General features: G+C 47.4%; 2 protein-coding genes and 1 pseudogene across 2 annotated transcripts; 2 read left to right on the forward strand and 1 right to left on the reverse strand.

Moving 5' to 3' along the window:
• The first annotated feature begins 6,134 nt into the window (after positions 1–6,134).
• On the forward strand, positions 6,135–11,703 carry LOC8034312 (cytochrome P450 2C23-like). The gene is made up of 5 exons (XM_042290343.1): positions 6,135–6,295; positions 9,084–9,202; positions 9,771–10,023; positions 10,665–10,855; positions 11,419–11,703. The coding sequence occupies exons 1-5, from the start codon at positions 6,135–6,137 to the stop codon at positions 11,592–11,594; spliced, it is 900 nt and encodes a 299-aa protein (XP_042146277.1). The 3' UTR covers positions 11,595–11,703.
• A 32,221-nt stretch (positions 11,704–43,924) lies between these two features.
• LOC8053276 (peripheral-type benzodiazepine receptor-associated protein 1) lies at positions 43,925–240,214 on the reverse strand. The gene is made up of 30 exons (XM_042290344.1): positions 240,083–240,214; positions 239,848–239,907; positions 228,376–228,459; positions 166,524–166,613; positions 161,452–161,682; positions 158,157–158,306; positions 157,242–157,425; positions 142,221–142,274; positions 140,519–140,656; positions 134,281–134,412; positions 132,051–132,146; positions 131,806–131,904; positions 130,058–130,345; positions 124,649–124,905; positions 120,401–120,476; positions 120,135–120,269; positions 118,770–118,868; positions 112,057–112,280; positions 90,263–90,344; positions 88,681–88,992; positions 86,823–86,999; positions 85,844–85,992; positions 76,246–76,329; positions 72,435–72,729; positions 62,349–62,839; positions 61,460–61,613; positions 60,955–61,067; positions 59,058–59,244; positions 55,152–55,195; positions 43,925–51,411 (listed from the first exon to the last, which is right to left on the reverse strand). The coding sequence occupies exons 1-30, from the start codon at positions 240,212–240,214 to the stop codon at positions 50,878–50,880; spliced, it is 5,151 nt and encodes a 1,716-aa protein (XP_042146278.1). The 3' UTR covers positions 43,925–50,877.
• LOC121836156 lies at positions 217,215–220,652 on the forward strand (annotated as a pseudogene).
• Positions 240,215–259,059: the final 18,845 nt, after the last annotated feature.

The following is a 259,059-nucleotide window of genomic DNA, read 5'->3' on the forward strand; positions in this document are numbered from 1 at the left end:
GGTTGTCTTGTCGACGGCGAATAGGGATTTACTTTCAGCAGCTGGCGACGTCAAAACGTGCAAAGCGCATCGCTTCAAATCAGTGAACAGCTTTCTACACAGGTCCATTGAGTGGCGCCTGGCATTGGACTTAAGCCAAGCTTATCGGAGATAATTTCTTCTGCGCTCTTCAATTTCATTCGGCAAATTTTACGGAAGATGAATATCAGACATTATTTGAAGTCTGGCAATCACTTATCTACGATTCTCATACCTTGAGAACGTCGTAAGCAAATGTTCATATAACAAAGAGTTTATTTCATAAGGCCAATATTTTGAAATGCTGTAAATGAGTACTTTAGTTAAAGAAATTTTGCAGTCAGCCTAGGCTGGTCTATCAATATATGTCTCGAGCGCTTAATTTCTTTAAATAAAACAGGCCGAGACAATATTTATTTCTTTTATATTGTCTACGTGATTATATGAAACTTTTCTAGTCATTATAAAAGACGTTTCGAGTCTCGAAGTTAAAAAAAAAGGTTGGTGTACGGAAACCAAACATCGAACAGTAAACTTGTCAGTTCATCTGTTCTTGGTGATTCAGCAGATTGTTAATCATGTTGTCGACCAGCTTTTTCGCTAAGCCCTCATGCAATATAGTCTGTTGCAATATAAGATGATCAGTTCGATATCTGACTTGAGCGCGAGCTATCTACCTTCCGCACCGTTCGGTGCACGCACAGCCAAAGCACGGCGGCAGGCAACGAGCGCACGCTGCAGGCGGAGCTTGTCCTGCTCTTTTTCTTTTCTTAAAATTAGTGTCCCCGGGTACGGATGTGGACAATGGTGCTCCTCCCTGTGCATCAGCACAGTTGTTCCACCGCCGAACCTGGCCGAAATTAACGATGGACGGAATCAGACGCATACAGTGTTCGTAAAAAAAGATCGCAATTTAGGCTCGAAACCACTTCGTGGTTTGCCAAGTGGCTCAATACTATTGTTTCATTCGCTGTGTGCTACTGGAAAGAAATTCATATCGCAAAATTAATCGAAAGTGACATGAAACAGCATCACAATCGCGTGCACGTTGAAACCGAAACCGACCAAATTGAAGCAACCTCATGGCGGCGAGTGCGCCAGCGCCCTCTACCCGCCGGTCAAGCAACTACTGAAATGAAAAGGTCTATACTGTTAGTTCGGTGTTTTATTTTTCTTTTTGTTGAATATATTATTTTCTCAAATGTCAGCAGTGTTTCCCGATTTCTTCATTCAGTAATCTGGCCAAACCCATAACACCACACCACCAAAAGACAAGATTTTGTCACATTTTGTGTTTTGACACCTTATTATAAACTTTATTTAAATTTTATAAGCACGGCTCATTCAACTGCATATCTCAACCAGTTCCTCTTTAGAGAGCATAAAAAATATAGAAAAAAAAAGGCTTCAGTGACCGTGTGGGGAACATATCATTTGGAAGAATCAACATTTTGAAAACAGTGTTTCTCTTTTTAGGATCAAGGTGGGCGTCGTTGACGTGGTTGTGCTCAACGACTTTGAATCAATCAAAAACTTTCTTTGCAAGAAAGAAGGACTCTACCGGCCGGAAAACATGGTGTTTTCCAACGTCGGTGTAAATGGTAGGAGAAAACAATCGCAAGGGTCCTCCTTAATCGGGAATTGTGACATTCAGAAGACCTTGTTCACATTATCTTCTTACAAGGGGCGGCATGTATAGGATCTGGCCTGCGCTAGCGCTGGATAGGCTACGAACAACGAGTTCTATTTGTTACAAGATCGTTTGAATATATTTTGTCGTAACCTATACTCAAACATGCCACTCATGAGGCTAGTCATATTTGACTGCAAAGATTTCATGCATAACAATATCACCAGCTGATTTTATGTGCCTTATCATCGCAAGCAGAGGCCACTCAAAGCTGCCGCCAAGGGCTGGTCGTATGCGGTGAGAAACGGATGAAAAGTTGGAGATGAGGGCGGCGGCGAAGGATGGTCAGAGGGCTGAACTCTCAACAGGAGAAGAGTGGTAGACGAAAAGGCTAGCTGCCTGTGTTTCTACTAACTATTATAAAGCGTTCGAACACCGAACTTCGGCGTCCAGCCTGCACGAACGCCAGACTGCACGAAGAGGAGACGATACTCTTGTTCACTCTGATTAAAGTGAGGCAGTGAGCGCAGACAAATGTAGCTATAGCTTTTGCGTCTAAACACTAATCCTTCCAATTAGAGATCTGGGATCTGACGCCCCCGCACGCTCTGATCTCTTACTCTCTCTCTCAGTATCTATCTCTCCGTATAGTGACTGTCATTAAGTGAACGACGATAAGCCTGATAGCACGAGGCGGAAAACACCTAATCCGGAATCTATGTGCGGCGAGAAACTGAGGGAGAGGAGGAGGCTACAGGGACGCAAGAGCGCCGAGCTCTGGTTGCAATGATTAGTGGGTAGACATAATGCTATAGCTGCCTTTGTGTCCACTGTGCTCGTCGAGCGCGTTCGGCGTTTTGCTCGGTTTTCTGCAGGGAAGATAATCCTCGTAGCGCTTTCTCTCTCCTGTGCTGCGAGGGGAGCCAAGTCGCGGCAGGGTAAAAAGCGGAGAGGATATAGGAAAGGAGGAGGCTAGCAAAAGTGGAAAGCGTGAAGTGTACGTCGGCCTTTAAGAAGCGCAGGGCATGACAAGGCACGAGCATCTTGCGTTCCCTCTGTAGTCAATGAAATTGCGGTATTAGGCAGTATTGATGGCGAAGAACCAATCACGATGCAAGAAAGGCAAACATAATGAGCCACGTACTGCGTTTCTTGAGATGCCAACGTCAGTGACAGCCTAAGAAACGAAGAGGGTGCGCGATTCCCGAGCATTTTAAAATCACTCTACATCCGATGAGGTCTGGCGTTAGTCGATAGAAACGCCTAGGAACACGCCACGAAGCAAGTAGAGTGATAATATTAATCCGCCTCCTGGATTATTTAAAGTGGCTATAACCACAAACCATTAAACAAATTCCTTGCTTAAACTAGACCGGACATAAAAGGCTTTTCAGACGATGTAGCGTATCTCTTAACAAAATATTGCAAGAGGCGCATTCGGTGGCATTTGGCTAAAGGGTTTTATATGATCATCCGTTTTTTTTTTGTTGATAAATCAGAAATATCATTTGTCCCCTTGACATGCCATGTGAAGTAATATTCTCGGGATGAAGAGTGTGACATAAAACACAAAATTTTAGAAAGCAGTATAAAAAGCTCTAACGTAGGGTTGAAGAATACTAACCTGCGTTTCAATTGCCACCTGACGTTCCTCAGCGGACAGCCGTATAAGATGGTCATTAACACCGAGCAAAGCAATTTGAAGTTCTCGTTTCTATTTGCGCATTAATTCAGGAGTGGCCACTCTTAACGGACCGGCGTGGCTGGAAAACAGACGAATTTCCATGCGCATCCTGAGAGATTTGGGATTCGGAAAGAAAGGCATGGAGGGTCTTGTCAGGGTGAGTGTTCCTAGATTTTTGTTCCCTCCTGTTCATGTGGAAACAAATCAGATACCAGGAGTACGCACTACGAAGAAATTCCAGATACATCTGCTTCATCGCGAAACAAAAAGTGAGAGCGGCTGCGATCTACGGCACGTATCCAGCGAACGGTGAAGCCCAAATGATGGAGGGTTTCGTTTGAAAATTCAATTTAAGCTTACTCTTTGTCCTTACAAAAGGTACGTTTTTGAGTAAACCTGTTTTGTCATCTCCTTGCGTTCGCTGTATATGCTTCAAATCAAAAGAATAAAAACGCGGAAAACAAGCAGAGGATAACCACATGCATTAAATTGAAAGAATAAAACACAGAGGGACAAGCACAGGACAACCACGTTCTTTTATTTAGCAACGACGTTTATTTTGGGCAGGAACATTACACCCTGAGCGAGACCCCGACTAAGATAGGGTGATAAGGGGGAAGGCAAACTGGGAGGTGGAAAGGAAGAACCACGAGGCACGGGCAGAACTACCGCGATGATGTGTTTTTACGGAGAGTGGCGATATTTTTCAAGTTCAGGCCTGATGAATTCTAGTTCCCGTCTTGATAAGGTCACTGAGGCCGATGAAACGTTGTTTTCTGCGTTCTGAATGAGAAAGGATTCGATGATTTCACGTCCGTGGCGATTGCGGTGTCCCCCTTTTGTCTTGGTTCCTGCGAAGTCAGGCGCGCAAGCCGCCAAAACAAAAGGGGGACACCGCAATCGTCACGAACGTGAAATCATCGACTCTTTTCTCATTCAGAACGCAGAAAACAACGTTTCATCGGCCTCAGTAACCTTATCAAGACGGGAATTAGAATTCATTAGGCCTGAACTTAAAACAATATCGCCACTCCCCGTAAAAACACAGCATCACCTCTGCCCGTGCCTCGTGGTTCTCCCTTTCCACCTTCCAGTTTTCCTTCCCCCTTATCACCCTTTTCATCTCCCAGTTTTCTTTTTCCCTTATCACCCTTTCCACCACCCAGTCTGCCTTCCCCGTTATCACCCTATCTCAGTAGGGGTCTCGCTCAGCGTGCAATGTTCCTGCCCAAAATTAACGTCGTAGGTAAATGAAAGAACGTGGTTGTCCTGTGCTTGTCCTCCGTGTTTTATTCTTTCAATTTTATGTATTTATGTCAACCCGCTCGGCCTTCACCAGTCCAACCACATACTTTCATTTAGCCACAACGTTTATTTCGGGCAGGAAAATGTATATGCTCCAAATGCCGTAGTACTCAGCGTGCAACGTTTTCCGAAAAAAAAAAAAAAAAGTGGATAATCAGTAATCTTTAGAGTGCGATTAAAAAGCATAGGTTGAGCTTACGACACGCATTGTACTTGTAAACCACGCAATTGCCTTCAATGTTTTTTTTTTGTTTTTTTTTCAAAGCAGAACTTAAAATATATCCTCCCCCGCCCCCCCCCCAAAAAAAAAATAAAAATAAAAATATAGTTGTTTTTTATTATTGCAAGAGAAAATTTCACATCGCCGAACGCTGGAGCCCTAGCTGTCCGAACCAGATGCTTAGTTTCAGAACTAACCGTTACCATATTAACTAAGCGTTTTTTTTTTTAATGGGAAAATGGCGGCTGACGGAGCTCTCGTGTACATCGAGCTGAATGGCGGCAGTTGCCAAAAACGGGCAAAACGAGCTCCAATTTTCCCAGGGAAATTTAAAACAAAAATCGCTTCTAACTTTGGATTGAGATAGCGGTTAGCGCTGAAACTTTGACACCTTGTTTGGACCGCTAGTGCTACATTTGGGATAGAAATGAGCGTTCGGCAATGCGTAATTTATTTTAAAGCAAAAAAAAAAAAAAAAATGGCTGTTTTGTTTGTTGTTTGTGTGTGTGGGTGTGGCGTTGTATGTACAAAAATAAGCTTGCACTCTCGTGTTTCGAGCTTCAGATGAGCTAGCCTATTCATGCTTTGTTTCTGTGGACCGCTGGATGATTTTAAAGAAATACGAAGCTAAGAAATAGGCGAAGATTCTGACTCAGAGCCTGTGGATTAAGTACGTGAAAGCAAAGAGAAGATTTATACAAATAACAATAAAGGATCTGCCTTAAAGACTGGTTCAGCTGTCCACATTAAAAATAATGAACCCACTATAATCACAAAGAACTTTAAAAAAAAAACGCAGGGCGTGACCTTTTCTGTTTATATATTCTTACTTCATGCGTTCCTATCGGCAAACGCCACAATTTCATTGGGTGATGAGCAGCAAGATACTCGGCACTCCCCATCACCCTGCGTTTCTTGGACCGTCGGTGGTCGTGGATAACTAGCGCCCGTAACGCTGTCCATTTTGAGTTACTTAAACACGCCTTCTATTTGTTTCGGCGCACTTCACCCACAGGCTGCAAAATCAGCCGTGTCTTAGTTCATTTCTTACCTTCGTGTTTGGCAAGAATTTTCCAGCTCCCACGTGTTAATTTGAGCGTTTTTTTTTCTTTTGCGTTCTGGCGTTTGCGCAGGAGGAGACCCGGCAGTTAGTAGAAAAGCTCGTCAAGAACAATGGCTTGCCTATCGTTACCCTGAAGCAGTTCACTCCGAGTGCGTCCAATGTCATTTCGAGGGTGCTGTTCGGCGAACGCGACGCGTCCACGAGTCCCAGAGGAATGGCGATGGTCGAGAACTTGGACAAGTTCTCGAAGGCTCTGGGTGCTGGATCCTTGATCGAGGTGCTGCCCCAGTGGGCGAGGCATCTGGTCCTGCTACTTCCGTTCACGAGGAGCGTCGCTCTCCGGAGATTTGTTCAAAACTTAATTGAACTCGGGAGGTGAGGCTTCCGAGTACGGCTAAAACTAAAACTATTGGCGTGACTTTTTATTCTTTATTTTAGGGAGTGTTGGATGATGTCATTCGGGGCCTGAACATACCGTTTTCAAGATGTATAAAAAGCGCACAAAACTAAAAGAGGAAGAGAGGACCAACAAGGTGCTTTCTCGCAAGTGATAGTTTTATTCAAACTTCGTGTTAAATGAACAGATACCCCTCTGTTCGCCTACTTTACTTACCTTTATTTTTATTTTTTTATTTTATTTCAATATTTTCGAGGCTCGGAGGTATTACAAACAAGTCTAGTATAAAAACAATACATTAAAACATGGGTGGTGAAGGACTAACAAAATTGTTTGGTTATCGAAACTGTAAATCAATCGACGTATGGTAAGACACTAAATATGAGGGAAAGCAGTTTCATTCAGATATTTTGGGAATGAACGACCCAATTTGAGCATTGGTGCGACAGGGACGAATTCCTATTTTGAGTTGATGGTCTACGCGAGGGAAAATATACGCAGGAGGAAACAGAAGCTTTTCTTTTAAAGCGGGTTTAGGACAGTACATTTTGTGAAAAACACAAAAATAACAAAATATCTTGCGACGTAACGAAAGAAGAGGAAAATATAGATTAAATTTCATGAACGTTACACCGGCTGTACGATGATAGTTAAAAAAAATATAACGTGCACCACGATTTTGGACACCCTCAGGGTTATACAGGAGCGTGGTTTGTGGAGCGTGGTTTGACCGGAAATTCCAGATTGATGAAACGCGTATTACAATTTAGAACACACTAGGGTCTTAAATAATAGTAGTTTCAAAAACACGGGGGCTAATGTGAAATTTATTTCAAGTACGTGAGCATGGAGTTGGCGCTAGTGATTATATGATCACTATGAGTCTGCGATGACATGTTAAAGGTAATGTGGACACCAACTTATTTGTAAATAGTCACAAACCCAAAGGCGAAGGAATTCAGATAGTATGAACATGGTGATGTGTTACGTCGGGGATGCCCCATAGCTGTACATTTGTTAGAGTTACGAGTCATGCACTATACGAAACACCACTCCATAACTGTGTTTAACTCGGACTGAAGAAGAAGAGAATAGAATTCGTTAGTCACTTCGCGATAGATAACACAGTCGTCCGCAGAGAAACAGAGGATGAGAGGTTCTGAGGTAAGTCATTTATCTAAATCAGAAATAGCAATGGGCCTAAGACAGTCCCCTATGGGACACCTCAGGTTACAGGACTGAGGTGAGAATTAGCTGGATTAGTAATGACAAACTGAGACCGATCTGTTAGAAAACATTCAATCCAAGATAAGACCTTCGCATTGAAATTGAGGTTAAGTTTGCCAAGTTTGAGAAGTATAAGCTTATCAAAAACTTTATCGAATGCTTAGCAGAAATAAAACGAAGTTAATCACTCTGGGATTCTCATTCGAGAATGAAAAGTCAATCGTTATTAAAGGACAGTGGTTGAGTTTCGCAAGGAGATCTACAAAAGTCATGTTGAGAGGCTGAAAATAATTAATTTGAAAATGACTAAAGTTAACAAGGTGAGAGTAAACTATATGCTCCATAATTCTACAACGGCGATAAACATAGTCTTAAGGACTATGTTTATCGCCTGATTTTTGAGCGGAATCACGTTTCCTGTTTCTCAATCATCGCGAAGAGCACCAGGGGTTAGTGGTTGACCAGACATTTTAAAAAGAATGCTATACATTTCGGTATCCTCTAGAAACTAAGATCTAATGTCGTCGACACCACAACAAGATATTTTTAGATTTTCTATTAGTTTAACCATACCATCATTACTGAATACCAAACGGCCCATAGGCATAAACTTGCAGGGAGGGTACACTGGAAGACGAGAACCAAAATTAAGAAAATTACTAATTCACAAATGTGTCATTTACAACACTGGCACACTGAATATTCGGAATAAATTCACCGTCTTAGCTTGAAAGAAACATGGGGGACTTTTTTGCACCATTTATAATATTCGAAAATTGTTTCGTACTCTTTAATAACACAGAAGGTAGAGTATGACTGAAGAAGGTTAGTTTGGCTTCCGGGACACTTGTCTTATAAAATTCAGTGGCTCATCGGCATGGTTTCCAACGCTCACCGAGACCAGAAATATTAGCAGAGCGAAATATCCATTCATTTTTATTTTTACTTTATTGAGCCGTTTAAGGGTGGCATTATACTAGGGTGACTCGGGATTCGAAGTGATCGAGCTAGGCGGAATGAAATACGCAATCAGTGATTTGACTTTAAACATTCCAATTGTCACCAACAGAGCGCTGATGAAAGTTATCTAAAACACATTAAGGTAGGCAGCTAATTCATTGTTTATGACATCGAAGTTTGCCTTGCTATAATCAATAAAGTGTTTGACGGATTTACTGGAAGCGCACACCGATGTACGTAAAGCGCAGTGTCATTAGAGTTAAAATGAAAAACACTAGGAATGGTTGCGGGTGATTTTTGTTCTCTTAATCTCGACGATCCCTAGTGGTTCGGTTGGGTAACAGATAAATTGTTTTTGAACTTTAAATTGCTTAACTTGTGACATCTCTGTTAATACAGAGATTCACGCAGCAAATTTCTAAAGGCGTCGCAAATAATCCCAGTCTCATAATAATTGTTAAACAATAATGCAATGTGCAACCTAAACAAAATCGCCCAATAAAGCCTCGCCTGCCCTCTTTATCCCTTCTAATATACTTATAATTTAACAATGTTTTTTCCATAACTGTTTTTTCTTAGCCAATACGTCACGGATCACGAAGACGCAAAGGAGAGCCACCCCGCAAATGAGGATTTCGTTGGCGCTTACTTGAAGAGGTCGGAAGAACAGCAAAATCGCTCCGAATCCAATCTCAACAGTAAGATTAAGATCACATTTAATATTAAAAAAATAAAAGCGCTAACAAAGACAAGAACAAAAGGGAAGGCAAACAGGACGAGCGCTTTATCCTATTCGCCTTCCTTTTTGTCCTTGTCTTTGTTAGCGCTTTTAATTTTATAGGGAATGAACCAACTCGCCCGCTTTGCCACTTTAGTTCAGCACATTTAATTCTTGCTTTCCTTCGCCTTCCTTTTTGTCCTTGTCTTTGCTAGCGCTTTTAATTTTATAGGGAATGAACCAACTCGCCCGCTTTGCCACTTTAGTTCAGCACATTTAATTCTTGCTTTTGTATTACGACAGAGCACCAAGACGTGTTTATTCCCTTCATATGCCTCAGGGAGTCCCACGTTGTAGTTTTACATCTAGAGATGTAAAGTGCACCCGATGAAACACTTTCCACTATTACGATATAATAAGCTTGTCAGGTAACTTCTAATAACGACTACAGAAACCCCGTGACTTTTCGTTGATGACACACCGAGTTCTAATAACGACTACAGAAACCCCGTGACTTTTCCTTGATGACCACACCGAGTTCCCCGCAGAAAACTACCTGATCGGCAACGCGGTCAGCCTGTACATGGCGGTGTCCCACTCGGTGCCGTCCTTTGTGCACTGGCACATGCTCAACTGCGCACAGAGCAAGGACACGGTGCAGGCCGGGATCCATGAGGAGATCGACAGGGTCATAGGCCGAGACCGACCACCCGCGTGGGAAGACCGACTGGCCATGCCGTACACCATGGCTGTCCTCTGGGAGATGTACCGCTGCAAACCCAACTCTACCCTGCCGCGAAGGTGAGACTCGCGTACGCTCAGAGCTTTGTCACAGAAGGCGAAAATAGGGTATCGATATTCCCCTTCATCTTACTACGAACAGCAGAGCATGCGACCAATGATCGAAAGCAATCCGATGCCATGTGAGTGTCAAGCAACCTTTGAGAAGGGCGGAGCGACGCGGGGAGTGCGCAGACACTTGATATGTTCCCAGCTCTGTGGATCGGCTGGGATGGCTCGTAGCGTTCGCTGCAGTTCATTGTAAGGTGAAACAGAGCATGCGTGGCTGGCACGCGACGTCATCGCGCCATGCTGATGGTCTTTCCTATTTGTTCATGCCAAGAATTCGATGTTGCAGAATGTATGCTGCAAAACTGCAAAAGGTACGGCCTTTTCAACTCTGCCACCGCAATGTCAGCCGATGGAACGTCAGTGCGAGCCATATATAGAGAGGAAACCCCGGGCGAAACGTCTTTGTGACTTTCCTTTTACGACGCCAATGCGACGTTATGAAGTCACATATCGAAAGTCTGTGAAGCGCCTGCGTTTATTTCTAAGCCAAAGCCCCGCTTACTATTTAATACTTTTACATCAGTCACAGGTTAACGTAATGACTTTAACCAACGCGTGCTTACATAGAGGATGTTATGATTATATTCCAGCGTCGGGGAAGACATCCTTCTCAACGACTATATCATACCCAAGGGAACCGTAGTAATGCCCAACTTTTGGGCTGTGCTCATGAACGATTCTCTCTGGGAGAACCCCGGCAAGTTTGACCCGTCGAGGTTCCTCAGCGAGGACGGATCCAGACTCCTGGACAGGCCGGAACACCTGATCTCCTTCTCATTAGGTTGGTAACCCTTTAAATAGTATAGTAACTATGCGGTGTAGGCCTCAAACCACACTGACTCCACGCTTTAAAGCGATCGCTTTACGTGGGAACTTTCACGAGCATTTCTTGCTCGTGTTGAACTGACCGCATGACGCCACAATATCACGTGACGTCAGGGTGTCAAGTGTCATGAAATTTTCCTCTAGCTTTGGCGGGGAAATTGACATTACTTTCAAATAATCATGACGTCAGCTTCCCCACTAAATTTAAAGGGGTAATTTAAGTGATGTAACTTAGGTCACGTAACGTGGTCACGATACTTGACATCACATGTCGACGGGTAACGTGACATAAAAATTAGCAATACATTATCATGGTGTTACGCTACATGACGTCATAGTGTCATGTGGCGGTAGAGTCACGTGACCTCAGAGTATCACGTGATATGTGACGTCACAATTCCCCTGCTAAATTCCGATAGAAGGTGCTGCTCATTAGAAACCTATCAAGTTTTGTCTCACCTTTATCGCACTTAACGGGATGTCAAAGTCAGGCGACATTTTGCCCGTGATTTCCTTTAGGAAGACGCATGTGTCCTGGGGAACCACTGGCCACGATGGAGATCTTCATGTACCTGACGACGCTGCTGCAAAAGTTTGTAGTGCTTGCCGAGGAGGGACGCCCATTAAGCATTGACTTCAAAAATGCCACCATGGATGACTATGTGGAACAAAAGCTGCGCTTTGTTTTGCGATAACTGCCAATGGTGACCGATTAAGGCGGTTGAAATCGATGGAGACAATGGAAGCCTTCAGCGCAACAGTAAGAAGGGTAATTTAAGGTGCTTCAGTAAGAACCTTCGATATCGAGGTATGATGTATCAAATGTTCATTCAAAAAGGCTTGCGCAGAGCAACAATAAAATCTAACCAGTTCCTACACCAAAACACTTTATAACCAAAAGCTGTCCCTGGATTAGCAAGCTTATATAAAATCGCTCGCAAGAAGTAGAACTAGGTTCCATATTAAGTATTCCTTAACGCCATACTCCATACAGACCAATCTGTTTAAATATTCATTTTTTCTTGGCAGAATTGACGACTGAAAAGTTTCTGCATTGTTCTGTTATTTCATCTCCGGATATTGCTCTATCATTAGATAGTCTACGCTAAAACGGCGTGATGTTTCTTTTTTCGTTCTTTATTCCTCTTTTAGCTGTTGCAAGTGATGTGTAAATCTGTACCTGCAGTAACGTTTTGGGGACTTATATTTAAATGAGTAGAAAATGTGCACTGCATTGTTTGTTGCTGTGATTTGGTTGGACGACTTCATCTTGGTTTTCTTGATGCACTTCTGATTTGTTTAATTGTTGTTGTTTTTCAAGTATTATGTATTTGTTATTCTGCCATCCTGCTTAAATCACAATGGTTTTCAAAAAATATATGTTCATGTCTGTTACCTCTAGAAAAACAAATGAATCAATATGGAACAGCCCTAATATTGCCGCAAGAATTTTTAAATAAAACAAAAACAATTTTGAAGACACCCAAATGTTCATAAACTGGTTTTCGGACAATCACATATCTGTCAACACTATGCAAACAAATTTAGTGCTTTCCAAATCGCAAAAAAAACGAAAAAACCTAGCTGGTTCAAACTTGCATTCACCTGACGGCCGTCAATGTACCTATAAATATTTTAGCTTATGTAGCCGGCTAAAGCATTTTAGACGATTTTGTGTAGAAACCTCTGTCGTGGATCTTGCATGTAGATTACCTGGTAAAACGCCAACGTTTAATCTCAGCGTACCTATATAAACTACGAAGTGAAAGAGACATCTGAATGTAACTATTTATGTATCCTTAGGAGAGTAATTACGCTGAAATAAAATTTAAGCCAAGAAATCGAAACCACAAAGAGTGAGAAAAAAAAAGAGCCTGTTAAAAAATTACGAAGAACATTATTCACGGGTCAAGCCTACAATACAAGCCTAGAAAGTCTTGACTTGGTAAAGCAAATGCTACAACAATGAATATTTTATCATTGGAGAAACTACTGAGATCCGTAATCTTCACTAAATACTCTAGCAGCTTAATTCAAAATTCAAGCTACTAACCAAAAATAATATTCAACGTTTTTTAAAAAAAATGAACAATTACGGGAGAAGGCTGAAAAAAAATTACATAGCTTGTTATATCCACAAGTTACCCTTGGGTTTACTTAATCTAGAACCATTAGCACTTGTAACTAGGGAGCTTAGAAATAATGTGCCCTAGATGGTATATAACTTATACCAAGATGTTTGTTCCTTATAACACGTTTTTCCTCGTGGTTTGCAATTTTTTTTACTGCTCAGTTTAATTAACTTTTTTGTTAGTATATGCGTTATATATATATTTTTTTCATCCGGTTGTTCACGCTGTTTACACTTACAGCAATTATGATTTTCCGTTACATTTCTTTTTTTTCTTCTTTTCCCTGCGTTTCTCTTGAAGTTAATGCCGCATGCCAGGACCCACGCATAAGCGCACCAGTCCATGCACGGGTCAGTGCAGAGTGTAGTACCAGTTATTGACACAAAAATTGTTCTTTGTTCAGCTGCCAATCATGCATGGACGCTTAAAATAAAACTATACAGTGCCCCGTTAGTTCCCCAGACCAGATATGTCTATCGATTCCTTCTTATTTTTTGTCGGTTCCGGTAAACATCAGCTGACCCGACAGGACAACCACAGGGCCAAAAATCTCGATATTAATAAAAAAAAAAAATGTGTTCACCACTACCGATAGGCTGCTTTGTTCTGTAACTTATGCAAGATAAAATCTCCACGTTATTAACACCGTCGCCTTGACGAGAATTAGAAGGGTAACTTTCCCCGCTGCATTCAGCCCCGACGACGATCACACGCTACCAATCGGCTGCATTTACGAGCATTATTTGGCTATCGCCGTAGAGCCTGCAACACGAAGATAGGGGACAACGCAACCTCTCTAACATGGCTGAAAGTTTATCTTAACTGCAGAGTTAAGTTGTTCCCCTTTCTGCGTCCTTCGTCTCCGGGATTTTTCCGCAATATCCCATGTGTAAGAGTACGTAGAAATAATGCACCAACAAGAAAAAAAAAATGGTAGCGCGTGCACTTTTCCTTTTCTGCCTACCCCGACTTCCGCCAACACTCGCTTCACTTTATTTAATCTTACGAGCCAGATTATACACAACGTTTGTCTCGTCGATATGGACACATCTGTTTCCCCAAAGCTTGTTCAAAATGTCTGTCCAAAATGCAAGTAAATACCCAGTTCTTCCCTAAAAATTGTGATTATATAGCGAGGCAGGCATCCATAGTAACGGAGTCCATACTAAAGATGCATACCAGTGCAGTCCCCTTCCCCGCCTAAGTGAACAAACAACCGTACCATTTTCCAAACTGCCTTTTTTTTATTCTCCTTCACTGGGTGTCGAAGTACACGCAGACGCCCGCCGTGGGAAGGAGCCGCGCCGCTCTAGCGGTGTTGCAGAACATTCCTCGGCCGCACTCTTTGACGTTGGTCAGGCAGCTTTCGCCGGGACCCTGCGCCACGACCCGGCATGAAGCACAAGTGCGTGCAACTGTGGACTGATACCAACCACCCGCGATATTATACACTCTAAAGAAAAGCCCGTGCGTCCACTTCCCGGCACAACACTCGGAGAGCTAATCACCGCAACTTACGGAGGCAGCTCAGCGATTGACGATGCCGAAACGTGTGTTGAGACCAAAAAACGCAGTCTGAGTTGTGACATTAAGCAATTCAAGCGTGACGTTTTGCATTCCTTAATGTCACAACTCATACAACGTTTTTTGGTCTAAACATATGTTTCGGCATTGTCATTCGCTGAGCTTCCTCCGTAAGTTAAGGTGATTAGCTCTCCGAGTGTTGTGCGGGAAAATAGACGCATGGGCATTTTTTTAGAGAGTACAGGGTGCGGCCGTAAAAACTTTCACATTTGGCACGCCTAGCAAAAATCGAATTTCAAACATACATACCTGAAACTGGGCACACGAGCGTCGTTTATTCCAAAGTTTTTTGTCTATTTTTGTCAGACGTCAACTCGGGAGTAGCGAATTATTAGAAAGATAACAAAAATGGCAGACGTGTATTTCCTATGGCCTATACCCGCCGTTCACCGTCTGCTATCTGGTTCGCGTTGCCGCTCCCAGGTGGCGCCCTGAACGCAAAAACGCAGAAAACGCCGCACGAAAGGCTGTCGTCGGGCGAGATAATCGCGATAAAAAGTGATCTGAACGAAATATACGAATGATTGTTGAAATTGCCTGTTTCAAGTCAAGGTTTGACAGATCGTCATGCAAGCAAAAAGACACCATGATGTAGCGAGATCATTTATTTACAGCCTGGAATAGCAAGTGGTGCTGCTACCGTTGCAGACATTTCATTCTGATTTTTACAGGGCCCCTGTAACACATAAAGTAATTTTTTTTTCATGCAGCTTGAATATAATTAACACACGTTTCGCAAAACATATTTGTAAAAAAAAAATGAAATCATATTAATTGGAGAAATATTTACGGCGCTGGAGTCATTTCGGCAGGCCGATGATAAAATGGCTGGTATTTAGAGAGATAGTCATCTTTTTGCTTTTTTCCCATTCGTACCTCTATCAGCAGCCTCTACTTTGCTCTCCGCGCGCGGCAAGTAGCACGAGAGACAAAAGTAAGAGGGAAACTAGCAGTTTAAATTCCGTCAGGAAGTGGAAGTTGTGTGTTCATTCAATTGTTTATTCTTGAAAAATATATCTTCTGATACGCCTCTTCTGTCACGGCGATTTGAAACAATGTTGATGCTGCAGCGGCCCTTTAAACGACTAGGGTTCGGCCGATTCGATGTGCCCGCCGTTTACAGACACGCAAAGCCGAAGTCGAGCTTCGTATGCCAGGAAAGCCCTTTCGCGCATCTCATCGTCGATCTCGAGGAACGCGCCCTCAATTTTTTCTTTCAGCTCTTCGATGCTGGGGATCCTCTTCTTGTAGACAAGTCATTGTATAGATCCCCATACGAAAAAGTCGCACATATTTAAGTCGGGGGATCGTGGAGGCCAGTCCATAAAATCTGATCCCCGACCCCGACCCATCCACCGCCGAGGGAACCTGTTATTGAGCCATGCCCTCACACTCTTTGCGTTATGGGGAGCCGCCCCATCCTGCATGAATATACAGTTTTCTTTTGTCATGTGGTACCTTTCAAGCTCAGGGAGCATTTCCGTTTTCAGCATGTCCAAGTAGGCATCTGCGTTAACGGTGCCATCGAAAAAAAAGTGGCCCACTAGGCCTTCACTCTAAATCCCACTCCACACTGTCACCTTCGGTGAATGGAGATGCCGCTCGTCCACGGCATGAGGGTTATCGCGAGCCCATATCCTGCTTTTCTGGCGGTTCACACGTCCATCTAGGTGAAAGTTTGCTTCGTCACTAAATAAAAGAAATCGCAGGTGTCCTGGGTTGCTCTTAATTCGCAACAACTCCGCCTTGCAAAATTCTAAACGTCGGACGCTGTCGCCGTCGTGCAGGGCTTGGAAAACGTCCATCTTGTACGGGCGCAAATTATTTTTCCGCAGAATCCACCGTACGCTTTTTTACGAAAATCCAAACAACCTGGCTGCTCGTCTTCTTGATAATTGCGGGTCGCTCTCGAAGACAGCAAGCATATCGCTTCAATGAGCTCCTCATTTTCAGCAGGCTCTCACGTTCACTGACCGGATTCTTCTTTTTAAAGTATTCTCAACTAACAAAACGATCCGCCCAAGTCAAAATAGTCGGGCATGAAGGCGGGCGTTTATGAAATCTTGTGCGAAATTTTCGTTCTCCTGTAACCATCCAGTTCCGCTGCACGTACCATATGACTGCCTGGGCACACTCACTTGCCCAGTATTGCGGCATTGCAGGGCGGCTCGGAAAATATTTTGATAATAACTGCAGAAGATAGTGCAACAAAAACAATAAACAGGAACAATCAAGATTCCTCAGCAGCGGCACTCTTGATTCCAAAGCTGAGCAGTCACCGGGAACGGACCCGTCCACTGATAAGCAGACGACAAAGGAAAACACGTTCGTCTGCTTTAGAACATATTTTTATTAAACGAGGGCGTCCGCCAGTTTCTAAATTTCAAGTAAAAGGGCATAACCGTTCACATATTTCGGTAAAATCACTTTCTATTGCGATTATCTCGCCCGACAACAGCCTTTCATGCGGCGTTTTCCGTGTTTCTGCGTTCAGTGTGCCACCTGGGAGCGGCGTCGCGAACCAGATAGCAGACGGCGAACGGGCCGGTATAGGCCATAGGAAATGCACGTCTGTCATTTTTTTTATTTTTCTAATAATTCGCTACTCTCAAGTTGACGTCTGAAAAAAATAGGCAAAAAACTTTGAAATAAACGACGTTTGTGTGCCCAATTTCAGGTATGTACGTTTGAAATTTGATTTTTGCTAGGCGTGCCAAATGTGAAAGTTTTTACGGCCGCACCCTGTACATCCGTAGGAATATATTATGAAAGATTCCGCCCACAGCAAAAGCAGTGAAAATGAACCCTATTTCAAAATGAGCGCCCTCCAGCAACTCCTCTCGCTGGATAAGGAGGCCGAATGATGCATTTTTGACGTCACCCGAACGCGGGCCACTAATTGGACACGACTGCTGCGCCAGCGTTTGGCGCGTACCCGGGTCCTCACTGATTGGAGACGAGTCTCAGCCGAACGCCAACGCAGCCCTCTTGTCCAATCAGTGTCTTGCGTTTAGGTGACGCTGAAAATGCAGCACTATGGCCTTCTTGCCTAGGAGGGGCAGGCCCCCAGTAGGTGGTGCATCGATTGCCCGAGGCCGCCATACTTTGAGCGTGCGCTTCGAGCATGCCTCCACCACGAGCGCTGTGTTGGCTTTCGGCGCGTACTCGGGTCCGAACGTATGTTCGATACGAGTCTTGCGTCAGCGCTCGGCATGAACTCGGATCCAATCAGACATATCGGGCGGAAAGCAATGCCAAAATATGGCGGCTGTCAGTGTCGCTTGATAGACGTTTGGAAAGGGCCGATTCATCGAATATACATTTGAATGCTACCTTCCGAGCAACTCTGCAGGGTTGTATAGAACGAATGTTTTTCGGTGTCCCGTGCATGCATTCTGGGACGCCAGGAATAAGGGGGGGGGGGGGGGAGGGGTCTTATTAAAGACGCCTGAGGAGGTTTCTGATATCGCCTAAATATGGTCCTAATAATATAATATAATCAAGAATCGGCCTTATTGGGTGCCTAGGAACGAGCTTTCGTTCTTAGCACTAGCACACCCGAACACCCATTAAAATTTAGGACTGGAAATAAACACTTTTACAATGACGTAAAGTTGCACATCGGCAATACAATCAGTGAAGATATATGTGCCTGAAAAGACAGTGACACCTTCATATCCAGCAGAAATAAAAACAGCATCGATAATAGTAATAATGATAATGATAGATAGATTAAAAAGAATAATTACCATATATTTATTATTATAATTATTTATAATTATTGTAATTATCTGAAATAATAATAATAATTATTATTATTCAACTCAGGTGTGTTGCGGAAAAACAGTAAGTCGAGTAGCCCCTACCAGGAGGCCTGTGATGCCGCAGCTGCCGCAATACCTTCCCGCAGATCTGCGTCACGCCTGTTGTGTCCCTTTAGTCTGCTGTGACCTCTGACGACATGGAGTGCCACCAGCTCGCTGCCCTAAAAGAAATGTGTGCCGGTGTCCATCCATACGGGCAAACAATGACTGGAGGCCTCCGGTCTGGTTTAGCCGCAGCTGGCGAGCAAGAAGCTAAGCAGACCCAGGTAGGAGATAGGTAGCCAAGAGCCGGATTGATGAGATGCATCTCCATAAGGCCAGGGAGTTCCAACCAACACGTCTCATGAGGTCGTTGTGACGATTTGCTGTGGTCGTCAAGAGGAATGGGCTCCGAGCTCAGGAAAGACACGTCAATCCCCGAGATTCCATACAGAACTTCTCTCTCTTTTTTAAATTTTTATTCCTTTTTCTCGCGCTCGCAAGCGCGACACCGGAGCTCGCACGATCCGCACGAGTCGGCCTTTGCGGCTCGTCACATGCCGGGGTTTTAGAAACTGCCGACCCGACAGTGAGCTTTCATGAGACAAAAAAAATTAAACAAATACCGCGCTCTGAGATATGCACGCGAGTGAATCAATATGTACATACAAAATGCTAAATGAGAAGGCACGCTATAAACAAGTGCACACACTATAAATCCCCAAAAATTCAGTGATCGGGTAGAGGCTGTGAAAATTCAGCGATTGGTGTAAGATACGGCTTCAGTTTCTCCCCGTGCACTACATCGCAGCCATTACCGTCCGTGAGTTCCATCTCGTAGTTCACAGAAGACAGCCGGCTCACAATTCGGTGGGGCCAATGAACCGTCGTGTTGCCTTGAGCCCCACGGGTGCTGTCTTTAACAACACGAGCTGGCCCTTCTCGAAGGTGATGTCCTTGCGTCCCCTGTCGAAATGGCTCTTTTGTTTTTGTTGAGCGAGCTTGATGTGCTTGGCCCCCAGTTTCCGAGCTTGGTTCACTCTCTCGTGAACAACGATCGAATAGTCCGATGCATCACGTAGTTCGGCGAACTCCTGGCGGCCATAAACACATCACGGAGGAGCGCAGGGTCACGGTCGTAGACAAGGAAATAAGGTGACTGGCGAACGGTGTCCTGGAATCCGGTGTTATATCAGAAAACAACGTAGGGAAGGATGTCGGCCCTATTGTCGCCTCCGGCTGTTGTCAAATTGATCATCTGCTTGAGTGTCGTGTTCACCCGCTCGGAGAGGCCGTTCGCAGCAGGATGGTACGCTGTCGTAGGCGAGTGCTATACTCTGTTTCACCTTATGATGTACCGCAGGAAAGGCTACAAGCGCGAGCTGTTTGCTCTGGGGCACATCTCGGCGGCATAAGCTCTCGTGAAATAAAAGCAGCTGCCAACGCTATGAGCTCGCGCTTCTAGCCGTCTCTGCGGTACAACATAAGGTGAAACGGAGTATAGATGCCACGGTGCTGAAGGTACGCCGAAGTCGAGCGTGCCATCATCTGAGTGCCGCGATCAGTGATAATCACTGCTTGGCAACCGTGCTTTAAAATGATTCGACGCTCGATATATTTTTGTACCGTAACTGCTTCAATGTTCCGCACAGGCTTGGCCTCAACAAATTTCGTGAGGTAGTCGATGGCAACAATGATGCATTAGTAGCCTCGAGATATTTAAACGGGCCAACAATATCTAGCCCTACCGTGTGAAACGGGGAGTGGACTTCAATCGGTTGCAGCAGTCCAAGAGGCGCCGCGAATGACATGTTCATATTGCCGCGCGCCAAGTAGGCAGCACGGCCGTAGCCTAATGGTTATCGCGCTTGCCTCCCAAGCGAAGGGCCAGGGTTCGATTCCTGGCCGCGACTATGCATTTTTGTTAACACTGTAATGCGATGTTCTGGTGAAATCGAGAACCGTCTAGCTGATTCGAGGTCAGAATGTTCTACGCATCGAACCTTCTACGTCGAATGCTCCAGAAGCCAACGTGTGTACAAAAGCGGCTCCGCGGGCAAGCCGGAGCCAGTCTCGCCCCAGCGTTCGACTCTGCCGCCACGCCGACTTCGACACCCGCGACGCTCTATTATTATCTTTCGTACTCTTTTATTTTTGGCACAAGTTCGCCACATTAAACGTTTATTTCTTCCTGTTTATTTATTGTTTTTTTAGTCACCACCCGTGACATTTTGGTGGAGGTGCGGGGTACCGCATGTCCGTGCAGCGCAGCTTTTCGAGTTCCCACAGTACAAGTCAAAACCCAAGCTCCCGAGGACCCAACGAAGACCAGATCGAGACTCGATCAAGTCGCCGCACGCAAGGGCTACACCCGGAATACGGACTTTTACCACCCAGGACCAGGCAGCAGACGATGGCCAACCAGTCGCAAACTCCCGCCGCTCCTACCGTCGTCTACCTACCCGTCGCTCCTCGGACACCGGCTCCATTCCACGGCGAGCAGCACGAAGACGTCGAGTACTGGCTTCAACAGTACGAGCGGGTGGCCCAGCACAACCGATGGACGGACGACCAGCGCCTGCAGAACCTTTACTTTGCGCTCGAAGGAATGGTCAGGCACTGGTTCGAGAATCGGGAGACTTCGTTGATCTCGTGGACCGCCTGCAAGAATGAGTTGAGGCGAACTTTCACTAACCAGTATCGACGGGAGAGGGCTGAGGACCTTCTTCGAATGAGAACCCAGGGCGCAAACGAGACCATCACCAGTTTCGTCGAGGATGTCCTGCGCCTGGTCACTCGCGCCGACCCTCAAGCCACCGACGAAAAGAAGTTGCGGATCCTGATGCGAGGCGTACGAGATGACATCTTCGGAGGCCTCGACCGCAACCCGCCGACCACCGTCGAAACGTTTGTAACAGAGGCGACCAACATTGAACGGGCCCTGCAAGCACGAGCCGCTCACTTCCATCAAGCTCCTGCCGTCGCTGCACCCACGCCGTCAAGCTGCGCCCTCAGCCCCAATATTCCGGGGATCCGAGAATTAGTCCGGGAAATCGTCCGTGAAGAACTGAAGAAGCTGATACCTGCCGCCGAACGTCCAGCTTCACTCTCGATCGCCGAGATTGTTCGAGAAGAGGTCCAGCAAGCACTCCAGCCAGACGTTCTCGCCGACGCCGCACCGGAATCACCAGCTGTGACCTATGCCGCCGTTGTTCGTCGTCCGCAGCCTCCTATTGCTCGGCAGTACCCATCTGCACCCCAACGAGAAGTCTCTTCGCCGCAGTACGCCCCGCGCCAAGAGCAGCGTGGACTTCGAAAGACCGACGTGTGGCGCACGGATGACGGACGCCCGGTGTGCTTCCACTGCGGGGAGGCTGACCACGTTTACCGGAGGTGCCCCTACCGCCAGCTCGGCCTGCGAGGATTCGCTCCAAACGACCGTCGACCTCGTTTTGGAGAACGACCAAGGGACATCGAGGAATACCTAGGTCGCCCTCCGTCACCAGCACCCACCGCACCACGAGGTTCCCGTTCTCCGTCCCCCCGACGTTCCGCATCGCCTTTCCGTCGGTCGCGCCGTGACAGCCTGTCCCCCCTATCTCGTCGGGAAAACTAAGTGCGGCAACGCCTGGAGGTGCCGTTGCCGAAGACGACCCGAGTAAAGAGCCTCCAAGAACGCCGGAGCGCTCCCACTCTCCCGACGCCACGCATCGCTACGACGCGCCTGCAACGGTGTCCAACAACCTAAACGTCGTCATCGACGGCCACGACGCATCGGCACTCGTGGACACCGGAGCAGACTACTCAGTCTTGAGTGGGAGGCTCACCCGCCGCCTTCGAAAAGTCATGACGCCGTGGGAAGGACCCCAAATACGAACCGCCGGAGGACATCTCATCACACGAGTCGGGAGATGCACTGCTCGCGTCGAGATCCACGGTGAAACGTGCCCTGTCAAGTTCGTCGTTCTGCAAGACTGTTCGAGGGACGTTATTCTCGGAATGGACTTTCTCTGCGAGTATGGCGCCGTCATCGACCTCGGAACAAACCGGCTGACGCTACAAAAACCTGCTCCACCAGCGGAGGAACCCCAAGCGACATCACCCACGGTCCGAGTCCTCGCAAACCACGTAAACCTACCACCGCGGTCGAGTGTTTTCGTACTTGTCGGGATCGATGAAGCTTCCTGTGGCGAAGTTCTTCTCGAGGGAAGCCTCCAATTGCTCCTGGGAAGAGGCATAGGCGTCGCAAGGGGAGTAGCTGAACTTCAGGATGGGCGGACTGTGGCCCTCGTGACGAACTTCCGAAACGAAACGCAACACCTCACGAAAGGTGCAGCCATGGGCCACGTCGAGAAACTCCGAAACCCCGCCGAAATAACCGCGATTACTGACGAATCCTCGCCGCCCCAGTAAGACAGTACGTCGCCAGCGCAGCTCGACATTGATTCTAAGCTTCCGGACCCTAAACGGCGTCAGCTGGTTAACCTCCTCGCCGAATACCGCGACTGCTTTGCGACGTCGTCGAAGGTGCGCCAGACCGCGGTTGCCAAGCACCGCATCGTTACCGAGGACGACGCTCGCCCTGTGCATCGATCGCCGTACAGAGTCTCCGCTAAGGAATGGGAGGTGATCCATCAGCAAGTTCAAGAGATGCTGAATGACGACATAATTCAACCTTCAAGCAGTCCATGGGCCTCTCCAGTCGTGCTGGTTAAGAAAAAGGACGGAACTCTTCGGTTCTGCGTGGACTACCGGCAGCTGAACACGGTTACGAAGAAAGACGTCTACCCACTCCCCCGCATCGACGACACTCTAGACCGGCTGCGCCACTCTCGATACTTTTCAACGATGGACCTGAAGAGCGGCTACTGGCAAATCGAGGTCGACGAACGGGACCGAGAAAAGACAGCCTTCGTCACGCCGGATGGACTGTACGAGTTCAAGGTGATGCCCTTCGGAATATGCACGGCGCCAGCAACTTTCCAGCGTGTCATGGACACCGTACTGGCAGGGCTGAAGTGGCAGAGTTGTCTCGTCTACCTTGACGACGTCGTAGTATTTTCAGCTGACTTCGACGAGCACTTGAGACGACTCCGAGCTGTTCTTCAAGCCATTCAGACCGCCGGACTCACACTGAAGTTCCTTGGCCACGTGGTTAGTAACGAAGGCATCCGCCCAGACCCCGAGAAGACTCGCGCCGTCGCGGCATTTCCAGCGCCGACAGATAAGAAGGCCGTGCGAAGATTCCTTGGACTTTGTGCCTATTATCGACGCTTCGTTCGGGATTTCGCAAGGATTTCCGCACCACTTACGGATCTCACGAAAGACGCCGAGAAGTTCGAATGGGCCGAGGAGCAACAGCAGGCATTCGACGAACTGAAACGACGACTCCAGACTCCTCCTGTGCTTGGACATTTCGACCAGGATGCGGAAACAGAAATTCACACGGACGCAAGTAACGTGGGACTGGGCGCAGTACTAGTCCAAGTGCAAGAAGGCATCGAGCGAGTCATCGCCTAAGCAAGTCGGACATTGTCCAAGGCGGAGAAAAATTACTCCACGACTGAGAAAGAATGCCTTGCGGTCGTCTGGGCAATAACGAAGTTTCGTCCGTACTTGTACGGGAGCCCGTTCCGTGTAGTCACGGACCACCACTCGCTCTGCTGGCTTGCGAACCTGAAGGACCCGTCAGGACGCCTCGCTCGATGGAGTCTGCGACTACAAGAGTTCAACATGACAGTGGTCTATAAGTCAGGCCGCAAGCACAGCGACGCCGACTGCCTGTGCAGAGCCCCCGTCGAAACCCCTTCCGGCTGCAGCGACGACAATGACGACGAGTGCTTCCTAGGAGCAGTGAACACCGACGATATGGCACGACGTCAACGGGACGATCCTGAGCTGCGCGCATTAATCGAGCACCTGGAAGGGGGCAGGAGTACCGTGCCTCGTGTCTTCTCACGAGTACTGCCGACCTTCGCCATCCGACAAGGTGTACTCTACAAAGAGAACTTCGGCGACAACAACACACCGTGGTTGCTGGTAATCCCGAGTGACCTTCGAGAGGAGATCTTCCAAGCCTGCCACGACGACTCGACATCCGGACACCTTAGTTACAGCCGGACACTGGCCCGTATTTGTGAAAAGTATTACTGGCCGAAGCTCCCCAAGACCGTCCACCTATACACACGATCTTGCCACGAGTGCCAGCGACGCAAGAAACCGCCGACGAGGCCGGCCGGACTTCTGCAGCCCATTTCTCCTCCAACTACACCCTTCCAGCAGATCGGAATGGATCTACTTGGTCCTTTTCCAGCTTCGATGTCGGGGAACCACTGGATCATCGTCGCCACAGATTATCTCACGCGGTACGCCAAAACGAAAGCTCTTCCTTCAGGGACTGCTGTGGAAGTCGCCAAGTTTTTCATCGAGTCCATCGTCCTCCGGCACGGCGCTCCCGAAGTTCTGATTACAGATCGCGGATCTTCGTTCATGGCCCAGCTGACGCAAGAGATCCTTCGTCTCAGTGACACCGGCCATCGTCGAACCACTGCATACCACCCGCAGACCAACGGGCTGACCGAGCGACTCAACAAGACAATCGCCGATATGATCTCTATGTACGTCGACGTAGAGCACAAGACGTGGGACGAGGTGTTGCCCTACGTCACGTTTGCCTACAATACGGCGGTTCAGGAGACTACTGGATTCACCCCTTTCCAGCTGGTACATGGTCGGAAGGTAACGACCATGCTGGACGCAATGCTGCCCCATGAGCCATCTGACAATGAGAGCGACGACGCCCAGGCGGTTGCTCAACGCGCCGAAGAAGTCCGCCAGCTCGCCCGACTCATGATTCAAGACCAGCAACGCGTCGACGCGGGCCGCTACAACCTTCGTCGCAGGGACGTTCACTTCCACCCCGGAGACAGGGTGTGGGTGTCGACGCCCATCCGTCGCCGCGGCCTCAGTGAGAAACTGCTGAAACGGTACTTTGGACCATGCAAGGTACTTCGTCGCCTCGGCGAGCTGAACTACGAGGTGATGCCCGACGGAACAAGAACATCATCACGCCGCCCACCACGACCTGAAGTCGTCCACGTCGTGCGCCTAAAGCCGTACTACGCTCGATAGGACAGTGGATCTTATGTGTTTCAAGTGACTCTTTAGTTTGCCGTTCTTTTTATGTGCTTTGTTTTGTTTTGGGATGCATCGGGTCGATGCACTTTTTAAGGGGGGAGTAATGCCGCGAGCCAAGTAGGCAACACGGCCGTAGCCTAATGGTTATCGCGCTTGCCTCCCACGCGAAGGGCCAGGGTTAGATTCCTGGCCGCGACTATGCATTTTTGTTAACACTGCAATGTGATGTTCTGGTGAAATCGAGAACCGTCTAGCTGATTCGAGGTCAGAATGCTCTACGCATCGAACCTTCTACGTCGAATGCTCCAGAAGCCAACGTGTGTACAAAAGCGGCTCCGCGGGCAAGCCGGAGCCAGTCTCGCCCCAGCGTTCGACTCTGCTGTCACGCCGACTTCGACGCCCGCGACGCTCCATTATTATCTTTTGTACTCTTTTATTTTTGGCACAAGTTCGCCACATTAAACGTTTATTTCTTCCTGTTTATTTATTGTTTTTTTAGTCACCACCCGTGACAATATGTTGGCAGAGATCGCAATGCGTGACAAAGTTCTTTACGTCTCTGAAGGGTTTCGGCCAGAAATATTCTGTGTGAATAACTCCGAAACTGCGTCTGATGCCCATGTGTGCGCCGTACTTTCCTCCGTGAAATTCGTGCAAAACTTCGGCTCACTTCGAGTCTGGAAAGCAGACCAAAAAACGTTGATTGATGGGGCCTTGATCCCTCCTATAAGGGACTCCGTCATGAACGACGAACTTGTGCTGTGCTCGCCTCTGCTGGTTACGTGTGCCAGCACTTCCGTCCAGAAGTTTGAAAACGTCCTGGAAATACGAATCCTTACGTTGGTCACGTGAAAGATCCTCAGCCCGGTGCCGGGAGGCCGGAGATGTGACACAAAGAACTTTGTCACCTAGCTCCCGTGTTGACTGCGGAGTCCGGGAGAGGCAATCAGGCGCTTTGTGCAGAGCTCCTGATTTGTAGATGACCTCGAAATCAAACTCCTGCATGACGAGCGACCAGCGCAGTAAGCGTTGGTTCCACTCCTTGTACCGCACCACCCAGCAAAGAGCATGGTGGTCGGTAACAACTTGAAACTTACGACCCATGAGGTACGGGCGAAGCTCACCCAGAGCCCCCTTGACGGCAAGAGCTTCCATCTCTGTTGATGAGTAGTTGGACTCAGAACCTTTAAGGGAGGGACTCAAGTACACTACAGGTGTGAAGTTTCCGTCTTCGTCCTCTTGCAATAACATTGCTCCTAGCACAGGCTTGGAAGCGTCGGTTTGAACTTGGGCGCCAAAGCATACGTCTTCCGAAAAAAACTTAAAAAAGGGGGTTCACACAGGGCATCCTTGAGCGCTCCAAATGCTGCATCTTGCATTTCATTCCAGAGGAAGTTTGTTTCTTTCTAGAGAAGTTCACGTAAGGAGCAGCAAGAACACCGTGATTCGGGATAAACTTAATTTCGGAAGTAAGATGTCAGGTCCATGAAGGATTAGAATTCCTGGATGTTGCGGGGAGCCGGAAACCTATGGACAGCTGCCAACTTTGAAGGGTCTGGAGAAACTCCATGCTTCGTGACAATGTGTCGAAGTTACCTACTGACATACAAAAGAAAAAAAAAACTTTTGTGGCTTGAACTTCAGGTTCGCTTCTTGGAACCTCGAAAAAATGTTTTGCAGGTGCGTCACATGCATGTCCAATGTCTTGCTGCCCTATTGAAAATCGCTCTGAGGGGACTTCAGGAATGTTTTAAAGGGTGTGAAGGGGACTTCAGGAATTCCTGTGATGTTTGAAGGGGGCAGCTATATTTCCTGGTGGGTTCGTTCGTCCCGTCAGAGGCTCTCCTGAAATGTCTGACGTACCCGTTACAGTGCCTTGAAATGTCTAAAAGCCTGTCAAGAACTTTTCTGATGGGGTCAGGAATACCTTCAGGCTTCTTCAAATGTCTCTGGGGCCTCGGCTTAGGTGGAGAAAACACATTTCGCAGAATTAGAATATAGCTGCTTATTGTTCGCGACGGGGGAAAATAAGTATTTGGAGAATGCTGATCGTATGTGTGTACGGTCAGATTCTTATTATTGCTCTTCTATAAAATACGAGTGAGCTCCTGGACCCGTCTGTCACTGCCCGGGTGTTCGGTCGCCAAGGAGGCCACTGAGGGCGACCGCCCAATGTGGAAAATTGACGAGCCGCGGGCCGAGCGGTATTGGCCGAGCGGCGTTTTGAGCCGAACGCCATCCTGTCCTCTCGAAGCGAAATCCGTGCAACAATGAATAATAAAAAAAAAAGGACAAGCCGAGAGCAGTGCGTTTCCCAGGGACGCGGGAACGACCCGTTCCGGGAACCGGTCCCCCACGGGGGACGATCTCCAAAAAGCAATCCTCACTGCTCCTCTCTCTCTCTCCGGCGATTGGGAGAGGGGCCCGAACAGGGACGCGTCTCCAGCGGGCGGCGGGAGAGAGTGGTAAATGAGGAAGCCAGGATAACCATTTTCTCTCGGCTCGTGTGTGCTTAGCTTGTTACCGCCGCCGCCACCGCGGATGCAGACCAATTTCCTCCAGGAAGGTAAGCATCTCTTTAAAAACTCGCCCCTTGGTCTGTTTTGATCCGTGCAGTTTCTTCTTTGGTTACGCAGGTGAACCACAGTTCGGCGTTGGCCGCCTTCCACACCGCTCGAGCGCCATCGTGTTCAGCCAGCGCATTCAAGGAGATGGTGGCCGGTGTCGGCTTACTCGCTGCAAAGCCTGGCAGTCGGGGTCAGCGTCCCACCCCATGTTGTGCCTGTGCACCGGGATTATGGCACCGTGGGTCTTGAGACGGTGTGCGACGGCCGCTGTCCGGCCTTGCTGCTTGCGCCTCTTCGTCTGTGCGGCTTCAGAAGCATCCAGCGAGCGAAAAATACGCCGAAGACGCCGGCGCGATGTCATCATGGGCGAAACCGTGACTGCGCTCAGGATTTCTGAACGGTCGCGGCTGTTACTTGCGAGTTCGTGGCTTTCGCTAAACGTGCTTATTGAGACTGTATGTGTCCGTGAGGTGCACCTGCTCTGTTTTATTAGCTGAACTACCGTACATCAGGAATATACTGGCGGCATTGTGAGTACTTTGAAATGTATTTTCTTTGTGATGAAGAAGTCAGCTGTCCCTATTTGATATGATCTCTTTCGTCTACCGCTCCTTGCGCCAGGTTTGAACAAACATCGCTTTTTATCGCCTTTTTGAGTTACAATATGCATGTAAAACTAAATGACCAATAAATTTTCAATGTTTTTAACTGCATTCTTGTCTATGGTTCACAGTCATTTTGGGCGTCTAAAGGGTTGATGGGTTAAAGGTTCTGACGGGTTGAAGGGCTGTGAGGCTAAAGGGTTTTTCTGTGGGGTATCGGTGAAGGGTTTTTCTGAAGGGTTTTGAAGGCCTGTGAGGTCCCATGATCCTTCAAGACTGATGGGCCCTTTAGAATTATTTTCAATAGGGTGTAGACAACACAATCGTCCATGTAGACAAGTGCGTGGTCGTACTCGGCATTCTCGATGATGGTATCTACCGGACGCTACCGGTGTCTACCGGCCGGACGGTCGGATCACCCTTGAGTCCAAATGGCATCCTCAAGAACTCCTACAGGCCCCACGGAGTAACAAAGGCCGTTTTCTCGACATCTTCTGGCCGCATGGCAATTTGATAAAAATCAGAAACCAGGTCCATGACAGAAAAAAACTTGCTCCCCGTCAGAGTCTGCAAAGCGTCCTCAATTTGGGGGAAGAGGTAGACAGTGTCTTCAGTGACCGCGTAGACCCTTCTGTAGTCGACGCACATTCGTGTTGATCCGTCCTTTTTCATGACTAAGACCAAGGGGGATGCCCACGGACTGCGCGATGGTTGCACAATCTTGGCATCGATGAGATCCTTGATCATCGCCTTGACGAGATCGCGCTGCGCCGGTGACAGTCGACGTGGTCGCTGGAAGATAGGTCTCGCATTACCTGTCGGGAGGGAGTGCTGCTCAAGCCGACAGTTTCTAACGTCAGTGCTGGTTTGCGCGAAGCAAGCCATGTTTTTCTCAAGAAGCTCTTGTACTTTTCGAAGCTCTTCAGGTGCCACCTTTGAACCAATGTTGAACGTGACACCCACAACCGATAGCGGTTGATGTTGAGGGCCAACGATTTCCAAAGCCTTCGGGCGATCCAGGTCTTCCGGCGAAGGCAGGCTTGAGCAACTTAAGATGGACGCAGTTTCGTCGTCGCTAAGCTCGATGTTTTCGACACTTGTGACCCCCCTAGCGACTCCAACAGTAGCATCAGAGGGTAAAGCCACTGGCCGAGATGACGGGTTGGCCAGGAGTACGTAGAACGTGCTCTCGGTCTTATCCATAACCATGGGTTCAACTAGAAGGCAGTGGCGCTCGTAGAGCAATTTTGTACCACTCACCTACATCTTCGTTGATTGTGCTCGGACAGGATTCTTCAGGCGTGCTTGGACAAGCTTTCGGGACCGCAAAGGTATCAGCAGCCCCGTAACCAAGATGACCTTATGACATGTCATAGGTGGAGGAATCGAAAAGCTATTTGCACCCCAATCGATCACGGCCTCGCACGCTGTCAGGAAATCGTCACTAAGGAGTAACTTTTCTTTCTCCAGATGTGAAACCACGATGAATGCCTGGTTGAGCGTCTGTCCGTCAGCTGTCACTGTGGCAGTGACTTCGCCGAGGTTCGTGAGGGGTTGACCACTTGCACCATGAAGACGGATGGAAGAAGGTTGAATCAGAAGGTGCAACTGGTCGGCGATGGAAACGTTGATTAAACTTCTCATTACCCCTGAATCCAAGAAAGCTGTCAGAGGCTGTCCGTTCAGTTCAACCTGAATAGTTTTTGTGCCCACTGCTGCGCCACAAGGGCTGCGCCGAACTACTGACGACTTCTCGCAGGTGTCAGAGGTATCATCTTGTCGTTTCCCAGCGTCGGTGCTGCGGTGGACTCAAAGCGCTGTTGCCACTCCAAAAATTTTGGTGTAAGCTCCTGTCGACACCGCATGACGAAGTGGCCGCTCTTCTTACAATTGAGGCACAGCGAAAAACTTCAAGGTGCCGAAACGAAGAACGCCGAAAATCCTGCGAAGCTTTTGACGTGCATTTAGGCGACACGTGCTGCTTCTTTTGCTTCCCGCGTGGAGAAAGGGGCTGCTGACAATGGCCTTTGTCCGCGTTTTGACGAGGCGGTGACCGGTCCAGCTTCGAGAGCGGGAAGGAGGGCGCTTTCTTGCTTAACTGCGCAGCTTGAACTGGCTCTGCAACTGCAGTCCATTCCGGTGTCTTTGGTTGGCTGAAGACTACCTGGCCGAAGCGGAGGAATGAGTCCAGCAACTCATCCAACGAACCTAAGAGTGTCGAAGTGGTGCTTTTGTGGTTTGTCAGACAGTGTTGCCAGGATAACCCTGCATTTCTCCTTCCCGCTCTCTCGCGCTGGGGAGGCTTGGTTCTCGGAGCCTCTTTCTTTTCGGAGCTTCCCCGCTTCCCACGAATCTGCCTAGTACGGTCACGTGGGCGCCTCCAGGTGAATCCGTCTCATACGATAGCGCCGATTTTTTCTGTCTTTTTTTTTCTTCATTTGTTTGGTTGACGAGTGTTGGGTGTTAACACAGAGGTTCGGGCGAGTTGGTTGCTCATGATGTACAGGGGTAACAGCGCACCCGCAGAACAGTCATTCAAATCAACATACACACAAAAGAAAGAAACACTTACTCAGCGCAGCGCTGAGTAAGTGTTTCTTTCTTTTGTGTGTATGTTGATTTGAATGACTGTTCTGCGGGTGCGCTGTTCCCCCTGTACATCAAGAGTGTTGGGTGGTGGCGAGAAGCCAATAAAACATGTCATTTTACGAACACACAAACACCCTGATTTTCTACGTGGTACCCCTTCAAAGGTGTGTGGTCACGTGCGCACGCACCGACCCAGCGGCTCCCGCGAGCGGCCCCGCAGAGCGTCAGATTACCTTACCCGGCTCAAGTGCTGCGTCGTCGACGGATGTTGCCGCACGCTTACATAAGTCCGCGCAACATCCATTGCACCACATTAGATAACATCTTGGCAATCACACCATAGCACTGCCAATACTGCTGTCTCATCTGGTTGACGTATTGCCTCGCGATTGCACCAGTTCACGCCATCGCGAAATAACCCTCAGCACGAGGGTTTATAAAGGAGTCCGGACGGAGGACTGACCGGAGACGAGACGGACCGAGACGATATTGGGCCATCCATCTTAACTGACGACGACATCGATGCTGCATCATTATTCTAAAGTTGGCCAAATAATAACCAGTTAATTCAATAAAAAGTTAGCGTTCTCACCAACCGTTTGAAACCATTTTAACTTCGTAGTCAAGTCCAGAACACCTCAGACGCTACAGGTGAAACCACAGATTATAGGCGTATTGGGCACAAGCCTCTTCAGTCACCAGGTACCAGGGTGCAAGGTGCAGCAGATTCCAGAGAACTTCTCCATCTGTCTTCAAGAATGGCTAGATTCTTCTGGCATGCTGACCGGAATGCGGAAACTTGAGTAATCTGTCCAGATAGATTGCCTGGTGTTCTTAACCCGGGAGACTTGACTCAAGGGAACAGCTCGATACAAGCGCGAAATTGTTAACAAATGCCGAATCGAGGAAGAAGGCTCTCCCTGAGCGCGATCGAGATTTACGAGGGCTCTATGCAAACCTGAAGAAATCCACCTGTCTCAATGATATCCAGTAGCATCGCATCGTGGGGAGCCGATGGGATGGGGGCAGATGGATCCGTCCAGTTGATATGTGCACTGAAGTCCCTTAGCACACAGATGTTCATGTACTTTGCCAGACTGGCCTGTTTCAGAGTTGCCGAGGAGGCCATAGGACGTTGACTGTGTGGCTGGGAGGCTGTACACACAACCGATCAGCAGTTTCCCGCGGTGGTGGTTTTCCTCGACGAATACGGCCTCCAGGCGCTCATGTTCAGGTCCTGGCGCTTCTGCCAAGTCATATGGCGAGGCACCGCTACCAGCACGCCTCCTCCATTAGTGGCTTGGTCCTTCCTGAAGATTGTGAAGTTAACCACGTACACAAGAGGCCCGTCGGGTGTAAAGATGTCAAGCCACTTTTTACAAACTGCAAACATTGTGTCCGGGTGGGATAGCAGAAGAGCCCGAAATTCAAGTAATTTGTTCTTCAGTGAGCGGAAGTTCGAGAACCAGATTCCTAGGTTCGCGGACTTTGTCGTCAGTGGAGCCTGTGTAACGATGCGTCAGTGACGGTGGAAGGAGACGCTGGCGCCGTACATTGCCTGGGGTGGCTAACAACAGTGGTTGGAGAAGCTGGGCGCTCGCACTGGTTGCGCAGGAATAGGTCATCGGCAAAGGGCGGGAGTTGGCATGCTGCACAAAACCCCTCGGATGGCGAGGAGGAGAGACGTCAATACGAGGCAGAGGATACGTCATCACACTTACGGTGCAGCCACGCATCACATCCGTCGCACTGCGGCGCGGTCATATTGCCGTACACTGACCGGGAACACCGAAGGCAGGTGGGCTGCGAGCCGGGGTTTGTGGACACGTCACCGGTGATCAGAAGGAGCCATAGGAGATGTGGTTGATGGCGAAGGGAGAGAGCCTAAAACGGTTGTTCAGTTCAGCGCCTAACCGACCGAGCGGCGGTCCACTACATCACCCATTTTCCATAGGAGCTGTTTGATGAATGTGCCTGGAGTTCCTGTATAGGCTCCCTACAAGAGCCAGAGTTGCGCGTTTGATTCCACGTGCCGCGTGCCGCCCTCGCCGCTATTCGCCGAGATCCGATCACGTGAGGAGCCGTATCAAGTATCGTGCAGCAATGTAGACGTTGCACGCGCCTCGGCGTACGTTCCCCGGCTTTTGAGCGCGCCGCGCGCCTCGAACGCGCGGCGGTGCTATTCGCCGAATTCAGTCACGTGAGAAGCTGCATCCACATGCCATGCATGAACGCGCAACTCTGGCTCCCGTAGGGAGCCTATACAGGAACCCTAAATGTGCCATTGTCCAATTGGCGAACCGCCAGATGTTTTTACTAATTCGTCGGCGCCGAGGAGAACTGCTGCCGAAGGCCTATCAGACCCAGGAAACAGAAAAGGGCGGAGGCACGGGTAAACGTGCGAGCGACCCACCTTTTTATGCCTCACTCTTCTGGCTCTAAACATTCTAGAAATCCACTAATCATAACGATACGCGGCCGATTTCCCTGTTAAAAAGCAATCCAAGATCGCAACACACCGAAGTCATCTCTGGCGATGGGAGGAGCATGTTCCGAAACCAGGACCACTGTCAGCCAATAGCAAGCGAAGGATCCTCGCACCTCTGACCGGTGGAACCGCGTTGTGATATCTCGAATGCGCGTGCGTGAGCCCGAACTACGAGACAGCCCGGACTACGGTTCAACCTAGTTCAACCTAGGGTGCCTTCATGTGCGCTTTGCTTAGGGTGGTGGCATCTCGCCATTTTGTCCCACACGTTAATTTGTATTTTTTGTTCAGAAGCGCGTGAGAGAGCGTGTCCCTGCACGCGTTTGTGGCGCTGATTGTGCTATGGCGACATTTTGTTTTCGTTGATTTCTTTGTATTTTACCCGTGAGCGCGTGCTGTCGGCATCGGGTACTACTCTGTTTCATACTTAGTGTGCAACGCTGTCAAAGCTTTTGGCGCGAGCATGGGGCTTGATCTCGTTGATCATTTGCACGCGTTCTCGCGCAAACAAAACCATACATGAAGCCACGCGCTCGCGCCAGTAGCTTTGACAGCGTTGCACGCTAAGTGTGAAACGGAGTATATAAAGGGTGGCATCACCCTAAACAGAAGGACATTGAGGCACCCTAGTTCAACCCAGGGAGCGCTTGCTTTTAAAGGGGTCATGAAACGATTTTCCTACTTCTACCTCCTTAGCTTTAATCCTCAAGTGAAATGCGAATTGTGAAATCACGTCGTCGTGACATTTCTTCGGCAGCGGTGCGTTGACTCCTAGCTTCCATCGTGCTTTTTATGCACACCATAGAACTTGTCATTCGCCAGTAACGATAAGCTCCGTCAGGGCACTCATTTGGTCACGAACGCGAATCCAAATATTCGTCGACGGATTGATTGTTGACGAGTGCATACGTCTAAGTGACGCAGTTCTCGTGTCCAATGCGTGAGCTGGGCTCGGCTAACGTCAGGTTGGCACCGCTGACGCGCTTTGGGAACCGCGGATGCATCATAGTGAAAAGGCGGAGAGCTTTCGAAGGAAAGGAGGTACAAAATAGTCCGCTATGTTTTCAAATGTTCGTTCCGAAAAGCTAGCTTTTGACTTTCTACCCTCTTTCGTTTGGCCAAATAAACGATATGTGATTAGTAAAGTCCCAATTTAAAATCATTTATACCAGCCCAAAATTCGTTGCATGGCCCCTTTAAAGCTCATGACCGGATATGTCACTGCCGCTAAATACAAAAAAAAACAAAAAACAGTGCGTTAATTTTGGGACAATTATTGCAGTAATATATTTCCTTTCCGCGAAAAATTAACATTTTTCGACTACTCATATTTACTTCGATCATCTACAAGAGCCTACACATTTTGTAATACCAGCTTTTGCAATCTCAAAGAATAGTCGTGTTTTCATTGGTCACATGTCGCCTGGCTGCCGGAACAATGCTCCTCCCATTGCCGGATATGACCTCGGTGTGTTGCGATCTTTGATTGGATATTTTAATAGAGAAGTCTGCCGCGTATCGTTATGATTTATGGATTTCTAGGATGCTTAGAACACGCCGAGAAACGTTCTCAGGGCACCTTGAAGTAGAGATATCTGCTCCAATATTTGGAGAGGGAGCTTTTCCTGCAGATCATACGGTACAGCAGATTGTAATCTGTCTGGTTATAGAGTTAATACGTTAATAGGAAAACAACAAACCATCTGTCCTCTTTTTTTTTGCGAAAGAGTTATTTACAGATAAATCATGGCCTCCGGCATTCTTGGCGCAAAAAGCTTTCCTCTTGCCATTCTATAGGCACTGAATAGGTTTCCAGAGTATCGAAACTCCCAAGCTCCGCGCCGTGGCGCTCAAACTCATTCATACCTAGAGTGCCTTCATACACACGCGCGCTTTTGCTTGAGTGGTGACATCTCAGCCATTTTTCCGCTCAATAGTTTTTTTCATGCCTTTTGAACTGCGCGCAATCCGGTGTCGCTCAGCTCGAGCGCGTAGCTTTCGCTAATGCATAGACGCTATTTTACCGCCCGAGTCACGCACCGAGTGCGCGAGAACGTCACGCGCTGGCACTTTCAGGGCAACAATGGATGTCCTCACCCTGAGACAGACAGACATCTAGGCACCCTATTCATACCCCTGCCGCCCTTTGAGGCCTAGCCTAGTACACCGTACGATAACTTTACCTAGTACGCCATTGGTGTAGTGAATTGGATTTTCAGGTAAGTGTATGGTGCTGTGTATAGCCACCATAAATACGTTTACGACATCTTTTGCATAACAGTCTAGCTGCACTCGTGTAATCAGTAATCAGTCAACATTGGTGTTGTGAATTGGGTTTTTAGGTAAGTGTATGGTGCTGTGTATAGCCACCATAAATACGTTTACGACATCTTTTGCATAACAGTCTAGCTGCACTCGTGTAATCAGTAATCAGTCAACATTGGTGTTGTGAATTGGGTTTTTAGGTAAGTGTATGGTGCTGCGTATAGCCACCATAAACACGTTTACGACATCATTTGCATAACAGTCTAGCTGCACTCGTGTAATCAGTACTTCGTGGTTCACGTTGAGGCCCCAGGAATTAGCAGTTATACCGCACTGGTCAAATATCTCATCTTGAGATTAGTCACTCTCAGTGCCTAAATATTCAGACATACCTATAATTCATTTGACGATGGTGTTTTGTGCTGTGTTTCCGTTGCAGTGGCGAACTTTATCGCATATAGCTTAGTCGCCTATTTCTATCATCACATTAAGCCGCTGAAATTTTTGACTGTGAGCATTTACAAGACCGACGTATGCACGCGGCAGCCTTTCACCGATTTATTTAGAACTGCATACATAATGTTCAGGACTGAACAGCAACAGGATAGAATAAAACAGTCCTAAGCTCTTCCATATCAATGGCGCCTTTCTAGTGACTGATAAAGGAAGACGTTGAAGATGCTCCTAAGTGGATGATGCGAGGCCTGTACATTCGGGGGGTCAGTACGACGCGACGTAGGAATGGAACACAAGAGCTACGTAAGCGTTTATTTCTAATAACTCAGATTCAGTCAATCTGTGAGCGGCACACAATCGGCTTTAAATCACTTTGGTGTATAAAATTTTCTCGAGGCATCTGCGTGGGTTGGACCTTTGTTCTGAATGCAGGTTCTTGGTCACCATCGAACTGAAAGTGATCGAGAAAGAGCTCACACTGAACAATTTCTCACGTGCCGCTGACTCGCGAAAGTGACGGTGCCGATACAATTTTATTTCCGCAATTAATATAGCAAAACCTAAACTGCTTTACGAACCACCAAATGTCACTGAATTTCGGAAAGGGTCTATTGCTTTGCTGGCCAGATGAAGCTTCCAACGAAGTCCAGCAATGATTTCCCCATAACGATTCTCAGGGCAGTTGGCAGTCGATGCGATCTCTGCAAATGGTTAATGCACACAAATGGAACCGACGGTGCCTTACCACAATGGCTTGATATGAAATCCATGACTCTGTAAACTGGAAATACCAAGGGTGTTTGTGTGATGATTCATACTGCAAAGCATCCAGAAAAATATTTTCACTCGGGGCATCAAGTGACACTGTACCTATTCAAGGCTGTGTTTTCATGGCTTCATTCATGCGTTTTTTTTTTTTTTTTTTGTGCCACAAGGCAGGAAAACAGGAATGTAATTAACAAAAACCTCAGGTGACAACCCTCCGAGTGCCCATTCATACAAGAGTGCTTAAACTGCGTTATGGGTCACCCGGATATTCGTGCTTCCAATTTCGCATGCGATGCTACACGTTACCTTGGTTTTCACGCTTCATATGAAGCGAAAAACTTTGAAAAGAAAGCACTGCAGTCGAATTCTGACTAAGAAGCAGCCGTTCTCCTAAGCATCATTCATGTCGCACCAACTTCAGTCCAAGGAGCCTGATCGGCTGCGAGGCGACGAGCGCGCCGATAAGACCAGTGAAATACACTCACCTCTCAAAGCTGACTTCCTTCCCTAAGCTTGGATTTATTTCGTTTTATAATGGTAAGCAGGGCACTCCTCCCTCGCAGTGGCGCTCTTGCCACTGCAAGGAGCTCTTGAGGAGTCAAAATTAACTGTTGGGCTAGTTGGCTACACATTGCATAACAATTCAAAAGCGCAAACAGCAAGGAAAAGAAGAGGGGACAGGACAGAGCGCTTACTCCAACTAGAAGTTTAATGCATTCCCCGAGGAAGATATAAAAGAAGAATTAGGCATGTAAGGAGCTCTGGAAAAGCTGCTCTATACGCTGCTTTTGCTCGGCAAACGAGTGTTTGGGAGGGCCGAAGCGGAGCTTTGCGCACCAAGAGTCTCGGAGGCCACGATTCAATCGAAGCTGAGAATGCTCAAGACGCTCGGCGTCCAGCGCGAGCCTTCTACCTATGGCAACAGTTCGGGACCTCGAGAGCACGCCCAGCCGAAGTACGACGGAAGGCAACGAGTGCGTGCTGGATGCGGAGCTTCAAGCATATTTTTAACTTACACCTGGCTAAGCAGCTCATTGCCTTCTGGTTAGACAAGATACACGATGTTAGGATGATCAATGTATAGTCATTATCCCCCACCCTCCTTGCTCCGTTTCACAGTTAGCCAGAGTGTAGCCGAGCCAATAAAACAGTGCCAAAAGTGCATCGCCACAGCCCTCGTCGTCTTTCAGCTTTTGCTATCACTAACTAAACTAATTACTACTTAGGCGGGGGATCGGTGGCCGGGCGGACAAGCGCACATTAGCTCAGAGCACGAGGAGCGAAAGCTAGCGCTGCAGAACCCAGGGATGCTGGCCTCAAAATCCACCCCTGCCAGTTTTGATCTGGGTGAGCATCGTACCGGCGTGCGGTCGTGTATTGCTACTGAGTGGTGCACGGTAAAGACCCCAGGCTAGCGGTTGTACTGTACGGGCTAAATTTCTCATCTACAGCTGAGAGACAAGTTGCCCGTTGAGGCAGACTAAGTGGTGATTGGAAACGCAGAAAGGCGACCTGCGAAGTGAGTATACACTTAAGACGCTGATTGGTTGGCGCCATCAGACCGAGCGCAGCGAATGCTAAGGTCCGATGGCGCCAACCAATCAGCGTCTTAAATGTGAAACGTAGTACAAATGTCTGGAGTGCAAGAAATAGTTCGCCGATAGCGCTGGTGCCGCAAGTTGAAAGGACCATTCAAGCTGCATTTTGGTGGCGTTTTGCACGTACCTCCGACATCTTGCGCAATGGTTGTTTAACAAATTTGTTTTGATTTGACGACTCCCATGAAACCTATGGGAAGTTGAGGTTCGTCGTCAAACGCTACGGCAGCAGGTAGCTTTGGCTGTTCGGGATTACCTCAAACTTTATTGGCTCATGCTGGTTAAAATACGCCGCCATGAGAAAAGCAAGCTCGAAAAGAGAAACAACTTAACGCCAAGACGAGGGAGTTGAAAAACAAGGCGCACACATCGTCGCAGCGGAGAGCAGCTGTAATAATTTTGTTTCTCCCCACACCTCAAATCGGAGTTAAGTTGTTATCGTGTTTCCATTTCAAATAACCCGCGGCTTTTTCTTTCCCTCAGGGTGAACTTATTTGGTTGTAATCTGCAGGGCCACGAATTTATATGAACATAGAGGTTTGACAGTACAGCTCACCAAAGCGCAGGTGAGACAGCAACCGTTCTTGCCCAGGCCGTGCTTGCAGTTGGATTCCGAGACAAGCGCACATTGCACGTCGTCGCACATCATGGCGTAGCTCCGAGCGCTGGCGGAATAATACGAGAAATCTATATGAAATTGACGGATCTTTTCAGCTCTACTAGTATAGGTGACTTTCCTTGAACGAGATTCAAACCCAGTGGTCCGAGTTTCATAACAGTGACAGCTTAAGCAACGGTGTTACTTAAGCTGTCAGTTGCTATAGGTACAATACGTAGTTGTCAACGTGATGAAACCTTTTAAATTCAATTTCAATCAAAGTTTGGACTTCTAGAGTTGATAAAAATCTTGGAGGACGTTTTTGACTTCATTTTGGCTCTTGGACATTTTGTTCATCACACTTCCCACATTAGAAATGCAAATAACGACGCGTTCTTTGGACAAAGTGTAACGCACGTGAGAAAAAGATCGGCAATGTGGTCATCACCTGATGACTATCCAAAAAGCGCTGCCCTGAGCCCGGGGTGCGCTGATGTTGGTCTGTTGTCACACTCATTATTTTCTCTTTCCTCCCGCAGGGTGACAAAACTACTGCAGATTGGTACTGAGAGTAGCAGAAAAGGGTTAAAAGGGTAACCATTCCTTACTCTTTGTTTTAATGGTTTTACGGATTGTATTCGATTGTCCTGGTCTTTTATGCCCGAGTCCCACTAGAGCGACAAACTGGAACAGCCGACACTGACAAGCTTCAAACACGTGCTGCATGCACGCGAAGTTACCTTTGGCAGGGTGAAGCGAGCAACTTTGGGGTGCTCGCTTCACGAGCACCGAGAGACTGCAAACCTGCCAAAGGTACCTTCGCGTGCATGCTGTACGCGTTTAAGGCTTCTCGGTGTCGGCTGTTTCTTTCTTGTCGCTCTAGTCAGACTCGGGCATTAGAACAGAGTACGGCACTCAAAAGATCATTCAACACGACGGTAATTGATTTACGAATCGCAACTGTGTCGCAAAACTTGTTATTGAATTTGGAGTGATTATTTTTTCTAATTTTTGATCGAAAACAGTTGACAGGAAGGCTCGTGTGCGATAGTCTGGTAAAGTACTTGATTGTGTTACCTCTTGATCAGCGCGCAGACAACCAGTGCTAGTTGCAAGAAAAATGCCCTTCTCGACGACGTGTCCATCGGCGCAGCCTGCTGTAGTAACTAGCGATGAAATATCCCACTCCTAGGTCCTTGCTTACGGTAATGTGGGGCGGATGAGGGGACAGAGGGCGCAGCTGTGGAATAGAGAAAACGAGCTATACAATCCAACTCAACACACCGGAAGTGCCCGAGATAGCCGACCACAAGACGAAAAAGGGCGTCGTGAGAAGCCCCACGTGCAGCTGCGAAAAAACGAGGCGTAAGGTTCAAAAAGATCATTTATGGTTGCACATGAGGATATCTGGGCAAAGGCTGATAACGAAAAAGGGAACTGAAACTCTTTGACTGCTCGTCAGCAGAAAAAAGAAAAGAAACTATGGTCAGTGACAGGTTAAGTATTGAGCAGCCGTTGTGCCCCCAGCACGCGCCCTTTGTATTCGACCGAGGTTTGGCTTCGGCTGCGATGAGGTGCGAGTTTTAGAATAGGTGGCCCAGGACGCATCCCCCGAGCAGCTTGGGGCGCCGCACTGTGCGCGCGCAGAACCTCTGCGCTTGCGCAGTGCGACGCCCCACGCTGCTCGAAGGAATCGAAGCGTTGGGGCTCCCTATTCTAAAACTCTTCATCAAGGGCAGAAAACACGCGCTGGAGGCGAGGCATCTGCCGATTTCCTCACCTGTCACCGACTACAGAAGTGCGAGTTCATGAACGGTACCTCATTCTTGGTACCGGATGTAAGAAATGCTAGTTTTCTTTTTTTTTTTCTTTCATGAACGGGTAAGGGGGGGGGGGGGGGCGATGAGAAGGGGGAGGTTTACGGCCCAAACCAAGAGGTGAGCATCTCCTCGCCCCATCAAAGACTGAAGATTAATCTGGAACACCTGGAGACTTTTGAAGGGGAGATGAAATCTGCACGCTAACGTTTGCACAATGAGCGTACGTCAAATCGCGGAGCTTCGAACCCCCGACTGATGTTTTGAAGAATGTTTCCGTCGTTGTGGCCGCTCTGAACAAAAGACGAGCTCGTCCGGGTACTTAGCCCACTCACCGTTATCTAAAGGAACTGAACTCCTACAGATCTTCCCACAGCTGCAGCTTGTACAGGTTCTTTTTTCGTTTATTATACTATATATTCGTACATTTGGCGCGAAAGCGCTGTGAACCAGGCTTAGATTCTTGTCCGAGCTGGCTACTCTATACTAGGGAAGAGGGTTAAGGAAAAGGAGGCACGATGGAGTGATGAATATAAATCGATTAGAGGACGGTGCCATGAAGTTATACACGTTAGCGCATCTTGGCCCGCTAGAGCGAACTTCACTTGAGTGTTCCCGATTAATATCGCTCTTGTGGAGCTCACTGAACGTTAAGCGCACTTCTATGTGCCCAACACCTAGCCACATGTTAAAAAGCAAAATAGGACGTTGTGAGCGTTTACACATCGAGAGATCGATGTAGAGAAGAATTTTAGCCAGTGAAGATCGATTGATAACCTAAGGTCTTTAAAGCAGTCAGGCACCAATATTTGATTTGACGTTTGCACACTTCACACAAGCACGCTGACCCAAAGTCACACTAGTATACTCGTTTGCAACGACACCGAGCCAGATGCTTTTTCATCTCGGTGTAATTTTAAGCATTCAAGCAGACTATTTATTTGTGTTTAGCACTGTGTAAGCATTTGACTTGAGCTCGTTTATAATCAATGCATAGCTCCATCTTCAACAAAGCTGCTCGTTTATACAACACTCTGTGTCCCACCCTGGAATATGCTAGCGTCGTATATGGGATCCTTTTTACTAAAACAAAATAAATAAAAAAGAACATAGACTAATTAGAAATGATACAAAGAAAATCTCCCAGGTTTAAGTTCATTAGGTTTGGAAGAAGACATTTTCCGCCAAATTTAATGCCTCAAACTGATTTCACCCCGCTGTCATCTCGGAAGACCGGTACCCCGCCTCAGAACTCTTTTCCTAAGAGTCAGTAAATGCATGAAAATACTTCAAGACAAATCTATACCTTTCCAAAAAAAAAGAATCAGGCACTTCATTTACACACCCAAACACAATCACCGAATGCCACTCATGGGTCGATTCATCCAAATAGTCCTTTTTCTCCGCGCAGAATATGCGATCGGAATAAGTCACCTGAATATGTTGTATGTGAAACCGATTCCTAGTTCCTAGACCAGCTCTTAGCAATTGTGTAAAAATCTTAGTGCGTTTTGTTTCGTTGCTGATATGTAACTGCCGCCATTTTGCTTATTTGTTTCGCCGCGAGAAATGATACGTAGTGTTTTTGAAACTTTTGAATTTGACTACACATATAACGCGAATCGGTGCTTAACGTAAGGCAGTGAATGTCACTGAGTGGCCTCATTTGTTCTCCTTCTTTTTATTGTGATCAGGGTATTTTTGTATTACGCCACTCTCATTATATTTCTTCTAAGGAATAATAGGTCCCGTAAATAAATAATAAAGTATTGAATAAAAAAAGAATAAACCACGGTCGCTCGATTCCGGTTCCCACTCCGCTCGGAGAAACATGTCGAATGGCTCTGTTAGCCCGGCGAAACGAACATTCTTACAGCGGTCAGAGTGAGCGGTATTGAGCCTGATGGCTCTGCAATAGTAGCTGCTGGCGGCAAACGAGTGGGAGCTGGGCGGAACCCGCGCAACGCAAAAGCATTGCTGGTCCTCTAGCGACGAACTTGGGAACCTCCTCTGAATCACTGTTTCCATGCGTACCCAGGTTATACAGTGCCCAGGGGAAGTGGCAGGCCGTAGCGAAGCGGCCGTGTGTGGACATTCAAACAGGTGCTCGTGTCTATCTCGCCCCGGGGACGAGATCGGACACACACCAACTGTGTACTAAGCACAGCACGTATCCCGGACAATGCCAACCCCAGCCCGTGACAATCACAGGCTGAATATCATGCGCACAGGGCCACGTGGCCACTTGCTTTGGCCACGAGTGGAGAGACGTGAACTTTGCCCGTTTCTGTAAATTTTTCTCCGAAGCTGCTAGTGTATGGAGAAGGGAACCAATTCATCTTTCGTGGGTTATAAACATCAGGGATTGACTTCGAGCAATATGTAGTAAAGTTTAAAAAAAGCTAATCTCGTGGGCCCTTCCCTTTAACAGGCATCCCTCGGTGGTAATTACACGAATGCACGTTGGAAGGATGCTCCCATCAATCGAAACAATCAGGGACCAGATTCAGGAGTAATGTTTAGGTTCGGCGGCGCGGTTTTCCTTTTACCTGGTATAAGCTGCGGTGGCATGGCACTCTGGGAGGGCGATTTAAACGGAAGACTCACACATAACACGTCAGTTTCTCCAAACAATGTTTTCATTTTTTTTTATTGCGGAATGTGCGACACAGTTTAAAGTTGAGACACATTGAATGTAGGCGGAACACACGGGTTCGCACACAACCTTGAGACGCGAACGGCAGTTAATCGATTCAATTCTTAGGAAATAAAAAAAAGGGAACAACAAAGAGCGGAGATCGAGGAACACCATCACAGATAGAACAAGGTTCCGCGAAAAAGAACAGAAGACAAAAGCGCAGAGCGACACCACACTTTTCGCCTTGAGTCGGTCAACGGTCAGACTGGAAGGGTTCCAGCGGGAAGAAACAGAAATACCTCAACTCGGTGACATTTCGGTGTTGTCAGCTGCCTCAATTTCCCGCATGTGTCCAACAAGAAAAGAAAGAGCGCGAGAGAAAGAGAGAGAGAGCGCGCGGGAGGGAGATTGGGAACGTTGGGAAAGGCAACAAAGTTATTGCACATAAAATGCTTGCACATTAGTGTCGCCGTTTGCACGTTACATGCCTCGTGCGATTATATATATATATCTATATATATCTATATCATATTTATATTATATACCGATTCGAAAGTATGGACATATTTACAAAACTGCGCTCGTTTACCTTCGTTATTCATTTATTTATTTATATAGAGAGAGATATCGCGTATTGCGAGGTCACGACACCTAGACAACGAAACCGGGAGGTGGGAGACCCAACTGAAAAAGGCACATTGAGAAGGACGACTGCGCCCTCTGGCGACAGCCTTTTTTGCGGAGCCGTGAACATCCACCGCGTAGGAGAGCCGAAGCGTCGCACGGTTGCCATGTCACGAAGGAAAGGTCACCAACCAGCCAAGGAGGTGGTGAGAAGGATATGTGGTGGATATACGTGCGGTACCTCTTGTCGCCCACAGAGCAGGGCCCGAGGCTCGCCCCTCGCGTGGATCGTCCCACGAAATCGTTCTCCTAGAGCATAGCCCCACGGATTCTGCTAGTGCAAAAACAAGAAACCAGCACTGTCGGTGACAGTGAATAGCGATCATCTCGCTGCAGTGAATAGTGGTAGAGACAAGGTAGTGTAGGTAATGCGACGTACCGCAAGAGGAAATGAAAGGTCATTGTAACACGGGGCCGATCGTTATATGAGAGGTTGGACCAGCGGCAGATGCAACATTCCTTCTGTGGTCACTGACAGATTGAGAAACGAACGGCGTGGTATATTGTGTTCACCCCTCTAGCTTCGTGATTGGTTCCTCGACTTTCGTAACGGCTAACGCCGCCCTCTCATTGGCTGAACAGCGATAATGAGATGCGCGGGACACACCACGCCCTGAGCTTCTTAAGCAGTCGGAGACTATATATGAGAGAAAGGACAGAGTCGAAAGATCACTTATTCAACTGCAACCTTCGCAAAAAACACATGTAGTTTTCAAACTTCGGAGCGCAAGCGGCGAGTTTGTAAACGCCGAGAAGCGACGACAAATCGATACACGAAGACACGAGTTTGAAGACGAAGGATTCATATTCTTTTAACTCTCCGCAACCTCCGTATGCTGACCCGCTGGACTGACGAGTATAAGTTGGCATCGGAAAATTAGTTTGTGGCGCAAGTTAATGCGCGGTGAACTACATAGTATGAGACAATCTCTTGGAAATAATAAAATCTTGGAATCTCTTTGCATTGTTCCAGGTTACGTTCATGGAAATACTGTGCGGAGTTGTGCGTTCGTATTGCGACGGGATACTGAACAAGAAGAGATAATTGCACCGCAATAGGGTTGAAATTTAACCTGAGAAAATGCTGATCGATAGTAAGGAGTTGGACGCCATACACGGTAGATTGCGTCGAAATCCTTTAAAGCTCAGGCTTGATAGGGGAGTCGTCATTGGGCACGGCTTAGATGCTTCTTTGGACACAAAATGTCATCGTTTTTGGGGATCGATGTCAGCACTGAGATAATGGCCTCTTTTGCTGCCGTTGAACGTAAGTCGGCGGGGTGTTTTAGGAGGTGGCATTTTCTAGAGAGATGATGGTACAGGGAGCTCGGCCAGCCACTTCGAGACATGTTTTGAAACTGTTTTGAGAACAAATATGCCAAAACTTGTTTACCGCTCCTGGTTTGTGGACAAAGACGCAGTAACTTTAATTTCCTTTAAATATCTAACCAGTTGGTAAAATTTTCTTTCAAGTACCCCCGACCTTCGGTCTAAACATTTTGCCTCGCCAATTTTACCGCAAAGCAATTGGAGAGCCAGTTGCAGCGGTATACGGAGGAACCTCGTGGACTGAAAAAGCCAATTCAAAACACGAAACACCACACACAAAATGTTTTGACGCAAAAATACTGCGGATAGCTCTTCGCTGCACACTCTGACACTCTGTATACGGTAAACGAACAGGCATATGTAAAAGTGATAACTGCGAATGGTAGTCAACGTCTAGGCAATTTTTAAAAGAAAAACGCTTACTTGAAGCTAAAACCTCATTAAACTTAAAAAACACAACAGCTGGGATTAGACTGTTAAATTTACGTGGCTTCGCAAGCGTGTACTGTTGGAACAAGCGCCGAGTATCCTGTGTGAAGGGGTACTCGCGAAGTTTGTTTTTCTTTTTCTATACGAGGCCTATCTAAATATGCCTTAGAAAAACGACACGCCGTGCACCATTCTGGATTCGAATTGTTGCTTCACAAACATATGCAAAATTCACTCGCGCACAATCGCAATGTTATAGCCAAAGGCACCTCAAAAATTTTATGTGGAATCATTTCTTTCCCACTTTGGAGAAAACGACTGCATTATAGACCTATCCATGGTATTCATTCATCCAATGTGAAAAAAATGAATTAATCAGATCAACAAAAATGTGAATGCAGACATCCATTTCCCTTCCTGACTCGGAAAGGAGTGACGTGTGTCGAGATATCGAGGTAGTGTCCTGCTGAGACGCTGCTCCGCTTTCCATTCCTCCCTCATGTCACCTATGGGCGCATCAATTTCCGGTTTCGAAAGCAAGAATCCAGAAACGAGCTAAAACAAAACGAGAGAACCAAGCCGCAACTCTTCATCCACCTCTATAACGCCCAAGACAGCGTCTAGGGGAACGAGTGGAAATCATTTACACATGCGCGAAACACTTCTAGTCCAAAAAGAAGCAGCGGACATATCTAGCGCGATAAATTCACTCGTGGCTTCAAGCCGCAGTGACTCATTAAACTTCCGAATGCAATTGCGACATATCAAACCTGCGATTTGCTCTTTATATTTGTGTTCTCAATGTGTGCATAACCATACTCAATGCGGCATGAATTTCGCATAAACATAAGACACCCAAATCAAGTAAAAAAAAAAAAAGAACTAGAAACGCCAGCTTGAATAAATTTTGCCCAGATCAGTTTATCAGAAACATTGGAACCCTCGGAAGCCTCATTCCAGAAGAAGAATAAGAAAATCGTCATGAGACATGTGCCACGCGACCACTTCAACTAGCAGTTTCGTAAGATCATCGAGACTTTTTACAAGTTGACTAGATGTCGAGATTCTTTTTGTGTGTATGTGTGTTTGACAGTGAACTCTCCAATGAAGCCTGAAAAGGTCCAAGAGACAGAAGTGCGGCATTGCAGGTTGCGGATTTGCAATCAAGTTAAGAGTGTTACCGGCACAAAATATTTGAATTTAAAATTTCAAAAGTGCATGCGAATCATGAATAGAAAAAAAAGAGGTCCATATTTGATTGAAATCGGTACAGCGAATTTAAACCCGCAGCAGATACAGCAAGATGTATCAAAGTCTGATCAGCGATAGTTAGTAATTTAATGACAGCCTTTTCAGGATTACATTTGATTTCTTTTCTACATTTTCCACAACTGCGTCCTTGATCAAAATAACCTGTTTCAACAAAGGTTTCAAGTTCTCCGCTACCAATTCCCGTAGTCCGTAATGTGGAGAGTAAACTTGAACATCGTTTGTTTTTCACATCCACAGATGAATCAGAAATACAATTGTACAAAATAAATCGAACGCCTTATCTAATATATAAAGATATCGCAAGTTAGTGCAGTAGAATCCGAGATTAGTCATCACCCTAGGCAAACCGCAGGTATGATACCGCAGAAAAACCACCAGTGGGTGAACAACCAATATTTTCCAGTCCCAAAGACGTTACGTCAAGGTTGCCTGGTCAGATTTTATGGAGCATGTCTATTCTATAAGTGAGAGGAACAGTGCTTATGCTTCTGCTTGGCATCGACAAGAAGCGAAACTGTCTGGCACCATACGGGTTTAAAATTTCAAACGACGCGCACGAATCTGGGATGCGCGGATTATGGCGTAAAGTCTTACAGAATATAAGACCCATCGGTAAATCTGACGCGTGGATTCAACTCAGTACACATTACTGCGTCCAATAAAACCAGTGCTGCTGCAGGCAACTCCTTCCGGTTTGCATTCTGCACAAGATTATGCCCCGCTGTATCCAAGTACGTCTGAACCACTGCGATGGCAAAGAAGTAGAAAATGTCGTTCAGTTGGAACTGTTCATTACAGTTTCTTAGTATCGGCAATGTTACGCGATAGCTGCGGAATGGGGTATGGAGCGTGGAAGAACGACAGAGTACGGCCGTCCCTTCTTTCGGTATGGGTAGAGGAACGCACGAGACGTAAGGCGTCACACGGTCAATTTGTACAAAAGCGAAGGGTTTTGGAAGCGTGGTTGATGGAGATAGTGTTGGAGAGACACGTATTCACATGCGGTAGATCATGAACGAAACAAAAAAAGTCGGGCTGCGCACGCAGTAGAAAAATTTACACGTCCCAGTTCCACAAAGAGAAGAAACGGAAAGAAAAAAAAGAACAGCACGTGAGTTGCAAAACGTTCGGAAAATGTGTCCGCTCTCGAAACAAGACACGTATGGCACTATAGGGTGAGTGGCAACTTTGGACTCGTGGCGGTGTCGAAAAGTCGGTGCAGAAACATGCAACGCTGCACACGTTCGCTCAAAACAGCCGAAATAACGCTGAGCTCACTAGGGTCCCAATCACGTTCCTTGTCCCAGAAGAGTCTTGTGCCTACTCAAGAAGAATGAGAGATAGATAGAAAGAGAGGGAAAGATGTTAGCCATATTAGCCTTTTCGATGTAACGCATCACACAAAGAGTTTCGAGACTGGTTTCTTCGTCCATTATCGTGGGAAAAAAGCAGTACTCTTAAAACATAAAGGCTAAACGTTTTCATGCCAATTATGCTACGTCACCTGCCTTTTGTCAGCGGCACTATAGCCACCGGCAGGAAAGGAAGTGCAGGGCATCTTTTAGACGCGCAGCCTCCAGCACGCGCTTGTTGCCTTCCGTCGTGCTTTAGATGTGTATGCACGCTCGAAGCTAATGAGACGCCAAAATGCTATAGAAGGTAGGAAGATTGTGCTGGAGGACAGGCAAGTGAAAAACCTCCCTGTGGTTTTTATCCCATCACTGACTGTAGTATAGAATGCAACGATCGTCTCTCATATCTTCCTGACAGTCTCACAAGTGGGCGACGTGGCGTTGTTTCTCACGCCCCGGCTTGGAGCTCGACAAAAGCCAATTCCCACAGACGAAATTGCAAATCGTCCTTAGCTTTCTTCCAAAGACCTTCCGGGACGGGGAACGCCAAGGGGTCTGCGGCCATCGGAGGTGAAGCGTGACTAGCGGGTCAACCGAGAAATATAACACTCAGGAACCTCTGCGACGGCACAGCTGACAACACAACACGACAACAGCCGGATGCCAAGTCCAAATCTGACCTGACGAGAGCCGTGCACGTGCGAGTGGTGCGCACACAAAGATGCACACACGGACACACGCACGCACGCACAGCGTTGGAGATAGAGACTACGGCGTAGGCGGCGAGTTGTCCTCGGGCAGGTTCGTGAACTGACTCACTGTTGGCACATGAAGAGCGCGAGTTACGCGAGCTCGTCGGATGATCCTTGGCGCCGGATCCCGGGATATGTGCTGGCTGGCGGGTCGCTCCGAGGTGGAGCGATTTCCTTCGAGCTCCCGAATACACTTCTTCGCCTCTCCAGTCTGACGGTGCGATACGCCAGGTCTCGCCTATACGTAACCAAGAAACAGCCCATGGCTGCTTTAGCGTCAGAGAAGAACTAGATTTCAGATTTTCTGACGTCGGCCTGGCAGGGGCTCGTGGTATGGAGCACTGTTCTGGTAGTTATATGAACGGACATTTAGAGAAACGACTCGCACACCTGTTATATTATATGCCTGTAAAGAAACTAACGGTTCATTAGGTATGATTTAAACCACAACGAAACGAGGTTTGAACGTCGCTGGGTTCCGACATGACATAGTATGTACGGTCTGGATGAGTTCTCCGCTTTGGTGATTTTGTTCAGTGAGTGTGAAATGTCTTTCATTTAAAAAGTCTGACTCTGGACGTCGAGTCCTTCATTAAATACATAAGATGATCCCAATGCAGCGTAAGTGTGGTCGTCAGACACGTTTTAGCGATCGCCTGTGACAACGTTTAACATTCCGTTAGTCGAAAAAATGTTTTGATCCGACCTCCAAAACATCCATTTTGGTACAAAAATCATAAAGCTATGGCACGCGATGAAAGCTGCCATAAACTGACCACCTAACTAAGCACGGTCAACCGATTCCCCTCAAAAGCCTCGGCAGCCCCGAAGGCGTCCTTCGTAAAGCACTGTAAAATGAGCAAGCTGCACCACGACACTGCAGAGACCAAACCAGGAACCAGATATCCCTCCTTCAGGGACTCGCTCAAGACGAACAACGCTGGTTCTTCGTCCCTCGAAACTTGGCTGCGAGACCCAAACACGCTGGTTCATGGACTCGACCACTCCAGGACAGCCATCGGCTTGCTGGCCTGCCCGTTGCACCAGACGGGGAGATGAACCTTATCGAGTACGGCGACGGACGGCAAGTCCAGTTGCAGACGTCGCACGATGGTGCCCTAGCTCGCCCCCTGGAGCAGTAGCTTCTTCTTCTTCTTCTTGCGGCCCTTGATGCGGAAAAGTCGTTTGAGGGCATTGAGGATGCGGAAGCGGCCCTTCTTCTTGCCCGGCGGCGGTTGTGGCACCGGGTGCTCTTCACCAGCGCTGGGACGCGCCGACGACGGGTCGTCCCGCGTAGCCCCGCTGGTCGTGCGGTCCCCCCCGGTGCTCGTAGTGGGTCTCCATGGTGGCCGATCCGCCGCTACCTCGGTGCTGCTGAGCGTAGGGATGCTGCTGGTGCTGCTGGAGCTGCTGCGCGTGCTGTGCAGGATGCTGCTGCTGCCACTGGAGCGAGTCGTCGGCCGGAGCGTGCCTGTTGGGCGCCGCGCCCTGGTGCGGAACCCCGGCGCCCTGGTGTCCCCCGTGGGGGCCCCTGCCGCCGTGGATGCTGCCCTGCTGCTGGTGATGGCCCTGCTGGTGCGACGGCTGGTGTTGCTGCTGCTGGTGGGCGCCGGGCCCGCCGCCTCGCGGGGCCAGCATGGGTTCGCGGAGCTCTGCGAGGGACGGGGGGGGGGGGGGGGGGGGGGGGCCGAAAGCGCCGTTGCTGGGGGCATGTCATTCGACAGAGGCTCGCCGCCTCTACCGACGCTCAAAGAGTTCAAAACTGAGCGGCACAATCTCGCCTCCGTCAAAGAGTTTACTATAGTATAATAATAGAAAATGTTCAAGTATGACACGCAGCTCCAAGAACTGCTTCAGCTTCTCGAGTCCTCAATCAACAAAAATGCCCGTCGTTGCTAGATTTCTTTCCCACGAAACAGAAACATCTGCTTTCCCACGAAACAGAGATGGGATGACATTTCCGTGGAGTTCAACAAATGACGCAAATCTAACCTTAAAAAAAAAGAACAAAAAAAAGAAAGAAAGATTTATGCTGAGACATTAGGGAGTTTTAGAATAGCGCACGCTGAAGCCTTGCGTACGGAAAGAGTGTTGGCGTTCCTCCAAGAAGGAATCGCGACGAGAGATTGACTAAATTCAAGACGAGCACAGTTAGAATATGGCGGCTCCCAGGACCATAGTTGCGGCCGCTTCGGCGGCGTCGTGAGGGCGACGTCGGCGGCATCCTCGAGACTGCGAGTTTCAATACGGGACGACATTGCACTCGGTTTGGAAAACCCAGTAAGGTGAACAACGATCACCGGAAACTTGATGCTTGCGACGAGCGAACATTTCTCGGCGAAGGTAAGGTCCGCTTAGGTCAGTACACGAGACACCTCTTGCCGAGGCGATGCAAGCGGACACGACCAAACGACCGCTCGCGTCGCTTTATCATGTTTAAACAAATCTAAAACGTTACTCTGGACCAAAAAAACTTTTTTTTTTGTTTCTCAACTTACAGCATTTCGCGTGTGAAATAAGAACTGTGACTGTATTTTGGTGGCGTTGCAAGTGCGAGATGTTTGAGCTTTTGCGTCGCGGCGGAGAAACGCAGTTCTAAAGCTCTATTGCGTAGCATGCGCTAACGCCAGCGCAAAATTTAGCGCTGCGTGCGCTAAAACTGCGCGCGTTATTCTAAAACTCCCTATTGTGACTATATATGAAACGTCATGTATCGGCCAACAGCAAACCGGGCTTTGGGGTTGTGATATTATCGGAGCTTCGTCATTCGCTGAACAGCTTTCGATGACAAGAAGTATTGACTGCCCCTGGCCTATGCGGAAAAGTCTACGCGCAGGCATTTTGCAAAGCTCGATAGATGCGACGAGTGCCCTTTCTGACCGAGTACTCCAGGACCCAAGAACTGAAAGAGCTTTCAGAGATCTGAGCCGATGCTATGAGCCGACGAAGTCACGTTAGTAACACCTACTGCACAACGTCGCAGCATCCGTCGATCTGCCATACGTTGGTTACTGTCAATTAATACAGCCAGGCGAAAAAATATGTGCAATAAAAATTACCTTCCATGCCTTTGTATAAAGGTCGTATTTCATTCCTAATAAAAATGCACTTAAAAAAAAACTTGCGTTAGGTTTTTTTTTAGCTTGGATGATAAGTTGGCGGCCATGAGAGTCAATATAAAAAAGGAAAAATCGGTTAATTCTTTACCGATTCGCCTTATCGGCTAATTCTTTTTAAGTATAATAAAGTTTCAATACAAATTTAAAATTTTTATTTTTGGAGGCATGATGTAGTTGGAAATTTGGTGCTCGACCCAAATATAGCCTTGCCATGCCGTGAAACTTTGATCAAAACGTTTGTAGCGTGTGCTACGGGGCGAAAAATGTAATCCTCCCCGATGGCTTGAAGCCAAAACCAAACCGCCAAAGAGTGCTCGTGACGTCAATCCCTCCGCTTTACACTTGCGTCGCACTGCTAACGTCAACATCGGCACAGGCACATTGGTTGTGGAAAGAATGCAATTACTGCAAAGGCGCAAGCGAGCTGGACAAGATGAACGATAATAATTCCTTAATTCCTGGAGAAGGGTAACAGGGGGGGACAAAGGACAAACAGAAATCTCTAAACGCAGCTGGGTGACTGGTGTACGCCTGAAAAAATCCGCCTGGTCCTGGTTTCAAACCAGGGATCTCTCCATTTTCAGTGGAGCACTCTACCAACTGACCTAACCAGGAGTTAGATGTCAGTAGAGCAAACGGGTTTTATCAGCTGCCACCAGTGTAACACCAACAAAGGTGAACGGCCTGCTTTTTAAGGTTACCAGTCTAACACCAACAAGGGTAAACGACCTGCATTTTAAGGTTACGATCAAAACCTTCAAATGCAGGCCGTTCACTCTTGTTAGTGTTAGACTGGTGGCAGTTGTGAAAACTCGTTTGCTCTACTGATGTCTAACTCTTGTTTAGCTCAGCTGGTAGAGCGCTCCACTGGAAATGGAAAGGTCTCTGGTTTGATACCAGGATCAGACGGAATTTTTCAATCGCGCACCAGCCACCTAGCTGTGTTTGGAGATTTGTGTTTGCCTTTTGTCCCCCTTGTTCCCCTTCTCTTGGGATAATTATCGGTTGCGGAGCAGGCGCAAGGCAGATGAATCGACGTCACGGGCGCTCTTTGGCGGCTTAGTTTCGGTTTGAAGCCGTGTAGACATACCTGGCCCTGTAGCGGCCACTGCAAAGGCTTCAGTCAATATTTTAGGTCGGGGCTACACAATAACGAGGTCGGGCGTCGATTCTACAACCACATTATACCCCACCCCTCCCCCCCCCCACCCAAAAAAAAAAGAAAAAGAAAAAGTCTTTTAGGTAATGACCCCCATGGCCCCTACCTTCGGTCAAAAGGTAAAAACACTAACGCAATTTTCCTTCATTAAAATTCTAGTTTCACACACAAAAAATATACATATATATATATATATATATTATTGCATATATCCGTTTGTCGCACCTAGATTTTTCCAGCGCCCTTATTTATAAGGGGAAGCGGAGAAGGTAATTATAATAAGACAAGTTTTACTGTCTGATGCAAAGTCCGCGTTTGGTGTCTCAAACCCTCAAGATGATCTAGACGCGCAAGGGCGACAACGCTGAATACAAGGGTTTTATTATTTATCGAGAACTCTAAAGCGACAAGCCTACATAGTGTTGTTTGTTTGAGTTACGTTGTATGGTGTGTGAATGAATTTGGCAGCTTGGTCACGCGTCTGTCATATTTGCATTATGTGCGAGGTCATCGTTTAGTAGGCCTTAGAGAGTTTAGAGAGTAGTGGACAGTGCGATGCTTCAAGTTAATAGTGTATTAATAAAAAACAACACTCATCGCAAAAAGTGCAGAGAATAGTATAAAGGTATGCGACTGTTCGATTAGCACCTCCGATTTCGAATAGGAGATGTATGCACTTTTATGTTTGTATCCCTCCAGGACGTATCCAGACTGTAGCCCTGACTTCACAATCGAACAAAGCTTTTCCACATAGCAAGTCCCACCAGCAAGCCACTCCTAAATTCGTCACTCGACGAATCATACATTTCGTACACGGTAGCTTAGGTGGCTCTGCCGAACTTCATTCCAAGCCACTTTACTTCAGGACAGTTCATCCTGAACGTTTCATACCAAAAAGTTTCATTGCAATGTTCCATCACAAATTGCTTTTTCTGGCAGGCACATACAATACCACGGCATTTCCTGCTAGAAAAGTTCTATACGGTAGATTTTTTTCCATTTCTACTTTTTGACAGTCAGACAAACCGAGTGACAAGCGTAAGTTACGGAAAGAACGTATCACACATGCGGGAAGAAAGAGTGAGCAAGAAGTAACAAAAAAACACGAAATTACCGTGACGGGGGCGGAGCTGCGTCTGGGTCGGTTAGCCAAAGTGGCTGCGGGGAAAGGTTAGCAGAACAGAGCAGGCAGTTGGAGCAAGGCGTGTCCACGAACCGTGCAACAGCGATCTGCGCACGACTACACTGGCAGAGGAGGCGAGGCAAGCACATTCTGGACCACCCGTCGTGACACCATCGAGCCGCGCTCACACTGACAAAACATCGTGCAAAAGGTATCCTGCAGACGCTGTCCGAGGCACGTTTCCTCCATGTGCCGTCACGTAGGTCATAGAAGAACGAACCGCAGAGATGTCCGAAGCACACGTTCTGTACGAAGCAAGCACGTGTTTCGAGCACCCTTGTGGCGCAGAGCACGCTTGCGGCTGCAGTGTTACTTCGGCGCATCTGGAGCCATAGGCTCGCATTGTAACCGGAGCGGTTAATTAGGAAAATGTTTTTTTCTTTTTTTTGCTAATTATGCTGAAATGGCAAGGAAAAGTGCCTCCGATAACTGCTCATCTTGAATTTGGATACACGAGGTGCCATGCGTCTGGCACCGCGCCATCAGTGGCAAGGACGTAATGCTTACACTATAAGAAAAAGAGAAGAAAAGGTTCATGCGTCTCCACGTTATACGCCAAGCACGCGCAGAACCAATTACTTCGATCTAAGAATAAAAGTCAACAAATGACGAGGCAGACTTTGTTTTTGTTTTTTTGTCTAAAAATGAGGTTTTCGATGCGATGCTGAAAATACCGTGATCGTGCGAAAATTAGTTCTCAACGACATATGGCAGATTCAATTTTCGGTAAAAAGCTCTTTAAGACTCGTCACTCGCTCCGTAGATCGCAGTGATTGTCTCCCGGAACGCTCTCAAAAAAAGTAGACGCACCGCCACTTTTTTTTTTTTTTTTGTAAACTAAGCTTAAGTAAGCTTGTTACATTGAAGGCGCACTTCGCCCTTCTTGCGAGTATAGTGAAATTCTAAATAAGTTACGATTGCCTGAAGGTGTAGATTTTAGGAAGCGAATTGCGGGGCACAGCAGCAGAATGAATTCTAAGGCGCCATTATGTTCCGGCGGAATGTGCTCCGTCCCGCGTGTCCATTTTCGTTACTTGAGGTATGGAGACTTTAGGATGACGGCATAAAGCAAAGTCCAAAAAATGGGTCACAACGGGTGTAGTCCGGCATCATGCAAACAGGCAGTCAGTTAATTCTAGGAAATAGCAGTTTCAAAAGCTGTTTCAAGGAAGGTTAGTCTAAAAGTCGAAGAGTGGCATGCAAACATCAGCGACAGAGAACATTCCAAATACAAAATAATAAAGACTAGAATTGAGTCATGCAGGTCAATATACAGGATTACAAGATTCGCTTCGATGGTAGGAAACAAGCCAGAATGCGGACGATTCTGATCAGACAGTACCTACAGCGCGGCAGCACCACGGTTCGATACATTTACTTCACCGCTTTGAACAGTAATTTCATGCTCGGCAGCGTACGCGGTTAAATGTTCGATAACCAACTAAACTTTTTTTGCCAAAGAACCATTATTCCGCCATGTCCTAGGATGCGAATCATTTTTAACAGCAACAAGAGTGTATGCTTTGAGCATAATTAAGGTTAACGCATATGCTTAAGCTGTGTCAGCTCAAGAGCTTAGAATATCGGGTTGTGCAATTATCTTTGAAAAAGTCTGTTTTGTTATGAGTAAGGGTACAGATGATGTGCGAAAAACCATCCGAATATCGCACAAAGTTCAAAATACGAACAAACAGGTTAAAACCACTCTTCTTTAGAACGTCTTTGTTAAGTATAGGTTGTATACGTCCGGCGTCGGTGTTGAGTATAGGTTGTATACTTCGGCGCTTCAGAGCGCGAAGAGTGGCGTTGAAGCCCTGGGAGGTTCTTTCTCCAAAGAGTCTTGGGGTTGTTGCACATATACACTCAACAAGTTTACATCCTTAAAAGTTTAAATCAGCTGTCCACGGTCTAACACGCTAACAGTGTTCTGAAACACCCTTAGGGCAATGGTTAATACTCTAAGAATAGGGTGCTGGCGACCATTGCAACATTCTAGCTATATTAGTTTAAGAGCAACAGGTTTACAAGCACCAAGCATCACACGCAGTCCTCAGATTCACACAAGCTTCAAATGGAGGCGCGATTAATTACGTACCGAAATAGGAATCACAACCTTATATACTCGACAATGCAGACAGCCATTTAAAAGAGACGGTCTCAGGAATTACGGAGGTTACACGTATGCGGTTTTGCTGGCGTCAATAATTCACGTAAAACATAATATATCTAAGTTCACGGAATTCTTCCCCAAGTGAAAAGCATAGTCACTAAAACAAAATGGTTAATGCAGACGTCAGAGCAGCAAACGCCCTTCAAAAATGAAAGGTGTCCTAACTTCACTCTAGCACCTTTTTCCCCACACCATTCTTACAGCCTTCAAAATAGCAAAGTTTTACATGCAAATCACTCTATTTTACGATTACAAAGGGTGTATTAATAAAAATAAAAGCGCTAAAACGGCGTAGCCATGGGTGTAAGCCTCTAAACACCTCGTCTCCACCCTGAAGGTTGTAAAGTTTTTTTATAGTGTAGCCTCCGTTGCATTGCGACGTGAAACCTCAATATTTTTACACAAAGTTTTGCTGCAACGATCCAGGCGTGAGCGTTTATCGGACAGATATCGGAAATTTGTAAACAAAAAATATTACTTTTTTTTCAAGTACACTGTGATGAGTTTCAGTTATTCAGAATTTTGTGCAATTTTCGATTGGGTTTTCACACATATGTTCTTGCCTTAACTCTCACTCCAAATGTGGTGCTTTGGTAAGGAATAAGAAGCACTTGCTACCTATTTACCTTCCCAAAGAACATGCGAAAAGTCAACCATCGCGCGGCACAAAAGGGTCCTAGCAATTGACACGACTCAAGAACATTTCGGCCCAAAACTGCGATCAGAACATGGAATTTGAAAGTATTAACTGGGGGCTCTTTCGGTTAATAAAAATTATAGACTGCCTTGAGTTTTCTCTCCAAGAAAGACATCACATAAAAATGCGTTTCTTCTTTTCCTAGAGGCGAAGTTTACGGGTACGCTAGCTACCCTGTACATGAACTAAATAAAACCAGCGTACGTTAAACAATTGAAAGCAGAAATTCGCCAACTGAACACTTCAGCTACTATAATTGTTGACACCTCAAAACGACACGACCAAGACGTTTGCGAGCAGTCACGCTTCAAAAGCTAGTATGGCAACCGTGGGTGGAAAGTTCTTGGTGCGCCAGTCTGCCAAACATGGGCAAGCCTTAGCGAGAATTGACCATCAGACGATCTACGCACGCCAGCAACAACACTGCAGCGTCCGGAGTTCGAGCATGCAAACGTCTGTAGCCAGCCCCGAATTGGGTCCTTTTCAATGGCAGCCAATCGGACCGCGGCTTAACGGAATACGGAAGCTCACTAACCGATCATGAAGCGAGACAGGCTACCGCAATTAGCCAAGCCTCTCCCTTTTGCTCCTCATCTCCACTCCTAACCACATGCGCCTTTTATCTACCTCTCCTCTCCCTCTCCCAACGATGGTGACAACGGTACCGACAAGTACAGTGCTCAACAAAACGAAATAAACCAAGTGGCGGAGCCATTATATTACTCTAGGTTAGAGTAGCTCTATACGCTTGCACCGTACGCCAGAGCAACACCATACGCTCCTCAAGCGAGTTATACACGGTTACGCGAGCGAGGCCAATGCTGTGCGGCGGTCCATTTCGTGTTGTTGGGCACTGTGCATATTAACCAACTGCATTCCTCTCTCTCGCAACGCAAATACGTCCTGTCGCTGCTAAGAAGAGCGCTCTGTGACGGGCATCCGGCTCCTGGCGGCAGCGTGCGAGGCTCACCCTTGGCCTGCATCGGGGCACCGTGGGGCGTCCTGCGCTGTCCCTCCGCGTAGTCCGGTGGGGCTTCAGTGAGGAAGTTGGACGGCACCAGGCCCCGCAGCCCGTGCAGCTCGCCGAAGAAGAAGCCGTCTTCGTCCATGTCGCCGTACACGTAGATCACGTCACCCGTGCTGAAGGCAAGCTCGGACTGGTGCACATCGGGGGACGAAGAGGAAAGAAAAACAAAAAGAAAAAAGCGAAAGTCGTATAGCGAATGTCGCCACCCATTAGAAATAACCGCCGTACCTTAAATTGAAAACAAAGGACAAACAGTCATATGAACGGGAGGGTGACAGTTAAGATGTCCAAAAGACTCGATACAGCCGTTCTGATCCCTAATATATACAGGGTGTTTTTTAATCTTTAGATCTGATTAAAAAAGCCATGAAAGCTATACTTATGCGGTTGGTGCAAGTGGGTTATACGGCCAGGGGTACATTATGTGGGTGGCTACTTTTTCCAATAAGTCAGCTAATTAATTAAACTTCTTTAATTAACTTTTTAATTAATGAAATTAGACATATGCTTATAATTAGAAACTTTCTCAACGTCATCGAAAATGACTAAATCAGTAATTTTCAGAAAGACTTTGAGCGCGTGAATAGCGTAGTAGTGCACTAAAGACTCGTGGAGCAGGTACAAGGCTGGGGCTAGATAACATGGGGAAAAATCGTGCGGGCGCCTTACCGCAACCGTTAGTCTTGTACCTGCTTCAGGAGTGGTAACTTTGGTGCACTACTACGCTATTCACGCGCTCAAAGTCTTTCTGAATATTACTGATTTAGTTGTTTTCAATGACGCTGAGCAAGTTTCTAATTGGAACCATATGTCTATTTTCATTAATTATAAAGTTAATTAACGAACTTCAATTAATTAGCCGACCTATCGGAAAGTTTAGCCACCTACATAATGTGCCCCTGGACGTATAACTAACTCGCACAAGCCGCATAAGTGTCGCTTTCATGGATTTTTTTAAACAGATCTGCAGAGAATTTGAAAAAAAAAGCTGCATATACGTGTATATGTGCGTGTGCACGCCGGTTTTTACTTGAATTATTGTCGGCGCTATATCTGTCTCAAGTACAGGTTTCAAAGCTAAACTTAGCTCTTGGAGTAGTTCTTGTTATTTTCTGACCCACTCACAGCCATACACTTACCTACTTACAGAAAATAACAGGAACTACCCCAAGAGCTAAGTTTAGCTTCGGAGTCAGAACTTGAGACAGATATAGCGTTGACAATAATTGAAATAGAGACAAGCCTGCACACGCACATATACAGACATACCCACACACGCAAGCACGCACTCATGTACACAAAAGATATTACAGTCCAACACACTCACAGAGGCTTTCCCGTCCGTTTTTACTGTTTCGTAAGGGCCTATACCTGCTTAGGGGAGACGCAGTAAACCTAGTTATTCGGTATTTAAACAATTTACAACTTATACACGAGACGAGTCCCGAACAAACCAGTTCCGTGAATATCGATGGCGATGACATTCTTCGATAACTTTTACCGAGTCACAAAAAGACAGTCGCATAGCCACGAATTAGCAGACTCACCTTTCCTTCTGTAGTCTATTGCAAATTAGGAAAAGCAGGAGAAACTCCTCCAACAAAGTCCTCCAATCTTTACACCCTAGAAGAGCGAATGCTGGAGGGAACGCGAGTGGAGAGGAGGAAATCACCAATGGTGGCGATCAGAGAGCTTTTTTGGGAAGGCGTGGACCTGCTTTTTTAACCTGCAAGAGGTTATAGCGCGAGCTCTGATGGAGAATGCAAATGCTTTGCCAAGCGCCCTACAAGGGAGTCAGTTGTTAACGCCATATCCGCTGCTAACAGCGACAGCAACTTACGAAAGGATCGGGGTTTGGACTCAGTTCCGCCGGGTCGTAGTCATAGAGGGCCACCATCCGCTTGGGCTGCGGGGGCAGCACGCCACCGGCGGCCCAAGCGTCACCGTCGGCCCCTGCATCAACCGAGGCACGGGGACCGTATCAACACAACGGAAACAAGAAGGTCAAACCCTGTCGCGTGTACATTATCGTCAAGCTATGGAATCAAAATTAACAAAATTACGAAAAACAGCTGCGAAACCTACGTCGCCGTTCCCACGTGAATGCAACCTCTTTCTAGGTAAGACCTGAAGTCTACGTCGTACACAATCCAAACTGTGCAGGATTACTGAACGGAGGAGCAGTCATCATTAGTCTCCCATTAAGTGGCTGACCATAGAGAAAGACATTTTCATTTTCGGATGGGCATACAGCCCCAATGGCAAAACGGCGTCCATTTCTTTCACCAATATACATGCCAAAGTATAAGTATAACGGCCAAAAGGTCTAAATAACAACTACATACCCCTGTGCGGCGGTGGTCTCGACCTGGCTGGCGGTCCGGTTTCGGCCACGTCGCTGTCCATGTGAACCTCGGACACCATGTTGCAGGGCACGAAGCCCATGCGCCCGTTGGCCTCGCCCTTGTAGAAGCCGTCTTGATCTTTGCCTCCGTAAATCTGAATGGGGATGCGGACAGCCCAACAATTATGCGAGTCCTACTAGCTTTCCTCTTCAGCTCCCTCTCATTTTTATGCTTTTGTAGATTGTCACGTCACAAGAACACTACCACGACGACACCCACACCTTCTATTTGAACTCTGGGAACTTCAATGTCAAACTAAAGAACTCGTGAGTATATTGCTTGAGAGGCAATCTCGTCATTCCCAAAGGGCCATGTTTCCGGTACATTTTAATTGCAATAACGATTAATTACAACTAGAGGAGGTAACCCCTTCCTCAACAGTGAGCCCCTCATTCGTAAATCAGGTGACGACATGGCAAGGTCTGCAAGGTAAACGACAACGCCATTTCCCCTTTCTAGAATGTTCCAGTTCCGCAAAAGTATAGCTAAACTTTCGAATACCCACGCGCGATAAGCCACTGCATGAAACGTGCTTTCTCATAAGGGATACCAAGATATTTTTGGAAGGTTTTGTATAATTTAAATACAATATAAGCGACACGCCACGCCTATATTAATTGTTCCAGATTCCGTTGATCATCGGAGTTGCCTGGGTTCTGTCATATGAATAAGCGAGTCTGTACGCACTCCGCAACCGACCACTTGCGAGGCTATTGCATAGAGTCTTTGTACGTAAAAGCTGATTTCTCGTTGATAGAACTTCCTATCTCGTTTCTACTGAAAGCCCTATAACAACCGCAACCTTAAGCACGCGAAAGGAGTCGCTTACCTTTATAAGGTCCCCTTCCTGGAAAGGCAGTTCTTCGTCCGCCGTGTCTGGATTTGGAGACATGGTCTGCGGGTCGTAGTCGAACAGGGCCACGAACCAACGCACCCGTGGCTGGCGTTGCCCGGAGCGGCTCTCCGTCGATCTCGAGTATGAACCCCGCGGGTCGTCGACGTCGGAGAGGTGCCGCGACCTCGTCGGCGGCGTTGGCGACGTGGGCCGGGGTCGCTCCTGGTAGGACATCGGCGCGCCGCCATGCTGCTGCGGCTGCTGGTGATGGTGGTGCTGTTGCTGTTGTTGTTGCTGCTGCTGATGTTGCGGCTGCTGCTGCTGGTGGTGCTGTTGCTGATGGTAGCGAACGGATCCCGTGCTGACGGCGCCGTGCCCGCGCGTCCCGCGAGGAGCTCCTCGAGGTCCCATGTCGTACTTCGAAAACTCCTCCTCGGAATAGTTCTCCCCGATGCCGTAGCTTCCCTCCATGTCCTTGGTCATCCCTGGTTGGAAGAAACCAAGGTGCCGCGGACGATCTGTGATTTTGCGTCCACATTCCCGAAGACTCTTGACGTCTTGCAGACAAGCTATGCAAACAGTGTTCTGCTCCTATGTCACTTCGGTACGAAGGATGCCCGAGCAAATCAAGCAAGACAACAGGGCTTCAAGTTTAGTTACCACACATATCACAATTCGTTTTGAAATATGGCGCTAAGGTTATGTTTACATTGTGTAAATTTTGTTTCTTTCTCAAGCAACCCCTCTACAATATTCATAACATCTTCTGTCTGGCTCAGTGTCATGCTCCTCTATAAGTTATGCAGTCACATGGGGATCTCCTGACTAGCTTACTTTTAATAGGATTCGATATTGTGTGGGTTATGGAACAGAAAAAAAAAATCTATACAATCCTACTTTAAGAAAAAAAACTGGAATAAGTACAAGCATAAACCATCAACAACAGGTGCATGAGAATAAAAACGATTGTGCAAAATGTGCACAATGCAACGGAATTGCGGCATCTGAACGTTTCAAGAACAAAAATTCTCCTTACTTGGAAGAGGTGTGTCCCAACAGGGACGTTCTGTAAGAGCCTTGCGGTCGCACGACATTATTATCGAAACAAATTTCACTGTCTACCATCTATGAGGAAGGACTATCTAAATTATTGTCAACTCATAAAGGTCGGTCCCTCAAAGTCATATTACCTTAAAGGGGCAATGAAATGAATTTTGGGCTGGAATAAGTTATCATATAATGTGATATTACAAATCATAGATCGTTTACTGGGCCAAAAGAAAGAGGGTAAAAAGTCAAAAACCTGGTTTTCGGTACGAAAATTTGAACATATATTGGACTATATCGTACCTCTTTTACTTTAAAAGCTGTCTGCCTTTTCACTGTGATACATCCGCATTACCCAAAGCACGCAAGCCGGCCCCACCTCACGTATTGGACACGATCACTGCGTCACTCGGACGTATGCGCACGTCAACAATCAATTCGTCGACGAATAATTGGATTCGCGATAGTGGCCAATGAGTGCCGTGGCGGCACTTATCATCAACTGCAAAGAATAAACAGCACGGTGGAAGCTTGGAGTTATCGCATTCAGAAACCAACGAGGTCAAAGTCGACAACCTGAAACTACTCTTATTTCTGCCGATGAAAGCAAATTTACTCAGGGTGCCCAGTCGGAGAATGCCGACCACGTCGGCAAGAAGGCTGGGAGGGCTGTCGCTGTAGCTCAACAATAACCGACGATAACGCCAGAGGCAAGCGACAGCCCAGCCGACTCCGGGTGGCTGTCGCTTGCCTCTCGCGTTGAGCTGGCCAACCAGGCAAACTCTGTTGTGACTTTCTTCATGGTAGTAATCTCAGAGTGAGCGTACTTCCCGTTGCGGCGCAGCTTTTACTGATCTGTTGCCGTCACGACATTTCATCGAACCTTCCCTGACATCTACCAGGTGGTTTCCGGTTATTGTTTAATTAATAAAATGTGTTTTCTCGCGTTTTCCTACAAAACATTGGCGTTTGTGAAGTCCTACTTCAATCCGCTTCATGTTGAAGCAAAGAGATGAGTTCCAAAGTTTGATACCCATACCCCTTTAAAAAAAATGAAAGACGTTTACAAATCTCTGTAATGCGAAACTAGAGCGCAGCTCTTGAGAAGGAGGAAAAGGGGGCACAGAGGGGAGGGGAAGGTATGCCTCTCCTCCTTCCGTCCGCCTCTTCCTCTCCTCTTCCCGCTGAATTTGCTCTTGGGTGACGTGACACAAGGTCATGCGACGTCATCTTCCCCGCTAAATTTAGCGGGGAAACTGAATTGGTGTTGGGGTGACGTGACGTCAATTTCTCCGCTAATTTTTAGCGGGGAGGTCACGGGACCTCAACACCAATTCAGTTTCCCCGCTAAATTTTGCGGGGAAAATCACGTCACACGACTTCGTGTCATGTCACTCATGAACAAATTCAGCTTCTCAGCTAGATTTATGGGGAAAATTGACGTCACGTGACCTCAACACCAATTAAATTTCCCGTTAAATATAGCAGGGCGATTAAGCCGACGCCGACGGCGCGAAACAAGAAAGCAAGCGCCCAAGAACTGCGTTATAAAAAAAAAGTGAAAGCCGTTTACAACTTCCTGTAACGCCGAATTAGAGCGCAGCTCTTGAGGAGGAGGAGGAAAGAACGGTACTGGGGGGGGGTCCGTGACCTTGGGAAGGGAAGGTCACGTGACCGTCATTAATGACAATGACGATGCGGATACCGATGACGTCATCAGTGACTTCACCGATGACGTCATCATTGATGATGACGATGACGATGCCGGTGACGTAATCAGTGCCGTCACTGATGACGTCATCAGTGATGACGATGACGATGCGGATGCCGGTGACGTCATTGATGACGTCATCAGTGATGATGACGATGCGGATGCCGGTGATGTCATCAGTGACGTCATGAGCGACGATGACGTCATCGGGGGATTGCGGTCAAGTGACCTCGGGGGGTCACGTGACCTGGGAGTCACGTAACCCCCCCCCTTCAGGTCACGTGAGCCAGGGGGGGGGGGACTCCGCGGTGCATTATGGGACATTTCTCATAATGCACAGCGCGGTTACGCCGACGGCGACGCTACTCAAGCCGAAAACGGGCCCCTAAGAGCATCGTTCTAAAAGTGAAAGCCGTTTACAACTCCCTGTAACGCCGAATCAGAGCGCAGCTCTTGTGGAGGAGGAGGAAAGGGTACTGAGGAGAGGCTATACACCTCCTCCTCCTTCTCCTCCTCCTCCTCCCCTCAATCTTCAATCTCCTCCGGGGGGTCACCTGACCTCGGGGGGAGGTCGCGTGACTTCGGGGGAGGGGGTCACGTGACCTCGGAAAAGGGGGGGGGGGGGGTGTCACGTGACCTCGAGGGTGGGGTCACGTGACCCCCTCTCCCCGAGGTCACCGAAGGTAGCCGAGGTTTTCCCGAAGGAACCGCAGGTCCCCCCGAGGTCCTGCCGAGGGAACCCGAGGTTTTCCCGAGGTCCTCCGAGGTCCTCCCGAAGGACCCCGAAGTCCTCCCAAGGTTTTCCCGAAGGAACCCGAGGTTCTCCCGAGGTCCTCCCGAAGGAACCCGAGGTCCTTCGGGAGGACTTCGGGTTCCTTCGGGAGGACCTTGGGAGGACTTCGGGAGGACCTCGTGTTCCTTCGGGAAAATTTACCGATAATGCACCGCGCGGTTACGCCGACGGCGATGCCGACGGCGACGGCGACGCCGCTCAAGCCGGAAACGGGTGCCTTCAGATATGACTTTAGAGCACAGCTTTAAAGCTGTGCTCTAAAAAAAAAAAAGAAATGTGGTGTTTTGATTTTTTATTTTTTTTTTACAAATGCGGGGAGAACAAACTATATCGTGTGTATTTGTGTGGGTTAAGACGAATTAAACTTGGTTACGGCAACTTTCGGTGGTTTCAGATGCGTTGCACGCACGACAGACCACTTATGCGCTCCCCGAATTTATCAGAACGATCGACACAAGTTTCAATTTGTTCAGAAGTGGAGTGTGTGAAGGGCATAATGAAAGGTTTCCATGGGTTCTGCTTCACTTCTGCTTCTTGCGAGGGTGCCTGTAGTGCCTTCAGATATGACCTCTGCGCCCTGTGACGTTGTGAGATCACGCGCGGAGCACGCTTCGCCATTCGGGAGCCAGCGGCGCACGCCGACGATCGTTTACTACCGCAGGCTCCCGTGAGTCATACTTAGTCCAGCTGCGTGCGCTCCCATTAGGTTCCTCTTCGTGGTACAATGTATAGGAATACACGCGCAATCGAGTTTGAACGCGGTTAAGTACAGAGCGGCGTCCTTGAGGCAGGAAACAGTTACGGGCAGAACGAAGCACGTCGTCGCGCAGCACCTCGCAACGTAATGCAAGGGAGTAGGCAGTGTGGAGTTCCCGGAATGGAATGGGAATGGAATGGCGGCAACATTGAGGGGAGTGGAATCGGAATGGAAATAGATGCCTTTTGCCCGGAATAGAATGGGAATGGAATGAACCCGATTAAAGTTTTTGTGCGTCTTTACGGTCAGCTAATTGGAGCCAGTCAGCGAGTCAGTTGCTCAGAAATAAAACGAGCGGGAAACTGCTAGCCCGCGTAGAGCCCCAACAGGCTTATACGATTGCAATACAAAAAGCAAGCGTCAAAGCAATGAGCAGAGGAGGGAGTGTGGCGATGGCGCCTTTCACGGACGCGCAGGCGACGGGCTACACTGGCGTTACCCGAGAGCGAAACAGGAAACCAAGCACCAAGCAAAATAAACGAAGAGAGCGGCAAAGAAAGCAACCGCCATATCTTCATCGTCCTTTTTATGCTCATCGTCCTTTTTATCTTGCTTTTCTTTTTTTTCTTTTTTTCAGCTGCATGGAGAATGCACGCGCACAGACACTGAGATGTTGGTGGTGGTGGAAAACCTCTTTATTGGTCCTGCGAAAACCCCTACCCCTCCGTCACCCCTTCACCAACACACCTACGCACAGTCTGCCGGTGAAGCAAGCGCCGGGTTCGCTGGACGAAACCCCTTTGTCCCTCCAAGTCCACACACATCACACCATCCTTGAAGTCCTCCGGCCAGTCCTGGGTCCCCGATGCCTCATGCCCCCGTTGTTCACAGTCCCACACAATATGCTGCAGCGTTGCCCGACTGTCCTTACATACCCTGCACAAGTCACTTGGAGCGAGGTCTACTCAGAACTCGCAAAGCTCTGATTATTCGTTGACTAGCGCGCCGCCGAAAGATGATCAGTTATTGTTTTCTTATAGTTCGAGGAGCGTTGTTTAGCAGGCGACCAACCCTGCTGCCTTCCACGTTTATTCGCGCGCACTCCTTTGAAGTGCTAAATCTGGGTTTGCTTCAGAATTAAAACAAAGCAAGATTCACTTCTCTCTTCTCCTCTTGCGCTTTGCTCCGACGCTTGGTTTTTATACTGCATTTTTACGCGTAAGTCCGCCTTTTACTTGGTTCCTTGTTCCGATGCTTGTTTTCTGTGTTATATGTTTTACATTCAAGTGGGTTAGGGTTACAAGCAAGCTAGCGGATTCCCGCTAATTTCCTTTGACTTGCGATGGACCGCTGCGGACGCTACAAGTCACTCCAGGCTATCCAGCACCGTGAGCCGGACTACATGCACGGCGCGTTGCTGGGCCCCAGGGTCACGCGACACTCAGAAGGCACTGGATTGGTTTCGATGGCTCTAGTGCTGTCTGTGGCGGTCCATCGTAAGGTGAAGTAGATTATCGTCGCCACTCTTGCCGCGTGAACGAACTGACTAGACCTGCAGAAAGGCAGTTTCGTGACATGGTATATACGGTCCCTCGTTCTGCGCCGTAGAGGTTGCACTTTGTCAGAGGATGTGTTCTTGCCACAGTGCATGGAGTCGCTTCCAGCAGCGTACTAGCCGTGTTGCTGCGCAGGTATTTGAAAAATACGGTAATATAGCTTCTTTCTGCGCTACGCACGAACTGGATATTTTTATCGTCTTATCCAACAAACACGCTCGCCGCGTATGTCCTAAAAGTCAAATGCAAAAAAAAGTTTGCAAAACAAAAAAGAAAAGGAGTGGATTTAAGTTTTGCTGTTTGTTGCGAGCCACGTGGTCGAATGGCCGATATCCTAAACAAGCATCAACATATCGGGGCTTCTTGATGTTTGCAGTACAATGTAAACAAACACGTTGTGCCCCCAGCGTGCTTAGTAAAATCGGTGCTTTTTTGAGGCATTTAGTATTTTTTTTTTTTGCAACTGTCTATCCGTTTGATATTGTCAACTTTATGCTACTTATGCCGGCAAGTTTGTTTCACCAATGTAGTTGTCAAGTGCCAATTTATACCTGTAGGAATTAGAGGAATGGAATGGAACAATTCAGCCATTTCAAGAGTGGGAATGGGTCCAGTGTCCCCAATCCTAGGAGTTTAAAGGAATTGAATTAAAGAAAGCTCTAATTCCCTGGAATGGAATTGGAATGGAATGGGGGTGCCCACTCCGGCAACACTGGTAGACACTAGGGAGTTATCGTAGACCTGCGTTTCGCCCTCCGCTAAGCCCTCCGCAACGAAGGAGCCGCTACTGCGCCTGCGCGCCGATGGCCTTGACTGTTGAGTTCGGGGTATCGTAGCGGGTTGGGGAGAGCCGTTGCGAGACGGCGACAACGATCTACGAAAACTCTCTACTGGAGCAACCTTGGGCGCGGCAGTAGTGGCAGCGTGTTGCGGTAGACCAATCAGAAGCAGACAAAGGAAGTGAGGGTCATGTGTCCGCTCGCGCCCGTCGATGAGACTTATCCGGGCCTCCGTTCGGGCCTTGCTCTTTTTTTTTTTTTTTCGTTTTGGGGCCGCGTTTTGCCCTCCATTCCCGGCGCTACGGCAGCAGGTTTTTCTACGGCTGCAGTGGACGCTGGGCAGGGTTCCAGAGAGCGCCACCGTCGGTTGATCATCAGCGCCACCTGGCCAAATGAGGCAATACTGGAAGGGCTAACATCGGCAGTTCCTACGGCGTACCCAGGCGAGATAACGTTATTATTAACTCCGAGCGTTGTGTTGTCGCGCGCTACACTACAGCACTACAGACTGTTTTAAGAAGTTATCAAACGTTAAATATACAAATGTGCATCCGTGGTAGTCGTGTCGTTCTAGCATTAGGGAGTTTTAGTAGGTGCCTTAATCGATAGGTTCAAACAACTCAAAACGGGAATTAGAAAAGCGCAATTGAACACACTGATATTACGGTTAAATATAAGTGAGGCCATGTAAACAAAAGCATTTTTTTAACGTTGTGTGCGCGCGCCTTAAAGAAGCTGTGCAACGATTTTAACATTGAAAGAATTGGCATCTTATAGTTCTGACATTGTTTATCTTGTCACAAAGGACAGAAAACACACCTCCTTCCTTGTGATTCCGCCGAGTAATGTTGCGATTCCGCCACGTAATCGCGAGGCAAAGATTAGAATATTCCCCCGACCTGCAGCCGCGAGTGGCGGCCATGAGAACCGCGCTGCATGACGTCAATGGGGTCTTGCAGAAAAAAAAAATAGCAAGTTGTGCAAATACCTGCTCGATAAAAGGTAACTTTTCAATAAATCCTGTCTTTCCAACATAAATATAAGCGCGTCAAAAACCTGGTATCATCGACAAACTTTTATTATACGGAGTTTTAGTGGCGCCATCTATCCGCGAACAGTCGCCAGAAGCCGGAGGGGGACGGGGATGGCCGGACCCGGATGAGACTTTCCTCCTTTTACCATATTGTTCGCGCCCCGCCAGCAAGTGGTCACCCGTTCGCGAGCGGATGAGTTTTCGCTGCTCACTGATGGCTCAAGAGAGAGAGCTTCACCTGAACCCCGCGCGACCCCCTTTGACGTCACAGCGCACGTGACTCGGAAGATGGTAAAGGAATTGAGAGGTGCCGAAAAGCTCAATCTTCGTCCATCTTTAAAATAAAAACTAGGACATGCAGGCAAAAGCGGTTTTTTGTTCTTTACTTCAGAAAGGTCGAGACAGACACCAACTCCCAAATTATTTAAGCAAAGTACTGAAATTGTTGCACAGCTCCTTTAAAATTACAAAATCAAAGACTTCGTCGAGCTTCCCTCTTTTACAAAAGCGGAACTAAAAGCGCCCCCCCCCCCCTCCCTTACCCTCACCTACCCTTTGTTTCCGAGTAAACTCTTTCCGCATGAATAGCTGACCTCATTTCTGGAATCAGCTTGTTTCCCGTCCCCTCGTCGTATTGTTGAAGATGATTATGGTGTCCGAGGAATGTGTTTATCGTGCAAGCTGGCTGTAGTTTGGACGGTGTCGTACGCAGTTGCTCGTCGCAAGCTGATACTCGGTCTCGTCGATTGAATATGATGTTCTCCATCACATAGAATAGAAATCAACGTCGCTGGGATAACCTTTTCTCGTGGGGTAAGCATATTTTTTAAAATAATTTCTTGAGTAGACTGTTTTTTCGCAGCGGGGACGAACTTAGAACCGCATAGGTATACGGGTCAAAATAGAGCAACCACCTTGGGCAGGTACGCGATCACGCTAAAGGCGCAAACGACAGTTCGCTCTGCAACCAGCGAAGCGGAAAAAAACGCTCGCTTCGGCCTTCGGTAAATAGGAGGTAAAAGCGCTAAAAAACGACGGACAAGTTGAAGAATGACGAACACCACAGAGCGCTCTGTGGTGTTCGTCATTCTTCAACTTGTCCGTCGTTTTTTAGCGCTTTTACCTCCTATTCATGAATAACCAACTAGCCCAAGTACACACCCTTCTACAGGCCTTCGGTAACTACGCTCAAACGCCCACAAAACGTCGTTCGATCAAGATGTGTCCACGGAGCAGAGAGCGATGAGAGTGTCAAAGGACCGATCTGACTCTGAGTTATCACGTCAAATCCAAAGACAATGCCTGGATTCGAGCACATTTATTCCAAATATCGAGTCACATAGCGCATTTAGTAAAACATCTCAACTCAGGCAGTGTATTTAACGCGTTTTACGGCATAGTATTTATCTGCGACGACGTGGTATTTTACACGGACTCGACAAGAACCTGCGCAGCTGCACGCCTGCTAAGCTTCCGGGGTTGCGACAGTCCGGTACGCAGCAGTGCCTACATCTTCAACGTTTGGTCTTCTGCGACATCCGATAGCAGTGGTAAGAATAAAAGACCAAAAACGCACGAATCTACATCTTTAAATTAATGTATCAACAGCCCTACGAGCAAGCAGGCTATCGAAAGAGCCCGCCAAGTGTTGTAAATATATCGAGCTAGATGGCGCGACGTATCACACCAAATTTGATTGACCTGAGGGTATGGTCCAAGTTGGACAGAAGTTGCGGAAGCCTGCTGGATCGTTCCCAGATCGACCACTTCGGCGCTATCGCTGGGCTTGCCATGTTGCCGAAGATTTCGCTTGCTATTGGCGAGGCGCGCTAAGGACGATAGCGCGTTTTTATCGGCTCCGGAGAGCATCGACCGCGTTTCAACGCAACTGTGTGTACAAGCTATCCGAAAACGCCCTACGCAACACTCCGCGTCTGCCTCCAGCAAACTGAACGCATTGCGCTCAAACGCAAATGCGTGTATGGGCCATGAAGGGGTCGGGCTGTGGATCGCACGGCCCGACCCCGTTATCATTCCCGCTGCGCCGCTTGGTAAATCCCGCTAATTACAATTAATTATGTTGAAGCATGTTTAAGTACGATTACTTATGACTAAGTATGCCTTCATTAAATACTTTCAATGCCTATGCATTGCCTGCAACGGCCCATGCGTGATTCATGCTGCCTTGGCCGGTGTGTAATGGTTTTTCGTTACGTCCAAGTGTAACGCTTTTCGTACCATAAACTATAAATAAGGACCTTTAGCAAACCGTTGCCGTGCTCCGCGTACCGCACTACCGGAGCCTTTGAAGCATGCTTGTAAGCGCGCGCGCCGCGGTCACGGTACCACCCGGGCGCGCGCTTAAAAGCATGCTTCAAGGGCTCCCTCCGGTAGTGCGGTACACGGAGCACGGCAACGGTTTGCTAAAGGTTCCTAATGAAACGAGCGTTGAATGCGCACGCACCAACAGCGGGGATGCTTGGCCCCCTGTAGTACGGGTAGATCTCCTTGTCGCTCAGGGCGTCGTCGGGCTCGATGATGAGCTGCCCGGCCGAGTTCCGCTTCTCCCGGCGGCCGCTGCCGTGCATCTGTGACCCCTGCACCTGCGGCGGCTGCTGGTGCATCGCCACGGGCTGCCCGTGCTGCATCTGTTGCGGCTGCTGCCCCGTATGCTGGTGATGGTGGTGGTGGTGATGGTGGTGCTTCCGGGGACTCATCCCCGAGCCTCCGCGGGAGCCACGGCTGCCACGGTGACCCAGCTGAGCGGCAAACACCAAAGGACAAAAGGGGCAATGAAGTGTCTCAAACAGTTACCAGCGACATTCACTTCCTATCCCATAACAAATGGACGGCAATACTTAGCATCACGTAACCTGACGTCATGGTATCACGTCACACCACGAGTTGACACCAAGCCATTTTTTTCCCGTGACGTGACGTCCATTTTGCCGCCCAGCTGGAAAATCTTGCGTCACATAGTTTGACGTCGCGCGACGTCGTGACGTGGCGTGACGCCATGGTATCGCGAGACCTGGCGTCACGGGATGTCAATTTCTCCGCTGCATTTAGCGGGAAAATAAACGTGAGGACCCGCGTGATATAATACGGGGCCTGACGTCGTGCGACGTGGTCGCGGTGTCACTTGATACATGATGTCGCGTGACATCAATTTCCGCGCAAAATTCGGCGGACAAATGCGCGGACGGACGGGAAAATGTCCGGAATAGGCGTTTCCCATAAAATATTTCTTTTAAAAAAAGTAACTAAACCACAAAAAAGGACAAGGCGAGATTCCACGCTCCGTACAAGACGTCTAGGTCTCAGTCAAAGCAAAATATCGGCACGTCATGATTCCTTCGAGCGAGCGATTTGTAAAATAAAAAGGGGTCCTGGTAGCACTACGGACAGATTTATTAGAACGTTACCGCAAGCTACTCTGGGCACGGCAGCGGCCTTGGCACGTGCTTAAGAGCAAGCTTCGAAGTCGGAGCACGAGCTCCAGCTAACAATACCACTCCATACGATACGCTGTGCTAAAATCTTGACTTAGAGAGCATTAATATAGCGTTATAGTCTCCGCCACGCCGAAACCGGGACGGAAACGTAACGCAACATAAACCTTTTGCCCGACCTTCATCTCATAGCGCGAAGCGAAAAAAAAAAAAAAGTGCTATAGCGTAACGGTGGGCTAACATGTTTTCTTCAAGGAATGTTCCCGACTCGCTTCGGCATGACGAAAACGCTTAATGTGTTATCGCCATGATTGAGTAACTGTAATATTAGGCACTTTCAGCAAACCGTTAACCGTGTTCCGCGTACCGCACTACCGGAGCCTTTCAAGCATGCTTTTAAGCGCGCGCCCCGGGGTCACGGTATCAGCGCTTCAAGGACTCCGGTAGTGCGGTACGCGGAACACGGTTAGGGTTTGCTAAAAGTGCCTAATATTACAGTTACTCAATTCCAAACGACGTTCTTATCAGTCGAACACAGTGATGCAAGGAAGACGCAATTCAGTTCATGTGCGAGCGATAAAGACAAACGAATTAACAATCGTGTGCGACAGTTAACTGTTCCAACGCCCAAGTTCGTACCCCATCGGACGAATGAGGGAGCGTTTTTGATGGCCTTCTAAAAACCTTTAATCCATTACGCCTGTATCGTTGTCGCAAACGAAGCCGGAACAAAAGTGCGTCGTGTTGCAATTAAAACGCTGGACTGGTACCGACTGTCAAATGCCGTTACGTAAACGTCAAAAAAAAAAAAAAGAACGCGGACAGTTGCGATTGTTTGAACTACGCATGCGTTTCTGAGCGTTTCTCAAACTGCACCCTCTAAAACAAAAAAAAAAAGAAAAAAAAGAAATGGTGGGTTCATCTCCTTGCTTGCAGTACCATATCCTCCATTATTCTCGAAAGCCGGTCACATCGACGACGGAGCCATTGCGCGCGTATGCGCCGAAAAAAAGGCGAGGAGCAGCGCCGGACGGTTACCCATACGGTAGCGCAGAGCCACTTCTGAGCTCACCCTTCAGCCAGTGCGAACGGTGCGCACGGTTGCCTTTTCGCATAATAGAGAGTTTTAGTAGATCGTTCCCATGACTCCGATAACGATATCCCGATACTCCGCCACCGCCTCCCTTGCGCATGCATAGTATCGTTATCGGGGCTATCGGAGGTATCGGAACGATCTACTAAAACTCTCTAATGACAACGAACCGCAATGGAGAAAAAATGAAGAAGGCAACCGGCACACTGACAAACGAGAGAGGGGCGGAATAGAGAAGGGTCAAATAAAAAAATAACCTTCTTTCCTGAAAAAAAAAAAAGAAAAAGGAACGCGTTTGTGCTTTTGGTTTTTACCGCTGGGGCATTGTATGGCGCTGACTGAGAGAGCCCCTGCGCGCGCCCTCTTCTCTGATCTCCTTTCACCTTTACGGCGGCCACGTTCTTTTGCTATTTGACAGGTTTTCTAGAATAAAAGAAGCTATGGCAGTACTCGAGAAAAGCTTATCACCGCAATTCTGAGCCCAAAAACTACCACCTGCGCTGGAACAATGCGCAAGTGCTCATTGTTCCAGCAAACACACGATCAATGAGCAAGCTTACGAAACGCAGGGAGTGACATTTCTCACGCTTCACGCCTCGTTTCTGGGCGTTGTTTTCGGCGAAAGCAGCAATCCCATTTGCTGCAAAGGCAGCGACTCACTCACCGTATACTCGGCGGGAATTTAGATGCGAGTATTTTTATACCGGAAAATAATTTAAATATCTGTGCCAGGACTAACATATCCCATATCTGGTTGGTACGCTCCCACCCTTCTGTCCGCAAAACTAAAAATAAAGAGGGTGTCTGTAAAGCGCTCGATCAAAACACGACGATTTTTTCTTCTCTTTTTTTTTTTTTTTTTTTTTTATTCTATGGGTATACACACGATGAAAATCCAACGATTAATGTTTGGGAATTCTCTAATGTGCTGATGCAAGTCTACCTTAAAAGTCCCCGTGAAAAGTATCGAGTTTTAATTAGGATACACAATTCAGATCAAAATTGGAGCTTCTTTAATAAATAGAGACTGACCCTATTAACTATACCATCACTGACAGCATATAGCGAAGAAATGTGATGCTCGTGATTACTTATAGCTCCAATTACAGCGGTGGATAAACAAAAAAGTATTCCTGCCAGGTTTTCGTTTTTACGCTGTTGAGAACTTTGAGACATTTTTACCGTGGAAAAGTAAGTAGGAGGGAAGGAACACCCAAGTTTAACATCAAGGTTCAACCTACTCCAGTCACCGACAGCTTCGAAAACACAGGGCGTGGCCTCTATGTGACGCTGACGCGTCTCGCTTCGCCATTGGCTCTTTCGCATTCTTCTCGGCCAATGCGGCAATCTCATTGGCCGCGGAGCGATAATGAGATGCTCGGGACTCGCCACGCCCTGTGTTTTTAAAGCTGTCAGTGACTATACTATACGGGTAGAAACCCAGAGAGAGGAGGAGACAAGAGCGAGCGGGGACGTTAGAATACCGAGCTCTGGTTGGAATGATTACTGTGTATAGAAGCAAAGCCTTTGCTCTACTCATTCTTCGAACGCGTTCGAATGGTGGGTAGAAACAACGGCAGCCGGCTTTGCCTCTATACCCACTAATCCGTCCAATCAGAGCTTGCCGCTCTGGGGTCCCCGCGCGCTCTCCTTTCCTCCTCTCCCCCGGTTTCTACCCGTATAGGCACACACGTACGACCAATCTGAAATGAACGCCGCATAGTGCCTACCTCTCCGTTCTCGAGCATCTCGTCCTCAAGCTCTTCGACGATGTCTGACAGCTCCGAGTGGTTCTCTTCGACACGGTCCACAGACTGCACGCCGCACAACGCGGGGAAAAAAAAAAGCAAAAGAAATGATACTTTCGGTGGCCGCAGCCACGTTTTCGCATCGAGTGCGACGGACACTGGATCATAGCGATTGAGAGAAAGAGGTGACATCAAACAGGAAGCGACACAGAAACAACACTTTGTGTGCATCACCGAGTATGATACGTGTCAATAACAACAGCAGGCATGCTTCAGAGACGTTTCAGGCTGTGGGATTTCACTCGCTGTTATGCCCATCTCGAAGAATAACACGACGCACTGGTGCAAACGACATGTAGACATTAAATCACCGTAATCGCCCGCGCCACCATCCCGAAAGCCTCCGCTCGCCGCTCGTAGGTAGCGACGGCCTTTTATCAGCGGCAGAGCACCGCTCGCGTGACCAATTCCACTTGGGCCACTCGCGGTAGAAATGACTCTGGACGATTTGGAATGCGGGCCAGCTGGTCCAAAGCTCTGGATCCCCAGGTTGCCCTGAAGGTGCAGGGCTGTCAGAACCGCTCGAACTCAGAAAAGTATGTCAAATCAAAATTGCACAATGTGCCGTGTGTCTGGGAGAAAAGAGAACAATATATTTTTCTTACTGCAGAAATATACCACGAATCGTCGATCACTAAATCTCCACCCAAGTGTAAAGCTACAAAGGAGGACAAGGTAACTGAGCTACAGAAATCACAACTATCTGGTTAAAAAGCTATCGCTTTCACAAGAAAATGGCGACGACAGGAAGCCCCAAAGACACGGAGATGAATGGCGTCTGCTCATGGAAATAGGCCCCATTTTATCAGACAAAATTTACACACAAACACACACACACCTGTTTTCACCAAAGGTTTTTTTCTTCCCGGTTATATATATATATATATATATATACTATAACGTGTTAAACTATACCAACAATGTTATAGTTCAACAATGTTTTTTCGCGGACGCGATCCTGAATGGTTGCCATCAGGGGCGCAATGCCCGTGCCCAGTATTCGAGCCGCATACGATCACCATAGATCACAACAAAGCTTTGAAAAGAAAGGATGGATGGCCCGCTATACCTATTGCTTAATTTTTCAACGGAAGTCCTGTTTCTGGCTCTCTACTCCTATTCGCAAGTTTCAGCGATAGTGGTACCGAGGCGTGTGAATCGCGCTCCCTAGCTCCTGGATGATTGGCCTCATAATAAATGGGCTTGCCTACACCTTCCTGGCGTGAAAATACAAGGCAAGGCTCTAATACTGCTCGTATATAGCAAAACTAGAATACCTTACGCGTTTCAGACCCAGCCTCGTACTGCTGTTCTACAACGATCATCCAGATGAAAGCCATTTTGACAGGCACCCGTGCGCCACCTATAAGTCGTAAAACTTGCGAATGGACAAGCTTCAGTAGGCGCTTGGTGAATTTGAATTTTATGAACAAGTACGTCCAAGATGGTGCGCGCTTTGACGTCTTTGAGTAAAATATTTCGGAGCATGGCCGCCAACCTAGTTTGGCGACGCGGTGCGGCGCCGGCATCTACAATGGACCATGCAATGGGAGCCTGCTATCAAACGGCGGCGCGTCACCGGAGGCCGCAGCAGACTACCTAATAGGAGTGGGCGCGTCTGGATGTGGGATGCGCCATGAATAAAAAGGGGCAACGCGTCGCCGGCATCCAATAGGAGCGCCCGCTGCACGATCAAACGAAGGAGGTACTTGGATAAGTCAGGATATCCAGTGCTTTAAGCTTGAGTGGTTATCTTCAACTACCCACAAGCTAGGTAAAAGCTGGTAAAATTGGAACACTTAATATCGTACGATGGTCTCCTTAAATGACTCAATAAATTGGGATTATTTTCAAATTGAATCTCGAAACATATATACTCCAAAACGTACTTCTTTACAACTTACAAATATTCGCTGAAATCTGGACAAACTTTACACTTCGACTACCTCCCTCAATCTCGCTTCTTCCCCCCCCCCCTTCTCTCTCTCTCTAAAAGAAATATGGTAGCCCAAAGCTAGTTTATATATTACAAAATAGTTATTATATCCAACTGGAAAAAAAAAGATCCATCGATTGTCAGGGAGGCAGAACTCTTTAGGGCATATTCTAAACTTAAACAAACAAGATCCGCTAGCCAGCGCAATGAAACGAATCCTGGTGATTTTATCTCAAATCGTGCAAGGAAAAATAACGAATCATCAAAAAAGTTTGAAAAAAAAATTTTATATACGTTGGTGGGAAATGTGTGACTAGAACAAAACTGCAAATTCGAACCATGGAAAACTTTTTTGTTTTTCAGTTTATGGCTTCGAAAGGGCGGAAGGTAGTAACCATGTTCAATTAACCTGAGACTGGGGTAGAGAAGAAACATCAAAACGTAGAAGGGAAAGAAAATAGACAGGACGACGTCTCAAACTCCGTCTCAGGTTAATTGAACATGGTTAATATTCACCAGCTCGCCCGCACCCTTACAATTTTTTCTAGCGGAAGGTAGGTCTTGCGACTTTTTGCAGCTTTCACGAGTGATAGATTTTAGAATCTCGCAAAAATCAAATTTTTTTTATTATCTTTTTTATGCTAGAGCATTAATTCTTTTATGTAGCGAGCGGACGTCATCAGCTTTGAAGCCGCGCCAAACCGCAGCTAAATTCACTTCTCCCAATGTAGCGAAGTAAAGCCGCGATCTGACGCCTCCCAGCTTTGAAGCCGCGCAAAAAGCCACGCAAAACGGCACCTGAATTCCCCTCTCCAAAAGTGAAGCCGAAATCTGATGGATAGGCCCCCCCCCCCCCTGGCTGGCGCGTGTCAGTTTCAACGAGCGCCACCCTATGGCGCTGTGGGCCTGCACCGCCAGCGCCCCGGTAAAAGGAATCGGCTGGCTGCGGGGCTCCCAGAGCCCGCTCGGGCAGACTCCAGAGTGGTCGCACGGCCGATGTCAGCGCGGCGCGACCACTTCACGAGAGCGCGCGCAGGAGCAACATTCATGCTTTCGCATTCACAACTCATAAGTGCCTAGGTGTACCTCGAACCTTTTTTTACAAACATAACATTTTTTTACTGTTTTGAATCTATCTATAGAAGGGCCAAAGTTCTCTAGAAGTGTGTGTTTTTTTTATTTCATTTTATGAAAAAATAATTATTGAATTTTGCACCTTTGAAAATAATGGGCCAAGTTTGAGCTAGCTTTCGATGTACAATTATTTAGGACTAAAGAAACATAAGATTAAAACTTGTATTTGGACCTACTTAAAAATTGTAATATTGTTAATTTAAATCTAGCCTATATAGAAGAGGCAATAATGTAAACTTAAGAAAAGTTCAAAATAGAAAAGTCATCGTCATTAAACATATCGTTATTTTTATTTTCTTACATGAAAAGTGTTTTGTGTGCTTTTAAATATACCGGGTGAAACAAGGAGACGGTAGGCTCTTTAAATCGACCGGAAAATTCGGTTTCTTAACCTATCGCGCTACGACTTTGTGCAGCGTCGCCCACAGATGGTGCATTTTTTTTTGTAAAATTTGCAAAGACCGAACTTACCTGAGGACAAAGTAAAGAAAGAAAAAGGCTTAGCTCCTATGGAAACGCAGCGACGCCACCGGTCTGCAATCAACATGGCGCCGTTTTGCACGGTAGACAAGAGATGGCGCAACGAACGCCGCCAACGAATGAGCGTACGGCGCCGAGAGCCAGCGTTTTTAGCAGACGATCTTTTCGAATCAAAAGCGGCGCGCGTTCCGCAAACGGCGACAGTTGCAGAAACAGAAACAGGCGCGGTAACAACAAGCAACTGCAGTTCCTTGTCTGCTAAAAACGCCGGTTCTCGGCGTCGTCTGCTCGTTCGTTGGCGGCAGTTGGCGTCGCGACCGCTTGCGCCATCTCTTGTCTACCGTGCGAAACGGCGCCGTGTTGATTGCAGACCGGTGGCGTCGCTGCGTTTCCATAGGAGCTAAGCCTTTTTCTTTCTTTACTTTTTCCTCAGGTAAGTTCGCTCTTTGCAAATTTTACGAAAAAAATGCACCATCTGTGGGCAACGGTGCACAAGGTCGTAGCGCGATAGGTTAACAAACCGAATTTTCCGGTCGATTTAAAGAGCCTACCGTCTCCTTGTTTCACCCGGCACAATAAATCCCTTTGACATGTGTTATTTCGTCACAATATGCAGTGCGTTTGAAAATAAGCCATAATTGCACCTCTATTTTACGACACATAACTCTGTCACTTCCTTTTTACAGCGAAGCTGTTTATGGCTATACTTCGTTTCAGTTTCGGTCCAGACGCAGCCGATGCTAAAAGCGCGCGCATGTGGCCCAGAACAGTGCTTGCACTGCACGAGCGCGCGTGCTTGGCAGGGATGCTGAAAGCCCGGAGCTCGCGCTTGTAGCTTTGGCTGCGTCTGGACCGAAGCTGAAACGAAGTATAGGGTACCGTGGATCTGTCCTGTGCGTGACCAAACACTACGCTCGCACCACACCCACTCGCCGCACGTGCTGGCGCATGCAGCAGTAACTGTTTTAGAGCTAAAGCCTAAAACAAATGGCATCTTGCACACGGGTTCATCAACGCTTTATTTCGGTTATTTACTCGGAATATTTTATACGGGGAAGGCGTGCACGTGCGCCGCATGGAACACCAATCCCCGCATTTTCCTTGAAGCTTGGCCCTTGCCGATCTCCATATTCAATTTCACTTCTCTCCTCGTTATGGGGAAGCCGCGTAAAGTCCGAACTCCCGAAGAGCAACTGGCCTACGAAGAGCGACGGCGGGAACGGCAACGAGCATGTTAGCGGTGACGGCGGGCGGCACGTGTGCGTGCGTACCTTTCGTCACGATGACCACTAATCAAGAAAATAAATGTGTTCGTACCTTCGTTCAAAATTCTGTGTCACACCTGTGTCGTGTGCTAAACAGCTTCGCTGGTCATCCAACTTCGCAGAGTGAAATGGCTCCCATTTTTTATATATTAGTTATTTTTTATCATGATCGTAGTTTTCATAGGTTTCGAGTACACATCCAGTTCGGTAAAACTGGTACATGCATCGTATTGATAGACTAAAATGGTAAGGGGTTCTTCCGCACGTTCAGTTTGCTTACTTAGTAAACTACCGATATTGATACTGACTTAAATTACGTTTAAGCGTTGTCATATCAGATTAACACGCATATATAGGACGTTTGACAGGTTTTCCGTAAGATAATAAAGCATTTGTAGACAAAATCTTTTCAAAGCAACGCCCGCCGAGTCCGTCAATCCACAGCTATAGCGTGCGTTTGGCGTGAGCCGAGGAAAGGCCCCTCCGGGCTCTGCGGCTGCCGACAGCTCCGCCCGCACAACGGCTCGACCCCGCTAACGATGTAGACGCGTCGTCGTCCCACTTTGTGTTCTCGCTAGTTTGAAGGGAAACTCAGTCGGCGGAATGTCCGAAATGGGACCCGCGAAAAGCCGCTAGGCTCTTCCGCCGGACCGCCGCCACTGAAGGACGCGAAACGCGGCTTGCCCGTCGGCTTTGGATGGAAAGAGAATGTCGCTGGTAACAAACTTGGTGACTTTAGATACATAAAGTCCATGACCAAAATCACTTGACTACTCTAAAACTCGGCTAAAATCTGCTTTTTTTTTTGTTTGTGTTTTGTCGTTCAACTTAAGTTTGCCAGATGAGGAAAGCGTATAATGTTTCCTTGTTTTGTTTTGATTTGTCATAATTCAACCGATTAACAGGTTAAGAATTTGATCTCAAATTAAAGCATTAATCGATTAATCGGAGCGTTAATCGATACATCGCCCACCCCTAATAAATATTGCGTAGAATTTTTGACAAACGCCCCATATCCTTTCATCTTAGGTTGGCGAGACAAATATGTATTTTCAAACGCACCGCGTAATATAACGAAACCATATATGTTAATGAGGATTTTATTGAACATTTAAAAGCGCACAGAAAAGCTTTTAATATAAGAAATAAAACTAAATAAAAAGTATACTCATAAAATTACATTGAATTTTGTACATTTAACTTCGCTTCTCAAGTTTTGTGTTGTTGCTTCTATATAAACTATATTTGAATTAGCAATATTATTATTTTTAAACAGGCTTAGATACAAGCTTTCATTTTAGTTTCTTATGCCTTAAATAATTGTATATATAAAGCTAGTTCTATTCAAACTTGGCTCATTATTGCCAAAGGTGCAAATTTAAATAAATTTATTTTATAAAATAAATAAAAAAAAACACTTCTGGAGAACTTTAACCCTTCTATAAAAAATTGTAAAGCAATAAAATAGTTATAATTGTGAAAAAAAGAATCAGAACGTTGCTAGACTCCTAAATGTGTCGTTCGTGAAAGCTGCAAAAATCGAGACCTATCTTCCTCCCTTTCGAAGGCAAAAACTAAAGAGTAAAGTTTTTTCATAGTTCTAATTTTCAGTTTTCTAGTCACATTTCACACCAACATATATTCTTTAAGAATTTTTGAGTATACATCGTTTTTCTTGCACGATTTGGGATTAAATCACCCATCCATAGCATGTGCAGAATCAAGCTGGAGCGTATATAGGAGATCAAGACTAAACACAAACAAAACTCCTACGAGCCTCACTTTCAGCAGAGCATACGAAACACCAATTGCTGCGATCTATAAAAGTGGCGAGCTTAAAGAACATGTTATAAACCTCAACCGCGGCAACCCTTAGAACGCTGAAACCATGCGACATCAGATTCAGTGTCCGGTGCATGTCTCAAAGCTAGATAAAGATGTTTATTAAGGGTGTGTGCGGATATTCCAAATTTTAAATACGAATCGAATTATTTTTAATATTCGATTCTGGAATTCACTAGTCGGTACTTGGGAGAATATTCGGCGGCAGTCGAATATTCGACACAGTAACGAATATTCGGGTAGAGAACGAATGACCTGCACATGAGGTGTACCGCAAACGCGCAGAGCCTATATAAAAAAAAAAAAAAAGTTAATATACCGTCATCGCTTCTCCGACAACCTCATGCAAAAAACCTGCCAACGCTGTAAGCCTGTAGGCGTATAGGACAAAAACACCGCGCGCGCCCAAGCTCGCGGGCACACCTCGCCCATCCGCACGCTTGCGCATCTCTGCAGCGGTTGGGCGCAAAAAAGCAGGAAGAAACAAATCCTGCTCGCAAAAGCATTTATCGCGTTATAGACCCACAAAGATTGTTTTTTTAATTTTTTTTAATGTTTGAGAAATAATTTTATTTGAAAATACTCTTTTTGGAGAAGAGCTCAATAAAACATTACTAGCAGTAGTTCCTGTTTTTCCATGCTTAATGCAAAATTAATTTAGAATTTTCTGAATTACATTTATAAACCATTTATTTTCCGAACTTTTGCATCTCATGCAATTCTTCGGGGCTATGCCCATTTTGGCTGCATAAAATATTTACTGAGCTCCAAAGATGTACAAGCTGTGCCTAATGTTCTGACTAAAATATTGCTGTTTTTATAGTTATCTCGATATTTAATATTTCATTCGATACACAAAGTCAGCTTTTTTGCATTCTTCATATTCGATTTGTATCATAAAATTTTGATATTTTCATACCCCTAATGTTTATTCAACAGCCTCATTAGCCCGAAGAAAGAAACTCACTCAGTCCACAGAGAAACGTTTCTAGGGCACCTGAATACAAAGTGCGTTCACGTAGAGATGCACAAGAAAGGCACTGTTGACTTACAAAATCGGATGGTGAACTATGACATAGTATGCAAACAAACAAACACGCGCCCACTGAAGTGCGTTCAAGATACCAGGTTGTGAAGACAGGCGACACTTGGGGAAATAACATCCTTCATTCAGACATGTGCGAACAAATGTAAACAAGATGTGCCGCAGATATCTTCACAATCATCATTGTTCAAAGGAATTCGGTAAGAGTCGTTAGATTATATAACTTGGCGCTTTACTCCCGGAAATATACTGAGGTAGAAAGAAGTAAAAGCGGAGAACCCGTTGCATTACGTCAAGCGACACCATGGAGGTTGGAAGCTTCTGGAGGTGACATGGCGCCACCAGAGGTAAAGCCAGAAGTGTGGAGGGAGACGCCCCCAACGACGACAAAAACCACAGCTCTTTCGATCACCCTCGGGTGCACCCCAGGGTGACTAAAACAACTGCGGTATCGGTCATCGTGGGGGGCGTCTCCCTTTACACTTCTGGCTTCATCTCTGATGGTGTCATGTCGCCTCCAGAAGCTTCCAACCTCCATGAGCGACACCACGATTTTTATTTGTATGGATTTATTGTATGGGAATCTCCGTTTCACTTTAAATGGTAACGTAGTAAACGTTACAAGAGGGATCTTGAGGCTCTCAGCGTCCCTGCCAAAGCACGCGCGCTGGTGCAGTGCTAGCACCGTTTAGGGCAACATGCTCTTACCCGTAGCTTTCTTCGCCTATAAATGTATTGAAGTAAACTACTATAGTTACTGTATAATTCGACATCCCCAGTGAACCTTGATGATTGATCTCAAGATATGTCGTTATATAGTGACTGCCAGCTTAAGAAACACAGGGTGTGCTGAGTCACCAGGTCGCTCCACAGTCAATGATATTTGCCGATACGAACATCGAATCCCGAAGCCAGAAATGGGAAGCAACGCCTATGTTTCATCAGTGGTCAGTGACTTCCAACGACATGACTCTAACAACAATGTAAATTCAGTGCCGGACACCGCTGCTGACAAAGGATGCTCAGTGACTGGCGAGGACAGCACGCCGTGGACAAAACAGGGGTCGATCCGACAACGTGGCCATCGAGACGTCCAGACAGACACACCAGCCGGCGCGGCGGCCGTGTACCTGTGGCCTTGCGTCAAGCAACCGTGCCTTGCTCCTGACCCGGTGTAGCAAAGCTGCCATCTCCGTCTCGGACTCCGAGTCGCTACCTGCGCTCTGACTCGTCTGAGGCAGCGGAGCACGCTCCTCAACGACCTTCTGCGATATACACAAGGCACGCGGCTCCGGTTGGCTCGCTTTGCCAGTCGTCGGCGCCCGAGTACTAGACCAAGTATAGATGTGAGTCGGATATCATCTTTCGGCATTACGGAAAAGATTAACGATCGCCGATACAATCGCTTTTTAAGCCATCACGACCAATCAATAACCAGTCATTTGCATTGCCTTACGCTTCGTGATCTCTTGGTGACTCCGGACAGTCTCTGTAAGAAATAACCATGGTAATATCTTTTGTTTCCTAACTTATAGGAGATCTAAAAATAATCTCTAATAGCACCCTAAAAATGAAAAAAAAAAAGGATTAAGGAAACTCAGACACCCCTCAGGCTTATTTACAGATTTATTGATCAAAAACTGTAGAAGGGCAGTCCGGCTCATAATGCGATTTAAGCACATTCCTCGTCCGCAGTAATTCATTGATATCATTGTGTCGAGTTCATAATTTGTTTTCCCCTCAATCTCCAGAAATACAAACAAGCTAGTCGCTATGCGAAAATACCTCGTATACAAGTTCAAGGGAGGGAAGGCTCACCTTTGGCGTCCTGGTGCCGTGGACGAGGTCATCGGGCACCAGGCAGGGCAGCGAGTCCGCCGAGAGGGTGTCCCCTGCCTTGGTGCGCACCGTCACGCTGCGGGTGTGCAAGGGCAGGAGAGGCCCCACCTCCAGCAGTGCGTGGTCCCCTGGCACACCAGGCCCCTACACTCAGTATGACCTATACCACTACGTCGCAGGCGCCGCTGTGGCAATCGTAGACTGTCCAGACGCACAGTTCGCTATAAAAACGCTGCGTGATCCGCGTGACCTCTTGAAACCGAGACATTCGGAAGCATTTTTTTCTCATATGTCATCCCTCTAATCTCCCTTTCTCCTTCTCGCTCGCTCCTCTTCTAATTCGGAACCCAAGTCGCACTTTCCTTCCGTCACCGCCACTGCAGAGCTACCACAAATGTTACGATTCCTCCGGTTTCTCTTTTTGTACTCATAATGTCGTAAAGCAACGCTCCTACACGAAGCGCTATTGCCGACTGCAGGACGCGTCCACTACGACTCCCGATCATAGAAGGAGACCATGAAATATGCTTCAACGCGCCAGTAGTTTGGGGTGAACATCCTCCTATACTTCGTTTCACTTTAGGTCTGACTGCAGCCGAAGGTACGATCCGATGAAGTTAAATCACACCATGCAAAAAATGCTTCGTCATGACGTTGCTTGTCTTTGCGCGTTATCTATCAACGGCCAAAGCAATCGCGCCGAGAAAAAGCGCAAGAGTGCGGCGCATTCATTCTAAATTATTAGTCGAGTCAGTGATAGCAAACTCACAAGTGCAATTAGCGCCCTGACGATACACTTTTTGCACTGTGTGATCGGTCACATCGGATCGTTGCAACGACTTTCTTCAAGTGAAACAGAGTATAGACAAAATCTGAAGAACAAAAAAAGGAATGTTTTAGGTGTGGATGATGGCCAGGACGATGGTAAAGAGAGCAAAAAGAAGCGAGGTCCGCTCACCGGTCGGGCTGTCTATCTCGGTAATCTTTCTCCCGGCGGCGTAGACGGCGTAGCCGGTGACCGGCGCCCCGTTGGAGGTGCCGGCCGCGTTGATGGTCACCGGCAGCCATGTGACCAGCACGGTGCCTTCCTGGGGCCCCGCCTCCACCTGGATGTCCATCGGGGGGTCCGGGATGCCTGCGAGAAGCGGATCCACAAAAGCTTTCCGACGAACCTATTCTATGTTCGCCGCTTGCCATTTCATCCAACGAGTCGGTGTGCGGCGTTTTATCGACGGTAACGGCACCGCCCACAAACATTGTATGGATATAATGGTCGCCACGTCTTTTACTAGTAACGTACGGATGTGCCAAGCGTCCATTTTCGTTGAATTTACGACGGTTACAACACTCGATACACCCGCGTGCAGTGACATGGCGTAATAGATGCGTCGAACAATCGGTATAACACAAAAAAGGCTAGTTCACAGCGGTGACAGCAGTCAACAATAGTCACTAATAGGGTTAGAAAGGCGTCTCTTTCGGATGCCCGACCATCGGCATGCTCTGGCTGCCTTCCGCCATGCATTGGCTGCGCGCGCGCTCGACGCTCACGAGACATGCCGAAGTGTTCTCGAAGCTATGAAGCACGTCCTGGGCCCGTTTTCTCGAACACGAACCATGGTTTAAAGTTAACTATTGTCCCTAGAAGGGGGAATTCCAGGTCACGTGACTGTAAGAGCAGGGGCGCCGAGGGAGGAGCAGTACCTAGAAGCAAAATGGCCGCGACATCGCTTAATGAGGGCTAGTAGTTCTGCTTGGTTCTGCTGAACATTCATTTCGATCCGGCTGTTATATTAATGACTCACCATCAACCAATTAGTACGTCAAGCAAAGCGGTAGTTCAGAGGGACTACTAAACTAACCGACCGCAGCATTCTGCAAACGCATCACTCTTCAGCAGTCCGGGATCCAAGACATATGACGGTTCATAAGCCTTGCAAGTGTTTTTATGGTGAGCAAAAGAATGTTTTGCGAACGAGTGTTGGTATATACTTATACTAAGACGTTTAATTTGTTACACTATGCACGCCAACTCGTGAGCAGCGATTACTTTGCGGAGAAAGGGGGTTATCCTCGATAAAGTCTTCGTTCGGGGTGAACAGCTGAGACATTGTACTGTTTTTTTTTTGTTCACAGTGCGGCGACAGTATGCCGACAGCATTGAGGTTTCTACATATCCCCGGTGGCCAGCAATTCAACGGTGACGAGAAGCCGGTGACGAGAAGCTTAGCTTCTCGTCACCGGTGAATCGGTTGGGCAAACGGAAGAGAGAGCAAACAGTTGAGATCAGCAGGAATCGCAGAAACGTGCGTCGCAAGGAACGAAAACGAGACTAGAGCACCGGCGTTGCCAGACTGGAAGAAACACGGGAAAGTTATGCGTTGTTTATGGCGAAACATATTGAAGGAAATATTTTTTACAATTTCGAATATTCGTCGACAAACTATAGCATAGTAGCTAAAATTTCTTCGTACCATCGGAAGCAAATAAATTGGTCTTCAAGTACAACATTACTACATTTTGACTTAAAATACCATACTAGATCGATGACAACCAGCGGAAATAGAGGATAAACAAAATGACTGGCTTGTTTCACCGATAGATGACGCATCTTATTGCCCAATCAAAAATAATTATTGTTGTCCTATATCCCGCCGTTTATTACAGTACCTAGGTACTTTTCCTTTCCTAGGCACCGTGGTTTACCAAAATGGGTTTACCATCGCTTCGAGAAAACCGGCCCTGGAGGCGAGACCAATGAAAGATCTCCCCGCCGTTCTCATTTTGTGAACTACTATAACAGACCGGGGCTTCACCTTTGGGAAGGGTCCGGAAGTCCACGAATGCCGTGAGCATGCCGGCGACCCTGCGCGTCTCGGCCTTGGAGTCGTCTGGGAAGCCGCACAAAAGCAGTCGTCCGGGCTTGGCCCTGACGCTGACGCGGTACGACGTGTTGGGCGCCAGCCCCGAGACCAGGTGCCGGAAGCAGCCCGGCTTGAGGCACTTCATCTCCACGCTGTTCACCGCCACCACGTGACTGAAGTTGGAGTTGCTCGGCAGCCAGCTGATGGCAGCCGCCGTCGACGTCACGTTGGACGCCTTCACGCAGCTCGGTGCCAGGGGAACGTCTGCGAACACGTCGGGCACTGTTGCAGACGCTTCATCGCCCCCGCTTAGTGAGTCGAAACTACTCGCTATAAGCTGTACGCCAGAAGTCGACAGAAGCAACGGTGAAAGTACACTATTTCACTAAAGAGGCTAGTAGTTGAGCGGGCGTGTCTCTTACTGTGCCTGTCCACGCGCTTATCTACAGGGTGTCACAAAAGAAAATTTACACGGTGTTTTTTACCGCAAAAATGGACTAGGCGTCGCCGAACGCTCATTCTACTCCCAAAGGTAGCGCTAGAGGTCACAACCAGATGCCAAAGTTTCAGCCCGATCCGATAACTTAATCAAAAGTTATACGTGATTTTCTGAATACCTCAATGGGAAAATGGCAGCCGACTGAGTTTTCGAACACATGGGGCTCTATGGCATCAGAAACCGAAAACGGGCAAAAATGGGCTCCATTTTCCCATTGAAATTTTCAAAAAATCACCTATAACTTTTGATTAAGTTATCGGATCGGGCTGAAACTTTGGCATATGGTTGTGACCTCTAGCGCTACCTTTCGGCGGAGAATGAGCGTCCAGCGATGCCTAGTTTATTTTTGCGGTAAAAAAGACCGCGTAAATTTTCTTTTGTGACACCCTGTACATAGCCAAGCTGCAGCTTATTCGTCAAGATGAGTGCTGAAGAGCGTGCACATTCCGCTCTGAATGAACCTGCGTAGATTTCACGAACTGCTATCAAATTGTGATCTCCAGTAGCGTGGTTAAAGTGACTCGTCGAGAGGGTAAAAGAAAGGAATCAGCTTCTATGCTCCCGATATGTTGCTTTTTTTCATTTTACTCTACCTAAAGAGACAAAACTGCAGCCATGCACAGAAGAAGTAACTCAAGTTACTTCTTCCATCTCACAGCAGGGCCGTCACAATACAAAGGGAATCCGGAATACTCTCAGCCCAGAAAAAGAGAGAAAGGTCATACGCTTGTCTGATCAACCCAGAAATGTTGAAAAGGACGAGTGACAGAAACCCCAGCAGCCACGGGTTTAGACGCCTCAACGCTAGCGGTACTGAACCCCGTTCGTTCGCTATTCTGTCGCTTTTAGAACGAGCCACCAGGATCGTAACAGATCGTAGCTGTACACGGCGGTTCCAGTGAGGTATTTATTTGTCGTTTCACGAAAACTTCGATGCATGAGCGGTACAGGGGGCAAAAGATATCAACGATTAGGGAAAAGTACCACGGCACTGCGGTGAAAGTATTCAAGAAAGCGGAGGTATGCGGGGCTCACTTTTGCCGATGACAATGGTGCAGGCCGCGTCCCTGGAATGTTGGCCGGACGTCAGCACTGACCGCACGCTGATTCGGTGCGGCTGCGCAAAGAGCGGGAAAAAAAGAGATGGTGGAAATAGTACGGTAGAGCGCGCCGATAGACCCATTCTTTCCTAAACTCTAAATTACAGCTAAAATTGCAGGGGTGTGAAAAAGAATAACAAGCGGAAAGAAGCTCGAAATTTTTTGGAGCTAAACAATTCATCAAGATTAATAAAGCATGCACTACAATCACCGTAATTTTTTTTTTTTTTGTTTACCGCAGAGTAAATTGTAGTTTTATGCTGGGTTGAAGCCAAGCAGAAAATTATTCCGGGCAAGTTCATAGTGGCAAATTAAAAGCTGTCATATACGTTCTCTCAAATACTATATAGGTTCAACGAAGCACAACGCGGTACGGGCAAAAAAAAAAAAAAAAAAAGAAGTTGGAAAAAAATTACGAGTTGCCGTTGGGGAAAACAGTTTCTTGTGCTCAACCAGTAACAATTAAAAATACTAAATTGACTTCAGTAATATATGCATCGTTTAGGAAAAAAAAATTTGAGCGTCCACTTTTCCGCGGAGCACGCCCATAGGCAATCATAGCGTTCGACAAGAAGAGTCCAGTCCCTTACGGGACAGAGATAATAGGGAGTTTTCGTAGACCGCGTTGCCCCCTCCGCTAAGCGTTCCGCAACGAAGAAGTTGCTACTGCGCCTGCGCGCCGATAGCCTTGACTGTGGAGTTCCTGCTATCGTAGCGGGTTGCGGAGGGCCTTGCGGGACGGCGAAAACGATCTACGAAAACTCTCTAATGTCGTCACGAGACCACACGAAAACGTTATTCGTACAGATCGCATTTTCCCAACAAATCACTTATCCGCACGCACGCACGCACGCACGCACGCACGCACGCACGCACGCACGCACGCACGCACGCACGCACGCACGCACGCACGCACGCACGCACGCACGCACGCACGCACGCACGCACGCACGCACGCACGCACGCACGCACGCACGCACGCACGCACGCACGCACGCACGCACGCACGCACGCACGCACGCACGCACGCACGCACGCACGCACGCACGCACGCACGCACGCACGCACGCACGCACGCACGCACGCACGCACGCACGCACGCACGCACGCACGCACGCACGCACGCACGCACGCACGCACGCACGCACGCACGCACGCACGCACGCACGCACGCACGCACGCACGCACGCACGCACGCACGCACGCACGCACGCACGCACGCACGCACGCACGCACGCACGCACGCACGCACGCACGCACGCACGCACGCACGCACGCACGCACGCACGCACGCACGCACGCACGCTGTTTTTTTCTTATTCTTTCAGATTTGCTTAAAGAAAGCCGCGAAAGCTACACTTATACACTTATCCGGTTTGTGCAGGTTGGTTATACGGCCAGGCGGGCCGTGTAAGTAAAACCAACCTGCCTGAGACGCGCAACACACGTGTGCCCTACTTCCCTCCGCTCTACGAGGGAGGCGAGGGGGTGGCTTCGCGCCGCGACCACCGGGGAGCAGGGCCACGGGCGCACAGATGCGCTCCGATAAGACGCCGAAATATAGAAACTCGTCCAAATGGAGCGTTTTTACAGAACGCCGTAAAATGCTGCCCCGGCGTTATATCCTTCTAAAAACAGTTGATTTTGGGGTTTTCGATGAGGCTCTACAAGTTTTTAATTGGAATCATATGTCTTTTCAATAATTAAAAAGTCAATTAACGAGTTTTAATTAAGTAGCCAACTTATCGCAAAGATTTGCCACCCACATAATGTCCGCCTGGCCGTATAACCCACCTGCACAAACCGTATAAGTGTAGCTTTCACGGCTTTTTTAAACTAACCTAAACGAATAAAAAAAAACATCCGGTATATATATATATATATATATATATATATATATATATATATATATATATATATATATAGGTAAAGTAAGGTAAATTTAAAAACAATGAACCGGGAAAAGTTAATAAGTCAAAGATGCGTACTGTCGGAGTTACTAATTCGAAGTTTATTACGACGTTTCGAGCGGGGACCGCTATAGATATATAGGTCAGCGATCCGTACTTGCGGAGTTGCTATGCTAGAATTATATTGTATGTATTACGACAAATTCGCCGAGAGGCTCGGCTTCGTCAGGAGATGGCATGAAGCCGAGCCTCTAGGCGAAACTGTCTTAATACATACAATAAACTCCTAGCATAGCAACTCCGGAAGTACGGATCTGTGGCTTATTACATTTTCCCGGTCCATTGTTCTCAAACTATTCTGCCTGACACCCCCCCCCCCCCCCCCCACACACACACACATACATATATATATATATATATATATATATATATATATATATTACAGAAGTTGATAATTAGCTCTATGCCCTCTCTGGTACACTGGAAGCGCGGCTTTCGTTCACATAGAGTGTGTTCATTACTCGAGTAAATACGGCATGATCAACTGCCCTAGCTCAGTACACCGTCGGCAAATAAAAAGACAAGAACTCTGAGCAAGGGTCCTGCTTGCAGTGCCCGGGGACTACAATAAAAGGTACATTTCCGAGATACTTCATTGCAAGGCTAGCGGCGAAGAAAAGGAGCACTACAAGAAAGGAAGAGATGCAGGCAAGCTGCTCATAAGACGTCATAAACTGAACCCTGCAATCTTGTGTCGTGTCATCCGCTACATTATTTTTCTTGTCTCAGGGCTTAGTTTATAAAATTATGAAGTTTTCTCGTCAGGTCACGCCAACAGTGGCCGTAACTGCCCAGTTCCCCCGGCCGTGCAAACATATTCAACATTCGATTGTAGTTAGGGGTGGCCGAATAATCGGAAGTTCAAATACAAATCTAATATATGATTTCTTCTTTTATGAGGCGTATTTGTACAAATAAGCAATAGGCTCCACGCCGGGTATGCTGCGAGAGGTTGTGGGACGATTCCCCCGGTGGCAATTCCCCCGTCCCAAATGCAGTCTTGGGTAAGTTACTTTTAAAAAGTAATTCGTTACAGCTACAGTTACTTTCAGAAAAGAGTAGCGAAGTTAGCGTTACAGTTACCGCAATAAAATAGTAACTCGTTACAGTTAGTTACTTTTAAAAGGTAACGACGTTACTTCTCAGTTACTTTTCTATAACACAAAAAAAAAATTAGGAAAAGCTAGAAAACGCCCCTCACCAAGTTTTATTGCATAAAATTAGAAAAGTGCGCTTTTTAGTTTATAATGTAGCTTAGCAGCAGTTGCTTCGAGAAAGTATTATCTGTGGGTTTCCATCGTTTGGTGGCGAACGCGTCCCTGCCCTTTGCTGAAAAGGCGCTCAACTGGCGCGCTGGAAGGAATTGCACGGGTGCAAACGCGGACCCAAGACAAATGCCCTATATCCGTGGTAGCACTAGCACATTGCTGGCTCGTTGACGGCTGAGCTGGATTTATAGAGTCGCTGGACATATTGCAATTTGTACCCGGCAAGCCAAAAACAAACCCCGCGCAGACAGCAGTAAATTTTGCCTCGACTGTTGACACCAATCCGGTGTATTAGCGCACATCAATATACGCAACATGCGCACTAAGTAGTAGTGGCTTTAATCAAAATACGAAACATGCGCAGTGCCCTCCGCGTGTATTGTTGTTTCACGGTTGATTCACCCGATTAAAAAGCGTTTGCGCAGAAAAAAAGAAAAACCACAACATAGGTAGCGCTTCAAGACACTAAGATGTAAGTGTTCAGTCACAATGTACACGCGCGTGCGCAGAGATAACTAGATTTTATTTGCATCAAATCTACACGTGGCTATATTCGGATAGTGACTCGCTAAAAAGAACGTATTTACAAGTTTGTGCAAGTCAACTTGACAATCGAAATGTTAAAAAAGACAATTTGGAAAGTGCAAAGAATGTCTAGATTGTACTCGTTCAATGATATATTATTCATAAAACTGGAAAGTAACGACAAAAGTAGCGCCGTTACTTCATCGTTACCTCAGAAAAAAGTAATGGAACTACAGTTACAAGTTACATTTCTAAAAAGTAACTCGTTACAGTTACAAGCTACCTAAAAAGTAACGAAGTTACAGAAACGCGTTACTAGTAACGCGTTACTACCCTAGACTGCCCAAATGCCACGTGCATTTCCCCCAAGTGTCAAAATCCCTGCCGTCAAAATCTCCGTCTTGCCTCCCCCGAATGTAAACATCCCCGAGTCCGATTCCCCCTTTTGTAACTTCTGTAATCATCCTTATCACCCCTGCTATGCCGTGAAAACCGCTGCTAAAACATCTCCAGAATTTTTTTTTTTTAATTTTGATTTTTTTTAAAGTTTAATTGTTCGCAGACGACTGTATGTTTTTTTTTTTTTAACTGGCATTAGTCCAGGACCAGGAAAATTTCAACCAGTCGCTAGGAGAAAACTTATTATGGGGTAAGCAATGGGGTATGGTAACTAATTTTAGTAAGATCGTCTCTTGCATAATTACAAACAAGAAAGGTCTTAACCTTCCGCTACTTTATACGAGGCATTGAAGAATTTAAGTATTTGGGAATTATCTTGGCTAATACTCTGCGCTGGAATGGTCATGTGGATGACATCGGGGCCTTTTATGCTAGGACTGTTCGGCCAGTTAAGTTTCGCATCTGGAAATCTATGTCCTCAGCATGCGCAGGCAGCCCACCGTCACTCGCTTCCAGTGGTGAAGTGCGTGATAAAATCTCCTGTTTTGTGTGTCCTGTACTTTTTCTCTCCCGCGAAGACCGAAAGGTTCACAGCATTCTAATAAATAAATAACTAAGTAAACAAATAAATAAATTTGAATCCGCGTCTACTCTTCGCCATTCTTTCATTTTTCGTGTTTACTGTGTCAAACTCTTTGCTCTCAACATTCTAGATTGGAAAGTTATTTTCGGTCCCAGAAGTCATCGAACGTTTTCTTTTTTTCTAGGTATTTAGTGTCCAAATTTTCTACCATTCCGTCTTGTACTTGAAACTCTTGCTTTTCCAGGTTTCTGTGTTATGGTTGACAATCGGAATGCGACCCTATTGAAAATTCCATCAAGGTACGTAATTTGGGACACTGACTGCCAGTCAGCAGCCTTGGTGGAACGTGATGGACCATCAGACGTCATCTGATGGTCCATCAGGTGACGTCTGACTGCCACTGCCAAGGAAATTTCATCAACAAGGGCAGCATTTATATAAGAGTAAAGCTATACGCACTCTTAAATATCACCAAATGCCTCGGGATAAAACAAAATGTTCCAGAAAAAAAAAAAAAAAGCAGGACCACCGCGGATCGAACCCGCGACCACTAGCGTAGAAATCGGACATCTTAACCCCTATGCCATGCCATTTTTTTTTTCTTTGAACAGTTCATTTTTAGTTTGCAGAAATATTTGAAAATGTTCAAGTACAAAAAGCATTCACCACACTATTTACAACATCCTAACATGAATGGTGAAGTATGAACACACGTGAGGTATGATACATCGTAGACATACACGCAGTTCTCACTCATTCTAATCAGTACAAAAGAATGAAACATCCGCGTCGTTGGCTTGTAAAGTTCAGCACGAACATGTCACTGACACTTACAAAAAGTCATTTCAAAAGAGTCCCAAACAGTGATCTTTAACAACTATAGCACATATGTGACTGATGGAAGAATTACTTTTAGAAAGGTTTCATTACAATGTTATTACACCTGCTTCATTTGAATGAGAGTGTCTAGTAAAGGTGCCCACTCGGGGGTCCCCTCGGCGGGGGCATAAATACTCTTAATCTGCGTGACAAGTTCAATGAAATATACATCCACGGTGTGGGCGTTTATGTCCGCGTGTCTAACAGCCATGCGGGATTTCCAAATACTGAAAAGCCCCAGAAGCACAAATAAGTCGTAAGGGACCAACTCATGTTTGTCAACTGGAAGAAAACGAATGTAATAGGGTGTGATAATCAGATCTTTTTTCAATGTCCTCTTTAAAGGAGCTGTGCAACAATTTTTCTACTGTGCACAAATACCGCTTAAAACGGATCACTAACGTTAATGACCTATGAAACACACATTCGTTTTTCACCCCACGCAATAGAAGTCCCAGAAAAAAATTTAAGAAAAATGAGCAGCGTTCACCCCCTCAACTCGCAGCCAGAACAAGCGGCCACGTGATCTGGAGCCGATTATATGCCGCCAGTGTTGATCATAGCCACGCGCTGGGGTTGGCAAAGTGCAGGACACGCGGTGAGTTCCAGACATTGTTATGGCTCGGCTGTTGTCGTCGTTGCAGCGATTGGACACGGGCCACAACCCGAATGCTTCTCGAGCTAGCAATTGTCACGAGCCTAAGTCGAGTGCCCACGCAATGCTCGGGTCCAATCTATGAACCGCATTCAAATATCGTCACTTGGGTGTACTGCGATCCCCGAGTTACGTCATCAAATTTTGCAAAGGAGAGATTGAATGAAAATGATCGCTTTTGTCCATGAAATTACACCGCAACAAAGCAGTTCCTTGGCCAATGGCGTTCCGTGTGAGTATCCTAGAGTCCCAGGTGTGCCAGTAAGCTCGTGTAGAGAGAAAAACATTCCAATTGAATATCGTTGCACAGCTCCTTTAAGATGTCCCAAAATAGTACGGCGCCCCAACAATCAATGAATACATGCTCAACACTTTCTGGTTGTTTACACAATAAACAGTCAACCGACCATGGAACAAATATTCCTCTTTGTTTCATCCATACTTTCACAGGTAGTGTTCCGGTGTGTAGTTTAAAAAAGAAAGTTTTTACTGCAGGAGGGATATACATCTTTTTGACTCGACATAGTACATCCTGACCTGGGCCATCTGCGAACAATGCGCGATAGATAGCTACTGGAAAAAGTATGTCCAAGAGTGCCCGTGTAAGGTCTTTTCTGTTGACACTGGAAAGGTACTCCCGTGAAAATCGTGCAGATAGAAAATTAAAAGAGTCGACGACTTCTTTCAGAAAACCTACGGCAACCATAGGTTTTAAATTCTCGGATGAAACCAAAAAGGATGGGAAGTGACAAGCCAATTTTGTCTGAATCATTGTACGAAGAAATGGCTGTTCCTGATCTCGGAGGAAGAAAAACCTCGACACAAGTTGTCGAACATACAAATGTGGTAAGCAAATCCCACCAACGGAAATACGCCGGAAGAGGTTGTCTCGCCTCATCAGTTCAGATCCGGACTTCCAAACAAATAAAGCACAAATCCTATGAATTTTTTGCACGTTCTTCCTGGCACAATGCAGAACTTGCAATACATACATACTCCTAGCAATAAGAAAAATATTGCATGCAGTCGCTCTTGCAAAAATGGACAAATCTCGATTCGGCCATTTTGAAACTCTCCGTTTCAAATCATTAGTGACTTCGGACCAGTACGATGTGCTATTACGATATTGGTGGAGTGGTACACCGAGATATTTACAAGGCGTATCACTCCACCGGACGCCTTCGTATTCGGTTGGCCGCGTTGCCCATGAGCCATGCCAAAACCCAGAGCATTTCTCCCAGTTCACTGCTGCACCAGTTTCATTGCAAAACACCTTGGTTAGAGAAAGCGCCTCGGTAATACTTTTTTTGTCAGCGCAAAAAATGGCAATATCATCAGCGTAAGCTAAGACTTTTACCTCAACCTCCTTTAGGCTATAACCGCGAACGTTCTCGCTTTTAGCGATGCTCAAGCAGAAGGGTTCTAGGTATAAGGCAAACAATAGTGGTGATAGGGGACACCCTTCTCGGACCGAACACAGAACTGGGATGCTTGTAGTAAGATTATGGTTTATAATGAGTTTCGTTGTGCATCCCTTATAAGCCATTTTTACTCCATCAAAGATAACTTTACCTATTTTGACATGTGTCAGCACCTGCGAAAGAACTTCATGGCTGACGCGGTCAAATGCTTTTTGCAAGTCTATTCGGAGCATGGCAACCTGTTTTGTTTCGTCTGAGCAACATTCCAACACGCTTCTTGCGATATGAATATTTGTTTGTATACTTCTTCCTTTAATGCCGCAGGTTTGGTGGCTACCAACTAGTTGGCTAATAACACTTTGAAGCCGACGTGTCAGTATTTTTGCGAATATCTTATAGTCAGTATTGCACAACGTGATCGGTCGATAGTTAGTAAAGTTTCGCAGTTTTACGGGGTCCTCCGATTTGGGAATTAAAATGGTGTGAGTCTTCAGGAAGGATGGCGGCAGCATTCCCACGGCGTACGCTTCTCGTAGCACACCCAGGAGCGCTGTGAAACTACGATTTTTAAACTTCTTGTAGAATTCCGATGAAATTCCATCTGGCCCTAGCGCTTTGTGATTGGGCAGTTCTTCTACCGCTTTCTCAATTTCACCGAGCGTGATTGGTCCTTCGAGCCATTCCGTTATGTCATCTTGCAACTGAGGAACGTTCGCTATCAAACCGCATAGGCCTGTTGAGTTAGGTCGTAATACTTTACTCCCAAAGAGCTCGGTGTAGTATAGAACGAAGGCTTTTTCAATACTGCTAATGTCAGTTGTAATCTGATTATTAAACTCGATTTCGTAGATATCTTTTGCTAGTGCGTATTGTTTCTCAGAAGCCAACGCTCGTTTTGTAGGCTGCTCTCCAAAAAAAAATTTGTTCGTTCGAGAACGCACAACTGCACCTTCGTAACGCTCCCGATGTAAGAGCTCAATCTCTGACTTCAGGAATTGTATGTCCTTTAGCCCAGCGCCAGGATTTTCACATTCTGCCTTGTGAAGCACGTGCAAGTCCCTATTCAATTGCCGCTCTTTAGCTCTCGCTTTTGCCTTTATAGTAGTTGACCGTTCAATTGCGACTTGCTTGAGGTCGTCTTTAAAGTTCTCCCACCTTTCCAGTAGGCACTGTCTATTTGTTTCTGCATACTTTTCGAATAAGTCGTTTACGTGAGTAACAAAAATTTCATCTTTGAGAAGATTTGCATTTAGCTTCCAGAGTTCCCATTTGAACTTGTTCGTCGACCGTGCTCTCTTTCCAAATGTCGCCGTTACTAAGCAGTGATCGGTAAAAAAGAAAGACTTCACGTTATACTCTTGAAAATTACTTATCAGGTCGCATGACACGTAGATCCTATCGAGCCGAGCATGCATGGATGCTTGGAAATGCGTGAACTGAAGCAGTCCCTTCCGTCCACTCATTTCCGTTACGTCGGCCATGTTGCATTCATCGATCATATTGCTTAAAAGGTTCGCGCTGTTGTCATTGGTATCTCTACGCACCGACCTATCTGTAACGTTGCATACACAATTGAAATCTCCAAGAAATACAACAATGCGGTCACATTCCAAGTACTGACGGAGATAGTTAAAGCAAACCTCTCTTTCTCTTGTCCTATTTGGAGCATAAATACAGATAACTCGCCAGTACAGATCTGACATAGTGAAATCACATACAATGAAACGACCTTGGTCATGAGAAATTACCGACAAATTAGTTAGCTTTAAGGATTTTTTTAGGAAGAGGAAGCATCCTGCTGACGTACCTACGGCATGACTGACACACACTTCGTATTTCAGAAGAAATGGTTGTAAGGCTCGTTCAACTTGCTCATCTTCAGACATTTTGGTTTCTTGAATTGCTAAAATATCTAGTTGTTCTTGAGCTAGCAACCGTTGCAACTGGTACTGTTTATGGCTAGAATTCAGTCCCCTAACATTTAGAGATGCAAAACAACAAGGTTCTTGCATTTCGCATATGCCTTAAAGTTATGGATACTATGTATGCGAGCTACCCGTAGAGGTTATTTTCCTTTCGTTTCCGAATTACTTGCCTTATGACCATGCTTTTGTAAGTTCGAATTGTCTGTCGTCGGGTTTCCTTCGTAGGCCTACCAGGCTTCCGTCACTGTTAGCTACTGTGAGTTCTGTCGGTTGCGGTGCTTTGCATTGTCGCGTCCTTTCTTGGTGGTAACAAAATTCCACTTGGCCTCCTCTTCAAGATCTTTGTCTTCGGTCTCCAGGCTTTTTACGTTTTCAAGGGGTCTCTTGCTTACCTGACTTGCGTCAGGCATTTCTTCAACGATTGCTGGTGATTCTTCTTTTGTTTGTTGGTCTTCAAGGTCGCATTTTTCCTCAGTTTCAGATGCCCGTGGATCTGGAATACTCTTCACTTCAGTTGCCAGAGGCAGATTCTGTACAGCAACGGTTTTCTCTTGACCAGCCGCCACTTCTTTTTCTTTGGCGGGACATGCATTCCCACCTGTACCTGGAGTGATGAGAGCTGCAGGGGCAGTACTGGCTGCCGTACTCTCTGCCTCGTCAGCATCCATTAACAGTTCATGCACCGGGTCGATTTCTTGGCGTCCAACGGCAGTGGCGTATGTCTTCATACAATCGTCTGACTCATGACCGAAGCGGTGACACTCCGAGCACAGCGGTACACGACAGTCACGACGTATATGTCCCGTGTGCTTGCATCGCAAGCACAAAGGCGCGCGCCCGGGAACCACAATCAAGGAGTTCGCTCCAAACAGCCGTAACTGCTGTGGTAGACCGTCAATAGTCGTTCCCTCTTTGAGGTTGATCCGCACAAGTCTTGTCGCTGACTCAATGCCTTCAAAACCTTCCGCTTTCCAGGTTTCTCGTGCGACTTCTGTGACTTTGCCGTAAGGTTCCATAGCCTTGCGTACCGCATCATTGGAGACGTGGAAAGGGATCCAGTGTATCTTGAGTCTGACCTCTGCGTTGCTCGGGTCAATGACAAGACACCGTCTGCCCTTGACCGTGAGCTCTTTGGCCGAGACTAACCTGTACGTGGCCGCTGATGACCGAAGGGTGACGGTCCAGACGTGGTTCATCTGGTACGCTCCTATCGAAGCCACTTCCTTCAGGACGTTCAGGCGTTCCAGCTCTTGTTTGAAATCTTCAATCCTGTATGGGCGGTTCTTGCTATCGCAGTGAAGAATGACGGTGTTCAGAGCAAGCGCTCCGCGCGGCAGTGATGGCAATACAACCTGGTACTCATCAGTGGGTGCAGAAACAGAAAATCCACGGCCTGCAAGGGCCGTTGTAGACACTCCTTCGGAGCTCATATTTGGTACGTCTTGCGTGACCAACTTCTTCTTCTTCTATGCCATGCCACCGCTTTGGAAACTCGATTTGACTATTCGTTTTATACGAGATGCTTCGGCGGCAAATGCAGTTAAGCCGTCAACATGTTATGCAAAGCACTCGTACATCACTCGCCGTACTTCAGTTCTACTCACCTGCCATGTAGAGTACTTTCGCGTCGTAGAACGATCCTTCTGTTCGCGCGTCTCCGGCCCAGTAGATCTGGTACACCTTGGCGTCTTCAACTACACCGCTAAAGTTCCTCACATCGTCGGAACTCACAACAGGCTGGGTCTTGTCGAGTAGAAATTCTACTAAAACATAAGACATTGTAGAGCCCGGGCAGGATCAACAGGTTGGAGCAAGCGGGCAAACAAAACGAGTCGAGAGCGATCGTTCATGAAAGCTCGGCGAAGCCTCTATGGGAAAAGCGAAGTGTCGTGTTTGGCGCTTCGGCGGACTTCTGATCAAGGTTGTCGGTCGGTTGCGTGTCATATCTCTAACGTCAGCGGTTTTATGGGCTCACGTCCCGAAATCGTTTTCTCGTGCATAGGTTACTTTTCGTATTCATAAATTTGACGAAATAGTGGTATCCGAACGAACTTTACGTCCTTTGACCGTACGTCTGTCTGCACGTCAAAGCGTTTTGACGTACAGTCAGAGACAGTCGACGTACAATCAGAATCGCCACCAAGACATCCTGATGGCATTTCGCGGCGGCCGACTGCCACCAGGAAACCATCAGAAAGCCGACAAGCGGAGTCTGACTGGAGTTTGAGTGTCGGTCAGAGTAACCTGTTGGCCAATCAGACATGCTTGACGTACAGTCAGGCACATTCAGCGGTCCACTAGAAAACATTGACTGCCAAACAGGGTTACATTGATGGATTTTTCCTTCGGGGACTGTCCTACCTCATCCCCTTCCCCAACTCAGAGTAGCCAACCGAGGCAGGCTGCCTTGGTTAACCTCTCTGTCTTCTCCTCCTGCCCTTATCTTCTTCAACCCGTAACGAGGCCTGCGGGAGACGCCGGGGGAGCTGATTAGGGGTTTTTGAAAGCGGGGGATATTCAGGACGGTGCAAATAACGCGGGCAATTCGTAGCTGGGGTCTTGACACGGGCATCTCGGTATTGGGTTATTTGGTGCACCACCCCCACGAAAGCAGCCTCTGCTGCGTCGCGCCGTCATGGCGCGACGCAGCAGAGGCTGGTTGCATTATCTCTCCACGGGGCGCGGTGCCGCCAGGGCCGAGATGCGCTCCTATAGTAAACCGAAACTTAAAAACCCGTCGAATTTGTGCGGTTTTTTTAGAAAGGCGTAAAATGATGCGCGTGCCTACTATCGTTCTGCAATTTGTTGATTTAGTGTTTTTCGACGATGCTGAGCAATTTTATAATTGAAACCATGCCCTTAAACACAATATTAAAAAAGTGAATTACGCAAAAATAATTAACAACTTAATTATCCCGCACTTTAATAATTTTTGTAAATGAGCCCCTGGCCCGAGACCAAACCGACACAAGCTTTTTTTTTTTTTTTTTTGCGATGAATAGTTTTTGCAGGAGCGATTTTGCCCGAGTCCTTTGAAACACCCTGTATGTATGTATATATATATATATATATATATATATATATATATATATATATACATATATAGTTACTCCACCAGCTTTGCTTATCCGGTAACCACAAATAAAATAGAGAACTTTAGTGGATGGTTCCGATAACTCCGATACCCCCGATAACGATACGATGCATGCGCAAACGAGCCACCAAGACGATGTTCTAAAACTCTCTAATTTCTACGAAAGATGGGGGCTCGTAGGCAACTGCAGCGAAGAAAACAATGAGGGCACCGCAACTCGCGTGTGCACCTCGCCGCTCGCCGCGAGCGCGGGCGGCCGCGGGCGCAGGAGCACAGGTATCGGAAGAGCTTATCTCTGCACAAACTAAACGCAAAAAAAAGGAGGAAAACAGGAGCTAAAAAGAAACTGGGTAGCATAGATCATGCTATACTGCCTCTCCGTCCATGAAAATAATTTAGCAGGTATAAAAAACATGAACAAAAAGGAGCAAAAACAAACAACAAAATATACAGCAAAAAAAGACATTCTTTTTTTTTTAAGGTCTTTCTTTCGTTCTATATACTGCACTAAATCTTATCTCTGTGGTTTTAGGTACAAAAAGCGTATGTTGGAAGATGGCGAGAGGTCAAGCACCCTAAAAACAATTATTGTTATTATTATTATTATTATTATTTTAGAAGAAGAAGTCACAGTGTTCGGACATTTACTTCCTTCGTGCTGAGATTTTATATCACTTTTTATGCTTAAATTAAGTGGTGGTCTTCGCCGAGTTCGTTCCATCCGCTCAAGGTAAAGAGGTCATCTGGGCTGATCGCTTGATCATCTATTTCGGCATCAGATTTCATCTCTGCGAGCCTAGCTTCCCCGAGCGACGAAGACTCATGACCACCGCATACTGGCACTCCATACTTCTCTGACGACCCTCCCTTTCCACGCTTTTCGTCCGCCACCACTGCTCCGGTTTTCGATGCTGCGTCTTCTGACCAACACAGTAAGCCCGACAGCCGCCTTGCTCAACAAGCCCTTGACCCGGATCTTCTGGCCATCGCAGTGAGCTCAACATCTGCCTACCGCAACAAACCCTTTTACCCAGATTACTTTGGGACACACCGGTCTCGTTGGGTCTTGGCGGTTGGTCGCGTGTTAAGCTCTAGCTGTGTTTCACTTTTGCGGGTGAGCCTGGAACTGTTTATTTTTCTCGCATTCTGTTTGGCTCTAATTTATCATTTATACCGTCAACTTCTTCTTCGTCGTGAACTGCGTACCATGCCTACACCGGAGCCCTGTGCTGTCTGTTCTGGCTCTCTGCCAACTGACGGTCGTTTTATGAAATGTGTTGACTGTTCCAAAGCCTACCACTTGGGTAAGAAGTGTTCGGGAGTGTCTGATGGTACATTCAAAGGGATGAGCGCTTCTAAACTAGAGAAATGGGGCTGTCTCGCCTGTCGTGGAGGGCTGCCCAGGTCCGACACTGAAGTCGAGCTTTCACCCTCTCAAGACGACTCCAGTTCTTTCGTTTCGCAACTCTCGAGTGTGAGTCAAAAGCTCGATCTTCTTCTTTCGTGGAAAGATACCGTCCGTGCTCTGCACGAACTGCATCCAAACATAGATGCGCTATTAACGCTGAAGCAGACAGTGGACTTTATGCGAGTTACCATCAATGAAATGCAAACATCTATGAATTTTTACTCCACCCAGTACGACTCACTAGTGTTGACAACGAAGTCTCAAGACAAAACTATCAAAGATCTTCAAAGTGAAACGAGCGCTTTGCGCTCGATTGTAGCCGAGCAGACAAACGAGATCCGTCAGCTCAGAACAAACCATAATGATTCAGATCAAACAAACCGCCTCCCTAACTTAGAGATTCACGGTATACCAGTTTCGCCTCAAGAAAACATCGGGAATACCATGACAAACCTAGCAGATCAACTTGGTGTGGAGGGTTTCGAACCCGCGCATGTCGTGGTAGCACATCGCTTGCCGGTTAAACCGGGAACAGTCCCTCCCATCCTGGTCCGGTTCTCTACAGTCTCTCAAAAAGAACGTTGGATGGCTTGTCGTGGACGCCTCGGCTCCATACGTCAGGACGAATCTCATCCTAGGATATACTTTAATGATAACCTAGCGGAAGCGAACAGGAAGCTGTTTTGGTTGGCACGAACTAGAGGCAAAGAAAAGGGTTACAAATTTGTATGGGTGCGCCACGGAAAAATCTTTGCAAAGCAATACCAGAATTCTCCACTCCTTCGCATCCCCAATACTGATGCATTGGAACAATTGGTTTAGGCGTCTAAAAGAGTATTGTTAGATAAAAGCCCTAGAATTATGTCTAGGAACAGTTTTTTTCAGATAAAAAAACCTAGACTCATGTAAAGAAATATTTAAGACACGGGCAGGCAGTATTTTTACTTTGTTTCATGTCAATATACGAAGCATTCGAAAGCACTGGTGTGAATTTCAGTTAGCCATTGACTCTGTGCGTTTTATCGCCGATGTGATTGTTTTGACTGAAATTAATATTCATGATGAGGATGTAGGCCAATTTTTGTTGCCAGGGTTTAATAGCACGTTTTATACTCGTGACAAAAAGCGCGGCGGTGGTATCGCGGTATTTTTGAAGGACGATTTGTTTTTCTCAGAGGTTAAGTTTTCAATCCAATCATGTGAGAACATTTCACTTCGTATTCTTACTTCTGTCTATAATATATACCTGCTAGCCTGCTATAGGCCACCCTCTGGAAACGTATCTGAATTTCTCTCTGACCTGGGGGACTGTTTACAAACTTTGCCTAATAATGCGTCCCTCTGTCTTGTAGGGGATTTCAACATTGATCTATTGAAGCCTTCGAGAGCACTGGTTTGCGAGTATCTAACTCTTTTGGCAGATAACGGCGTAGAGCCTGCGATTCAGGCCCCCACAAGGGAAGAACTCCTCGGAGACAAAATTGTGATATCATCTATTGATCATATCAATTTAAGATCTTCAACATCAACAACAAAGGCAGCAGTCATTTCATACAAATTATCGGACCACTATTTTATAGGATGTCAGTTGGAATTCCCAGGAGATGCGTTGGTGACAGGTATCAACAGTAAGCACCGCGTTGAGATTGTTGATCGCCATAGTCTCGACAACTGTATTTCTACTTATGACTGGCTTACATTTCAGCATTCCGTGTCACGCCCTGACATTTATCTTACTTTTGTGCAACTGTTTAGACAGTTTACTGAAGCGTCAAAAAAGATTATTGTTGTAAAACAAAGAAAAGACAACATACGCTGGCTAAATAAAGACATATTGTCTGTTATAAAACTCAAGGAAATAGCCTGGAAGCGATGCCGCCGGTCTTCACATAATTCCATCCTTAAAGCAGAATTCAGAACTATCCGGAACAGAGTCAGCGCGTTAATTCGCTGAGCTAAGCGGCTGTACTTTCAAAAGCAGTTCTCTGATTCTAGACGCAACTCGGCTAAAACGTGGTCGTTAATCAACGAGTTACGTGGTGTTACATCTCCTCACATTCAAAATTTTGACGGTACCTTTGGACCTAATTCACTGGCTACGGCAAATACCTTCAACAATTTTTTTGCTTCCTTCTCGGGCAGTGCCTGGCTATCGGCCACAGCGGCCTTTTCTAGTCCCTCCCTGAACTCGGCTTCCGCATTTCGTCCTGAAATGACATCGCAGGATCTCGAGTCAATAATTTTCGGGCTCAAGCCAAATAAATTACCAGGTTATGATGGAATATGTCTTAGCGATCTCCGTAGAAATTTTAGGTACTTAAAAGATACTCTTCTACTTATGCTCAACACAATGATCGAGACAGGTTCCATTCCCATCGAATTGAAAACTGCTATTGTTAAACCTCCTTTTAAAGGAGGTCAGCGTGGCCAGGTTCAAAACTATCGGCCAATTTCTATTCTACCATGTATAGCTAAAATATTGGAAAAATTTATTTACATCACTATGTCTTCTTTCGTAGAGAAGTGCAACATAATATCTCCCAACCAATACGGTTTCGTGCCTGGTCGTGGGACTCAACCCCTTCTCGAAGCGCTATCTGATGAGATAAATTTGGGTTTTGAGAACAACCTGTTTATTTGCGCTTGCTTTCTTGATGTAAGAAAGGCGTTCGACACAGTGAGTCACTCTATTTTATTGCAAAAACTTTCAGCTGTTGGTTTCCGGGGTCCCTTTTTGTCCTTACTAACTAATTTCCTGCAAGATCGTTCCCAGCTGGTTTCAATCAAAGGCATACACAGCGTCAAAGTCTCTTTAAAATCTGGTGTCCCACAGGGCTCTGTACTTTCGCCTTTACTCTTCAATATCTATGTAAATGATATGTCTACCTCTGTTTCGAACTACTCCCTTTATCAATACGCGGACGACACTCTTTTGTTAACAAGTCATCTTACTTATTCAAGGGCTATGGAGATGCTCCAGGAATGTTCTTTAGGACTAATGAACTGGTTCGCCCATAATCTTTAGATATCAATGTCTCAAAAACTAAGTTCGTATGTTTTCACAATCCCGTTAAGTTAGTTGATCTAAATACTCCACTTTTCCTCCACACGTCGCACTGTGTCAACTGCCAGTGCACTCCCATCGCTTTCTCAGACACTGTGAAGTATTTAGGAATTATTTTTGATTCTGATCTTTCTTGGAATTCACACCTCACAAGACTGTGTTCTAAGTTAAGGAGCGTTTCTTGCTTAATGTACAACATCAAGGCTTTTCTACCATTTAATCTCAGGAAACTCATAGTTCACTCGTTAGCATATGGCTCCCTCCGCTACGGAATCACCATTTTTGGAAATTGCTCTGGATTATGGCAGGCAAAAATCAATAATATTCTAAAAGGAATGCTGCGTAATGTTTACTACAGGCCTACCACTTCCTCTCAGGATATGTTTCAAATATTATCTATGCCCAACTTTCAATCTCTGTTTGTGGAAACGGTAGTCCTTAGTCATTACTGGAATACTGACTTCAAAACACCTCGTCCGAATATCCGGCAACTGCGAACGGTTCCACGATTTGTTATCACCAAATGTTACACTCGATATGGCAAGAACTTGCGGTCCTTCTACGTTCCTCGGATTTTTAATTCTTTACCTGCTAATTTCCCTGATTTCACTTCCAGAAAAAAGCTTAGAAAATCGCTTCGCCTTCTCCTGTCTTCCGATGAGTCGATCTAAAAATGTATAACATTTTTGTGTGTGTTCTTTTTTGCGTTTTGTATTTTTTTCTCAAACGCCCTTATTGGATTTTATTTGGCAGTTTTTTTTGTCCCCACTAGCATTGCCACCAGGTATGTGTCTTTTGATGGGTGCATCTTGCGTATAGTCCAAAGATGATTGATTAAAATAGTGCTTTTATTTATGGTTACTATTAATGACACAAATATGGTGCTGTCCTCAATATGGTGTATTTGTGATGTAACTCAATTTTGCTTGTGTCAAATTCTGCGTCATATTTATTGTTTTGTTTTGTTTTCATGACTCGTTTTGTGACTGTTCTCATCCACTGAGAATCTCAATCTTCACCTGGACATACCCTGCATCGTGCAACTCTTCAAGGAATGATTCTGTGATTTTTTTCTAGTGACATAGCCTGACTTTCTTTTTATTTTTATTGAATTTTATATTTTCTTGTGTTTCGGAAGCCTAAGCTTCAACTGGAACTATAGTTAATTCTGGTCAAGTTCACAATTTTTTTAATATTTTTCCTTTTTCTTTCTTCTTTTGTGATCATTATTTTGATATCTTTGCAACCTCGGTTTAGTCACACAAGCCCATGAAGGCTTTGACGAACCTGCGTTGTTTTGTGGATACGCTCCTCCATCACAAATAAATTATGAAATTATGAAATTATACTTTGGAATTTTTATTTGCGTGACGGTGCTGAACAAAATGTAAGACCACGATTAAACGAGCTTGGTAAGGGTCCTCGGGACTGAGAAAGGAAAGGAGAGGAACGCTCGTCCTTAGGTGCAATCTATGCGAAAACTGTATTTCGGATTTTTTTTTATTCCAGTATTTTAGTTTTGAGAAATTTCAGTTTAATGATCGATCATCTGCTAAATCGGAGGTTTGCTCAAACTTGCGTGAATGCATGAAATTACATTGACAAACCGGTCAAGTTTTGGGAATTTCTGGCGGGTACAACAATTTATCGCAGGAATTATTCCTTTACTAAGTCATGGTAACCAACAACAACAAAAAAAAAGTGTTCACTTTGAAGAAATGCTTTGCGAGTGTCGCAGTCTCTTGGCTCGCGCAAATACAATTTGTTCGTTTTTTTCAATGTTTACTGTAAAATTACTTTCTGGTAATGGTCATTTCTCACTGACACTTATAAACCATTTTCTTTTTTCAGCATTCAGCTCCAGCTGCTCGCTGCATTTCGCTTCGGCCTCTGCCCCGTTTCACTCGAAGTCCGACTGTACCCGACGCGACGACCTGACAGAGCCAATCAATCGGCGCCAAAAAGTGAATGGTCACGCCGCTCGTTGTCCTTCGAACAGATGGTCGCGCTTATAAGCCACGTACGCGACCGACAGATCAGCGCAATGTTAAAATGTCGACTCTGGTTTGTTGGCAGGCTGGTTGTTGGTCTAAGAATGCGACGACTCCGAGGTTTCACTGTTAGTTTTACACACACCATCAAACTTGTAGTTCGCCAACTGATGATAAGTAGCCGAGATCATACTACTCATGACGTCACGACGAGGCCAATTCTGGTGGTGACGTCATGAACGGAAACTATAAAAGGGCGCCACCGAAATATCTCGTTGCTAATAGACACCGACAAGAGGGGAGAACGAGACAAACACAATTGCGAATTGTGTTGTCTCGTTCTTCCCTCCTTTCCGTGTCAATAAGCGCGACCATGTTTTCGAAAGAGTAGAACATTTTTTTCTTACGCGAGACCGTGGGCCAATGTGCCCCGCTTTCCCTACCAATTCTCAGCAAGGCCCGCAGCTGGCTGAATCGTGCCTTTTTACTCTAATAAAGATGTTTCAAACAACAACAACCTTTTAAGGGGAGCTTCGCTCGTCAGGGTATTAGCTCCGGCGATGTGAAAGCTGCGCACGGCTGCGCATAAATCCCTATATATTTTCACTGTGTGCACCATCAATATTTAAAATCCCCCTGTTTTGCATTATTCGCATTGAATTTGTAATACATACATATGATATTCTCTTGGCCCTACTTTTAATTCGTTCCTGATTTAGTGCATCGGTTTTTCATAAGGAAATCTTACGGTGAATGTTATTTGTATGCTTCGTTAAAGTGTTTTTGCCTGAATCTAAATTTAAAATTCAGAAACACTACATAATAATTTTCTTTTCGCTTTTGAAAATGGCAAGACGCCATTGTCAAGAGCGAAAAGTGGAAACAAGCCTTATTTTGCTTTCCCTTTACTTTACTGCTTCAGGGAACAATAAGGTTTACATTAAAGTTAGCAAAAAGGCAACGCTTCCCGGAAGTTTCCGCGTAGAGCACACGAAGAAACAATGAATATATTAAACAAAACAAAACCTCTCATATAACAAAATGTAAAACTATTTTGACGAAACTTTTTTGCTAACAATCCCACTGGTAACTTTTTTTCTGTGAATAAGTAATTTTGATCGAATGTAAACATAGTCAAAATTTAATAACTTTTTGCATAAATAATTACAAAAAAAAATTATATTTACAGCAAGAACTACGATCTAAATATTTTGTATTGCAGGCGTATTACTCTGAGAGTTGCTCACAAGAAAAGCACAGTCTGCCGTATACTAGTATGTCTCTCTGTAAGCGCGTGGGGATTCTGAGCTCAGGCCGGCTCAGAAGTGCAGACACCGCACGCGACCACGCACACCAAGCTCGAACAATGTCAGAGTCTCAAGAGAGGCACAGGCGATAATGATCGAACTATAAATGAATTTAGTGAAAACAAAAGCCCAAACAAAGAGACAAAAAGTAAAAAAAGAAAGTCAAATCAATGTCAGCGGAGTTGGGTAGCTCCCGAAAGAAAAAAAATTGTAAAGCAGTTCGATTGTTTCCAGAAAACTAAGTTCAAATTTCAATGCATTATATTTTGAACCGAGTACAGTTCTAATCGCAAATAAACCCTTCTGCATCAGAATATTGTAATCCACATGCTTTAATAAAATTACTACTAAGGCAACAAGAACAAAATTTCGCTCGCTCATTTTCGGAGTCCGGAACAAGCGTCATTATTTACTGGGGCAATGATCTTCGTCGACTGACAGGATTACCTTTGCCACTTGTTCCGAGGGCAAGTTTGCGAGCAGGCATCTCCTAGACATAGCAGGCATTGACCTCACATCAACGGCCACAGTGGTGGCCCTGCCAGTGAGAGTGTGCATATTGCAGCACACGTTTCGGACCACCGAATCTGTTTTTGTTCTCGGCAAGAACAAGTAGGAGTGACCACCAGTATGGTGCGATGACCTCAGGCGCAAGCCACGAATACTCCATTTGATCATAACATGTCGAACAGCGAAGGGAACTGACCCAATGAGAGAGTCGGAGCGAGGTACGTGATCACGTAGAGTCAGCGTGCGGTCCTCGTGTCACGTTCTTTGCTCCCTCCTTCTCATTGGATAAAGGCGGGGGGAGTTCCACTAGTCCCGACGCAGCCGATGCTACGGGCTGACGGGACCAATCAGACAGCTTGAAAAGCGCACCATCATGTTGTTCCTCATATTTCTGTACGTGTTCTCTTATTGCTGAATCTCTCATGAACAGGAAAGGCCCAGTGAGTCGCGCTTTTGACGCTGCTCAAATGGTCCCATCACCTCGTAATGGGATCAATCGAGCTGGAACGAAGTACAGATAGCGAGGCCACCTAGTGCCAAATTTTCGCTGTCACCTAAGAGAGGCGAACGACAGGTCGGACAAGAGTGCTGGATCAGTGTTGGGCAGGGACTCGTCGTGTCAGTAAGAACACGACTACCAGTCGAAAGCTGAGTGAGCACTCGTGTCCACCCAATCCAGCGTTTGCCTCTTTCGGTGAGAATCTTCTAGAGCCCAGCGGAGCGTGCTGACCTGCGCGGAGTCGACGCCCTCGAGGAGCGCCCTTGTGCGGTGTCCCGCTCTGACGGTGGCCTTGAGCACGCCGTCCACGTAGACGTGGTAGGCCTCCAGGGAGCCCAGCACCACGTCCGGTGGCAGCCAGCCGATCAGCACGCTCTTGATCAGCTGCCGCTCCATCACCAGCCGCTGCGGTGGAGGCACCGGGAAGCTGCCGCCGCCGCCGCCGCCAACCAATCCTGCGCGACGGACATCCAATGAGACTCCGCGTATAAGTATTTCCATCGGTTATCAATCACTAGGGGTCTGTATTTTAGGGGTTTATTCTTCTTCAACTTGAGGGCTGTTTTATTTTAGTTATATTTTCTTTTGTGGCTTTGGTGTTTCTTGGATGTAAATTTTCGGTATCAGACAGAAAATCCGTGTTTATCGGGGCTGATGTTCAAGAAATAAGGACAGGAACCTAGGATTATCAAGCTCCGGGGAACATATGCGCATGACCTGAGTACTTGAAAATCGTCCTTGTACCGAGAAGAGAAGCAAACGAGATTAGGGGTGTCGTACCGGATAAAGTACCGTAACTAATCCTGGGAAAGTAGCGCCAAGCCCCCCGTATGGTCGTCATTTTGGTTCCTGCAATGAGTCATTTCACCTTGATTTCTCCATTCTTGGTGAGTCGATCTAAATTCGCTGGTGACGTGTAGCTTTATGGAGACGTTTCTGGTATATCGAGATTCTGCTATACCCACATTTCGGTGAAACAAGCGTACACCTTCGTACCGTCACCTCATGCGGCATCGGTGCTTGGAGACATTGAAAATAAATTTCCCGTCTTAAAATACGCAAAAAGACAAACAAAAAACAATCCCACTGTAAGAGATCTGCGGAGATAAGCAGGATTGATAAGTCAGCTGCATGCACAACGCCAAAGACGCTTATATTGGAGAGGAACCTCTCCGGTACGATGATGCTCCATGGCGACCTTGGCGTGACTTGTTCAGAACGACCTTTTTGGAAGCTTCGAAGATTTGAATGGACCGAAATGGCGATTGCCATGGCAACTGAGACACACATCAGCCAACCACTTTGCTAGGTTTGGTCGTCTGTCTGTTGGCATTTTTTTATTTTTTTTTTGTGTCCAGCTAGCAGGAAGGGAAGGCAATGACGCTACTTTCCCATGATGCGGTGATTTTACTTCCCGAGGAAAGAAAAAGTCTCGAACACACTTCACGCCATGTCTGTGTTCCAGCAACACGGTGTAAAGCTCAACTTAAATATACATAGTTAGTCAAAGCTTAAAGATTTTTTCCCATTCAAAGACATATCCAATTCGGATTTTGTCGGTTTTCCCAGATTTTGATGAAATCAGCTAGGGGGTTAATTTTCGGGGTTTATCGGTAAATAGCGGAAAGACACCGAACCTTAGTTATCACCCGAGTAAAAACTGCGAAGACTCTGGGTTGTGGACGAATGCCCTGTGCCTTATATTGCGCGGAAGAGAGTAACTCCGCATGCACAAAACTCTTTCCAAAACCGAGTAGACAAAGATGCCAGGGTGCAGAAGGCGATGATTAGAATGGCTGCAGTACGAAGTCCCACATTTGTTATCCACACGGTGGAATGCTGTTCGTTCCATCGGCGGGAAACACTTTCTTGATAACATTGATGGTAATTAATTTTTATAAAATGTTCAGTGTACTAAATATCTACGCGAGTGCACAAACCTACAGAATATAAAATTTAAAATAAAAATTCTTTCGAGAAATAAAGTTTTGAAGCTAACGCGTAGACCTCCGAATCACTTGCTGCCGGTCTACTAGCAACAACGAGCAGGGTCACTAGTGAAGTCAAATGCTGTGTCCGAGAGCGGACGACGCTTCCTTCTCCACGGCGTTGTGTGTTGTAGTGATAGTGAGCGTCTCTGGCTTTGCTAATTGTGCCTGGTTTAGGCTGTTCGCGGGATTCAATGGAGGGTGGGGGGAATCGGTGAATGGCTGTGGGGTGCAATTACCCCGGGAAGTAATGAAGCTGAGTGGTATCTTATTGGTTTCCCTCTACCGAGATGTCTCTGTGAAGGAAAGAGGTTCCGGGCAGACGACGCGAACGCTCGCCCCTAACGTTCACGTTGTGCTAGAAAACAGTTCGTACCTTGCTAGCAAATAAAACCTTCCATGTTCGGCTTCGAAGCGGTATCTGGGTCCACACGTGGGCGGATCACGGCCACCGCGGGAGGTCCCCTCGGAGGCGATGCGGGCGGATCGAATGTGAACGGCGAATCGTCCGAAATCTCGCGCTGAAAATCTTTAAAACATTTGCTAGTCACTGCTTGACTAAGACAAGCTCGATGAATCGTAGTCCGTCATTTCCCACGGTCGATAACGACGGCCTTCTGACTGCTTCCGACGATGGGCAAAACAGGCTCGTGCTGCCCACGTGCTTATGTATATACAACATCTGACGTCAGAACAAGAGGAAAGACCGGTAAAGTCGCAGGTTAGGTTCGGCTTCTGTTATATCGTATTTCTACGATTAAAAATTATTTATAAATATTTGGGGGAAATTTACTCGGTGCTCTAAACCCAGTTTCTTAAATTCTTCGAAAAAAAAAAAAAAAAACTCGTTTAGTTGAAAACATTCAAGATGACGTATTTAAGACGGCGAGCTAATCCGAAAATCTCTCCAAAGTGCCTATGCAAGTTCCTATTAAGAATGCCAGTGCGTCAAAGACATTATTGCTAGAGACTGTCTCAAATGGTATACGGGGTGTTTCAGCGAAGGCTTTCAAAAATCGCAACATGCAGCGCAACACAGTTGCTTTCATTCTACGAGGAAGGCGAGGCAGTGGTTTCGCGCATCGGTCCACCGGTGTGTAGGGCCGCTGGTGGAAAGATACGCTCCTTATCAGAAACCGAAACCTAAAAACACTACCAAAATAAACGGTTTTTTGTCTGTTTTTTTACGTTATAAAATGCTTCTTTTGCCTTATGTAGTTTTAGTATGAGATTGATTTTGTGGTTTGGGGGGGTTCTTAACAAGGTTCTCTTTTGCACCATATGTTTATTTTCACTAATTAAGGAGCAATTAGCAAATTTCAGTTACTTGATTAGTTCATTAATACGCATTTTTCAATCCTTGACGTCCGCCGCGGCTGGCAGTTTGCTCCCGGAAAGTTTCTTTTTTTTTTTCTTCTTAGCCACCATTTTTCTAGAGATTTTTGAAAGACCTCGTTGAAACATCCTGCATAAATTCCTCAAAGCGTATATTACATTCTACTTAAACAAGAAAGACAACAAAACCCAGCAGAATATTGTTTATCTGACGCCACCCAGGAAGAAATCATTTGAAACTCCAATACCCAAGCTAAAAATAAACACACCAGGGCCCGTTTGCTCGAAGCGCTAACCGCGGCTAAAGTTAGCCGCAGTACCTAGGAGAGGGATTTTGAAATCACGTGACTCGGCTCGGTAGGGATGCGGGGAAACATGGAGGGGCCCCGGTGAGCCAGCGCCGCTCGCTTCGGAACTAATATGTCGTTGTAGCTGAAATATCGGCCGCGTTAGTCAGCAACGAAGGGTGCAGGAAGCTTTCGCTTTGCCTTACCTCACTTAAGTCGCAAAGCATGAGCAATGACCTCCCGCATTTTTTAGATAGTCTTTCGATTCTGGCCATTCCTAAGCCTAAGTGAACGCGATAATTGTCAGCATGGCAACGTCTTTGGAAAGCGGATTGCCTTGACTCAATCGGCCGGGTATTGATAGCACACGAAAACAGAAAGCGTCCCAGTAGACTTTTTCGAAATTACCCAAGCATCAAGGAGAACGCTGGAAGTGTAATTCTACGGTCCGCGCGCGCTGGCCTTCCTCTTATAAAAGATTCGAAGTAAATAATAATAATAAAAAAAATGCAGTGGCTTAGCTCGGCTATGCCAGGATATACGTAGCGTAAGCTTATGCCCACAAAATGAGATGCGCTATCAAGCGGCTCCGGTGCAGCGTCAGACTTGGCTACTGCGCAACGGCGGCGGACAGCTGGGCACGCGGCAGCGCCAGTGCGTTTGCCGTGGCTATGACGTCACTCCTCTGGAATGTGCAGACCGGCGAGGCGCGCGCGGTGGCGGCGGCGGCTCCGGCGCGCCAGCTCTGCGCCGTGTGACGTCACTGCTCCTCACGCATGCGCGGAGCGGCGAACGCGCGCGGCGGCGGCGGCGGAGCGCGCGGCGGCGGCGGCGGAGCGCGCGGCGGCGGCGGAGACGTTGCCATGCCGAAAATTATCGAGTTCATTTAGGTTTAGGAATGACCAGAATCGAAAGACTATCTAAAAAATGCGGCGAGGCCATAGCTCATGCTTTGCGATTTAAGTGAGGTAAGGCAAGGCGAAAGCCTCGTGCACCATTTGTTGCCGACCAACGCGCCCTGCATTGCAGCTACAACGACATATTGGTTCCAAAGCGAGCGGCGCTCACTCACCGGGCACTGCCATGTTTCCCCGCATCCCTACCGAGCCTGTCACGTGATTTCAAAATCCCTGTCCTAGGTACTGCGGCTAAACTTTACCGCGGTTAGCGCTTCGAGCAAACGGGCACTGAGAACCAAAAGCGAGAGAGGAAACGGGATTCTCGCATTTTTTTTTTCGACAAATGTATTCCCAGCAACGACCAACTGACTGTCTTGTCATACACATCGAAGGTTCCCCACATATATTACAGCCAATTGTCGAGGCATAGGCTCGATAAAAACAACAACGAAAAAGAAGCTTAAACAATCGTAAAGTGCACTCGAATGACACTGTATGTCAACGGAAACAGTGCACTACTATCAAACTCTATAAACCGCTTCAGGAAAGTAGTTTTTCGATTTCGATCTTCATAACCGTCCGAGAAAAGGTGTAAGAGTAAAGTAAACTCTAAAAGTCTTCAAGCCGTATTTAAAAATTAAAGCACACATGCAGGAGCGAATAACGAAGTGTAAGTGAGCCAACAATTCGGTAAAGTATCGTCATATCTAACAGGATCTCGAGAATAAAGGAAGAAAGGCGCGGAGATGCAGACAACTATGGTTCGTTTTACGTAATCACGGAACGACCGAAATATACAAGCTGCCCCAACTAGCAAACACCGAGCTTCAACGCCAACATAAAGGAAAACAAAAAGACGCTGGGAGTCTGGCGAAACGCCTTCTTAGAAGTGGCCGAATTTCACCCTACTTGGTCCAAAAAGGTAAGCTTCGTCAGAAAAGGGACTATGATCCGGTATATAAAACATTTAAAAATTCAAAAACACAACCACCACACTTGATTTTTTTTTTTAAATTTGTATAAACAATAAAAAATAGAACAAAAAGAAAACGAGTAACTGACGTGAAACTTTTATCGGTTACCCTTGATACGAAAAGTACGCGGGAAACTTTGCTGCTTCGTAGAGAGCTACGTTAAAGTGTGAATACCGTGTACGGATTTGACAAATTCGAATACCGTATATCCTGAACTTCAGTTCGTAGACTATATATGCTTAAAAGTTAAAATTTTAAGCCGGTGCAAACTATACGAGGACTTGCGTTGTTTTTTTGTTTTTTTTCTCGTCGGTTATTGCGACGAGACGTGACCGACTTCGTAACAGACAAAGTGTGTTAGAGGTGTTTGCAAATTTGTTATAAGTCACTGATTTGACTCCAAATTGGGTCAGCACATTAATAGACACATCTCAACTACTAAACCCAAATAAAAGTAACGATACCTTTTTCTTTTCTTGCGAACTTACTAAAAGCTTTAAATTTGGTTTGAAACGCTGAGAGGCTCAACTGGCAGCATCGAAAACGTGACGTCAAACGGGGCCACTACAGTTTGTTCACAACGAGTTAGAAGAAGTTTGACGGTGTGAAATGAATGCTCGGAAAGCTCATGACAGCAGAACGAAAGAAAACGCGCAATATACCGTGTTCTTAAGATTGCCTGCTGGACTCGCAATGTATACAACATGCGACGTCACCCCATTGGAGAGCTCACGAAAAGTTGTATGTTTTTGCATAAACTTCCTTCGCCGTTTTTACAATAGCTATTTTGAATTTATTTAAGATAATGAATTGCATGCAGGGCAGAGTAAAGCCTTGGCATTCCTAAAATGTGTTTAGTATGGCTAGCACGAAAAATCGCCGATGCGCCGCTTATATATGTATGGTACAAGTTTTCTTGCGGGTTGATAAAGTGGGCATTTGTCGAGATTTGCTGCAAATTAAACTTTTTACGCGCGGACTAGGCGCCAGGTACAGACCACGCTCCGAGTGCGAACTATCTAAGGAACCATTTTTTTTTCCAATTAAGCTTTGCCCCTGCAGGCTATTCACCGAGTGCGGACTATATACCCCGTACTTTGTGAATAGTCACTCGGGTTATATTAGACACCCCGCTATATGAACACAATTTTCGAGGAACAATGGGAACATACGTGCATACTCGTTTCGTTATTATGGACAACTTACATAATGGACGATTTTTTTGGAGGAACGGAGGTGTCCGTGTTAATGAGACACCACTGTATATACATATTATAAAAATGGCTCTGCGTTCACTTTCGGGCGGACAACGCGGAGCACCAGCCACCACGATCAACTGAGCGTTCGCGGAAAAATTACGAGACGCAAAATAAAGAGTATGCTGGAAGGTCGTACTCGGCCCCGATCCCCCGGACTATTTCTGCTAAGAAGCGCGTGATATTTAGATAGACGTCCACGCACCCATGCCGTCGTTTTCCCGTTCTGTCTCGGAGAGGGCGTCTTCGTCCACTTCCTCAATGTCCTCCAGATCGATGTAATCGTTCATACGGTGCAGGTCCTCTGCGTGGAAAAAAAATTAGCAGTTCTGTGTGAATCCACAGTACAATCACAGCTGCGACACGTCACGGCAAAGTCACTGGGCATCGGTGTCGCGTTCCCGCGCACGGTGGGGTCTCGACGGCGAAGTCTCTCGGCTTCGTTATCACGAGCACGCACCTCACTGTTTTCCCTGAGACGCGTCAGCGTCGCCTCCAGCGCCCTCTTTTGGTGTCTCACAACAAGCGCGACGCTGTAGTACGCGGCGACGCCAAGACGCAAGCGTCTGCCGCTTTACGCCGCACTTTTGTCACGTGTCAGCGCGTTTGCCGCTCAGGGATCCACTACCGACGACGTAATGCGCGTGACTTGAAAGGGAAGAATAAGCCTGAACCTTTTTTAATCGGGTAGAGAGACGCGCTCCACGTAACCGAAGCTTTAAATTTCAAACAATTAACTCCGATTAAATTTGGAATTTATTAAGAACGATAAGGAATTTTTCATCGCGACGTCACAGCAACCGTGACCATCTATAGGCTTTCGCTACACGGTACGACACCACGTGCGATAAAACAAATTCCTAGTACATAACGCACGCCGTCAAAGCATGTGGCGTCGCTCCATGTGGCGGTAACGCAACCGTTTCACATGCAGCGAACCCAAGATCGAATCCCGAGAACATCGCGTCAACGGGCGATCTTCTTGAAGCATTGGGCGGTATGGACGATGGACGCCCCACGACAACTACTACGACGACTACAACAACCACAACGACAACAACGGGAGGCCATTTCAAGTGGCGGTAAGAGTCCATAACAGCTATCACCTTTCCCTCTCCCCTAAAACGTCTCCAGGATCTACGCAGCACCGCCTATGCGGAGCGCAAGTTCGTCTGCTTCTTTTGCAGGGGTTGGGTTGACGTCAGAACGCCGAGCTCTGATTGGCTCTAATTAAAGGAGAGTGGGTAGACCTCGAAGCAGCTTGCTTTGAGGTCTACCCACTATGCTTCAAACAGAGCCAATGAGAGCTCGGCGTTCTGACGTCAACCCAACCCCTGCAAAAGAAGCAGACGAACTTGCGCTTCGCATAGCTTGCGTCGGCATCGTCGCCAGCGCGTCTCACAACGCGTGCGACGCTAGCAGGCGGCGAAGCGAAGACGGACGCGTCTGCCGCATTGAGTTTCAGCGTGTTTGCCGCTTGAGGCGCGTTGGGGCAACCACTAACGATGCCGTCATGTACAGGCTTTATCTTCTCTGGGTGGTATTGGTTGGGGTGAGCTATTCTCCGCACCAGGAGGTAGCCGGTGCTGTTCGTCGGCGCCTACGAGTGCGTCCAGGTCTGGGGCGTAGCTGAAACTGGCGCTGCTGTCGTCCGAGTCGCGGTTGCCGTACAGGATGGTCGTCTGGAACTCGAACAGGTCCTCGCCTGCACGGCACCGCGAGAAGCAAACAGTTCCTTTTTGTGCAATGATTCCTATACACAGACTACGAAATAACGTAGATTATACAGCGCTGCGTCTTCTAAACAAGGATGAAAAAAATAATTAAAATGCCTACCTGTAAGCTTCAAGACGAAGTTCGAGGGCACTAGTCCCTTTCGGCCGTCCATGAGCTCACCGTTGAAGAAGCCATCCTGCAGATTTCCAAAAAGCCACAATCAGAGCCGCACCCCACGCTTTAAGGCTGCCCTTCATCTGGTTCGATGGGATCGAGTAACTACGGGTTAGCGAGCAAGTGTATCGAAATGCGTGCTCGCGCGTCGGAACGTAAGGAGGGGCACACCGATCAAAGCACAACACAGAGAACGCGCGGAGAACACGCGGTGACGAGGGGGCAGAGGGCGTGCGCGCATTTGGCTTGCAAAGAGACGCACGAGGTGCGCAAGGAGCGGACGTACAGTCGCCCAAATCTTTAATAATATCACGCGAACGTCGACCGCCGGAACGGAATGCAACGATGCATTCAATTATATACCGCAGCCAATGTACGAGCCATCAAAACCAATCCAGCGCTGTCACCCTGCCACGTGACATCGTGCTTCCACGTGCAGTTGAGCCCAACAGGAAAGCCACTTGACACACTTAGCGATGGACTGGCCAAGATGGCTCGTCGGCTGCGGTAGAACACAAAGTGAAACGAAGTATAAACAGAGTTTCCGCTTGGTGTTTTTTTTTTTATAATTATTTTTATGCTACGGAGCAGGGGCTGTGTGCGATCAGCGGATTAGTCTAGCAGACGACGCTCCCCGGAAAGGGCTTTGTGCGCACGCGCTTAATGTGGAAGTTTTCGTAGACCGCGTTTCCCCCTTCGCTAAGCCCTCCGCAACGAAGAAGCCGCTACTGCGCCGCCCATGGCCTTGACCGTAGAGTTCTGGGTATCCTAGCGGGTTGCGGAGAGCGTTGCGGGACGGCGAAAACGGTCTACGAAAACTCCCTAATCTCTCCCGCGACGCTGCATTTCTCCGCGGCACGGCACTGCCCGTCCCGCCTGTCGACGCTCGCGTGATATTATTAAAACATTGGGCGACTGTACTTGCACGCCGTATACGGATAGCAACTGAGGGAAAGGAGGATGTGAGAACGCGAACACCGGCGTCCAACGTTCGGCGTTCGAACAACGAGTAGAGGCAAAGGCAGCTAGCATGGTGCTTATACTCACTGATCATTCCGACCGGAGCTCGGTGCTTTGGCATCTCCGCATTCTTCTCATCTCCTCCTCTACCTTAGTTTCTGTCCGTATACACAAACTCATCTTTGTTACGTGACGGCGCGGTGGTGGCGCGTCCGGCGTACTTCCGGTCTCTGGCTGTCATGCAGGACGTGCATTTCCGCGTTGTTTTGAAAAAAAAAAAAAAAAAAAAAAACGACAAAAATCTGCTTTTTTGTCAAAACGCCGCGACTGGGGCTGTACCAAAAGAGTCAAAAAAGAAGGGTTTGGATTTGGGCTAGTTGGTTGAACATGTTTGGGGTTAAAAGCGCTAAAAACGACGGACGAGTAGGAGACACACACCACAGAGCGCTACTTGCAACTGGTTTATTATTGGAAAAACCACACGTACCGCGAAACCAACAAGACACACATCCGATTCAGTTCCAACCGTCGCTAATCACATTTCTTACTCTTACACCATGCATGATCGTAAAAACGATAACTCTGATTCAAACAGGGTTATCGATGGGGCACTTACACACGTACCCTCGTCACACTCGGAAATAAAAAAAAATATATGAAATGAAATAGAGTTCGGTGATGGTTCAGGGCGGGACATCGTGCACGTAGAAAAACTGGAACCGTATCTAGAGCCTGTTGCAGAATTTTCACTCTCCTAAAACTGTTCAATAGAAGATTGTTTTATACTTGTACAGAACTTGCAATTACCACGTGGGACGATTGTGTCGTGTCTTTACTTGAATGTTGTATTATATGTGTACAGGACTTGCAATTACCGCTTCGGACGATTGTGTTTTGCGTGGACTTGAATACTGTTTTATACGTGTACAGCACTTGCAACTATCGCGTGTTTTGTGTGTGCTTTAAGTGTCTTCATAACACCAGTTTCTTTGCGTATTGTGTGCGTCGGGTCGACGCCTTTTTGAGGCGGCGGCATGTGACGGTGTCGCGTGAACGCTGGGAGAAAAAGGAAGGAAGAAGAAGATCGAGCAGAAAAAGAAAAAGAATGTCACCACGCCTCAACAGAGCCGAACATTAAAAGAGATATTTCGACGACCAATCGAGCTTCGTCGCACTGTTATCTCCCTTGTCTTTTTATTTTTGTTTCGTGCCAAGATGACGGTGTTGTCTAAATAGGGTAAACACTCACACCTAGTGCAATGCACTGCGAGACTGCCAGAAGGGGCTGACCTGATAGACAGGGCAAGTTCCCTCAGTCTTTCGTTCACGCATCGCCCCGACTGCCCCACGTATACCCTCCCACAAGACAGAGGAATTCTGTACAGTGTACAGAATTCCTCTGTCTTGTGGGAGGGTATACGTGGGGCAGTCTTCCTCTGTCTTGTGGGAGGGTATACGTAGCACAGTCGGGGCGATGAGTGAACGAAAGACTGAGGGAACATGCCCTGTCATTGAGGTCAGCCCCCTCTGGCAATCTAGCAGTGCATTGGAGTAGGTGTGAGTGTTTACCCTATTTAGACAACACCGTCATCTTGGCACGAAACAAAAATAGAAAGACAAGGGAGATAACGGAAGCGTTTTTTATTTCCGAGTGTGACGAGGGTACGTGTGTAAGTGCCCCATCGATAACCCTGTTTGAATCGGAGTTACTGTTTTTACGATCATGCATGGTGTAAGAGTAAGAAATGTGATTAGCGACGGTTGGAACTGAATCGGATGTGTGTCTTGTTGGTTTCGCGGTACGTGTGGTTTTTCCAATAATAAACCAGTTGCAAGTAGCGCTCTCTGGTGTGTGTCTCTCCTACTCGTCCGTCGTTTTTAGCGCTTTTAACCCCTAAACGAGTCAAGAAAGGTTTGAAGGTCAGTTTTCATGTGCTCAGTTCGTTCGAGAACGTGGATAGGTGGACGGATACTTCTGGTCGTCAGGCTTATTTGTTTTGTTCTAACATGAACACGGGAAAACTGTCAAGTTGTACCGACCACCTGCGGACTTTAAGTTCAGTGCGTATTCAAATTTAAACGGCCGCCTGATCGTTCGAACTGTCGTCTGCTCTTTCAAACGTTTGTGCTAGTCGTCTGGTCTTTGAAATGACTGCGGCCCGCGGACCAAACGTTGGCCCGGTAATTGCGATAAGAAGTAAATGCAGGACTCAAAAGACTTTTAAGTTCGAATGATGGTTGGAGTAGGTACGCTTTGTGTAAACAGTAGATACAAGAAGATGTTGATCATTGTTATCAGTGGCCATCACCGACTTGTTATTCCCGATTCACTTGGTCCGATTCTGCTTGCGATTTTCAGTATTGACGTCGACCATCTCAACTACAGTTCACGCCTTTGCAGCCCGAGCGACGTCGCGACTGAAAACTGCAAGCGGAATCTCAGCATGCGAATCAGGCTTTAGCGTCCATTCCGCGACGTCCACGCGGAATTAACCGACGCATGTCACATTATTCAAGCGCAGCTTTACGCTGTAACGTGCCTCGTTAATTTCGCTGAGGCCGCTCAAGTAGTCAGACGTTGCCGCAAGAAGTAGGATCAACGATTGCAACGCGAAGAACGACACGGGACTCGCACCGACGCCGACAAGATCGCACTCCAACGCTTCGTGTATGGGCGACGGCGAGCTTCTTGCCCACACTTCATCGCGCATGCGCGCCGCCGGTGGCGTCCGCTAGGGGCGCTCCGGTTTGTTTATAAACATGAGTTGGTCTATAGACCAACGCGCGGCTGACATTACGACGCTGCGGTGGTGCTGGTGTTGGCAGGCGCATGCGCAGACGCTTTTTACGTCATGCGAGTTTGGTTTGTGCGCACGCGAACGCTCATCGACAAGTGCAGTGTAGACAAACTAGGTTTATGTTTACCCACTAATCATTCCAACCAGAGCTCGGCGTTCTGACGTCCCTCTCGTTTCCTCTTTTCCCTCAGTTTCTCGGCGCTTAGGACTGCCTCCTTCCGTCTTCTGTCTACAAAACCTAGCAGGGACTTTGATCTGGACACTTGGCGAAAAACTCTGCGAGGAATCCGGCGGCCGCGATGGGCCGGGGCCGCGCTTGGCCTTGGCGCCGTCCAATCGAGGCGGTCGAATTCTTCGCCGACTTTTTCGCCAGGTGTCCAGATTAGAGCCCCAGGACGGCATTTGAGCAAAGAAGCGCCGAGTATGCCACACTCGCCTCGTCCATGTCTCCGAAGATGAGGATGTAGTCGCCGGCGTTCAGGTAGAGCTCTGCCTCGGGGTGCTCGTTGGGCGACTGCTTGAGCGGGTCGTAGCTGTAGCGCGCCACGTAGACGCGGCAGCGGCCCCGGCCCGGAAGGTCCACGAACTCCACGGACTCCACGCCCAGGGAGTCCTCTTCTGAACCGGGCTGGTGATGCTGCTGCTGCTGCTGTTGTTGAAGCTGATGCTGTTGGCTACCGGGCGCCGACATGGCTGCGCGTCCACACGAAAACACAGCAGCATACGCTATATTTTTGTCGACACGAGAAAACAAACAAAACAAAAAAATGTTATATATATATATATATATATATATATATATATATATATATATATATTCCAAGAGAGCTCTAAACGCGTAGCTTTTATGGGTCATGGTGCACTGTGATGTCATAGTGCAACGCAGAAAACGATGACCCGAGGATTTCCTCTCTTAGTGGTAGTAAAAGACTTTTATTTAAATCCCTTAGGCCAGGGGTCTCAAACTCATTCGAGTGTGGGGGCCAGATATTGCACGCCCGAAAGAACGAGGGCCAACGGGGAGAAAAGGCAATATTTTGCTATTTTGGAACAAAAATATAAACAAACAAACAGCAGTGGTCTTTCACGTTGTAAAGCAGCCGACTGTCCCAGTGACACCCCAGAGGTTTTCTAGACAACGAACCTTGTGCTCTCTGCTTTTTGAAAGCTAACCGTTTTGCTAACTTTAGCATGCATTTCCATGTACGATTACTTTAGACCCACACCTGATGTAATAAGAAGAATTAAAACATCGCGACATCACAGTACTGGCAGTTTTGAACAGAACGAGAGCAAGCAAACCGCCCTTGCCCAGTCACACAATTCACTAGGCTCAAAAGGCACATAAACTTCCGTTCATACGGCAGTTTCTGCTTTCCTGACGATTTCTATAAAAGCGTTATAAGAACATTATTTCATTTTAAAGGTATTGTCTGACAGCTAGAAGCCCCAGCTTATGGCTTTGTTTTTGACAGTTGCTCTTGTCAAGCAACTGTTTGCGCAGCCGAGGTGCCTCCTGGGGCAAAACTGAGCTCGCGCTTGTACCCTACACTCTCAGAAAAAAGGGTATATTTTTACACCCTGTGTCCCATATGATAGACCCCAAAACTTCACTTCGACGTACAGCGCCCTATCGTCGAACAGACGGCTCCAAATTTTACGAGGGGCTTGATAGCCGTGTGGTACAACTTATTAAAATAGCTAATGAACGTGTTACTGACAATAAAATAAATAATCGGGGTTTTCTTGGCCCTACTGCAAAAAATCTGTTTCCTTTCTGTGGTCTTTGATACGCACTTTAGCTATTTAAAAAGTTTTATCGCTCCGTTATCAAGCCCCTTGTAAAATTTGAGGCCGTCTGTTCGACTATAGTGCGCTGTACGTTGTGGGAGGGAGCCACCGGTTCCCCTTCCCCGAGAAGGCGGGAGCCGCGGACGTTCCGGGCGAAGCCGTCTGACTTCGAGCCTGGTCGCTCCGTATAGTGTCGGAGAGACTACGTCACCATGCTGGCTTACTCTCTCGCACTCCTCCACGCGTATTCCCGATTTCGGGGGAACAGCGATATCACGCGACGGAGAGTCGGGCCTGCCCTCCAAGTGGACGGTCGTGTGGTCGAGGAGTCCTGGATTGGACTCCGGGCAACGGGTCGAGTCGCGGCGCGAGCTCATCCGACCGGCGATGACTCCACGCTAGTGATTCCCCTGGCTCTAACAGTGGGCGTCCCCACTACCTGTGGACGTCCGTCTGCCGAGAGCCCTGGCCCCGAACTCCTGCGACGACGGGTAGCGGCGTGAGCTCGTCCGACCGGCGATGACTCCGCTCGCAATTACCCCTTTGGCTCTCAGGTCGGCGGGCGATGCGGGCACACTGTGTCCGCGGCTCGCTTGACCGCAGTGTCTTGTTGGGGACCCCTGGTACTCAACAAACGCTGCTGGATACCGCGATCATCGTTGTTGGCATGGCGTTGGCCGAACCCGGCGCGACGACCGCCCTCGCTCGTAGCCGTCGGCCGCGCGGTGGGACGGGCATCGGATTCCCCTTTCACCGTACAGGTCCCAGGACGTAAAGGTGCATGATCCTCCCTCCTTTTATTCCCACAACGTCGAACTGAAGTTTTGGGGCGTACTATATGGGACAAAAGGGTGTAAGGTGACAACCTTTTTTTAAGAGTTTAGTAGTATTGCCATTCCGGTTGATTTACATGAGAAAAGAATGAGAAGCCAATATATAGACGAAGCAGTACTCCTTCCAAAATATAAGCAAACCAGTGAAAGGTGCGTGAACACGTTATATGAGCAGGGTTGCCGTTTGAGCGGAAATTAATTGACGATATAAAACTATTATTTATGGCGCATGTGACGCTCGAGGCATGGGAACGGGGCTCGCAGCCGCGGGACGCTTGCGGGCCGCTTCCCAGAGCGTCGGGGGCCGAGTGTTTGAGACCCCTGCCTTAGGCGATGAGTCCTCTTAGATCTCGACGCCGTTCGAGCACCACGGTCAGGCAAAAAACTGCCGTTCACACGATGACGTCAACAACATAACGTCACCATCGAGGCCGCATGTGAGCACGGGCACAAAAACCTTAGGAGCTGGTCCTAGAACTGCTGCGGATTTTAAAAGCCTTAAGAAAAGTTCAACACCTGGTATGTGTCCTTTGAGGGGGCTGTGACAGGCGCTGCCACTGGTTTGCGAGTCTTTATGAGTGGTATTAAAAAAGAGCCTCCTTGAAAGCCTCAATGAAGTAGCCGACGGTTCCGAAAAGAAATTTAGGCTCTCCGGGGACATGCGAAAGGTAGGTGTCATTCTGAAACATCCACAAGTTTTATTTTCTTGTTTTGTTTTTTCAAGTTTTTTTTTTAGTTTTAATCAGCCTCGTCTTTGGCTTAGTGTGATTTGTGTTTTCTAGAAACCCTTCAGTACTCTTTCTTTTTCTGGCGTGCTGAAACGTGTTGGCCCCAGTGTGCAAATAGCCCTTTCGGTTCTGGATTAGACGGCAGGTTTTCGAGCACTGGCGAGAACAAGTAAACGCTCTATCTTCGGAAAATCCTAGCTTAGAGCACTGTCGGACGTAATTCACTTTTACGGTGAACGAATGGATGCGCAAAAAATTCGGAAACATGCGCGGGCCGGAAATGTGGCAGGGCAACCCGTTAGATGGCGCCACTGAGTTTATAAACAAACAAAAAAGGGCGACTAGGAAGTTGAGCTAAGAGCATGCTTGACTGGCTTATATTTTCAGGACGATACATTGTAAGTTAAACACATCTACAGGCACTCCGATTCTAAGCGCAGTATCGGGCTTTCGAGCTCACGGCAAACGAGAGCTGTAAGTAAATAAGTTTCACAGGGAGGTCTAAAAAAAGTTGGAGCACAACGCTCACTTATAAGGACGGTTCTAAGGATTAAAATCTGGAACACACGTGGGAAGAACATACGGGAAATAGTACGAAATTCGAAACTTGCAAAAATAGTTTCACACCGGTCGCTAAACTTGAACCACTGGTGGTGTATTACTTGTAGAGAAATTGCACCTTATGCTTTTACAAAACCCTACATAAGGCATGCATAGTGTAATTACCGTCACCTTTTCAAAATAGCGGCGAAAGAGGAATTTCGCCCGATATTTCACACACATATTCCGTTCATTAACCATGACTGCAAGCAATGGCAGTTGTATCCAATATCTTTAAGATCGACGCCGCTCGGGTTGTCAGTAACGAAACATAGCCCACGGGTGTGTTTCAGGATATCGTTCGGAGCTTTATTTGTATTCCTGACTTCACCAAAAGCCAAAAAAGAAAAAAAAAAAGAACTGAAGCAGTCTTAAAGAGGTATAGGTAACCACTTCGAGGACACCAAAGATGGCGTGTATTTCGTGTGCCTCGATGGGATAACAAGCATACTGAGCCATTATAATAGTTACGCTAATATGATGCTTTCCACTCTCCACAGCATAAGGGCCCGGATGATTATTTTGCTCAGAATTAAACAATATATTTATGTGTGAAGGATTTTTATACGTACATGGTTCGGAAATAGTGGCGTACGTCGCCAATGTCCGCATCATCATCATGATAAATATTAGGTTTCTTTGTGCCTTTTGTATTAGTTCCTCAATCCGTCGAAGTTGGTCTAGAATGTCAGTGCACAAAAACAAAACAAATCGCACATAAGGCACGAGGTCAAGAAACATGTACCGAAGAATCAGTAGAGAAAGCAAAAAAAAACTTATAAAAAGTAGCACTAAACTAAAAAAAAAAAAAGAAAAAGAAAAGAGGTCTGGGGTGACGAAAACAATATCTGGAGAAGGGGAACAAGGGGGATAAAGTTTTCTTTTGCACAACATAGAGACAGCCCATCACGGCAAAGGATACAAGGATCCGAGCAAATGACGAAGCTCATCATAGAAATAAACTCGAACAATGTGATGTGCAAAGGGACACCGAACAAGAGAAACGTCACGCCCATTGTTCCTGCACAGATCACATTGGACCCTAGTATTGTTCGCCGTGATTCGTTGTGTCGTGTTAGTAGACTCGCAGACATTTTTTCTTATAATGTACGGTTTCTCCATGCCGTAACAGTATTTCAATATACTCTTTTTTTATGTTTGAGAAACAATTAATTTTTATAGAGTCATTACTGTTTGCAAAAGTATCCCAAGATTGCTTTTTCCGCACTGGTGCGAAACGAAAACGGCCATGGCTGCCAGCGCTTGCGGAGTGCTCAACGAACGCAGCTCGTCGCGAGGCTCGTCTATTTTTACGAGTGCGAGTCATTTTGCGTTCACCGAGGTGTTTAGAAGATCTCCTCAACCGACTTAGTTTGCAGCGAACAACTGTCGCAAGTACGCGCCTTCGGAAGCGCTGTGCGGGTGCCTGTTTTCGTAGCGGGACGGGCCTAAGCCTAGACGTCCCACGTCAACTATGTTGCTCGATCTGGCTTCATTGGTTCGACTGCGCGTGTTGATGCCGAATAAAGATGCTGGTTCCCGTAAAAGCGGCCCCGCTGCTCTGTGAATTGTGCAACCGTCCTGATTGCAACCGTTTGTCCGGATGCAGTCGAGCGTTCGGCTCGGATCAATATTGTCCAGCTACGTTCCTGTCATTTCGCTTAGAAAGGGAAGTAGCTCTCAAGCCTTGCAATACACCTGGCCTGTTGCCAGGTGCACTGCAAGTTCTCTCAATTGCGTCTAACGGCGTAAATATTGCAAAAAAACAAAAAAATTCCGTGGGAAAAAACGACGTCTTTTCTTTGTATCTTTAATAAAAATCTTTTTTTTTTTCATATCAGTGTCTTTTTAAGCTGTCCGTGACTACCCGAAAAGCGCGGTGATCTGACTCACGGGCCATGAGCATTCCGTGGGAGTCCTGCCTGACGGTGGGCGTGGCCACGTGGTGCATGCGCGCCAGTCCCGGGGACACAGCGCCCAGGACCCCGTTGGGGGGCTCGGACACGGCCGGCAGCGTGGGCAGCGTCAGGCCCCCGAGGCTGCCGCGCCCGCCGGCAGAGACCCCGAGGCTGGACCGGGACGCGGCCACGGGCGCCAGTGCTCCGTGGTGGGACCCCGTCAGGGTGGTGCTGAGGGACGTCGTTGAGCACATCCGGGTGTGGTAGCCCGTGCACGACGAACCTACGGGGAGTGGCGAAGCGCAAGGACACAGTGCTGTCTTGAGGGGAGCGCGACGGAGCTGGTTCCATCGAAGAAGCGCTCATGTGAGTTTATTTCAAATTTCCAGCAACCAAGAACTGAAAAACTGTATACAATAGCAACGAGACAGCTGAGGCGTTCGTCACAGAGCCTACACTGTACTTAATTCTATACCTAATAAAGAATTATAAGCTTTCCGTTTGGTTTTGTGCATTCTGGAAGCCACAGCAGGAACCAGCGTCAACTAGAATCCAACTGGTTCCAGTTCAACTGGTTTACTGCCAACTTTCCGAGCTGCATCTGAGGCCATTTCAACTGGGAATATGGGTAATAAACTAGTTGAACTGGGACCAGTTGTATCCCAGTTGGAAATTTTCGCCTGGCGAAGGGGCACATTATGTAGTTATCATCAACTCTGTTTATACAAATGAAAAAAAGGGGGAGGGGGAAAGGCAGAAAGTAACGAATGGAAAAAAACACTCATAACTTTTAGCTCCTCCACCACCATATAGACACGAGTATCAGATCAAAAACCTCGCAGGTGTATTGATCACCTTGTACCCCGTCATCACAGATAACTGTACCAGAGAGTTCAACTACTTGCGGCCACTTTTTCCTCGCTATACCACGCAAAGGGTTCTGGAAATTACACATGCTCTACGCCTGACACACTCATATCACAGCAAGAATCTCACCAATAAGGGCGAGCAATCCATGCTGAGAGAAATAGGCTGAATTGATTGTGAAGCAGTTAACCGTGGTGGGAAGTTGAGGAGGGTACCTATCCCACACGAGACCCACCTATTAAATTCGTTCCGAATAACGATTTATTGGTTGTTACATACACCAAAATTGTACTTAGGCGTTTACCTTTTTTTTTGTTTTTTTGTTGCAAATATAATTTGCTGCAACGGAATGCGTGCTCTCCGGGAAGTATACGCGAGGGCATTTCTTGGAGTGACTACTGGAAAAACGGTAGCTGCCTCATTCACTATCAATGGACTTGTCCCCCAAGACGATTTCGAAATCCAAAGCCGGAAAGAGCATGCAGAAAGGAGCAATTCGCTGTATGTTGTTAAACCGTGCCAAACTTTTGCCTAGTCTCCTCTACACCAATAACCATTGAAAACATCGCCAAATGATCGTGGAATCATAAAAACATGAGAACCACACTTTGCCTTTAATAAAATTAGGGATTTGACGGCATTGTGTTTACGATTATTGATTCAGCCACAACTCTTTTTACTCTGTGTTTCGAAGGTACCTTTAAAATAAAAAGGTCAAAGTCTTTACAGGAGAAATGCCCGCACACCAACTTCCCAACGAAGAGAAAGTCTCAATCATCTCGTGCCTCTGTTTGAAACATTGAAGCAAACACTAGTCTTCTCTGTAAACAAAAAAGCGGGAGGTGGGACAGCTTCGCAGGATTGAGCGGAGCCTACCTAGACAAGCCCTCTTCTTGTCGAGCTCGGCTAAGATGCGGTTGTCTTGTTCCAACTTGGCCATCAGCCCGTCCAGTTCTTGCATGGTGATGGTCGATCCTGGCGGCAGCAGAGAAGTTCCACAGTCAGACTCTTCTCGACAACGTTCTTGAGCCGGCTGGTGCAATTCCGCAACCAGCAGAAGCGCACCTCGGATGGAGTTCGGGACAATTGGGGGAATAGAGGCGGAAGGAAAGAGCGCTCACTTTGTAACGCCCTGGACCTGAGCTGAGAGTAGAGCTGCCTCGTTCGGTGTGGTTCCATCGACAGCTGATCAATGGCAGGAGATGAAAAGGACGATTCTGCGCGCAGAGGGGAAGTGCCCATGTCGGACAGCCCAGAAGAAAATCATAATCGCGCTTCCCCAATAAAACTCCCAAGCGTATACTTTCCCTTCCTGGAGCACAGGACATATAGCACCCCATGGCACGCTTCCTGAGTGAACACGGTAAAAAAGTATTTCGAGAGATAGCAATCTGTAAACCTTGTTGCCACCTAGGGCGTTCGCTGTCGGAACGGCTCGGCTTAAGGACCGTACCGCGGAACCGCATGGCTTGAACTAGTAATTTGTGCACTATATTCTAGGCAGTCCTTCAAAAGACCTAACCGCCTGTGGAAGTAAAGCGGCAAGGCGTTTGTCTTACCGGTGCACAATGCAGGTTATTACATGTTGGATACTTTATATGCATAGAAGATAATAATAGTAGGAGGAAGTTCTCAAGGTGGAGAATATTAACCGAAGAATAAATTGACTTCCACCTGAGATGGAGCGGAACTCCCCCGCTCTAGGCGTTGGTGGTAGCCGAAAACTCCGCTTGGCCCGGGATTTCTCCGGCTGTTCAAGACGGGAGGAGCGCTCTATCAGCTGAGCTAACCAGCATTCGCCGTCAGTAGACTAAACGGATGTAAAACATTGCCACCAGTCTTAATCGTAAAAGGTCAAAAGAGTGAGGATGAGACATCATATGGTTAGAGGATGATGACTTCAGGAGAAGTGGCAGCTGTTAACATATGTTTGCTCTATTGAGGGATAGCTCCTGATTAGCTGAGTTGGTAGATCGCTCCGCTTTTACTCGAGAGGTGCCGAAATAAAATCCCGGACTAAACAGATTTTTTTTCTTTTTCCAGAGACCATTTGTTGTTTGGAGGGGGCGAGTTGAGCTTCATTTGAAGTGGAAGCCAATTTATTCTTGCTTGCTTTACACGTTGTAAAGCCATTTTGTTCCAGCTGGCCATATCCCACATTACGGCGCACTGTCAGAGGCGCAATCTGGAATCGGTAACGAGACGGCTCTGCGCCTAAAGGCTACCAAAAATATTATCAGATCAGTGGTTCAAAAATATATGCAGAAACATTAAGCTCGACGTTTAAAATCCATTAGCGCTGCGTCATTCATAGCCTTCACTTAGCAGGTGAAAACCACGTCAATGGGACCTTAACACTGTTGAGGTTAGGAATCACACTGCGCTATTCGATTTGACCTATATTCGCACACCCCTACTTAAAGAAAACTTTCTTAGCCGGTTATTGGACAGATGCTTCATGTTTCTTATTTACCGATGACAATACCTCACAAAATAAAGCAGATGAGGATGGGTCACAATTAGGAGTGTGCAAATACTGAATACAATCGAATAGCGCAGAGTCATTCCTAGCTTGACAACACCTCAAAAAGAACAAGTATGTCGTGGGCTTCCCTGGCACTGCTGTGAAGATTATAAATGGCGAAGCACCATTCGATTTGAACTACTACTGGCACGCCGCACACCTCTAGTCATCATCCTTGCATAGGTTAGTAGACTAAACGCATACAACACGGCGCCAATAATTTGACTTAACCATGTTCGTCTATAATTGTTATGTTGTACTACCAACTCCTACTGGGAAGACACAAAGAGCCCACATTTTATTTCGCATTAGGTCTACGCAACAAGCCGATAGGACCAATTAAAGAGCGTCAAAAAACGCAACGTCACGCTGTTCGTCGTTTTCTTAACATGATCAATCATCATTAAACTAATCATGTACAGGGAAGGCCCATTGACTTGCGCTTTTAGTGTGTTTGTGCCTTCGACAGCGCTCGGACGTTTCATAAAACGAAGTGTAGATAATGGCCAGCGAGGCTGCCGGGTAACATACTTCAAGTGCCTCTTTTTCTTCATTCATAAAAGCGAAGATTGAGTACAGTTTTAAGCCTAAAAAATCGGTGCTCCAGTTCAGTTCCATGTCTACCAAGGGCCCTATGGACTCGTCGAACAGAAAGCTGAGACCGAATTTTAAGGAGCAGGCCAATTGAACTCCGTCGACGATGACACCGTACTTTTGTCACCGATATCCGATCGGCGTGCTCCGCGAACTTTTGGGCTCCGATGTTACTGAACGCACGGTCCCTCTATTTCGGCAGCAGCTGCGCAGCGTTTGAGCGCGGCACTCACTGAGCTGCGACTGGAGCAGCATGGAGGCGACGGACGGCGTGAGCGGCTCGTGGCTGACCACCTGCCCCTGCGAGTCTCCGGCCTCGATGCTCTGCCGCAGCCGCTCCAGGTTCGCCACGGACACCGGGGAACCTGCAGGGAGGGAGACGAGAGGCCACAAGTCAATGCTTGAGTATTATCTTGGTTCGTCCGCCGATTACGACGATACTCTTTTATACGGAAGGGTAACCGAAGAGGAGAAGAATGCGCGCGGTGACATCAGAGCGTCGAGCTCCGATTGGCAGGATTAGAGGGTAGGCGCAAAGGCTAGCTGCTTTCCTCTTTCTCTGTCTCCCTGCAATCAGAGCAAACGAGAGCATCGCGTCTGCTCCTCCTCATGCAGTGTCTCGCGTTGGAGCGCCGGAGACGCCGGCGCTCCAACGCATTCGAAGAGCGAGCAGAGATAAAAGGCAGCTAGCCTTAGCGTCTTTACCCTCTAATCCTTCGAATCAGAGCTCGGCGCTCTCATCTCCTCCTCTCTCACTGTTTCTCTCCGCATACTCTGCTGATGAAGGGATGAAGCCAGCTAATTCAGATCCAGACGTGCGTCGTCACGGTCCTCGTTATGTTTGTGCGGTTGATATATCCGGTTAAACCAATCACGCGCGCAGTACATGGGCCACCACCTTGCACTTTGTTTTACAGCGGAGCTGTTAGGGCTAGGTTCCCCAGTATCGTGTCCGGTACCAATTAAATGTCGACACAAAATTACACGAACCTCTGGACAACTACCGCCATCTATAAGCGACGGCAGCAACCAGGCAACCAGTATGGTTGCCGCCGTCGCTCATAGATGGCGGCACCTTTTCCAGCTGTCATGGAAGAATGGATAGTTGGGCGAGTTGGTGGGAATTTATCGAAGGAAACAGCGCGAAAAACAGACGAACACGAAGAAGAAACACACGTGACGAGCGCAGCGGACGTCACGTGTGTTCCTTCTTCGTCCTCGTCTGTTTTGTGCGTTGTTCCCTACGCTCTTATCAGTTTTGGTTTGGACTCACAATAAGTCGGCCGCGTGCCCTTTCTTCGGGGAAAGAAGACCGGGTGCGGAAGGAGCGGCGACATATGCAGCAGCGCGAATGGGTCCGCAACCACCGCGTGCGTCGAGCGCTTCAGATTCCCTTGCGAAAGAAGAGCAGATCGCTCGCCTGGAAAGCCACCGCCGAGAACAGAAGCTACAGCTCCGCTGCTCTTCCTTGTGGAAAAGCTGAAAGTTCTTTTTCTCTGCGTGTTTGGTTTAGCCCGTGAAAACAACGATCACCGGGACGAGACGACACACTTCTTAATCGGCTTGGCTGGCTCCGTCGGGTCGTAGCGTCGGCTGCGCTACCCTTTAAGAAAAAATCTTTTCGCGAAATAAACTGAAAAAGGTTCTTCGGCTTGTCTATATTTCGCACCCTAAAAAAAGTTGTTTTAAAAAAGAGATGCAACGATTTTTGTGCTGCGCACAACTACCTCTTAGAGCGGATCCCTGATGTTAATGACCCCTGAAACACTCGTTCGTTTTTCACCAGAGGCAATCGAAGTCGCAGAAAAAATTAAAGAAAAACGAGCAGCGTTCACCTCCCCAACTCGCAGCCAAAACAAGCGGCCACGTGATCTCGAGTCGATTATATGCCGTCAATGTTGATCATGGCCACGGGCTGGGGTTGGCAAGGCACAGGACACGCACTGAGTTCCAGACATTGTTATGGTTCGACTATTGCCGTCATTGGAGCGATTGGACACAGGTCACTCACAACCGGAATGCTTCTTGAGTTATCGATTATCACGAGTCCAAATCGAGTGCCCACGCAATGCTCGGGACCAATCTATGAGCGGCATTCATATATCGTCACTGGGCGGTACCGCGACCGTCCAGCTACGTCATCAAGTTTTGCGAAGGAGAGATTGAATGAAAATGCTCGCTTTTGTCTTTGAAATTACGCCGCAACAAAGGAGTTATTTGGCCAGTGGCGTTGCGTGCGAGTATACTTGAGTCCCACTAGTGCCAGTAAGCTCGTTTAAAGTGAAAAACATGGAAATTGAATATCTTTGCACCACCCCTTTAAGCAACCCCTAAAAGGGTCCTTCAGGAAAAAACCTAAGAGTAATCCTTTTTCAAACTTCTTTTTTTTTTATGCGAAAGAGTTCTTCATAGGTCAGTTGCCTTTGTAGTGCGCCTGGGGGCGACATAGCGCTTGAGGTGAAACCGTTCTTAAAGTGTCAAAAACATTTCAAAAACTTTTTTTTTTGGGGGGGGGGGGGGGGGGGTGAAATAGAGTGTAGTGAATGATTGTGGGCACCGATATGCTCGCAGTGAGGACGGCATTAACGTCGAGGTCCCAGTAAGGTCATTCCACGCCAAACGATCCAGGTTCGACCGTAACGAAGGACCTTTTCCAAGATAATTTTTGCAATAACTATTTTTATGCTTAGTAGAAGAGCGTGTTGGTTTAAGTCATGGATGAAGAAAGAATAAACAATTGAAACAGGGACAACACAACTACATCTTTCATGAAAGATGTAGTTGTGTTGTCCCTGTTTTAATTGTTTATTCTTTCTTCATCCATGACTATTTTTATGTTTACGACACCTTGAATTTTGTGACCAACAGGTTCCAGGGGGTAAAAATACAATTTTCTTTTTAAAAAGAGTTTGACGCGAAGCTGGAAAATAAGCAGCGTTTTTTTTTTTTTTTTTTAGTAAGGCCGATGTATTATTTTGTACTATCAAATAAGTTTTGTTACACCTTACCAAGCGTTTTTTAGTGTGCAGATCTGTTAAAAATGCCCAAAAAGGCTCAGATTCCCCTCTTAGTCAAAAAATAAACGCACTACCATTTCTAAGACTTAAAACTGATATGTGTTAGTAGTACGGGAAACAAGAAATATTAAAAATAAATTTTGATACAAAAATTGGTTACGATGTTTCATCAAATAAATGAACAATATTGAACATACGGCAAAAGCTCAATATTAAAAACAGAAAACATAAGGGTGGTTGGTCTAAAATATGTACTGAACGGTTATAGAAAGTCCAGAACACACACACAAACGACAGAGGTTAAAGAAAAATAGGTCATTTTTTTTTTAAAGCGAAAACGTAATTTTTGATTTTGGTCCATCGCCAGTATTGAAAATATTGAGAAATATTCTGTTGTCATAGCAAAAACGAAAAGGTGTTCGGTCTATAAATTCATCACCGTTAGATGTAGTTAAAACTGAGAAAACAAAGTTTGAGAAACATTACCTTTTAAAAGAAATTATTTTCACTTCGGTTAATTGCCCGCATTGAACGAATTGCAAAAAAAGCTTAGTTAAAAATAATAAAAATACAAACAAATAGGTGTTCAGTTTAAAAATCCATTCTTAACGGTTGTACATAGTTTAAAGTTCAAACAAAAGTAAGCAAAATTTTAAAAATGTTTGGATTTTTTGTTTTGTTTTTAAATTGGGAAGAATATTTTTTTTGTTCATCATCTTTCTGTTTTTCCGCCCTGGGGCAGAGACGCGCATTATTGCACACGTCAGCACACGATGCTACTAAGCTATAGAGCAAACGACGCCAGCTGCAGTAACTGACAGAATGAGAACTGTAAGGGCGCGTCCTTCGAACACCCGAGCTCCAGCACGCGCGCCCACTGCCTTCCGCCGTGCTCTGGATGCGCGCGCGTGCTCGAACTGCGCGTTACGCCGACGCACCATCTAAGGTAGGAAGCTCACGCAGGAGGCAGGAGAACTGAAGCCTGCCGTTCTAACCCTCTCAGTGGCTATAGTCCGATAGAGAAAGGAGACCATGACAGCAGGTGGCACTGCTGCCGTCCGCGTCTTCATGAGCACAATCTGTCAGATGCGCCGCTATTTTGTGTTAATGGGGTCTTCGAGAAAACTTCATTCAACCAGAGAACCGGATACTTACTGATCTTGCCCAAGTCTCAGGTTATGTTTTAGGCTATTTTCATATTTGTGTACCTTTGATATTCGAAATGAGTGAGCCGACACTGATGGGGACGGGGCCTCTATAGTCGCCTTAAACCTTATCCTCCTAGACTTTTTATCAAAATGAAACGTTTTTTTTTTTAAATTTAAAGAAATTGATTGACCTGAAAGTGCACAAAAGAAAAACCCTATAAAATGAATGGTGCATTTTGTTTTCGGCTAGTTTTTTTAGTAAACATATTTTTGTTTCAGAAGATCATCTTGAGTCGTGCTCCTCGGGTCTAAAAGGCCCCTGCAAAACAAGCGACTAGGGGTAACAAAGTTACATTAAGCCAGTGATAATATATACATATATATATATATATATGTATTTTTTTCTAGTTTTTATAAAATAGTATTTCCTTTACATGTTTCTCGTTTGTGACCTCCGTCACAAGCTACATATAGGCGTAAAGTATGCAGTTTCATACCTCACACCTTATGTTTTTGCTTTGAAAACTGAATATTTTGCAATATTTTCATACTGGCAATGAACGAAAATAAAAAGTTAATTTTTCGCTTTAAAATTTTTTTTTTTCCTACTTTGCTTGTTTGAAGCGTGTGTTCAAGACTATATATCACTGTTGAGTAGATATCGATAAAACAATTACCTTGATAATTTTTATATTTAAGAAAACTGATTATTTTGGTGTATATTCAATATTATCCATTTGTGTCGTGTCGTAAAAGTGTCGTAAAAAATAGTTGTTGCAAAAATACTTTGGAAAAAGGTTTTTTTTTTTTTACATCACAAATAAACCACGCACCTTTTTAGACCATATTCTTGAGGGTCGAGTTTAGGTCTAGAATGTTTGGTGTGACCTCCTGGAGAAACAGACTCCCTTTATGAACCCAAAGAGTTTCGACGTCACTGAAAAAACGTAACAACTGGTTCCTCTGATGCAAAACTATAAATGTGAAGCGTTAGGCACAAATATATGAAAGCATATGCATCGGAGATATTTTTTTAAAAATGGCCTTCCATGATTTTGATAAATACCGATAAAACCCAAAAATAAAAGCTAAATACTTTTTTTTTAATCAAAATACTAAATTTAAGCTTTGAGGGAAGAAAAAAAATGTTATCTACCGTATAAGGCTGCTTCGTTTTTCAAAGCCACGCGCTGTATCTCGTTTCTTTGTCTTATCGGTGCCGGGACACGTTCGAAGTATCCGTGTCAAGGGGTGTCCTGTATAAACACCCCTTCAAGTGTGTGTTCCTTCAAGTTGGGAAATGCCATGCGCATGTCCTGTTTTCTTCAACCTTCGATAAACAAGCTCCTTTCTTTCTTTCTTTTATTGCACCAATACCGTTTCTGCACAATATTGACGCATTTGTTTTTTGTTCTTGGGGGGGAATTACACGTTTTAATTTACTTTTCAGGTTATATTCAAAATCGAGCTCTGCCACGAGGCGCAAGAAAGCCATCCCTCCAACTGAATGCAGGAGACTGGGTGCAAGAAGAAACACGGATACGGGGAAGAAAGCTATTAGTGCTTGTGCAAGGGAGGAACAGAGAACGTCGATAGCATCCTCTGTCGTATTCATGTTTGTACAACGCACGCGGCCGACGGCAAAAACACGGCTTGCCGGAAGGGAGTGCCGGATAGCGGCCGGTTAAAGTCAAGCCAAGCCGAACCCAGTCAAGACAAAAGCCAAGCCAAGATCGCTGGCCGTGTTTACGCAATCATGAAACAGGAGGTGCGTGTTTATGCAGAAAGACCAGAGAATGATTGTGTATCGCTTCCAGCAATCTTTGTTCTGCTTGTGCGTTTTTTTTAGTTTTTCCTTAAGTGGCCTTTTTGTGTTGGTGCTTCGTGTGCTTCGTGAACCTACCGACTTGACACGGTGCGCCTTGTCAAGTCGCACCGTGTCAAGAAAAACAACCTACGAGACAACCTACGAGACAAGCACACCTCCTAAGTGGGGACAGTGGGAGGGAGCTGAGCAGTGACGATGAATGCAGTCGAAACGATATTTGCCCGATTCTCGTAACCACCTCTATTACGCCCTCGAGTGCGGTAACTTTACGTTCGCGTTATAATAGTAATATATTTCTAGTGGCTTCTATACCTGTCCTTTCCGTTATACTCGTGCAAACACAGTAATTGATACCGGAAAACTCAGAATTTGACAAAAAATACCCCCCCTCTCCCTAAAAAAAAAACTTTTTTTTTTGGAGGAAAATAAATTTCGAATAGGAAACCCTACTTATAAAGAGGAATAAACTAAAACTCACCGATGGTGGCCCTGGACTTCTCAAGCTCGGCGAGGACCCGGTTGTCCTGCTGTATCCTCGCCAGAATGCGGTCCACCTCACGGGTCGTGGTCGCCGTCGTGGTCCGGCTCAGCGACAGCTCCGTGCTCTTCTTAGCGGCTATGGGCCGAAGCGAAACAGATTATGCGGCCATACAACAGTCCTTGTACGAGCGCACTAAAATAAGGCGCAAACGTCGCCCTTGGGTCTGTCACAACGGTACTCTAATACCGGTGTTAAACGGGCACTCTTAACCGCAGTAAGCTCACCTTTAACTGCTGTTACACGCCACCACAGTTAGCGCACTATAATCTCGGATAGTCATCTCAGAAGAAGCGAAGAGAGCGCGTGCACTGCTTCGATGGGTGCGCAAGACGCACAAGTGCACGTGCGCCCATAGCTTTGACTGCAGGGCCGCAGATTGTTGTCCGGAAGTATTGTGTGATAAATGTGGCTTAGCATAACTGCAGTTCAGTGCGTCCGTGTAACAAGGGTATAACAGAAGTACGCATAAACCGCACTATGGACCATTTTCGGCAATCGCCGGTTCAGAACCTACTCGTAGAAAATTACGTGAGCACGTGCTCAAGCGAGCGCGGGCACTCCCTCGGTCATGAAAGCTAGATCCTGCAGCGCTCTCTCGAGCTGCAGTGACCTAGATCGGGCTCGTTCAAAGTCCCTTGTATGTCTTTTGTGGCTTATATTTTCGACACCAAGTTCCCTCTATATAAGAGGCTTCTTCGCTCTCCTTCCTAATGCGCGCACTGTTTCATCCTGGGAATCCTCGAACCCCGTTTTTCACCACGTGGCGCCTGTTATTTCTAAAATGGTGGATAGGTACTATGACAAGAACAATGTTGGCAACTCCAGGAAAACGATTTCTGACCCGCGTTCTAGCTCCAGGCTCTAGCCTATTAAGATGCATTTCTGAGTGCACGGATATATTAAAATGCGGATACAGCACTTGATTTCTCCGTGCCAGGCACGTAGCCAGGATTTTGTTTCGGCGGGGGGGAGAAGGGGGGGGGGGGGGCGCGGCGCCCATGACAAAATGCTGTATGAGGGGAGGGGGGAGGGGAGGTCAAGCAAAATGGAAGATTCCAAGTTTGGGGGGGGGGGGGCCCATGCCCCCCCCCCCCCCCCCCCCCCCCCCCCCCCTCTTTGGCTACGTGCCTGGTCCGTGCACGAGGAGGCTAACATATCTCAAAGCTGTGTAAACAAATAAGACAGAGAAAAAAAAAAGCGTTACGTACAGTCGTAGCCACAGCGTGCCAGCTGGAGCCGAAAAATAGAGTATATTTGGCAGGTGGTTCCAATAACTTCGATAACGATACCTCATTTTCCGCCGGTGCGTTTGTACATCGTATTGTTGTCAGCGGAATCGGGAGAATATATTACAACTCTTTATTTAAGGGTCTGCAATACGTAACAGTACTTCAACAAATGCGTTTTTTACTCACAAACGTCACAAAGTAGCGCAGACAAGCAAATGGAAGAAGACAAAAAAAAAAAAACAACTCTGAATACACACAAACTAAAATGCTGCCTTCTCTAAATCCTTAAAAATATCACAATCCAAGTATACGTTACAAAACAACTGACAAAAAAAAAAAAAAAAAAAAAAAAAAAAAAAAAAAAAAACGCGCCAAACATAGAACAAAGGAGGAATGAAAGGTCCACTTACACTCGGAGGGGAATGAAATGCTGGACGGATCGGACTCGAAATAAACCGTCAGAACTGAAGAACACAAACAACACAAAAACAACCGTGAAAACAAGAAAAGGTCAGAACTGAAGACTCCGAAAACAGCATAAGCATGCGCACAACGAATTCTGCTCCGTCACTGACAAGGTGAGAACGGCAGGAAGGAGGTTTAGTTGTCCCGCCCCCAGTGCGAACTTCCTGTCTTCGAAGACGCTTCGGCGTCTAAAGTGAGCCTCGAGGGCGCGCGCGCAGCCAAAGCACGGTGGGAAGGCAAAGAGCGCGTGCTGGAGGCCGAGTGGTCGAAAGACGCACCCTTCCGTTCTCGCTCTGTCGATGCAAGAACGAAGTGGAAGCTCCTCCCACCCCTTTCCACTTTAGTAGTGCGAACGCTGGAGGGGGAGGCGACCTCCTCTCCACCGTTCGCTCCGCTGAAGTGGGAATGGGCGGGAGAAGCTACCACTTCGTTCTTGTCCTGTCACCGACTATAGAGGGCGTTGTTTTATGCTTCGTCTCAAGCACCGTGTGCAGTGCTAGCAACGTTACATGCGCGAGAGCGCTGTTATGTCGAATGCGTCACGTGCGTGTACGTGTGGGCGGAAACACATTTTGCAGAGCAGCGCTCTCACATCCACAGAACTCCGGAGAACGCTCGTTCGATATGAAATAAGGCAGTTGTAGAGACCATAGAGTTATTACAATAAACGCTGGAGGCTCAGATGGCTCTAGTGCCTAATGGACTTCCGGTTGCAAATTGAAGCAGACAGCGGTCTACTTTTCTAGTCTTCCTGTGTATTCCCAAGGGAAAACGTACGTGATATTTTTTTCTTCGCAAGAAAATAATAGAAATCAGCGTACTTGCTTTACTCGTAACGGGTACAATGTACCTTTATTTACATTATAAAAGTGTACGTTATTTAGTTAATGCGTTCTTTTAGTACTGAGCGATGTTTAAGTTAGCAAAAATTGAGTCCCGGATATGTTGTACAGCTTAATACGTCAATACAAGCTACCCATTCAAGAACAAAATATGAAAGACGTTTACAATTCTTTGTGACGCCGAATTGGAGCGCAGCTATTGAGGAGGAGGAGGGGAGGGTACGGAGGGAAAGGTATGCGCCTTCTCCTTCCCTACTAAATTTAGCGGGAATGTTGGCAATGTTAGATGCGTGGACGTCACGTGACGTCACGTGTGACGTCATACGCCACGTGACGTCACAAGTCACGTGTTTCCCATAATGACGCCAGACGTGGCGTCACGAGGGTAACGTTTGAACGTTACCCTCGTGACCCTCACGGGGGTTACGCTTACAAGGGTTACACTTACGAGGGTAACCCTCACGAGGGTAACCCCCGTGAGAGTTATTCTCACCCCCGTGAGGGTAACGTAACCACCGTGAGTGTAACCACGTGAGTGTAATCCTCGTGAGGGTTATCCTCACAGGGGTTACGTTACCCTCATCACGGGGGTGAGGGTAACCCTCACGAGGGTAAGCCTCAAGGGGGTTACCCTCGTAAGGGTGACCCCCGTGACGTCACGTGTGAGGTTACACGTCCCATAATGCAACGCGCGGTTACGCCGACGGTGATGCAGACGCCGCTCAACCCGTAAACGGGCGCCTAAGAGCTGCGCTCAAAAAGAACAATTAAAACACGCCTAGGGTTTATCCAAGCTGTAATAGCATTCAGATGATGGAAAAGCAGTTAGTTACTTACGCACAGTTTGTTACTAATGTAGTACGTGTTCTTCGTTTAATAACTCCACGCTTCGTTCTTGTTGTTTGTTTTGATTGTTTGATTAGACATATATTAGCATCCTTTTGGTGTGTGTCAAGTTGATTCCTTTTTTGTGCTTTATAGTATTGCCTATGTGCGTAAATGCGCGGCCTGTAATAGCAGTGTGCAACGTCAACACGTATTATACATGTGCATTGGGCTATTTTAGCGCAGTGTTCAACGCCATTAATTTCGAAGAAAAACGCTCTGACATATTTTTGTACATCCGATTGTAAAACGTTCTAACCTTTCTATTTTGTCACAACAGTAAGCAAAATGTGCTCTTATAATCAAGCGCGAAGAGAAAACGCATTTGCGTTTTCCCATAGGAATGCATTACCGGAAGTCAAATTTATACTGTTTGCTGTCTGCTTCAAAATGCAACGGCACACTAGCGCCATCTGAACCTCTGGCGTTTATTGCGATAACTCTATGGTGGAGCCAGCTCTCGAATAAAACAGTAGCCAAGGCTCGGCATGCTGCGGCTCAGCGTCTACGCGGACAAGCACCACCAGAGCTTCGCCCCAATCAACATCATTCACCAGGTGGAGATGCGTTTTTTTTTTTTAATTCTTTTCGTTGTGATTCGTTGTACCGAGTTCTGTAGAAAAACGAGCTCGCGGACCTTTTTTCTAGATTGTACCGGAAGCTCGTCATTAGTTTGCCCCACCAGCCCTCGGAACTTTGGGATTTTCCACCAAACATTCTATACACCCACCCGTTCGGAAGATGGCTCATTGAAAAGCACGGTGGCAATTTCATCGGCATAAAAATTTCGCCCGCGCAATTGTCTACATCAAGCACAATATTCTGAGCGCTCAAAAGTTTTGCGCGTGTATTTTCCTTCCCGGCGCCGCGAAGGTGATTTGCTGCAATTGGGTAGACTAGTAAACGAGTAAGCGTGAAGCTGATCACTCCATCGCCGCCCGTAGTCCATTCTTCATATTATTCTATCCCGCTCATGTTTCTTTTGTTCACGTATCCTTTCGCCCCATAACCCCTCTTTCCCAGCGCAGTTGAAGAATCCTGCTCCTCAGCACGATCATTCAATCCCCACTAAGTGAGAGGTCGGTTGTGGCAATTAATACAATCTACTGAACGTGTAGGTTGCAGTGATTGCGGAGCAAAAAAGAGAAAGGGAGATAAGAAAAACAGCAACAAAAACAATGAACCTATCTTCACAGTTCTAGTTAAATTATATGCTATGCTGTGCTGTGCTGAAGACTCACTCTTGCACTCTACCGGCTTTGTGCTGTGCCTTTTAGCCAGGATTTTGTGACCCTAGATACCCTCCCATTCAGCGTTTGAGTTTCGGTGACTGTCATATCTCTGATATTGCCTTTTTTGTGCCCTTCCTTTCTCATTCCGTTCACCTCTTATACCATAATAATTATGAATCATAATTCTTCCCACTTTCAAATTATAAAGAGGACGGGGCTGTTATTGAAGTTGCTGATTTCTCCACAACCTTCCTTTGTTCCCTTTCTCTCACCCCCACCCCCTCCTTTTACTTCCCTACCAGGTTTGCCAAAGTCGGGAGAAAAAAACAAACAAAAAAACTACGCCGCCCACTGAGAGGCTTAACCATCCAACCCGCCCACTGCACAACAGAACACAGCCAAGACAAACCAGACTGCCCCCCTCCCCCCTTTCCGTATAAATTCCGTTTTCGTATACACTTGAAACATGCCGTTCCCTTTTTGTTTTTGTTTTTCAGCATTTACTGAAATTAGCTCTGACGGTCTGACGAAGTTGAGTCAACTGTAGAGGGCCAGTTGCACAGACCAGTATGCGGGACTGTGACCTGTTCCTTTAAGTAACCGCTTTAAAGAAGCACGAACTCTCTTCGTAATGCCCATCGGCGTAGCGGTAGTGCTCGGCCGTGGCTTCATCCCTAAAGGTTGAGTGTGTTTATCGGCTGAATTGCTAACAGGGGGAGGACACGGCCCGCCTCGGCTGGCAACTTGTACCGACTTACCCTCACGAGGTCGTTTCGATAGCTTCGAGATGTAAGTGAAAGAGTGCAGGTCCATAATTTAAGCCCGCTTTTGCTTTTACGCCCAGCCGCTTTATTTCCTGACAGCGTCCGAGCGGCACAAATTTCTTTCGAGCTTGTTTATTGCTTTAAGGAGTGTTTCCTGCCGCTTGTTCTGGGGGACCGGAGCAACCGAGGAAGTGTGCTTAAGTTCTTTGTTAGTATATATATATATATATTATTATAGTGAAAATATGGCTTATTTATAAAAGAGTAACGGTGGTTGGGATAGCGTGGAGTTGTCGCTCCCAGCTTCAGAGATGGAGTCGTCTTCTCTTTTTTATTTCACCTCTACGTCCTTTTTCCTCTATGTAATATTACACCGCCGCCGGAAAGGAACGACGTCCCGTCGTTGAGTTATCAAGTCGATGACGGGAGGAGGTAGCCTTTCAGACGAAGCACGTGAACTGTGTCTCGTTGTGCCCGGCGTCTATTGGTCCTTCGTTCAGAGATTCTATCAAATATGTAACGTCACTGGATTTCTGGATTTGTGATGAATAGGATATGGTCCAGTATAGCGATGCAGAAGCTTCTCGGAAAGTCCGATATGGCGTCGTGGTGTTCAAACAAAAACAAGATCACCGGGAGAAAAAACAACACGTTGATGAGAGCGATCGCAGCGGGCGCGCTGGCGTTCTTGAGAGTCAAGCGTGCGCAGGCGACCTGATTGACGGGATTCTTCAGCTCGGCTTACGAAGTCGGCTGAAAATGCGGTCAAGGGAGCTTCTGGTTGAAGTGGAAAGAGAATAGAGCATTAACGGAGGTTCACGCCCGAAGAGGAGCTAGAAAGACGTGAAACCAGAAGTGCCCTGGCGGGATGAATTGTGCGCAAAAGTAATAAATGAAAGCGCAGCATCCCAATTCTTGTGATCCGATGACACGTACATTGACAGCATGTCGGTAAGAGTCCTGTTCAATCGCTCAGTTAGGTCATTCGTTTGTGGATGGTAAGCGGTGGTGACTTGATAGCGAACGGAACAGCACTGCAATATCTCGAATCCTACGCGGGACAAGAAGGAGCGTCCGCGTTGGCTTAGAAGTTCTCGAGGGGATCCATACTGAAATATCACATCCTCCAAAAGGAACTGGGCGAGGTCAACAGCTGTGCTGGTCGGCGGCGCTCCTTTGATAGCATATCGAGTGGTGTGGTTGATTGCAACGGCGATCAAACGGTTGTCAGCGCTGGACAAAGGGAAAGGGCCTAGGAAGTCCACCCCGAGTCGTTGAAACGGGCTGATTAGGGGATGAAGTGGCTGGGCGAGTCCTGATGGCCAAAAGAGTGTTTTCTTTCGACGTTGACAACTATCATCTGAAGCAATGTACTTCTTGACAGTTCGGTACATGGCCGGCCAATAGAATCGTTCCTTAACGTTGGCGTAAGTGCGAACTAGACCTAGGTTACCTGATGAATGGACGTCTTGTAGTTCATGAAGGACACATGCTCTCAGGTTTTTAGGAACTACTGCCAGCCACTGTAATCCATCTGGTCTGAAATTTTGCTTGTTTAAAATGCCGTTGCGTATCCGACAAAGTCCAGACGACGGTTGCCCAACGTCAGCCACCAGACGTTCAATAACACCTCGAGGGGCAGGATCACGAAGTTGTTCGTGGGCGAGGTTAAGAAGATCTGATATTGCAAGAACGGGGAGTTCGGTGTCGTCGGAGTTGAGATTGTCAGGGTTCACTGGGTAACGAGTTAAGCTGTCAGCGTCTTGGTGCATTTTTCCCGGTTTGTATACGATGGTGAAGTCGTACTCTTGAAGGCGGAGTTACCAGGTCCAAGGCGACCAATGGGATCTTTCAATGGCGATAGCCAACAAAGAGCGTGGTGGTCAGTGATTACACGGTAGGGACGTCCGAAGAGGTCTGGTCGAAATTTAGAAACCATACCACAGCGAGGCATTCTCTCTTGGAAATGGTGTAATGTCGCTCAGCCTGGGAAAGAAGTCGGCTGGCGTAGACAATCACTTTTTCTCTTTTGAGCTCGTGTTCCGCTAGAATCGATCCGATAAAGTGACCGCTGCGTCGGTTCGAATTTCAGTGGCTGCAGTGTCATCGAAGTGGCTGAGAATGGTGCTCGAAGTCAAAGCAGCTTTAAGACGTGAAAGAGAATTTTGGTGGTAGTGTGGTGTACCATTCGAAAGCTTGGTTTTTCTTCAAAAAGGAAGTCAGTGGGAGTGCATTCTGTGGGAAGTCTTTAACGAAGCGACGAAAGTAGGAGCAAAGACCCAAAAAACTTTGAACGTCTTTCGAAGATTGAAGCGATGGGAATTGTTTGACGGCTTTAATTTTGTCTGGGTCTGGTAGAACACCGCGTATGTTGACAATACGGCCGGAAACCGTAACTTCTCGACTGCCAAACTGGCATTTGAGTGAATTTAGTTGTAAACCAGCCTGTCGGAAAACTTCAAGGACTTGGCTCAGTCGCCCAAGATGTTTAGGGAAGTCGTCGAAAAACGTTATGATATCGTCTAGATAGCACAGGCATCTGACCCATTTTAGACATTTCAGGAGGCAGCCCACCGCTCTTTCGAATGTGGCTGGTGCATTAGAAAGACCAAATGGCATGACCTCGAATTCAAAAAGGCCATCAGGTGTGACGGACGCAGTTTTCTCACGGTCGGCTTCGTCGACGGTGATCTGCTAGTAGCCGGCACGAAGGTCAATGCAGGAAAAATATTTAGCTTCATGAGGCAATCTAGGGTGGGGGGTCGTCGATGCGTGGTAGAGGATACACATCCTTTCTTGTTACCATTTTGTTACCTCCACCAATGAGCGTTACGATGAAAAGATGGTTTATTTATAGACGAATAACTTCTTCGTCCTTTTCAATGGAAGAATATATATATATATATATATATATAACGGGCATGGTGGCGGAGGGGCCGAAGGCGTGGGTACAGAAGACGAAAAGAACCCTTGGTTCTTTTCGTCTTATATATATATATATATATATATATATATATATATATATATATATATATATATATATATATATATATATATATATATATATATATATATATCTCCTCATGACACCCCGCATACATTAAAATGCCCAGTCGTTCTCTCTGTATTTAAAAGGTACGAAACATTTTTTTACAAACCGGAACCGAGTGGCAATCGCAGTGTACAATCAAAATCGCAAGCATAATCGCGTGAAGTAAAACAAACTTACACACGAAAATTGGAAGAAAAATACTTTGCTTGTTAGTGAGCGCGTAGTTAATGATGTAAATTTAGAAAGAGTTATATACGTAAACACAGGGGACGTCCCCTGTCTTTACCGATATAACTCTTTCTAAATGTACGGAAAATACTTGCCCACCATTATTGCAAAAAAGAAAAGAGGAGAAAGAAGAAGACGCAGCTCCGAACGGATGCGCTTTATGTTCTCCAAGGAAAATACACCGGCCACTGGCCGGAGAAATGCTGAGGCTTCGGCCAGATCTTCGGAAACCATGACAACTGAATACCGGAACGTCTTACCTCGTCTACCCACAGATAATTTGAGCCTAAACTCAGTTTTCCTGCATGGAGATCTTGCCGCGATACCCTACCGCGCAGCTGACTTCCTTGATGCCTTACGAGAACTGGATGAGGCTCAAGATATCATCGGAATCGGCCAATTCCAAATGAGCCACGTATGGATGGTGACTTGTACTAACGCTTTGGCGAAAGCCAAGCTCGTCAACAAGGCCGACCCCTGTGTGAAGGGGCAAACATGCATAGTCATCAATCCAGACACCAGGGACGTTAAACTCAAGTTGTTGTGGTTGCCGATCCACATGGAGAACAAGCGAATCGAAGAGGCACTAGCGCCCTACGGTACGGTTCGTTCAATCGTTCGTGAAAATTGGAGTTCCACAGGGATGAAAAAATGGAGACTTTAAACAAGGAAGTAACGTCAACACTCCGTGAAAAGATGAACGCAACCCAAATCCCGAACCAACTCACGGGTTTCAGCTTTCAAAGCCTCGTGATCGTTCCTGGTCGCCGTCCGCTGTGCCTCCGATGCAACCGAATCGGGCACATACGTCGAGACTGCAGAACTCCTCGGTGCGGCGAATGCCGCGCTATGGACACCCTACAGACGAATGTGTATCGACATACGCTGACAAGCTCCGACAGGAGAGAACCCCTCTTGATGACGTAACTCAAAATCAGCTAATGGACATCAGCGAGATGGTTGACGTTACAAGAAAAGTCATCGGTTCCGTAGCACCAAGGACAGAACGGGAAACTGATCCCCAGAGGCACAAACGACCAATCCCACCTCAGATGATGTCCGAGCCAACCAAAGAAGACTTTGCGATAACCACTACAGCAACCACGCGAAACTGGTCAGAAGACGACTGTCCTCTCTTGAAGGTAACACAAGAGCCGTCCTGCAGCCAACAGCCACCGCCTCGTCGGGAGCGTTCCACCACGTCCAGTGGTGCATCCGTCAAGAGACCCGCTCCTAAAGCAGAGTCCTCCCAGCCCTCCGGAATAGGTGCCGAGAAGGAGAGCAAGAATGACGAGGGAGGGGAGGCAAAACGCAAGCCAGCAGCGCTCCTAGAAGACCCTTACAACCTGGCTCCACAGCCGGACAACGAGGTGAAACACAGTGATGTTCTACCCACGTAACAACTACTAGGACCCCATGGCGCGATCCCCCCCCCCCCCCCCCCCCTCCCCCTCAGCTTCGCCAGCCTCAACATCAGAGGACTGTGTTCACGTGCGCGACAGTCCCAAGTTTGGAGGCTCCTCTTAAACGCAGAACGTAAGGGCGCAACTGAGCTGGTGTATGTCATTACCTCAGTCTCGAGTTTTTCACTAAAATGTTTCCTCTTAAAAGAACAGATAGACTTTGTTGCCATTCAGGAAACAAAGATATCGTCTGACGAGGACACCGCTCGAGCACTGAACGCTTTCCTCTTGACATACGAGGTATGTTTCAGTCATGCTGATAACTTGTCAGGAGGGCGCCTTTTGTTTTTGACAAAAAGGCCTTGGTTATTCTTCACTGTCCCATGGCGTTGGCGAGAAAGGGAGGTTTATATGCTGTAATTTTCTGTTACGGGGCATTTTGTTTTTTCGTTTACTGTGTATTTACGCTTATAACGGCGAACAAGAGAGACGTTTTTTCTTTGAAAATCTTGCCCCATTTCTTGATACAGACAAGCAGATTGTTTTGTTGAGAGACTATAATTGTATGTGTAACGTTAACGACAGATCAGTTCCTTCTACAAGGCGTGATAGCAGTGCCGAAACAGTCTCCCATCCGATTACTACCTCGTTGACTTTGGGGCTTCGCGAAACGTTTCTGATAGATTTACCCATCTTTATGCAACATGCAATGCGAGACTGGATCGCATTTATGTATGAAGTCCCCTTTTTGCAGAAGTGAGTGCCTACAACGTAAAGCCAGTTTCATTTTAGATCATTGCCTTGTAAGGGTGTGTATCGGTAAAGACGTACAATGTAAACTATCCCCAAATCGGGCTTTATGAAAACAGAATACGAGATTATTAGAAGGCAAAGAGTTTTAGCAACCGAGTTCAAAAAATTTTAACAGTGAGCACAAACTACCAATTTGGCATTTTTGCCCAGTGGGACTCGTTTAAACAAGAAATTAAGAACGAAGCAATCGAATGCTCGTGCATAACATCCTTTCATGCAAAGAAAGAAAAAAATCTTCTTTTACGAAGCCTTCAGACCCTCCACGAGCTAGAGTGTGAGGCGCCTGGCATGTTTCATGATGAAATACTACGAGTGAAATGTCAGATACAAAGCCACGAACAAAAACGGTTCAACGGAGCACTAGTACGGTCTCGCTGTAGACGATTTCTATCCTCCGAGACACCCACTCGACGAGCGCTTGACGATGAGACTCGCAAGAGACAGTCAAAAAGGATACAACTTCTGAATTGTAATGAGGTATTTTCATCTGACGAATTTGACATCATGAATGCTTTTCAATCACACTACCAGAGCCTCTTCGGGCAAACGCAATCGATAAATAGAGAAAAGGCAAAATATCTAGTCTCGTTTATGCCCCAGGTCAGCCAGCTTAGGTGCAATCTCCTTGGTAGATCAAAGACATTAGAAGAAGTAAAATGCGCGATAAATGAATTACCAAATTCAAAAACACCAGGGCCCGATGGACTCCCAGCAGAGTTTTATAAAGAATACAAAGACCTCCCTAGCCCATTTTTACTTCAAGTCTTCCTGGAAGTGTATGAGCAAAAGACACTATCACCTTCTTTTTATAAAAGTCATACGGTTTTAATTCCAAAAAGTAAAGAGGCAAATAAACTCTCGAGGGTTGAAAAGTATCGCCCTATTACACTCTGCAATGTGGACTACGCAATATTTGCAAAATTCTAACAAAAGTACTTCAATACGTCACATCCAGTGTTGTTGGCAATCACCAGACCTGTGGAATTAAGGGCAGAACGATACAGACAAACATACACGTAGCCCGTACAATATTAGAGAGCTGTTGTGCTCATGCAGATCAAGTGGCTATGGTTCAAGTGGATTTAGCAAAAGCTTTTGATTGCGTTTCCCTTACTTTTCTATTCGACATCCTCCACCAAGTAAATTAGACCAATATTTTTTAAAGAAATAAAGATACGCTACCGCAATTGTACCACTAGGCTTATACTCCCTGTCAGGTCCAATTCGTCTAGAGTCATCCGTCAAACAGGGATGCCCCTTGTCCCCCTTTTTGTTTGCACTGTACTTAGAGCCCCTGTGTCTAAGCGGACTAAACAGCCCTACTGTAGAATAATATCGTTTCTACTCCACAGACGTAAAAGTGTTAGCATATGCGGAAGACATTGCGTTTTTCTGTAAAGACAAATGAAGCGTAGACAACTTGTTCGCTTTAGATCAAAACTTCTGTTCTACGGCTGGGGAACTCATCAACAAGGCAAAGTGTACTGGCTTGTGGTGCGGGAAGTGGGCCATAACACCCTCAAAGTACGCTGGCATTTCATGAAGCAGGATTGCCCCTTAGTACTTAGGACCTCCCCTCAACTGTGTTACGAATAATGGACATTACTGGACAGAAAGGGTCGAAAATATGAAAACCCAAGCGGCAATAACGAAAGTAAATCAGTGGTCGATTTTCGGAGGGGAAAAAGCCCGTAATATCTTCCTAGCAGCGAAACTTTGATGCACACTTCAGGTGATTTGCTGTACAAGAGGCCACGTTCAGAATTTTCACAGAGTGTTCGCAACGTTTGTATGGGGTTCCACTTGGGAACCTATGAGACGAGATAATCTTTTTTGTTCCGTTCAGCAAGGCGGTTTCGGACTTTTACACGTCTTTTTAAAACAACTTATATCACGTTTTTTGTTCTTCAGAACTCTGTCTCATGACTTCCTTTGAACTTACATGCAGGCAGAGCTTTCAAGTGCGTTGCCATATTTGGTAGTGACAACAGTGCCTGTGAGCAGATCTCGTTCCTTGGGATACCTCGAACAGATAGCGAACTCAATAGAGTTCCTTAAAGCACGTTTTTCATTGAAACACTTATTTAAAGTGTCGTGGAAAGCTTTATTAGTTGATTCCATCGATGCATTATTTCCTGTACCCCTGTACCGAAGTATGTTCAGTAATGGCCTGGGACAAGAGGTCCTGAAACGTGAGTGTAAGCTACATTTCTCACTGACCAGCAAGGTCATTCTTTTATAAACTCCACATTTCAACGTTGCAGGTAAAGCCTTGGCTTCGCGAAAAAGGTAGATTTGTCCCTTGGTCAGTGAACTGCCGTTTGAGCAACCAACCTGAAACAATAGAACATTGCTTCAAGTTTTGCACCGACGCATATTTGTATTGCAATGTCCTACAAAGGACATTATAGATCTTAATATCTGTGTATATAACATACGTTTTTTGCCTTGAAACCAGAATGATACTTTTCCTTATCACCTGTTCACATTGATGTGTCTGCATAACCTTTGGAAAACAAGGATTATTGATAGAAATGCTGATCCTCTACGCCGTCTACGGTCTACGGTCTACAAAGTCCAATTCCATAGAAACTGTGACATATGTACGTAATGCGTACGATCACCTTAAGAAACGGTTAGAGTGGTATATCGTTCTTGACAAGTGTGTTCATATTTCTGACTTTTAGAGAGTTGACACTATTCGAAATGTGTTACCATAGCCCTCTTTCTTCATATTTCCCTGTGAGCATCCGAAGACAGTTTGAATGTAAATAAGGAATAACTATGTTAGAATGTGTCTTGAGTGTTTCTACTGTCCTTTTTCCACGTAATAATTACCAAACTGCAGTAAAGCTGACATTTGGGCTAGTTGGTAGTCTATCACATTGAGGTATTTAGCGCTAAATACCTCAATAATTACCAAAACAAAATTAGATAGGTTTACAACACCCTGTAATGCCGAATTAGAGCGCAGCTCTTGAGGAGGAGGAGGGAAGGATACTGAGGGGAGGCAATACCCCTGCTACCTCCTCCTCACCTCCTCATCCTCCCTGCTACACCTCCTCCCCTCCTCCCAACTCTTCCTCCTCGTCGTCCTGCTCTCCTTCTCCTCCTTCACCTCCCCCTCCTCCCCTCACGCTTCAAGCTCCTTCTCTCCTCCTCCTCCCCCTTTCCTTCTCCTTTTCCCCCTCCGCCTCCCTCCCCTCCTCCTCTTCTTCCTCCTCCCCCTCCCCCTCACCTCCCCCTCGTCCTGCTCCCCTTCCACCACCTCCCAGCGTGGTGCATGGGAAATGTCCCATAATGCAAAGCGCGGGACCCTCGTGATGTCCCACGTGACGTCACGAGGGACGTCACGAAGGTCCCGCGCGGTGCATTATGGGACATTTCCCATAATGCACCGCGCGGTTACGTTGAGGGCGACGGCGACGGCGACGCCGACGCCGCTCAAGCCGGAAAAAAAGACGTTTAAGAGCCTGCGCTCTAAAAAAAAAATGGATCGGTGGCCGAGTGGGTTAGCGCACACCAGCTCGGAGGACGTGAAACGAAAGACCGAGCTGTAGAACCGAGGATCCTAGATTCAATCCCCACCCCCGCCCGTTTCGATCTGGATGAGCATCATATCGGCGTGCGGTCGTGTATCACTACTGCGTGGTGCACGTTAAAGAACCCAGGCTAGCGGTTGTACTGCACTGGCTAAATTTCTCATCTACAGCTGGGAGAGTCGTCGCCCGTTGAGGCAGACCAGGTTCTAGGCTGTATAAACATACACACAACTCATTTTTTTTTTTCTTACGGTAATAGTTTAAAGATGTATCCTAAACTTTGTCAGAAGTTCTCGGTGAAACGACACCGCTCCTGGCGGCGTACAGTTGCTCCCTCAAGGAGTAAAACCATGGGGAAAATCCGTGGCCCTTGATGGCCTCTTTTGAGGCACGTAACAAATACACGACCCTCGGCAGGAAGACACCCCGCAGCGGCGTGCCTTTCCTGACTAAACCCATAGCCTCCTTTATACTATATAGGTACATATAGTATATAGGAGGCTATGCTAAAACACATCCACCATGGTTTACACGGTAGAGAGGGGAGGCCGGGGGGGAAGGGGGCTTGAGGTTTTGGTAAATGCACGCCAGTGATTCACGCGTACACGAACGCCGTTTCGAGATAGAGATGCCGCCCCGAGAGATTAGCTTGCTAGCTTACGGCCCTATCGGAAACGACGTCATTATCTTCGCGTTGTGCTTCAACACAGAGATTATTGCGACCGGGCCGACGCTTTTAGCGCAGCGCCCATGCGGTGTTGGGAACTTGGGGTTCGTATTCGCCGCTAAAACTACTGTTGTTTACCGCCAAGTATCGTCAGCCGCCATCGTGCCACCGCCGTCCTCGGCGGTCGTCAAGTGGTACGTCGCTTCCTGGGTCAGCGTTGCTCTGCTCAGTATCACGAGCCGTGTTATCTCAAATAACAGAAAACGAGCGCGAAAGGGGTCACCATGGTATCCTGCTTTCGAAAAAGCGGGACGTTCAAATAGGCCAATCAGAGCCATGAAATTGCCCATGGTTTTACTTCGTGAGGAAGTTGCAATGCGTCTCTAAGCGCGGGCTTTGAAGCAAGCTTACAAGAGGTAGTTCGAGATCCCATTACCAATGTCGTTCTACGAAAGCACGATCTTCCGAAACTCCCCAACAGCTATACCACCTTCCTGGCGCACGGTGTCCCTCGTCTACCGCGCCATTAAATTAAATATTTAATTTCTAAGTTCGCAGGCGAACTTCAGGGTGTGCTCGCGACAAACACGAGTACATCACTCGCGCTTCGTTCGAATACGTCGAGATACAATAGCAAGTTGCCGCAACATCCCGGCAACTCGCCGTTCCAACTCGTCCTAAACACCCATGGGCCTCCGGTATTTTTCGGGTGGCGCCACCACTCTTTGCAAGGTGGCGCCACCACTCTTTGCAAGGTGGCGCCACCACTCTGCAGGGTGGCGCCATCTCTCGACATTAGAGAGTTTTAAAATAGGGGCCCCACGCTTTGGGTCGCACAAAAAGCGTGGGGCGTCGCACTGCGAAAGCGCAGGCGTTTAGCGCACGCGTAGTGCAACGCCCTAAGCTGTACGAGGGACACAAAGCATGGAGGAGCTCTATTCGAAAACTCAATTGTTTAGGAGCATGGGGGCGACTTAGGAGTTTAGGTGATCAGGCAGCATGAAATGCTCCTAACTATGCGCGAGTGTTTATTTTTTTACTGCAAACACCAAACAAGATTTGAAGTTTCTGAAAACCTTACTAGACGCATCTGAAGAGTATTAAAATAAAAGCGAGTTTTAGGCCACCAATTTTTGAGCTCCCGTAAGATCAATACGATCGATCCACGGCGCGGTGACTACCAAATATCCATCTTCGTTTCATAAAAGGCCAGTTCCCACATGCAGCGGAGCGCTACAAGCATAGCGCTTACCTCGCGCTAAGCGCGTGCTGATGGGAGCATTCACCAGCTTTGTATCGCACCGTCAAAACTGTTGCTCATGGCAGACGATAAGTAGCTGACGGCACGTGAGGAGCGCTACATCCGCGCTTCGCTGCATGTGAGAACCGACCTTAAGGAGCCAGGATCCAAACTCGTGACGTCATGTCAAGGCAGATCCTGGTCGTAAAGTCACAGATAAGGCTGAAAGAGAGCGTCAACGCAACATCCCGGCGCTAATAACGGCACTGAGGACGCCGCGGAGAGCTCGGCCACTCACCCGACGAGCAGGTAAGCGAGGGCCCCGTCCCGACGTGGTCGCCCAGACCCGTGTCATCCAGCAGGAGCGGCGGCGACGCGGACCTGGCCCCGCACCGCCCGTGCGAACTCCGCGACGTCTCGGCATCTAGCATCAGCTGGTCCGACAGCTCCAGCGAACACGTCTGGTTGCTGGACGACGTCACCTGCGGTGCACGACGATGGCCATAGTGAATTTCGAGTAGTCCAGTCACCGTCTAAAATTACTGGGCCGTCTTCACGTTTTAAAGCCTGATTCACATGGTGCGATCTTACTTGCTATTTCGCAGTCACGACGTCCCTCGTGTGGCAATAAAAATGAATAAAATCGTGTTGGAAGCTGCGGTGCTTACCGTCGCACTTTCGGAATCGGAAGTAAAATCGCACCATGTGGATCGGGCTTAAGGATGGAAGACGTGGAAAAAAAACCTACCAAAGATTGCACGCAACTTCGAACATGCGAAAATAGATGCACGCGTTTCCATGCATGCCTTCCGCTGTGCCTTGGCAGCACGTGCACTCTCGGGCTCCCAACGAGGTGGCATCGAAGGTAGGAAGCTCGATTTGGAAACGAGACGACTGAATTTCCTCCTCGCTGTTCTCATCCCGCGCTACAGACGCTTTACAAAAAGCCGTCATTGCTGACCTTCTCTTGTCTTACCGAGATGCCGAGCCACTGAAGCGGGCGTTGGCGAGCCTCCGCCAATTCTGGGGACGAGGGCCGAGCAGAGTCTAAAATGGCATTAACCTGTCCAGCTGAGGCAATGACGGAGTGAAGTAAACGGAATAAGAGAAAACAAAGGCTGAAGGCCGGTTATGGTGACGCCCGTGCACAGCTGCCTGCAAGGCGTCTATGGTTTCACCATGCAGGCGCGTATAGGGAGGCCGGCGCCCTTGCCTCGGCCGAGAAGGACCTGCCCGCCCTCCAGGCGTCCCTGGCGCCCCTGTTCCGTTGTTGGGTCTGCTGGCGGCGCAGGGAGGCCATCTCCAGCACCAGCTCCTCGTGCAGAACATTCTGAAGCTCGCACTTCTTTTGTAGCTCCCGCACCTGCGGAAGAAGGACAACGCAAAGAGACATTTGTAGCCACTAAAGAAAGGGTGACTGCACCTGCCTTGCCAGAAATTCAAATGGACCTTTTTTTTTCAAAAGTGAGTCTCTCCACTCTGTCCAGAATCCAGGGATTCTGTGCTAAATCTCCACCCTTGCCGGTTAGATCTGCATCAGCATCGTATCAGCGAGCGGTCGTGTATCACTATTGCGCGATGCACAGACCCCAAGCTGGCACCGGTACCGCAATTACGAAATTTCTCAACCACAGCGTAAACCGGCAGTGTCAGTGTACCTCAGAGACAGACCAACTTTACACTGCCTATACGTGAACGTAAAGCTCTCATGCGGCTCTAGTGGCGGAGTTACACAGCTCCCCCATACCAGGATTAAAAAGCGGAAGTTTTAGAAAGCATAAAGCCGGAAGCGCAGAATATATTCTAGAAAGTTGTAGCTATTTCACTTAGGTGATCTGGTTCTATCACCATGATTACAGTTCGTTTTAGCTCAAGTCGAGATGCAGCCCATGCTACAAGCGCGAGTTTCGGGCTTTCACCGTCCTCGCCAAGCAAGCGCGCTCGTGCAGTGCAAGCACTGTTGAGGGCCACATGCCCGCGCTTGTAACATCGGCTGCCTGTGGACTTCAGTTGAAACAAAGTATAGAGCGAATATATTTTAACTTTCGAGAGTGCTGCACTCTGGCTGGCTCAAACTTTTGAAAAAAGTCTCTTGGACCCCCTATCCGCAGGTCTCGATCGTCTTAGAAGAGTGTCCTCAAAACTAACACCGATGCATTTCTCGGAATTAATAGGCCTCGACCTCACAGTACGCTTTGCACTGACTGAACAATGAGTGCCGGCGAATGATGACCCAGCGCTCATCTGCGTCACGAGATGGCCTCCGATGGGTGATGTAGAAACAGCTGGCACATTGTTTTCTAGGAGGTGTTCCATCAAAACAACAGTAAGGCCAACGTTGAATTTAGACGTTGTTCTAAGTCATCCGGCTGTCTACAATACTCGTAATGCAGCTTATGACCCTATAACGAACAAACAGCAAGCAATAGCGTAAAATCGTCGTTGAAACAGACTGGAGACAAGCATCACACCCCAACCAGAAGTCGCAATAGTTTTCACTGTCCGAGAAAATTTCATTCGAAAGAGATGTCAGCGTTTAGAGTGCCTGTTCAAAAACCTGGCCCTTCGCGCTCTACTTTTTCTCACTCGTGCCCTCTTTCCTATCTGATCGAAATAACCCATCGCAAGAAGGGGTCCGTAACTCCGAAGCACGAAAACGAAAGAAAACTTGCATCGCGCTGTTCCCCGCTGTCGCGACACAAAGTCCCGGCACGTCCCGATTTCGAAAAGAGTCCCATTCAGTAAACTCGTCGCGCAAAAAAAATATATATATATTTATATATAATTTTGTTTTTGTTTTATTTATTTGTTGCTGCGGTGCCGACTAACAACAGCGAGGGAAGTGGAGAAAGGTCCGCATTGCGTCGTGATCGTTTTTCCTAAGTTTAATTGGGTTCCGTATTGAGAATAAAGAGCGTCGAAGACGGGCAAGGTCACGCGGGGAGAGCGTGCGTCGCATGAACAAAGAGGGTCTATAGGCGCGCTTCCGCTGAGCTGCCGTTTTGCGCGACATATCGGTAGCTGAAAGCGGGCCGGGCGGACTCCACAGACCCAGCATGGAAGGAAAGGGGTGGAGGAGGAACATAAAAGCCGACTGGTGCGAGTTTGTTGAGGAGTTTGGAACGGAAGATTATGGCAAGAACTAACAAAATTTTAAAAATAAAAAAAATAAAAAGATAACGGGCTGCGATTTGTTTAAAGTTGGGGTCAAACTGCTAATACATTTCAAAAAGAAAGCAGACACGAGTCACCTCAATACCCGTAGTTCGAATGCCGCGTGCCAAGTTTCGTCCTTGAACGACTGCCATGCGGCATTCGAAGTACCGATCTCGCTGTGACTCGCGTTTGAATCTGTATGCAGCACACTGTCTTTTGTATAATGCAATAACAAAAAAAAAAAAAATTCCGTTTTACGCAGTGTTTTTGCACATTCCGCGAGCTTAGCCTCGTTCCCACACAGTGTTGTGACATCGCGTTGTAAACTTTGTTTCAATGGTGCTGAGTTCACACTCTGCCTGAGTACTTCATTTGTCGTTACGCACGGACGCAGCCGACACCAGGAGCTGACGGGACCAATCAAACCGCGTCAAAAGCGCAAGTGACTGGGCCTTCCCTGTACATCATTGGCTCAGCGATGAAAGAACGCCCAGAGGAACAACACGAGTGACACCACGTGGGTGGGTGTTTGACGCTGCTTAGTTACTCCCATCCGCTACCATAGCATCGCCTGCATGCGGACTCAGTGTAGTGTAAACAGCTTTCACAAAGACTTCTGTCTTTTTTTGTTTCTGGAAATCGATTGAGCTTATTTTTCGTGGCTTAGATGAGCTTAATAACAAAGTTGCAGTGAGAAAAAAAAATTTAATACAAAAAGGCAAAAAAAAAAAAAAAAAAAAAAAAACGGAAGCCTGGAAATTTTGGCGGAAAGACATCATCCACTCTGAGGCTTTAAGAAGGTTGTGTTTGAATGTTGCGAGGCTTAGGCACCCTCCCGTTTGCTGCGGCCATGGTGGGAGAAGAGAGAGGTGTCTGAACGGCACTGCCTCGCCACGGAGGAAGTGTGTCGAAGATTCCCTCCCGTTTCTGGGAAACGCCGCGAGATGCGCAACGTGCCTTGGAGTTTGAGAAACCGTTTTTATCCGCGCGCACGTTTTCAAGTCGTGCGACCGCGCCTCAGCCGCGGGAGCCCTAAACCGGCAGTGCAGAATCGATGCGCGAAGGCCGAGTAAAAGTTCGGCCCTCTTTCTGACCTTGTTCAGGCACCTCGCGCGTCTTACAAAAGACATTGACTGCAGGCATGATGACAGCATTATCCTTTGAAACGCCTCAAGCGCCTTCAAAGTGTGTCTGCTTAGAGTGTATGATAGGAATATATCTGCGCCCAGTTCTTTTGTGACTAATGTGAGGTCGGTCCTCAGCCAGAGTCCGCAGACCGTCGTTTCTTCGATACATTTCCCAGTGCGATAGACAGCGAGTCAGTCTTGAGGAAACAAAAAAGCTCAGCTCACCTTGGACTCGAGCCCCTGGATGGTGTCCAGGCAGGCGGCGTCGGCCTTGTGGACCGAGGCTGCCTGCCTGGCGGCGCGCACCTCCTCGAGGGCCTGGGCGTGCTGGCGCTCGAGCAGGCGGCGCTGGTCGGCCGCCTGCCGCAGGTGCGACACCAGGGCCTCCAGGGCAGAGCACTGGGCGCTCCGGGCACGCGCCTCAGCCGACAGCCGACGCCGCTCCGACCAGGACTCCTGCGAAGGAAGCTCGTCGTTCCGGGCCGCCTCGCTGCGCTGCCTGGAACGCGTCTCCGACCGCTGTATTTACCGGCCTATCCCGCCGATACATCGGAGGAAAGTGGTCACAAATAGACAACGAATGACGCCGCAGACGCCGGCCTGTTACGCTGCCAGATGTCGCGCTCGCGACAGTTGCCGCGAGAATTGCCGGTTAGAAGTAGGAGCGAACGGGAGCGTCGCTGTCGACATGGAGGTCCTCTCTGCTAAAGCTTCCGTCGACTGTCAAACAGGACAGCACTCGCAGCAAAACAGGCGTCTGCCACATCCAGCTGCGCTGCTGCGCCACCGCCAGAATCGCCGCAGGCGACAGCGTGACACTTCCATGACCGTCATCGGGCTGAAATCGAGACTCCTTTCCATAACGCGGCAAACACGCCTGTCGGAGACGCGCTCCAGGCACTGCGAACCTTTACAATAATCGCCCTCTCCGCGCTGCCATTTTTGTCTACTGGGCTGTGCAAGGCGTGCCGAGTGTGCGCAGTAACTCCCTTCCACCAAAATACGAGACGCCGCGCCGCCGTCGACGGCTCAGCGACTCGGTATGTTTCGGGCTGGTGCCTGGAACGCGTCTCCGACTGGTGTGTTTACCGCGGCCAAAAAAGTGGTCCCTCGATTTCCGCCTGATGACGTCATATATGTGTCATGCTGTCGCCGGTTGCGATCCTGGCGGGGTCTCAACAGCTGTGGTATTAGCGACAGACGCCTGTTCTATTGCAGGTCGCTCCCCATTGTGACAGTTCACGGAAGCTAGAGCGGCCGGGAGTTGGGACGCCTGGGACGCAGTGACGACAGCGACACTGGTGTTCGCTCGTGCTTTTCGCCAGCATTTCTACGGCCAACCACCACGATCGCGACAGGCAACAGCATGACACTCCGGCTTCTATGACGTCATTTGTTGCCACATTGGGACCACTTTTGATGTATGGCGGGATAGGACGCTAAACACACCAGTCGAAGACGCGATCCAGGCACCGTAGTTTCGCCTAGGTGACAATCGCTGGAAAGGTGTCTATTCTCCCTACGCGTTAAAGTTGGCCCCAAAGGCCCCGGAAACGGCAGTTTGAACCGGTCTACAGTTTAGCACTGGTCAAATGTACTCTATACAAACGAGAAGTAAACAACCAGGGTCACTCAACACTTCTCCTTTCAAAAAGGAGCGCCATCCAGTAGCCGATGCGGCAATTGTCCAAGCCCGCCCAAGCATAGATCGATCGCACATTCTAAGCCGGCATGGACACGAGGGCTGCGTCGGCGTTCGGCGAGGACTCGGATCCAATCAGACGCTTTGCGCCCAAGAAATGGCGTCTGCCAATGTTGCTCGACGGGCTTTTAAAAAAAGGCTCCACTACCCTGGCCCAGAATTAACAGCGAGCTTCTGAGATGGCGGCTTGCCCACAGCTAAGCTTGTCGCGAGTCGCACACGTTGGCGAAGTAAGGGCGATTCGTTGTGCGCTCGTTATCAACTCGTTAAATCACAAAAAAAGAAAAATCCATTGTTACTGTTACTCGATGTTGTGGCAAAGTAAACTTAACGTGTTCATTAGCACGAGCCTTTTTACGTAGCAACAGGATCGGCGAATTCTCTCGGGCACACCCAGGAACACGCGGAATAAATGGCAGGAGACGGACAGGGAGGAACTTACCTGAAAGCCCTAGGAAGGCATACTGGAGAAACAACACAGCACCGTTAGAGAATCGTCAACCGTCTCGACCATTGGGTACCGACTAAACCGATCGAACCCAACCATTAACCCGAACCAAACGTCCACAACTAGTTTGTCAACCGACGTACGCTCGGTTCGGCAATAAAAAGAAAGCGCGGACAAAGTTAGGGGTGAACGGCGATGTCTGTCCGGCCTAGATGAGGGAACACCACGTGACCGGTGCAGCAGTTGAGGCACAGCCATGAAAGGAAGCACAACTTCCTAAAAAAAGGTTGCCAGACGGCTCTATCGAAAAAGGCATCCCATGGCTGCCATTGACAGAGGTCACAAGGGCGGTTATAATGGATGTTTTCATCTAAATGCACGCAAAGTTTTGGTATCTAACTTTTAATTTTCACTGATGAAAAAATGTTTTTGGGAGCATTCTTATGAAAGAAAGCGCAAAACAGCAAGCTTGGCGTTTGCTTTTTTTTTTTTTTTTTGGGGGGGGGGGGGGGGGGGGAGGGAGGGTTTTCAAGTCACTGACCATTGAATCAGTAGAGCCAGAAACTGACGTTTCTTCCACTTGTCGGTCATCGTACGTTTGACCGCTCGCTATTTTCTCACTTCTCAAAGTAAAACACTAGGACTCTTTTGTGACACTCTTGAAATTGCACAAATTATTTTATTTTAATAATAAAAAGATCCAAACAGTGCTCCTTTGATGATTTTTGGTAACCATTGAGAAGTCCTTAGATGTGACCTTTTTGAGATATTTAGATGACCCTGGACATCACCAGGAAGTTCAAAGTTATCTATTTTTAGTTAATAGAAATTAAATCTTATACGCTTAGGATACAAGGAGTTGCATACGTTTGAATGAAGAAGTGTTTAGGAAACCTTACAAACTCGAAAAAAAGTTTAATTTTTATTAATATTATTAATAGCAAGGTATTATAGAGTTTTTTTTTATATATACGACCGCAATTCAAGTTTAAATGTTGTGAGACACACGTTGTTAAGCGGCAAGCTTTGGTGCGAAGCCAAATAACGTTTACTCTCCATATTACACTCAATTTCACATATTCTAACCGGTCATTTTTGGCGAATTTCACGACTCGAAAAATATCCCAAAAAATAGAACCCGGGAATATGCTTCCCTATGGTAACAGATGCGTAGCATACCACACTCATTTGAAAAAAAAAAAAAAAAATATGATGCCCGCGAAATATTTCTGAAAACCACACAGCGATGAATCCGCGAAATATTGAACCCGCGAAAATATAATCGTTTACGAAAATCGCGCTGCCAATGAGATCGCTGCCCGAGAAGAACACCAAAAAACAAATCGCAAAACAAAAAAAAAAAAAAAAAAAAGAAAAGAAAAGAAGAAGACTGGAGATAGTAGGCAACGTCCTGCGTTTTTGATGCTGTCAGCCAATGTACAAATATGATCGGTGAAGCAACACTGGCATCTTCTCGTTGATGAAAAAGGAGCGCGGTAGCCCAAGCGAGGCGTGCGTGCGCGTCTCTCTCTGTCGGTGGCTTCTCCGCAGCGCAACCGAGCGTAAGGAGGTGCATCCTCTTCAGGAGAGCTGGGCCCAAGAAAGACCGAGATGCGCTCAAACAGGGGTCTTCAAACTTTTTGCCTAAGGGGCCGGATAAGCTATCTGTCGCAGTTTCAAAAACTGAAGAAAAAAAGAAAAATAAAGAAATATAATCGAAGACAACCTAAGTAAATAAACATATATAAGCATTTAAAAACAAAAATAAATGTTAAAGTAAGTATTAACAAAAAAAAAAGTAAACCTAAAGTGGATGTATACATATACTTCGTATCGAAAGTTAATATTTAGCTAAATATTACATTACACAAAACTTGCGACCAAGAAACCTTAGCAGGCATAAATCAAAGCGCGTGGGAACTTTGGCGCCTTCAGTCTACGGTGACTCATTACCAAAATGCTTATCCGCCTGGTCCACTCGCAAACACCGCTTCGCGGCGGCCCACCATTCGCGAAAGTGTCTTTCAATGAAAAGTCGGCGTTCGCTAAAGCGTCGTTCGACTAACTGAGTGCCACGCTTTACACAGACATGAACCAGGGGACTAAAAGGGTAATGCTACTGTTGACAATGTTCAACGAATATAATGGCGAGAGGAGCCGTGTTACGATGCCGTTTCTCTCGTTCTTTCTTGTATTTTAGTTTGTGCATTGAAAGCGTGCCGCAGCGCCTTTTCTTCACGCGCACTTTTTCTTCTTTTTTTTTTTGCGCCACTATTAGCGGGTCTACAGTCTACTGATGCAGGCCGCGGGCCGGGCTTCATTAGAAAGACCGCGGCCAGCCGCGGGCCGCTGGGAAGACTTCTGCAGGCCGGGTCTGGCCAGCGGGCCGGGGTTTGGAGACCCCTGCGCTAAAACAAAGGTCCGGGGCTGACACCGACTCGCACATGCCGAGCAGAGAGTGTGAGTTCCAGTCCAAATATCATCGTAACGGGAAATTGTTCATCTTAAGGGGCCTGTCCAGCTAGTAAAAAAACGAGAAAAGTGAAGAGGTCCACGTAATGTCAATAACCTGCTCGAATCTTCAAAGGAATACGGGCGAGTCAACTCGAATGTATTCCCCTACGCAAAACAAAACAAAAAAAAAAAAAAAATAATGAAAAAAAAAATTAATGTTAAAGTGACGAGAGAAAACCGAGGTTGCAGGAACGTTCAATGATTAAGGAGCAATGTGGAAATGACATTTTCACAATATTCAGTCTAAAGTTGAAGTCATCGCTTTTTGTTTGTTTTCCTGTGCGACCTGGCTCACTGTTTTCAAGCAATTGCACCTTCTTTTTGCAACAGCAGTTCATATGTAAGGCCGACACCACGCGATATATGTGGTGGCGTCGATCGCTTTGGAAGTGATTTCCTCTTGCTGCCAAGATGCGACCGCACGGGCCGCCCAGTCGTAATGAGATCTTTCTTAAGCTGGCAGGGACTACAGTCGCTCGCCACTTAAGTGCTGATAGCTTAAGTGTCGCTACTTAAGTAGTCTTATAAGAACGTCGAATAACGAAGCCGGAAGCTCGATAAGCCTCAGCCCGCGTTCCTTAGCAGTCGGTCACTACCCGCGCCAAGCGGCGCAACCGCTTCAGGAGGGCGTACCGCATTGAGCCGGGCGATTTGCTCCTCGAGCGCTGCGTTCTGGGCCTCGACCTCGATCTTCTGCTCCAGGGCCTCAAGCAACTGCCGCTCCTGCGAAAAGAAAAAAAGAAAAAAAGAATATATGTTTATTTTTTGTTTGTTTGTTACAACTGGTACGAATCAACAGACGCTGTTAATTCGGGCTACAGTCTTCATTCATTTTCGCATGTTAAGGAAAGGGGGAAAAGAAAAACCAGTCTCGAATCACTTCCTTAGGCAGAGAAAGAAAGAATGGTCGGGCATGTTAGGTCTTTGATTTCACATCGCGGCTTCACGGCGGCCAATCATGTGATGAGGGAATTCTATTATTTTTTTGTACATTAGATTCAGATGTGACCGATTAAATAAGAAGGCTTACTACCTTTGTATTGATTTTGCATGGAATCATTCACTGGGAAGTTTGGTTAGTACATATTTTTAAATTTGTGGGTATTTTTTGTTTCAAATGTTTTTCTTTGTAAACCTTTTTTATACACCACTCAAATAAAACGTAGTTATCAAGTCCGAAAAGACCGACCAAAAGCCTGCGAGCCTTGAAACATTTATCTGAACTACCTTCGACACCGCCTCCGTCTTCTATACTAATGGCAGTATTGTTTGTAGTAAATACAAATAAAGATACTGGTGAGTTTGTATCGATAAATATATTGTCACAAATCACGAATGATGACGCGAAGAGTAACTAAAGAAACTACACGTTTATAATGGGGCAAACTTGTGTCCAAAATAAAATAGAAGAACGCTAGCGTTGTAGGCGTCGATGTCGGCGAAACAGCAGGATCGAGCGCTGGAGCGAGACTGACTGCGGCTCGCCACGCGGAGCACCTTTTGTAGCCGCATGGGTTTCTGGAATATTCGGCCTAGAACGTTCGGCGCGTAGAACATTTCGGAACTCGGATCAGACAAAAGGCTTCTCGAACTCACGAGAACGCCAAGTTGAAAGAATAGACAAAAGAACATTCCACTCCCAGGAATCGAACCCAGACCTTCCGCGCGATAGTCAAACGCGATAACCATTCGTTTTTTTTGTATTTTTTTTTTGCGGTATCTATTTGGCGACGTACGCGCCCGCTCGGCGACGCGCGTGGCAATATTAGATTTTCTGGCCATCACAAAATAATGTATATTTTAGTAATAATAAAAAAAGAATACACGAGTACACTTATAGGTGCACTAAAGACGCTTCTGAGATCGTCTGTTCTTGATGATAACTCATTCTGCAAGATCCTAGCATCTCAGAAAACGAAAAAGTATGCTCGTGCGACGGTTATTTCCATACTAAAAATTGTGATCAAAGTTCGTGCCAGGCCTCTTTTCTGAGCGGAAAACTCTGGAGCACAGAATGCAGCGGAGGCGTCGGCGGTGCCTCCGCTGTCGGCGCCTCCGCTTGCGATGGGCTGACGCGCGCCCGTCGTCAGGCCGCCGCTCAATGGCATGCGCCATTGAGCGCAGCATGCCGCGCAATCGCCTTTTATTGACCATTTACTCCGATTTTTCGCCCAATGGGACAAGTAAGGCTTTGGCCTTAATAAGGAAAGGGGTAAAACAGAAAGATAGACAGAGAGTCTAGGCTAACATGGAGGGCTGGTTCTGTACTCTGCGTGGGGGAAGGGGCACGGGGGAATTCAAGAAGTAAAAAAAGAAGATGGATTATTTAAAGATATATGAATGTGTTTAGAAACCCAAACTGCGATGAAAATTGTTTTTTTTTTCCTGTTAAAAATTCACTAAAGATCAAAATAAAAATAAAACTATTTGACATGCCGCGCAATGCTGAATAAACCTTCTGACTTTTCAACTGTTAGCGTCTTAGAAAATGTCACAATTGTATTAACAAACGTGTTTGGGTATTAATGTACACATTACTTGAATAAAGTAGTCGATAAATATCCGCTAGTGATCAACGACGACAAAGGACAAACCTGCGAGATACTGTTTGCTCTTCTAGCAATCATTGAAATCCCGACTCCACGAGGCAGGAGAATCAGTCGAGCGTCAAGAACGTCTGATTTGGTTCCAGGTTTCTTGATCAGAGTGAGGCTTTCAGTCGCGCAACTAACCGATCATGCGCCCGCATAACCGCCCACACGTGGGCTAACTGCTAACTACAACCTGCATATCAAAACGGGTAGCGAGTGTGCGGAGAGTTCAATTGACTTATTTTATGGCTAGTACAAAACATCCAAAACAGCAACAAAAGAAAAAACAAAAAGGCGTTTTTTTTTCTCGGGGTATTAACATTCGAATTAAATGCGCAAACAACAAACCCGTGCCTACATTCCCAGCGGAGTGCAGACATTCATTGCTGAAACGTTTCTTTTTTTTTTTTCTTTTTTTAGTACCTTCATTAGCATAACCTCAGCTTCGTGCTCAGCGCAAATGAAGCGAAACCAGAACTTTAAGCTGGACTCAACACCAAAACGCTAATGCTTCGTGTTTCGAACACTCCCGCAGACTTCTAATTGACACTTAAGTAGAATAAAAGGCGCCACGCACACACAAAGTCCCCTCACTTCCACACGAAGATGGGAAGAAAGCAACAAAGCACCATTCCTTTGTCTACCCCGACGAACACCAAACACACACAAAAATATAACATCAGTGAACTAAACCTTTCATGCAACGCAGCAAAAAAAAGAAAAAAAAACAGAGCAAATAGAAGATAATTTTACGACAAAAAGACTTTTCGAGCGAAGGACAATTAGCGCCCTCGGCACTGTACCGCTCCAAATTAAGCCGTTCTCATTAAGTACCCGGCGGCAGGATCCTCCTCTTCCCTCTCCCCGATTCCGAACGGCACATTGGCTCTACCAACCCAACAAGCCTTCACCGCGTTGCAACAAATATCGGAATCGCACAAGGGGAGCGCGCGCGCGCAAATGAGAGATCGCGAAGCTCGCTGGTGTCACGCGGCGTTGTTCGTCATTCGTATTTTTCCCCAATTTCCGCTACCCGTTACAGTCCGTTCAACCCTACGCCGAGAGTGCTTGCAAACTACGCGCTCTTTGGAACCCGTCTAATGCAGTTCGCCACGTGATCACGCTCCCCGCCCCCTACCCAGGCCCAGAGAGCGCGGTCAGGTGACGCCAGGGAGGCGTTTCATTGGTCCGACGAGTGCGTAGCCCCCAGCACACTGTCAGCTTTCGGGTGAGGGGAGACGCTGCCGCGAATAATTAGAGGGTGCAACCAGGCGATTCGCTCTCCCCCGAGGCCTAATCAGCGCGCAGCGGGGAGGAGGAGTCCAACAACGCCGTCCATCGCAGGGGGGTGCTCTAGGGACGCTCGCCCGACAGGATTAACGGTGCTCACTGCTCTCCCCCATCTCATATCACTCGCATCGTCTGTGAAAGCGCACCCGTTATACAGGCGAATTTGAGCGTTGTTAGTCCCGTTGTTATTATTGGTTACGATGAATTGCTTAGCCGGCGCTACGAACGACCATCATTAAGCGCGTGGAACGAGTTCGCTCCCGTATAGACAGGCTTGTGCGTGTATAACGTGTATTTATACGTTCGTAATAACGTGTATTTATGCCTTCGCAGTTCCAGAGACGTTTTCGAATGACTCGCGTCTCAGATGGCGTCGTGCTTTCGGCCCCTATGTGCATAATTACTGTCATCCGGTCGAGCGTGACCCGCGTGAAATGCTAAGTGAGTATTTCGCGATGCCGGAATATGCGATGCTTCGTATACAAACTGTGTGGAAAGAAAAAGGATGCTTGACATGCATCGGCATCTGATTACGTGTTGATTTCGACGCGACTGCCTTCACTTTTTGTGCACCACAGCAATGCACAGGCAGAAGAGAAAGTCAAAGCCGTTTACAACTCCCTGTAACGCCGAATTAGAGCGCAGCTCTTGAGGAGGAGGAGGGAAGGGTACTGAGGGCCGCGTGTTCTCGGCTGGGGGGAGTCACGTTACCTTTGTGGGGTCACGTGACCTCAGGGGAGGAGGGTCCGCATGGGGGGTCACGCGACCGCCAGAGAAAGTTTTCCGCTAGGTTGAGCGGCGAAATTTTTCTGCTGAATTTAGGGGGAAATTTACCCATAATTCACCGCGCGGTTACGCCGACGGCGACGGCGACGCCGCTCAAGCCAGAAACGGGCGCCTAAAAGCTGCGCTCTAAAAGGAATGGAGTGCAAATAACAGACCTACCTATGGCAACATTAAAGGGATCATGAAATGATTTTTCGACTTCTTGTTCCCTAGCTCTAATTCTCAACTCAAAGGTGAAATCAGAGATCACGTGGTCGTGGCGTGCTTGGGCACGGGGTGCGATGACTCCGAACTTGCACCGTGATTTTTAAGCAGATCATAGAACTTTTCATTTGCACACGATGGTAGGCGCCGTCACGGCACTAATTGGCCACGAACGTGAATCCAAATATTCGTTGACGGATTGATTGTTGACGAGCGCATACATCCAAGTAAAGCAAAGCTCGTGTCCAGTACGTGAACTTGGTTCGGCTGACGTGCTTGCGCACCGCGGATGCATCCCAGTGAAAAGACGGTAAGTTTGTTTTCGAAAGAAAGGAGGTATGAAATATTCCACTATATGATCATAGTTTCGTACCCAAAAATAAGTTTTTTTTTTTTACTTTCTCCCCTCGTGTACTACAGGGTGAAACAAGGAGACGCCAGGCTCTTTAAATCGACCGGAAAATTCGGTTTCTTAAACTATCGCGCTACGACTTTGTCCAGGGTTGCCCACAGATGGTGCATTTTTTTTTTTTTTTGTAAAATTTGTGAAGAGCGAACTTACCTGAGGAAAAAGTAAAGAAAGAAAAAGGCTTAGCTCCTATGGAAACGCAGCGACGCCACCGGTCTGCAAACAACACGGCGCCGTTTCGCACGGGAGACAAGAGATGGCGCAAGCGGTCGCGACGCCAACTGCCGCCAACGAACGAGCAGACGACGCCGAGAGCCGGCCCTTTTGCAGACAAGGAACTGTAGTTCCTTGCAGTTACCGCGCCTGTCTTTTTTGTTTCTGCGACTGTCGCCGCCTGCGGAACGCGCGCCGCTTTTGAGTCGAAAAGATCGTCTGCTAAAAAGGCCTGCTCTCGGTGCCGTATGCTCGTTCGTTGGCGGCGTTCGTTGCGCCATCTCTTGTCTCCCGTGCGGAACGGCGCCGTGTTGTTTGCAGACCAATAGCGTCGCTGCGTTTCCATAGGAGCTAAGCCTTTTTCTTTCTTTATTTTTTCCTTAGGTAAGTTCGCTCTTCGCAAATTTTACAAAAAAAAAAAAAAAAAAGCATCATCTGTGGGCAACGCTGCACAAAGTCGTAGCGTGATAGGTTAAGAAACCGAATTGTCCAGTCGATTTAAAGAGCCTGGCGTCTCCTTACCCTGTAGTTTTCTTTTGGCTCACTAAACGATATGCGATTAATATAATCCCAATATGAAATCATTCATCCTAGCCCAACATTCGAGTCGTGGTCCTTTAAAAAAGAGAACCGTGCAAAAAGAAATATGCTTTCGCATTCTGAACGCTTGCTCCGAAGATGTAACAGAAAATGCGGAATGGAAGGCATACGCGACTCCAGCAAAACGGACGGCACCTCACGGGAAAACACTAAACTGAACAAAACGAGTCATTTCACGATTTCTGCTCGTACCCTTGCGGCTTACGTGGTTACATGTTGTCGGCGGTCGGCGCCATCGAACAGTTGGTCCCGTGACTCTGTCGTTACTGTCGAATAATCGTGTTGCCCAGGTACCTCTGAACGTAGCCTACGCTAAGGCGCGAACTAGAGCTTCTGCGTTTATCAACGTTCATAAGCATCGCGCAGTCCTTCCATCGTTTGGCCGAAGAAGGTCAATCCTCTGGAAGCTCGCTTACGCCACCTTATCGCCGCAGGTATGAAACTTGGTGAATAAAAAAAAAATGGGAGAACACCGCTTGAGCCCAACTATTACCCGCTGAAACCCGAGCGTTGTACGTTGACATGGCACGTGGCACGACACGAGCTATCTAGAACCAAAATAATCAAACAACTTAATGCGCAAGCACAGCTTCCACGACAAATGGGCGTATCTCAGCCACTGCAGCGTATACGGGCACGGAGGTATACCGTATTAACCAACATATTGGAGGCGCGGGAAATTCCCGCTCCTCACGTGTTCTAAACTCCGCTTTCAGCCATGACGTGCCGCAGGCGAACGGGGCGCGCTGCGTGCTGTCCTCCGCGCCGCGGACAGCGGGACCCGCTGCTTGTCGGAATGCGGTTTCGTGTTCCTAAACGTAAGCAGTCTTAAGTGTTCTCCTGTAATTTTTTGTGGTTGTTTAGAATGTATCGGGGAGAAAAAACAATGATGCTCGAAAGCTCCTTCGCGCACCGAGGGATCATCTAAGTCATCCTGCACCTGCAAAAATACGAGAAGCGTTTTATGCAAGGAGACCGGATTATTAACTGCCTCAAGAGTTTTCTGCGTTTCGCGAAGTGCCAACAGCACCGAACTCGTTGTGCTGACTAATGACTGTCACATTTCCCGCTAACGTTCATTATTCTTTCCACATAACCACGCACGGAAAGGCAACGATTCTATATAGGACGCTTCCGTTCGGAAACAAAACGACAGGAAAAGCAAAGCATCGAAGCACGCCAGCAGCAATAACAAAAAAAGACACCTAGAACACTGATCGCGCTGTTCCGAAAATGGTGGAGGATTGCAACGACAAACGACAAGATATGCAGTGTACTATTGTGCCCGTGCTCATTAACGCAGTTTAAGAGCGAATTCCTGTAAAACAGTCGCAAATAAAGAATTTTATTAAGTCCAACTTGTGCCTAGAAACAAAAGAGAAAAATACTGCGCATCTCACGTCAGCGACGGAACGTCGACTCTTCCGAATCAGCCACTTCGCTGCTGCTCCAATACGCGCGGAACATTAAGGAATGTTCTGCACAAGAACACACAATGACAGCCGAGAGTGAGCTGGAACTGTCCACGAGAGCGTCAGGGACTTTTAGCAAACCGTTACCGTGTCCCGCGTACCCCACTACCGGAGCCATTAAAGCATGCTTTTAAGCGCACGCCCCGCGGGCACGGTATCCCCCGGGCGCACGCTTAAAAGCCTGCTTCAAAGGCTCTAGTAGTTCGGTACGCGGAACACGGTAACGGTTCGCTAAATGTCCCCACTGATAAAAGAACCAGGCTGAGTGGGATTCGAACCCCGGTTCCGCCACGTGGCAGACCCACGTGTTGCCAACCTTTCCACGAAGGCAATAATATAGGAACGCGCAGGATTTATACGGCTAAGAAAAGAAACGACCACGTTTCTAGAAAATACAAGGGGTGACAGGGTCGCGAGAAAACAACGAAAAGTTTGTATAGTAGACCGTTTTCAAAAGTTGGAGCCATCTCGAAGCGGCTACGCCAATAGACCTGCAGCGTCTTGGGTTGTTTCAGGCTCGAAAGTAAAAATGCTCTGGAACGGTCGGTAAAACACTAACTTTTTATTTATTTAAAATAGGTCCGAAGACGAGGAGCAGTCTTCGTATCCTGGTGGCGCTCTGTTATGCAGTGTCTCCGTGTTGTCTCCCTGTTGATCTTGCGCCCTATTCTCTAATACCTTCGTGCTATAGACGCTTTACACACGCGCCAGATTACAGACGCCATTGCTGACCTACTTTTGTCTTATGGAAATACCGAGCCACTGAAACGGCTGTTAACGAGCCTCCAGAAAGGCCATTGCTGGGTAGAAGGACGCAATAGAATTTAAGATGGCCGTAACCTGGCCTGCTATGGTAATGATGAAGTGAAGAAAATTCAATAAGAGGAAACAAAAACTGAAGGTCAGTTATGGCGGCGCCCATGCACAGTTGCTGCAAAGCGTCTATAGGGTCACATCGCGGTGGCGTGAACTGGTAAAATGGCGAGGAAATACGACGACCAGACAAGAGAGCAGTATCCCCGGTGCGATGGTGAGTAATGAAGTTACTATCCAAGGTTATGCAATCTGGATATTGCGCAGAATATATGCAAGCGTGCGGTGCAATGGTTCCGCCGATGACGCGGCACTTGAATCGGGTATCGTAATGATTCGAGCGGAGAAATGTTCTCTAGGGAGTCGCTGTAGGTCGGTGCGTGCGTCACCACAGAGCTCTTGCAAAATCGAAGTGATTTTATACATCAGTGGTTCTCAACCATCAATGTTTCGCGGACCCCTTGTGGATCAACGGAGATGATGGAGGAACCCGTTCGTGGGGAGGGGACAGAAAATGTATAGGTTAAATATGATATTGATACAAAATATGGATATAGCTAATGGCTAGTGTGAAGTAGACTTCTCTTATTGACGTACACACAAGAACACTCGCCCGAAAATTGAAGCATTTCTCCTCGATCTGCAAGAAACCGACTTTTATTGCCGGGCTTGACTAATGAGGCAGGGCTTCGCGAACCCCTGGAATGCCTTCACGGACCCCAAAGGGTCCGCGGACCCCCATTTGTGGACCACTGTTTTACACCATTTCAATATTTACGAGTCCTCAGCCCAGCTAGTACTGAGCATGCGATCTCCTGAGCCCAGCCCGCGCATATGCGTCGCTTCGGAAAGCAAGCACCCGCCGTACGTAAGAACACTGAAAATAAAACCGGCCAGGAGCCCCTATTTGAAAAGGTCTATTGGCGACGTGCGCGATCAAAAGCGTTTCTGTGGTCGGGCTTGGTTCACATGCAGCGTTTTTGGCCCTAGAGTGGAGCGATTTCTGCCGTCGCGGCGCTCTGGCCAGCACCAGCGGTTGAGCGGCACGAGCGCCGCGACGGCAGAAATCGCGCCGCTTTAGGGCCAAAATCGCTGCATGTGGAACACCTTGGGCGAATGCTGTATCGTCGGCAAATGATTTCTCACCGACAGAAATAAGAAAAATGTAAGAACTTCAATTTTGACGACGTTGGCAGCGTTGGTTTCAGAGCGCTACGATTTCAAGCTTCCACCGTGTTCATTACAAACACCATCCTACTTGTTGTTCGCGTAATAATGAAGTCACGAGAGGGAACCATACGGGGACGCCACCAAAACATCTCGCCGCTAATAAACGCTTTCAGGCAGCTGTGTGTCGTTGCCATAACCACACTGTAAAAAACGCCCGTGCGTCTACTTTACCACACAACACTCGAATACCCAATCACCGCAACTTACGGAGGCAGCTCAGCGAATGACGATGCCGAAATATATGTACAGACCAAAAAGCGCAGTCTTAGTTGTGACATTAAGCAATGCACAACGTCACGCTTGCATTGCTTAACTAAGAGCGCGTTTTCTTTGGTCTAAACATATGTTTCGGCATCTTCATTCGTTGAGATGCCTCCGTAAGTTGCGGTGGTTGGCTCTCCGATTGTTGTGTGGGGAAAGTAGACGCACGAGCTTTTTCTAGAGTGTATACCGCCAGTTGAACCTCTTGCGTACATTATAATAACTCTATGCTCGCCACACCCTGCGTTTCTTAAGTTGTCAGGGGCTATAGAGCCCTCGTAAAAGATCACAAATGAGGATACTAAAAAAGAAACCCTAACCAGCCTTCCATTATACTGTTTTTTCGAACGCCGCACATTGCCGGCCCGTTTCGCAACCAACCACATATAAATGGTCCGGCAGTGTAGTGTCGACTCAGCGGCGACCGCCGACTCGCTTTGTCGTGTAGCCGAACCCGGAAGGCGCCACGCGAGAAAACACACACAAACAAAGAAACAACAAAAAAAGCTAGAGCCTTATTTCTCATTTGTCGTCGTCCTCGTCCTCCCAAAATGTCTGCCGTATTTCCATACGTCCTTTGAAGCCCAAATATTTCGTGCTCTGCCAAGGCCCGCTCGACTGCCCACGGCGAATTCCCAAGAGCCAGGGCACGCGCCGCCCCATAACAAGAAACGGATCAATCTATTTGTGGTCGGAGGATGAAAGTAGAGGCATAAGGAACGTCGTGCCTGCTAGAACAACAACGCAACACCAATGCGACGACAATAAGCAAAACAAACAGCAGAAGCAACAGAAACAATAACAACGACAACAACAACAATAATGGAACAAACGACCCAGCAAAGCCCCTTTTTCTGGCCACAAATGCTTTCGTCTGTTGCGGCAGAGTAGACTTTCGCTTACACTCCAAAAAGAAGAACGTGCGTCTACTTTTCCACACAACACTCGGAGAGCCAATCACCGCAAGTTACGGAGGCAGCTTAGCGAATGACGATTCCTAAATAAATGTTAAGAGGAAAAAATGGAGTCTTAGTTGTGACATTAACCAATGCATGCGTGACGTTTTGCATTGCTTAGTGTCACAACTCAGACTGCGTTTTTCTGTCTAAACATATGTTTCGGCATCGTCATTCGCTGAGCTGCCTCCGTAAGTAGCGGTAACTGGCTCTCCGAGGTGTTGTGCAAGAAAGTAGACGCACGGTTTTTTTTTTTTTTTTTTTTTTTTGTACGCGGTGATTAAATTTCCGCAAAAAGTGCCTATTATGTGCACGCTTAAGTAATACCCCCGTCAGACGGGCTAGTTTAGTGTCACTACAACCGAGTGGACTTCAGCCCGTCGAAACTCACTCTAAGTGTGTTGGTGCTACACGGGAAAACTTAATGTCACTCCAAAATGATGGCAATAACGATGGGATGGGTAAGTAAAGGTCACGCAAAATATTACAGTGCATACGCATTTTTTCATAAATAACTTCGTCGTTTTATTAGAAACACGTTACCACAGATTGTTCCGCTAAGGCACGAGCTTTAATCTAAATTTAAATCCAATTTGATCATTACGATCAGCCATTACAAGCCAGTGATACATACCCGCACTCCAGTACTATAGATCGAAACGAGCAGAAGTGTAGACGCTTTGCAGCAGCTGTGCATGGGCGCCGCCATAACTGACCTTCAGTTTTTGTTTCCTCTTACTGAATTTTCTTCACTTCACCCTTACCATAGCAAGCCAGGTTATTGCCATCTTAAATTTTACTGCGTCCTTCTACCCAGCATTGGCCTTTCTGGAGGTTCGTCAACACCCGTTTCAGTGGCTCGGTATCTTCATAAGACAAAAGAAGGTCAGCAATGGCGGCTGTAATCTGACGCGTGTGTAAAGCGTCTATAGGAATTGAACCCAGGATCCCTGGGTTCTGCAGCGCGAGCTTTCGCTCCGCGTGCTCCGAGCTGGTGTGCGCGAGCCCACTCGGCCACTCGCCAACATCATGGAGCGTGTGGAGGACGAGCTGGAGGGCGATATCCGCGATGTTGGACAGTGGAAGCGCGTGGTTGGTTGGGATACTTTTCTCCGTGAGAGCCCAACGCCTTTCAGATGAGATGCAGCTCGACCTGGATTCCGACGCACAGGCGAGAATTTCGAGTGACATCGATCAGCAGCTGCCGGCCAATGCCTTCACCACAGCCGCTCTCATGACCGACAACCTACCCGTGATTAGTCGAGAACGGTGGACTTTCCAGAGGAACGAACGGTGGTTCGAAGACACCTTGCCCCATTTGGGCGAATTTCATTTTAAGCAAGCCTTTTCAGAGCCGTTTGAGCCTTTTGAGTCTCTTCTGCCACCTTCAGATTCCTGGTGGAGTCTTGCAGGTGCCTCCTGGCCGCCGCTGGCCGTCGCACAGGGGCCAAGGCTGGAAACTAGATTAGTCGCTTGTTTTTCTACAATACACTACTTTCCTGCCAACAGAAAACAAGTGCGCATCTAATATTACTTCTATCAAAATAATAACGCCTTGTTCAAGATGGCTGCCGTGGGACCGCAGCCTTAATGTCTTCTATTATTTTTACTCCTTGAACAGTGCTGTCGAGATTACACACTTGGTCTACCGGAGCGAGCGTAGTGTGCTCCCCGAACTCACTTCATTGGAAGTGTGTTCTTCGGGCAGGGCTGGGGATTGAGCTCAGGATCAGTGGGTTCTCCAGCGCGAGCTTTCTCTCCACGTACTCCGATCTGGTGGGCGCTAGCCCACTCGGCCACCGATACCCCTTAATAAAGACACATTAAAAAAATTATACGTTTACAATTCTTTGTAATGCCGAACTGGAGCTTAGCTCTTGAGGAGGAGGGAGGAAGGGTACGAAGGAGAAAGTATGCCAGCTGCTCCCCTCCGTACCCTCCCATCCTTCTCTCCTGTTCCCATCCCACTTAGAGTAAACATTTCGCTAAATTTCCCGCTAAATTTAGCCGGGAAATTTTCCCGCTGAATTGACGTGTGACGTCACATGACACGTCATCTGAAATTTTAAGTGTGACGTCACGTGACGTCACACGGATAAAATTGTCCTCTACATTTAGCGGAAAAATTTTTCGCGAAACTTAGCAAAAACTTTTACCGCGAAAATTAGCGGCAAATTTTACCCTCGTGACGTCACACGTGATGACACACGTGACGTCACGTGTGACGTCATTTTGGGAAACAGCCCTTAATGCAACGCGCGGTTACGCCGACGCCGCTCAACTCAGCAACGGGTTCCTAAGAGCTGTGCTCTAAAACAACATTAAATTAATGAAAGATTTTTACGCCAATTGGATGATTCTGATCGAACATTGCAAGCCAAGATAATAAACGGAGCATATCCAACTTTGGCGTTCCGCTTCGTTCCACGGAAGTCTACGAGGAGGCCCTGACACTGCCTATTCAGATCATAATTATCGTGTTATTTGTCTCGAATAGTTACAGGTTGAAACAAAAGTAGGCTCTATCATTCTCTGCTAACGAAGATAGCCATGAATGACTGACTTTGTCGTCGTCTTTTATCAATTCACCGCTGCGCTAATCTTGATTCAGATCAGCCGAAACTCCAAGTCCACCCCGCTATTTTTTTTTGCAATGCCACTCTTCTACATGTCGTCTCTTTCACGAATTTCTTTTTCTTTATAAAATAAAACTTACGCCACGCTTTTGGTTTCCGTGTTGTTATGTTTTACTGTTGAAACACTCCTATCTATGCCACGCATTCGATCGAGCGAAGTGAGTTCGTCAAACTCACTACAAGCCAAGTGTGTTCCTCAGGAAGGAGCCGTGTGGCACACTACAGAAATGACATTAAGGGCGAAGTGCACTCGCTTGTAGTGACACTAAACTAGCCCGTCTGACAGGGGTATTACTTTCACAAAGGGAGATACTTTAGTAGTCAACATGTGCTGTTGAGGCAAATAGGCTAGCGCACACTAGCTCGGAGCACGTGGAGCGAAAGCTCGCGCTGCAGGACCCAGGGATCCTGGGTTCAATCCCCACCTCTGCCCGTTTCATTCTGGATGAGCATCGTACCGGCGTGCGGTCGTGCATCACTACTGCGCGATGCACGTTAAAGACCCCAGGCTAGCGGTTTTACTGCACTCGCTACATAACTCATCAACAGCTGGGAGACTCGTCGCCCGTGGAGACAGGCCAAGTTTGAGGCTGTATAAACATACACAAAGACCAATTTTTTTTTTTTTTTGAGGGGAGGGGGGTGTTTGATATTTTCTTTACACGGCCAGCATAAAGGTATCCTTAACATAGGTCCTTTTGGAATTGGCGAATCAGCCCGCGCTCTTGGGTCGTGACCACATGCGCACGCGCGGTGGGTCACGAACTGATTCGCCTCTGGCCATAAAGGTACCTTAGTTAAAGGGACCTTGTGAATGGGGTATAACGTATACGCCTACAAAGGATTCAGTTTTCACCCACCATTCTTATAAAGCAAAAGTTACCTGTCGAAAGTCAGGGGTCCTAATGCCGATTGATCAAACCGACCCGATCTGGAAGGGAGCCCTATTTACTGCACCTGGAGTAAATATAATTCTTAATCGTAGTTCTGTTTTCGCAGGTAAACAAATACACACACGGGTAAAAAATAGGAAATAAAAAATTCAAAATAACCCAAACAAGTTGAATTCTTCTCCCCAAATTTGTTTACACTTTTACTTCGATAGACATGTGTAGGCACTACTAATGCACAAACGCGCTTGTAGCCTTCCATTCAGTGAGGTAAAAGATATAGACAAACTGAAATGTGCACGTTCTTTGCACAAAGAAATATGTAAAAAAAAAAAAAAAAAAAAGACTAGAAACACTTTTTGGGAGGTGCTTATCAGGCTTGAGTATAGTGTATTTCCGGTTATATTTCAGTGCATATTCCTCTATATTTCTGCGCATATTTTTTCGCATATTTCTGGGTATAATTGTGCGCATATTTGCGTACATTTTTACACTCGTCACTTTTCCGGAATAATGTTCCCTGGGCGCTGCAGGATAAATTAAACAAATAAATTTTCCATCGAGCGTTCCTGTATATCGACAAAAAACTGAAAATCGAATACATGGTAATCATAAAATTCCTCGAGTAACCAGTGTTCAAGATAATTCCAACTACTCAAATAAGACTCGGCATATATTGAAAACCTGGAGGCAATACACACGGAAGTGGAGGTCCATCCTTCTCGGTGCCCAGCTATTATCGTAGTTGCGGCGCAGAAGGACGAGATAAAATCGAGAGCCCGCGCATTGTTTGTCTTTCGCCTTTTACGAATTCTCCATTGTCGTTGCTGTTGTTTTCTGCGGCTCCAGACTTGGCTTGCCGTATACGAGAACCTGCCGTTCGATCGAATTTTCGGGCGCCTGAAGAAAACACGAAACGTCATTCCGCGAACCGCTTCTGTTCAGTCGACGCGAAGCCCCAGATAATGGAACAACAAAAGTGGGTCTCGATTTGCTTGCACCGGTGCTAGTATTCCCCGTGGATTGCTCCGCACCGATCGAGTGCTATGGAGGACTGCAGCACAAACCAGGATGAGGACAAAGGAGCGGCGAAGAAAATACACGCTCGACACAATGCTCACATACTTATATGCTGTACTCCAAGCGGAAGGGGGAAGACATTGATATAGAGAAAGTGCTGCGGGGGAAAAAAAGGTGGCGAGGCGAATGAATATGGGTGTCCTCTTCTCACCGACACCAAACCACCACACGCTGACATGTCAAATGCATGTTGTTATCGGTTTGTTTGTTTCTTGTTGTTATTCTCGTATGCTTTAGCGCCACCAACCAGTCATAAAAGGACGTGTATACTGTTCAGAATTAACCCTCGCCGTTCATAACTAACGAAACAGGCACATCAAAAACATTTCCAAGTGCTGACAATAGAGTGTTTAGAGAGGGGAAAGGGGGGGGGGGGGGTAGCATTACGCAGACATTGTGCGCTTTCTCTGTACGACGCCAGAAGCTGCTCGAGGATTCAAAAAGTAAAAGCGCTGAAAAAAAAAAACAAAAAAAAAAAACGGACAAGTGAAAGAGACCAACACCAGAGAGCGATATTTGCAACTGAAGTTTACTAATGGAAAAACACATATATATATACACCGTGAAATCAAGACATGGGATTACTGAATGCGACATCATGAAAGCAATGCTGATCTATCTGCTACTTACTTTTCGAAAGATTTTATAAAGGCCACCTCAGAGCCAAACAGGGCTACCGATCGAGCGCTGGCAGACGTGCCTTCAATGCACTGCAATATGAAGAACGCTTCGCCTTGTAGTTTGGTTTCAGTTCTGGCTAAGAAAAGGGTGTTGTCAAACTTCGAGACACTTCCACATCTGTTACAGTTTACTGCCAGATATCCAGAGGGTGACGATCTCGCTGAGACTGCATGTTCCCTGAGCCTGTCATTTACATAACGACGCGATTGGCCTATCTATACTCTGCCACATGACAAAGGAATCTTTATACGATGCCTTCGCTGCACCTCCACAGTTACCACAATATTCCTTATCATGTGGCAGAGTATTTATAGGCAATTCGGGTCGTTTTATAAATGACAGGCTCACGGAGCATGTAATGCCAGTAAGATCGTCACCCTCTAGAAATCTGGCAGTACACTGTAACAAATGTGGGTGTGTCTCGAAGTTTAACAATACCATCATCTTAACAAGAAACCGAAACAAAACGACAAGGGAGCCATCCGAAGCGTTCTTCATATCGCAGTGCGTTGAAGGCAAGTGCGTCAGCGCTCCATCGATAGCCCTGTTTGGCTCTGGGGTGGCGTTTTCAAAATATTTTGAAAAGTAAATAAAATATAAATAAGCATTGGTTTGATGACGTCGCATTTCTGTCATCACATGTCTTGATTTCACGGTGTGTAGGAATGTGGTTTTCCATGAGTAAACTTCAGTTGCCAATAGCGCTCTGTGGTGTTGGTCTCTTTCACTTGTCCGTTGTTTTTTGAGCGATTTTACTCTCTGAATTGTGAATCACCAACTAGCCCAGGTGCATAGCCTTCTACTGCTCGGGGGACCGAAAGTGTTGGAGCCCCTTATTCTAGAACCGTCTATTGAAATGGGCGCGAACCCGTGGGTTTGGAATGTGTCTTCAATGCGCGAATTTTCTTGGGAAAATAGCATTACGCTGAGCTAGGCGTACGCGTGCCTGTGGCTTTGTCCGCGTTGTAGACATTTATAAGAAGGAATATACGTCTGCCTTAAACGTATTAGCAGTCGAAAAAAAAAAAGAACGAAAAAAGCAGCTTTAGTTTACCTCCTCATCTCGTTCACAATCGACCATGCGGTGTGGTGTTGATTACATGCCGTCATTTTTTTTTTGTTGTTGTTTATCGGCATAATGCCCGAGTTTTCTGTGAGTGACAAACAAAAACAACCGTCACCGACAGGTCTCAAACACAAACAACAACCCAAGGTTGCAGACTATCAGTGCACCTCCCGTAAGCACGAATGATTTGAAGCCTGCCAAAGATACAATTCGCGAGGATGCTGTACGTGTACGAGGCCTGGCATTTGCCGGCTGTCTGTGTTCGTCGTTCTAGTGGGGCTCGGGCACAAACAAGAGGGGAAACAAATCGAACGAACGACAAAACGCAAACCCGTCGGGCACGCGGACCCCGACAACACGGCAGCAGCAGCTCGGTTCGTTACGAGTTTTTCGCGCCACGCGTGCGAAGGGAGGAGCGAGTCGCACAGGCTGGCTGTCGCAGCAGCGGGGGAACAACACCGCGTTCCATCGCCAAACGCCGGAAGCGCAGCCGCGCTTCGTCGGGCCCCGATCAGATCAGCATAACTGGGCCTCCTCCCCGCCTTCGGGCCGTCGAACTTGCGCAGCTCGAGACAGCTGTCCCTTGTGGGGATGGGAGGGAAGGAGCGAGAGAGGGAGGGGAGTCACATTTCTTTTTGCTCGCAGACAAGGGCGGCACTTTCGGCGGAAGGGCCAGGAGAAGGACGGGCGCAGAAAGGAAGGAAGCACTGCAGCGGCCGGAAATGGGGAGGCCGCACGTCCAGGCGTTGGGAGGAGAAGGGGAAATGGGGACGGCTGATGATGGAAGACGGAAGTGGGGAGGGATGGGGATGACGCCGGCCGAATCTATGCTCCGTTTTACCTTGCAATGCAGTGCGGGGGTGCTATGAGCCATCTATGCTCACTGCCAAGATGAGAACGGCATGGAGAAGTTTTCGGCTATTCGACCTTCAGCGGGAGTTTCCAACCCTCGATGGCGCTTCGGCGTCTCGCATGAGCTTCGAGCGTGCACGCGCAGTAAAGGTAGGAGGAAAGCAGCGAGCGATTGCTGGAGGCCGGACACTCAAAAAGACGCCCTGCCCTGCTTGCCTTGTCAGTAACTATTATGCCTGACTCAGACGGCGCGATTTTAGTTGCGATTTTGCAGTTGCAACGTCGCTCGTATGACACACACAAAAAAAAGGAGAATGTTGCGGTGCTTAACATTGCAGCCGCGAAATCCCAAGTAAGATCGAACCGCGTACATCGGGCTTAAAGGCCGAGGCGCAGCCGGAAAGAAGGAAACACTCTCTCAATTTCTCCTTTTCATTCGAGAAAGAGGGGGAAACTGCTTCTTTTTGCGTAGAGCAGCTCAGAGACCCGCTCCTTTCAGGAAAGGATGAGAGAAGAGTGTGAGAGAGAACAGAGAGAAGAAAACTGGGAAACTGTTTTTTTTTTCCAACAGAGGACGATTCTGTAGGTCAGTTTTTCTGCCTATAATGGGAGTTGCTAGTTTCATATAGAAACCTTGTGGGAGGTGCCAGGACCCCCTCGTGATTTGAAGAATAACGCGCATAAAACGCATCTGGAAATACCGCTATTGCCACTCACTCGATAAACGAGCCGTGACGTAACAGGACCAGGATGCCGTCTCCTAAAGAACCTCCTTCCTAAGCCCTCCTCGGTTCAACCTATTGTTATGGCGTCGGTCGCGTAGCGTCGCTCAACGCATCTCGGGTTCATATTGCCGCGCGCAGGGTCACGGACTTGTAGAAAGTTCTCGTTTATTCTTGCTGCGGACATAACTTCTATTGTTTATCCCTGCTTTTGTTGTTCTAGAAAGTGCTTGTTCATTCTCGCCCGAGCGCGCTAGGCTCAAATCTTCTCCGCCGAATCTTCGATATGGTGACTCACTCTAGATAAGAGGCCGCCCGCGACCTTGCCGAGTAAAGTCTGGTTCACACTTGCCAATCGGCGGCCGATTCCGCTTCGGCGGCAGCAGATTAGCTGTAAGTGTTTTTTTTTTTTTTGGTGACCACCCGTGACAATATTAGCAGCGACAGCGCGTTACAAACAAGGACAAAACGAGAGAACACATAGAAAGACAAACAGAGCGCTGACTTACAACTCACGTTTCTTCTGCTGCTACTTTTTGAGAAACAGGACCATGGCACAAAGAAGAAAAAAATGAACACCCTAGAAATTTGCGTTTATAGTATTGTACTAATTGGCCAAGTTGTAAATTTCTATGGCGGATAAAGAAACAGAAGGGGCGGGGCGCTGATGCACTTGTAATCGAGTCACGCGATTTTCTCTCCCGCAATAATTTCTCTAATTATAGAGGGTAACCACTCCGCGGCAAAACAGAGCGTTTTGTGGACTGGGGTTGACAACCACAGTCTCGGCAGTGAAACCCTAGATGGCCAGAGACAGTCTTGTTCGCGTAGCTATGATGCTCTCGCAGCCGACAGTTAAGACACCTACCTGCCAGTTTGTCCGACCAGAGCCTCGTATATAAGCTTACATAGTTGGCTCTGATCCGATAAACATCTAGACGTCTCTCGGGCGAGGGGCTCGATGTGGATGCTATTCACCCGAGAGACGGTCTTCGGGGAGGGACGTGCGTGACGTGAGTGATGGGCGGAACCAGCGAGAATCTCTCACCGATTCAAGCGTTCACACGAACGGCGAGGAGCCGAGAGCGATATCAGTGTTATCAGACGCATTTAGCGGTCACACTCTCGACAACAGGGTACGGTGTGCGCTGACGTGCTCTGACAAGCAGCGCTATTATAGATGCAGAAGACAGCGAACTGCTTCTTGCTAAAAGAAAGATGCTTCTTGGTTGAGCTCTATATATATGTATGAGTATGAGGATCAGCTTGGAGGACGGCAATGATGAATATCAAGGACTCCTTCGGATGCCTCGGACGGAATGTAACGTTGCCTGCCAGACACGCCAACGAAATAGCACCAACTGCGAAGAGACCTCGCCAAGGCGGAGACGGCTTGTGCAGCCCAAGCAATAGACATTTCTTGTAGAACCTCATACCAGCGCTCAAACCGATGCACCCTCGACCCTGCGCAGTTTTGGACTGCCCACCGACACAGGGTATGCAAGCGCCAAGGGTATGGGCGACGAGGCTTAGACACGGACCTCGTGCGTGAGTCAGTTCCGAATGTTTATTTTCACCGTGTTACAATTTCAGAAAATGTGCGGTTGCCTGGCTATCACTGCGTTGTCGGCGGGTGCATGAACAATTTTAATAATCATACGAACAATCGCGGAATCTGCGCGATAAGCACAAGAAGCTGCAGCGCGAGTGTGGCTGAAATACTACACTCGGAAATATTTTAGCAATATTTGCGAGCGGACAATCACACCCCACTTCGACATAGGGGTCTGAAAGTTCGAGCTGATGGCTTGGGGACACGGCGCTGCTTCCAGGGTGTTAGAATCGCGGAGCACCTCACCACAAGCTCAATAGACCGATAAGCTCACTGCAACTTTTCCCCGCGGTCCCGAGCAGACTTTGCGGTTCTAAATAGCCACGTAAAAAAAAAAGTAACACGACAAATATACATTTTGCTTTCCAATTTATGGCTTGACAGGCAGTTATAAGAACTATGCTGAGCGCAAGTCCGTCTGCTTCTTCCACAGGTGTTGCAATGATGTCAGAACGTCAAGCTGTTACTGGCTCATTGGGGAAATCATTGGGGGAAAAAATAGAGGGTAGACGTCAAGGCGTCTAGCGTTTAGGTCTCCCCACTATCCTTCCAATCATAGCCAATCAGAACTCGGCGTCCTTCTGACGCCACCGGAATCCCTGCGCAAGCAGCAGACGACTTGCTCGCCGCATACAGTCCGTTCACCATTGAGCTGAGATTAGCAGCTGCACCTTCAGCGCGAGTTTTCTGCCCTTGTTAACACGAGTGTGAACACGCAGGCACGCGCGAGCAAAGCACTACTTCGTTTCGACTCAAGTCCAGACACAGCCGACGCCACGAGGGAATGGGACCAATCAAGTAGCGCCAGAAGTGCAAGTCACTGGGCCTTTTCTGTTTTTGATTGGTTCAGCGATGATAGAACACGTAGAGAAACATGACGAACACCATGATGGGGCGAGCCTTGCAATGTATGAATGCATACACTACAATAATGAAGTCGAAAGAACATTGTGTGTCAGATGTAAACAAATATTAAACCGTTTCTCCTCCTGATATTTCGTTTCTATTCGCGATTTTCTCCAACGATAAAAGCCGTTTTAAGCGTCTGCACGAGACAATTCACCAAAATACACCGGCATTTTGGAAATAAAAAAGAAAAACGAAAAACATCCGCCGATTTTTGACATAAATAAACGCGGGAAAATGTACGGCCTAATTATTACCGGCTGTGGGCGATAAGACACCGCACGATAATGTGACCCGACCGGGAAGGAATCATCATTGTGGGCGTCATATTACCCAAATGTGGGTCCTCGTCTAAAAGGCTTCCGCGTGCTGCTTAGAAGGGCGGAAGCGAGACGCCCATTCGGGAAATAGGGACCATAAAAAAATTCCGGTCAGTCGCGCCCTATACTTGACGCAGTTAAGGCGAGCGCCAGGACTACGTTTGGCTATGGAGATCTGCGAGCCAAAGTTTCCTGACTCAGGACTTCTTTTTCGCGGAAGATACTAGTTCCTGAAACCAGTAAATAATTACGCTCGCTGAACGTCCACATGACTGAGGACCTCGTTAGACTATCCAAATACCTTCGATACAAACACGATCTTTTTGTAAATATAGCCGCGTGCCTTAGAGGGGCCATGAAACGACTTTTTAACTGCTCCCTCCTTAGCTTTAATCCTCAACTCAAAAGCGAATTGAAAAATCACGTCGTCGTGACATGCTTGGGCACAGGTGCGATGACTCCAGGCTTTCACCGTGTTTTTTTAGGGAAACAACAAATCTCGTCTTTCGAAAATGATAATAGAGAGTTTTAGTAGATCGTTCCCATGACTCCGATAACGATATCCCGATACTTCGCCACCGCCTCCCTGGCGCATGCATAGTATCGTTATCGGGGCTATCGGAGGTATCGGAACGATCTACTAAAACTCTCTAATATGTTCCGTCAGGGTACTCATTGGCCAGGAACGCGAATCTAAATATTCGTCGACGGATTGATTGTTGACGAGCGCATACGTCCGAGTGACGTAGTTCTCGTTTCCAGTACGTGAGCCAGGGTTGGCTGACGTGCTTTGTGGTCGGCTGACGTGCTACGGGTAACGCGGACGTATCATAGCGAAAAGGCCGAGACCTTTCGGAGGAAAGAAGGTGCGAAATAGACAGATATATTTTCAAATGTTCGTACTGAAAAGATGGCTTTAGACTTTCTACCCTCTTTCTTTTGGCACACTAAACCATACGCGGTTAGTAAAGTCCCCATCCAAGAGCATTTATCCCAGCCCAAAATTAATTTCATGGTCCCTTTATGAGTACGTTTCAACGCGAAATTGTGATGAGTGATGGACTCCTGGTCTACGCATTTCCGTCTGAGTGTGACCAAGCGCCTCTACCACCATCTGAGACTAGGTTTACTTACGATAAGAGAAAACACTGACTTCATCAATCTGGTAGCTCTAGAACACTTACAATCAGCGTATATTATTTCATTTCTTTTTATTTTTGACGCCTGATGCTCTCGCGGTGAGCTTGAAATAAGTCTGACAGTTTTATGATAAAATATTTCGCATAGTTAGTGTGTAGGTTTCATCTCGCAGATACTGCCCAATCATTCAGACCATATGACACCACGGTCTACAGTTATTCGTCGGCATCAATCAGTGTGTTCTCTCATCGCCAACTGTTACAAGCGGCTGCCATGTGGTCGATCGGACCCAAACGCACACGTGAGAACGAGCCTTCAGAATGAGCTCATAATCTTGGTGGAAGTCGCATTGCACGTCGTCTGTTTCCTTCGGTAAACCGCGTGCTTGGTTGGAAAACAAACGCGAGGGCATCGCTCATAAAAGCGTTAGGTTATATTCGAGCAAATTATTTATAATCGCCAAATGAAAACTGGACTGAAACCTAGACTGGAAACGGTTCCAGATTCACTAACCGATATCTCTCCGATAACTTCTCGCCAGCTTTCAACCAGTACACCTTTTTGCTAGAGGGACTGCACTCCCATCGGAGAGCGATTCTGCCTGCCTTCCTCAGTCCCGAACATTATTATATAAAAATCAATTATTAGAGTGAAGATTAGTACACGTAAAGGCACTTTTTACGGTGTACCGGACGTCCTTATTAGTGTTAATTCTCTTTCAATGTATACCAATCGCTCGTGACAATCAGAATCTTGCCGTGCGGATCGTGGGTGGACTTCCCTCGAAGAACTCCCTTCCTGCATACACTCTAAAAGAAGTATGTGCGTCTGCTTTCCCGCACAACACTCGGAGAGCCAATTACCGCAACTTGCGGAGGCAGCTCAGCGAATGACGTTGCCGAAACATATGTTTAGACCAAGAAATGCAGTCTGAGTTGTGACATTAAGCAATGCATTACGCCACGCTTACATTGCTTAATGGCACAACTCAGACTGCGTTTTTTGGCCTAAACATATGTTTCGGTATCGTCATTCACTGAGCAACCTTTGTAAGTTGCGGCGATTGGCTCACCGAGTGTTGTGCGGGAAAGCAGACGCACGGACTTTTTTTAGTGTACGGGATATACTGACGACTGGCTTTGGTCCGTCTTGGAGGGGCAGCATCCATGTCCCGTCATTAACTCCGCAGAATTAAATCAGAAAACGTTTCGGGACGATGATCTTTCAGCTTGGATGCATCCTAAATTAGATCTTATGTATCACTAAATTCCATAACTATAAGAACGCAAAAACCATATGCGAGGTCACTGTCCCGAAGGACACGAAGACAACCAATCACGGCAAACAGTAGAAGTATCAAAGCGAATGACGAAGCTCAGATTGCGCCTAAACAAATTGTGACGTACGCAGGGAAAATGAGCATGAAGTTTCAATCGTTCGCTGTCTTTGCGCACATCCTTTTTTTTTTTTTTTTCTTTCTAGAGATCTAAACGTATTTTGCATTTTTACATTCGACGGGATCCATGAACTGTTCGCTGTGACTGCCTATTTCCGTGTTCTGCAGGAAAGAAAGCCCATTGACGTTTTTTCAGAAGAGTATAAAAGTGCCACGACCGATTGAGTGTCTACCGGAGGACGCTGTCCAGCAATGTCCTCGGAACCCTAAGCCACAAGCCGTTTGATGAGCGAGACTTGCACGAACGAGTTTGGTATGACCCATACGTTTTACTGATAGCCAAAGAGCGCAATGAGAGGACGAAGTATGCCTTTGAATGACTACTGTGCATGTGACTGCACGACGGCCACCGAACCAGAAAGTCACGAATACAGGGACACGACTCGAATCCTCTTTGAACACTCGTCGTCTTCTCAAGAGCGCGGTCATGCGGGAACATAAATGACAGTCACCACTTTTGGGGGCGTGCATGCGACACCTATAGAGGGCGCGCCACTCCGCCTCGGCAGATGCTTGGGGGCGCCACCGGTGACAACCTCCAGCTTACTCCGCATTATGAAGCACTGCTCGCTCTGACCTACGCTAAACCGCCAGTAGCGTCTTCGCCCCGTCTACCAATCCAAGTCCAGCGTTGCTCGAGATGTGTTTTCCGTCATTCGACCCGCAGCAGTTGCTCGGAGATACGGTTGAATCGGGTGTCCCGCAATTGTGAGCGGCAACGGCGCAAGCGTATCGCCATGTTTTTGGTTTATCTGCGCTGGAAGATGCCCCCGCGAAGCGTTTGTGCGTTGGACGGTTCCGAAATTACTACGCGACGACATTCACCAGTGCCAGTAATCGATAAAATGCACGTGAGAAGCCTTTTTCGCTCTCTTGATTAGGAGATTGCTCTTCGCTCGCCGGCAGATCGAGTAGACATGCAGGGCCGGCGCACGGAGGGGGGACCCGTGTTCTCAGTTGCCAGGTCTCATGTAAAAAAAAAAAAAAAAAAAGAGATGTTTGCGCCGAATGGTGGCCCCGAACGCTTTGTATAGTGCTATGCTCATGTAAGGTGAAATTCATTATAAACAAAGGTTGGCTACTATCCCGGTTGTTTATAAACCGCTTTCGAAAGTGCGCCCTCTGTTCGAAGCTGTGGAATCTTCGCACAATAGCGGACGCAAGACACTCCGCTAATAGACAGTTTTAGTATATCGTTGCTGGCTCTTACGTACGCAATACGCAATAGTATAGCGTACGCTAAAAATGACCTGCTCGGACCGAATTTAGTTGTGCGTTACGTTTTAGAGTGAACGCTGCCCATGATCTTGGTTAGATTTGCTAGAGCTGCAGAATTCCGCGTGCTTATAGCGCAACCATGCTGGAAAGAAATATTGAAAATGAAAACGTGTCCAATCATTTTACTTCAAATTAAACCAAGCCGCAGCTGCCTCGTCAAGCGCGCTTTTCTGCGGGGTACAGAGGCTACGAGTAAAGGCCGATTCAGACACTTGCGTTTGAGTGCGTTTGACTGCATTGCGTCGAGAACCGAAAGCGAGTCACCGGCACATCTGTGCTTCGTGTGAAGCGTGCAATCCAATTCAAAGAATCATCTTAGCACGCGATATAAGTAGCAGGGATGTCCTGGCTCGCTAAACTCGTCAAGTACAACTTTGTGCCCGAAGTTTGCGGAACGCGCTAATTGGACTCTCGCGACGCTGACGCCGCTTCGAGCGAGGTGTCAATCATTCGAACGCTCATTTCTTTGAGAGAGGCAGAATGTAGCAAAGTTCATCGAGGCGCGCGTGCGGCGCGTGAGGGGCGCGAGGAGCCCGCTGATTGAACGGCTTCGCCGATGACGTAGCGACCATTTGTCCCTACATTCCTACGCCAAGCTCAAATTAATGCTTTACAGATTGTCCCTAGGCGACTTGCTGACGCTCAAATTCCCCCCGGAGTTTGTGTAAAAAAGAAACCTCGTTTGTCGAAGTTGTCGCTGACGTCAAAGTGACGTTTCCGAACTTTGCGAGAGCCGTGGTTTGAGCTCGAGATCTTCGCTTCGGATCGAGGCGAAGTTAAACTTCGCAACACGGCAGTGCCGTACGCTGCGACCGAGCTTATCTTCCGCCACCGTCGGCGTCGCTACCGAGATCACCGGGGACGCCTTTCAGCTCCCCGACGACGACTTTCGGCGACAGTACCGGCTAGGGTGCCTTCATGTGCGCTTCGCATAGGGTGATGCCAACTGCCTGTTTCCCTTTCCCACACTCTCGTCCACCGCCATTTTGTTCCTCTCATTGTTTCCCCGTGCGCCGGAAAGTGGCCTTTGTGTCCATCGGTAATCCCATCCGAGGGGGAAAATGCTAATCCTCCCTCCGTGGGTTCCACAACGCTGCTCCGAACTTCTGAGATAATGTGCTTGTTTCCGGAAGGGTTATAAGCTCCACGGATTATCGCCGAGGAACAAAATGGTGCTGGTTTGTCGGCGAGTGGTATTACAAAGGATGGCATCATCCTAGCAAAGCGCACATGAATGACTCTGCGACGAGCTTCGTTCGGCGCCCGGACTTCGAGGTGCCGGACAATCGCGTCTACCATGACCGTGGAACAACACGTTCTCCGCGCGCTCCGGTTCTTCGGAACCGGTAGCTTTCAAGGCATGGTGGCGACTGACGTGCACCTGTCAGTCTCCCACATGACTGTGAGCCGGGCTGTCAGAGTTTTTGCGGCTGCCATGTTTTTTTCTTTCTTTTTTTTTTTTTTTCTTTTTTTCTGTAATATCCGAAGAGGTACTAATAAGCTGGTATACAATTCAGAATGTTGGGAAACAAACAAGAACCGGGGTAATTCTTGGGTAGGGTCGAGTCTCCCGGCAGCTGGCAGAATTATTTCCCCGAAATTCTACTGGCAGTCGTCACTAATTGGCGGTCAAATCAGTTCATCGAACGACGTGTCATCGACAGATCGTTTCATCGGCACGCGATGTAATCACATGAAAGATTTTCTTCCGTTAGAGGTATAAACACATTAAACGTTTTCACACCTTTATACATGTAAGTGGGGTGTCCCATAACTAACACCCTAATAAGTGTAGCGATGGACCTTATAAAAGAAATGTAAACCTCACACCTTTAAAAATGTGTGATCCTTTAAACACGTTTCTTAAAACGTGTGATAATGCACTACACCTTTTTATAAAGATGCAAAACTACAATACCCCTTCTCGTCATGCTATACATTTAAGTGGCGTGTCCCATAACTAACACAATAATAAAAGTAGCAATAGACATTATAAAAAAATGTAAACCTCACACCTTTAAAAATGTGTGATTTTTTTAACACGTTGGTAAAACGTGTGATAATGCACTACACCTTTTTATAAAGATGTAAAACAACAATACCCCTTCTCGTCAGGCACGTAGCCAGGGGGGGGGGGGGGGGGCATTTGGCCGCTCCCCGCCCGAAATCTTTCATTTTTTGCTGGGGCCTCCTCTCCTCCCTCCCCCTCATAGCGCACTTTGTCATGGGCGCCCCCCCCCCCCCCCCCTTTAAAAAAAAAAGGGGCTACATGCCTGCTTCTCGTCAAGGTGTAATTACCACAGTATATTTCTTTTTTGGGGTGTACACAGTGGTCCGGGACCCAATAATATGACTGTTACAATTACAATTAAAAACGAGAGTGTTGGTCAATAGATACAAAACTTGAAAGTATAAAACAGAGAGGACGAGAACGGGAACAGGACATCTTTCATTTAGCAACAACATAGAACCGCACAACGATAAAACCGCCCCCCAAGGGTCTCTACGTTCTCAAAGAGGAAAAGGAGGTACTAGTTATAAAGGAAAGGGAATACACTAAAAAACAAGTTTGAAAAGCGCATCAGTAATCTAGTTATCGCCGATTACTTAGAATTCAACCTTTGTCATTGTCAGTGATAATGCAGAATTATTCTTGTTTGCAGTCCAAAAAGGGAATTGTACTATAAATATAAGAGTTTAAAAAGCTGTAGCGTCACGACGAGGTGTCAATATTCTAGTCATCTCTGGTGCTAAGAATTGGACCTCTGTCTTTGTCAATGATAATGAAGGTGCAGAAATGTTTTTGTTAACAGTCCCCATGTTTAATATGACTGAACAAATAAATTACACAAACAAGTCGCCGAAACAGCACGTTGCTTCTTGGCGAGTGTCGAGGCAATTTCGGCCGAAAACAGGCTTTAATATTGGCCGGATGTACGGTTTTGCGCCTCGTCCCGACATCCGGCAGGTATGGGTGTACCGATGCAAATAAACGATTTATGTCTAATAGCACTGACACCACTGATTTCTTAGAAGGCTAGATACCGGATAGAGGCCTGTATTGCTGGGGTCGAGCGGCACCACCGGCAGTCATCGCTTGACACGATCTTATGCATGCTAGCTATAGGAGAAACGGAAAAAACTCAATTTTATTACGTTAGTAGGTTGTTCTCTACCATGAAACATCGTGTTTCCGCAAAATAACAGTTAATATTGTGGAAAAGAATATTAAACGCGTTGGAATACCAATCTTGTTTAACTAAATGTTGTGTGGTTGAGGGTCGAGGGCGACTTTGTTGGGCGTTAACTGTGATGTGTTTAAGGAGACAAGGGCTACTGAGAGTTATTCTGGAGTCATCCATGATTTCGGAGTCATCAAATCTCAGCAAACGAAAAGTTAGAAGGCCTTTACTGGGGAGAATCACATCGTTTTAACCGCTTGTACATAGTACTTCATGGTGAAAGCTTTTTCTTTAAACTGCTGCGAGGGCTTCCGTGACAAACTGAAACTCGGAGCGTGCCGTTCAGTCGCTGAACGTGCCATTTATTTAGCAACGAAAGCAAGCGACGTCGGTAAAGTCAATGGTGCTCCGGCCGATTTTCTTTGATCGATGTTCAAGCGATTGACGAATGTCTATTTGATCTCCAAGAACCCGACATAATTATCGCAGCACGCCATAAAATGCTCGCCCTCGAGCAACGCGTGGAAGCTTCCAGTTTTTGCGTGTTTCTCCCTTAGACTTGCGTGTACTGCCTCATGGTGTAATAGGCCAAAACAACGAGGACGAAAACGAAGGGAGAACTAGACAGGACGCGGCGTACTGCCTGTCGTCAAGCAATGGCCGCCGGTGAAGCCAGTGACGGGCTCTTAATTCGCGATCCAGACTTTCACTGTGAGAGTTCTAATGCATTACACCCGCGGAGTGCTGCACGGAGAACAGGCCCTACACCCGCCGAGTGCTGCACGGAGAACAGGCCCCGAACGAACTTGCCGAATGCACCGAGTCCACACTGATGCTGTCGCCATAGATGTTGTAGAAAATTGTAGAAAAGTACCGACTTCAAACCGAAACTAGTGCCTTTTGTTCGACGTGATGGGTGGGAATGCGAGAGTGCCCCCAGTCGCTGCCATCGTTTATCTATAAAGACGTTGGTTGCTGCAACGTGGAACTTACATTTGCGATGACTTCCAATTAAGCAACTCGGCTGTCAGAGATATCTACAGACGGCGTAAGTTTCCGAAACCAGCTGACTACAAAATAGCATACACTTGAGACAATTGATGGCACTGTACGCGCAAGAGCTTGCTTAGTTTTAAACATAGCTTTACGAGAGAACCACTGAAAGGATAGGCTTAAATCTAGTTCTTTGGAACATCTAGCAATACGTTTCGTAAGACTTTTTATTTCCCTGGTGAGGGCATTGAGAACGAGAGCTACCTCAAAACAAAATATGACGGGGCAAGATAGCTGCCGTTCAAATATGACTTTGCTTGAGTCTCGGGCAACGTCTCCATGTTTAGCCTTCCCGGACGCTGAGTGAATGCGTCATAGGTTTCTACTGTGGGAGCTTTGTCGAGAAATGTTCCACTTTTCAACCATACACAAATGATGCTAGATTTCGCGGCCTCTGTGGTTGTCCTGTGCCTATATCATTACACACCACTATGTTTCAGCAACTGTACGGCTCGAAAATGACTCAAATTTTACAAATAAAACACTGGCCGTCGATTCCTCCCTTTGTGAAATATCAGACGCTTACAATTCAAGCTTGCGTTTGAGTTTGTGGCCCGCGGGACGCGATTTCGAGCAGAAAACTACCTTATTCTTTCAGTTCCGCTGAGCGAATGCCGTATCGTAGCAGACGAACTTTCGTCGTCTGCTCTAGCTCCTTGCCTGGGCGAGGCATGACGGGATTGTCGGCAGCTCAAATGCAACGCACAGCGAGCGGCGTGAACGCTCGCCTCCCCGCGCTGTCTCGTACTCTCGTGCGCCGCCTAGGGATCGCGGGGGATTTGTCGTCAAAAGTTGCGAAGTTGAGCGCGCGCAGGGAGGAGGAAACTTTGCGGCGTTCTTTTGGTCACTCCCCCCGCTACGTCAAAAAGCGAAGAATGTTTTGCTCCACGAGTTTAGCTACCCTGGTTTCTCGCTGCCGCAACGCAGTCAAACGCAGTCAAACAAAACTGTCTGAACCAGGAGTGCTATGTTGCGCTTTTTGGACTCCCAAGAGACTAGGGAGAAGGAAGTGACGTCAACGACAAAGCAAACGCAGATTGGGTGTTGATTTCGTTTTCTTCTGTCAACATCCAATCTTCGTTTGCTGTGTCGTTGACGTCACTTCCTTCTTCCTAGTCTCCTGGGAGTGCAAAAAGCGCAACATAGCAGCCCAGGCTTAAGAGTGCGTAGCCAAATTCGATCACGGAGCCTCCGTCAATCTTCCCTTTGAAACGGCACCTTTTATCAGTACTATCGCGGAATGAAATTCATGACCTACTGATGTCCAGTACATAGCGAGAACTTCGGCGATTTCTTTTAGAGTCGCTCGTCCGTCGGCGATGAACTGTGCGAATAGGCTTAGCGTTGAGCAGATCGCAACGTTGACGCACATTCCAAGCGGCGAACATTTTCACTGTGCACTCCTTCAGCTGCACGGCGATCTGATTCGACCGCCGTAGGTCCCGGAAAGAATTGCCGAGCTGAACACCACGCAATTTCACGTAACACAGAACTTCGAAAACACCACGTCGCCTTTGCTGCGCCAGTCGAGGTAACCGCCATCTTGAAACTGGCGCTCTCGTTGGGTCCGAGATCCCTCGAGAACGTCCCGCAGAGCCCGCTAGCCCGCCACGCAAAATCCCCAGCGTTGCGTGCGCACGCAATACGCTAGCTCTTCTATTGCGTTCTGCGCACGCGCACTCCCGACCCGCAATTTTATTGCGTACGCAAGGCTTTAGCGTACGATCCACTAAAACTGTCTAATGTTGGAACCTAAGAAACTGTACAAATGACATTTCATTTCTAGCTCATGAAGTTATAGAATCTCACATTCTGTGGTGTTGCTTGTTCCGCCATTGTGCAGTGTTTCATACATGTTAACAATGGGCACGTCAATTTCAAAAGGGGTCGATGCTATAGTCGGTTGCAAGCTAAGAAAAAACCGGAAATGCCTCTCAGAGGAAAATGTAATCCTACGCCGAGAAACGCCAGCCAATCGTTTTCATGACGTCACGATTCCGTGGACCAATCGCGATCCTTTTGAAAAAAAAAAAACTCAACATGGCTGCTGGCCTTAGCAACGCGACGCTAGTTTCTCGTGACCATTATTCTGCTTTTTTTGCGCCGTGTTTTACGTGCCCGAGGTTACGCCACGAAATCTTAATGGTATCGGCTTGCGTTTGCAGCAGTTTTTGCGCGACAACGTGAGAATCCAGCGACGCTATCGCCAACGAAAATTTCGAAGCGGGCGCGAGGCTTAGCACTACTGAGAGCTGGAAGACGGTATGTTAGACAGTATCTTGGACAGAAAATGAATTGGGAAGACGGTACATTGGGCATGACTTTCTTTGTTTACTAAACAGCTATTTCGTTGACAAAAACGTATTCTAACTTATTTAAATGTCCTGAATGAATTAAATAAATATTGTAGTAGTTTAAGACACGTTTCCTGGAGGAAGAAAAAGCAACGTTGCTAGCGAACTACTTTCGCGACGGCGGAGGCACTTCAGATGGGCGCAATGCGCTTGTGGGTGGAGCTAAAAGATTGTTCTCAGGTTGCGTCCGACTATAGTCCGGTCGTGTTCAATACGAAATGCTTCCGATAGGAGCCGCACCGTGGCGCCACTGTCTTGTCGGACTCACAGCCGGGTATCGGGAGGCTTGGGCCATACATTGGTTTGACTGGGCGAGCAACTTGGGCCAACCACAGGCAGTGAAATAGCCTTTAGCGGTGATCATAAGCCCTAAAAACGCGACTAGCTCGACTAATTTAAGCCGTTTTAGCGTAGCTCGAGGAAAAAGGTAACCCTCTTGGGTGGCTGAAAACTGGGCGCGTGTGAGGCCCATATTCAAGGGTAGAATAAACTAGAGTGCCTCAATGTCCTTCAAGCAAAGCGCACATGAAGGTACCCTAGAATAAACGAACGTGCGCTCCAAACCAGGGCCGACTTGCTAGAAACAGCGTCTCTGCTGAGACGGGGAAAGCAAGCACTGCCGAAGCCAGCGTACAAGCCGAACGGGACTCCGCGTCTCAAGACGCTCGCGCGCCCCACCCTTTGCACTGTTTCTTTTTTTTTTTTTTCTCGCATATAATTGCATTTTGAGTTTTGTCCTTTGCACGGATTCTTCTATATACGGTTCGCCGTGATTACCTGTCCAGGTGTTCCGCCGGAAAGAGCACTCACAGACTTTTGTTCTTTGTCAGAATGCATTATAGTGCCTCACGGTTTAATTAAGAAAGGTCGGTCGTGGCTTCGTCCTTTTACGCTTCTTGCTTCGTTCTTCGAAATCGGCATTTTCTATCGCTGCAAACGGATTATCTGCGGAGCGATTAGAAGATGATCGGGACACGCCACACACTGCTGTCGGTGACTAGCCCGAAACATTGAGAGGCATATATGCGCCGAGAAAGTGAGGGGGAGGAGGAGACGAGAGGGACGTCAGAACCCCGAGCGCTGGTTCGAAGGATTAGTGGGTAGACCGAAGGCTAGCTGCCTTTGTCTCCACTGCACTCGTCGGACGCGTAAAGGCTCGTTCACACACTTGCGTTCGACTGCGTTTGACTGCGTTAAGCCTGCTTGCGTCCAGCTGTTACTATGGTGACGCTTACGACGAGCAAAAGGGGACGCGCTCTGGTGCACGACGCAACGCAGCGCAACGCAGTCGACGCAACTGCGTGAACGAGTCTTTACGCGTTTGACGAGCCTTTCGAACGCAGAACGCCGGCGTCCGGCGGTTGGCTCTCCCATTCGAAGGTGCTTGATGAGTGTAGTGGAGGCAAATGCAGCCTTTGTCTCCACTGCACTCGTCAAACGCGTTCAAATGGGAGAGCCAAACGCCGGCGTTCCGCGTTCGCAAGCGTTCGACGAGTGCACTGGAGACAAAGGCAGCTATAGCTTTAGCTGTACCCACTAATCATTCCAAAGAAATCTCGTATCCTCTTCTCTGTCAGTTTCTCGGCGCATTACACGTTACACACGCGAGAAATTTTCGAGCTAAATTTAGCGAAAAAATTTTCTCGCTAGCGGAAAATGTCTCCGCCAAATTTAGCGGAAACAATTTACCAACTAAATTTGGCGGAAAACTTTTCCCACTAATCTTAGCGGAAAACGGTTTGCGCTAAATTTAGCGGAAATATTTCTCGCCAAATATAGCGGGAAAAATTTACCCTCGTGACGTCACACATGACGTCAGGTCTGACGTCACACGTGGCCCTCTCTTCTGTATTATCTTCTACTCCTCAAGAGCTGCGCTCTAAAGGCCCGTTCACACTGTGCCATTTCTTTTGTTAAGCTACGTTACGAACTCTTACGACAACTTACGACCGCCCGTGACCATGGCAACCAGCGACGCAACGCGAGTCGTAACGTAATGCAAGGAGTTGGGCTTGGCTCAACTTTTCTTCAGAATTCTTACGACCGCTTACGTTCAACGAATCGGGACTCGCGAAAGCGAAGCTCCTGCGCATGCGCGCTACGCTCGGGAGCCCGGTGGCCCGGCGCTGCTCTCCAAAATGGCGACCGACTCAAAGATTCCGTCGACGCCGTCAACGGTCGACGCCGGCGACGCTGGCGACGGCGCACAAGATTTCCACACTAAAAGAAAGGCACAGAAAAAAAAAAAAAAAAACACGTGCACAGCACTGATTAGCAACTCAGGTTTGTGTTTCTTCTTTCTCTAATCATCTTCTTCTCATTGCGAAACGAAACATTAGAGAAATAATATACGCTGAGAATTTAAGTGTTAAATATGATGAAGAAAAAGTAAAAATAACAATAAGAAATACTACGCTTAGAATAACATAAAACCGCCATTTTATTTTCGTTTTGTATATCTATATATTTAAAGCGAAATAAAACCGTCTGACGACGGCAGGGTACAGTGCGAACGCGCAGATCGTAAGCCGCCGTAACGTAAGTTTTCGTAAGAGTTCGAAACGTAGTTTGACGTAAGAAATGGCACAGTGTGAACGGGCCTTCATTCGGCATTGCAGAGAATAGACCCTTTCCGGAATTCAGTCTGGCCACTTTGATCACTATCATCATTTGAAAAATTGCATATAGGCTATACTAATGGCACCCTTCTGTTTACTGATGACGAGAAATTGAAGATGCTCATAAGCAGATGATTCGAGACCTTTACAATGTAAACGTTAGTGCGACGTGAAGCAGGAATTGGATGCCAGAGCTGCGTAAGCGTTCATTTCTAACTCGGGCCCAGTCAATCTGTTAGGACCACACACTAGGCTTCAAACCCCCTTGACGTATAGAACTTTATCGAGGCGTCTATGTGGGTTGGCGCTTCGTTCTGACTGGTTGCACTTTTTTCGCCATCGACGCTGAAAGAGATTGAAAAAGAACTGTACAATGAAGCGCACATTCTCGTTTATCGTTGACTTGCGAAAGTGACAGTGCCTCATAAAATACTCCAGGTCGAAGGTTCATCGCCATCATAAGTACGGTAAAAGTTAAACTGCCTTTTCCGTCACCAGATGGGGCTGAATTCCGGAAAGGGTCTATTGTAAACGTCTTTTCTTTTTTTTTTTTTAACTTCAAGTTTTGCTTTTATTGTCCGCATTTATTTTTAAACCAAGGGTACACTACAAAAAGATTATCTTCATTTTAGTAAATCACTGTCGTCGCGACCAGTTTTGATAAGGATGTAGCACCATCTATCAATATGAGCGATAAACGCGCCCCGCCGTTCGACTGAGTCGTCTGCGTTGCCGCCCGCCGTTGATCCAGGCAAGTTTCTTGGCCCTATTTTTTACAGAAAAGGAGCTACACTTTGTAATTTTAGAAGAAAAACAACCGCATCTCTACGTGGTGAATGATGTTGATTGAGGCGAAGCTCTGGTGGTGCTTGTCTGCGTAGACGCTGAGCCGCAGCATGCCGAGCCTTTCGTTCGTTTTCATCCATGTCACGCTGCGATCAAATGCTCAACCGCGTATATAACCACGTTCCATACCACACATTCTCTTTCTGACATGGATGAAAACGAACGAAAGGCTCGTCATGCTGCGGCTCAGCGTCTACGCAGACAAGCACCACCAGAGCTTCGCCCCAATCAACATCATTCACCACCTGGAGATGCGGTTGTTTTTTTGTTTTTTTGCCCTACACGAGCACGGGAGCACGTGCTCACGTGCTCGTGAGCACGGGCACCCGACGGCGGCCGCACGTGTGAATACCCCTTTAAAGGAGCTGTGCAACGATATTCAATTGGAATGTTTTTCTCTCTACACGAGCTTACTGGCACTAGTGGGACTCAAGGATACTCACACGCAACGCCATTGGCCAAGAAACTCCTTTGTTGCGGTGTAATTTCAAGGACAAAAGCGATCATTTTCATTCAATCTCTCCTTTGCAAAATTTGATGACGTAACTCGGGGCTCGCAGTACACCCAAGTGACGATATTTGAATGCGGTTCATAGATGGGACCCGAGCATTGCGTGCGCACTCGACTTGGGCTCGTGATAATTGCTAGCTCGAGAAGCATTCGGGTAGTGACCCGTGTCCAATCGCTGCAACGAAGACAACAGCCGAGCCATAACAATGTCTGGAACTCAGCGCGTGTTCTGCGCTTTGCCAACCCCAGCGCGTGGCTATGATGAACACTGGCGGCATATAATCGGCTCCAGATCACGTGGTCGCTTGTTCTGGCTGCGAGTTGAGGGGGTGAACGCTGCTCGTTTTTCTTTAATTTTTTTCTGGGACTTCTATTGCGTGGGGTGAAAAACGAACGCGTGTTTCATAGGTCATTAGCGTTAGGGATCCGTTTTAAGCGGTATTTGCGCAAAATACAAAAATTGTTGCATCGCTCCTTTAAGGGCACAGGGTAAGGTAAAATTGAAAAAAAATTCGATTTTAGTTTTTTTCGCAATTTGAAAAGTTTAGTTCTTTCTGCACATTTTCCATTGTCCCAGTGTTTTTAGAAAGCTATATTTCGGGCTGAAAATCACTTCTTCCGAAAGCAAGTAGCAGGTGACCACGCCTCCTTTTGGGATACACTCCCTGTTTATCGATGAATTCTCCAACAAAACAAAATCAACACGAGACCTAAAAGCTTGTCGAGTAACAGATAATCTCAAAAAATTATTTCGCAACTATTGCATAGCTTTTTTTCAACCAAGACAATCACGAGACGCTGTGCACGTTTTTCCCAGCTGTGTACCGTGTGTACATTCAAGCGTTTGTGCTTTCGTAACGACAAAATGGCGCCATTGAAAGCTGTTCCTTTATTCAATGGTGGCAGCATTGCACAAGCCAATGTTTTGAAGTTTTGTGGATGGAACCCTGTGTGGAAAACCATCAAGTGGATGAGGGAAGTTGACGTCACTCGAATATACTTTACGGACCAAGCGACATGGCAGGTCACAAAAGAGGCCCGGCAAGCAAGGCGATAAGCCTAAAGGCGAAGACATGGCTTTAGCAATGCCTTTCAAGCTGGCGGCTATCGAAAAAATGACTCTGAGGCTGTTGGTGCCAATAGAAATTCGTTAATCACCAGTTTTTTTACTTTAAACTCAATTATCTCAAAACAGTGTTTTTTAGTACATAGGTACCATTTTTTCCTTAACCTGACATTATAGAGGGTTGATTTTTTATTCCTACCACATACATGGGTGTTCAAAAATACTGAACTAAAATTAAAAATGTGCACCTAGCAGTTTTTGAGTTACAAAGTTTTTAATAGATGAAAACAACTAAAATTTCAGTACTAGAATAAAAAGATATAAAAAAACTTACTTTAGATTGGTTCAAATAATTCTAGTTCAGTGAATAAAACACAATATTTCGAACAAAATGATATTTACATGACAGGAATACTCCTAATAGTCACCGAGAAAAAATGTTCCTCAACATGGCCTCAAATGCATGGGGAGTATAGGACTTACCCTGTGCCCTTAAGGGGTATTCACACGAGGGAGAAATCCCGGGGATTTCTCCTCGGCACCCGCGCATCACGAGACGAAAACGCGAGGCTTTTGCACGTCGCAACGCCTGACGTTTTCGTCGTGGGATGCGCGTGCCGGGGAGAAATCCCCGGGATTTCTCCCTCGTGTGAATACCCCTTAAAGGGGTATTCACACGAGGGAGAAATCTGGCACGCGCATCCCACGACGAAAACGACAGGCTTTGCGATGTGCAAAAGCGTCGCGTTTTCATCTCGTGATGCGCGGGTGCCAGGGAGAAATCCCCGGGATTTCTCCCTCGTGTGAATACCCGTTAAGGACCTTCGCCCTAAAAACGGACCCGTGAGATAGATCTTTGACGAAAAGTTTAGATTGTCTCGTGCAGGCGTCGAGTTTTGCGGTCCATTCTAGATCGAGCTATAGTGACTTCAGACACCGTGATATATTAGCGGTGATGACCGCGACTTCGTGCTCAGTGCTGAAGCTCTTTCCGCACACTGCTGCGGCTGGCTATACCTGAGTGCTTTGAGAAATACAGTATAGTCGCTCCATATGTGTTTCTAAAGTAAATACCAGAAAAAAAAGAAGAAAAAAAAAACGTACACTGAGAAAGCCAGTAAACGCACAGAGATTTATGAAATAACGACATGGGCCCAGCGAAGAAGTATGATTGGGTGCATCTCATCAGGAAGCGCAGCTGGATTTGGGGAAAATCAAGAAATCAAACAACAGACGCGCACCGGAAGCTCATTAAAAGGGAAAAATAAAGAGAGTTTTCAGATGCTCTAAACTTCAAATCGTTCAAGGCACAGAACCCGACGCTAAAACAAACTATCCGTAAAAAATAAAATAAAATGGAAGAAAGAAAAACATTTTTTATTTGTTTTTGAACCAGCCTAGTTTTAATTAGAGCCTAGACGGCTCAGAGTCAAGAGAGAGAGAACGAGAGAGAGAAAAGAGTAATGTCAATATTTTTCCCTATTTGTTGTCCCGGTATTTTTATCGATAAAAGCGTATGGGCCGCGAGCATCGAGGCCAAGTTTAAAGAAACTTTCATTCTCTACACCAGAGCCTGTTATCGAAGAACGAGAAAGCCTGAAGAGTCAGCTTAATTCTAGCGCAATATTTACGCGGCGCCATGAGTACCGCCGCCGTTCTTCGCGGCATTGAATGCAATCACCGGTTAACAAGAACCATTTCACCGTTGCTGCCATACCCTCGATCAGGCTATTTCACGAGGGGAAACAACGCCTGACCTTTGTCGACAGTGACCTCATTCGTCAGAACAAGAACATGTCAATCTAACTTTCTCGATTAAAGGGACGCTAAACATTAAAAAAAAAGGATGCTTTTTTGCTAAGTGTTCGAACAACTGTCCAATTCAAGCACTTTATAAAACAGACATGCCTTCTAAGAAAGGCCTGCGAGTTCACTTTCCTACAGAACTAGGAGGCACGTCAGTCACAGACAGAGTTTTATAGAATCGTTCCGATACCTCCGAAAAGAATGCCCGATACTCCGCCGCCACCTTTGCGCGCGCATCGTACGGTTATCGGGTGACGGTTGTCGGAGGTACCGATAACTATCTGCTAAAACTCTCCCGTGACGAAGCCCGGAATACGGTGAGACCAAAACAATGCGAAGTTCGCAGGACAATGAGCGTGATATTTCACTCGCACGCTGTTATCGTATTCTGAGCTGCGTATCCGTTTTATGTGTATCCGTGTTCTCAGAAAATGCACACTCATTATGTCGTTTTTTTTTTTGTTTTTTTTTTTAAGACTGTGAGACTGGTTTTGCGTGAGCAGCAATAGACCTTTCGCTAAATTACCCAAGCATCAAAGAGAATGTTGGGAACGTAGGTACACGCGTTGCACGTGCTCGGCTTCCCGATGGAAAAGATTCGAAGTAAATAACCCGAATAAAACGTGCATGGAAGGCGCGTGCGAAGTGCCATTTGTTTTAGTTTTTTTTTTACTTTCGAACCGTAAGAGCTGAAGAAGTCAGCACGCGCATTGCAAGTAAACTACGTTCCCAGTGTTCTCTTTGATGCTCGGGTAATGCGGCAAAATGTCTATTCCGAAACGTGCTTCTCTTTCGGAACGTCGTCCAGAAATAGAATCATCAAATGGAAGCACGTCGCAAAACTTGAAATAAGACTCGTAACGTAACATGACAATTTCTTCAAGTTGAAAGGAGGGGGCGGGGGGGGGGGGGGGGGGGGGGGTTGATAACATTTAACATACGTGTCCAATAACGGCACCTAAAAAAAAGGAACAAAAAAAAATGTTTGTAGGAGGACTTTAGTGTCTCTCTGAAGACAAACCTAGCCTTTTTCAAGGCGCCGCGCTCCTCGCATGCATCTTTCCTCAAACGAATTCACTCGGGTGAATGCCGCTGCTCGCACCAATCCCTTGAAATTTTCAAGGGGCTTACGAGACGAACCAACGAGCCTGGCGCGCCTCAGGAACGCATCGAGGATTAACTTAGAGCGCACGGTGATCATTAACATGCAATCTAAATCTGCGCAACACGGCGATTGCGCCGCAATTAGCCTAAGTGAGAACGCAGAAACCACAGCCCCGATTTGAAGCAATCGACCGGGACTCGGTAAGCCGGTACGTCGTTTCAGTGTCGCCCAGGTGGTTTACTTTGTCCTAAAGCTCATCATCTGCTTGAGCTATCTACTCGTCAAGATGGCTAGATCGAAGGACGATGGAGAAGATGAAGGGATCACGTTCTCACTTCTTACCGTTAAAGGGGCACTCCAATGTTTGTTTCGCTGCTTTGAAATGTGCGCTGAAACGTAGTTACCTCATCGAACGTACACGAACATGGAGTGAAAATGTCTTTCCGGAAATTCGTAATAATTTGGGAGTTTCTAAGAGGCACTGAACTTACAAAACGTAGCGAAAAATATTTTGCTCCGTGACACAATCGGAAGAATTCAGTGGTTTGAGGGTTGGAGCGAAGAGCATGGCCAATGGGTTGTGAGTTTGGCTCGTGGCGGCCGCGTCGAGAACGAGCACGCATCGTCGCCTCGAAGGCCTGGTCGCTAAAGCCCCTTGGTCTCCGAACGCTAACGGCGTTACCAAGGGACCGGGGCTGTCTATACTTCGGCGTCGGCGAACCCAACGCGCGCCGGTGTAGAACCATGTTCGTCGTCCACTGTGCTGAGCCAGAGTCCAGCGCGGTGCTGTGATCGAAGCAGCGATTCGAACAGGAAATTGCACCGTCATAGATACAAAAAAAAAAGATTGAAAAGCTGGAGATAACGTGTGCAAATAACCAGTTATTTTCTGCCAAGTGTCACACAAAACTCCCCGAAAAAGAATTACTCCGTGCATAGGTGTACTCCAAAAAAAAAAAAGCCCTTGCGTCTATTTTTCCCGCACAACACTCGAAGGATCAATCACCGCAACTTACGGTGGCAGCTCAGCGAATGACGGAAAGAAAAATATATTTAGACCAAACAAAATGGCATGAGCTATTCCACTTTGTGAAGGTGAATGACCAGCGAAGCTGCTTAGCACACGACACGGACGTGACAGAATTTTGAACAAAGGTATACGAACACATTTATTGTCTCGATAAGTGGTCATCGTGACGAAAGGATTCGCACTGAGATTTATTTGACGCGTTCTCTGCCCCGCGACGCTCGTCGCCTTGTCTAAATTGCCACATGCGCTTGGCGTTTGGTGCACGCCGTCTTCATCGGTGGTGTTGGCCGCCCGCCGCCGTCGCCGCCGCCGCCGCAGACATTCTCGTTGCCGTTCCCGCCGTTGCTCTTCGAAGGAGCGTTGCTCTTCGGAAGTTCGGATTATACGCGGCCTCCCCATTACGACGGGAGAAGTGAAATAGACCTACAGCTAAATTACCCAAGCATCAAGAAGAAGGCGGGGAATGGTGTTCTATGCGCCGCACGTGCTGGCGTCTGCAACAGTAACTGTTCTTAAGCAAAGGCCTAAAGCAAATGGCATCTTGCACGCACGTTCGTCAACGCTTTATTTTTGTCATACACTTCGATTAATTTATACGGAGAAGTCGTGCGCGTGCGGCGCGTGCGGCGGTGCGAGCGTAGGGTTTTTGGTCACGCGTATACAAAAAATCCACGGAACACTAGCTATAAATAGCTTCGCTGGAAAAAAACGCAGTCCGAGTTGTGAAATTAAGCAATGCAAAACGTCACGTCTGCATTGCTTAATGTCACAACTAATACCCGTGCCACACGGGCAACTCGAATGCCATTCACAAATATTTGTGTGATCGGCGAATCAGCTCGCAATCTTTCACGCGTGGAATGCGCTGCGCCCGGAGTGTCGCGCGCTCATTGGACGTCCGCTCAAATGTCATTCGTTGTAAATGGCCTTCGAGTTGGCCGTGTGGCACGGGTATAAGACTGCATTTTTCGTCTAAACGTATGTTTCGGCATCGTCGTTCGGTGAGCTGCCTCCGTAAGTTGCGCTGACTGGTTCTCCTAGTGTTGTGCGGGGAAAAAAGACGCACAGGCTTTTTTTAGACTGTAGAACTGCGTGGGTGGGCGGCACAAGATATGAGAGGAAGGGTCTCGTCGAGCCGCGCGACTCTCAAGCGCGACTCGACGAGGCGTTAAAGGGACACTGACAGGGTATTTATGCTCGCCGAGGTTGTTAGTTGTACGTGACATATGAGGGCTCAACTACCCAGAACAGAATTTGCGGCTCGAAATTCGGTTTCTTTCCGCCCGAAAACCGCCGATCAAGAACTGGCCGGTTCGAGTCTCGCTCACTCTCTTTTCCGCGGTCACGGGCCATTTTCTAAGGTATCGATGCGACCACCAAATTTAATCAAAGTCGTGGGTCACTGAAGGCACACACTCAATATTAAAAATAGAAAAAAATATGAAAACCATTTTTTGTGGCTTCTAAAAAGCTGCAAATACGTTGATTGAAAAAAAAAAGTTCCACAGACAACCGGAAGCATTCTGTGCGTACGTCGTTTCGCGTATCGTGGGACTCGCGGGGACGGCGATGGCAGCGGACGACGGGCGTGGGACCTCTATTTCAGAACTGTCGTTCGCGGTACCGGCGAATTCTGTCTACCGTTAAAAGAGAAATTTGGGACTGATCAAAAGAATTGGTATTCATCCCGTACGACACGCCCGGCCACCAAGCCGATTTGCACGAAGACGTCGCCGAGCCGTCGCTCCCTTCTCGTGGCTGAAGACAACGCTCGCGCAAACGTCAAGCACGACGTGTCTACTTCGAGTTGAATATGCACGCGTACGATTTCTTTACTAGGTGCGAATGTCCCCAAAGCGTGGTGCTTCCCGACTTCGACCCGGGAGTGCTTTTGCTAAAGAAAAATCGACAGCAAACTTTCAAACTTACAGTTTACCGGCTGAATTATTACTAAGGAAAGAGATCCACCAGAAACGAGATGCCCCAGTAGCTCAGTGGGAAAGACGTCCGCTTCATACACCGAAGGTCCGGGTTCGATCCCCCGTGATTTTTTTTTTTTTTTTTTTTTTTTTGCAAACAATTTTTGATGTTTACATATCTTTTTCTTTTTTTTTACAATCATCACTGAAGAAACAAACAAAAAAAAAATAACAAACAAATGTTGTGGACGATACTTCGCTGAATTAAACGGTATGGGATTTCCGTTTTGACACCTGCGAACTCAATGTAATCACTTTCCACAAAGTGCAAGGAGCATATTAATCAGGTAGCGTCCGCTTTCCGAGGTGCCCGTAAATGTTCTACAGGAATTGCAGCCAGCCATTGCTCCCGATCCCGTTGATCTTTCGACAATGCCACTTTTTTTCGGATGCAGGACATGTGAGCCAGCTCTTCACGCAACATCTTGGGTTTATACTTTTCGGAGCCGATCATGGAAATTCACCACGGGCACTCACTACTCATCTCTAACTCCTCAATGTACAAAACAACTCATCTTGGAGTACATAACAACGAGGGGAACAAACATAACTGCAAAAGAATGGCACGGCAAGCAGTTCCCGCACGCCGCATGTCGTGTCGTCTGCTACCGGAGAGCACAAAAACAAAAAAAAAAAAGCGCGGTCGGGTGTAGCCACGTGACTTCCGCCAGTCACTCTCTTCTCTCCACTTCTCCGACCTCCGTCGGGTTTCGGTTTCGGTTTCGAGCAGTTGCGTCTTTTGGCTTTATTAAAGAAATACGCTACTCTGTTGCAAAATATTAATTGGGTAGTCCCCCGACACCATAATGAAGCGCCTGGCAAAAAATAAAAAAATTTTTTTGGGGGGTGTCAGTGTCCCTTTAACGCTTCGTCGAGTCGCGTGAACTGCCCATGCCGCAGAGGACGCGAGTTCGGCTGCTCGGCCGCTGTCCAGAGCGATGAGCGAAGATTGTGGAATCGCGGCTGCCGGAACGGCGCCTATCGCCGTTTCGATCAGACAAGAGCGCGCCGCATTGAAGCGAGCAAACGAGCGAGCCAGGAAATAAGAAACTGCTGCAGAAACCACTACTGTTGGCTCTCTATGAATTGCGATAGCATTCGTCTGGGACAACCTCAAGTGCGACGCCTAAGACGACATCGAGGACGATGACCTAGACGGCATTAAAGACGACGTCTAAGACAACCTCTAGGGGATCTCCAAGACGTCGAGGACGACGTCTAGAATGACCTCTAGGACCCAGAGATGGCAAAATTACTTTCAAAAATTAATAAAATTACATTACTAATTACTTTTCTGAAAACTGCAAAAATGTAATTAAATTACATTATAAATGACCGCAGACTAAATGTAATGTCATTACATTACAATTACTCTCCAGAAGTGATGAAATTACTTTGACATTACCTTTGAGTGCCTTGAGGCAGTATTCGTGCTAATTTCATTTACCGTATACACCAACACAGTGTTTACAGAAGAAGCCCTCGTTTGCCCCACAGCGCGTGTGGAGGAACCAGATCCGGGAGAAGCGAGGCGCTGCGCATGCGCAGTGCCGACAGCAGCGCCACCGCAGTGATCTGACGTCAAAGAGCTGAGTTGGTCTATATATACCAAAAATCAGATCGTCCTCTTTACACCGCAACAACCTTACGTGCCTCAAAGTGAACCATACTGAACAGTGGTTTTGCTGGCGCACAAGGCACAAGTGTTTAAACATAATGAATAGTGTCTTTAGACGCAACTCAGAAAGACAGTCGACTCACCGGTTTCGCTGTTCATTCAACGGTGAAGGTTCTTACTGAAAGGGTGATATGTTTCCGTCTTCCTGATTTAGAAGTTGTAGTCCTTTTTTAAGTCGGGCAATGGCAGCTCGTTCTCGGTTGTTACGTGAAACGTTTCCCTTCCACTTCGGACACAATCTAATTCTATTCTCCCAAGAGCCTATTCTCGGTCATTTCTTTCAAGGAGCATTTTTCCCAAAAACCCGAAGAGCGCAAGTTTTTGTGCATTGTCACATAAAAGGCCTGAATGAAATTGCGAAGCAGAAGCGTCGCCAGTTGAGGAATGGCGGGAGCTTTTTAAATTGTGTAATTTCCCAACAAACGGGGGGGGGGGGGGGGGGGGGGGCGATATCTGCCTGTCGGCTTATTCCCGAATAAACTTCCCAAGAAAAGGGCGGCGACGTATACCGCGAGCGGCACCTGCTTTGCTCGAGGACACACGGAACGTTCAGGGGCTTTAACAAGGCATTTTTAATTACCTATTGATTCCAGTCGTTTGTTGTTCACAATGGTCGAAGCTTACGGTTTGACCTCGCTTGACGAAAGTATAAGGCTGGGGATCTGCCTGTCCTGTCCTCTCAGGTTTTAAATTATGTTTAACTCACTCTGCCAGTCGCCTTGTAGCCTATGAGCCGTTCATCCCTAAGCTGACGCACTGTCAGCACAGGGATGAATGGTGGAAGCTACGTGTTTGTTGGAGAAGTCACACGTCTATCGTTCGCCACGTAACCACGTTTTCGTTCATACCTACGCGCAGGGAAAGGGACGGGACACGCGATTAAAGGAGGGTGTTTGATTGGTTTTGGTTTGCTAGCAGCTCCCACCGCACTGTCAGCTTAGGGATAAACGAAGTATAGTACCGTCTTGATGACGCGACGCCGCGAATCATTTCGTGCCTGGAGTTCGTAAGCCGTTGCCTTCCAGCGATGTCTACACGTAATCTTTTCTCCTTCGCACTTCCAGCCCTCCTTTGTGCGTCTGTGCAGGTCTTCGTACACGGCTTTGCGCCCAGGTGGCCGTCGTTTATTTCTTCCGGTGCTATTTCAGAACATTTCTCCAGGCAAATTAATTTTTTCTTCTTTTTTCAAGCTTGCAAACGAACTTTCTAGTTTAGGACAAAAGTAATTTCAAAGGTAATGAGTAATCTTTTCTCGAAATTACTGCCTGAAAGTAATTCATTACATTACTAAATTACTAGCCTAGAGAAGTAATTCATTACATTACTCATTACACCAAAAAGTAATTTAATTACTGTTATTTCATTACAGTAATGTCATTAATGACATCTCTGATCTAGGACGACTTCAAAAACGGCGTCGAGGACGACGTCGAGGGCGACGTGTAGCGCAACCTCCAGGACGACGCCAAGGTCGTCAGGTCCTTCGAAAAAGGGGCGAATGTGAAAGAGGTTGAGAATGAGAGCTGAAATGGCCTCCTGCGAGAGAGGAGAGGACGGTAGCTAAAACAGGCTGTCGGCGTTACAAGGACGCGCGTGCGCACTGCACGGTTCTCGGCAGCAGAGGCACGGCGCGCTGTTAGGGCGCGCGGCGATGCAAATCGGTCGGCGCTCCGGTGTTATCTATGTGACGTCACTTCCGTGACCAAGTTTTTCTGACATCGATCTTCCAACTTCGCCCCCCCCCCCCCCCCCCCCCCCCCCCCGCCCTTCCAAGCGCAAAAAAAGACGTAGTTCTGCGTCACAAAGAGAGATCACAACGTCGCGTTCGTGAAAGCATCCGCCGGCCGGCTTCGAGAGATATGATGCACTCGCGTTTCGCAGCAGCCTTCCGCATTTATTTATACGCATAACATCGAAGACAGCGGATGATCCCTAAATCACGCCGTTTACAAGTTCAAAATTGTAGCGCAGTCCAAATACACATTCCGGACTTCAACTCTGTTTTCGTTGCACACCGCTTCTACATTTGACATTTGTTGTTTCGAGCAAAAACGGCTGCCGGCAAGATACAAGAACACGATCATACATGGTTCGCACACGAGGTAGTCCTTAATTCTAATTAACTTCACCCTTGGTTCGTCATCAAACTTGAAGCTTTGGCTGGCACCCCGTGAAAGCGAGTCCGGCTCGTTAGGCCTTCGAAGCTTCTCGGGGTACACTTTATAAAAAAAAGCCCGTGCGTCTACTTTCCCGCACAACACTCAGAGGGCCGATCACCGCAACTTACGGATGCAGCTCAGCGAATGACAATGCCAAAACACATGCTTAAACAAAGAAAACTTTCAGCCTCTCCACTTTGGTGAAGAAGGAAGACCAGCGGACCTGTACAATGGAAAGTAACGGCCGGCCTTCGAGTCGGCAAGCCAGAGTGGAAATGCGGCCGCCATCTATGAGCAACAGCGGCAACCAGATACTTGGCTTGCCGCCGTCGCTCATAGATGGCGGTAGGTGTCCAGAGTTCGATGTCTTCATTTCTTTGCGGGGGACACGATCCTGGGGAAACAAGCCCTTAACAGCTCCGCTGTAAAAACGCAGACTCAGTTGTGACATAAAGCGATGCAAGCGTGACGTTTTGCATTGGTCAGTGTCACAACTCAGACTGCGTTTTTTGGTCGAGACATATGTTTTGGCATCATCATTCGCTGAGCTTCCTCCGTAAGTTGCGGTGACTGGCTCTCCGAGTGTTTTGCGGGAACGTAGACGCACGGGCTTTTCTTTCTTAGAGAGTAGAGCCGTCCCCGTAGAGACTTACAGGTTCAGTCGAAGCAGCGTCAACGTCAACGTCAATCTCTGTCGCGCTCGGGACCCCCGCAGTCAGCCCCCACAACCACTGGAACATTATACGCGGTGTCCGCCCGTGTGGCCTGCGCCCGAGACTCGGATCCACGGCACTTCGTCTAGTTTATGAAACGGCCTGCCTGTTGACAAGGGCACTTAGAAATTATGCTGGCTGTGTATGTTTGTGCGTCTGGATACAACGGCCTTCGGGTTAGGGGGGAAAACTTGCGAGAATGACCCGCCGTGCAAAAGACACAACCTCGCCGTTAGTGAAAAAAAACTATTGGTTCAACACTTACCGGAACGTATAAACAAACTCTTTAAGCAAAACGTCGTCTCGGGTGCGCAAAAATGCGACCCCCTCTGCACGGCGTCTTCCGCGGCGTTTCGTCTTAACGACATTTGAAACTAAGGAAGTCTATTTACGGACTTTCTTCGTATACATTTTTTTAATTCTTTTCACCTCGAGGATTTGGGGCATTTTTGTGAAAGCGAAGTTATCAACGTCATTCAAAAGCCCCGAAAACTAAGAATTAAAAAGAATGATTAAGACAATGACCGTCAAGTACGTAGAAATGCGGAAACGTATTTTCCTCTCTGGCGATACTTTTTTTTTTTTCATTTTCCATTGCAAAGTTTGCAACGAAGGACTTTTTTATAACGCATTTTTACGAACGGAAGCACGGCGTCGTCATTACAAAAGTCTTATTCGACTTACAATATATAAATATATATTAGCCTCCAGCGTCGCATAGCGTGAAAGAGATTATTCTCTTTGTCGTCCGCCCTATGCTCCAGTTTCCGTTCCTTGGAGGAGTGGCGCGCGGAATTATTTTGTTTTCCTTTCCCAAAGGCAGGGAGGCCGAAAGTAAACGAACAGCCAAGGATTCAACTCTTTCCCTTTTTATGCATCCTAAGGGCGAAGGGCGCTGGAAAGTTTTTGCTTCAGAAGGCCATACAGCTTACAGTTATATTCCTATATGCGCACAATTCCGCTTCTCGTTCATCACAAACATTCATCACCGCTGCACTCTATTTTATTTTATTTTTTTCCCTTAAATCTTACACTCATTCAAACGCCTTTTCCACGACAACCCGGGCCAAGCTTCTTTCGATTCCATCATTAAAGTCTCATCGCTGCAGCTAAAAAAATACTAAACACATTATGACAGTGTATATACGCTTCATGCTCATTCGACAAAAAAAAAAAAAGAATCCAAACTTTAATACTTGGGAAAAAAAGAAAAAAAAGAAAAAGAAGTCCGGAAAAGTTTCTGTTCCGGAATAGCGACCCTCAAAAGCGTATAGAGAGTAGCTTCATCAGCGGCATGGGCGCTTAGATTCCGGGCGGCGTTAAAAGACGACCCTCGGCTCCTTTTTTGGGGCGAAGCAAAACCGACGCCCAATTTGGCAGTAAACCAGTGTGCCCGTGGATGTGAGAGAGCTTCCGACTGCGCGATCGGGCTCACGTGGTCTGTGGTTCGCGTTTGTATAACAAGCCACGAGGAGGCGACGAAAGTGTTTATCGTCCGCAAGCGTCTCCAACCTGTGCTCAGCACAACCAACGCCCAACCCGCCTGCTCTCCTCCTCGCACACAAGGGAACACGCGCATGCGCACGAGTTCCAATCTGCGCATAAGATGGCCACGAGCGTCGCCCCCAAAGCGGGCAGACAAGCGTGTGTCGTGGCGTCACCCCGTACTGGCGTAGCGCGCGGCGACGCCATGACGGACGTCGCCTGGGGGCGGGTCGATGGCGTTTTTTTTTTTTTTTTTTTTTTTTTGGGGGGGGGGGGGGGGGGGAACTTTGTCTTTCTAGGTAGTAATTTGCTCCAGGGCAAAACCGAAAGCGATCTGATTTGCGTCCGGGAAAGAGGCCTGGCGCCATTCAGCGGCGACCACCAGGTAATTTATGCCTCGGAAAAGTGAACTATACCGCGAGGCAGCGACAGCGGCTGTTGCGTTCTGCCATAAAATTTCTGAATCGTTAACGCGCGCACTAATAAACTCCGCCCGCCCCGTACTTCACACTGAGAAATCTATCGAGTGCGATAAATGAACCACATCGAGACACTTTGATGAAAAGGTTTCCATGCACTCTGTGAATTGCTTCAATTATACAAAATGTTTTAACGACCGAATAGCGCTCGAGCACAGCCTATTTAGAGCGTCTATTTTCCCGCAGAGCACTTAGAATAACCAATTCCTGCAATCTACGGAGGCAGCTAGGCCACTGACGAGGCTGCGAGCATGTTTAGTCCTAAAGAAGAAAATTTCCATCTCCGCTGTGGTACTGAGCAACCCCTCCTGGATAAGAAAGCCTAAGTGCTGGATTTTCCTGCGTCACTAGAGAAAGGCACCGTAGGCTACAGACTGGAGACGACTACGGCATGTCCAGTCTGTAGCACCCTGCACCCTGCACTGAGCGTGCTGAAACGCCATGATCAGTACTACAGTACTGACTGTTTTCTTCGTAGCGGTTACGACTAAACCTTGAACACGCGCACACGGCAACCCAGCCGTGATGCTGTCGCCTAATGTACCACTACTTATGCAGGTTTGCACTTGGCGCCTACTCATCGCTTCGGGCCAAACCTCGTCTTCAACGCCTATCGGATATCGCGCTGACATCGCTCATCTGCAGTTGCTACACGTGGCCAACATCTACAGCGCACCCTTCACGATGACGCCAAAAGAACTTCAAGAAGCATCACCACCACTGCCTATAAATGAAACGCAAGCGGCTGCGGGCGTCAGTGGACACGGCAACCCAGCCGTGATGATGTCGCCTAATGCACCACTACTCATGCAGGTTTGCACTTGGTGCCTACTCATCGCTTCGGGCCAAACCTCGTCTTCGTCGCCTATCGGATATCGCGCTGACATCGCTCATCTGCAGTTGCTACACGTGGCCAACATCTACAGCGCACCCTTCACGATGACGCCAAAAGAACTTCAAGAAGCATCACCACCACTGCCTATAAAGGAAACGCAAGCGGCTGCGGGCGTCAGTGGACACGGCAACCCAGCCGTGATGATGTCGCCTAATGCACCACTACTCATGCAGGTTTGCACTTGGTGCCTACTCATCGCTTCGGGCCAAACCTCGTCTTCATCGCCTATCGGATATCGCGCTGACATCGCTCATCTGCAGTTGCTCCACGTGGCCAACAACTACAGCGCACCCTTCACGATGACGTCAAAAGAACTTCAAGAAGCATCACCACCACTGCCTATAAGGAAACGCAAGCGGTTGCGGGCGTCAGTGGACACGGCAACCCAGCCGTGATGATGTCGCCTAATGCACCACTACTCATGCAGGTTTGCACTTGGTGCCTACCCATCGCTTCGGGCCAAACGTCGTCTTCCTCGCCCATCGGATATCGCGCTGACATCGCTCATCTGCAGTTGCTCCACGTGGCCAACATCTACAGCGCACCCTTCACGATGACGTCAAAAAAACTTCAAGAAGCATCACCACCACTGCCTATAAAGGAAACGCAAGCGGCTGCGGGCGTCAGTGGACACGGCAACCCAGCCGTGATGATGTCGCCTAATGCACCACTAATCATGCAGGTTTGCACTTGGTGCCTACTCATCGCTTCGGGCCAAACCTCGTCTTCATCGCCTATCGGATATCGCGCTGACATCGCTCATCTGCAGTTGCTACACGTGGCCAACATCTACAGCGCACCCTTCACGATGACGCCAAAAGAACTTCAAGCAGCGCCACCACTGCCTATAAAGAAAACGCAAGCGGCTGTGGGCGTCAGTGGACACGGCAACCCAGCCGTGATGATGTCGCCTAATGCACCACTACTCATGCAGGTTTGCACTTGGTGCCTACTCATCGCTTCGGGCCAAACGTCGTCTTCCTCGCCTATCGGATATCGCGCTGACATCGCTCATCTGCAGTTGCTCCATGTGGCCAACATCTACAGCGCACCCTTCACGATGACGTCAAAAGAACTTCAAGAAGCATCACCACCACTGCCTATAAAGGAAACGCAAGCGGCTGCGGGCGTCAGTGGACACGGCAACCCAGCCGTGATGATGTCGCCTAATGCACCACTACTCATGCAGGTTTGCACTTAGTGCCTACTCATCGCTTCGGGCCAAACCTCGTCTTCCTCGCCTATCGGATATCGCGCTGACATCGCTCATCTGCAGCTCCTACACGTGGCCAACATCTACAGCGCACCCTTCACGATTATGTCAAAAGAACTTCAAGAAGTAGCGCCACCACTGCCTTTAAAAGGAAACACAAGCGGCTGTGGGCGTCAGTGGACACGGCAACCCAGCCGTGATGATGTCGCCTAATGCACCACTACTCATGCAGGTTTGCACTTGGTGCCTACTCATCGCTTCAGGCCAAACGTCGTCCTCATCGCCTATCGGATATCGCGCTGACATTGCTCATCTGCAGTTGCTACACGTGGCCAACATCTACAGCGCACCCTTCACGATGACGCCAAAAGAACTTCAAGCAGCGCCACCACTGCCTATAAAGAAAACGCAAGCGGCTGCGGGCGTCAGTAGACACGGCAACCCAGCCGTGATGATGTCGCCCAATGCACCACTACTCATACAGGTTTGCACTTGGTGCCTACTCATCGCTTCGGGCCAAACCTCGTCTTCATCGCCTATCGGATATCGCGCTGACATCGCTCATCTGCAGTTGCTACACGTTGCCAACATCTACAGCGCACCCTTCACGATTACGTCAAAAGAACTTCAAGAAGTAGCGCCACCACTGCCTATAAAGGAAACACAAGCGGCTGCGGGCGTCAGTGGACACGGCAACCCAGCCGTGATTATGTCGCCTAATGTACCACTACTCATGCAGGTTTGCACTTGGTACCTACTCATCGCTTCAGGCCAAACGTCGTCTTCATCGCCTATCGGATATCGCGCTGACATCGCTCATCTGCAGTTGCTACACGTGGCCAACATCTACAGCGCATGCTTCACGATGATGTCAAAGAACTTCAAGAAGCATCGCCACCACTGCGTATAAAGGAAACGCAAGCGGCTGCGGGCGTCAGTGGACACGGCAACCCAGCCGTGATGATGTCGCCTAATGTACCACTACTCATGCAGGTTTGCACTTGGTGCCTACTCATCGCTTCGGGCCAAACCTAATCTTCATCGCCTATCGAATATCGCGCTGACATCGCTCATGTGCAGCTGCTACACGTGGCCAACATCTACAGCGCACCCTTCACGATTACGTCAAAAGAACCTCAAGAAGTAGCGCCACCACTGCCTATAAAGGAAACACAAGCGGCTGTGGGCGTCAGTGGACACGGCAACCCAGCCGTGATGATGTCGCCTAATGTACCACTACTCATGCAGGTTTGCACTTGGTGCCTACTCATCGCTTCAGGCCCAACGTCGTCTTCATCGCCAATCGGATATCGCGCTGACATCGCTCATCTGCAGTTGCTACACTTGGCCAAGATCTACAGCGCACCCTTCACGATGACGTCAAAAGAACTTCAAGAAGTAGCACCATTACTGCCTATAAAGGAAACACAAGCGGCTGCGGGCGTCAGTGGACACGGCAACCCAGCCGTGATGATGTCGCCTAATGTACCACTACTCATGCAGGTTTGCACTTGGTGCCTACTCATCGCTTCGGGCCAAACCTAATCTTTATCGCTTATCGGATATCGCGCTGACATCGCTCATCTGCAGCTGCTACACGTGGCCAACATCTACAGCGCACCCTTCACGATTACGTCAAAAGAACTTCAAGAAGTAGCGCCACCACTGCCTATAAAGGAAACACAAGCGGCTGTGGGCGTCAGTGGACACGGCAACCCAGCCGTGATGATGTCGCCTAATGTACCACTACTCATGCAGGTTTGCACTTGGTGCCTACTCATCGCTTCGGGCCAAACCTAATCTTCATCGCCTATCGGATATCGCGCTGACATCGCTCATCTGCAGCTGCTACACGTGGCCAACATCTACAGCGCACCCTTCACGATTACGTCAAAAGAACTTCAAGAAGTAGCGCCACCACTGCCTACGAAGGAAACACAAGCGGCTGTGGGCGTCAGTGGACACGGCAACCCAGCCGTGATGATGTCGCCTAATGTACCACTACTCATGCAGGTTGGCACTAGGTGCCTACTCATCGCTTCGGGCCCAACGTCGTCTTCATCGCCTATCGGATATCGCGCTGACATCGCTCATCTGCAGTTGCTACACTTGGCCAAGATCTACAGCGCACCCTTCACGATGACGTCAAAAGAACTTCAAGAAGTAGCGCCACCACTGCCTATAAAGGAAACACAAGCGGCTGCGAGCGTCAGTGGACACGGCAACCCAGCCGTGATGATGTCGCCTAATGTATTACTACTCATGCAGGTTGGTGATAGAAAACATGTTTTTCACAGCGATTACCTCTGTTTGATTGTGCTGCCGTGTCCACACACAATCGCTGCTTGCGTACACGACTGTATCTCTGTATCAGGCCTGTTTCTCATACTAGCTGGAGATGTGGAGGAAAACCCAGGGCCTATTACGCAGGAAATGTTGAATGATATGATTCGGACACAAAGGGAGATCCTTGCTAAAATTACTGAGGTACAAGTAAAACACTTCGTCGGAAGAAAGTATGCTACAAATGCAAAACAGGCTACTTGCGATAGAAAAAAAACTTGAGAGCGTAGGTGAAACTGAGAACAGGCCTGCTAAACTTAAAAACTCTGTTAGTGGCTATCATGTCGAAATAAATACTCTTGTAAAACAAATTGATGACTTGGAAAATCGTTCACGACGAAGTAACCTTATCGTAAGGGGAATCAAAAAAGAGGCTTTTGAAAACGAGGATGTAGTAATGAGGAAAATCAACAATGAGGGGTTTGACACTGTACTAAATTAAAAACTCAACTCTGTCAAACGTATAGATCGACTTGGAAAAAAGATGACAGGTAGAGATCGCCCTGTAATACTTACAGTTGCGGATTTAAAGAGAAAATGGCTATCGCGAAAAACTGCGTCAAACTTAGAGGTACCAAAATTGGCATCAATGAAGACTATTCTAAGAGGGCTGTTGAGCTTCGAAAGAACCTGTGGAATTCAACCGCAGAGGAGAGGAAAAACGGTGCCAAAGTCAATCTGGTCTCTGTTAAGCTGTGGCTTAACAATGTTCTGTAAGCCTGGAATGAAATCAGCAATGAGAGATACAAGTGTCGCGTGCCTCCGGAAGCAAAAACCGAGTGACTAAAACAAAATGATTCAACATGTTTTAAAATATTAAACGTAAACGCCAGAAGTACTGCAAACAAAGGTGACGCGCTCGAAAGCATAATGCTAGAACACGATCCTGAAGTGTATGTAATTACCGAGACATAACTTAATGAAAATATCCTAAACTCCGAAGTTACTCCTCCGAATTATTCAATGGTAAGAAAAGATAGACGGGGGAGAGGTGGCGGAGTTGCTATTATGATTAAAAATAACATCAAATTTGATGTCCTTGAGGAAGTGCGCGATGCGGAAGCATTATGGATCAAGATAAAATTGAATAACCGTACACTTTATATTGATGGCGTGTACAGAGCCCCGAATTCGCCAGTTGAAATTCTGTTAATACTAAGGGGCTACATGGATTCAAATTTACGTTACGGAGACAACATATTGTTACTTCCGCCGCTCTTATGAAACGGCGGAAGTAGCACGGCGGAAGTAGCTAGTTGCGATCAATTATTAGAACTTGTATTTAGCTATAACTTATCTTAGGCGGTAACAGATTACACTAGAGTATGTTCAACAACGTCAACAATTTTAGATCTGGTTTTTGTTTCCGTGAGTTTAAAACCACCTTTTTTCGAAATGTCAAACCGAAGAAGGCCTACCTGATCATAGGATGGTACTTGTCTCATTGAATGCTACCCCAGAAAAATCGCACAGTCAATCACGAAATATGTTTTGGGATTTTAGAAGTGCTGATGATGTAAGCGTACTTGATTGCCTGGAACAATCGTTTGATGATTTTATGTTTTTTTACCAATCAAATGCTAGCCCAGACACGTTATGGGGCAATTTTTCAAGCATGAATTTACGGTGTATTGAGCGATTTATAGCAAAGCGCCTTAAAAAAATCGGGAACAAAAATCCTAGGATTACAAGGGAAATAATTCATGCAAAACGACAATTGAAACGGAAACGAGCAAGTTCACATGGTACAGGTGTAGAAAAAAAAAACTTGCATGTAGCGATTTAGTCGGGAGCTGAGGTGTCTAGTAGTCTAAAGAAAGGTTTTATATTATAACACTTAAAAAATTCCTTAGCGAGGCACCTAAGAAGTTCTGGCGGTACGTCAACACTTCGGCTAAGTTTCAGCAGCGTGCCCCTGACCCAAAAAATGAAAAGCTGAGCGTTGAAAATTTTAGCACTTTTTTTTCATCCGTCTTTACCAACGATTATGAAAATTGGCCAAGCTTTAGTGATTATTTCAACAATCCTCCCATAAATTATTTAGATATAAGTGAGCAAGGAGTTTTAACCTTCTACTTAACATCGACATAAAAAAGAGCCCAGGTCCAGACGAAATTCCTAATGAATTTTTAAAAACGTATGCTGAGTGGGTTTGTAAATAACTTACTATCATCTTTAGATTGCCTATGAGGAGCGGTTCTTTTCCCAGCGCGTGGAAAATAGCAAAAATTATACCCGTCCACAAGAATGGTAGTGTTAATGACGTCTGTAATTTTCGCCCCATTTCCCTTACTAGTACATGCTCTAAGCTTCTTAAGCATATCATATCTAAACATCTACTGGCTTACCTTGAAAATTATGACATATTATTTAAATCACAGCATGGTTTCCGTAGGGGCCTTTCAACGACTACACAGCTCATAGAAATCGTTCATGATAGGATGAACTGTCGTGGTCAAACTGATATAGTATTTCTGGATTTCGCAAAGGCGTTTGACAAAGTATCTCACCCAAACTTGTTATTGAAAATCAGTGCTGTCTTTAAGAATCCAGCCATCACGAAGTGGTTTTCCTCTAATCTTTCATCACGGAAACAGTATGTTAAAGTTGGTTGAAGCAAATCCACTATGTCCCCAGTTGTTTCAGGCGCACCCCAGGGCAGTGTGTTTGGTCCTCTTTTATTTTTGATTTTTACTAACGATCTGCGCAATGGCATCTCAGTTCCAGTCAGACTATTCGCCGACGATTGTGTGATTTACAATAAAATTTAAACATCAGACGATCAAATCGAATTAAACTGTAACTTGGAAAAAATTAAGGAGGGGTGTAACAATTGGCAAATGGTGCTAAACCCTGAAAAATCAGTCTTCATGCCTATTATGAGAAAAAGATGTTCTGGCTTATAATTATTGCATTGCGGGCGCTGAGCTTGAGAGAGTAAAATAACATAACTACTTAGGCTTAATATTTACTTTTGATCTAAAATGGAACACTCACATTGATAATGTATGCATCAAAGCTAATAAAGCACTGTGGTTCTTTCCACGAAACCTCGCTATTGCAACTCCTGAAATAAAAAGTCTGGGTTATACGGCACTGGTAAGACCCGTCATCGAGTATTCTAAAATTGTATAGGACCCATATACCGTTACAAATTGCAATAAGCTGGAAAAAAGTCAGCGACTCGCATCCAGGTTTATTTTTAATAAATACAGCCACGTTCATTCCCGCACAAAACTATGTAAACTTGCCAATCTTCCTACATTTGAATCAAGAACGAAATATGAAAGGTTAGTTTCTTTTTCAGATTATTCATAAATACGTAAAAATAAAGAAATCCGAGTACTTTGAAATTGGCTCCACCGAATCCTCAAGACATCGTCATAGCATGTACATTCGTAATCCCTCTGTTAAAGACGATTGCTTTAAGTACAGTTCTTTTCCTAGGGCTATCAAAGATTGGAATTTGTTACCTGATTCCGCTGTGTCATCTATGTCGCTAAATGAATTTCTGGAGCGTATCACTGATATTATTGTACGTGCTAGAAATTAAAACCCCTTTAGCTTGTGTAAAGAAATGTTTCGAAACTACGAAGTGATATCCGTCTCGTAAACTGCCGAAATAACGAAGCATCTCAATATACTTGTGACCTTTGTGCATGCTTGCATGTAAGCGTACACGTTTGCTTGTTGTTGTCTTTTTTTTCTCCACCCCTGTAATAGCCCTGTGCGAGGGCTGACAGTATCAATAAATGAAATGAAATGAACTAAAGAATGCCCTTGCGACATCCGCTTGGCTACGGTCACATTCCATTTTCCTGATACTGGCAGTCTGCTTTTTGATTGTCACCACTCCTATTTACCGCGTTTCGATGGGGTCTTCGTTGACTCCCTTGAAGCAGACACTGAAGTTGTAAGATGCGGTCGGTGCCCTCTGGCGCCTCTTGGGGATAACAGCAGAAGGGTTCGCGCATTTATAAAAAAGGCGGCGGACAGCGAAGAGGCTTCCAGACGTTTAGACAGCCACAATACCACGATCCCTCGCCGAATTCGACAGACACCACAACACGAACAAGAATCGCGAGTGCGCGAATCAAGCCAAACTTGTTCTCGTGCCGGGACTCTAAGTTAGACACAAGGCGACAAAGTCGGCGGAAACGCCGACCACCGCAATCGGCCAGCGGCGTGCTTGACCTTGGTGTTGATCAGTCGTAGCGCGGCGCTGGCCCAATAGCGGCAATCGGCGATCTCGTCGACTTTCTCGTCGAGCGTCCAACTTAGGGCCCGAATAGCACGAGGTGGAAGATTGCGATTATAACGGAAATCCAGCTCACACAGAAAATGTGTAGAGTGCTGTATCGATGCTGAAGTCAAAACCCAAACCAAAACAATGACGGTGTGGTAGTTGTGCCACAGAGACAACGAAGAGGTCGGCAAGCGCAAGCGCTGAGCTCGGGACACGCGCGGCAGATGTTACTTGAGACCAACGGAACGGCTCGGCGGCGGCATCGGTCGATGCGAACTGCAGCCTCATTCCGCTTGTAAATACCTGTAGATATATTTATTTGTATGAAACCTTACGTCTGGTTCCCACAGCGGTATGCGACTTGGTTCGCGGTGTGTGAAGTATCGCTCGTTGACGACACCGATGGGTTGAACGCGATCTTGCATCTCGTGCCACGTAGCGGATTCTTAGTACAACGTTGGATCACCCAGAAAGGTTGGTACAGTTATGCCTCGTTAATATGGACCCCGTTAATATGGACACCCCGCATTATGAACAAACTGTTCGGGGACCAATCTTTCGCCATGCAATAGACCCTTTCCGAAATTCAGTGCCATCTGGTGGTTTGTAAAGCAGTTTAGGTTTTGCCATATCAATGGCGGAAATTAACTTGTATCGGCACCGTCACTTTCGCAAGTCAACGGCACGCGAGAAATTATTCAGTATGAGGTCTTTCTCAATCACTTTTATTTCGATGGTGACCAAGAACCTGCGTTCGGAACAAAGCTCCGACCCACTCAGATGCCTCGAGAAAATTCTATACACCAAAGTGCTTTAAAGCCGATTGTGTGCCGCCCACAGATTGACTGAATCTGAGTTATTAGAAATGAACGCTTACGTAACTCTTGTGTTCCATTCCTACGTCACGTCGTACTCAACCCCGAATGTACAGACCTCGCAAAATCCGCTTAGGAGCATCTTCAACGTCTTCCTTTATCCGTCACTAGAAGGCCGCCATTGGTATGGCACAGATGCCGTTCCACAGATGATGATAGTGATCAAAGTGGCCAGTCTGAATTTCGGAAACGGTCTATTCTGCCCCGTTAATATGGATGCTCGCAGTACGGACTACAGGCAGTTATTTTGTGGACGAAATGGGAAAATAGCAGCATTTTTGTATCGTTATTACAAATGTTATACCCCAATTAAAAAAAGAAAAGAAAAATAAAGATATTTACAATTCTCTTTAACGCCGAGTCAGAGCGCAACCATTGAGGAGGAGGAGGAGGAGGGTACGAGGAGAGAGATTGCCTTTCCTCCCCCTACCCTTCTCCTCTCCTGCTCGCCTCCCATTTAGCGGGAAATGTTCGCTATATTTCCCTCTAAATTTAACAAAAATTTCAACGCTAAATTTAGCAGGGAAATATTCCCGAAGCATTTAGCGGGAAAACTCTCGCTAAATTTTGCGAAAAAATTGCTCCGCTAAATTTAGTGGAAACATTCCCCTTCTAAACTTAGCGGAAAAAAGTCCCCGCTAAATTTATGGGAAAACTTTTCCCGTAAATTTGGCGGGACGATTTTCCCGCCAACTTTAGCGAGGAAACGCCTATAAAGCAACGCGCGGTTACGTCGACGCGGATGCCGCTCGACCCAGAAACGGGCGCTTAAGAGCTGCGCTTTTTTGAAGAAAAAAAAAAAAAAGGGGGGGGGGGAGTTTAAAAACGCCCCTATGATATAAGTTGTGGGGATTCTTCTGGTCTCCCATCCCTGATGGCTGTGATAACGGCCGCGGGTCGGAACGCTCGGCCTTCTTCGCCGTGAGCTCCGACCTGTTCGTAAGGCGGAGGGCCGCCTGGCTTGGGGGCTCTCCTCTCACTCTCTCCCGGGGGGACCTCTTCCGTCCCCCCGCTCGCATGCGAATCACTGCCGACAGGCGAGGAGGTTTCGCCTCTTGTTTTCCCGCTTTCGGGAAAGGGACTCGTCCGGGTGTCCGCGAAAGAGATAGGACGTGTGTCGGCGACTTCTCCGATGCTTCCCCGGTCTTGGCTCTCCGGAACCCCGCGTCTGGCCAGGTAAGGACCTTTTCTTACCTTGGAAGGCGCGGGGGGGCATTTTGGATGGGGACATTGTAGTTCGTTTTAAGAGTATTCTAATAAATGCTCTTGGACTCTGTCCTTACTCTGGTACGTGTGTCTTCTCTTCCGCTATATTCGAGAGAGTGAGACAAGGTAGACGATCACTGGCACCGACGGAGGTAATTAATCGAACCGACCCGCGGTAATGTATACCTAAACGTCGCCTACATTGCCGCGGAGATGTGGGGACCGCGGGCTACTAGGTTTGACGTCTCCTTTGAGATATCGCCGCTGTTGAGATAACCCTTTGGTTACTCTATCGGTACCTGTGTTAGTTGGTAGCTAGCAACATCCCACGAAGTGCACAGAGGAGGTCACAGTGTGCCCCCCGATAATCGTTGCCGGCCTTGCCATAAAAACTGCGCACCAAATGGTGGCTTTTTTTTTTTCTTGGCGTAAAGGGGGTTATTCTAGCTTGCAGTCTATAGACCGTTCCATTAGGGTCATAGCAGAGAGGGTAAAATGAGAAAAAATGCCCTCCCCCTCTCGCCCGTATGTCGTCTGCTCCGCCGAGTGGGCAGTACCTAGCATCCGGCTGGCGTACAAACTCTGTTTAAAATCGCGTCAATTTCGGAATTTCAAGCGAAGATGCGCAGATTTTGGTATGCCAGTTATCGTGTATTACTATGCTAGATAAAAAAGACTAACAGAGTCCAATTGCGCTGTTATCTGCGTGCAAAGAAATAAAAAAATAGGGAAAACAATGTCAGACTGGCCGGTCTCTCCGGCGAAAAGTGAATCCGGTGGCTGTACCTTTTTTACTATACAAAGTTCGTACTGGTGTAGGCCTTTAGCGACCATGAGTGGAAGTCTGAAATAATAAATAAAAACGTGCTCTCCTGCCGCAATACACGCAGTAGTTGAGGGTAGTACTGCCGGCTGACTCAACTGCTATTTAAGTCACGGAAAAAAGATATGTCAGTTGATCATTTACCGAAGTAGAACAATAGAGAGCTCTAGGCTGATTTCAGAGTAGCCATAACTATTCTAAGAACGCGAACCACTTCACAACGGCAGCCACGAGCGAGAGTTCGGTGTTCCGTACAGCCCGCCGATACAGCCCAAAGATGGAGAATGGCAACCTCCCGTTTTGTCGTCTGCTAGCGGAGTCGGGCGCGTGCCCTCTCTCTCGTTTTACCCCGCCGAACCCGCTGAATTTCCCGGATGTATGGAGAGGGCGCTGCTGTCGAACAAAATGGTGCCGCCCAGAGAGCGCTAAATGGAATGGTCTATTGTTGATTGTGATCGTGACGTGGTTATCCAGGAGCTTGGGGAAAAACGGGACGGACAACAGCTTTCTGTTGCGTGTACCGTTCCGACCTCCCCGACCTCTCTCTCCCCCCCCCCCCCCCCCCCCCCCCCATTTTCTGGGTTACCATGCATGCCAGTATTGAATCGATAGCCTGCACACTCACTTTAATTTCAATAATTGAAATCGCGTATGACCTACAGCCGGGAACAAAGAAGAATATGATAAAAAGCAGCTAGGCGCCCTCACTGTAGACCTCGTCATTGTTTGGGGAATGGGGAAGAAGCTCTCGATCCACAAAGTTATATTTCTGCTGTAAGGCTATGACGGGGGAGGATGGAATTCTTGTCTTTGAACTGGTTCAGAGCGACATCCCCGTAAGATCAGAGGATTGTCATTGGCGTAAAAGGTAAGGCCGAACGCTTCTCTGGGTATTTGGAAGGGACAGTAGACGATGTGAGTAGACGAGAGACCAATCGTTATCTGACGTATATAGCTCATCACGGCTTGGAAACAGGTCTCGCTTACCTTGAGAAGGAAGGACGGAAAACGCGCACTTCAAGTAGCGGACATTTTTGATCTCTGGACACAAAAGTAGGCTCGAAAGTGTCAATAAAAACCCACATCTTGCTCATTTTTTTAGTTAAATAATCCATGTATCTCTTGTTGTTGCCACGGTTAATATGTGTGTTTTGACAGTGATTCGTTATTATGGACACACTCACACGGAGGATTTTTCTGGGGAACGCAGGCGTCCATACTAACGTAACATGACTGGCACGCGGGCAGACAGTTGCTGAAAGTGCGATACTCGGTCCTGAAAGAACAAATTCACTAGGTTTTTTTAGGTGATGTGTGCCCTCGTGCCAGAAGCGAAAAGAGCCGAGAGGCACTGACCAGGTCGGCGCTGATCTCGCATCGGTCATCCAGGTCCTTCTGGAGCTGAGCTAGCTGGGACTCCTGCTCCCTGAGACGCTCCTCCTGCGGACAAAGAGAGTGTGAACTCATACACCACTCACAAACCCACGAAACTTCAAAGGATTCGGCAAATTTTACATAAAGGCACAACGACAAAATAAGGCTCAAAAGAAGCGAAAGCCTCGTGGGGGGGACCGAGTCAACTGAGAAATTATTACGCCACTTTTCAAATAGGCATATCGGGCTGATGCGCAGACTCGTACATAACTCATTACACGTAATCCAATTACTTGCAATCAATTACTTTTTGGGGTAATTTTCTAATCGTTTGATTAATTTTATCATAAGATGATCACCAGAGTAATCTGATTACCTTTGAAAGTACTAAAATTACTTGTGACCATCACTATTTTTCCCTCTCCTTTTGAATGGCGTTCTTTGTTTCTGCAGGTTTTCTACCGCGGCATCCCCAAACCATGTAAGCGACGGGAGGATAGTTTACCGAAACTGGAGGACTGAGAAGATAATGAGCTTGTAATCCGGTGATTACTAATCAAAAATGGACAGTAAGAAAAGCCCGTTTTCAAGATTCCTAATCAATAATGGACAGCACGAAAAGCCAGTTTTCAAACCGGCTGAAAAATCTATCGGTTAGCTAGGAAACCTGACGTATTCAAAAATGGTTAGTTTTTTAATTAACTGTCAATTACTTTTCATCTCGAGTATTCAGGTAATCTGATTGAATACTTCTAAACCAATTGTAATTGTAATCTATTAATTTTCTCGAGTAACGCGTACAAGACAGCTGCCGCGCCAACTGCAATTTGAAACTCAGCGACAACGTGATTGTGATATATTGCCGCGTACGAGGCCCAGAGGGAACGCACGAGGCTCCCACGCAGGCGCCCGGGGATCGATGCCCGCCTTTGAGATAACGTCTATCAATTGTTTCTACTCATTTTTTCCAGAGGTTTCGCGTTTACTCTTACCCCAAATATTCGACGCTCGCACATTCCAGGCCAAATATTACAGATAACCTAGTCTTATAGATAATGATTCCTAATGGCCTCGCCAAGAAAGAAACGAAGGGACGAAAACGCTTTCTCCACAGAAACACAAAAGGACAGTGAACGCCAATAAAATTTTCTTTTAGGATTTTTATCGTTTTTTAACGGCATTTTTTTGCATGTACTACCGTCGGGGACAATAAAAACGTCGCATGTAAGAAATACCATTTCGTTCATTCATGCAACTAACACGCAATAAACGTGTTCACAAGCAAAATTATTAAAAAGAAGCTAGTTCGGCGTTCCAAATATAATGACTGTTAAAGTAGCGCGTTGGACCCGGTTCAAAACAAATCTTAAGCAACGTAAAAAAACGCTCATGCTAAAACACACACACACAAAACACAAACACACACACACACAAACAAACAAAGAAAACGAAATTTATGTATGGTTCACGCCAGGCACATAGCTAGGATTTTGTTTCGGGGGGGGGGGGGGGGGGGGGGGCATCACAAAATGCTGTATGAGGGAGAGGGGCGAGAGGAGGTTTCAGCAAAACGGAAGATTTCGGGGAAGGGGGAGGGGGGGGGGGGGGCAGGACCCGGGCTCCATGGGCCGCCGCCGCCGCCGCCGCCGCCGCCGCCGCCGCCGCCGCCGCCGCCGCCGCCGCCGCCCCCCCCCCCCCCCCCCCCCCCACCCCCCTTGCTTCGTGCTTGGCTCACGCGCAACAACCTCTTCATCTACAAGGCAATCAAACCCAAAACCAGGCCACTCCGCTCCTTGGCCAACCGACTCCCAGGATGCAACGTGCGCAGTGTTGCGCGCAGGAATTTATGCAAGTAGTCTACTGGATTCAAATCCCAGAGAAAACGGCCCTTGGGAAATGAAGATTGTTGTCGAAATTTCGATGAGGCGCCTAATTTAGATCGGAACATGATAGAAACAAGAATTGCTCTTCTTTTTATTTCTTCTTGATATTTTCAGGTACAGAACTCGCTTTTTCGACGCGTTCTTTTGAATATCAGGGGAAGAAAATGAATATATAACCACGTAAATAACAACGTTTCGTTGCACCTTGTCGTTATTAAATGTTCGATTTGTTCTTCTTCACTGCACTTCTGTCCTAGGGTTTACCCAGCCGATCCGAGAGAAACTGCTTACGAGATCCCCCGAACTCACTCGGTAGATACTTGGAATGAAGACAGTGCTGGTAAGAGTGATATAAATATAGCGAATGTCATTTTCAGTGCATGCTATTAAATTTTTCCGTGCGACAGCGCACAAATGACATCCGGAGATAATCTCATTCGCCGCAAACTACATTAATGTCCTCGTGCATGACCGAAAAGTGTCGTCATCTGCGGTATGTCACAGCCCTTCGGTGACATCACGAACGAATTGTGTGAAGTTTTCGGTTTCTTTCCACGTTCTCCAAATGAACTGCGGCGACAGCCGAGGTGCTGTTCACCTAACGATGACGTCATGTGAATCAGTGTCAAGGTGTTGTCTTTGTACTTAATCCATGTCGGAAGGTCGAAAAGGGCTTACTCACGTTTGTAAAAGGAAATAAAATGAACGTTTAATTCTTAATACGGTTTGGGGTGGCCAGCAAGGCTTACGGGTTCCACACGTTCGCAAACACAGTGCCTCTGTAATATCTCGTGATATCACTGATATCACGAGATATCAGTGATATCACTGATATCTCGTGATATCTCTCGAGATATCACTCTCAGAGATATTGCCGCGCGCGCAGCTGGCCAAGTAGGCAGCGCGCGCGTGGCCTAACGGTTATCGCGCGTGCTTTCCACGCTGAAAGCCAGGGTTCGATTCCTGGCCGCGGAGGCGCATTTTTGTTGACTCTGTAAAGTAATGTTCTGGTAAATTCGAGAACCATGTTGCTTGTTCGAGGTCAGAATGTTCTACGCGCCGAACCTTCTACGCCGAACGATCCAGAAACCCACGAGGGTACATAAGCGATTCCGCAAGGCGAACGGAGTCAGTTTCGCACCAGCGTTCGACTCTGCTGCTACGCCGACTTGAACGCCCGCGACGCTCTATTATTATCTTTTGTACTCGTTTATTTTTGGCACAAGTTCGCCACATTAAACGTTTATTTCTTTCTGTTTATTTCCTGTTTTTTTTTTTTTGGTCACCACCCGTGACATTTTGGTGGAGGTGCGGGGTACCGCATGCCCCTGCCGCGTACCCCTCCGAGGGCCCGCAGTGCAAGTCCGACGCCTAGCCCACGAAGAACCGACGAAAGCACTTCCGAGATCCGGTTCAGTCGTCGCACCCAAGGTCTACACCCGGAATTCGAACCTCTACCGTCCAAGACTAAGCAGCCAACGAGGCCAACGATGGACAGCCAGTCGTCCCAGAACCCGTCCACCGCCAGCGTCGTATACCTGCCCGTCGCCCCACGCAACCCGACGCCGTTCTATGGTGAGGCCCATGAGGATGTGGAGGATTGGCTACAGCATTACGAACGAGTGGCGCGCCATAACCAGTGGACACCAGAGCAGAGCCTTCAGAACGTCTACTTCGCTCTGGAAGGCACGGCGCGCACCTGGTTCGAGAACCACGAAGCGTCGATTTCTACGTGGGAAGAGTTCCAGGCCGAGCTGCGACGCACCTTTGCCAACCAGCAGCGACGACAGCGTGCCGAAGAACTCCTCCAAGCAAGACACCAAGGGCCAAACGAGAGCGTGACAAGCTTCGTCGAAGACGTTCTCCGCCTCATGAACCGCGCCGACCCAAACGCTCCCGAAGAGAAAACGTTGCGGGTCCTAATGCGCGGCGTCAAAGAAAACATCTTCGGGGGCCTCGTGCGGAGCCCGCCTACGACTGTCCAGGGTTTCATTACTGAGGCCACCAACATCGAACGTGCCCTTCACGCACGGGCCTCACACTACCAGAGACTTCCCGGCTTCGCTGCCCTCTCGCCATCCAGCTGCAGCATCCCGGACATCCGCGACATCATCCGGGACGTCGTCCGGGAAGAACTCAGGAAGCTGCTGCCTGCTGCCAACCAGCCGGCTTCGCTGTCGATAGCCGAAGTGGTGCGCGAAGAAGTTCAGCGCGCAATTCAACCGGAGACTCCTGCCAGCGTGGCCGCAGCCGATGAGCCGGCGCTGACCTACGCCGCAGTGGCCCGAGGACCGTCGCCAGCTGCTCAACACTACCCGGTGGCGCCACGACGAGACCCATCAACGCAGGCGTACCCCCGACGCAACGACGAAGTACGTCAGTACGACCGCCGAGAACAGCAGGCGCCAAGGAAAACCGACGTGTGGAGGACAGCGGATCGACGACCCATCTGCTACCACTGCGGGGAGGCCGACCATATCTACCGTCGTTGTTCCTACCGGCAAATGGGCCTGCGTGGGTTCCACCCGAACGACCCACGCCCGAGGTACGGCGAACGCCCTCGCGACATCGAGGAGTACCTCCGACGTTCGCCCTCCCCAGTGTCGTCTCTCCGCCGTGAAGCCCGCTCCCCATCGCCACGACGTTCAGCCTCCCCAGCGCCACGATCCCGCCGAGAGAGCCTGTCTCCCCGGCGTCGTCGGGAAAACTGAGTGCGGCAACGCCTGGAGGTGACGTTGCCAAAAACGACGGAAGCAAACAGCCTCCAAGAACTCCGGAGCGCTCCCACTCTCTCGACGCCCCGCATTGCACCGACGCGCCTGCAACGGTGTCCAACAACCTAAACGTTGTTATTGATGGCCAAAACGCATCGGCACTCGTTGACACCGGGGCAGACTACTCAGTATTGAGTGGGAGGCTCTCTCGCCACCTTCGAAAAGTCACGACGCCGTGGGATGGACCGCAGATACGAACCGCCGGAGGACACCTCATCACGCCTGTCGGAAGGTGCACCGCTCGCGTCGAAATTCACGGCGAGACGTGTCCTGTGAAATTCGTCATTCTACAAGACTGTTCCAGAGACGTCATTCTCGGCATGGATTTTTTGTGTGAATACGGCGCCGTCATCGACCTTGGAGAAAACAGATTGACGCTGCGGACACCTGTTCCGCCTTTAGAGAAACTCCAAACTGCGTCAGCCGCCGTCCGAGTCGCCGCCGACCACGTGAATCTACCGCCGCGATCAACTGTTGTCGTACCCGTCGTGACCGATGCAGCTACCCGTAGCGAAGTTCTTCTGGAAGGTAACCTCCAGTTGCTCCTGGGAAGAGGAATAGGCGTCGCACGAGGAGTAGCTGAACTTCACGATGGCCGCACTGTGGTCCTCGTGACGAACTTCCGGAATGAAACGCAACACCTCACAAAAGGTGCAGCCGTTGGCCACGTCGAGGATCTCCGAAACTCCGCCGAAATCGCTGCCATTACTGATGAATCCTCGCCACCTCAGCAAGACGGTACGTCGCCAGCGCAACTCGACATCGACCCTAAGCTTCCGGACCCGAAACGACGGCAGCTGATTAACCTCCTCGCCGAATACCGTGACTGCTTTGCGACGTCGTCGAAGGTACGCCAAACAGCCGTTGCGAAGCACCGCATCATTACCGAGGACGACGCGCGCCCTGTGCATCGATCACCGTACAGAGTCTCCGTTAAAGAAAGGGAGGTGATCCAGGAGCAAGTTCAAGAGATGCTGAACGACGACATAATCCAGCCATCAAGCAGTCCGTGGGCCTCTCCAGTCGTACTGGTTAAGAAGAAGGACGGAACGCTTCGGTTCTGCGTGGACTACCGGTAGCTGAACGCGGTGACTAAGAAAGACGTCTACCCACTCCCCCGAATCGACGACACGTTAGACCGGCTGCGCCACTCTCGATACTTCTCATCGATGGACCTGAAGAGCGGCTACTGGCAGATCGAAGTCGACGAACGGGACCGAGAGAAGACAGCTTTCGTCACGCCGGATGGGCTGTACGAGTTCAAGGTAATGCCCTTCGGTCTATGTACGGCGCCAGCAACTTTCCAGCGTGTTATGGACACCGTACTGGCAGGACTGAAGTGGCAGAGCTGTCTGGTCTACCTCGATGACGTCGTGGTATTTTCCATCGACTTCGACGAGCACTTGCGACGACTCCGAGCTGTTCTTCAAGCCATACGGACCGCTGGACTCACCCTCAAGCCGTCAAAGTGTCGGTTCGCCTATGACGAACTGAAGTTTCTAGGTCACGTGGTTAGCAACGAAGGCGTGCGCCCAGACCCTGAGAAGACTCGCGCCGTCGCGTCATTTCCAGCGCCGACAGACAAAAAGGCCGTGCGAAGATTCCTTGGACTTTGCGCCTACTATCGTCGCTTCGTTCGGGATTTCGCACGGATTTCCGCACCGCTGACAAACCTCACGAAGGACGCCGAGAGGTTCGAATGGGCCGAGGAACAGCAGCAGGCATTCGACGAGCTGAAGCGACGACTCCAGACGCCTCCGGTTCTTGGACATTTCGATCAAGATGCGGACACCGAGATTCACACTGACGCAAGTAACGCAGGACTTGGCGCGGTACTAGTTCAAGTACAAGAAGGCACCGAACGAGTCATCGCCTACGCAAGTCGGACACTGTCCAAGGCAGAGAGAAATTACTCCACGACTGAGAAAGAATGCCTTGCGGTCGTCTGGGCAATCACGAAATTTCGTCCGTACTTGTACGGAAGCCCGTTCCGCGTAGTCACGGACCACCACTCGCTCTGCTGGCTTGCGAACCTCAAGGACCCGTCAGGACGCCTCGCTCGATGGAGCCTCCGGCTACAAGAGTTACAACATGACTGTGGTTTACAAGTCAGGACGCAAGCACAGCGACGCTGACTGCCTGTCCAGGTTCCCTGTCGAAACACCTTCCGGCAGCAACGACGACGATGATGACGAGTGCTTTCTAGGGGCAGTGAACACCGATGACATGGCACGACGTCAACGAGACGATCCGGAGCTGCGAGCCTTAATCGAGCACCTGGAAGGGCGCGGCGGTACCGTACCCCGTGTTTTCTCACGAGCCGTGCCGACCTTCGCCATTCGACAAGGTGTACTCTACAAAAAGAACTTCGGGGACAACAACTCGCCGTGGCTGCTGGTAATCCCAACCGACCTTCGAGGGGAGATCTTTCAAGCATGTCACGACGACCCGACGTCCGGACACCTTGGATACAGCCGGACACTGGCCCGTATTCGTGAAAAGTATTACTGGCCCAAGCTCCCGAAGACCGTCCACCTGTACACACGATCATGCCACGAGTGCCAGCGACGCAAGAAACCTCCGACGAGGCCGGCCGGACTCCTGCAGCCTATTTTTCCTCCAACTGCACCCTTCCAGCAGATCGGAATGGATCTACTTGGTCCTTTTCCGCCTTCGACGTCGGGGAACCGCTGGATCATCGTCGCCACAGATTATCTCACGCGGTACGCCGAAACGAAAGCTCTTCCTTCGGGGACTGCTGTGGAAGTTGCCAAGTTTTTCATTGAGTCCATCGTCCTCCGGCACGGCGCTCCAGAAGTTCTGGTTACAGATCGCGGATCATCGTTCATGGCACAACTGACCCAAGAAATCCTCCGACTCAGTCACACCAGCCATCGTCGTACAACTGCGTACCACCCGCAGACCAACGGGCTGACGGAGCGACTCAACAAGACAATCGCCGATATGATCTCTATGTACGTCGACGTAGAGCACAAGACGTGGGACGAGGTGCTGCCCTACGTCACGTTCGCCTACAATACGGCGGTTCAAGAGACCACTGGATTCACCCCTTTCCAGCTGGTACATGGTCGGAAGGTAACGACCATGCTGGACGCCATGCTGCCCCATGAGCCATCTGGCAACGAGAGCGACGACGCCCAGGCGGTTGCTCAACGCGCCGAAGAAGTTCGCCAGCTCGCCCGACTCCTGATTCAAGACCAGCAACGCGTCGACGCCGGCCGCTACAACCTTCGTCGCAGGGACGTCCACTTCCAGCCCGGAGATAGGGTGTGGGTATGGACGCCCATCCGTCGCCGCGGCCTCAGTGAGAAATCGCTGAAACGATACTTTGGACCCTGCAAAGTGCTTCGTCGACTCGGGGATCTGAACTACGAGGTGATGCCCGACGGAACAAGGACTTCGTCACGCCGCCCTCCACGACCGGAAGTCGTCCACGTCGTGCGACTGAAGCCGTACTACGCTCGATAGGACTGTGGACCTTATGTGACTCTTTAGTTTACCGTTCTGTTTTATTTGCTTCATTTTGTTTTTGGGTTGCATCGGGACGATTCACTTTTTTAAAGGGGGGAGTAATGCCGCGCGCGCAGCTGGCCAAGTAGGCAGCGCGCGCGTGGCCTAACGGTTATCGCGCGCGCTTTCCACGCTGAAAGCCAGGGTTCGATTCCTGGCCGCGGAGGCGCATTTTTGTTGACTCTGTAAAGTAATGTTCTGGTAAATTCGAGAACCATGTTGCTTGTTCAAGGTCAGAATGTTCTACGCGCCGAACCTTCTACGCCGAACGATCCAGAAACCCACGAGGGTACATAAGGGATTCCGCAAGGCGAACGGAGTCAGTTTCGCACCCGCGTTCGACTCTGCTGCTACGCCGACTTCGACGCCCGCGACGCTCTATTATTATCTTTTGTACTCGTTTATATTTGGCACAAGTTCGCCACATTAAACGCTTATTTCTTTCTGTTTATTTCCTGTTTTTTTTTGGTCACCACCCGTGACAATATCTCGTGCCCCGGCCGCACGAGATATCGCCGGGTTTCTTCTTCTTACAGGGGGTCGCTTGTTTTAGAAAAAAGTCGACAAAGGTTACTTGATTATGTCAGTTGTGGAACTCCCTCCTGGGAGTGAAGGTTCTATCCCCTTGCACTCCATTCAGTTGGCCATTGAAGCTGCAACTGAGCTACTCCATAGTCGGTTATAGGGTTCAGGGGAAACTCCTCCCTGAACTCCTTAACCTGTCCCCACTACATATAGTAACGTTGGTCAGTGTCACGTGGCATCACAATGACGCGTGACGTCACAAAGTCACGCGGCGTTAGGATGTCGTGTGACGTCCCGTCACGTGACACCATACAATACTGCGCCGCTCAAGTTAGCGGGAAAAGCTTTTAATGACATCACGCCAGAACTCACCCAGCCCGGGATCCGCCCTGAAACCTCGTCAACACTAGCGCCACTCTATATGCTCCCTTAGAGAGCTGACTAACGTAAGGCCCCTGCACACTGAGTAACGCCAACTGTAGCGCCACCACTCGGGGACTAGTGGCGAATGCCAAGAAGGTTCTAACACTTGCAGGCTGGACGTATCGGGTACGCAAGAAAGCGAGGGTTCCGTTATATATAGGCCATTTTTTGTGTGGAAACTGTTTGTAATAACATAGGTCAGTGGTTCTCAAACCTTCGATGTTTCGCAGACCCCTTGTGGATCAACGGAGATAATGGAGGACCCCTTTTATGGTGAAGGGAGGGGGAAAATGTATAAGTCAAATATAATAAGAATTTCATAAACAGATACAACTAAGGGCTGATGTGTGAAGTAGAATTCTCGTATTGACAAACACACTAGAAAACTCGCCCGAAAACAAACATATCTTCTCGATCTGAAAAAAAAAAAAAAAGCTTTTATTGCCGGGCTTTACTGACGAGGGAGGGCTTCGCGGACCCCCCTTTTTGAGATCCACTGACATAGGTAAACACTCTAAAAGCATTTGCATCACTTGTTATGGTCTGAGCGAGGGAAGAAGTCTCGTCTCGAGCTCCTCCTGATACATCTTAGAAAAAACAGTGTGCATACACGAGTTACCGCAATATCCGTGGTTCGAATGCCGCGTGCCAAGTTCCTCCTTTACCTCGTTCACATGCGGCATTCGAATCACGGATTTCGCGATGACTCGCGTTCGAATCTGTATGCAGACCGTCTTTTGCGTGATGTATGAGCAGTGTAACCCCGGCTTTACGGTGCCAGACGACACTGCCGGCTCTGAGGTGAGAAGGCGGCAGCCCTGCAGTTCTGCTCCACCTCTTAGTGGAGTCTTTCCAGTTAGCCACTGCAGTATGCGACTGCTAGCCTAAGGTCTATAACGTGCGTAACGCAGTCGTCATACACGAAAGCGGGCAGGTGCGATGCTCTTCCGAATCAAAACGGGAAGAGGTGGGGATTGAGCCAATGACCCCTGGCTTCTGCAGCGCGAACTTTCGTTCCATGTGCTCCAAGTTCAGACGCGCTAATCAAGTCACATGCGCAGAATAAAACCAGCGTATAGTCAATGCGTAGCAAGCAATGCGCTAACGTACGCGCACGTAGGCAAAGTGATATAGAATATGACGAGAGAATTTCAAGAGGAGCTAGCGGCAAGTATGTACAGAAGCAATCGATTAAAGCGTTGTTTTTAGATACTACTCGTACAGTATATATTTTTCTCGCTTACTCGGGGAAAAAAGGTCTGCATGGATTGTGGGCGAAGATCGAAGGCACTGGATTTCGCGCTAGCTTCCGTTTGCAGTGGTTCCGGCGTCCAGAGAACTGATCGTCGCCAAAAAATGAACATCGCAGTTTGTGTTCATTCAGTTCTTGAAGCAGTTACATCAATTATCGCAATAATATAATTCACCTCGCACACCCAAATACAGGAGGTAGGGGAAGCCCTTTCTATTGGTCCGCGACAGCCACAAAAATCGTCGTTTGCGATCTTTATCGCCCTCCGCGATATGAAAACGCTGTTTTCCAGTCTCATACGGGTTCTTAGGGCAGCACCCTGGCATCTGGGTCCCTTTCAAACGCTCGTAATGTTGGAAAGACCAGCGACTGTCGATACCACGTCAATGCTCCCGCCGCGAACACTGAAACCTTTTGCGAAAGCGCAAGAAAACGTTCCGCACGTGATCGCCTTGAGCCAATAGGGAGCGCGAATGGTCGGCAAACTCGAACATCAATGAATGGTGATACCCTGCTTCCTACCGGAACATTAAAAAATAGTCGTTATTTGTTTATATAGCAGAAGATTTGTCTGCCAGAACATGGCAACATCGTTACCCACTACAGATAAGCAAATTAGCCAGTGCAGTAAGACTGCTAGCCTCGGGTCTTTAAAGGCCGGTTCTCACATGCAAAGAAGCACTGACGTGGCGGTGCTCACGTGTCGTCAACTACTTATCGTCTGCCATGAGCAACAGTTGTGACGGAGCTTGCAAAGCTGGTGAACGCTCGCGGCAGCACGCGCTTAGCGCGAGGTCAGCGCTATGCTTGAAGCGCTGCGCTGCATGTGTGAACAGGCCTTAACGTGCACCACGCAATGCTGATACACGACCGCACGCCGGTGCGATGCTCATCCAGATTGGAACGGGATCCCTGGGTTCTGCAGCGCGAGCTTTCGCTTTACGCGAGCTAATGTGCGCAAGCCCACTCTGCCACCAATCCCCCCTCCTGGAACATATGCAGTGGCGCTAATCCATACAGCTGTCGCCGTAAAAATGAAAAACGGTCAGAAAAGGGGTATACTCACCACATCGTGCAGCCGAACTCGGAGTTCCTGCTCACTCCTTTCTTTCTGCGCCCGAACCGTCTGCGGAAAATGAAGAAAAAAAAACAAAAAAAAAAACAAGACGACAGCGTGAGAACTTGCTTCAGAAAGAGAGAAACATACACTATACTTAGTCTTAGACAGAGCGAAGTTAGTAACACCAATGGGCGTCTCCAGTCTATCCGCTGTAGATGAAAATAAACACTTAGTTCAGTACAGTCAGAGCTCTTAGTCCGGTAACGGCTAATGACACGCCTAACGGGGTTTTAGGCGTGACATACACTTTATTTTGACATGCCAAGAGAGTAACCTTGAAAGTAGCCGTGACACTGGCATTTCCTCGTCTCATTACACCACTCTAGGCGTTACAACAGCGTACGTATCCGGGATACTGGCAGCTCCGCACACCGTCGGCGTTACAAGCTGTTTGCCAGGCTGATAATGCAACGCTTATAAAACGAGTCACAGCCAACACTAAAACACAGAGACCAATAGTACTAAAACTTCAAGTTCAAGTGGCTCTTGTCGATGGGAAGTGCACGAAAGGTCATTCCCTGAGGCTGCACCTTTCCTTCTTTGTTTGGCAGCCGGATTTCGACGCAACCTCGACGGCGTCATTAGTCAGAGTACTGACACGAACAAAAGGCCCGCCGAGATGGAAACTAAAAGGAAGAATGGGCACCACGGGGAAGTTGTCCTACCGCTTCCTCCTTTAGACCAAGAGGGGGAGGGGAAGTCCCAAGTGGCCAGACGAAGGCTCTGCAATTTTCGCCGGGACATTTTCCCCCAGAGCCGAAGCAGCGACACAATCGAAGGATCGATGGCAACGATCGTTCCACGCGGCGCCCCTGTCAAGGACCCGATCTAGTCTGCCCAGATTTGAGAGCGTTTCCAACTGCTCGATCTTGCAACGCAATCTGCGAGAAGGGGACAAAAGCGTCCATCGTCCGCATCCAAGCATCCTCCTCGCCACGCGGTGATGCACGTACACGAGCGATACGAGCAACCGGTCTGCGCAACTCGTGTCCGACATTAAATTGCAGACGCTCGTCGTGGCCCGTGTAAAGCTCCTCAGCACTGAAAGTACCGCGAACCCGATCGTACTCAGCTTTCCTCCTTGACGACGTCATTTATGAGCGCGCCGGGATCAGGGAAAAAGAGACGAGTGCAGCGATCGGCTGGGACTCGTGACGCCCCTGATTAGAGACCGAGTCTTCGCCGAACGCTGACGCAGCACTCATGTCCAATCCGCGTTTGCCTCTTTATGTGACGTCATCACTACGACCTTTTCGAACGGGAGGCGTTACACGCTCAACAATGGAGTCGACTGAAAGACGCAACACTGGAGGAGGGCCCTATAAGGAGAGGAGAAAAAAGTGGAGAGGAGGGTCGCCTTACTGTCCCGTATGGAGGAGCTTTAATAGATTACACAAAAGACGGTCCGGAGACGCCGTTCCAGACGTGCCTCCAACAGCGTCTGCGCACGTACGTCTGCGGACATACATTCGAAGCGTACATATGTATGCAGCGAACAGGCTTGGAACGTGCGTGAGGCGTATCCGCGGATATTTCGGGCATCGTGTCCGCAGAGAACAGCCTGGCTTTTTTTGTGACTGCGGCTTTGGGTTTGAAGTTGGTCCTTCTCTTAGATCTAGGCTCCCTAAGCGGCCCTCGGTCGGCAGCCGACGGGGGCCTCGAGGGCACCGGGCTCTCCAACGGCGCAGAAAAGGCCAAAGCGTCGATACTCCGTGTCAGCTTACGATGGAGCGCGGGGGAGGCTACGCGCAGTCCGAACCAACGCTATGCCAGGTAAGCGTCACGTGACCTTCGGACAGGCCGCAGCGACGTGTGGAGCGCGTAGGGTCACGTGATACGAAGTCGGAGCGCTGGGTTGGTTCGAACCGTATACGCTGCGGCGTACCGTAAGGTGAAACGAGGTGTAGTGCCTCGTCAGCAACGCACGGTTCCATTCTAACGCCTGACGTTTCTCGTACCAGCCCAAAGGGGTCGATGTACAAGCATCCATCCACCGGTAAAGAGCGAGCAAACTCGGTTTGCATCGGGAAAAGAAGTATCCGAGTCAAGAGGCGAAATGGTCGTGTGGGTGTTGTTTTTTGATACAGTCGGGAAACGGCATCTTACCGACTCCGGTAGAGAAGGGCCATTCTGCCAATGCAGTAGGAGATCTCTAACAGCTGGTGTTTACCGTGCATCATTCAGTAGATGGCACGACGGAACAGCGCCGAGTATAAGGGCCCTCGAATGCGTAGCACTCGATAATTCGGAGAAAGAACCCCTTCCGTTTGAATAATAATTGGCCTGCCCGACGTCTTCAGACGTATGCATGTAATCGACATCTGTTCTCGTGAATGAAGCCCGAATGCTAGAATAGAAATTGCAAGTGTCCAGGCCAGCTCGTTAGGCAGCATCATAATTAGGGTTCCGAGTTTTCGGTTTAAGCCGATAAAAGTACGCCGAATCCATTTTCGGAAATTCGGTTCTAACCGAAAAAGGTCAAATTTTTGGTTCGGCGTTTTCGGTTTAAACCGATAAAAGTAATCCAAACCCATTCTATAAAATTCTGTTTTAACCGAAAAAAGTCAATGTTTCAGAGAAGGGGGGTGGGGGGGTGGGGGAGGGGGAAGGGTGGAGAGGGCGTTGCAAGGTTCGACATTGTGTGACCTCTTCATGAGTGCCCTTTTCCAAGGTTCAACATGCAACAAAAGAGGTCTTGGATTGGCCTTCGCGGGACATCTGTGTCCTTTCTGTGATCGGGCTCCGTGTGTCAAGTTCCTGGCCCTAAAAAAAGAAAAAAAGTTCGGGTGTGGGCTAGTATAAGGTTTCTAGCTTCATGTGAGATGTGCAGCCAGCGTTTAGTGAGTATACACAAAATACCTTGTGCTTCAAAACGTCGCACCGTGTCTCTGTTGGTTGATTAGCCCATTTTGGATCAGGAGCGCTTCATCTCCTCAGCCTGCCAGTGTCTAGTGTTAACATTAAGAGGTCATTCTCGAAGCCCAGGGTCATTAACAGAAAAAAAAAAAAAACGTGGATCAAAGAGAAGAACCTGGGAAAGTACATGTGTTTACTATAATAAGATGACATAATCCTGATCTACAGAAGGTGAAGTTGCATGTTTTTTGGGCACTGACTTGTTTGTACTTCTGTGTTTTTGTGTGTGTGTGTGTTTTTACAGTTGGACACATTTGCAAAATAAAGTGTCAATGTTTTTTTGTTTTTTTTTTCACTTCCTTTTTTTTCAACGTACTTGTGATCCTTGAGGGATCACAAATATCTTCTGATCCGGTGTCCGATGGTGTTTCTTTCATATTCACCAAAAAGACAACGGTAAACTTTTCTGGGCATAAATAGAAACCGAAAATTGAATCTTAAAATAAACACCGAAAAAGTACGCTGAATTTTGAAAAAATAAAAACCGAAAACGCGGAACCCAGATCATAATCTAAAACCAGGGAGACAGAAAAAAAAAAAAAAAGAAATAAAATAACGAAGAACACGTAAGTCGTGTTCTTCTCGCTAGGTTTGTTCGCGAGAGATCAAAAATCGACCACACAGAAACCAGAAAGGACGTAGGCCCAAAGTATGCCTCCGCAAAATCTTGACGCGTTTTTGCCGGACGGACTAAAGTCCAAAAACCTAGACAATGCAAGCTTCATTTTGTTTTATTGTGTTTCTATATCCTTAATTTTCCGTCAATATTCCCAGAGTTCACAGTCCGGCGAGTCAAGGTAAATACACACCAAAAACAAAACCTAGCTATTGCATGAATAAAACACAGAAGAACCATCGACAAGTATGGCCGTTTCGACGACACGTTCCACCAGAGCACAAACCAAGTAAACTCATCCCAAAATCTGATATTTGAGATCTCGTTTTTTTTTTTTTTTTTTCATTTTGAATGTTTTAGTTTGTAAGCAGCAAAAGCTCCGGCACCCGCACATCAATCAAGATATACTCGGTTCCACAGACTAATGGCAGCAGAATCCGGAGAGTGACCCAGGTCAATACCAGACAAAACATGCGCCTGTCTTCTAGGTACTATTGGCCGTATTGCCAAGGCCCGCTCGCTTGCGGCATGAATATCCATCGAGACGGAAGATCCAACAAGTCGAAAGATTCAATTGGTCACGTGACAGGCAAGACGGAATATCCATCGAGACTAAATGTCCAATTGAGACGGAATGGTCAACGAGTTCGAATGTTCAACGAGACGGAAGATCCAACCAGGCTTCAATGTCCGACTTGACTGAATATCCATCGAGATGGAAGATCTAACCAGGCCTGAATGTCCACCTTGACAGAATATCCAACGAGACGGAATATCCAACGAGGTCTGGTTGCCCACTATGGCTGGATATCCAATGTGTTATGTTTATTTCATTCCTGTAAATTATCTAGCATACTGCTGCCAAATAAATAATGATAAGCCAGGACCTTTTTTTCATTGCACATTTTGTGTCCTATGGGAAAGGGCTTGCTGGATTGCTCCAAATTATATTTAACAAAGCAAAGATCACATAAGCTACGTGTTCTCCGTGCCAGGACGGTATCCGCGACTCCAAATAACTATAGGTGGCGCCACTCATTTTCCAAGATGGCGGGTTTAGTGAGGGTCAGAGATGCGTGCCGCTGTTGAGCCCGTCTAGTGTGCTGGCTTCACTGAGCGACATAAATTATTTCTGGTAATACAAGGAAGCTAATGTTTTATGAGCGCAAGTTACCCCTTTAACCTGAAAACAAGAACGGTGTTTAGCGTATTTTTTTACGGAAGGATGCGCGTTTTAATTCTGGAGCGAAACCGAAACTTACCTTTATTTTGGATTTAATTTCTCGATATAGGCCTTAATTTCGAATTATTTCACGACTCAAGATGTGTCTCACATCGTAATTATTTACTTAGAAGAGTTGTTCGCGGAAACTTTATTTTGTGACATATTGTTCGATCCAGGGTGATATTTGTAGTTGCTGAAAAAATCAGTGCTGATATCTGTGCGTTCTCGCAGCCTTTCTCTCGCTCAGATAATTGTCATGGGAAATAATGACAATTATTCCAGCACAAGAATAAGAAAATAATTTTAATTTTTATAATATGTCCACGAAACGTATAAACTAATAAACGCTGCTCTCACTGCAACAACCCAAAGACGGAATCCGAGTCAGACAGCTGAAGTGTGTGTGTGTGTGTGTTTATAGCACCGCGTGACGTGTAGGACTTCATATTACATCCATTGTTTGACTGTTTGTCTATCTTGATAACTATGTCAGAGTTTTTCATATGCTAAAAAGAAAACAGAATTATACCTTTCTCGGAAGACTATTATTGTTAAATAGCGTATTCTCGCGATCTTGGCGTTAATTAGAGGCATACTTTGCCGCGATTTGTATTAATAATAATAATATTAAAAGTCACATATTTGAATAAGTAATTCTTAGAGTTCTAATATAATTTCTTGCTTATGATCTAATTTTAAAGGCGCGAAGAAATAGGACAATAAAAACTGTGCTAATTATCATCACTGGTTTCAGTTGCTGCATTTTAATTACCAATAAAAAATAGTCTAAAATCAATGAAAACATTTTAGCGAATGTGAGAAATTCATGTAAAATTACATTAATTGTGAATAAAGTATATTCTGCTCAAAGTCACGACTTTTGACAACCGGCGAAACGCCCAAAGTCGCCGCCAATAACCTTCCAAACCAAATGCCCAAAAAATAAAAAAATAAAAAAATAAAAAATGAAAAAAAGAAAAAAAAGCTTTTTTTTAATTATTAGTTTTTTCATAACATTTATTTACTTTTGTATTTGCTCGCCGTTGTTTTGCCAATCTCAACCTTTCCAGTTCGAAGGAACGCCTACCTGCTTGCACGTCTGGTCACTGCAGCACGTTTCGTTGGCGTTGGAAGCCGGTGAAACAGTAGTGAGTTTTAGTATTGCGTATACGAGCGAACTCAAGCCCTGTGTGTTTGCGTTAGCTTTACGTGTTCTACACTGCGCGTGCGCGGAGCCCGAAACTGCGGTCTTGGATGGCGCATGGCGATGGGGCGCACGCACAACGTGCGGCACGGAACTCTAACGCAAACGCATACCGCTTGCGTTTGCTTCTATGCGCAATACTAAAACTCTCCAGTAAGGTACAATCCCATACCGGCTGCAGCACTAGGTTGGGACAGTGAAGAGTCTTGTTTACATTCGGAAACGACATTTCGCGAGCCATGATCGCGAGCAGTTCCGCCATGCCCGCTGAGCAGGGGAGTCGGGGGACCCTCACTAGAGCGCTTCCCGTTTCCGCCGCGGGAGGGCGAACGTCGAGCTGGAGACGCGAATAGGGAAAGAGTTATTATTATTATAATTTTTTGTTAGACCACCAAGGAATGGAATGCGCTGCCTAGTGAAATTGTTTGTGCCGCAAACGAGGAAAAGATTTTTTTAACATTCGCCCTCAGCGATAATACCTAATACAGGCGCCACAGGCTCAGCATAAATAAATAATAAAAATTAAAAATAACGAAAGCAACCAAAGTCGTTTAGTGACGCATGATATGACTAAATGTGTCATGTTTTCCGCTGATCAAGTTGTCCTCATTCGAAGACGTGGAGAAAGGTGGCCGAAAGCGGAAACATTATCTGTAACGTTTTTGTCTAAACAGTTGGTCTGGTGTGCACCAATCACTCATTGTTGTATGCGTTTACACTGCATTCGTGAAGCCTAATTACTGCCATAGCCTTTTTTCGTTTTTGCTACAAAATTTATTAATAGAGCAACAACTTACATAAAACATGCTTCTAAAATAAATGTCGGGTTTTTTTGTTTGTTTTTTTTGCAGTTAAGGCTCCGCGAAGTTTTACGTTTTTTTTTTTTTCATATTTTTCATCATTTCTAGATGTTTTGGAAAATTAGCGAAAGTGAACATAGATGAAGTGTTCTTTAAATAACCAAAGAAAAAAAAAACAAGAAAAACGGACATTAAAATTGTCTGGTTCTGCTGACACTTTACGACGGTGGTAGACTTTTTAATAACCGGGGCGGCCACGTCTAATTTGAAGCGCATCATCGGCGATACTTTACATCAGAGCAAGAACACCCCTCGGATACTTTGGTTCCCAGTTCCAGAAATCGAATCTTCTTTCCCACCCTGTCGCGGGGCATTAAAGGTTCTCGCCTCCTCCTCCTCTTAGACGGCCAATCAATCATTTTAAAATCTATCGGAGGCACGGCGTCTCCACCGTCCGATTGTACGACTGGGAGCCACCCAACAAGCTCATTAGTACAGATTATATTTGCAAGGGACACGGGGTGACACGCCCGTAACTTCGGCAGTACAAACGGCCAGAGTCTACTCGGCGCCATGCCAAGCCCATTCACGAAAACTATCTCAGAACTTGGTAGATTCGCTATCCTATACTCCGTTCACCCCAAACTTGAGACTACGATGGAAGCTACTTTCTACGCCTCTCTTTCGCCACGTCATCACGCTCCCACTCATACCCAGGCAGAGAGCCGGGTCAGGTGATAAGAGGGAGGAGGCTGATTGGTCCGGCGGGCACGTCTACCTCCCACTGGTGTCTCAGCCAAGCACCCGGCCAAGGTGCCTCGGCAAAGGCCGAAAAGGGTTGGTAAAGGAGGCACCGGGGAAACAACGACCCCTGAATTTCTCCGACAATCCCAAAAAGCTATGTACCTCCGGAGACGCGCGTAATCCGGAGAAGGCAACGCGCATCCAAAACGAACAATGACCTGCGGTTCCTTCAAATAGGATGGCCTAGAGTGAATAAGTTAAATCCAAGCACAATTATTTGTAAGCCGTGTGGCTTCCCTTTCCGGCGCTGACCCTTCGGCCCCCGAATTCCAGCAACTCGGACACAACGCCTCCAAGATGCGTCATGCCTCTGGGGGAGTGGTGGTTGCCTCGCGTACAAGAACATCCGGCTACACCCCTAGCCAACCGACGTCACGCGGCTGGCTTTCTTTATTCAGGTAGCTCCTGCAGCGCCGTTGAGGCATTATTGCAGGGGGCGAACAACATAGAAAAAAACATTTCTGCATTTGCGGCACAAACAGTTTCAACACTTAAATTGTTCCAATCCCTAATGGTCCTAACAAAGAAAGAATTTTTGCACAGTTCCGTCCTGGTGGAATATTCGCGTATTTTGTGGATATGATCTTTACGTTGGGAAATATAGTAAGGGGGTAGAAGGTAATGAAAACCGTTAATACCAGTGTGTTTATTATAAATGCTATATAGAAATTTTAAGCGCAAATTTTTCCGCCTGAATGTCAGCAAATCCCAGCCTAATGTACTCTTCATGTCCGTGACGCTCGAAAAGCGGTCGTACAGCCCCAGGACGAAGCGTGCCGCACGATTTTGGATTCTCTCTAAAGCGTCTATGTGATTTTGCTGGGCAGGATCCCACACAGTGCAAGCATAATCTGTAAGAGGTCGAACGTAGGTAAGGTATGCAAGTTCTTTTATTTTTTGTGTAGACCTTTTTAGATTACGCTGGATAAAACCAAGTGCCCGTCCCGCCCTCATGACGACATCGTCAATTTGCGCATTCCACCTGCAGTCTGCTAATAAGGTCACCCCCAGGTACTTTACCGTCATTTTTTAGTGGTTCATTATTTAAATAATAGTGAGTGTGAAGTTTATTTTTTTTGCGGGTGAAGGTGACATGTACACATTTGCTGACGTTTAACTGCAATTTTGATAGACTGCACCAGAGTTCAATTTGATCCAAATCAGCCTGCAGTTGTCTGGAATCCTCATCGTGTTTTATACATCTATATACAACACAATCGTCAGCAAACAATCTTAGCTGAGAGGTCACGCCAACGTGAATATCATTTATAAATATTAAGAACAGCAAAGGTCCAAGTACCGACCCCTGCGGCGCGTCAGAGGTAACTTCAACAAAATCTGATGTTTCACCATCTAGAACCGTACATTGCCGACGCGAACACAAATATGCCTGTATCCAATTATGTACCGAAGTATCTAGATTCAAAAGTGCCAATTTTTGGATTAAGAGGGAATGCGATACTGTATCAAACGCCTTTCTAAAATCGAGAAACACACAATCAATTTGCTCACCCCTATCAACGGTAGTAACAAGATCATGATAAAATTCAGTGAGTTGTGTAGTACAAGAATAACCCTTTCTAAATCCATGCTGATAATCAATAAAAAAGTTCTGAAACGTGAGATGTTGCATTATCTGGGAATATAAAATATGCTCAAACAACTTGCAGCAAACCGACGTTAAGGAGATCGGCCTGTAATTCGTGACATCATTTTTGGGTCTTTTGCGGAACAAAGGACCCAAGGCTTGATAAGGGGACGTCGGACAAAGGGGGATCTCTCTCGGACGGCGGCTCTCTGGAACGGTGGACAGCAAGCGTGCAGTGGTGACAGGAGACGAAGACGCTGGATGGATGGATGGATGGATGGTAATGGCTATACCCTTTGTAACGGGCGGCAGCTTGCGCCACCTAGCCTAAGATTTCGTCATCCCTTTTTTTTTTTTTTTTTTTTTGCGCGGGGATCGAGTCTCGACGGGGAGACGGACGCTGGCGCGGGGCAGTGCGGGCGTTACGTCGAGTGGCGGACTCGACAAACGGACCGGACGGCGACCCTGGGCAACGACGTCCCCATGACGCGGTGTGGACGACTACCGCTGGGACTTGGAGCAGCTGCAGTTGCAGCGGACTTTGCCCCGGCCTCGCTGATGATCGTTCCCTGATCCCGAAACCCCCCAGGCAATAAGTGAGTGAATAAACACTTTTGCCGAGAGCGAAGTATTGCTGTGTCATATTCATCCGGGGACAGGGTCTGTGGGAATCGGAGTTAGAAGCCCGCAGCCGTTAGGCAATTTTAAAATTGTGTCCATCTTAACAGCTAAGTTTAACCAACAAGAATCCGCCTGAACAACCAGCATTTTTTGTTAAGAAATTTTAAGATCTACCAGCTCGAAATACGTAAACAATGCGAAACGCATTGCTCAAATCAGGTATCCGCTTGGTTGCGTGGCGGGCGAGACGAATATCCATCGAAAAATAATGTCCAACTGAAACGGAATGTTCAGCGAGACAGCAGATACAATCAGGCCGGAATGGCCACCGTGACTGAACATTTGTCGAGACGGAATATCCAATAGACCGATCTCACCAGGAGTTGCACGACGCCACCGCTGCCGCGGTGCATTCTGGTACCTGTAGTTCTTTCCAGTTTTCTGGCCGCGTCAAGGCGCGTTGTACGCCCGGCGTTTGGGAATTTTCAGGTTAGCACGAGTCTTTTAATCGGCCGTTTACTCACAATTTTTAATGGGCGTCTTAACCCGTTCTGTGTCAAGGTGCTACAATAACCGCACCAGGCAAAAAGGCATCGGATTTTATGTCTTCCCGAAAGAAAGCAGCCCACGAAAAGAGTGTCTGAAAAAGGTACAGAGAGCGGCAGGAAAAAGAGTTTTTAGATTTGTTTCGTTATTTGATTCATAATTTATATTCACTCCCTTGCACGATAACTAAACAGGGTAAGCTTGCACAGGGCATGAGACGTAGTAGGGCGTGCTAAAATGTTCCGTACGTTGGAATCTCCCTGAGCACTCGCCCCGTAGCGGTATATCCGTTAGTCTATCTCAATCGGAACTTCCACACTGCCATGCTGCGACCGTTTTAATACAATGTTTGCTTGATGGATTTTGGTGGTTACAATTGTTATTGATACGACATGTTTTGAGCACAACTGTGCTTCAAACGATCAGTACAATCACTGAAGAAAGGGCAGCGATTCTCGGTATGTATAACTTGAAATAAAACGACTTTTTTCAAATCAGACTTAATTTTTTTTTTGGTGGGCTATTATGCCACAGCCTGATTTTGGCTGGTGTTACTGATCCATTCTGTATTAACACTAATCGACACAGCGGAAGAAAGCATTTTCCGTCGGACAGCTCTTACCGTTAACCAAATAAAATTGAATAGAAACTGTGCACAAAAGCTCATCTCTACCCGAACTTCTCAGGCATCTCGCACGGTTACGTTTAATTTTGACAAATGCGAGTTGTTACGGCTCTTCAGGCAGGTTCTTTTTGTGGATCGTTACTTTGTATGCAGGCTTCCCCCCGCAGTTCATCTGTACCCTGTCGCAAAGGTTGTCAACCAGAATAAAACGAGTTTTAGAAAACTATCGCTCTCCGAGAATGTCTATTGAGCTCGTCTTCATTGTCGAATAAAAGTTATGCCCAAGCCTGCGCACTACATAGCTCAGTATTTCACCGACACACTTGACGCTGTTCTGGGGTGCTACACCGAGCCGATGGTCCCTCGAATGTTGTGCTCTTTCTCGTTGAGGTAGATATTCCCTTGCTTCCAAGTTTATCCGGAGTGCTCGAGAGAGTAGCGGCCTAGTTGTTTTTCCCGCTGTTGCAGTAAGACCACCGCGTGAACGCAGTGGGTTTACGCGCGTTCCCGAAGGCGAAGAAGCGGACGACGACGAAGCAGACGACAAAGCGATTCTAAAGCGATAAGACGACCAAAACTGTTTTTTTTTTTTTTGCGCTTGATGACAAGCTAAGGCATCACAAACAACCCAATCTTATAAAGTACTGATATGCAGGAGAATCCAAGCTAACACCAGGGCTTCCCAAACTATGATGTACGCCCACATGAGCCCTTTTCAGCCGGGAAGCCGGAGAGCGATGACTACAAGTAGCATGGCGGCGGCAATACTTCCGGAATGCGCGCGCCTGCGCAGTTCGCTTGGTGGCATCGGTCTATTGAGACTGAATGTCCAACGAGTCTGAATGTCCGACGAGACGAAAGATCCAACCAGGCCTGAAAGTCCAACGTGGCGGAATATCCACTAGTGGATCTTTCGTCTCGTTGGATATTTTAACTAGGTGGATATTCAGGCTCTGGATCGGTCCGCTTTAAGTGCCCCGATAAGATTCACGCTTACAAGTATCGCCAACCACTGTTGTGAAAACGTGCAAGACGCGTACGTGCCACGAGCGGGTGCTCCGCCGCCATTCGCTTCCAAGGGCCGCTCATTTCAGTGCACCGCCGCCATTTGCTTCTAAGGGCTTCTAGGTACACGGGTCTCGTGCACTGCCGCATTTGACGCTACTCGAAAGACAAACGCAACCACATCGAGCGGCTTTAGGTCCGCTGGCTTCGAGTCATTATTCACGACGGGGTAAACGGCGGCTGCAGCCACGTGCCGGCTGCCATTGACTCCGTAACGCGAGGGGGCACGCGAGTTATGCATTGGCGCGATAAGCGTGGCACTTCATGTTCGAGCGAAGCCCAAGCTGCAAGCACGTGTGTTTTCCCTAAACGATGCTCGCGCTACACGAGCGCTTGCTTGCTTGCTCGGGACCTATTGCTATACTACCCAAGCACCTGGGAGAATGCAGGGATTGGTGTTCCACGCGCCGCACGTGCTGGCCTCAGCAGTAGCAAATTTTCTAAAGCAAAAACCTAAAACGAATAGACCCTTTCCGGAATTCAGTCTGGCCACTTTGATCACTATCATCATCTGAAAACGGCATATGTGCTATACTAATGGCGGCCCTCTGTTTACTGATGAAGGAAGAAGTTGAAGATGCTCCTAAGCAGATGATTCGAGGCCTGTACATTCTAGATGTTAGCGCAGCGTGAAGCAAGAATTGGACGCAAAAGCTGCGTAAGCGTTCATTTCTAACTCGGTTCCAGTCAATCTGTTAGTAGCACTCACTCGGCTTCAAAGCCCCTTGATGTATAGAACTCTATCAAGGCGTCTATGTGGGTTGGCGCTTCGTTCAGACTGGCTGCATTTGTTTCGCCATCGACACTAAGAGAGATTGAAAAATAATTGTAGTGAAGTGCACATTCTCGTTCATTGTTGACCTTTAAAAGTGACGGTGCCCATAAAATACTGCAGACCACAGGTTCATTGCCGCCATTAGTATAGTAAAAGATAAACTACCATTTGAGTCAACAGATGGCAGTGAATTCCGGAAAGGGTTGCTCGCACGTTCGTCAGCACTTTATTTTTTTGGTTATTTACTTCGTATCTTTTCTACGGGGAAGGCGTGCGCATGTGGCGCGTGGAACACCAATCCCTGCATTCTCCTTGATGCTTGGGTAATATACACGATTGCAAGCTGGGCGACTGGCCGCCGCCATGTCTCTGCTCGAGCAGGCACGCCCGTGCGATTACGAGCTTGCCAAAGCTACGTTCACCCGCGCGTTGCACGCGCTTGCATGCATGGGGCACCACTTGTGGCGCCATGCTTGCAATTGTCTATAGCAAATGGTCTATATGTACGGTTCTTGTATTCGCAACGAGAAGTTTGGGTAGCGCCGCCTGGTGGATTTTTTTCACAACTCAGAGTGAGGATGCTACAACTTTCTCTGCTGGTGCAAGCACGTGCAATGCCAAGCTTTTATGCACTATGAAAAAGAAAACATAACCGATTGGGTAGCACGTGCACTACCCATGCATAGTGAGGACAACAGACGAGCCCCTATAGCGAGCTTTTCACCGCGAATAGGCTCCCTATACTCTGTTTCATACTTAGCGTGCAACGCTGTCAAAGCTACAAGCGCGAGCTTGGGGCTTGATCTCGTTGATCATTTGCACGCGTTCTCGCGCAAACAAAACCATAGATGAAGCCACGCGCTCGTGCCAGTAGCTTTGACAGCGTCGCACGCTAAGTATGAAACAGAGTATAGGGAAGCCAAAGTTGCGCGTCTGTTTTCAACGTGCCGCCGCGCCGCCATTCGCCGGGACCGATGACGTGAGGAGCAAAGAATTCTGCGCCGAGCAGGAAAAGTAGACGTTGCACGCACCCTGGCATATGTTCCCCGCTTTTGCCTCCTTCTCCTCCTTTCCTGTTTCTCATGCTATTCGCCGAATTCAATAACTTGACCGGCCGCAGTCGATGGAGCACAGCTCCTACACGCGTGAGGAGGGACTTTGCCGCATAACTTAGGATTTCAAGATGGCTGAACGCGTAAATCTGGCTCCCGTAGGGAGCCTATACAGGGACTCTATGAGTATGGCAGGGACGCTAAAAGCCCGGAGCTCGTTCTTTTCGCTGCTGCTGCAGTCAAAATGGCGAGGAGATCGCAATTGTTTCCGGTCTCCTCATTTTTGACTCATTTGTTTTCTACAGAGCTCGGCGTTTACCCAACTAATCCGCTCGATACTGTTTTAGGCTCCGCTGCGAGCGGCATGACGAGAGGTTTTCTTGAGAATGATTCACACTGCCCCATTTTCCGACGTTAAGTTACGTATAAGCCACTGAAACATTCCTGTCTTAATATGAAGCACAGAGGTCCCGGTGACTTCAACGTAATATTTCGTAATTCCTTTTTCCGGAGGAAACAAAAGTTACCAGAGCGGCCGCATTCAGTGGTACTGAGCCAGGTGGCGCTGACCATCGAACTGGAGTAAAGCCCCTCGATAAAATTCAAGTATGGCGTTTCCTCTAACTACCGCCGACGATCTTGTGAGAAGGCGCATAACACGTGTCACGAGCGAGTGCTCCGCCACTATTCTCTTCCAAGAGTCGCTCATTCCAGTGAATTGCCGTTATCTGCTTCCAATGGCCACACAATACACGGGCCCCCTGCACTGGTGCCTTTGACGCTACTGTACTCCATTTGATACTTGATATACAACGCTGTGAAAGCTGCTGGCACGAGCGCGTGGCTTCGTCTATGGTTATGCTTCCGCGAGAACACGCGCAAATAATCAACGAGATCGAACCCTATGCTCGCGCAAGCAGCTTTGACAGCTCCGTACACTAAGTATGAAACAGAGTATAACGCGGCAGTTTGATACTTTAGACCCATGTTCCGAATAAAAAAAACAGGACGCGGGATGGCCAAAAAAACATGCTTTTCGTGCAAGGCTCGTCAAATTATGAGGCGCTGGAGAAATGCAGCCTTCTGCGTTAAGTCCTTATTTCGAACTCTTTTTGTTCGCCTTCCGCCCATTGAAAAGCATGCGGGAAGGGCCTTAGAACGCACCTGGTATCGCTGCGCCGCAGCGTTCTTCCGCATCAAAAAGTTCGTCTGCTTTGCTCGCCGTCACCATGGCAACGAACACCGAATGAATAGAAGCACGCACGGTACCACCGCGTGAAGCTAGCAATAGCTGACGCCATTTTACGAACGCCGTCTGCTAGCCAAAGCCGAACGCGGTGTGTCAGATCAACCGCCTCCGCCGGTGCGCCGCTAGCAAAGACGACGAAGCTGTGACACGCCGACGGCGACCGAGCAAGCAACAACACCGCGGGACGACTGCAACGGCGGCATCTATTCGGATCAAAGGCCGGCTTCGCCGGTGCGCCGCTAGCAAAGACGACGAAGCTGAGGCACGCCGACGGCGAATGGGCGAGCAACAGCACCGCGGGACGACTGCAACGGCGGCATTTATTTTGATCACAGGCGCGAAATAAGCAAGAACAATTTTTATTTGAATCATAACACCCGATATCCAAGTTGGGGACCACATACCTTTGCTGGGTCTTTCCTGTGAACTTTTTACAGAGACACGGGGTGCCGCATTAAAAGCACAGCTCCGTTTGCAAAATATGGGGGCCCTGAAAAGGATCGTTTAGACCGCTACCAGAACCTATAACTGACGTAACGAGCACTTGACGAGCGGTTGGCGCATAAGTCGTCTTTATGCATGCAGGCGGGTGACGGGCTCAGCGCAGCGGATCCCTCGAAGTCACCGGGGCCGTCAGAATCCTCGCTCTGTCTGCGTCGGGGCTCTAGATTTTGGCGGCCGCGGCGACGAACGACTGGAATCTATCAGTGTTTCCGCGCGCCTTGTCTCTCCTCCAAAACATGAACTTTCCAAGGTGACCAGTGAAATGGTGGCTCTCGCGCCGTCCACATGGAAGAGAGTTTTTGACGTGGGCCCAGGTGCAATCCACCGTATTGGTGTGCGCACCAGTGTTCGCGTCGACAAAGTTAAGCTTATGGTTGACGGTGAGGCGCGTGAAGCGAGCGTCATCTGCAAGCTTGCGATAGCCAGCCCAACAATCAGTGATAATTCTTGTTTCAGGGCGGACCCACTCGGCTATTAGCCCTTGCAGGGATTTAGCGTCACGGGTCTCCACGGGAACAAGAAAGCAGCACCCGCTGCAACGCGCCACACCGCCGAAAACCCACTGGCCAGGCCTTAAATACCCGCGATGGTACTTGTGCCGACCGAACATACTCTCGTTAGGTTCTACAGTCACGCCGTCGCCACCAATCATGTCTGAATGCTTAAAGACGGCATTTACCACAACCTACCGACAAAGGCTCGCCCAATCAATTATTGTCTTACTTGCGATATCAGCCTCCCGCTGAATGACGGCGCACGGTAGGTTCTGGCATCCGGAGGATGATTTTCATGAGTTGGAGAAGCGTCAGGTGCGTGCGATCCTTCGAAAAAGGGAACCGCTCCGTATCGAGACTGCGCCCCGCCGACTTCCTCTTGGGCACCTCACGAATCACCCACACACCGCACCCCCCCCCCCCCCCCCCCCCCCCGTGTAGCCATCCGCAGATCTAGCGCGGACTTGCAGCTTGTCATCGCAGCTTCGCACTCTGGACACGCACGAAAACCCAGGAGCCAGGAGCAGGCCAACGCGCTAAAGCAAATTAATTGCTTCAAGAGGGTCTTTCATGGCACCAAGAAGACGGCATAAGTTGAACGCCATGGCACTGGGATGCTCGCCTCTGGAAGAACAAAGCGCCGAGGGCGAACTGCGCGCTTCTTTGCATTTATTATAGTTATTTCATCCGCCATTTCATACCTCGTGACAGAATTCTAACAAACTCATTGGTTGATCGGTCGGGCCACACCATCGCGTGACAAAAAAAAAACAAAAAAAAAACGCCAAACGTATGTCCACGGACGGCATCGTCACAGAGAAGGGAGCAGTCGAACCCAACAACAAAATGAAGTAACAAAGTGAATAAAAAAAATAAAATAGGAAGGGAGCCGTTGGAGTTTCGGAAGGCGTATTCTTTGATGAGAGGAGCTGCTCTGGCCAGAGCGGCCAGAGCAGCCGTGCTGCTTTGGCTGCTCAGAATATTCCTGTTTGTTCTTTTTCTTACTCTACAGGGTGCCACGACCCTTATTTGAAGCTGATTTGTTAAAGGAGCTGTGCAACGATATTCAATTGGAAAGTTTTTCTCTCTACACGAGCTTACTGGCACACCTGGGACTCTAGGATACTCACACGCAACGCCATTGGCCAAGAAACTCCTTTGTTGCGGTGTAATTTCAAGGACAAAAGAAAATCATTTTCATTCAATCTCTCCTTTGCAAAATTTGATGACGTAACTCGGGGATCGCAGTACACTCAAGTGACGATTTTTGAATGCGGTTCATAGATTGGACCCGAGCATTGCGTGGGCACTCGACTTGGGCTCGTGACAATTGCTAGCTCGAGAAGCATTCGGGTTGTGACCCGTGTTCAATCGCTGCAACGACGACAATAGCCGAGCCATAACAATGTCTGGAACTCAGCGCGTGTCCTGCGCTTTGCCAACCCCAGCGCGTGGCTATGATTAACACTGGCGGCATATAATCGGCTCCAGATCACGTGGCCGCTTGTTCTGGCTGCGAGTTGAGGGGGTGAACGCTGCTCGTTTTTCTTAAATTTTTTCCTGGGACTTCTATTGCGTGGGGTGAAAAACGAACGCGTGTTTCATAGGTCATTAACGTTAGGGATCCGTTTTAAGCGGTATTTGTGCACACTACAAAAATTGTTGCACAGCTCCTTTAAATTAATAACAAGCAACGCGTTGGAACGGAGGAGGTAGAGAGTCTTGGCGTCAGAATTTGACGTGGTAGAAAAGAAAAGAAAATAACGAATGCACAATACATACCGTATGCCAAGACCGTTATTCTCCGCACTTGGCGAGGCCTTATGACGCAGCCGACGACCGTTAGGCTATTTATTTTGTTTCTTTTGATTTTTTATCGTGACGACTACTCCAATGTGCCTCGGAGTCTCCAGCGGAGATCCGGCATGCAGGTTTTAGTAATTATTATTGTCGTTTGAAGGGCACTCTTTCTATGCTGCTTCGTTCCTGACGCCATAAAAATATTCTTTCTGTTTAGATTATAGCGCGAAAAATCCACACTGACTGGGGCCTGAGTAACAACTCTGCATTACTCAGGCTCTAGTCCGTGTGGGTTTTTCCCGCCTACAATCTAAAAAGAAATAATGGCATAAACACACATCAGACGCGCACGCACTCAAAGTTGGTCCAGAAGTCCAGTGTCCCCGACGTGTTTTTGTATCGCTTTCAAAACGATACACTGATACCGCCAAGTGTTCCCCGCCCAGGAATTTGGTGACATTACATAGTCTACTTGTTGTCTCCCCTTACTTCCTCCCCTGTCTTGCGGCGCATTTTCTCAAAAGTGGTCTATGGTCCAGCAGTTGCAGCGTAGTTCTCGTGTCTTCTCGTTGGGTGTTGTATTTCACGCATGCACACAAAAGATGCTAATAATGAAGCTAAAATAATCGTACTTATCAATTATTGGACTAATTGTATCCACAAACCAATCCGAAAACTTTTTTTTTAGTTTTGTTTATACCTGGTGCAAAGTAATCCCGCCCCATATTTTTATGGCGTCAGAAACGAAGCAGCATACGAACTTGAAGAGTGCCCTTCAAAACGACAATAATAATAATTATTAAAAACTGCCGAATCTCCGCTGGAGACTCTGAGGCACAGTGGAGTAGTCGTCACGATAAAAAATCAAAAGAAACAAAATAAATAGCCTTACAGTCGTCGGCTGCGTCATAAGGCCTCGCCAAGTAGCGGACTATAATGGTCTTGGCATACGGTATGTATTGTGCATTCGTTATTTTCTTTTCTTTTCTACCACGTCAAATTCTGACGCCAAGACTCTCTACCTTCTCCGTTCCAGCGCGTTGTTTGGTATTAATTTAACAAATCAGCTTCAAATAAGGGTCGTGGCACCCTGTAGAGTAAGAAAAAGAACAAACAGGAATATTCCGAGCAGCCAAAGCAGCACGGCTGCTCTGGCCGCTCTGGCCAGAGCAGCTCCTCTCATCAAAGAAGACGCCGTCCGAAACTCCAACGGCTCCCTTCTTTTTTTTTTTTTTTTTTTTTTTATTCACTTGTTACTTCATTTTGTTGTTGGG

The sequence above is a fragment of the Ixodes scapularis genome, unplaced genomic scaffold (assembly GCF_016920785.2).
Source record: "Ixodes scapularis isolate PalLabHiFi unplaced genomic scaffold, ASM1692078v2 PGA_scaffold1__304_contigs__length_218370807, whole genome shotgun sequence".
NCBI classification, from domain to species: Eukaryota; Metazoa; Arthropoda; class Arachnida; order Ixodida; family Ixodidae; genus Ixodes; species Ixodes scapularis.

Bases quoted from the DNA above. Each gene is read 5' to 3' on its own strand.
- LOC8034312 (XM_042290343.1), top strand. From the start codon at position 6,135: ATGGCGATGGTCGAGAACTTGGACAAGTTCTCGAAGGCTCTGGGTGCT. The intron at 6,296-9,083 runs GTGAGGCTTCCG...GTTTTTTCTTAG, and splicing joins AACTTAATTGAACTCGGGAG to CCAATACGTCACGGATCACG. The intron at 10,856-11,418 runs GTTGGTAACCCT...GATTTCCTTTAG, and splicing joins CCTGATCTCCTTCTCATTAG to GAAGACGCATGTGTCCTGGG.
- LOC8053276 (XM_042290344.1), bottom strand. From the start codon at position 240,214: ATGAGACGAGGAAATGCCAGTGTCACGGCTACTTTCAAGGTTACTCTC. The intron at 112,281-118,769 runs GTGCGTGGACGT...TCCGTCGCGCAG, and splicing joins ACGGGAAAACGACGGCATGG to GATTGGTTGGCGGCGGCGGC. The intron at 62,840-72,434 runs GTGCGTGCGCAT...TCTTCCAACCAG, and splicing joins GCCAAGCATCCCCGCTGTTG to GGATGACCAAGGACATGGAG.